Source organism: Geotrypetes seraphini, chromosome 12 (assembly GCF_902459505.1).
Source record: "Geotrypetes seraphini chromosome 12, aGeoSer1.1, whole genome shotgun sequence".
Taxonomy (NCBI): domain Eukaryota; kingdom Metazoa; phylum Chordata; class Amphibia; order Gymnophiona; family Dermophiidae; genus Geotrypetes; species Geotrypetes seraphini.
In genome coordinates, this window is record NC_047095.1 from 54,696,627 (window position 1) to 54,984,984 (window position 288,358).

At 43.8% G+C, this 288,358-nt stretch overlaps 1 long non-coding RNA gene across 3 annotated transcripts; it reads right to left on the reverse strand.

Moving 5' to 3' along the window:
- Positions 1 to 9,733: 9,733 nt before the first annotated feature.
- On the reverse strand, positions 9,734 to 184,673 carry LOC117346941. 3 transcript variants are annotated; one of them, XR_004536685.1, is made up of 3 exons: positions 184,203 to 184,673; positions 19,931 to 20,402; positions 9,734 to 9,929 (listed from the first exon to the last, which is right to left on the reverse strand). It is a non-coding gene; the product is annotated as an uncharacterized LOC117346941 (long non-coding RNA). The 3 variants fall into 3 exon arrangements; XR_004536687.1 differs by lacking the exon at positions 184,203 to 184,673 and adding an exon at positions 32,223 to 32,341; XR_004536686.1 differs by lacking the exon at positions 184,203 to 184,673 and adding an exon at positions 29,566 to 29,701.
- Between the last annotated feature and the right edge of the window lie 103,685 nt (positions 184,674 to 288,358).

A 288,358-nucleotide genomic window follows, 5' to 3' on the forward strand; every position in this document is an offset into this window, starting at 1 on the left:
CAAAAAGAGAAGAATTAAGAATAGGAACCAAAGCTAAAGCGATAAAAACAGAAGACTGTGGATAATGATGTTCTAAAAATATGATTTATTTATTCCTTCTTCCAAAAAACACAAATATAATAGTCCACATGTGTAGTCCTTCCAGACCCTACACGCCTTCCTCATCGTCAATTATTTGTAGTCCACAATTGTTTTCTGAGACCCCTGAAGAAGGCGTGTTCGCCGAAACACAGACCATGTAGGGTCTGGAAGGACTACACATGTGGACTATTATATTTGTATTTATTTGTGTTTTTTGGAAAGAAGGAATAAATAAATCATCTTTTTTAGATCATCATTATCCACAGTCTTCTGTTTTTATCGTTTGGATTGTTTTCACTGTGGAACATTGGGTTTTCCATTTTTTGTTTCTCCAAAACTGGAACAATTATGCTAGAGAGTAGTTACTGCTCTTAATATTTTTTAATCTCTTCCCTATGTTCTTTTGAGTGGATTGAAAAGAGGAAAACTGCAGGCCACTGTACGTACTGCTATTATAATCAAGTGTACGTACAACAAAAACTGTTCTTGTATATTGAAGCAGTGAAAAAAAAAAAAATCACAAAATGGTGTATATTAAATATCATGAAAAAACCCGAGCGCTGTGAAAGTCTCTGCTCCCGGTGGTAATTTCCTGAATGCATTTCCCAGCTACTGCAATCACTTGGATTGTGAGTTTGTGCACAGATGTTTCTTTGTGTTTAGAACAAACAATACAGAGGCTCAACCGTTCCTTTCTGCTCAGTGACAACTGCTGGCACCAGTACTCACATACAGCTGGCACAGAATTTTACTGACTCAGAACTTCAACTGGAAATGAAGAGATCCTTTTATCAGGGCTGGCCTGAGGGTATTTGATACCCTAGAAAAACTTTCCAATACACGTCTTCCCTCTCCCTTCAAGAATGGATCAAGGCCCTCCTTCCCCATTTCTAACATATCCCTTTTCTTTAATGCTATACTCCAGTATAGCCTCCCATCTCCCCACCCATGGGTCCAGCATGTCTCTCTTCCCTACCTCTCATCAATCTCCCTTCCCCCTATAATGTCTAGCATTTCTCGCCTTCCCTACCTCCCTTCCTCCCATAGCATCTCTCCACCCCTCATAATCTCCAGCATCTCTCTCCTGCCTTGTTTTCCTTCCTCTCTCCATGCACCCCCTTCCATATTAGGTTTTCAACAACTTCCTTCCTTCCATCAGAGTGATGCAGTCAGTAGCTATTGAAGATTTATTGCAGCTGGTGCAGGGCCTTGAGCAATGACACATACTTAAGGCTTACTGGATCTTATCCCTTCTGAACTTCCTGTTTCAGAGGGTACAGAGCCTGGCAGGCCTTCAACTTGCACGGATATTCAGGGTCCCAAGCCAGCCAAGAAGATCTTCTATAAATACTTACTGCTATGTTGGTGCTAGTTAGGGCTACCAGTTATGGCTCCAGAAAAAGGAGGATGGATTGAGACATCCGGGTTTTACTTCCATTGCTTTCAATGGAAGTAAACCCAGATGTCTCAATCTTTCCTCTTTTTTCTGGATTTCAGTCAAAAAAATGTGAGGTAAATCAATTTCAAACTCTAAACTTTTATAGAAATCTGGGCAGATATTGAGCAAATATATGATCATAGAAACATGATGGCAGATAAAGGCCAAATGGCCCATCCAGTCTGCCCACCCACAATAACCATTATCTCTTCCTGTCTAAGAGATCCCACATGACTATCCCAGGAGTCTCTGTCTCTACCACCTCTACCATGAGGCTGTTCCACGCATCTACCACCCTTTCTGTAAAAAAGTATTTCCTTAGATTACCATACGGTGAGCAGTAGTTGTTGGAGGCATTCTCATTTTCTACAGTTACCTCATGGGAAACTACTTTGCGGCATGATAAATTTACGTACGGAATGAATGGATTCACTGCCTCCTAACCAATGAAAACAGGCAGAAAGTTAACCGCACAGTAACTGCAACATGCAGTCTATGTCCATTTCCTGCCCCATAACAGCGCTTGTGTTAGTGTGTGATTTAGCAGACGCTGTTATGCTAATTCATGTACCAACTGCTTACTTAGCACATGTTAGTAAAGGGTCCTCTAGATGTTTTTATAGCACTTAAAACTCGATATTCTTTACCCTATAGACATTAGACATTTCCTCTGGACTTGGCTGAAAATTTGTGGGTGGGCAAATTCCCACTGAGGCTCAGGTTCCTAACGGAAAACCAGAAAAATAAATCCTTTCTCTTACAAGATTTCTGAACTTTCTCAATATAGCAGGAGTAGGTTGCTAACATCTTTCACATTTTGAAGAAAGTAAACGCTGGCAGAGAAACCCCAAAGCTGGCATTTTTTTTGGAATCACAGCATTATTATGTATGATCTCATGAAACAAATATGGTGTAACATGTGCTGTATATTCCAACAAGATGACATTTGTTGAAAAGGCTTTCTCATTTTATACTGGTTCGACAAAAACAATGATGGCTCTGGATAGGCTCCTAATTCATTGTAGGTGTTTATTTCCAGGAGGTCGTGTCACTCACACATCTTCACCCTAGAACAGGGAATTAGATCCTGGAACTTCATGAATGCTATAATCAATAACAGTGGCCGATCAGGGTCTCCAGCAAGGAAGAACTTTTAGCCGTGACCTCTGGATGACTTCAAGAGTGCAGGCATTACAGCCAGACATGGATTGAGATCCCAAAAAGCAAAGCATGAGGATGACGTTAGGATCCTGAGTTTGCTGGCAGTGGCAGCATGTTCGTTTTGGAGCCAGTACTAGACTACCTAACGTCCCAGGAAACACATTACAATCCAGAATTAGGGATGTGTGAAGTTAGAAATACATTGATAATGTTGATAGCGTGATTTTGGCTATAGGAAGTTCAAATGGAGTTAGAGCAGTGGTCTCAAACACGTGGCCCGGGGGCCACATGCGGCCCGCCAGGTACTATTTTGAGGCCCTCGGTATGTTTATCATAAACACAAAAGTAAAATAAAACAGTTTCTTAATCATATGTCTTTTTAACCATAAATGACAATATTATTATTAAGACTTAGCCAAAAGGAAAGATTTATAAACTATAAAGAGTTTTACCTCATGCAAAATTGTCATTTCTTTAATAAGGCATTAACTATTTTTTTCTGAGGCCCTCCAATACCTACAAATCCAAAATGTGGCCCTGCAAAGGCTTTGAGTTGGAGACCACTGAGTTAGAGTGAATGCATAGATAGCTGGACCCATCAAAGTCAAACCTCCCCAGGGTAAAATTAGAACAGGGAACCTCTACAGTGGGGCTTAGTATTGAACTATTTGTCTCCTCTCACCTTCTGGCAACTATACCAAACAGGTACAGTAAAACCTTAGATTGCGAGTACCGGTAATGTGGTGTGAGAGTGTTTTGCAAGACGAGCAAAATGTTTTTATTAAATTTTAAACTTGATAAACGAGCGATGTCTTGCAATACAAGTATGTATACACACGACACGTCATCACGACTGAGCCGAAGACGCTGCAAGGTCTTGCAATACAACTGCGAACTGTATACACGCGTCACAACTGAGCTGATGGTGGTTTTCTCTCTGACGCTGCGAGGCCTTGCAATACAAATACGCATTGTATACGCGCGTCACAATTGAGCCGATGGCTCTTCTGTTTCTGACGCAGGAGTGTCGTGACTGTTCTAAACGTACTATAGTACAGTATTTTTTATCAAAGTTTTTGGGTTGCGGAACGAATCGTCCGAGTTTCGATTATTTCTTATGGGGAAATTTGCTTTGATATATGAGTGCTTTGAATTACGAGCATGTTTCCGGAACGAATTATGCTCGCAAACCAAGGTTTTACTATAGTGTTAGTTATAAATGGAACTTCTTCCCAAGCGTCCCAGTGATTTCTTTCATTTTAATTTATCATTTATAACCCACCCATTAACTAGGCGGATTTCTGAAGGAACACTCTAGGATTGCCTAAAAGCCATTATTCAGAAACATAGAAAGATAACGGCAGAAAAGGGCCACAGCCCACCAAGTCTGCCCACTCTACTGACCCACCCCCTTACTAGGCCTCTGTAGGGATCCCACGTAGATGTCCCATTTATTCTTAAAGTCAAGCACGCTAGTGGCCTTGGTCACCTGCTCTGGAAGCTTGTTCCAGCGACCCACCACTCTTTCCGTGAAGAAGTACTTCCTGACGTCACCCTTAAATTTCCCTCCTCTGAGTTTGAGCAGATGCCCTCTAGTGGCCGAGAGTCCCCTGAGTAGGAAGATGTCATCTTCCACCTCGACAAGACCCGTGATGTACTTAAACGTCTCTATCATGTCCCCTCTCTCCCTGCGTTCCTCCAGAGTGTAGAGCTGCAATTTGTTCAGTCTCTCTTCGTACGAAAGACCCTTGAGCCCCGAGATATTTCTAGTGGCCATCCGCTGAACCGACTCGACTCTAAGCACATCTTTGCGGTAATGTGGCCTCCAGAACTGCCCACAACTCCAGATGAGGTCTCACCATGGTTCTGTACACTGGCATTATGACCTAAGGTTTCCTGCTGACGAAGCTTCTATTGATACATCCCATCATTTGTCTTGCCTTGGATGATGCTTTTTCTACCTGATTTGCAGCCTTCATGTCTGCACTAATGATCACTCCCAAGTCTCGTTCTATTGTCGTCCTAGCTAATGTTTCTCCATTTAAGGTGTAAGTTTTGCACGGGTTCCTGCTACCGAGGTGCATGACCTTACATTTCTTAGCGTTGAAGCCCAACTGCCATGTCGAGGACCAGCTCTCCAACGCAAGCAGGTCCTGTGTCATATAATCCTGCACATTACTTTCCCTTACTGTATTACATATTTTGGCATCATCGGCGAATAATGTTACTTTACCCTGAAGCCCTTGTGTCAAGTCCCTTATGAATATGTTAAAAAGCAGTGGACCCAGGACTGAGCCCTGCGGCACTCCGCTGGTCACTTCCGATGTTTCGGAGAAGGTGCCGTTGACTACCACTCTCTGAAGTCTACCACTCAGCCAATCATTGACCCATGTAGTTAGTGTCTCACCTAACCCCATTGATTTCATCTTGTTTAGAAGCCTATGGTGTGGGACACTGTCAAAAGCCTTACTAAAATCCAAGTACACTACCTCCAGAGACTCTCCGGAGTCCAACTTCCTTGATACCCAATCAAAGAAATCGATGAGATTGGATTGGCATGACCTGCCCCTAGTGAATCCATGTTGATTGGGATCCCTCAGATTCCCCTCCTCCAAGATCATGTCCAGCTTGCGTTTAAGTAGTGTTTCCATGAGTTTACACACTATCGATGTGAGACTTACCGGTCTGTAATTCGCAGCCTCTGTTCTGCTACCCTTTTTGTGCAGAGGAACGAAGTTAGCTGTTTTCCAGTCTAGGGGGACTCTCCCCGTACGTAGGGAGAGATTAAAGAACATGGCTAGTGGTTCCGCCAGGACACCGCACAGCTCTCTGAGCACTCTTGGGTGTAATTTGTCTGGTCCCATGGCTTTGCTCACCTTGAGTCTTGCCAGTTCGCTGTAAACGTCAGCTGGTGTGAACTCGAAATTCTGAAATGGGTCTTCCGCAGTTGGGTTTGCTTCCAGCTGAGGTCCGTGTCTAGGTGCCTCACAGGTAAAGACTGAGCAGAAGTATTCATTCAGTAGTTTGGCTTTGTCGGAGTCTGCTTCTACATAATTTCCATCCGGTGTTCTAAGGCGTACTATTCCGCTGGTGTTCTTTTTCCTATCACTAATATATCTGAAGAAGGATTTGTCCCCTTTCTTGATGTTCTTTGCTAGATTTTCTTCCACTCGGAGTTTGGCCTCCCTAACTGCTGTTTTGACCGCTGCAGACCTGGTCCTGTATTTAATGTCAGCTTCTCCTTCCCCCGTGCGTTTGTATGAAAGAAATGCTCTTTTTTTCTCCTTGACGAGGTACGAGATTTCATCCGTGAACCATTGAGGTTTCTTGTTTCTTTGTTGTTTATTAACTGATTTTATGTAACGGGTAGTTGCCTCCTGTAGGGTCAGTTTCAGGGTTGACCACATAGCTTCCGCATTATCAGTTTCCTCCTGATCTTGTAGCGTCTGTTGGACAAAATCTCCCATGCGTGCAAAGTCTGTGCCTCGGAAATTGAGTACCCTCGTCTTTGTTTGTGATCTAGGGAAGCTCTTCCTAAGGTTGAACCATACCATGTTATGGTCACTGGAGGCTAGCGTTTCTCCCACCGAGACCTCCGAGACACTTTCCCCATTAGTAAGCACCAGATCTAGGATGGCCTGGACCCTAGTGGGCTCATGTACCATTTGTTTAAGCCGTACTCCCTTCATGGACGCTAATATCCTCCTGCTCCCACAAGTTGATGCTGAGAGCACAATTTTTTTATCAAGTTTCAAGTTTATTTAAATTTGATAAATCGCTTATTACATACTAAGCGAGTAACAGTATAATATAAGATAGGTCTAGAGTTCGTTGTACAGCTTTAAAAGGGGATAAAAACAGACTGACAAAAACAGACAAACTCAGATACATAAGGGAAGGAAAAAGAAAGGGAGAAAGTTACAAAATTACTATTATTCAATTGAGGAGAAAAGAAAAAGCCAAATAGGGAGAGAACATGAGGAGTGGGATTAAGATTATTGAAAATTAATTATTTAAAGATTAAATGCGTCTTTAAAGAGAAAAGTTTTTAAATTATTTTTGAATCTGCTGAGATCTTTAACTTCTCTTATATATAAAGGCAGGGCATTCCAGGTTAAAGGGGCCATTACTGAATATATATCATGACGTCTGGTTCCAATAATTTTCAAAGAAGGAACCATTAGCAATCCCTGAGTTGTGGATCGGAGAGAACGTGTCGTGTTGTATGGGATTAGTAACCGATCTATAAATTGAGGTTCGTGGGGAAGTAGAGTCTAAAGGCAGATGGATTGGGAGATTCAGGAGCTTCTTGGGGAGAAAAAGATGGTAGATACCGATAATAGTTTGTGCCCCTCAAAGGCTAAGCAACATCTGTTAGTGAACATACGAGAGTGGTTGAGAGAAGCATATGCGAAGCAGGCTCTCCATAAATTGAACAAAGAAAAGCAGGTTTATTTTAGACAGGGGAACTGAGCCAGCAAACTCTTAGCTAAGCAATTATAGCCACAACACCTGAGGATTGAAATTACTCAGCTTTGGGGAGCAAGGGACCAGATGGTCCAAAAGGCAGAAGAAATTCAGGAGTAGTCTGTGAAATTCTTTTCAAAGCTCTATACATCTGAAGGGCAAAAAATACTGGAGAAGACATACAGGCCTTTTTTGGCCTCAGCTCCTTTGCGAAAGCTTATGTATGAGCAACCAAACCAAGAGATTTTGGTTAAGCACATTCTAAAAGGCTATCAAAGAGTTAAAGCTCCAAGGTTGGATAGTCTATCAACACAATTTTATTTAAAAAGTTGCCTATTTATTGGCAGACTCATTGACTGAGGTATTCAGCTCTATATTGACCGGGGAACGGGGATGGTCCTTACTGGACTTGATGGAAGAAACAGATTTAACATAAGGAGGGGAAGGATCTTATGCTTTGTAGGTCTTAATGACCTATTTCGTGCTTCAGCACTGATGTTAAACTGTTAGCCAAAGTATTAGCAAAAAGATTAAGTGGGCACAATGTGGCCACTGTCCATGAAAATCCATTGGACTTTATTCCAGGACCATGGAATAAAATACTAAGTGGAGTGGAATGAGTAGGTGTGAATCACTTGTTTATTCTTTCCAAAAGTACTAGAACTAGGGGGCACTCAATGAAACTTCTAAGTAGTAGATTTTAAACAAACCAGAGAAAATATTGCTTCACTCAATGGGTAATTAAACTATGGAATTCCTTTGAATAACAATAGGGAGAGTCGGATGACACGAACGGCACTGGGAATTCCTTGAAAAAGCAATAGCGAAACATGGTGGACTCCATGTCTCCCAGGTCGTAATTATTGGTAGCAATGAAGCTACAAATTAAGATAAGTTGAAAATTACATTTATATATTTCTATGTAACTCAGTCCTAAAAATTGTTAATAAGGGCTAACTCTAAAACATAAACTTACTGATTAAATAAGATAAGGCCGGTGATTATTTTTTTTTAGTTCAAAAAGTTTTATTGATTTTATAAAAGATGAAATACAAAGCCAACAATATGCGTGCTCCAACAAGGAGCACATTATAACAATGTCATTAACAAATGTGAAGTGCATCCACAGTGGAATAATAGTCATAAATGATTGAATGCATCAGAAATAAAATAGAAGTTGAGAAGACATTAGTTCAGGAAAAGGAAATAAGACATAATAGGTGCTAAGTTCTAACAATGTACCAGAGTAATCAGTCTAAATGATCCAAGCATAAAATAAAGAAATTGACATAAACAATATTAAATGAAACATGGTAAAACCGGAGAGGTGCCTGAAATTAAAAGACTAAGGGTGAGGCAAGATACAAATTATACAAATTATACTAATGAGATGATTTAACACCCGAAGTTCCCCGCTAATGGAGAATGGTTATGCATTAGAGGTGGTGTAACTGAGGCCTTGAATAATATGCGAATATATCACGTTAAGCTATATGAGTCTGAAATTAACTCAGAGCATACTTCATATGAGCTGATTGATACTGACATACTGGTAGACTAGGGTAGAGGGGTAGAACTACATAGCCTATAGAAAAGAGAGACAATAAAGGGAAGAACAATTGGATGGGACTCTTCTGTAAGTGTTAGTCGTGAGAAGAAAAAAAAATGCGAGAATGTTTAATTAAAGCTCAAATGCATCTTTAAATAAAAATGTATTGAATTTTCTTTTAAATCGTTCCAAAGAAGATTTTTCTCGTCGATCTGCAGGCATTTGAGAGCGTGGGAGCTGTAACGGAAAAGATTGATGTCCAATGCATGCTAAACTGGCGTATTGATGGGCAATGTAAGAGGTGTTGGGCAGTAGAACAGTCATTGTCTCAGTTACATAGTAACATAGTAGATGACGGCAGATAAAGACCCGAATGGTCCATCCAGTCTGCCCAACCTGATTCAATTTAAATTTTTTTTAATTTTTTCTTCTTAGCTATTTCTGGGCAAGAATCCAAAGCTCTACCCAGTACTGTGCTTGGGTTCCTACTGCCGAAATCTCCGTCAAAACCTACTCCAGCCCATCTATACCCTCCCCAGCCACTGAAGCCCTCCCCAGCCCATCCCCCACCAAACGGCCATACACAGACACAGACCGTGCAAGTCTGCCCAGTACTGGCCTTCGTTCAATATTTAATATTATTTTCTGATTCTAAATCCTCTATGTTCATTCCACGCTTCTTTAAACTCAGTCACCGTTTTCCTCTCCACCACCTTTCTCGGGAGCGCATTCCAGGCATCCACCACCCTCTCCGTAAAGTAGAACTTCCTAATATTGCCTTTGAATCTACCACCCCTCAACCTCAAATTATGGCGGCACATACCTACCCTAATGCAAGACTCCACTGCCACCCAGCCATACTCTCCCAGCATATACCCATCCTGTGATCAGATCCCCCAGCACATAGCCACTCCCAGTATCCAGTCTCCCATCACAGACTTCCCTCCCCCTCCCCCCACACCTCTGAGCAGACTCCCTATTGCAGACTGCCTTGTTACGGACCCTGACCTTCCCCCCACCCCTGACCCCCTGGTGGTCTAGTGGCCCAAGGCAGGAGCCATCATTGTTTTAACAAAGCATTGTTCTGCTTGTACAGATAAGACCAAATAGTTCCAGATAAAGCAGTCACACGTACAGAGATGTGCATTAGGCTGGAGTGGAAGCAGAGATTTGGCTTTTCCAAGATGCAGCCTGAAGAGGTTGTTGCGTGTGTCCACATGATTCACTCTGTTCCTAAGGTAGAGGAGAGATAAGCAGAAAAGGTAATTGTCAAATGTGAGTATTGTTTTATGCTTTATTAATTTGATATCCTGTACAGCAGGGGTGTCAAAGTCCCTCCTCGAGGGCCGCAATCCAGTCGGGTTTTCAGGATTCCCCCAATGAATATGCATGATATATATTAGCATACAATGAAAGCAGTGCATGCAAATTGATCTCATGCATTACTCATTGGGGAAATCCTGTAAACCCGACTGAATTGTGGCCCTCGAGGAGGAACTTTGACACCCCTGCTGTACAGGATATCAATTTTTAAATCTAAATGGTTTACAGTAGCCTAAAATCCTAGTAAAACACACAGCAATTGTAAATGTCTGCGATGCATTACGCAAAACGATGCTGAAAATTTTTCCTAGTACTGCCATGTCATAGTAGGTCAGAGATCCAAATTTATGTTAACACTACATTGCTGTTTTACTCGTATTTCACATTAGAGTTTTGTTCCAAGCAGTAACTGCAAAACCTCCGTGCTAACTGTTGAGGGCATTCCAATCCGTTTGTCGTTCGGGTAACACAAAGAAAAAAAATGTTTGAACGTGCTAGCTGCACCTATTGAAGCAGCGTGAACTGCATCGCATTATCTGGCACATTAGCAGCTAATATACCGAATCAAACCCTGCACTGTTAAGCTCAGTCCCTGGCCGGTCTTTGCCTATTCCAAGCCCCCTTTCCACATTAATTGCTAAAGCAGAAGTTATCACACGCTAACTACGAAGGTAGTAAGTTGATCGTTAGCATGGTTCCCACATTAATTATTACCGCACAACTGTCATGTTAAAAGCTAATGCAATTTAATAAATAGATCCTTATCCCCTGAATTCTATATATGGCACTTCGAATTGCATGTAAACATTTGGGCGTGCACCCGACTTGTGCAGGCAACTTATTTGAATGACTAGACCATTAGCGTGGACAATTGGCTTCTTAACAAGCAACTGTTAGCATTAATTGTTTTTAATTTAAATTTATAAAACAGCGACAGAGTTCAAAAAAGCGTGGGATGAACGCAAAGGATCTCTAATAAGAAAATAATGGGTATTTATTGAAGAACTAAGTTCTGTACTGGGTGGACTTGCACGGTCTGTGTCCCGTAGATGGCCTTTTGGTTGAGGATGGGTTGGGGAGGGTTTTGACAGCTGGGATGGTTTAGATAAGCTAGAATGAGCTTTGATGGAGACTTCAGTAGTTGGAACCTAAGCATAGAACTGGGCAGATCTCTAGGTCTCTGGCCCAGAAACATCAAAGAAAATAGGCAATTTAAATTATATCATGAATTTATAATGTATGTACAGTTGGGCAGACTGAATTGACCATTCATAAGAACATAAGAATAGCCATCACGCCCAGTATCCTGTTTCCAACAGTGGCCAACCCAGGACTCAAGTACCTGGCAGAAACCCAAAAGTAGCAACATTCCAGAGCTCAGATTGTTGATGTCATAATGCCTCATTCCACCAATGCCTAAGAGCCAAACTCATCAGTGATGTCACAATGGCTTGATTGTCCTACTGTATACTTGACTCACATAAAAACATAAGAATTGCCGTAATGGGACAGACCAAAGATCCATTAAGTCTATTATCCTGTTTCCAACAGTGGCCAACCCAGGACTCAAGTACCTGGCAGAAACCCAAAAGTAGCAACATTCCAGAGCTCAGATTGTTGATGTCTTAATGCCTCATTCCACCAATGCCTAAGAGCCAAACTCATCAGTGATGTCACAATGGCTTGATTGTCCTACTGTATACTTGACTCACATAAAAACATAAGAATTGCCGTAATGGGACAGACCAAAGATCCATTAAGTCTATTATCCTGTTTCCAACAGTGGCCAACCCAGGACTCAAGTACCTGGCAGAAACCCAAAAGTAGCAACATTCCAGAGCTCAGATTGTTGATGTCTTAATGCCTCATTCCACCAATGCCTAAGAGCCAAACTCATCAGTGATGTCACAATGGCTTGATTGTCCTACTGTATACTTGACTCACATAAAAACATAAGAATTGCCGTAATGGGACAGACCAAAGATCCATTAATTCTATTATCCTGTTTCCAACAGTGGCCAACCCAGGTTCCAAGTACCTAGCTAGATCCCATGTAGTAAAACAGATTGTATGCTGCTTAAGCTAGGATTAAGCAGTAGATTTCCACAAGCCATCTCAATAATGGCCTATGGACTTCTCTTTTAGAAAATTATCCATGCTAAGCTGATTTCACTACATCCTCTGGCAATGAATTCCAGAGTTTAACTACATGTGTGAAGAAATATTTTCTCTGGTTTGTTTTAAATCAGCTATATTATTATATGTGTAAGTTTAGTTGCGGGATCCACACCTATAATGTACATGCAGCATCGAAAAGAAGGCATAGGAACAGGAGCGTCATGGATGGATCAGGGACATTCCTCAAAGTTACGAGCATACTTATAGAATGAGGGGCATCCGCACCTAACTATAGGCATGAGGATTTGTACCACGTTTCCCTTGGTGTAAATGGACATGCCTAAAGATAGATGTGGCCCTGGGCGTAAGCGCTATTCTGTAAACCATGCACAGTTTATAAAATACTGCTTAGTGGGGGGGGAGTTATGTGCTGATTTTATTAGGACAAATTAATAACAAAACAAGCTGAAAATCAAAAAAATTTTTAGGCACATTTATTTATTATTTTTTGGGTCTTTTTTTTTAATGAAGAAGAAACGCATAGAGTGAGACTGGCACAGAAACTAAATTGTGATTTTTGGTTTTCTGAAGAAGCTTTTTGCGAAACGTGTCAGTACCCATTTACAACTTATCTTCAACAAAGACAAGTTGATATAATTTTAAAATTTGCTTTAATGAAAAATGGCTTTTAAGTGGTATAATTGAAAAAGGAGAGATCGTTTTGTTTGGGGCGTGACTCCAGTTTGGTCTCTCATTAACCCTATTTTTTGAGCACTTTTTTTTTTTTAATTTTTTATTTATGCAATTTTATAAAAATTCCAAGCATAAACATCTTGTACAGAAAAGTATGATCAAGACATCTCTGTTAAAATTAGTTTTCAAATCTGAAAAATAATTCACTCAAATTATAATAGGAAAAGAAAAGAACAGCTTCCCTTGATCACACACAAGTCCTCTAAATTAAACTAGATCCAAAATTTAAAGAGTATCTTAATTAAATGCAAACAAATATAAAGAAGCACTTTAACTACTACTAATAACGAGAACTAATTTCCAATAGGAGCTGTTGTTACTTCATTCTCAAGGCGTTTCATTGAGATAAATCTTATCAAGTGAGAAGGATCTACAAATACATATTTCAATGAACCATATCTAATAACACATTTACATGGGTATCTTAAAAAGAAAAACCCCCCAATTTGAGTCACTCCAAGTTTCAAATTTAGGAATTCTCTTCTTCTTTTTTGAGTCTCTCTTCAGACATCTGGAAAAATTTGAATATGGAGACCCAGGAAATCCTTGGATCTATTCTTGAAGTAAAGATTCAGGATCCAGTCCTTGTCTGGAGCCAAAGCCACAGACAGCAGAAAAGTGGCTGGCGTAGCCACTTCTCTGTCCGATTGTTCCAATATAGCGGAAATATCCAGTGGATGTTCCTGAGGTCCTTCAGCTTTTTCTTTTTGAAGAGTTTGTGCTTTAACAGGAAGATAATAAGCCCTTGTAAGGGGAGGTAGAGAATTTTATCCCAGGACAAGCAGGCAGGTATTCTCACTAGTGGGTGATGTCATCCGACAGAGCCCCGATACGGACATCTTGCAAGCATGTCTTGCTTGAAGAAACTCAGAAGTTTCGAGATGCCCGCACCGCGCATGCGCCAGTGCCTTCCCGCCCGATGTACCGGGCGCGTCTCCTCAGTTCTTTTCTTTCCGCGGAGCTGAGAAGTTCTCTTCAATTCTGCGCTGACTGAAATTTCAGTATTTTGCCTTCTTTCCCCGCGTTTTATTGTTTTACTTACTTTCTTTGACTTTTATTTCTTTTTAAAAAAAAAAAAAAAAAAGTTACAATTATTTCGTCCGGCGGTTCGGCCGGGCCGGCCTCGTGGCTGCGACCTAGCTCCTTCGACCTAGCAACGTCACTTTTCCGGCCTATGTCCCGGCCTATCACCGGTTTTAAAAAGTGCAGCAAGTGCCAGCGTGCGATTTCGTTGACGGACCCACACCGGCGCTGTCTTCAGTGTCTTGGTCCAGAACACGTTCCGAAATCGTGCCGGCCTTGTTCCACGCTCACAGCGCGCTCTTTTAAACGGCGCTGCTTACTTTGGGAGTCCATGTTTAAGATGGAGTCTTCTAAGGAGCCATCTGCTTCGACCTCGACAGATGTTTCACCGGTCTGTTCGAAGCCTGCATCTGCGACTCATGCATCGAGCATCGTGAAGCCAGCATCGTTCACACCGGCTTCTGCATCGGTTCCTGCTCCCGTCTCCTCGGTTCAGGTACCGCCTTCCACTGTTCCTCCCGTGGTCATAAAAGTGCCCAAAGCTACCAAGCAGAAGCACTCGACCACGAAGGAACGCGATGACCGTGCAGGAGGACCCCCTTTCGGTGCGGATCCCTCCATATCGGCATCGCTTAAATCCCTGCTCGAAGCTCAATTTGTTGAGCTCATGCGGACGATGGGACCGAGGCTTATCGCTAATATTCAAGGCGATACTACGGTCCCGGTCCCGAAGAGCGGTCCGCCCCCTCCTCCTCCTCCTCGTCGTTCGATTTCCCTGCTCGACGAGGGGGAGCGGCGGAGGGCGGCGGAACCCACTAGGCGGGCTTCCCTTTCTGACATGCCGCCTTTAGAGCCCATTACACCTCCACGTCACCAGGGTACTACATCGGCCCCTGATAATCGGAGTCCTGGGCATACTGCATCGCAGGAGGAGTTCTTTCGCACTCCATACCAGACTTGGGTGGCACTGCGTGAGTCGGCATCGTTGCCTCCCATGCGCTCCACTGCATCGAGTCCAATCCATTCCTTCGAGGCTTCAAGGGATCGATCGATGCATCGAAGATCACGTTCCCCATCCCGGCATCGGGAGGGGCATCGATCTCGACATTCTTCTAGACACTCCTCGCGTCATTCAGAGGTGTCTCCACAGAAGAAAATGCAGCGTATGGGATACTCATCCTCAGATTTATCCCAGCCAGAGGGACCGGAGTATGAAGAACCATCTACCTCATACTCTCCATGCCGCTCCCAGCTCTCCCTGGAACCGGAGGCTTCCACGTCTTCTAGTCCGTCTCGCCGGCCGGCCTTGGCGGACCAACTTTCCTTTTCATCCTTTCTCAGACAGATGGCGGATGACTTGGATGTGACCTTAGATACTGGGTCGAAGTACTCTAAGGAGTATCTGGACACCATGCATTTACCTCATCCTCCGGCGGAGACACTTCGGCTTCCCCTGCATCAGTTACTTGACCAGACTCTCATGCGGTGTTTGGAGACACCGTATTCCATACCTGCGGTACCTAGCAAGTTGGATGCTCGATACCGCATCGTGCACCACAAGGGGTTTGAGGGAGCTCAACTCTCTCACCAGTCCCTCCTAGTCGAGTCTTCCCTTAAACGTTCGCACCCCTCCCAAGTCTACGCTTCCGTGCCTCCTGGCAGGGAAGGGAGAACGATGGATAAGTTTGGTAGACGTATCTATCAAAATTCAATGATGGCGACTCGAGTGCTCAATTACAATTTTTTCTTCTCGTCCTATTTGGATTTTTTCTTGCCGGTACTCCGCAAGTTCACACCTTTCATCGATGCTGAGGCTCGGTTTGAGTTTGAGGAGGTGGTGGCGACCCTGTCCCAGTTGCGCCTCCAATTGATGCAATCCTCCTATGATGCTTTCGAGCTCTCGGCTCGTGCTGCGGCCTGCTCGGTCGCCATGCGTCGACTGGCTTGGCTTCGCGCCATTGATATGGATCCGAATCTCCAAGACAGACTTGCAAATGTGCCTTGTGCGGGAGCGGATCTGTTCGATGAGTCTGTCGAGACTGTTACTAAAAAACTGTCAGACCACGAAAAATCTTTCCAGTCTATCATGAGGCCTAAGCCTAAACCACAACAGTCTCGTCCTTCTAGACCGCCTATAATCTACCAAAGGCGTTATCAACCGAGGCAGGCCCCTCCTGCGAGACAGCCTGCAAAGCGACAGCCGCCTCAGAAGACTCAACAAAAGCCTCAGATGCCGGCTGCTCCCAAGGCTACTCAGCCTTTTTGACTCTCCTCCAGGGAGCATAACCGATCTCGTTCTGTCTACCCCATATTTTCCCATAGGGGGTCGCCTCCATCATTTTTGTCATCGATGGGAGGCGATCACCACGGACCTCTGGGTCCTCTCCATCGTAAGAGAGGGATACTCTCTTCATTTCCAACGGGTCCCCCCGGACCATCCTCCAAGAGAGTATCCTTCCAACTCCACACAGACCGCTCTTCTTCTCCAGGAAGCTCAGGCTTTGCTCCGGCTTCGGGCCGTCGAGCCGGTACCGGTGGATCAACAAAACCAGGGGTTTTACTCCCGGTACTTCCTGGTCCCGAAGAAGACGGGCGATCTGCGTCCCATTTTGGACCTTCGGGTCCTCAACAAGTTTTTGGTCAGGGAACGGTTCCGCATGCTGACCCTTGCCTCTCTTTATCCCCTAATCGAGCAGAACGATTGGTTATGCTCTCTGGATCTCAAGGAGGCCTACACTCACATCCCGATTCATCCGGCCTCCCGCAAGTTCCTCAGATTCCGGGTGGGACATCTGCATCTGCAGTATCGAGTGCTTCCCTTCGGCCTATCTTCGTCGCCCAGAGTCTTCACGAAGTGTCTGGTAGTGGTGGCCGCTGCACTCCGGAACATGGGTCTCCAGGTGTTCCCATACCTCGACGACTGGCTCATCAAGGCCCCGTCCGCTCCCAAGGTCATTTCGGCGACCTTGACTACCATTTGTTTTCTGCAGAGCTTGGGCTTCGAGATCAACTTTCCAAAGTCCCATCTTCAGCCCACCCAGTCTCTCCCCTTCATAGGGGCTGTCCTGGATACCATTCAACTTCGAGCATTCCTTCCTCCTCCACGCTTACATGCTCTCCTTCTACTCTGCCAGTCAGTGTCTTCTCGCCAATCCATCTCAGCGAGACACATGATGGTCCTTTTAGGCCACATGGCATCTACAGTTCATGTGACGCCTTTTGCCAGACTACATCTCAGGATCCCTCAATGGACTCTGGCATCTCAGTGGACTCAGGTGTCCGACCCGTTATCTCGTCACATTGTGGTCACTCCTGCTCTACGGCAGTCTCTTCTCTGGTGGATGACCTCTTCGAATCTATCCAGAGGTTTGCTGTTTCATTCTCCTCCCCATCAGAAAGTTCTAACGACCGATTCATCGAACTATGCATGGGGGGCCCATCTGGATGGTCTTCGCACTCAGGGGTTCTGGACCAGTGCGGAACGACTCCATCAAATCAATCTTCTGGAGCTCAGGGCCATCTTCAATGCTCTCCAAGCTTTTCAACATCTGCTTCACGACATGGTGGTCCTTATTCGCACAGACAATCAGGTCGCCATGTATTATGTCAACAAACAAGGGGGCACGGGCTCGGCCCCTCTTTGTCAGGAAGCTCTTCGAGTCTGGGATTGGGCGGTTCGCCACAACACCTTCCTCAGAGCAGTCTACATTCAGGGGAAGGACAACGTCTTGGCAGACAAATTGAGTCGTCTACTTCAACCTCACGAATGGACGCTCCACTCCGACCCCCTTCATCAGATCTTTGCTCAGTGGGGGACACCTCAGATAGACCTCTTTGCAGCCCCCCACAACTTCAAGCTGCCTCAATTTTGCTCCAGGATCTACACTCCTCATCGCCTAGAGGCAGATGCTTTTCTGCTGGATTGGAGCAAACGTTTCCTATATGCGTTTCCTCCTTTTCCTCTCATTCAAAAGACTCTAGTCAAATTGAGATTAGACCATGCCACCATGATTCTGATTGCTCCTCGGTGGCCCAGACAACCTTGGTTCTCCCTTCTACTTCAACTCAGCAGCAGGGAGCCAGTACTTCTTCCAGTGTTTCCTTCACTACTCACTCAACATCAAGGTTCACTACTTCATCCCAATCTGCAGTCCCTCCACCTGACAGCTTGGTTCCTTTCAACATAACTCCTCACCAGTTCTCTCAAGCAGTGAGGGAGGTCTTGGAGGCTTCCAGGAAGCCTGCTACTCGACAATGCTATTCCCAAAAATGGACTAGATTCTCTTCCTGGTGTATTTCCAATGCCACGGAACCTCAGCGAGCTTCCCTATCTTCTGTATTGGATTATCTTCTACACCTGTCCCAGTCTGGCCTCAAGTCTACCTCTATACGAGTCCACCTGAGTGCTATTGCGGCTTTCCATCAGCCTCTACAAGGGAAACCTTTGTCTGCTCATCCTGTGGTTTCCAAATTTATGAAAGGACTTTTTCATGTCAACCCTCCTCTCAAACCTCCTCCTGTGGTTTGGGATCTCAATGTTGTCCTGTCTCATCTTATGAAGCCTCCGTTTGAACCTCTCAACACGGCTCCACTCAAGTATCTCACCTGGAAGGTGGTTTTTCTAGTGGCCCTCACGTCAGCTCGTCGAGTCAGTGAGCTTCAGGCCCTAGTGGCGGATCCACCGTTCACCGTATTCCATCATGACAAGGTGGTTCTCCGTACTCATCCAAAATTCTTACCTAAAGTGGTCTCTGAATTTCACATCAACCAATCCATCGTGCTTCCGGTGTTCTTTCCAAAGCCTCATTCTCATCCTGGGGAATCTGCTTTGCACACTCTGGACTGTAAACGTGCTCTAGCTTTCTACTTGGATCGCACAAAGCCACACAGAACTGCTCCTCAACTTTTCGTCTCCTTTGATCCAAACAAGTTGGGACGACCGGTATCGAAGCGCACCATCTCCAACTGGATGGCGGCTTGTATCTCTTCCTGCTATGCCCAGGCTGGATTATCCCTTCCCTGTAAGGTCACAGCCCATAAGGTCAGAGCAATGGCAGCCTCTGTAGCCTTCCTCAGATCGACACCGATTGAGGAGATTTGTAAGGCTGCCACTTGGTCCTCGGTTCATACATTCACCTCTCATTATTGTCTGGATACTTTCTCCAGACGGGATGGACAGTTTGGCCAAACAGTGTTACAAAATTTGTTCTCTTAAGTTGCCAACTCTCCCACCATCCCATTGGGGTTAGCTTGGAGGTCACCCACTAGTGAGAATACCTGCCTGCTTGTCCTGGGATAAAGCAATGTTACTTACCGTAACAGTTGTTATCCAGGGACAGCAGGCAGCTATTCTCACGTCCCACCCACCTCCCCTGGGTTGGCTTCTCAGGCTAGCTACCTGAACTGAGGAGACGCGCCCGGTACATCGGGCGGGAAGGCACTGGCGCATGCGCGGTGCGGGCATCTCGAAACTTCTGAGTTTCTTCAAGCAAGACATGCTTGCAAGATGTCCGTATCGGGGCTCTGTCGGATGACATCACCCACTAGTGAGAATAGCTGCCTGCTGTCCCTGGATAACAACTGTTACGGTAAGTAACATTGCTTTCCGGTATCTTGAGAATCTCTATAAAATATCGCTTTATCATATCTCGAGGGGAAACTGATACAATCTTAGGAAAATTTACAATCCGCAGGTTATTAGCCCGAGTATTGTTCTCCAAAGCTTCTAATTTCCTCCTCATGATTATATTATCTTTAACCAGTAGGTCTTGATTTTGTTTAACAGTTATTAATTCTTTATTGGTTTCCTGCTTTAATAAAGATACATCTTGTTTTAAGGTATTAATTTCTTCTTTCTGAACTTTTATTTCTGTGTCCAAGTTTTTTATTTGAGGATTTAAAGTGTTCCCCAAATGAACTACCAAGTCCCAAAGAGCTTCTAATGTGACTTGTGGGGGTTTTACCACTGAAAATGATTGTAGTTGTGTAATTAGAGTCTGTTCTTGGATCTTATTTACCTCCGTGAAGCCTTGTCCTCCTCCAGCACTTGGTGTCCCGGTTACAGGCAAAGGTGTCCCATTCAACGAGCCCTCCTGCATGCTTGCCTCTCGAGAGGAGTGAACTTCCTGACCGGATACACTCGACTCTCGCGGTGAGCTGGCTGCCTGTGGTTGTGGCTGGTGGGGTGGCGTCCGTTCGTCAGGGCTTAAAGAGATGTCGGGCCCTAGGGAACTCGTCGCTGCGATACTGTCCAGCGGCGTTCCCAGCGGTGATGTCCCTGGCGATCCTTGTTCCCGTTGCAGTCGCCGTAAAAGTTCATCAATTGTAGCCGACGGGGGTACTAAGCGTCAGGAGGCAGCACCAGCACTTTTACCCCTCCTTTTCGGCATTTCTTATCGCTGGTAAGAGCAAGATTCCAGGCGTCTGAGCAGCAGTTAGTAAGTTGCGGCCATCTTGGATCTGAGAGTTTTTTTTGAGCACTTTTAATACCTAAAATATAAGATCCAAGTTTAGAGTGGAACCGGGTTGTTTACGGTATTGTAATTTTATTTAAAACATTTATAGACCGCGTAGTACCTAAGCGGTGTCCAGCAACAAACATGCATAAAATTTACCATTAAACGTTATAATAAAAATAAAACCCAAACAATCTTTTTTAGCCCATCTCATATGGTGAACAGTGTATCACAGAAGTTGACAACGAAATTGGCCTCATTACAGGTAGGCATCAACAAAGAGTAACTTCTTAAAGGGGTCCTCTTATTAAGGTGCGCTAACCGATTTAGCTCGCGCTAAAGATTAACGCATGCTAAATGCTAAGGCATCCATTATATTCTATGGGTATATTTAGCATTTAGCATGCGCTAAATCGGTTAGCACACCTTAATAAAAGGACCCCAAAGTTAGCACAGTTCGTACACCATCTTAAATGTCCAGGTAGTTTATTCCATAGATGTACCCCAGCAATACAAAACACTCTTGTTTTTGAAAATACATAAAATACACTTCTTTCCTTAGTCGCTGTTAATTTCATGGCTTGTTATCGGTATTCCCGTTCCTTGTTCTTTTCTATGACAACTTCTTTGCTCTGTTTTCGCTTGGGATTTTTTTGTAGGTGTCGTATTTAGAATTCAGTCCTATATATGTATTATTGCATTACAGAAATGCTGGACCACCTTAACTATATCTGCAATAGAGTCATTTGTTAGGCAACTTACAATATTTCACCTGGGATAAAAAAGAAATATATTGCTATGTAAACTGATAGCATTTGAAAGTTTTCTGTTTTGCATTAGTATACCAGGGCCATATTCACAAATCCATCAAGGATTTTCCCCGTAGGCTCTGAATGAGAAAAAAATGGTTTCATAAATTAGGCCCAAAGATTTCCATAGGTTTGACCTTTGAAACAAAGGTCATGCTAAAATACACATACTCCATTTATTTTTGACATCTACAGCATTGATATAGGTTACATCTTTTTTTTTTTTTTTCATATTCATTCAAATGATTCACCTTTTCTATCGCAGTATCGCTTATTCCAAATTTATAATATCCTGGAAGTAGAAAAGTCATTTAAGTATTATAATTTAGGGCATGTGGTTTCATTGTCATGATGTCCAGAATTCTTTTTTTTTTTTATTTTATAAATAAAACAGAATTTTACCTTGTACGTTTCCAAAAATATTGATTGTGACATATTTGCTCTGCAACACTGGTATTCATATTCAATGCATATTCATTGGGGAAATCCTGAAAACCCGACTGGAATACGGCTCTCGAGGACCGGAGTTCCCTACCCTTGCTATAGGTGGAATGTGACTTAAGCACTGCTAAGCATAATTCTACAAAAACTTAGGTGCCTGAAATATAGGCCCTTAAAACGCAGGCATATGTTTCAGGTGCCTAAATTAGATTAGAAAAAGAAATTAGATTGCAAGTTCACTAAAGCCAGAAAAAGGGCACATATGTAAATCGCTTTGTTCCTCAGAAAGGCAGTACATCAAATCCATTCCCCTTTTCCAATGACAGCCAGAAAAACATGCTTCGTTGTGAGTGACTTTGGCCTCCTTTTAATTTTTCTGAGAATTTACAGACTCCCGAGGCAGGATGTATTGTCAAAGCATGAGCCATGTTGAGTCTACATTGTCAGATGGTCTGTGATTGGTGAACTTTCATCTCATTAGAGGACGTTTTCTGCCAATCGGGATTCTTTTCCATTTCTTATTTGGTCATTTCCACTGTGTTTGTTTTCTGATATTTACTTATTGCCCAATTAGTGAACATTTCTTTCACTGACAAAGTGAGCTGTTTCCAAAAACACTAGGAATAGGGGGCATGCAATATAGTTACTAAGTAGTAGATTTAAAACAAACCAGAGAAAGTATTTCTTCACAGTGTGTATTAAAACTCTAGAATTTGTTGCTGGAGAATGTGGTGAAATCAGTAAGCTTAGCAGGGTTTAATAAAGGGTTGGATAATTTCCTAAAAGAGAAGTCCTTAGGCAATTATTGAGATGGCTTTGGGGAAATCCACTGCTTATTCCCAGGATAAACAGCATAAAATCTGTTTACTACTTGGGACGTAGCTTGGCCACTGTTGGATACAGGATACTTACTGGGCTTGATTTTTATTTATTTATTCAATTTTCTATACTGTTCTCCCAGGAGAGCCCAGAATGGTTTACATGATTTTATTCAGGTACTAAAGCATTTTTCCCTATCTATCTTGGTGGACTCACAATCTATCTAATGTACCTGGAGCAATAGGGGGATTAAGTGACTTGCCCAGGGTCACAAGGAGCAGCGTGGGTTTGAACCCACAACCTCAGGGCACTGAGGCTGTAGCTTTAACCACTGCACCAATCTAGAAATCAAAATGTAGTAAAAGTGGGTCAAGTACAGGACAGTCAAGCCATTGTGACATCACTGATGAGGTTGGCTCTTAGGCATTGGTGGAACGAGGCATTGTGATGTCACAATACCAGCTCTAGTTATCAAAGGCTGAAGCTTTTCACACTATTTATTTATTCATTTTTCTATACCGTTGTCCCAGGGGAGCTCAACACAGTTTACAAGAGTTTATTCAGGTACTCTAGCATTTTCCCTGTCTGCCCTGGCAGGCTCACAATCTATGTAATGTACCTGGGGCAATGGGGAGATTAAGTGACTTGCCCAGGGTCACAAGGAGCAGTGTGGGTTTGAACCCACCACCCCAGGGTGCTGAGGCTGTAGCTTTAACCACTGCACTCCACTCTCCCCTTTGATTTGTCTCACTATGGCAGTTTTTATATCTTCTAAAGCTCAGTCCTCAATTTATTGAATAATCTACAACTGTGGCTGTCGTGTCCAGCTTGTTTCAGAAATGAATGCATTTATCCCCCCATTTTTACAAAAGTGCAAAAGTGGGTTTTTAGTGCTGGCAAGCACGCTGAATGCTGTGCACTGTTTTGATAGGGATTCTGGCTGGCGCTAAAAAACGCTTCCACGGTTTTGTAAAATGGGGGGTGGTTAAATTTTAATTAACTATCCACTTAATACCATGCGCTGTCGCACAAATCTCCAATGCACTCTTGCCAAGTTTGCATAGATTTAAACCAGGATCTCAAGTGCTCACAGCCATAGTATTGATATAATTTTCAAAATCAATGGCCGATACCGTGAGCTATCATTGATCCCCTTTTTTTATATACTGTATATATTTTTTTCCCTATGCCTGTGTTACGTGCATTTTACTCATCTATTGATTTTATCATAAATTAATTATAAATATATAAATATATAAATTTTTCTTTTTGCTTTGCTAATCCATGTAGTATAAGTTCACTTAGCTTTTTATTTTTTCTTGTTCTTTGTATTTCGCCTGTCATATATTTCTCCTCAGTATTTTGTTCTCACTTCCTTTGTATTCAATTTTCTCTCTACGGAAGATCTCCGTTTCGCACCCAAGCTTTACCACGGGGCTTCGTCAGGAAAACGACGACTTTCACCCGTTATTTGCTCTCAACACGAAGTCTCTAATGAGAGTCTCAAAGCAATTGTGAGAGCTTGTTTCTTATCGGTGTGAACAGCTTCAGAGAATCGGAGAGCTCAAAGAAAAATTTATATATTTTTATATATTTATATATTTATAATTAATTTATGATAAAATCAATAGATGAGTAAAATGCACGTAACACAGGCATAGAGAAAAAAATATATATATAAAAAAAGGGGATCAATGATAGCTCACGGTATCGGCCATTGATTTTGAAAATTATATGGCTGTGAGCACTTGAGATCCTGGTTTAAATCTATGCAAACTTGGCAAGAGTGCATTGGAGATTTGTGCGACAGCGCATGGTATTAAGTGGATAGTGAGTTTCACAACAGTAGATTGAGTGGTAAATTTTAATTAAACCAAGTAAAAATGTTTTAGTGCCTATATTTCAACTTCCATATTAAAGGAGGAAGTTATCAATATGGACTGCCATTATAACAGATTATTTTTCCACAGGTCATATTATTTGAACAGAGAGGCCCAATTAAAACCTTGTTGTTCGGAAAATTTATCGAGAAATACTAATACATCTCCAAGACCAGATCTTACTTACAGATGCTAAGCACATGGGTGTGACTGTTCATGACTGTTGCATAACTGGACTGAAAAGGAACAGGCTTTCCAATAAAGGCCCCAGTTCCAAACTACTAACAGATTCAGATCCTCTTCCAAGATAAAACCTTTAAGGCTGCCATTTATTTGCATTCCTGTATCTATAACTTTTTTTTGGTGGGTTCATTTTAAGTCCGGTATATTGCATCTGTTACTAATGGAGTTTTATAAATATTTATGTGGCATTTAGTTAAATCTGTTCAAAGGTACACAGGGTACAATTACCAGAGAAAAGGCAGAAATCAAATTTAACAATTGGAAATGGGAAATACTGAGTAACTTATGTCGCCAGAGATGCTAGCACCATGAGAAAGTCACAAAGTGAGCCATCCAAAATGGCTAGTCCTTAGCACCATTCCTGGTCATTCCAACAGAGGGTCACCAGGGGAATTGAACCTGAGCTCCTAGTTCCCAACTAGCGCTGCCCGATTCAGGGGAAAAAAATTCGATTCGATTCAGCCTATTGAATTGGTTTTTCGATTCGATTTTCCTGCCCAATTGGGTGTTTTTTTTTTTGTTTTTTTTTTTCAAACATCCTGGTGGGTTTATTTTAAAGCTTCTACACCCCCTTTGCCCTCTCCTACCCACACTGGTGCTGTGGTGTAAACAAAAAAAAGAAACAAAAAGGACTTTTCCTCTCTCTGTTAAATCCTAGCTCACGTTTGCGGTCCAACACCAGCTCTGGAAGGATACACATTTCAACTCTGACATATTGTAATCACAAAACAGAAAATAAAATGATTTTTTCTACCTTTTGCTGTCTGGTTGTCTTCTGATAACTCGCTTCTTTCTTCTTTCTCCGTGCTAACCATCCATCTTCCATTTGTGTCCTCCCCTTCCATTTCCATTCCTTTCCCATGGTCTGGCATCTGTCTTCCCCTACCCCCCTTCATGCCCTGACATCTCTCCCTCCATGGTCTAGTATTGCCTTTCCTTTCCCTCCCTCCCATGGTCTTGGCATCTCTTTCCTTTCCTTTCCCTTCCTGGGATTCCTTATCCCTCCTTCCCTCTCTCCCCAATTGGGTGCAGCAACAGCATTTCTCTTCCCCCTTCCCCTCTCACTCTCGTCCTCCACTGCTCTCCCCCTCCTCCTCCACTGCTCTCCCCCTTCCCCCATCCACTCTCCTCCTCCACTGCTCTCCCCTCAGTCCTGCTGCAGCTTTCCCTCTTCCATTTTAAGTCCATCAGCACTCTCCTCTGTTCCCAATCCAGTAGCACCTCTCCTTCTCCCCTCCCTCCTCCACTCAGCTCCAACAGTACCTCTCCCTCCCCTCTACTTCCATTTCCCCCACCAACTAGCTGCAGCACCTCTCCTTTCCACCCCCAGGGCAAGCAGCACCTCTCCTCTCCGACTAGCAGGGCTCCTCTCCCTTCCTTTTCCCTCCCCTCTGACTAGAAGCAGTACCTTACCCACTCACCTCCCAGGTCTAGCAGCATCACTCCCTCCTCTCCTCACCTCCTATCAGCCCCCTCCCTCTTGTCTCCCAGGTCCATCGGCACCACGCCCCCCTCCCGATTAACAGGCTCTCACTGGCTTGTGGATTCCCCGGCCTGACTCGGCACAGCCTGAAGTTGTGTTTGACTCCAGTAAAGAAAGTACAAAAGAAAAAAAAACAGGCGATTTTTCAAACCCTCCCCGTAACACTAGCCTGTATTAGCAGCTGCACCGCTCTCTCCTTCCGTAGCTTTAGCGAATCAATTCCCTTCTGCAGCCTCAGAGCCTCTACTAGGCTGTCCCGCCTCCGAGGAAGAAGGAAGTTACATCATCAGAGGTGGGACGGCCTAGCAGAGGCTCTGAGGCTGCAGAAGGGAATTGATTCGCTAAAGCTACGGAAGGAGAGAGCGGTGCAGCTGCTAATACAGGCTAGTGTTACGGGGAGGGTTTGAAAAATCGCCTGTTTTTTTTTTCTTTTGTACTTTCTATACTGGAGTCAAACACAACTTCAGGCTGTGCCGAGTCAGGCCGGGGAATCCACAAGCCGGTGAGAGGGTTTTAAAAAAAAATGTTTTGAGTGGCAGGATTCGTGAGCGCGATGACAGCCGGGCACGGGGAGGTTAGGCCCTGAATCGGAGAGGCCGATTTTTTTAAAAATACACATCGATTCAAATCGATTCACCCAAAGTGAATCGGTGAATTGATTCGAATTGGAAATCGGGCAGCACTACTCCTAACCCATTTCTCTAGCTACTAGGCTACTCCTCAACTGCTATCTGCTTAGATAATGGGTCTTTCTCCAGTAGGCCACTGGGTTTTTTGTCTCAGGGGAGTGTAGAAAAGGTAGTCTGGCAGAACAGCACTGGACTCTTTCTTTCTGTTTTTGGATGGGGGAATGACATTTCAATATATTACATGTCTGGTAAAAAATATAACAATTGTTTTTTTAGCCAAAACAAAAGAACATAAGAGTTGCCCCACTGAGTCAGGCCAAAGGTCCATCTAGCCCCAAATCCTGGTTCTATCAGTGGCCAATCCAGGCCACAGGTACTTGGCAGAGTCCCAAAAATTAGCAAGACTCCATGTACCTATCCTCAGGGATAAACACTGGTTTCTTCTGGGTTTACTTTAATAACAGTTTATGGACTTTCCTTATGGGAATTTGTCCAAATCATTTTAAAATTTGGCTACGTTGACTTCTTTTACCACTTGCTTCGGCATTAAGTTCCAGAGTGTAACTGTGCCAAGTGGGAAAAAAAATTTTCTCCTGTTTGTTTTCAGTGTGTTACTATGTAAATTCAGGAAGTATCCCTAGTCGTACCTTTTGAGAGAGTAAAGAATCAATTTGGGTTTATCATTCCACTCCACTAAGGAATTTTAGGTAGGTACTACATTTCTGAGCTTTACTGAACCAAAAGAAATTAATGGCTGTGGAGACAGACCATGCCATTTCCTCCTAAAATTGGGACTCGTACATCAGCCATTCCAAAATCCATTTTTTCCCATTACAAATAATAATCATGACATTATTCAGTTGGGCAAATATTGGCCGCAGCTTTATTTCATATTATTTTCAAACATTAATTTCAAAAACTTTTATAAGCATAACCAAACTCCACACTTAACCATATGGGATTTACCTCCAAGAACTAATCGGTATCGACACTAGCTCCCTTATCCCAACCTTTCTCGTAACTCCCGGTGACTTACGGTATCGTCAAGCCACCTCAACTCGTGGCGGTGTCGCCCATGAGGACATATTTACAATTCATCATCATAAGTCTTCCTATTCAATCTGCCTCTAATAAAGGCTCTGCCCTTAGGCCTCCCCAACCTACTAGCTGCGACCGACACCCCACCCCAAATTCCCAAACACTGCCCATCTTTCACCCCCTCCTCTTTACATCCCGAAGCAGTGGGAAGGAGGGAAAGCTCGAATTCCTTTACTCTCCTCCTTTGCTTCTTAATTTTGCCCGCCAATTTCTTTTTTTCTCTTTCCCCTTCTATAGCTCCACCCCTTTTCTTTTTCCCCCCAAATCCTCACACTCCTACCTTCCAATCAACTCGATTCCTTGTTACTATCCCCTTTCCTCCTTTCCACACACCTCCCCCCCATTCCAACTCCCTTTCCCAATTTAAATTGCAGGCTTTGATGTCACCCAATGTTAGTGGCCACCCAGATTAACTGCGTGGCCTTTTTTAGTCACTTAGGGCCTGATCCTAAAAATGGTGCCTAACTCGTAGGCACTCAGGCGCAGCTGTCAATCATCCACTAGGCATTGTTTATAGAATTGCACCTAAGCATTCTTATGCGCATTGCATTCTTAGGTGCACTGCCATTTAAGCCAGGGTTTTCTTGGTCTAAAAGAGTGCACCTAAGTGAAACCACACTCAGAATCCACCCCAAATCTGCCTACTTGCCGGTAGACACCTCAGTGTAGATGCCTACCTCAGAGTGGTAGGCACCTACTGAGTTAGGCTCCTCCTCCTCCTAATAATAATAATAATAATAATAATTTCTATAGCGCTATTAGACATACGAAGAGGTGCTGAAAAGTTCTCAGCCCAACCAAGAAGAGAATGACGTGGATATGGATCAATCAATAATCTGAAACAATGTAAGAACAAAGAACTTTTCAGCTACAGTGGCAAAATAACACTTAGAATTCAGGAAGTTGGTTGGTTGGTCTGAGAACTTTTCAGCACCCCCTCATATGTAATAAAAGTGAGCCAAGTATAGGACAATCAAGCCACTGTGACATCACTGAGGAGGTTGGCTCTTATTGGTGGAATGAGGCATTATGATATCACAATCTCAGCTCTGGCTACCAGTGACTGAGACTCTCCACACTACAAGAGGGTGTTGAAAAGTTCTCAGCCCAACCAAGAAGAGAATGACCTGGATATCAAGTTTCAAGTTTATTAAAATTTTGATATAAACGCAATATCAAATATTTTCAATGCGTTTAACAATAAAAAATTTGGGGGGAGGACAAAATAAAACAATTTAAACAGGTAAACATACAATCGATATACACAATTAATTAGTGATACATAGGGAAAAAGGAGTGAACTACAATTGTTAAAGAAAAACAACATCAGGAGGGTAATTGAAAATGTTTTACAAATAAAGCTAGGTTTAAAAGTGAAAGGGAGAAGTTGTGACCTATATATACCTAGATCTGGTTAGATATAAGTATTTGAACCTGAAATTGTTGATAAAAGAGTTATCCTGTTTATGACTCAAATGCATCTTTGTATAGGTGGCTTTTTAATGTGCTTTTAAATTTTTCTAAGGAAGTTTCACCACGCAGATAAATGGTTCAATCAATGATCCGAAACAATGTCAAAACATAGAATTTTGTTTCTGCAAATAGGAACATTACGAAATAAGATAACACTCTTTTCAGCTACAGAATATAGGAAGCTGGTTGCTTGTATGCAATCCCTGCTCACAAGAGCTTACAATCTAGTCAAGCAGACAAACTGGACAAGAAGGTGCATCAATACACAGTGCTCAGGTGAGGGAATTACAGAGGAAATAATAAGACAGATAATGGTGCTTACCTTGTACCTACCGGCTAATTATTATTTTTTTAATGTTTAATTGGTTTCTAATGGTCAATTATCAGCTTTGACTAAGCCAATTAAAAAAATTAAGTTTCACGGTATACAACCGTTTCTTCAGTGCTTCCTGACTCCCACTTTCTTCACACAAATTGAATTGTTTGCTCGTACGATCTCACCAGCGTCCTGAAGAAACGGTTATATACCGTGAAACGTTGGCGAGTAAACAAGTTGCCACTTAAAAGTTTTACAACAGCTAGAGAACATCTCAGTCCCACGTTTAAAATTAGCATAGTGGCAATTGTAGATTCTCCACCAAAGTTTTTTCTGCCGATGATGTGGGTGGAGGAGGCTTGAGCGTTTATGCCCGACGGAACAAGCCTGAAGCTTTTTCTTCCGTTGAGATAATACTCTCAGCCTAACAAGTGGAGCAAGTTTTTTTATTGGTATTTATTTATTTCTCCACTTTTATTCTTTGTAGCTTTATTTTTTATATACATCACTTTAGCGTTTCCATCTTTTATAGCATTTTTTTTTAACATTTTGCTACCAGTCAGCTGATTTTCACTGTTACAATGTTTTTTTAAATGGTATGATCTTTTAAAGTCCAGCGCGGATCTCTGTCTGATTGGAGGATGTTTTTTGACATCACTACATCTTTAACGTGCTGACGTCTTACCCCTTTAAAAATTTTGAACTTGGCGTTAGTTTTGCCGTCACACAGAGATTGAGAGCGTCTTTTTAAAAGAGAAGCCTGCGTGACAAGTGCTGTTGTGTGTTTAACACTATTAAGGCATTTTTAAGGTCTATGATATGCGTTTAACATTCAAGTAAGAAGTTTTTTGTTTGAATTTTTTTAGATACACTCCGTTTATTGCCGTCTTTCCCTAAGTATGGTTGATTTCACAGCTCTTTGGTTTCCTGAAGCAGTATAACGAAATGTGGACACATTAGGAACCGAGAAACCAAACTTCAGCTAAGTGCTTTTCACCTGCCACATGTTTTGGTTTGTTTTTTTAAATTGAGAGTTTCACCATTAATCATTTTTGAAATTTTTTTTTAAAAGCTTAAAAGTATGAAGGATTAAGCAATGATTGGGTGGTGAGGTGCCTGGGGGGGGGGGGGTCTATGTGGAATTTAGGAAACACCTAAAAACATATCTGTTCCTGAAATATTTAGGCAACTAACCTGTACAATCCTACTCCACAATAACTGATCTCTAGCGCTGTTAATAACTAGCTTTTAACTTTGTTAATTCTACTTAATTTGTAACATCTTTTAACCATTGTAAACCGCATAGAACTTCATGGTCATGCGGTATATAAACTGTTATTATTATTATTATACCCTCTGTTGTGCCCCTTCATGTCTCTGAGCTATTCCTATCATATATAAAGTTGGTATTACAAAAAACTTCATTATTACCTATAGATGGAAGTGTTTTTGTCATGTAATTATGCCATTAGCACATGAGCCTCTACTGCCATCTATTATATAGGCAGTAAGGGCTTCTGCGAAAAGTACACATTAATTGATTAGTGTGTGGCAATGTATACCCTAGAGGAAAGGAGGGACAGTGGAGATATGATTTAGACGTTCAAATTCTTGAAGGGTATTAACGTAGAACAAAATCTTTTCCAGAGAAAGGAAAATGGTAAAACCAGAGGACATAATTTGAGGTTGAGGGGTGGTAGATTCAAAGGCAATGTTAGGAAATTCTACTTTACGGAGAGGGTGATGGATGCCTGGAATGTGCTCCCGAGAGAGGTGGTGGAGAGGAAAACGGTGACTGAGTTCAAAGAAGCGTGGGATGAACACAGAGGATCTAGAATCAGAAAATAATATTAAAAATTGAACTAAGGCCAGTACTGGGCAGACTTGCACGGTCTTTGTGTGTATATGGCCGTTTGGTAGAGGATGGGTTGGGGAGGGCTTCAATGGCTGGGAGGGTGTAGATGGGCTGGAGAGGTTTTGACAGAGATTTCGGCAGTTGGAACCCAAGCACAGTACCGGGTAGAGCTTTGGATTCTTGCCCAGGAATAGCTAAGAAGAAAAAATTAAAAAAAAATTTAAATTGAATCAGGTTGGGCAGACTGGATGGACCATTTGGGTCTTTATCTGCCGTCATCTACTATGTTACTATGATACTATGTAGCTGTGTTAATCAATTAACACAGAACAGACTTATTCTCCAGCTCGTAGACCCACCCCAGAGCTAAAAAAAAATAAAAAAAATCTTATTTTCTAGCATGGGGGGTAACCCACACATATCACGCACCCTGCAGTAAGTTATTTTATGTAGCAGTAAGCAACTTTGTTAAAGGGTTCCTTAAATTGTTTTGACTAGGTTTAATAGTTTGTAGTATAATGATCTGAGGATAATTTAGCTCTTAACACCACCAGTTATTCAGCCCAAAAAAATCACAAAAAAATTAAACAAAGGAAATAGGAAAAAATTAAAACTTGCTTAAATCTATTTTTGTGATACAATATTTACCTTAGAAGGAAGGGTATGATTGTAAACACACGCACACCCTCCAAAATTTGGTTTAAGCTCCAAAGCTTGGCAAGAAAGATATTGCACAATTAATATATCATCACCTGAAATAAGATCTTTTTTTTTTCTTAAGAAAACAGGTGCTTCCTCTTAAACCTACCTAACTTTGATCCATGCACTCTTTAGGATCTTATCCATCAAAACTTGCCCTGGATAAACAGTAAATCTCATCTCTCACTGTCGTTTCCTACAGTCCTTTCAGTTGACAGTGAAAGGCTGAACTGTTTCAACTCCGCTGCAGCGTCATGAATGGAAAAGGAAGTCTGCCTTTCACGAGCGCTTGAAAAGTCCGCTTGTGTTTATGCGGGGCTCCTTTTGACAGGTCTCAACAAAAATGTCTCTGCATCCTTTCACTGCACAGGGGAAAGTACAAACGCATATCAGGTTGCTAAAATACCAGTTTTGGAGAAAGTCTGTTTTCACTGGTTTTAGAAAGAAAACAGCATAGAAGGGAATGAATTCTGGAGTTTGCAGCAACTTAAATGATATGCACTGAATATATTTATCAAAGAAAGTTCAAAATAATCAAGTCGGTGTCAGGTCAAAAGCGCACCGGACAATTGAGCGCAGCACGGAGGCGCGTGCCGCAGAAAATTATTGTTTTTACGGCTTCGACGGGCGTGGGCGTGGGGGGGAACCCCCCCCCACTTTACTTAATAGAGATCGTGCCGCGTTATGGGGGCGTTGTGGGGGGGTGTGGGGGGTTGTAACCCCCCACATTTTACTGAAAACTTCACTTTTTCCCTGATTTTAGGGAAAAAGTTAAGTTTACAGTAAAATGTGGAGGGTTACAACCCCCCAACCCCCCACAATGCTGGTGCGATCTCTATTAAGTAAACTGGGGGGGCTCCCCAACAAAACCCCCCGTCGGAGCCCCTAAAAACTGTAATTTTCTTCGGCGCGCGCCTCCGTCTTGCGCTCAGTTGTCGGCGCGCACCTTTGTCTTTCGCGGGGTTGTCTATGAACCAATCAAGTCAGTTGGTTTTAATATCCATACATCTAAATTGGCTCGCCCAAATTATACTTCACGCCTCTTCATACCTCCACTTTAGAAAAAAGCTCAAAACTCTACTTTTCAATGAACCAAATCCTTAATGCTCCCCTCTTCCGCCTTAACGCTCCCCCTCTCCTCATTAGTAAACAGATCGAACTCTCTTCTCTGCATCAGACCAATTCCTTCTCCCCCCCCCCTCAACACGGCCCCCAATGATCCCTGCCCCCTCCTCTCATACAATATGCTTTGCTCCCCCTTCTCTCAAATTCAATTGTGCTCTTATACGGTAAATACCGTTTATGCTCTGTATTAGTCCTTCCTTACTTAAATTGTCAATGTAAACTAGTTTGACCCTTTGATTGTCTTGTTATGTTCTTCTTTTTCAACTGCTCTGTATGTAACTCATCTATTTGTTGTGAACCGCCTAGAACTCCCTGGGTATGGCGGTATACAAAAATAAATTATTATTATTATTAAATTAGCAACCAAAGGAAGCAGGAACCCAGTAGAATTGTGTCACAATTTATTTTCCAGTATTAAAATAACCCCTCACATTTATATGAAAAAGGCTCTTTGTTCCCTTGAAACATCAAAGCCTGATTCACCTGGGACATAACAAAGGAATATAGAGAATAATTTTAATATACGCGCTGTCTCGTAGCTGTCTGTAATGTTGGCCGGGGGGAGGGGGGGAGGGAGAATCTGTTACCTGCTTATTTTAGTTAGATACAAAGAATGAGCTTCTCTGAGGTTTGTTTATTTTGGGTTTTTTTTCTTCTCAATGAATGCTTTTGTGAGACAAAAGGCCTCTGGTAGCTGAAACCAAAGTACATCCGACTTTCAGATGTGGGCAACGTTGTTTCAGGAAGTTTTTCAGCCACTTTTTTCTCACATTCTAGTTTATTGGTAAAATGAAGGCTCAGGGCTTCACAGTTTGAATTTAGGAATACTTTTACTAAGATGTGCTACTGATAAACCTATTTAGTGCATGTTAACGGTTACATCAGAGCCATACTGGGACAGACCAAAGGTCCATCAAGCCCGGTATCCTGTTTCCAAAAGTGGCTAATCTAGGTCACAAGTACCTGGCAATATCCCAAGTACTAAAACAGATTTTACGCTGCTTATCCTAGGAGTAAGCGATGGATTTTCCCCAAGCCATCTCAATAACGGCTTATGGACTTTTGATTTAGGAAATTATGCAAACCTTTTTTTAAACCCTGCTAAGCTAACTGCTTTTACCACATTCTCCAGCAACGAATTCCAGAGTTTAATTACATGTTAAGAAATATTTCGCCTGTTCATGCACAAAAATATGACTGCTGAAAAGAACAAATGAGGAATTCTGTGAGGCCTCTGCAAGCAAGGGCAAATTTGAAAGGGAGGTGACATATTATTTCTCTTTGAAAATGAGGAAAAAGCGTCCTTCGTACTGTTTTGAAAACTGCTTTCATTATTAGTTTGATACAGGAGAATAAGTGAAAAAAAGCTGTATCTAGTCTATAGCTGTACAGCTTTGGAGAAGATGATGGATGAATTCTGTGGGAATGCTGGAGATGCCGGCTTTACGTGATCTAACTCCCAGTGGAAAACAGAAACGATCAAAACATGCTACAGGCAAAGTTAGGGCTTTATTTTGGCCACGAGCTATAACTGTGCTTCAAATGTAATAAAATAAGATAATTACTGAAATTTTCCACTTAAGGGATAACATCATTTCTCTGGCAAAAGAAAGTAAGACTAGCGAGAATTAGTTTTAGAGAAAAGGACTGCAAAAATCATCATCTAGTGAACAGATTGAATCTGACAAGTGAAACAAAAGGTGAAATCTAGAAAGAAGTAAATAGCTCATTACTTCTGTCAGTTATCAGAATTCCTTATAACGTGGACAAAGAATTCCTTTGGGAAACATTCTCAAGTACCATGGGGCAATATCCTCCAAATGCAGTTTCTGGTCTGGGGGGGGGGAAGGGTGGTGAGGATCGATCACAGTTTGGGTTACCAGAGATCGGGATCTTTGTCCGGGTTTTGGAAAGCTTCTATCAAATCACCGTCGGGCAGGAAGGCATTTTTAATTCCTGTAGCCTTTTGCTTAACCTGAGTGATACCAATTCTGGCCTTCTCCTCAGTGACAGGGCATGATTCTTTATTCTCAGACCGAAACTTAGGCAATCTGTAAAACGCTTAGAAATCTTGATTCGCGTTTTATCAAAATTTTTTTAATAAACTTGGAGTTCGGGGCTGCAGGAGTTCGGGGCAGGCAGGAGATCGGGGCTGAGAGCAGGAATTTGGGGCAGAGAGCAGAAAACCAGGGCAGAGAGCAGAACGGCAGAAGGCCGTTGGGATGGGATTAGGGGATACATTCACTGAATGGGTAAGGGATTGGCTAGATGGTAAGCTTCAAAGGGTGATGGTAAACGGTACCCCCTCCAAAACGTCAGCAGTGACAAGTGGAGTACCTCAGGGCTCCGTCTTAGGGCCGATTCTATTCAATTTATTCATAGGAGATTTGACCCAAGGGCTTAGAGGAAAAGTATCACTGTTTGCCGACGCCGCCAAACTATGCAACATAGTAGGCAAAAGCAGTGTGCCTGACTTTATGACACAGGACCTACGGCAGCTGGAACAGTGGTCATCAACTTGGCAGTTAGGCTTCAATGCTAAAAAATGTAAAGTGATGCACCTAGGCAAAAAAAATCCACACAGAACTTACACACTAAATGGTGAAACCTTGTCCAGGACCACGGTGGAACGTGATTTAGGAGTGATCATTAGCAATGATATGAAGGCTGCCAACCATGTGGAAAAGGCTTCGTCCAAAGCAAGACAAATGATGGGCTGCATCCGTAGGGGTTTTGTCAGCAGAAAACCTGAAGTCATAATGCCACTGTACAGATCCATGGTGAGACCTCATCTCGAGTATTGTGTTCAATTCTGGAGACCATACTACCGGAAAGATGTGTTGAGAGTTGAGTCGGTTCAGCGAATGGCTACCAGGATGGTCTTGGGGCTCAGGGATCTCACATATGAAGAAAGGTTAAAAAAAACTGCGGATGTACTCACTGGAGGAGCGAAGAGAGAGGGGGGACATGATTGAGACCTTTAAGTATATCACGGGGCGTATAGAGGTGAAAGATGATATCTTCAGTCTTACAGGGCCCTCGGTGACCAGAGGACACTCGCTGAAAATCAGGGGAGGGAAATTTCAAGGTGATGCTAGGAAGTACTTCTTCACCGAAAGGGTAGTCGATCATTGGAACGAGCTGCCTCAGCAGGTGATTGAGGCCAACAGCGTGTCAGATTTTAAGAGAAAATGGGATATTCACGTGGGATCTATAAGGGAGTAAAAGTCAGGGAGTGGGTCATTGGTATGGGCAGACTCGATGGGCTGTGGCCCTTTTCTGCCGTCAATTTCTATGTTTCTAAGGCAGGGCAGTCGGAAAGGACCTGAGTGACTGACCCTCAGCAGTCGTTTGTGATCGGCCAGCCCAGTCGGTGTTGTAGGTTTTTTGTTAGTGAATCGCTGCTTGCCATCATTTGAATGCCGTTCCCCCTCATCAGAGGATGGTCGGGACACAGGTTAGTGAATCAGGTCGGAGGGAAATCAGGTCGCAAAGGGGTCGATCGGTTTGCTTAGTGAATCTAGCCCATAGTGATTAAACTTATATCGGGAGTCAGGAAATTTGATCATGTAATTCCACTGCTAAGGAAAACACATGGGTTACTTTGACTCACAGAATATATAATATACTGGTTATCCATTGTTCATATGGGTGCACACTGTTTGGAGTACAGTTTTCAGCATTACAGGTATTTATCCACGCAACGCCACAACGGGCATTCTCACTGTTTTGTATTGCGGGTCATTCATTAACTTTCAGGTTAGTGCGTGGAACCTGCTCCAGGCTAATTCGGAAGTGCTCAGGCCCGGATTCTGTAACCAGCGCCTTGGTAAGCGGCCGCCTTAAAAGCAGCCGCCGATCTTGCGTCAGTCAGGTGACAGTGCCAGGTACAGAATCGCACCTTTGGCAAAGGTAGGCGCTGGAAATGTAGGTCAGGGTTTTCCAGGCCTACATTTCCGGCACCTGCCTTTGATGCGAATCGCACCTCCTCAGGCATTGTAGGCTGCCGAATGCCGCTTCTTGCGTTAGCCATGTTAAGCACCGCGAGCTGGATTTTATATATGGTGTTGCAAGTTGCATGCGCAAGTTTGTGCTGACACTCAATTTGCATTCTCAACTTAATGAACAAGACAATCAACGCAAATAATTAACCACTAACGAGCAATTATCAGCACCAATTGGCAGTAATTAGAATTTACCCTCACAACTCGCTAAGAGTATTCTATAAAAGTGATGTGTGTATATTCTCAAAAGGGGGCGTGGCCTGGGGAGGGTCATGGGCGTTCCAAAATTTAAGCGCACTGTTACAAACACACCCAATCTGCACACAACTTAGATGTGGTCATTTAGGCCTGGTTTTAATTGTCATAAATGCCTTCGCCTAAACGTTAGCTGAGCGGATAGGTGCTATGCCTGATTCTCTAAACTGTGCCTAACTCTAGAGCAGGGATCTCAAAGTCCCTCCTTGAGGGCCGCAATCCATTCGGGTTTTCAGGATTTCCCCACTGAATATGCATTGAAAGCAGTGCATGCACATAGATTTCATGCATAGTCATTGGGGAAATCCTGAAAACCCGACTGGATTGCGGCCCTCAAGGAGGGACTTAGAGACCCCTGCTCTAGAGGCTAAGCGCCAACCTTTTTGACACCGATTCTATAGGCAACGAATATATAATTTGGCCCTTAGACTGCGATTTAGTACATGGTGGCCAAGTTAGACACCAGGGTGGTGTGCGATAAGCTGCTATTTTGTAAAGGGTGTTCCAAATATGCTGTCAATTAACACCAATTATTGAAGAGTGCACCTTAAAAAGTTTTAAGGCACGTTCAAACATTTTTATTAACATGAATATTTGACATAAATTGAAAAAAAATAGCCTGCCAAACTAAAAATGAAACATAAATTTTGTCTTCTGCATCTCCCTAGTATTTGCATGTTATAAAACAGTGACCGTATTCTTTGATACACTGACTGAATGAGGGCAATTTTTAAACAGCTAAGGGTAAAGGGCTTTGAAAATGATCCCCTGAAATAGTTAATCATTTTAATACTTGGAAATATGGTAAGATCCTTGCGCACAGCCAAAAATGGATTCTTGTAGCAAAGCCACAAGCACTTATGAGATCACATGCAATTATCATAGGTAGGATTTGGTAGCATGGGATCAATCACATTTTGAAAAGTAAGAATTTTTGGATCAAAGATTGAAAACTTCTTTTTTTATTATTATTATGAAAACGTGCTTCAGCTGCATGTTACTGCAGTCTCCTGCCCCAGATAAAGCCTGGGGGAACTCACAGCTGTTTGAACAGCACAAACAATCCATTGTCTAACTTAATATTATAGAACAATGCTTAGAGAATATTACTGCAAGGATTTAATGAACTCCACGGAGGATTTTATTTTATTCAGTAATATAAATGCATAAAATCATCTCAATGAGAAACCTCCAAAACACATTGGTACCCTTCTTCCACTTTCTGTTAAGAAGCTCAGACATAGCTGGGAGCTTGGGAGCCATTTTGTGCTTTATGAGGCTCTGTGGCTTTTCTGACAGAGGGCAGGGTAATCTTTAAGGACCCTTTTTATCAAGCTGCGCTAGAGGTTTTTAGCGCAAGCAGGGCAGGATTAATTCTTTGAGAGCCCCTAGGCACACAAGTACACTAGACTACAACAGGAACTCACGGCAGCCATTTTGGATGATGGATTTGCACGGGGCAGGAGCGTAGGAAAATTGCTTCTGCCCCGAGTCACCGCTAGACCACCAGGTAAGGTCTGGGGCGCAGGAGGGAGGCACAAGGGAGGCGGGGGTAGGTCAGAGTCTGCCCAAAAGTTCTTCACAAATTTTCCGTATTCGCGGGCTGGCTCTGCCCCTAACCCCCGCTAATATTGAGGGAGAAGTGTAAAGCATGCTCAGAGGCAAAGATTGGGAAAAGTCAAGATCTATCACACTGATATTTAGACCTGATTGAGAGCAGGTAAACTAGGTGAGATTTCTGCTGGTTTTGTGTCTAGTATTTTATTCTCTTGACATGGAATTACTCGAGGAATCTCTTCAAAATGGTTTAATTGCTCTCCCAAGCCCTGACTGCTGTGAATGTATTTCAACCTCCTTTCAAAAAGCTGGATTCTTGGAGAACAGAAACTTGGGGATGGCTTCTTGTCCAGCAGCGATCTCTAGGCCCCACTCCCTCTCCTGCAGCCCAAGGAATCCTGAGCTTCCTAATTGTAGAAAACATGTAAGAGCTGCTATGTGGTATGTGTCAATTTTTTTTTTTTTTTGCTTGTACTGGATCCATGATAAATTGTAAGTGGGGCACTGCATGCCATGCTATTTACCTTGGGCCTTGTTTGGCCGCCCAGAAGGATTATCCATGGAACGGGATAATAAGATTTTAATAAACTTGGAATTTATATGGTTTTATGTCCCATCATCCCAGGAGAGCTCAGAATGGGTTACAAGTTTACATACATAGTAAAGCGTATTTATACAAGGTGATGGCAAACATGACATGGCAGGACATGGCCTGACAGAGATGGCAAAACATAGTTAACAAAACATGGTAAAACAACATGACAAACATAGTATGGTGAGCCATAGCATGACGAGCATTGTATGACAAAAGTTGTGTGACCAACATAGTCTTACGAGCATGGCAAACATGGCAAAACATAGTATTTGCATATGAAATTCCCTCATTTACACGAAATGCTCATTTTTTGAGCTTGCACATTAATGTGTTGGCCTTAGTGTGTATTTTTAGTACATGCATAATGGCCTTAATGGGCACATTAGACTTTATTGCTTGGTCCCTAAAGTCATAGGTTTAAGAGGGAAGGGAAGGGAAGAATCAAAATGCCTGAATTTATCTCAGCCATCGCATGTTCCACTTTCTTGGTTTCTCAGTGCGAAAATCGATAGCAGAAAAGAACACAAAGAGCCACATTAAATGGCCTGGATCATGGGTGTCCAACCTTTTGGCTTCCCTGGGCCGCATTGGCCGAAAATTTTTTTTTCTGTGGCCGCACAAACGCGTAAACAGTGCAGCAAGACAGAGGAGGGAGCCGGCAAGACGGTAAACACCCGGGGGCAGCAGAGGAAAACACTGCATCGCCCTCGACCGGGGCCGCACAAAATACTTCACGGGGCCGAATGTTGGACCACCTCTAACCTAGATGTTCTGAAGCTCATAAGAAAGCCATGTTGGGTCAAACCATGGCTCATTGAACCCGTCATCCTGTGTCCAACAATGGGCAGTTTGAGTTGCAAGCTCCTGCAAAGATTGATTTAGCTGTTATTCCCCCACATCCACCTGGCTAATAATATTTTATGCACTTTTTTTCTAGGAACTCATCTAAACTGTCTTCAAATCTTGCTATGTTGGTTGCTTTATCCAGCAACTGATTTCACAACTTAATTATCCACTGCATGGAAAAAAGAATTCTATGCTTATATGTCCCCTCCTTTTTCCCTTATTCTTGAATAACCTATGCCTTTATTTCTTGATATCGTATATACTCGAATATAAGTTGATCCGAATATAAGTCGAGACCCCCATTTTCCCCCCAAAAAGGAGGAAAAATGGTTGGTCAGCTTAATATTCAAATGCCCTACCCTGTCAGGCTCTGCACTCAGCTCCTTTCCCTCCATCCCCTGTCAGGCTCTGCACCCAGCCCCCTTCCCTCCAAATTCTTGGAGGCTCTGCACCCAGCCCCTTTGAATTCTTGTGGGAGCTAGTCAGGGAGCTGCTCCGTGCCAAACAGCAGCGCCAAAGCGTGCTCCCGCTTGATGCCGCTCAGCGACTGAAGAAACCAGAACTCACAGCAGCCACCGAGGGTTAGCAGTGGGGCAGGAGCACGGAAAGCTCGCTCCTGCCCGCTGCACCTCTGGACCACCAGGGATCGGCAGAGGAGGTACGATGGACAGAGCAGAGAGGGGGCAGAGCCTGGCGGTGGCCTGCAATAAGTCTGGGAGGGGGGCGCTAGCCCCAATATAAACCGGGACTCCCATTTTTGGGCCTCAAAATCCTGGTTTATATTTGCGTATCTACGGTACTTCATAATGAGAGGAGGAATATATGATATTGAAAAAGAAACAAAAATTAATGACTTTATTGTTTTGTACCAAGTGGCGTCTGTTCTAATTTCCTTACTGGAGAATAACACAACAGGCATAGACACGCTCACGTTATTCCAGGACTCCACAAACTAGACTTTTTGAAAGTAAAGGCAAGTCTATTAAGGTTTGCCATTTTCTAGCTGATCTTTTTTTTTTGGCAGAGGAACCAGGTCTGACAAAGCACAGATGTGCTTTTTTGAGCTGGAAACGACGCAGAAGTCCCATTCCGTACTCATTCTTATGAATAATATGAGCATCCCCTTGAAATCAATGTCATTAAAGAAAAAAAAAAAAAATCATCGTGCACTGGCAGCAAAAATATATTCCAGATAGAGTGACTATGTAATGGAACTAGTGCGGTAATTACAGCATGATATAAAGAGCAGTTTTCCGACTAATACAAACAGCATCCAAAACTTGACGTTGAGGTTTTGTTTCTGTATTCCCACAGAACTATACTAAAAAAAATGTATTTTATGGTTCATATGGGCCTCGTCTCAGTTCGGGATCTAGCAAGACTTCCAGCAGGTCATAGTCCCAGACAAAAATAACCAGATCTTATGATTAAAAGAAACAGCTCAGAGACCCTATATCTCATTAACAACAACAACAAAAAACAACATGTCCCCACTCTCAGTATTCTGACTTTTAGACTAACCCCAACTCGAAATCTTGTAAAGTATTATCCACTTTATTATAATGTAACCTTGCTTCTGCTTACCATAAAACTCTGAGCACTGGCTTGCTCTTGGGATGTATACCCAACCAGGGGCTTACAAAATGAGACTTTCTGGATGTTAAGCTGGGTGCAGCGCCACCAAGAGAAAATCCGGGCCCCGGTACAAAGAAGGTGTGTGGGACCTTATACAAAATTCTACACACATGTATGTGTGTACACTTCTCCCTCAATATTCGCGGGGGTTAGGAGCAGAGCCGGCCCGCGAATATTTAAAAAATGAGAATAATATTCGGGCCGGTACTGACCCGCCCTCTGAGACTCCCCGGAACCTTACCTGGTGGTCTAGCGGGCTTTCGGGGCAGGAGCGATCTTCCTACGCTCCTGCCCCACGCAGATCACTCATAGGAAATGGCTGCCGTGAGCTCCCGTCGTAGTCTTGTTTGACAATTACACTGAGTGCGCAAATTGGATACATGCCCAAATTTGCACACACAATTTTGAGACCCGCATAGTGCATGTATTGTGGTAGGGGGTGTGGAACGGGCGGAAATTGGGCATGGCAGGCGCTTGACAATGGTCAACACCTAGCGCACGTAGACTAATGCAGGGTTAAATTGCGACCACTTATCATCTAAATAAGAGTAACTAAGGCCCTGATTCTATAAACAATACCTAAACGACAGGCACGTGTTGCATCATAAAATAACTGACGAACGGAAGGGACCGCTTCAAGATATTGTTGGGAAGCACGTAGCGTCCTGTGTGAATCATAAGGGATTAGCGGCCTATCTATAAAAGACGAACAGAATGTTGGGCATTATCAAAAAAGGTATCGCTACCAGAACCAAGGAAGTTATCCTCCCGCTGTATAGGGCGATGGTGCGACCGCATCTGGAGTACTGCGTTCAGTACTGGTCGCCGTACCTCAAGAAGGATATGGCGATATGCGAGAGGGTCCAGAGAAGAGCAACAAAAATGATAAAGGGCATGGAAAACCTCTCGTATGCTGAGAGGCTGGAGAAGCTGGGGCTCTTTTCCCTGGAAAAGCGGAGACTTAGAGGAGATATAAGATCATGAAGGGTATAGCAAAGGTAGAGAGGGACAGATTCTTCCGACTGGCGGGGGCAACAAAAACTAGAGGGCACTCAAAAAAATTGAAGGGAGATAGGTTCAGAACAAATGCTAGGAAGTTCTTCTTCACCCAGAGGGTGGTGGACACCTGGAATGCGCTTCCAGAGGAGGTGGTAGAGCAGAGTACGACTTTGGGGTTCAAAAGGGGATTGGACGAGTTCATGAAGGAAAAGGGGATCCAGGGGTACAACTAGAGGGTTACTATACAGTACAAAAGGCTGTAAAGTAATAGAGTAGTAGAGTCACTACAGGTCATTGACCTGGGGGGCCGCTGCGGGAGCGGACTGATGGGCATGATGGACCTATGGTCTGACTCGGCAGAGGCAATGCTTATGTGCTTATAAATGATGGAATGTGATTAGATTGGACTTCGAAAACAAGAAGTAGTATTTCAAAAGTAATCCTATGTGAAATAGGTGGCCAGTGAGCTTTTCTGAGCAAAGGGGTTACGTGGTCAAATTTTTTAGCGTTAAAAATAATTTTCACAGCAGTGTTTTGAATGACTTAAAAGAAAATTCAAGGCGCCTACCGGCACCTACAAAAAAAAATACAAAAACGGTGCCGGAATCACACTCCAGAGGCACTTTATGCCCCTGTCGGCACGGCTAATGCCGGAAGTGGCGTTAGGGCGACATGAAGTGCCTATGTAGGCATGATTCATGTCCAAAGGTAGGTGCCGGACATGTAGGCCTTGAAAACCATGGCCTACTTTTCCGTCGCCTACCTTTTCCAGGGATGTGATTCTCTAAACGGTGCCGTCACTTGATCGGCACGTGATCAGCAGCCGCTTTTAAGGCAGCCGCCGACAACAGCGCCGCTTAGAGAATCCGGGCCTGTATGAAAGCAGAATTATTCAAAATTTTTTTAAAAAAATTATTTATTGATTTTCTAAACTTCAAAAGTGCAATACACAAATACATATCATATAATAAGTTAATAAAAACACATTCAACTTACAAATATGCATAACCAACCATTTTCTTCCCCCCCCCACCCCACCCAATGTCAATAAAACACAGAAACAGGCTATCCCAATAACCTTACCTTAAAAATATCCTCCCACCCCATCCTTCCTAAGAAGCTGTAGTATATTTGATCGTTTAATATTTTGTCTTTCGGCCTTTGTTAACAGCAGAACAAAATGGAAAAAATAAAACCAATATGGAAAAGGTCAGGAAAGTCATTTACAATAAAGCATAGTAAGGCAAGATTTGGGGCGTGTAGAGCTGGCACTGCTCTAATATCCAGCGATTTACGAAATGAACAAGAAGCAGGCGGCGTTGTTCTCTGGTTTCGATACGTGCGGCCAGCCTCTTACAAGTAGTGAATAATTCTGAACTGCACATGACGGCTCGTGAATTACGGCAGACAAGAAACAGCGTTTTCACTCAGGCAGAGCAAACAATATTAATCAAAGAACGACTGGATTAAAACAGAGTTCTTGAAAAGTACTGGAGAGCAGTTCTGGAGGAGGAATGATTTCTCTTAAAATTTTCCTAAAAGAAAGAAAAAGACAGAAATGCCCCCCCAGACTTTTCCCCCCTACAGTAAAATCAAAAAAATATTTTTTCAGCGTATAGCTTGTGCATGCAGACCAGGAATTTTCCATTGAACACTTGACTGCAACCCACAGTAAGACATTTTAAGCTGCAGTACGTATGCACTAGCGCTCACCACAGCTTGGTTCCCTAATGGACCCCTAAGAATGCAATACTAACACCCCCCTAAGTAATGGACCCCTAATAATGCAATACTAACACCCCCCTAAGTAATGGACCCCTAAGAATGCAATACTAACACCCCCCTAAGTAATGGACCCCTAATAATGCAATACTAACACCCCCCCCCTAAGTAATGGACCCCTAAGAATGCAATGCTAACACACCCCTAAGTAATGGACCCCTAAGAATGCAATACTAACACCCCCCCTAAGTAATGGACCCCTAAGAATGCAATACTAACACCCCCCTAAGTAATGGACCCCTAAGAATGCAATACTAACACCCCCCTAAGTAATGGACCCCTAAGAATGCAATGCTAACACACACCCCTAAGTAATGGACCCCTAAGAATGCAATACTAACACATACCCCCCTAAATAATGGACCCCTAACAATGCAATACTAACACACACACCCTAAGTAATGGACCCCTAAGAATGCAATACTAACACACACCCCTAAGTAATGGACCCCTAAGAATGCAATACTAACACACACACCCCTAAATAATGGACCCCTAAGAATGCAATACTAACACACACACCCTAAGTAATGGACCTCTAAGAATGCAATACTAACACACACCCATAAGTAATGGACCCCTAAGAATGCAATACTAACACACCCACCCCTAAATAATGGACCCCTAAGAATGCAATACTAACACACCCCCTAAGTAATGGACCCATAAGAATGCAATACTAACACACCCACCCCTAAATAATGGACCCTTAAGAATGCAATACTAACACCCCCCCCTAAGTAATGGACCCCTAAGAATGCAATACTAACACCCCCCTAAGTAATGGACCCCTAAGAATGCAATACTAACACACACACCCTAAGTAATGGACCCCTAAGAATGCAATACTAACACACCCACCCCTAAATAATGGACCCCTAAGAATGCAATACTAACACCCCCCTAAGTAATGCACCCCTAAGAATGCAATACTAACACACACACCCTAAGTAATGGACCCCTAAGAATGCAATACTAACACACCCCCCCTAAGTAATGAACCCCTAAGAATGCAATACTAACACCCCCCCCAGTAATGGACCCCTAAGAATGCAATACTAACACACACACCCTAACTAATGGACCCCTAAGAATGCAATACTAACACACCTACCCCTAAATAATGGACCCCTAAGAATGCAATACTAACACCCCCCCTAAGTAATGGACCCCTAAGAATGCAATACTAACACCCCCCTAAGTAATGCACCCCTAAGAATGCAATACTAACACACACACCCTAAGTAATGGACCCCTAAGAATGCAATACTAACACACACACCCTAAGTAATGGACCCCTAAGAATGCAATACTAACAGACACCCCTAAGTAATGGACCCCTAAGAATGCAATACTAACACACACACCCTTTTATTAAGCCACGTTAGAGGTTTCTATTGCAGCCCGGAATGCGTAATACTCCAATGGTCTGAATTTCCATCTATTTCCGAATACAATTCAAACTCGTCTTACTGATCTACAAATGCACTCACTCAGCTGCCCCTCACGATCTCTCTTCACTTATGTCCTCCTATGATCCCCCCCCAGTGAGCTCCACTCAGCTGGTAAGTCCCTCCTATATGTGCCCTTCTCTTCGGCTGCCAACTCCAGACTCCGTCCCTTCTGCCCAAGCTACCCGAATCCCTACGGCGGGCTCCATCTCTGGCAGTGTTCGAGGCCCAGTTAAAAGCACACCTCTTTGAGAGTGCTTTTGACTCGCCTTGGGTTCTGCATCCCCAACCCCATATGCCATGTATTTCTGTCCAAGTTAGATTGTAAGCTCTTCCGAGAAGGGACTGTCTATAAATGTCAAAATGTACAGCTCTGCGTACGCCTTTCAGCTATGTATAAGTGATAAGTAGTAGTAGTAATGCTCAGAATTCCTATGAGAGTCATATCGCGCTCCGGGCTATGATAGAAGCCTCTACCATGGCTTAGTAAAGGGGCATATATAAAGTGTGGTTGCATTTAGATACTTCTGATGCATTTACGTGCTGAATGTATACGCTCATTCTCTAAGTTTTTACTAAGTGGCATTGCATGCAGTTGTAAAGGGGGTGTTCTGAGGAACTTATGGATGGGAAGCATAGAAAACGGACAACAACCTGGCCTAAGAGGAGAAGTTGCCAGATTCCCTACCTTCTAGCTGCTATGCGGAGGAAGGAGGGGCTCCAAGGGAGAGGTTAGAGGGACCCTTGCAGTTGGGAGCAGAAGGGCGGGCTCTGGGAGAGCTAGAAGAGTCGCAGCCCAATGAAACGGAAAGCCCAGCCACAAAAATGGAGGGAGAGCCTGAGAACATGGAGCTGAAGGAAGCCAAACCACAAAGGAGGGCCATGACACTACAGAGGAAAACCAAGCAATGGAGACAAGTTTTTGATTGCGTATTTGATTCCTCAAAATTGAACCGGGAAGGGGCATCCGCGCAGATGCAACGCGGTGATGCCACGTGCACATGCACATGATGTCATCACGTCACATCCGCACATGGGCGGATGCCATCTGGGGCGGGGCTGGGGGTTGATCGGGGCATGACACATGCGGAACCGGCGGAATTGACGGCCTGGGGGACGTGGCCATCAGTCTGGATTTTCCTTCAGGTACAATCTGGTAACCCTAGGTTAGGATTTGAAACAACTACGTGTTATAAGAGATCCTATGATCTGACAAAATTTGTATGATAATACTGTATAGAATGGACTTGCATTTACCCTGTACTCTGTAGTGAATATTTTTATGGGTAAGCAAATTATAACTACCCATCTATGGTCTTTATACTAATAGTACTACTTAACATTTCTATAACACTACCAGGCATATGTAGTGCTGTACACTACATATGGAAGAGAAAGTCCATGTTCGAAAGCGCTAACAATCTAGTTATGGCAGACAAACTGGACAAAAAGGTGCATCTATACACAGTGCTCGGGTGGGGAATTAAAGAGAGATTAGAGAAACTGGGCCTCTTCTCCCTCGAACAGAGGAGATTGAGGAGGGGACTTGATCGAATACATTCAGGTACTGAAGGGAATAGACTTGGTAGAAAAGGACAGGTTGTTCACCCTCTCCAAGGTAGGGAGAACGAGAGGGCACTCTCTAAAGTTAAAAGGGGATAGATTCCATATAAACGTAAGGAAGTTCTTCTTCACTCAGAGAGTGGTAGAAATCTGGAACGCTCTTCTGGAGGCTGTAATAGGGGAAAACACTCTCCAGGGATTCAAGGCAAAGTTAGACAAGTTCCTGCTGAACCACAACGTACTCAGGTAGGGCTAGTCTCAGTTAGGGTGCTGGTCTTTGACCTAGGGGCCGCCGCGGGAGCGGACTGCTGGGCACGATGGACCACTAGTCTGACCCAGCAGCGGCGATTCTTATGTTCTTATGAGTGATGAAGCATCACAGTTATGTAGACTTTTGTCTGGGGAGAAATTTTGGAGGCCTATCAGAAGCTCCATCCAAAGGCACAAACAACCGCCAAACTCAAGGAAGCAGTGCAGATGACCTGGGACATCCTGCCACAGGGACCAGTCGACATGGCTGTAAAGAACTTCCCAAAGCAACTGAAAGCCTATATTAAAGCTGGAGGTGAACGCTTTGAGCGTTCACAGTGATTGTGAAATTCTGACACAGTGGTTGTATTGTTGGAATGATGCTGCTTTACTGTGTTATAGCTCAAACATTTTTTGAATGCACAAAACTTGCTAGATAATAACGCTAAAATGTCAATAACATCAAGCAATATTTTCTATATTTTATTTTTTAATTCTAATTTTTAATTTTAATTTAATTTAATTTACTCACCGAATACTTGTTGGGATGTACATATCTTGTCTCTATCTCTATCTTTCCTATCTGAATATGTTTAATGGATTTTATTTTTATTATTTGAATTATTATATCTTTACTATTTAATAATTGTTTTCTCAGGTACTTTAGCTAGATTGTGAGCCTTCGGGACAGTTAGGGAACTTCCAAAGTACTTAATTTTAATTTTATTGTAACCCGTTCTGAGCTTCTGGGGTTATAAAAATGAGCAAATAAAAAAAAATTAATAAACCATTTCATTTTGTAACAGCAAGGGAAGAAGGACTATTAACCAGACCAAAAGATACTTGCAAATGAAGGGTCATGACACCAGATTCCAGCTCTGGTTCTCATTCAGCTGGAAGCCCAAAGGAGCAGTCGGAAGCTTCAGGGTCAAACAAAAAATATACATATAGCCCGTATTTGGGTTTGTCTGATTGACACACATTACCGCTTGTTTGTTGGTTTATGAAAAACAAAAGCCTCTCTGGAGCTGTTGACCTTTCGGCTGTGCTTCTTGCAGCGTTTCGCCGACAGGTGCAGGTAAAGCTTTGAATTAGGCAGGAGAAGCAAGTTCACCTCCTCACTCCTTTTTCAGTCAAGCAGAGCCTTGGCACGTGATGCTCAGCTGAGGCCTGGAGGACATCGCAGCAGCCCGAGCAAGGTCAAGCAGGGGCCAGAAAGTTTTCAACAGCTTTCTCGGTGTCAAGTTAAAGAAAATGTCTTCTGTTGGGTGTCAGGTCAAAAGCGCGCCGGGACAAAGGCGCACACAGACAATTGAGCGCAGCGCGGGGGCACACGCCGCAGAAAATTACTGTTTTTAGGGCTACGACAGGGGGGCATGGGGGGAACCCCCCACTTTACTTAATAGAGATCGCGCCGCGTTGTCGGGGGCGTTGTGGGGGGTTGTAACCCCCCACATTTACTGAAAACTTCACTTTTTCCCTGTTTTTTCGGGAAAAAGTTAAGTTTACAGTAAAATGTGGAGGGTTACAACCCCCCAAACCCCCATAACTCGCCGTGTGCGATTCTCTATTAAGTAAACTGGGGGGGCTCCCCAATAAAAAACCCCATCGGAAGCCCCTAAAAACCTGTAATTTTCTTCGGCGCGCCCCTCCGTCTTGCGCTCAGTTGTTGGCCGCGCGCCTTTGTCTTTCGCGGGGTTGTCTATGAACCCTTCTGTTGCTTTGCTGGTCGGTTTGGTTTCTAGAACATTTTTCCAGGACAAGTTGAAATTCGGAAAACAAAATGCAGCGTACACTGCTTGATAACTCACTAAAGGGGGTCTTTTACTAAGGCACGCTAGCCGATTTAGCGCACGCTAAATGCTAACGCATCCATAGAATATAATGGGTGCGTTAGCATTTAGCGTGTGCTATATTGGCAACCACGCCTTAGTAAAAGATCCCCTAAATACAGTATACAGTGTTCCCCCCCGTGAATTCGCGGTTTGCGATCGTGGACTCGCTCATTTACAGTCTGCTCTGACCGCCTCTTCCTGTAGTAAAGTCAGGCTACACCAATCATTTATATTTAGGGGGTTTTCAAAGATGTCAAGGCAGATGACTTTAAAATATGCAATGTCACCTCAGTAACTATAGAAAAATAGACAAAATATAGTGCAAAATATAGACAGCAGATATAAATTTTCAAAACTGACACATTTTGATCACTGAATTGAAAATAAAATCATTTTTCATATATTTCTTTCTTTCTTATCCAACATTTCTTTCACAATCCAGCCCCTTCCCCTTCTCTCTTTTCCCTCTGTTACTCTCCCCAGATCCAGTGTCAGTTCTCCTTTGTACCTTTGTTCCAGGTCTCCCTCTTTCTCCCGTCTCTGTTATGATCTTGATCTCTCTGTTCTTCTTCAGGGAACCTCCCATAGTCCTGCATCTGCCTCCCTGTCTTTTCCCCTTTGGTCAGGCCTTTCTTTTCTAGTCTTTCTTCTGTTTACAACCCCCCCCCCCCCCCCTTTCTCTGCCTTCTTTCTCTTCATTCCTTCCTCCCTCCCTCCTTCCTATGTCCCACTCACATGCCTTACAGCCTTTGTCCCACCCCTCCCCCGAAGACAGCCTGCCTCCCTCCCTCCCTCCATGGCCACGACAAAGCCAGCCAGGCTGCCTGTCTGTCTGCTTCCCTCCCTCCCTCCGAAGCCTGCCTCCTTCTCTCAGAAGCCTAACGCCGATTCTTCTGCTTCCCTCACCCAGTCTGCCGCCACCTGCTTCTGCTTCCTGCCCGCCGCAACAACCAGGAAAGGCATGTCCAGGCGCAGGCCCAGAAGCCTTCTCCCCGACGTCAATTATGACATCGGACAGGAAGTTCTGGGCCAGCCAGGCAGCAATTGGCTAGCCCTGAACTTCCTCTCCGACATCAGAATTGATGTCGGGGAGAAGGCTTCTGGGCCGGTGCCTGGACATGCCTTTCCAGCTGTTGTTACGGCGGCGGACGGGGAAGCAGGGAGAGAGCCCATTCTCGGCAAACACCTGTCCTGTTGTCCACACACACAGATTCGGGACACCGTCTCTGAAAAAGGGATATGTTGGCATCCCGAAGCTGTGCATGGGGACAACTGGATAGGGGATCTGAAAAAGGGACGGTCCCGTTCAAAACGGGACGTATGGTCAACATTATTCATACACCTCCCAGAGAACTCATATTCCTCAGATAAGCCACTCTTAGTTTTACCATTCTCCTCCACTGCCAGTGTCCAGATTTTGTTCTTTTCATGCCCCCTATGCTGGAATAAACTACCTGTAGCTTGTCCGCCAAGCCCCTTCCCTTCCCTTGTTTAAAAGCAGACTGAAAACCCACCCTTTTTGAATGATAGCCTTCAATCCTTAACCCTACTTCTCTGCCCTCCATACCCAGCCAGCTGATTAACCGTATCCATGACATCCTCTTTGTCTGTCTTGTCTGTTCAGATTGTAAGCTCTTTTGAGCAGGGGACTGTTTTCTTCTGCTTTGTGACTCTGTACAGTGCTTCGTGTGTCTGGTATAGAAATAATTAATAGTAGTAGAAATAGAAATAATTAATAAGTAGTAGTAGTATATGCTATCATGTTTCTGTAACAATAAAGCTCTATGACCTCACAATGCAAGTGTTAGTGCATTATTGTTAATAGCTAAGGGGCTCATAATCCAAAAGAGGGCAAAAACGTCAAAAACCGGCCTAAGTCGGCACTTGGACAACATTATCAAAATATGTCCAAGTGCCGATAATAAAAACGGGTTTTGGACGCATTTATAAACGACTAGGCCTTCATAGTGCCGCTGAATGACCATAGTTAAACAGGGGCATTATCAGGAGGAGTGTCAAGGGCGGGATTTGGGCGGGACGTGGGCAGGCTTAGACTTAGTTGTACAGCATGTATAATACAGTACAGGATCGACAGAACTTGGACGTTATGACTTAGACCATTTAAAGCATGATCTAAGTCACAAAAACCCACCTAAAGTGACCAGATAAGCACTGCAAACACATAACACAGACCCCCACACACTACCCCAGTGATCACCGACCCCCCCCCACCCCCATAAAAATTTTAATCACAACTTTAAAATTTAGCCTCCAGACCATCATCACCTGGCCGCCTGGCATAGGAAAGCTTAGTCGTGCTGCACAGAGGCATGTTAAGTCATCTTGGGGGTGGGTTAGGGACCCATGGAGAGAAGGACCCATACCCATAAGCCCCTGTAATCATTGCATTGATACTGAAACATGTGCACTCCCCTATACACCCCCAAAACCCTTTTGTACTGGCAAATATAAGTGGCTCCTGCAGCTATAAGGGCTATTGGGGTGGTAGATAAGTGGGTCTAGGGGATTCTGGAGGTGGTTTGGGGGGCTCACCGTGACCTATAAGGGAGCTGTAGCGAGATGATGACATGGCACCCTTTTTGTGAAGTTCACAGCAGTGCTCTGTAATGTACCCCACTATTTAGGTGCCATGTATGGGTGTTCGGTCCATCACTTTGCAGCCCCCTCCCAGGTCCAACAGGGCTTGATCTAGGACTTGGACGAAAAGTTGGACGAAAATGTGGTATAAAGATGGACAATTTAGTGGCTTGGACGATCAGATCGGCAGGACGTATAATTAAACGATTTTTGAAACTAAAAAAAATTTGGACGTATTTTTCGAAAATGTGTCCTAAGCTATTTTTTACTTTGGATGACTTGCGACTTAGACGAAAACGGACTCAGACGTACCTTTCGATTATGCCCCTCCAAGGCTCTTATGACCTCACAATGTAGGTGTAAAGAGCCTCAGCCTATAGAGAGAGGAGGAGACAGTGGATGGTACGGATGGACAGACTGAATGGGCCTTTGGCCTTTCTCTGCCATCATGTTCTTATGTATCCTTGGATCATCTTTTTAAAATTGCAGTTCCCACTGCACGTGGCAGCTAATACATTCCTGCAACCATTTTAGAGAGGGCTCTATAGTGGAAGATCTTCTAAAACACCACCAGAACTGAGCACATCCCAACCTAGACAGTGGTTAGAGCTACAGCCTCGGCACCCCGAGGTTGTGGGTTCAAATCCCGCACTGCTCCTTATGACCCTGGGCAAGTCACTTAATCCCCATTGCTCCCAGTGCATTAGATAGAGTGGGAGCCCGCCGGGACAGTTAGGGAATAATGCTGAATAATGTGTAATCCGCATAGAATTGTAGCATATGTGGAATATAAATTATTGAAAATAAAATCTCTGTTTTATTTGCATATTGGGGCTCCACACTCGTATATTCAGTGCCATTGCTTTTAGGTATATCGGCCCTGAATATATGCATTGTTTTAAGGGCTTCAGTTATATTACTACAGTCACCATGCCAGCTGAATATTAACTACTCAGTAATTACAAATGAAGCTGGTAAACAACACTTCAGTTTGGATTTTAACACATAGAAAACTATAAAGGCCATTCTAATTCCCTTGGTCTAATATATTCCAAATGTCTAAAATATTCCTTAGTCTAATATAGTCCAAATGTCCAGTGATGGACACAGCATGATTAAATTTATTTAAGACTGCTGACAGCATTTTATAGGAAGGTGCAGTACTCAAGATTTATGGCTAGCATGTCGTTTTTAGCTTTCAAGAGAGCAAGCGATTACCAAAAAGGAAATTTGTTCATGGAAAAGGCATCTATTTTTTTATGCTGTTGTTGAAAAACACCTTTGCTCCAAGAAATTGTGAAAAATGACTTCGTTCAGACTGGTCACAGCAAGAGTTTGCATTGCCAGCTTTAGTATTTCTGGAAGAATATTAAGTCAAAACCACCATTATTCAGTTACTATTACTGAGTCCTAACTATTCATTTTGGTTGCAGGACCACTTCTCTTTCTCGTTTGAAAGCTACCGTATTTTTCGCTCCAGAAGACGCACCTGACCATAAGATGCACCCTCGATTTAGAGGAGGAAAGCAAGAAAAAAAACCCCATTCTGAACCAAATTCTTCCTGCCAGGCTCTGCACCCTGTCTTCCCTCCCTGCCAGACTCTGTACCCTGTCCCACTTCTGGTGCTCTAGTGGTAAGCAGTGAGAGGGAACAGGGCAGACAGGCCTAGTGGCCTAGTGACAGGCAGGGCCCCCCACCCCAAGGCAAGCAAGCAAGCAGGCAGGGCCCCCCAAAGTGCATAATCTTTCTTCTCTTCTTCATTATCCATGTGTACCATTTCCTCCCCTTCCGTTAAGTATCACATCTCTGTATCTTTATTCCTCCCCTTTCCAGCTTTATTCCATGTCCCTGTCCCTATGCTCCCAACTCCTTCAGCATTTCTTTGCTCTGTCTCTTTTCCTTCCCCATGTCAAGCTTCATTTCCTTCCTCCTTTACTCCTCATCCCCACCTCACACCTCGAGGCAGGCAGGCAGGGCACCCCACCCCCGAGGCAAGCAGGCAGGCAGGGCCCCCCTTGGCCCCCTCCAAACTCTACCCGTACCTTATTTCAGTTCCTCTGGCACAGTTTGATGGGCCCGTTCCTCCATGTCCCGCCTGCCTGAACGCGCAGGAAGTCAAAGGAGCGGCAGTGGAGGTGGCTGAGGCCCGGATGTTCCACACAGCACTGCCATGGGGGAAGGGAGGGAGGAGAGCGGGAAGCTGGAACCAGCCACCTCTGCTGCTGTTGCTGTAGACGCTCGCTCTCTTGTCAGGGCCACGCCACCATGCTGGGATTCTCGGCGGCTTCCATTCGATGGCTGATGCTCGCGCCCAGCTCGCAGGGAAGCTGCTGCTCGTGTGGGAAGCAGGACTTGCTGTCTCCAGCTGCCTCTCTAGTGGCAGAGCGGTGTGCAAGGCTGCCTGCCTGGTTGGCTGACGCGGCTGCCTCCTCTTCGCTTCTCTAGCAGCAGAGCGGTGCACAAGGCTGCCTGCCTGGTCCTGCGCTGCTTCCCGTGAGAATGGATGCAGCGCGGGACCAGGCAGGCAGCCTTGTGCGCCACTCTGCCGCTAGAGAGATAGCTGCATCCAGCGAGGGAGGGCACCAGAATTAAAATAAGGTAACCGGGGGTGGGGGGGTGATTTGGCTATTTGCTCCATAAGACGCACTCTTATTTCCACCAATTTTTTTGGGGGAAAAAAGTGTGTCTTATGGAGCGAAAAATACGGTTATCAAACAATGCACTAAATTAGTCCCATATAGGGTTACCGGATGTCCTGTACATTCAGGAGTTTAATCGCCCAGACTGCTAATATGTTTAAGCCCTATTCTCCAGGGTAAAAAAATTGCCCAAGTCCCAAACTCCCAAAACAAGACCTTTAAGGTGTGGGAGGGACCGGTCCTTCACCTAAAAGCACGATTCTCTAACCGGCATTTTGCCTGGGTTTTGAAAAGCCGCCTGAAATCGTGTCAGGCAGGGAGGAAGTCTGCGCAGGCGTGGACTTCCTCTCTGCCCGACAAGAGCAAGCAGTGGGGGCAAGGCTAGGGTAGGACTGGGGGTGAGATTAGGGCATTACAGGTGGGGATGGATGGAAATGGGGGCTCCGGATTTTCCGATTGGAAAATATGGCAACCCTAGTCTCATAAAAAAGGTATTACCTTTATTCCTTTTATTTGATTTCTTTTAATTCTATATGAAAGCTGGTTTGGTTGAAAAATAATGTTTTTCATTCCAGGAAGTAGACGTGGCAGTGCTTGTGAAGCTCATTCATCGATGGCAGATGAGGAAGACGTGTCGGTGAGAGTATGCCAGAAGTGTCTGATTGAATTTTGTGTTACACTTGGAAAGATGAAACTCTTGAAATGTTACGGCACTCATACGATGGTGAAACAATTAGCTATGCTGCGTATTCTCACCGACACGCCTTCCTTATCTGCCATGATGAAACGTATGAGGTTCTTCCTCTCGCTGTGACCCAACGATGAAGACTCCGGCAGTCCAACTGCAGGTTCAGAAACGTCGATGTACGAGCTTCACAAAAACCAGCACAGCGTTGCCACTTCTTGGAATGAAAAACAAAGGCAGTCTCATAGCTTTTTAATCAGCCCTCATATATTAAAAGAAAGAATGAAAGAAAGACTGCATTTTTCTGTTCTCCCATCAAATTAAGGGGCCTTTTTACTACAGCTACAAAATTAGGGCCCGATTCTTTATATATTGCCTCAAAAATCAGCACCAACTAATGTGGTACTATGCGCGATTCTATAAAGGTTTTGCACACTATAAAGAACCACACCGCTATGTGTCACTAGGTATATCAATGTTTAGTCACATCCTATTTAATTTATGCCTGGGGTTTCTTGGCTTAAATGCCTGTACTTAAGTTGTGTGCACATCGGTACATAAGTCAAAAACATGTGCATAACAAAAAAAACCGCCCATGATCTGCTCCTGGCCACACCCACTTTTAGGTACACCCACCGGCTAGGGTGCACACCACTTTGTTCTATGCGCCTATCAGGTTGGGCACCTAACTTTCAATTAATTCCAAGTAACGTCAATTATGAGTTGCTAGTTGCCAATTATCAGCGCCGATTAAGCCTATCAATCAATTAAGTTGTGCGCGTACATCGGCTCTGTGTACATCGGCTGACAAGCGTAAATTAGGCAAAAATGCCGGCTTCAATAATCTCAGCAGCAGGGGTGCTACTATGGAATAATCTGACAAGGTCACTTAGGTTGCTCTCTGACATTCCGATATTTAAAAAGGTGTTAAAAATGACTTTATTTATAGAGGCCTTTTCTTGAAAGCTGCTCACTTTAATAATACTGTTGGATTGTTTTTAAAACTGTATGTTTCTTGTGAGCCGCTAAGGTTTAAGCGGGGTATAAGTTTTTAAATAAATAAATAAATAGGCATGGCTGACTTATGCATCGTTAGACATCCAACATAGGCACCCCCCAAATTAGACAAGTGAAAAGCTTGCATAATGGAGAGACCTAGCAATCAATGCCTAAGTTAGCTTGGATGCCACAAGGTATGACTCTTTAAATGGCGCTGTTTTTTTTATTATTATTATTGATGACAATGCCGAGTGGCACCTACAATGTAGGTACCACTTAAGATTAAGAATAGCCTTACTGGGTCAGACCAATGGTCCATCAAGCCCAGTAGCCCATTCTCACGGTCTCAATCTAGGTCACTAGTACTTGGCCAAAACCCAAGACACAGCAACACTCCATGTTACTGACACAGGGCAAGCAGTGGCCTCCCACGTGTCTTTCTCAATAACAGACTATGGACATTTCCTCCAGGAACTTGTCCAAACCTTTCTTAAAACCAGCTATGCTATCTGTTCTTACCACATCCTCTGGCAACGTGTTCCAGAGCTTAACTATTCTCCGAGTGAAAAAATATTTCCTTCTATTGGTTTGAAAAGTATTTCCCTGTAACTTCATCGAGTGTCCCCTAGTCTTTGTAATTTTTGACGGAGTGAAAAATCGATCTACATGTACCCATTCTACTCCACTCAGGATTTTGTAGACTTCAATCCTATCTCCCCTCAGCCGTCTCTTTTCCAAGCTGAAGAGTCCTAACTGTTTTAGTCTTTCCTCATATGAGAGGAGTTCCATCCTATTTATCATCTTTGTCGCTCTTCTTTGAACCTTTTCTAGCGCCGCTATATCTTTCTTGAGATAAGGAGACCAAAACTGAACGCAATACTCCAGATGAGGTCGCACCATAGAGCGATGCAGGGGCATTATGACATTCTTAGGGCTCTTTTTACTAAGCTGCGCTAGCGGTTTTAGTGCGCGCCTAGTGTTCACTAAATTGCCACGCGCGCTAGACGCTAATGGCACCATTGAGCTGGCATTAGTTTTTGGCGCGTAGCACGGGGTAAGCACGTGCGCTAAAAACGCTACCGCACCTTAATAAAAGGAGCCCTTAGTCTTGTTAACCCTTTTTAAATAATTCCCAGCCTCCTGTTTGCTTTTTTGGCCGCCGCACCTTGGGCGGAAGGTTTCATCGTATTATCTACAATGATACCCAGATCCTTTTCTTGGGCGCTAACCTCCAAGGTGGACCCTAAGATCCGGTAACTGCAATTCAGGTAATTCTTCACAATGTGAAGCTTGATAAAATGGGGCCTAAGTTAGGAAGCCTCCAAAGACTCCAGCTTATTCAGAACATGGCAGCCAAGCTGATTTTTGCAAAACGTAAATCTGACCACGTCTCCCCACTCCTGGCCAATCTTCATTGGCTCCCAGTGATTTCCAGAGTCCAATTCAAATGCTGTTGCCTGGCTTTTAAGATTATTCACGGCATCCTTCCTTCCCTAATCCCACTTTCCTTCAACTCCTCGTGCCTTGACTCCACCAGGACCGCCCATTAATTAAAACTATCCTTCCCCTCCCTACATGGTATTCTCCACGCAGGTAAACTGGGAAAATCACTTCTTTTCAAAATCACAGGTCTCTGGAATGACCTTACCATCCCGCTGCGGAACCTGAGCTCCCTCCATTTATTCCGCAAGCAACTAAAAACCTGGCTCTTCTCTAACATGTAATTTCTTTTCCCTTACTTTTCCACTCAACTTATAAACTTATGTAAACCTTTTCCTACCCTTTCTCATTTTTAAGTTCTTGTAAACCGTGCCGAGCTCTACTTCTGTGGAGATGATGCGGTATATAAACTTAAGGTTTAGTTTAGTTTAGAATATGTACCTGAATGCCAGAGTGTGTGGAATACCACACAAAACTAAACTAAACCTTAAGTTTATATACCGCATCCTCTCCATAATTATAGAGCTCGGCACGGTTTACAAAAGCTTAATATAAGGAAGGAACAACATAATGGGGTTGGAGGTTGAGTATAGGGGGGAAGAGAGCCTTACATTTTTGTGAATGTGAACACCACTGGTAGTGTACATGTTTATTAGTGAAGTATGTTAAATTTTTGTTATTTTCCACAATAATGTGTAGATACTGAAGGTTCATTTAATAAAATACTGTTAGAGTTTTTGCATAAAATGCCTTTTTATCAATGTTATAGCTATAATATCAAGAATTTTGCTCCATTAAGCAATCTAATAGCAAATTTTAAGAAAAACAGAGCTTTTTGTGGCTTTGAGTGACCCCAGGATGAGTGTTAAAAAAAAAAAAATAAAAAAATTATTTTCTCATCAAGCGCAATCGAATTCATGGGAAAAACTTCAATTTGTACCAACTTTATTTTTTTCTGGACAACCCTAATCACAGCTTAGTCAAAGGAGCTCTAAGAAAGCAAATACAGTATCACCACCAACTATTACAGTCCACTGTTAGGAGAGGGTGAGCCAACCCAGTTCCACGAAACACCACTACTTCATCATCCTGGACTCGAAGCGAAAAGAGGAGAGGGCTGAGGAAGAGAGATCTTTCACCAACGAAAAAATTACACATACTTAACCCCCTGCCATTTTAATACACATTTGCAAGGCAAATTTAAACACATTTTTACTCCCAACTGAATTAATCCAGGCCTTATCAGAATAAACTGTTTTTGCCTCCTTTGAGTGCTTTTTGCAACATCTGGAAATATATTAATCTTCTTATCCATCTTTTTTTTTTTTTATGATGCTAACTTCAATATTTAATCTCTATCTGGATCAAGAATAAAATCAACTATTGGGGAAGCAGATTGTTCAGCCAAGTCAGATGAAGTTTTCAAAACTTCTAAGGGATTTAATATGTCAAACTGAGATTGTGATGCAACATTCCCATTTTAAATGGAAGATAGGAAGACATGCTTTCTCAGGAATATTTAGTAATTAAAAGAAATATTTTTTAACATACCCACTGGCTGATATAAAGGTGACTTGGAATCATTTATTAACCTAACAGCCTCCTTCTCTGAACGTTCTTCAAAATTTCAATTTTCTATCTAATATTTAAAAAGTCTTGCATCAAATCCATCTTTTCCTCAGAAATTTGTTGAACTTTAGTTTCCAATACTTTTACTCCCTTATGCATCTGGTCTGTCTGATCTTCTAAAGTATGCACGGTAATTTCTGGAAATAGTTGAATATTAATAATAATAATAATTATTATTATTATTTTTATATACCTCCCTACCACATAGTTCTAGGCGGTTCACATACAATACTAAAATTATACAATCGATGAATAAAAATGCAGTATACTAAAAAAAAAGTGCTAAAATTATACAATAAGAGGGGCATAATCAAAAGGGACATCTAAGTCCGTTTACGTCCATCTCGCAAGTTGTCCAAAATAAAAAAACAGCTTAAGACACATTTTCGAAAGATACGTCCAACTTTTTTATAGTTTTGAAAATCATCTAATTATTCGTCCTGACGATCTGATCGTCCAAGCCACTAAATCGTCCATCTTTATACCACATCTTTGTCCAACTTTCTGCCCAAGTCCAAAACACCTAGAACAAGCCCTGTTGTACGTGGGAGGAGTCTGCAAAGTGATGGACTGTACACCCAGACATGCCACCTAAATAGTGGAGTACCTTACAGGGCACTGCTGTGAACTTCACAAAAAGGGTGCCATGTCTTCTCCTCCCTACAGCTCCCTTATAGGTTATGGTGAGCCCTCCAAACCACCTCCAGAATCCCCTAGACCTACTTATCTACCACCCCAATAGCCCTTATGGCTGCAGGAGCCACTTATATGCCAGTAAAAAAGGGTTTTGGGGGTATATAGGGCAGTGCACATATTTAAGTATCAATGCAGTGATTATAGGGGCTTATGGGCATGGGTCCTCCTCTCTATGGGACCCTCACCCACCCCCAAGATGACTTAAGCTGCTTCTGTGCTGGACGACTAGGCTTTCCTATGCCAGATGGCCAGGTGATGATGGTCTGGAGGCGGAATTTTAAAGTTGTGAATAAAATTTTTATGGGGGTGGGGGTTCGTTGATTACTGGGGTAGTGTGTGGGGGTCTGTTTTATGTGTTTTCAGTGTGTATCTGGTGACTTTAGGTGGGTTTTTGTGTCTTAGACCCCACATGAATAAAATAAAGTTTTCATAAAATACAATAAAAATTCCACAAGAAGGTACTAACTATAAAATCAATATGCAATTTACCAGTCGATATTCTGGACATCAGTTTACAAATTTGTCGAATAAATCAGTTTTTAGTAGTTTCCTAAAAGACATATATGAGTGAGCCTGATAAATAATGGTACTTAACCATAGATCCATCTTACCTGCCTGAAAACCGAGCAATTTATCGAAAAATCTCTTGTAACGACAAGACTTGCTAATTGGAAAAACAAATAAATATTGCCCTCGAGTAACTCTGTTAGGTTTGTATCATTCAAAGCATAAAGACAAGTAAATGGGAGCCATACCACAGTACTTTAAAACAGGTACAACCAAACTTAAACAATACTCTAGCCTCAAAAGGCAACCAATGCAACTGTCAATAAGATGAAGTAATATGGTCATATTTTTTCATCCCAAAAATTAGATGGACCACCCTGTTTTGGATAAGTCTTAGTCTCTTTTGAAGCTTTTTATGAGATCCCAAATATATTATATTACAATAATCCAGAATGGACAAAATGGATGGTTGTACCAGTAATCTAAATGATGCATTATCAAAAAAAAATTTTATTGTCCAAAGTTTCCATAAGGTTGTGTAACATTTTTTTTACTACTAAAGTTGTGTGATCTTTTAGAGTTAAATGGCGGTCCAATGTGATGCCCAAAATTTTAATCTAAGCGGAAATTAGAAAAGTTTGACCATTCCTGTTAGTGATTTTTCTAACAAAGCAAGGGATTCTCTAATTTTTTCTAAAGATAAGTTAAGATAAGTTGAAAAGCAATTAAACTTAGTTGAGAGGGCCCCTGAGTGTTAGGCACTTCAGAGGTAAAAAGGAGTCCTTAAAATCCTTCTCCTCAGCCAAATAGCAATGTCTTCCCCCGCACTGGGAGACATTCTGATACCTTCAATATGTGCCACTTTCAGGAAGGATTCTATCACACCAGATTGTGGTGGCTGGTCAGATCAAGTCTGATGCTCTAGGTTGAAAGATACATCATCGCTCGAAGGTGAATTACGCAGGTTTTTCTCTATCTCTGAATCCAATGCCATCTTTGGAGCAGTTTCTGCAGACAAACCCAGCTGACCAAGATGAAAATCCATTGGACCCACAACCGAAGCCTAGCTCAGAATACTGTCCTCACACAATTATCATTTTAGGCACAACCCCTGCAGGGAATTTAGCTTTATAGCTATATTATGGCTGGGAAGAGATGTCAAGGTGGTTGGAGGTAGAGGCTGTGTTAGGGGGTTCTCTAAAGATGTGGAAAAAAGGGGCACAGCTTTGGGGTATAATATTTGATGCCTAAGCTCTTTGGATAGTAGATAGCATAGCTGGTTTTAAGAAAGGTTTGGACAAATTCCTAGAGGAAAAGTCTTATGTGCTCAAAGCAAGGCAAATCTTTTCCTTCTCCTTACTGGTCTGGCAGGAGAATGACATGGTGACAAAATTCATCACCGTTCCCGTCCCCGCGGATAACCGCGGGAAATAATTCCATGTCATTTTCTAGTGTCTATTTCAACCTCGGTCCTTCTACACCAGCATTCTTCAAAGCAAAGCTTGCGGGTCAGTGGTTGTGGCCATTCATACTCTGATTCTTATGTGAGCCAAGGATAATGAAGCCATTGTGACATCACTGATGAGGTTGGCTCTTAGGCACTGGTGGAATGAGGCATTATGACATCACAATCTCAGCTCTGGAATGTTGCTGCTCAATCTCAGCTTTCTTCAATGCAAGGTTTGAGGGTCAGTGGCTGAGCCCATTCATACCCTGATTCTTATGTGAGCCAAGGATAATGAAGCCATTGTGACATCACTGATGTGATTGGCTCTTAGGCACTGGTGGAATGAGGCATTATGACATCACAATATCTGCTCTGGATACCAGAGACTGTCATTCTGTAGTGTCTGTTTCAACCTCAGTCCTTCTACACCAGCATTCTTCAAAGCAAAGCTGGCGGGTCAGTGGTTGTGGCCATTCATACTCTGATTCTTATGTGAGCCAAGGATAATGAAGCCATTGTGACATCACTGATGTGATTGGCTCTTAGGCACTGGTGGAATAAGGCATTATGACATCACAATATCTGCTCTGGATACCAGAGACTGCCATTCTGTAGTGTCTGTTTCAACCTCAGTCCTTCTACACCAGCATTCTTCAAAGCAAAGCTTGCGGGTCAGTGGTTGTGGCCATTCATACTCTGATTCTTATGTGAGCCAAGGATAATGAAGCCATTGTGACATCACTGATGTGATTGGCTCTTAGGCACTGGTGGAATGGGGCATTATGACATCACAATATCTGCTCTGGATACCAGAGACTGTCATTTTCTAGTGTCTATTTCATCCTCTGTCCTTCTACACCAGCATTCTTCAAAGCAAAGCTTGCGGGTCAGTGGTTATGGCCATTCATACTCTGATTCTTCCCTCTCTCCTTAAAGAATGACATGAAGATGGTTTCCCGCGGTTATCCGCGGGGACGGGAACGGTGATGAATTTTGTCACCGTGTCATTCTCTCAGCTAGACCTTGTGTTCTGGCCTTTGCATTCCGGAGCGTAACTCTATTATCGCCTTGTGTCCAAATCAAGTGTTGATGTATGTTCCTGCCCAAGTAGCCAGTGAGATGACAGTTCTTTGGATCGCTATAAAAACCGGATTTTCTTAATAATGATGGGAATAGCCATCCAGATGATAACACATAACTGGAAGAGTTATGATAGACTTAATTATACTTTCTGGTGGGCAAACATGTTCTAGCTACAAATATGAAAGAATGAATGCTGAAATTTTAGGATATAGTAGTGCATTTGAAAGGGTGTGGAGCCCGTTGACATCATTTATTGAGTCACAATAGTTGTCATGTACCTTTTCTTTTTATTTGTCCTCCTTACACATCCAGGGTGGGAGGGAGGGAGATGGGAAAACATTAGAATTATTATTCGTTAAATCTATTTTATTGAAATTATACATGTGGTTTCATTTTCATTAGTTAAGGGGAGGGGGAGTGAAAATGTTTGTTGTTGAATTATTTGTATATTTAAAGTGCTTTTGTTTGATTCGTTTATGTTTAAATTCAATGTATTGCACTGTTAATAATTGAAAACCAATAAAGATTTACAAAAAAAACAAAAAAAAACCAACAACTTAATGAGCTATCCCAATACTTTGGAGATTTTTTTTTTTCAATGTCGAAGCTGGTTCTGGTTGTCAGAGTAATAGTAGATGGGATTAAGTGTGTGTATCGCCCAAACCATAAGTTTTTAAGAACATAAGCATTGCCTCTGCCGGGTCAGACCAGGGGTCCATCGTGCCTGGCAGTCCGCTCCCGCGGCGGTCCTCCAGGTCCATGACCTGAAAGTGTTCCCTACCTAACCTAAAATGTCTATACCCTATTCGCTCAAGGTAAACCTCTATCTGTACCCTGTTATCCCCTTCGCTTCCAGGAAGTCATCCAGTCCCTTTTTGAACCCCAGAATTGTACTCTGTCTTATCACCTCTCCGGGAAGCGCGTTCCAGGTGTCTACCACCCGTTGAGTGAAGAAGAACTTCCTTGCATTCGTTATGAATCTGTCTCCTCTCAGTTTTTCTGAATGACCTCTTGTTTTTCTTGTCCCCGCTAGTCTAAAGAATCTGCCCCTCTCCACCTTCTCTATGCCTTTCATGATTTTATAAGTCTCTATCATGTCCCCTCTCAGTCTCCGCTTTTCCAGGGTAAAGAGTCCCAGCCTGTCTAACCATTCGGCATATGAAAGGTTCTCCATGCCCTTTATCATCCTCGTTGCTCTCCTCTCGAGTATTTTTTCAGTGTTTAGTTTGCAGTAATCGCTATCCAGGTTTCTAAAATTCTATTGACTGTGAAAATATGGACCTGCTTGAACCAGCAAAATAACCAAGAGGGATGTGAACTCAGGAATCCAGGGCTCAACTCTCACCTTTTCTAAGTGACAGGCCAAATTCCGCACTTGTTTTGCATACACTTAGGAAAGGTAATAGATTACTGAATGTACTTGAATATAGCTCTCCTTAAGCTTGGTTTTGGAAACGTTAAGTAATAAATCCAGTGGGTTACAGCTTAGTGTGCCATTCATGCTTCTTTGGATTTTATTTCATCGATACAGTAATTCTGTGACTGCAGCTAAGCAGCAGCTTGCTTTAATGAGCTGTTATTCATATTATGTGCCCATCTGGAATCAGTTTGCAAGGAGGGTCCAAAGCGCCACCGCCACCTGTAACACATTAAGCCCGAGTCTAGTACCAACTCCATGGATCTGAAACGCTGGCCCTGTGTACATACTAACCTGTGAGAGCATAATTGGAGAAGTGATATTTAAGAAGCCAGTTCGCTAGGCCCTCGTATTCCCAGAGGCATATCCACACACAGGCTGAAGGTTAGAGCCGAAAGGTTTTTCATTTTGACACGGCAAATCAAAAACCCCACTGCATATGGATATTGTTTAGCATTCAAGATTCAGGTTATCCAAGCAAGTTCTGCCATGGGGGTCCTTGATTATCTTACTTTTGACAGATTACCTCTAAGAACTTTTTGCACGGAGGGGACTCTGGCTGAAAAATGAACCGAGCAGGATTTTGCAGGCTGGCCCATTGGATTGTACTTAATGCTAATAAAATGGAGACATGCAGAGAGGAAGCCATGTCCATTTCAAAATACGCAAAATCTAATAGTGTTACCATACATTTATTTTTACATTTCATTTATTTGTTCAGTTTTCTGGACCGTTCTCTCAGGGATGCTCGGAACGTTTTTCAATTTTATTCAGGCGCTCAAGCCTTTCTCCATGTGTGTTCTGGTGGGCTCACAATCTCACTAATATACCTGGGGCAACGGGGGAGCCAAGTGACTTGCCCAGGGTCACAAGGAGCATTACATTACATTACATTAGGGATTTCTATTCCGCCTGTGCCTTGCGGTTCTAGGCGGATTACATTATAGAAGATATCTGGACAGTTCCAGTTGAATTACATTTCAGGTTAGGAGTATATTACAGTAACAGTAAAGAGTTATGATACTTCAAGTTCACAGAAGATAATACTTGTCACAGAAGTTATTACATATGACAGAAGATATTGCATTTTGCAGAGGTAATACATGGCAACTCGATCGTTTAAATCAGGTGTAAAGTAGAAGAGTTACATTACATTTTAGGTCACAGACAAAGAGATAGTATAGATGGGTGTTTCCGAAGTCGTTGGTTGGGAACTCGTTGGGTGGTGGTTAGAGTGATGGGAGATATTTTTTGAACAGTAGTGTTTTTATTTCTTTGCGGAACTCTTTTATGTCTGTTGTTTTGGTCAGTAATTTTGAGATGTCAGAGTCTATTTTAGCTGCCTGTGTCCCCAGGAGGTTGTCGTAGAGTTTCTTACGACAAGTTCCGTTGAGTGGTGGGTAGGTGAAAAGGTTCTGTGTTCTCCTTCTTCTTGGTGGGTGGTAGTGATGGAAACGATTGATTAGGTAACTGGGTGCCGTGCCATGGGTTACTTTGAAAATGAGACAGTAGAGTTTGAATTGTGTTCTTGCTTTTATTGGTAGCCAGTGAGATTCTAGGTATGCATTGGTAATGTGGTCGTGTTTGCTGAGTGAGTATATGAGTCTGAGGGCTGTGTTCTGGATGGTCTGTAGTTTTTTTATTGTGTTGGTCGGGCAAGGTAGGTAGAGGCTGTTGCAATAGTCGACAATACTTAGCACAAGGGATTGGACAATGATCCTGAATTGGTCTTTGTTAAAGAATTTCCTGATTTTTCTTAAATTTCGCATTGTGAAGAATGCTTTTTGGGTGACCTTTAGGATTTGTGTTTGCATTGTACAGCATCTGTCTAAATGTATTCCTAGGATTTTAAGGGAGTTCTGTATAGGGTACTTGATTGAGTTTACTTCCAGTTCTGTTAGGGATGGTTTTTTGTCCTTCTCTAGTAATAAGAATTTGGTTTTGTCAGAGTTCAGCTTCAGCTTGTGATCTGTCATCCATTTATCCACTGTTTCTAATGTAGTTTTCAGGCGTTCTGTGGAGATTGGGTTGTGTATGTCGAATGGAAGGAGGATGGTTATGTCGTCTGCGTAGCTGAAAGAAGTAATATTTTGGGTGTCTAGGGTGGTGCCTAGGGAGGATATGAATAGGTTGAAAAGTGTGGGAGAGAGGGGTGAGCCTTGTGGTACTCCACATGGATTGGACCATGGTTCAGATAGAGTGTCTTTTGATTTGACTCTGTATGTTCTAGTTTTAAGGAAGCCTTGGAACCAGTTATGAACTTTACCTGAAATTCCTATTGCGTCTAGTTTTTGGAGAAGAATGGAGTGGTCCACTAGATCGAATGCAGCTGAGAGATCAAATTGGATGATTAGCAGTCTATTTCCTTGGCTGAGGTGACTTCGAGCTATGTCTAGTAGAGATACCAGGAGAGTTTCTGTACTGTAGTTGGTTCTGAATCCGGATTGGGATGGATGTAAGATATTGTGGGCTTCAAGGTAAGTGGACATTTGTTGTGCAACTAGTCCTTCTATTATTTTGACGTATGTTGGGATAGAAGCGATTGGTCTGTAATTTGATGGGTTATTTGTTAGACCTTTGGGATCCTTCAGTATAGGCGTGATTATAATTTTTCCGAGCTCTGGTGGGAACTGGCCTTCCCTGAGTGTGGTTTGCAGCCATAATGTGTAGCTAGCTTTGAAGTTGATGGAAGCTGTTGCTAGTAGGTATGGTGGGCAGTTGTTCAAGTCACATGATGATTTGCAATATTTTTTGTATAGCCTGTCCAGTTCAGTCCACTGGGTTGTAGGGAAGTCGGTCCAGAACCTGTCAGCTGATATTGCTTCATCTGATGTGGGTTTTATTAGAATCTTGTCTGTGTTGTTTTGTGAGTTGTTGAATGTTGTTCTAATTGAGATGATTTTATTTTTGAAGTGGTCTGCTAACTGAGAGGCTGTAGGTATTAGGTTTTCCTGGGTGGCTAGACATGGTTTAGTGTCAGTAAGGTTTCTTACTAGGTTGAACAGTTTTTTTGTGTCTGGTTTGTCGGTGCCTATGAGGTTGGAGTAATAGTCTTTGCGTTTTTCCTTCAATTTGATTTTGTATTGTTTGATTTGGATTTTCCATTCTGTTTTAGTAATTTCTTGTTTTTGTTTTATCCATGCCCTTTCTAGTTGTCTACATTTCCTTTTTAGTTGTAGGAGTTCAGTGTCAAACCATTTATCTGATTGTCTGTGTATTTTGTTTTTTTCTTTTAGTGGTGCTAGTTTGTTCAAGGTCAATTCGCTGAGAGAACGCCAGGTGTTTATGAATTCACTAGGGTTGCTGGAGTCTATTTCTGGGTCCACTGCGTTCCAGAAAGTATTCGGTTCGATTTTCTGTCTGGTCATAGAGCTTGTTTTGAGGGGAGTGGGTTTATTTTTGTTATGTACCCAGTTGATAGTGAAGTTGTATTTAAAGTGGTCCGACCATAGGGTGGGTTGCCAGGTGCCGTTGGTGATTTGGATGTTTTGTGAGTTGAGGTTTGGGGATGAGTATGCTGCAATATCGAGTTGATGACCTTTTTCATGTGTTGGTTCCGGGTTGAGGATCTGGTACGATAGGGTACTGAGGTAAGATATAATATCTACTACTTGTTTTGAGGTGTGGTCTTCTAGATGGAGGTTTAAATCACCAAGGATCAGATTGTTTGTAGAGGAAAGAGAGTTCTGGAGGATGAACTCTTCTAGCTCGTGTTTAGTGTTGTTCCATTTTCCTGGGGTGATGTAGCATAGAAGGCAGTTTAGGTTTCCTGTAAGGGTGGTGTCAGAGAGTTGGCAGACTAGAAGGTCTAAATGGGGGGTGGAGTGCTTGGCTAGTACTTTGATGTTGAAGTTGTTTTTTGCTATAATTGCTAGCCCTCCTCCTCTTCTGTTAGCTCGGCATACTAGTTCAATTTTGTATCCTTTGGGACAGATTTCAGTAATGTGAGGGTCTGTGTCGGATGTGAGCCAGGTTTCAGTAAGGAAGAGGCATCCTAGGTTGTCTTTGATTAGCCAGTCTTTGATTAGTTCTGTTTTTGGACCTACCGATCGTATATTTAAGTATGAACATGCTATTTGTGAGATTTTTGTGAGTAGGAAGGGGGTAGGAGCTATATTTGATTGTATTTTTTGTGATGTCTGAGGTCTTTGAGAGCTTGTCTTGGTTTTTGTTGTGTTTTTTTCCCCAGATTGTGGGTATGCTTGCTTGGTTGGATGGTGAGCAGAGGATCAAGGTTCTAGGGGTTTGGAGTTTCCTGGTTTGTAGGACGGATTTGTGTGGTACTGTAATGATTGGAATTGGCTGTGTGTGGTATCCTGCTGTTTTCCATTTGTCTATGAAGAGGGATAGTAGTAGTATAGCAAGGATGAGTTTGGGTGTACTTGTATCCATTCTGTGTGTGGCTGAGAGAAGTTGTTGTGGGATTTGCTGGGACTTTGTAGGGTCTCTGTATATAGGCTGGTTGAGATCCTGTTTGTAGTTGGGTCACCTAGTAATTGTTTATTTAGGTTTTGGTGTTGGTGGTTTAGGGTGAATTCCTGGTGGTGTTGCAGGTTATTCTCACTCACCTCTAAGATAGGTGGTATTGGCAGTTTCTGTATTCGGTAGTCGTCCCCTGCAGTCGCTCCTACACCGGCCGGTCGAGCTGGGTAGAAGAAGCAGCTCCCCGGTGGCAGAGGAGCTGCTTTTGAAGAGGCAGTAGTGTCGCTGTGGTTTCGGGGGGCGGAGCAGGGCTCCCACGCGGCCCGAGGTCGCCTGTGTAGAGAAGCAGCTCCCGGTGGCAGAGGAGCTGCTTTTGAAGAGGCCGTAGTGTCGCTGTGGTTTCGGGGGGGCGGAGCAGGGGCTCCCACGCGGCCCGAAGCCTTTAGTGTGGCATGAGGCAGCTCCCGGTGACAGAGGAAGCTGCTTTTTGAGTAGGTAGTGGTGTCGCTGTGTTTTTCGGGGGGCGGAGCAGGGCTCCCACGCGGCCCGAGGTCGCCTGTGTAGAGAAGCAGTGTGGGTTTTCAACCCCCTGGTATTTCATCGGCAATTCGATTGCTGGACACAATGAACACCTTTGTCAACCGTAGGGCACAGCAATAACGACCATCACGTGTCGCCAAAATGTTCAAGCTACTGCTTCCCATTCTCAGGAAACATTCATTCAGAGAATTCACATGGGTAGATTATGATTTGCATATGTAAAGTGACCAGGGGCGTGATGACTGTCCTGGGCGCCATGCCACAAAGGTAATCAATGAAACAGAGAAAAAATGAAGCAGATAAAGACCATATCCTAGTCCGCCTAACCACCTCTCCCTTAGAGATTCAACATACTTGTCCTATGCTTTCTTGAAACAACATTCTTCTCTTTCTTCCTCTCTTCTATCAGTTCTTCGCTTGCCACATTTCTCCAAGGCTCAAGAGACCTCCTCGGGTTATGCACATTTAATTTGTTTTGTGCAAGCTTAAAATCTTTATTTTCCAAAGGCCACATAGATGCTCATATGTAGGGTTACCAGATTTTCCATTTGGAAAATCCAGACCCCCTTAGACCCGCCCCCAGGCCTGCCCAGTTCCTCCCATCCCTGCCCCATCATGCCCTAGCCCCGCCCCCTGCTCTGATAGGGGCAGGAGGGCATGCGCGCATGTGACACGATGATGTTACCCGCGTGCATGTGATGTCATTGCATCGCCCTCCTGCCCGACAGCGATTTTGAGGGAGGCTTTTCAAAACCCGGACAAAGTGGCGGGTTTTGAAAAAACCTTCCGGAACCCCGGACATGTCCTTAAAAGGAGGACATGTCCGGGAAAATCCAGACGTCTGGTAAGCCTACATTTGATTTTGCGGTGGACAGCAGTCCACAAACATTTCATCTTAGGATTTGTGTTTTCTGTTGTCGGGCACTAAAATATTCTTCAAGTATTACCTTATTGATATTCACCGCACCATCAGATATAAAGTATAACGTCAGAAATCACCACGCAAGCACCGATCGCTTATGAGATCTGTATGTACAGTTCTCTGTCTGATTTATAAGTTGTAATCCAAATTTCTGCACTCAGTCTTTAAAGTAATGCTAGACATTCATTCATTAATAGCAATCTATCAACCTAGTTCCACTTAGAACCTACCAGATCCTCAGATGCACCACTCCACGTTCAAAGCCTTTCATAACGTTAAACTTTATGTGCAAAGTCTTCACCAGATCCACTCTAATGGATATTTCATTTTAAATCTTTTTACCTGTTGCTTGTTCCACATAATACGTTACAATAAATTATTTATTAAATTATTCATTCTACTTATCTTAAGATTCGTGGGTCGTGGCAGAAAGTCCCTAGAACGGAGAGACCACGAATCTTAAGATAATCTTGTGCAGTTATGGCAGAGCTTACAGGAATGGGGCAGAGACAGGGACAAAGCTCACGGGGAAATTGAGTTCCAGCTGGGACGGGGACAAATTTGTCCCCATGTCATTCTCTATCTGCCAGCTCCTACCCTGACTCCACCCATGGACTGCCTGGAAATAATCAGACCGTGTTAAGGTGATCAGAACTGATAGTTAGCCTTATTGTCCATATTCAGGCAGTCCCCAAGTTACAGACACCTGACTTAAGTATGTCTCGTACTTAAGAACGCAGTCGTGGCTTCATTTGATTTCACTGAGCTGTATTTCCAGTGGCAGAGACTCCTACACTTCTCCTGCAGCAGATTCAGGAATAATGCCTGGCCACATTAAGAACAGTGTGTGGTTGTGCAAGCTGTACCTTAGAGGGAACACTGGGACAGTTGGTCCTTTTGTCAGCTGGGAGCAGAGGGAAGCAGCAAGAATCTTAAAATCTACAGGTTCTGAGTTCCATACAAATCCGACTTAAGAACAGCTTTAAAAACATAACTCGTTCTTAACCCGGGGACTGCCTGTATAGGAATAATCAAGCCATTGTGACATCACTGCTAAGTTTGGCTCTTACGCATTGGTGGAATGAGGCATTATGACATCACAATATGAGCTCTGGAATGTTGCTACTCCTTGGGATCTTGCCAGGCACTGTGACCTGGGTTAGTCACCGTTGGGAAACAGGTTACTGGACTTGAGGGAACACTGGTAGGGACAGTTGACCTTTTTGTCAGCTCAGAGCAGAGGGAAGCAGCAAGAATCTTAAAATCTACAGGTTCTGAGTTCCATACAAATCCGACTTAAGAACAGCTTTAAAAACGTAACTCGTTCTTAGCCCGGGCATTGCCTGTATTGGCATTAGGAGCATGGTTTGAGCGGGCAGCAGCTTCTCCTGTCCTCATAAACCACAATGAATGTCGACCCCATTGTGTTTTGTTATGTTTTTTGTAAATCACATAGAGAAGATGGGCTTCTATTCTTTTGCCAACCTAAACAATCGTGTCAGTACGTAAGAAAAGAATAACCCTAGTGTTAGTAGTTTCATTTTTTTAAATTATTATTTTATTTATCAATTTTCAATTACAATCAAGTTAACAATGTTAATAGTTTAATTATCTATTTTTTTTTTAAATCCTGTCCGGGGAAATGTATCAAGGGATTGACTTTTGATAGGCTACTGGTAGCGGTTGAGCCCTCAAGCGCTATTTCATGACTTTTGAGGACAGAAGGGAAGAGGTCAAAGGCAGTCATTTATTCAGTGTTTATTCAGTAAAATAACATTCTTGTAAAATATGCTCTGGGTCCACACACCACCACCGTGTCTGAGTGTTATTAATCACTCGTCCAACTTCCCTCCAGAAGAGGCTGCGACAAAGATGGTGATTTATATTATATTTAGATAACCAGTATGGTCTGCTGTGAAAAATCTGAGTTCTGTGATTGCATTTTTGCAGATGCACACAAACCCTAGGTCTACACAAACAATTTTCTCTACTGGTTGTCGAGACATGGCACAGTTCAACCCAGAGGCTTTTCACAGCAAAATCAACTGGGGTGGGGGGGGGGGGGGGGGGGGGGCTGGAAACGGCCACTCCAAACACAGCTCTGTTTGCTTTAAATCAAATTCAAAAACGTATTTTCACAGATTGCGCAACAAGGGCGACATTCACCCACGGATCATGCAATTCTACTACAGTTTGTCCTGTGCATTTTCTCATTTAGGGGACCTTTTCTGACTGTAATAGGAAGTGGCCTTAGCACATCCTTACTTGGGTTTTTCCCATGCACTAAGGTAGGGTTACTAGACGTCCGGATTTCACCAGACATGTCCTTTTGAGGACGTGTCCAGGGATCCGGATGGCTCTTCAAAACCCGGCACTTTGGGTTTTGAAAAAGTTATGGCAATGAGCGACGTAGCTCGTTGCTCATGCGGGTCAAGGGGGTGGGGCGGGCCTGGGGGGGCATAAGCGGGGTGTGGCCGGTTGGAACGGGGTGGGCCTGGGGGCGGGGCCATTTGGAAAATCTGAATGAATCACTTGTTGAAAGTTTAAAAATGAATAAAGAAATATTAAAAAAAAAAAAAAAAAAAAAGCAAGAGCTCATTTCCAGAGTTGCTCAGTGCGTTGCGGTCAGGAACGCCGACCTTCCGCAAAAGAACGATTCAGTTTTGTAATACATGTTAATGCTTCACCCTAGAGTAAGAAAAAAAAAATAGGTAAACCTTGCAGACTCTTCATCTGAATCTATTTTCTAACATGTCAGTCAAGTTCATTGGAAAAATATTTGCCATTTTCTAACAAACTAGGTTTTTTTCAACGTTTTGCCTCAAATGTTGAGCTACAGCTGAAGAAATGCTTCTGAAGTTACAGTGAACTGACAAATGAAAATCACAGTTTTTCTGTTTTATTTTCCTGAGTGCCAACTTAATAGTTCTCTGAGGTACGAATTGTGAAAATCTGTACCACACTATATTTCCTTAAAATATGATGCATTGCCGCACATGACTGCCTACAGAGCCACAAAATTCCTCTCGTGGGAAAATATATCATCTTTATGAATGGGTTGGAGGTGTGTGAGAGAGAGAGAGAGACTGAATGGTATCAGCAAACTATTTTCTGTATTTTCAAAAACAGTAAAAAGGATAATAATAATAATTTATTCTTATATACCGCCAAACCATTAGTTCAAGGTGGTTTACAGAAAGAAGGAAATGCACAAACCGTGAATTACTTACATAAGCATATCAAAATTTCTCAGAAAATACAAAATGTCAATTAAGAACATAAGAATTGCCGCTGCTGGGTCAGACCAGTGGTCCATCATGTGCAGCAGTCCGCTCACGCGGCGGCCCCTAGATCAAAGATGAGCGCCCTAACTGAGACTAGCCCTACTGTGTACATTCCGGTTCAAAAGGAACTTGTCTAACTTTGTCTTGAATCCCTAGATGGGGGTTTTCCCCTCTAACAGACTCCGGAACAGCGTTCCAGTTTTCCACCACTCTCTGGGTGAAGAAGAACTTCCTTATGTTTGTACGGAATCCATCCCCTTTTAACTTCAGAGAGTGCCCTCTCGTTCTCTGTACCTTGGAGAGGGTGAACAACCTGTCTTTATCTACTAAGTCTATTCCTTTCAGTATCTTGAATGTTTCAATCATGTCCCCTCTCAATCTCCTCTTTTCAAGAGAGAAGAGGCCAAGTTTCTCTAATCTCTCACTGTACGGCAACTCCTTTAGCCCCTTAACCATTTTAGTCGCTCTTCTCTGGACCCTTTCGAGTAGTACCGTGTCCTTCTTCATGTAAGGCGACCAGTGCTGGATGCAGTATTCCAGGTGAGGGCGTACCATGGCCTGTTACAGGGGCATGATAACCTTCTCCGATCTGTTCGTGATCCCCTTCTTAATCATTCCTAGCATTCTGTTCACCCTTTTTGCCGCCACAATGCCTTGCGTGGACGGCTTCATTGACTTGTCAACCAGTACTCCCAAATCTCTTTCCTGGGAGGTCTTTCCAAGTACCACCCCGAACATCCTGTATTCATGAATAAGATTTTTGTTACCGACATACATCACCTTACATTTATCCACGTTGAACCTCATTTGCCATGTCGTGGCCCATTTCTCGAGCGTGATTATGTCACGTTGCAGGTCTTTGCAATCCTCCTGCATCTTCACTACTCTGAATAACATTGTATCGTCTGCAAATTTAATCACTTCACTCATCATACCAATTTCCAGATCGTTTATAAATATGTTGAAGAGCACAGGTCCAAGCACCAAACCCTGCGGGACTCCACTGGTAACGCTTTTCCAGTCCGAGTATTGTCCATTTACCCCCACTCTCTGTTTCCTATCCGCCAACCAGTTTTCAATCCACGTGAGTTTTTCACCCTCAATTCCATAGGTCGCAATTTTCCAAAGTAGTCGTTCATGCGGAACCTTGTCGAACGCCTTCTGAAAATCCAGATATACAATGTCGACTGGGTCACCCTTGTCTATCCGCCTGTTTACTCACTTGAAGAATTGCAGTAAGTTCGTCAAGCAAGATCTTTCTTTACTGAAGCCATGCTGGCTGGTCCTCATCAGATCGTGTCCGTCAAGGTGCTCAATGATGCGGTCCTTTATCAGAGCCTCTACCATCTTTCCCAGTGCCGAGGTCAGACTCACGGGTCTGTGGTTTCCCGGATCACCCCTCGAACCTTTCTTGAAGATCGGCGTAACATTCACCACCTTCCAGCCTTCCGGAATCCTTCCCGATTTGATTGACAGATTGGCTATTAGTTGAAGCAGTTCAGCTATTAAGTCACATATTTATCAAACAGGTAAGTTTTAAGAATTTTTCTAAATAAATAATAAGACTGAGCTTGGGGAATAGCGTACTCCAGCATGAATTCATTGTACTAGCCTGAAATGCAAAAGTTTTTTCTAAGAATCTCTTATAACGACATGCTTTTACCAATGGAAACGTAAACCAGTAAGTTTTTCGTGTATTCTTATTTGAATTTAAAAAATTCAAAGTGGGAAGAGCGTTAGGTTGGAGTCAGTCCAAATAAAACTTTAAAACAGATACAGCCAAATTTAAACAAACCTCTAGCCTCAAGAAAGGCAGAATGAAATCATTTAGGCCCTCTTTTACTAACTTCCTCTTCTACTAAACCGCGCTAGTGGTTTTAGCGTGGCGAGTCGCACTGAATGGCCCACGCTGCTCCCAGAGCTCATAGAGTTCTTATGAGCATTGGGAACAGCATGGGTCATTCAGCGCAGCTTCCTGCGCTATAACCGCTAGCGTGGGTTAGTAGAAGAGGCCCTAAGCTGCGCTAGAGTTGGGTAATAAGGATGTGGGGTGCCCTCTTCCCTGCCCTCCCCTGCCACGCACGTGCTCCCTTCCCTTTCCCCATCCCTTCTAAACTTCTCCGGTGTGAGCCGCATGCCCACGTCGGTGTCGGCTTGCCCTTTGACATCACTTCCTAGGTGTGGGTCCCGGAAGTGACATTGGAGGAAGCGCCGATGCCGATGTGGGCTGCAACCTTGCGCCGGGGAAGTAAAAAAGGTACAGGGAGAAGTCAAGGGACGTTTGCACATAGCAAGGAGAGGAGCAGGGGGCGGAAAGAGAAGGCGAAGTACCACGCCCTTAGGAAGACTGCCCCTGGGGCATACCACCCCCATGCACCCCCTTACTAACTAAACTAAATTAAGCCTTAAGTTTATATACCGCATCACTGTGCGGTGGAGGTTTCTACCGTGGCCCAGAGCGCTAAATGCTCTGATGCTCATAGAAATTCTATGAGCGTTGGAGCAGCATCAGAGCATTTAGTGATCCAGACTGCAGTAGAAATCTCTACCACGGCTTAGAAAAAGGGGGGGGAGGGGTAGTTGCCTTTCAAGAAAGAGACTGTCTGATTACTTTGTTCAGCAGTTTCAGATACGTCGTGGCAGCTCATTTTAAGAATCTGCTGCGTTGAAAGTGAAAAGAATTCAGGTGACTGCGCTGACAAGAAGAAGCGGTATTTTAGAATTGCATGATTGGACTTAGGCCCTCTTTTACGAAGAACGCGCTAACGCGTTTTAGTGTGGATTTAGCGCACTCTAAATCAACGTGTGCGCTAACCGCTAATGCGTCCATAGGATAACATGCACGTGTTAGCATTTCACGTGTGTTTAGAGCGCACTAATATTTATAAAAGAGGGGGGTGGGGGGTTAATCCTAATCAATATCAAACATGGAAAACAATCGAGGGCCTAGAACAGTAGCTTTAAGTACATCCAGTTATGTGAATGTATTGTTTGCCTATTTCTTGAGTCCATTGCCTCATCTTTGGGTCTTAATCATGAACGAAATGAACTCTTTAGCCAGTTAAGTTGTGCGTGGCATCTTGGGATCGCGCCCCAATTTGAGTGTGCGGCATTAATGAATTGCCCCGCCCCAAACGAAAAATGTAAAACCCACAACAAGAAAGCAGAAATGACACCGCATTCACAGTCCCAGCTGTCATATCGTATCCAAAACAATCCCAATTCAAATGTTTTACTTTATTTCACTTCTGCACATGCTAACTGGTTTCAGCTCACATTAAAATGATTTAGTGTAAGCTAAGAGAACCCAAAAATTAGATAAAAATAGTCAATGAAAAGAAAATGAAATGAAAGCGTCTCCTTGCCCTCTCTCCAACCCCACCCCGCCCCAAAAAAACAGAACCAGGAACTGTGTTCCGGACGGATATCTTCTCCTCTTTCATGTGCTAACCCCAAGATAAAGTGGAGGTTTTATGGCGCAATTAACTTTTATTGCTGAGTCACACTGCAGCGATTAAAAGGCTATTTTTGTTACAACAGGAGTTAAACATTAAAAAAAAATAATAATAATTAAATTGAGCCAAGAAGCCAAGCCAGAGCAGAGTTGACAGGTGAAAACTAGCTGGTTCTCTGAAGAGTAAAGTGTTCCAGACCACAGCGAACCAGCGAATTTCCTTTTTCCATCAGAAATTAAGATGGAGCATCTGCAATGTACATGGAATGAGACAAAAGGAAATGGTGTCACTCTGCTGCAATGTAACTTCAAGACCTTGATCTAAATCTTAGTGCAAACCGCATAGATTCCTTGCAGAAAGTTGTGGTATACAAGACACTGACTTGTTCTGTATTGCGTACTACCGTATTTTCTCGCATAAAACGCGCGCGTTATACGTGGTTTTTACAAACCGCGCATACCCTTGCGCGTTATACGCGTGAGCGCGTTGTACAAAATTTTTTTTTACATAGTTCCCCCCCCCCCGACGCCCGATTCATCACCTGGAAGGAGCGCTCGCACTCCCACCCCGAAGGACCGCTCGCACCCCCACCCAAAGGACCGCTCAGCACCCCCACAGCCTCCCCCCCTCCCCCATGGAGAAGCTGTCTACCTTGTTTCCGGATGCCAGTCCAGCTGCTTCCTCTGCCGGCGGTCCCGCCCCTTCTCAGAGCCCTGTGCTGCGCTGCTTCCTCTTCAGGCGGTCCTGCCCTTTCTCTGACATCAGAGAAAGGGCAGGACCGCCGGAAAAAAAGCAGCGCAGCAGGGCTCAGAGAAGGGGCGGGACCGCCGGCAGAGGAAGCAGCTGGGCTGGCATCCGGAAACAAGGTAGACAGCTTCTCCATGGGGGAGGGGGGAGGCTGTGGGGGTGCGAGCGGTCCTTTGGGTGGGGGTGCGAGTGCGTGCGAGCGGTCCTTCGGGGTGGGGGTGCGAGCACTCCTTCGGGTGGGTGTGCGAGCGGTCCTTCTGGGTGGGGGTGCGGGTGCGTGCGAGCGGTCCTTCGGGGTGGGAGTGCAAGCGCTCCTTTGGGTGGTGGTGCAGGTGCGTGAGAGCGGTCCTTCGGGGTGGGGGTGCAAGCGATCCTGCGGGGGGGGGTGAATCGTACGTCGGGGGGGGCATCAGGCTTTCAGGGTAGGGACAGGACTTCAAGGGGGAAAGGAGAGTCAGGGCGGGCGAAAAGAGAGTCGGGGTCTCCAGAGGAGAGTCGGGGCGGGCGAAAGGAGAGTCGGGCAGCATGCGCGGTATACGGGTGTGCGCGGTATATAAAAATTTCTGTACATAAATTTGTGTTTTTCGCGCTCTATACCTGTGTGCGCGTTTTACACGGGTGCGCGTTATCTACGTGAAAATACGGTAGTCTATGCCATGGCAGGCAATGCTGGTGCAGGTGGAATGGAGTTTCCAGCACAGAAATGTCAGTTTGCAAACTGACTCTTTAATTATATATAACCTCATAGTAGTTAGGAAGTGAGCAAGCCAGATCTTTGGCTTCTGAGGTTGCAGTTCTATTAATTCAATGCACTGTGCAATGACTGAAGTGCATTAGTTCAGTTTCGTTCATTCGCTGTCTTCTGTATCCTGCCTTTTAAGCAATCAGAAAAAGCAATTTAAAAGGGATCAAAAGAAGGGAAGCAAGAACAGAGACAGAGAGAAAGGGACCCAGAAATAACTAGCATAGATGTCACATCTTAAGTATTCTATAACGTAGCGCCAGTGGCATAATAAGGAGGGGTGGTGGTCTGCCCCAGGCGCCATGTTGGTGGGGCTCCTCTCTGCCCCGCCTACTCCCCTCGCTATGCGCCCACCCCTTCCCTCCCCCTGTATCTCTATTTGTTTACCGCCGTGAGCAACAGTTGTAGCGTACCCCTTGTGACAAAGCCATCTCTCCCACTGATGCCACTTCCGGGTGCTGTGCACAGGAAGTGATGTCAGAGGGAGAGATGACGGGGTCGCAAGGAGCACGCTGTTGACCGCCGCGAACAACAGCTTCAACTAGAGCAGGGGTCTCAAAGTCCCTCCTCGAGGGCCACAATTCAGTCGGGTTTCAGGATTTCCCCAATGAATATGCATGAGATCTAAGTGCATGCACTGCTTTCAATGCATATTCATTGGGGAAATGCTGAAAACCCAACTGGATTGCGGCCCTCAAGGAGGGACTTTGAGATCCCTGAACTAGAGGTACGAGGGAAGGGAAGGGGAGGCACGCAGCAGGCGGGATTGGGGAAGGAGCGGGGGGAGGGGGCGGAGGTGAGTGTGGGGGAGGGGCACCACCACCCCGGGTGCTTCTCACCCTTGCTGGGCAGATGTGAGTGTAATTCCTAATTGGTATCAATTAAGTGCCAATTAGCTTCAATAATTCATTATTAGCTCTTGATTGACTAAATAGTTTCCATGCACATCTGGCATCCACGCCTACGTTTGAGCATCCTATTTAGAATCTGCGGGGGGGGGGAGGGGGGTGTCAGTTTAATGCTATTTATTGCAGGCAGAAAACTACATTGTAATTATGAGTTTTATGCTAAGGTTGTGGGTTCAAATCCCGCACTGCTCCTTGTGATCCTGGGCAAGTCACTTAATCCCCATTACCCCAGCTACATTAGATAGAGTGGGAGCCCACCGGGACAGTTAGGGAATAAACACCCCCCTTTAATGAAATCACTTTAGGCTTTTTTTTTTCGCTGGCCACAGTGGAACGAGGGCCATGGCCGGTGATTAAAAAAAGCCTAAAGCGGCTTCATAAAAAGGGGAGGGGGGTTAAAATAAGTAAATTTGCAAGAAAACCCTTTTGAAAAGTGATTTCTAAAAGGGAGTTTTATGAGGATGATTTCTGAATTACATTAAGGGCTCCTTTTATGAAGGCGCGTTAGCAGTTTAATGCGTGTAATAGCGCGCACTATACCTCCGGCCACGCTAGTCACTACCGCCTCTTCTTGAGCAGGCGGTAGTTTTTCGGCTAGCGCAGAGGTTAGCGCGTGATGAGGAGTCACGCCCGCTAACGCGGCTTAGTAAAAGGAGCCCTAAATGGTCACAAGTTTAAAAGGTCTTATGAGTGCTAACGCAAAATCTGCTGATACGTTCTGACACTCCACAAAAACGTTATGATAGACGAGTATATGAATTGTAAAAAGAGGGATTTTTGTTGCATATACAGGATACTTTTCTCTCTTATCTAGAGTGATTTCTAGGAAGAACAACTAAAGTCTCAACTATTGCATGTTTTAATTTAGCCAGTGAAATGCAACCATTACAAAAAGTTACTGCTTGAGCTCTTACCAACGATGATGAGTCAAAACCACGCGAGACGATCATGCGCGGACAATGCCGGGCAGACAGTTGCGTTCAGGACATCAGCGCGCTGGATTAAAACACTCTTTTAAAGCGCTCCGATGGGGTGTGTGTGGGGCCTCCCCCACTTTATTTAGAACTGTTGGCGCTCCTGTTGGGGGTAGGGGGTGGGGGGAACCCCCCATTACAGAAAAAACTGTAATTTTCTCTAAAAAAGAGGGGAAAAGGCTGTTTCCTCTATAATGGGGCATTCCCCCTAACACCCCCCACAAAGGGAGCATCAACAGTTCTAAGTAATTTGGGGGGGGGGTTCCCCCCCACACACACACCCTTGGAGCGCTTTAAAATAGTGTTTTAATGCAGTGTGCTGACATCCTGTGCGCGATTGTCTGCCCTGCATTGTCTGCGTGCGATTATCTCGCGCGGTTTAGTCTATGTACCTTACCAACATCTATTTTATAACATAACATAAATGTTTATTTATATACTGCATTAGCCTTTTGGTTCAAGGCAGTGTACAGGATAGTCAAAAAAATCAAGGAACAGTCATTTTTTTTTCCTAATTGAAATTTTACAAATACATAAGTATAAGAATAAAATAAAACAATAAGCTGCAGATACCAAAATATACCTAATAATATGCAAAATACAGTATAGTTAATATACAAAGTAAAGTTAATTAGGATTTACATGAGTCCTTACATCAAGAGGGGTCCAAATTTTTGTGAATCTGGCTATGTTATTTTGTTTGAATGTTATTATTTCCTCAGACTTTCTGATGACACAAAGGTGATTCCACCATTCGTAAAAATTAAGCCTAGAATTGTCTTTCCAATTGGAAAAAATATGGTGGATAGCTAAGGCAATCATGCAATCAAATATTTTTTAATATAATGGTAGTATTGTCATTTTTAACAAATTAGAATAATACAGTTTTACAAACGCATAAAAAAATAAATGAAAAATTGCCGCGCGTGCTAGACGCTAACACCATCATTGAGCGTTAGTTCTAGCTGTGTAGTGGGGGTTTAGCGCACGCGGAAATTCTGTGCGTACTAAAAATGCTATCGCAGCTTAGTAAAAGGAGCCCTTGGAATCAATAATCTTGGTGCAAAATCTCTGCACAACCTCTTCGCATGAGAACCCTTCAATAATCCCAGACAGACTGTATAATGCTAAAGCTGGTGTTCTTCTTAAATCCGGGAGATGACAATTATCAAAAACGATACGCTCGGTAAGAGTTGGCAGCGTTCACATGTGATATGACACTTCTTTTTTGGCTGGTCCTTGGTCAAATCTATTTGAATGGCAGCATACTGTGAATATCATCATTTGTGACTTTTAAGACTCCTGAGGCAGGCCTGTTGGCCGAAACATGTACATGTCGAGTCATTGAGTCGTTGAATGTATTATTGTGTCAGTGGAGGAATAAAGACCTTCATATTATCAGATGAATTGGAGGACACTTTTTTAGCGCACATCATTCTGATCTGGACAATTCCATTCTGGTTCTGGTACAATTATCAAAAACCCTACAGAGAGTCATGTGCTTTGCCAAGTTCACGGTGTAAACCCCAGCCAAGGTTCATACAGTTCAAGTTAATTCTGCCCAATTCAAACTTTAAGGCATTCAACACTGAAAACCAAAAATCAACCCCCCCCCAAAAAAAAAAAAAAAAGCCTAAACCAAAACCCAAATTCAAAAAATTCAAAAACTGATCAAGGCAACACAATAAAAAGAAATTGAACCGAGTCACTTGGGGTCCTTTCATTAAGGCGCACTAACCGATTTAGCGCGTGCTAAATGCTAAGGCATCCATTATATTCTATGGGCGCCTTAGCATTTAGCATGCGCTAAATCAGGTAGTGCGCTTTAATAAAAGGACCCCTCAGCTGGTTAACACCACTCTCAGCTACACCGGTCCACTTCTCAATGTGATAGAGGTGTATAAAATACTAAGGGCTCCTTTTACTAAGGTGCGCTAGCGTTTTTAGCGCATGCAGCATTTTAGCACACGCTAAACCCATGCTACGCTTCTAGAACTAACACCAGCTCAATGCTGGCGTTAAGGTCTAGTGTGTGCAGAAATTTAGCACACACTATTCTGCGCGTTAAGGCCCTAACACGCCTTTGTAATAGGAACCCTAAGTGGAGTGGAAAAGGTAGATGTGAATCACCTGTTTACTCTTTCCAAAAATACTAGGACTAGGGGGCATGTAATGAAGCTAAAAAGAGGGGAATCATCAAAAGGCGCTGCTGTGTTAGTGTGTGAGAAATGCTAAATATTCCAGTAGGAATATAATGGACATCTTTAGTGTTTAGCATGCACTAATGCTGTTAGCGCCTGATAATGAATCCCCCCCCAAGTAATAGATTTAAAACAAACTAGAGAAAATATTTCTTCACTCAATATGTAGCTAAACTCCAGAATTCATTGACAGAGAAGGTGGTGAAAGCAGTTAGCTTACAAGGGTTTAAAAAAGGTTTGGATAATTTTCTACAACAAAAGTTTCTAAGCCATTATTAAGATGGGAAAATTACTGCGTAGTCCTAGCATAAGCATAAAATCTGTTTTACTCTTTAGGATCTTGACAGGTATTTTTGACCTGGATTGGCCACTGTTGGAAACAGGATACTGGGCTTGATGGACCTTCTGTCTGTCCCTTATATGTTGTTATGATTAGGGGATGGTAATTAGCAGTAATATTCAGTGGCATTAATCAGCTCTATTCATTGTTTCCAAGTTTCCAAGTTTATTATAAGATTTGATTAATCGCCTATTCCAGGTTCTAAGCGATGTACAGCTAAAATTACAAAGTTAGGGTAAACATACATAACTAAAACAACTTAATATTAAACATATTAAAATAGCATAAAAATACATAACATGACTAAACATAGACAACATGACTAATTAACATATATGATCACAAAAAGGTAAAGTTATGGGGAGAAATACAATTCAATATAATAGAAACAATTAAGGTTAAAAACATTAGGGAAAGGAGAGAAAATTTAATATAAAATGTAAAAAAATTTAATATAAAATGTAGAAAAAATCAATTAATCACTGAAAGTGTCTTTAAAAAGAAATCCCTTAAGTTTGCTCTTAAATTTGTCTAAAATTCTTTCTTCTCTTAGATCAGGGGTGTCCAATGTCGGTCCTCGAGGGCCGCAATCCAGTCGGGTTTTCTGGATTTCCCCAATGAATATTCATTGAAAGCAGTGCATGCAAATAGATCTCATGCATATTCATTGGGGAAATCCTGAAAACCCGACTGGATTGCGGCCCTCGAGGACCGACATTGGACACCCCTGTCTTAGATGAATTGGCAAGGCGTTCCAGGCTAAAGGAGCCGTAACTGAAAAAATAGAATGTCGTCGTGTACCGATAATTTTTAACGATGGAACAACTAATAAATGTTGATCAGTTGATCGTAATACTCTTGAGGTATTATAGGGGATTAAAAGTTTATAAATAAAAGCTGGAGTTTTAAAAATTATCGATTTAAGAGTGAGCAAATTTAATTTATACATTATTCGATATGTAACCGGCAACCAATGTGCTTTCTCAAGCAAAGGCGTAACGTGATTGAATTTCTTAGCGTTTTCAATAAGTTTAATCGAGGCATTTTGAATAATTTGTAAGCGTTTAATTTCTTTTTGGGCTATTCCTTTAAATAAGGCATTACAATAATCAATCTTTGAAATAACTAAGGAATGTATCAATATATTCAATGATTTTGGGCATAGAAATTTTTTCATTGAGCGAATTTGACGGAGACTATAGAAAGAAGATTTCACAACATGACTAATATGATCATGATAAGTTAGTTTTTCATCAAAAATAACTCCGAGAATCCTGATCTTATGAATAAGTTTCAAAGAAATGCCTTTAATAGTAATTGGACAAGAGAGAGAAAAATTGTCCTTCCAAGGGAATAGCAAGACATTTGTTTTATCAATATTTAGAGCAAGTCTATTTATTTCGAGCCAATGATGAATCTGTTCAAGTTTGGTATTAATATTAGCTATTTCAGAAGAGCTGTTGGGATCCAGGGGGTGTAGAAGTTGTATATCGTCCGCATATGCAAATACGGTAAAACCAATGGATTGACAGAGGGTCATGAGGGGAACAAGAAAAATATCGAATAAAAGAGGAGATAGGATAGATCCCTGTGGAATTCCATATGGAACTGAAAAACTTTCCGAAATGGTATTATTGTATTTTCCATGTCCTTTAAAACACAAACGCATATTCCTTTTCTCTTTCATTTTGTATAGATTAACCTACAAGATCTCATATTTTTCAAACACAGATTTAATCATAGCATAGCCTAAGTTCTTTTCAAGCCTAACAAGGCAGGAAGAGAAAGGTCAAAACAGACATGAAGAAGGAAAGGACAGGATGAAACATCCAGACCTCACATTAACATTCTTTGTTCTATAAAGTTTGATCTAAACCTTTTATGGACAATAAAAAGCATGATATTAAAAAAAGACAGAACCCAAGAATAAAATGAAATGTCTTGTTTCATGCAGAAGTTCTCGCTGGTCTATTTTATATCTCCTTCCAGGCACATTTTCACATGGCTTTTCTATGCATAGGGCACTAAGAGGTTCTTTTACAAAAAGTACTAAAATCTGTGCTTAACCCATGGTAATGCAGGATTTTACCATGCGCTCCCAGAAAATAGCTGTAAATCCAGTTTTTAAATTAATGGCCATATACTAGTGTGCTCTGAACAACAACAATGGACATATAGAGGAGAAAAAGGTCCACCATGTCAATATATGATAATCCAGAAAAACTGGGATATTGAAAACTCAGCGGAGTACACCAATTAATGTTGAGGTCAAAAAACAGTTTTTATTCACAGACATATCGATGGAGAGGGACATAAACAGTCTTTATTGGTCACCAATTTGAATTGTGGTGGAAAAATCCACCTAAAGATGTTCTCCCTGTGAAATCTAAGAGAGCCTAAAACCAATTTCACAGGGAGAACATCTTGAAACTCACCAGAGAATTTTCCATTCTGTGGGAAAAAGACCAACTGATTTTCCCACCAAAATTCAAATTTATGACCAATGGACTTGCCCACCAAATTTCAGATTTGTGGCCAACGGACTTTCCTTCCTCATTCACCTCAAGCCCCAACCAATTGGGTTTGAAGACCCACCATATATAAAGACAAACTGCAGACGTCACAAATTCCCCTAAAGAAAGACACAGCATGATGGCTGAAACGTTGGTTCTACCTGACCAGACACAGCAAAACCCAGATAAGTGCAACAACCATATGGCTGTGTCCAAAAGGAAGGCACCCCTAAGTCACTGACAGATGTAAGCGGGCACACCTAAATGCACTACTCAGTATGCATATCTGATAGTAGTGTTTAAGATGTGTGCATTGATGGTGGATAAGCCTATAGACAGTCCATTCTCTACCCATGTCTGCACCCCATTTTCAAGTGTGTTAAAGCATTTGCATGTGGCCTTACAGAATTGCCAATATACGAGATGTCCTCTTGCATGCATACCTTCTGCGTGCCATTTCCAGAATTGCCTCGTTTGTGAAAATCCTTAAACTAATATTTTATAATTAGAAGGTTTCTTAGAAAACTGGACCAGCAAGCAGCTGGATTATAGACTGGCTCACTTAAACCCAAATGCTGGGGTTTACTGGAGCAGAATATATTAGTTGTCTATCAAAAACCCAATCAGTCTATGTTCACTCCTAAATTACAAATAGTTCAGATTAAACTCCAGTGCCAACAAGGACACATTAAGAATGAGAATTCTTCTTCACTAGTAAGACATTTGGAAGCCCTAAAAATTTCATCTTATAATATTTTATTGTTATTTTGTTTACCTTCTGTATTTTTCTCTTATTGTTTCTACTTTACTTTATTGATTTGTATTTCACTCCCCCTTTACCCATTGTTATGAGTATGTTAAGTTAAATTTCAATCCCTTGTCTTTATTTAAATTCTGTTTCTTATTGTATTGTTTCCCACCAAATGTAATTTTTAAACTGTTCATCGCTTAGAAGTATGATTAAGCGATTAATCAAAAAAAAACTATTAAACTTGAAACTTGACCTCATGGGACATCCTGTCCTAGCCTTCATTCCTGTATTTATAAAAATATTCCTACATCCCAGCTGCTTACTGTCGCTATCTAGAGAACCGAAGTCCAGTGAAATATTGATTTTTGAGATATTCATTCCGCCATTCAAGCCTAAATACAATAAGTAAAGAACAAGCAACTGACTTACTGCCAGCAAGACAGCAGACAGGCCTAAGAAAACATAGACTTGGTTAAAAATAATTAAACAAGTCAATGACAATTACTGGATGTAGAAGCAACATGTTATCATTTTTGTAGTTAAGATAATTAAAAATGTAATTTGTATATTCTCCAAGCTTACTTAATCATCCTTTATGTCATAACTAACGTCAAACATCCCTGTGATATAATGAATCACAGCTTGCAAATCTGTAGAATAAGACCGATAACACTTGGATGCCCAGACTCATGGCTCTCAGACTGGGGAAATGTATTTGAAGCACAGAAGCTCAAAGACAATGAGCTCCCTGGTTGAGTAGAGATAAAACCCTAGCATGGCCAACCAATGCCAAAGTGAGGGGGTTTATAGCACATTAACACTCCCCCTGCTGGACATTCCCTCACATTGTCAGAACCACCTTAATGTAGGTACAATGTAGCTCCTCCTTAGAAGGAAGTGACATGGCAGGTGGAGTCAGGGAAGCAGCAGCCAGGATGTATATAAGGCAGGGGCCAGAACTAGGCTAGAGAGGCCCAGGGGAGTAAGAGTAAGAAGTGGCGCCAACATCCAGACACTCTGCTTGGCTGAGGTAAGCCAATGCTTTGTTCTAACTACATGTGAGCCTTGTTCTAAAATCTGGCTGCCTGTTTGGAAGAAGAATTTTGCAGTCTGTTTGGGGCATGTCAGTACCAGCTTTTGTTTGTCAAATCAAGAGACTGTTTTTCTGTGCGCCCGATCCTGTGAAGCAACAGGATTCAGGGAGTGTTTTGTTTAAAGCCAATAAATAACTTTTCTGCATTGTTGCTGGTTGTGTCTGGCTGTGTGTTTCAAGGCCCAAAAACCCAAACCCTGCTCAAGCTGTTACAGCCAACAAGCTGTAAGGAATGCTTGGGTAGCCCGAGAGTTGGCTGTAGTACTCTCACTCATTCCTCACTGATTCCTAAGCAAAATTTACGCAGTATGGTATTCTGGTTCAGCACTGATTTGCTCCCTGTTGCCTCATAGTTATCTGAAAAATATAGGGATTCTTTCCAAAATAGAAGGCTCATTGCGAGATCATATATCAAAACATCACTCTATAATTTTTTTTATTTTTTTTTTAATCTTTATTGATTTTTAATCTAAAACAGTGTCATACAAATGATCAAAATAATAGGTATTACATACATTACACTAATATCTGTACACGTAACATATATATCTTTCAAGATTTTAAGTAATCCTTCATATAATAATAACCTAATACAACATATTATATAATATAAATGAAGAATAAAGTTACCCAAATGTCCCCATCAATATTTATTCCCCTCCCTCCAACTCCCCCACCCCCCATGGAGTGTAGGGGACTTAGTGGTGTATTTAATAAAGTTTGGAGCCCATTGACTAAATTTGTAAAATTCTAATAATTTATATTTTTCTTATCTATAAAAATTTTGAGATTCATCCTATAATCCATTCTCCTCAGCGTTCCTCCTGACAACTTTCAGTGCAAATTGCGTTTCCGGTGCCTACCTTTCGCATAGCCGCGATTCTCCAAAGGGTGACGTTGAATGATTGGCATGCAGTCAACGCCACGTTTGCAAGCAGCTGCCAATGTAGGCATTGTTTGGAGAATCTGGCCTTTGGGGATTGTGAGGCGCAAAAGGTTTGGTGGATCACCGAAATGGAGAACTTTAAAGGTTAAGAGTCAGATTTTGTGAATAATACACACACCGTTTTTACTAAACCGCAATAGCGGTTATTAACGCAGGGAGCCACGCGGAATGCTCCGTGCTGCTCCCAATGCTCATAGAGTTCCTATGAGTGTATGGAGCAGCGCGGCTACATACGCTAATAACCACTATCAGGTTTAGTAAAAAGTGTGTGTGGGGGGGAGGGCAGTGTTTTACTGGCAACCAAAGAGCAGCTTCCAGACGAGAAATAGTGGTAAAATAATCCAACATTGATAACTTCCCTCCTAAGTCTGGCTTAAATTAAGGCTTTAGGATCCCAACTTTTTTGAAATATTGGGTCCTTAACTTTAAAGGAACTTTACTCCACAGGAAAGAGTTGGAAAAATCAATCGAGAAAACACTTTAAAGCAACTCTCTTCTGCTACAGGAGGAAGACAGGCTGACTTACCTAGATCTTTAAAATTAGAAAAGAGTGGAGAAAAAAAGACCTCACAGCAATACAGGGGAAATATAAAACAGCACACTGCTGTATCATAAGAACATAAGATTTGCCGCTGCTGGGTCAGACCAGTGCCCAGCAGTCCGATCCCGTGGCGGCCCTTAGGTCAAAGACCAGCGCTCTATTTGAGTCTAGCTTTATCTGCGTGTGTTCTGGTTCAGCAGGAACTTATTCAACCTTATCTTGAATCCCTAGAGGGTGTTTTCCCTTATAACAGCCTCCAGAAGAGCGTTCCAGTTTTCTACCACTCTCTGGGTGAAGAAGAACTTCCTTACGTTTGTACGGAATCTATCCCCTTTTAACTTTAGAGAGTACCCTCTCGTTCTCCCTACCTTGGAGAAGGTGAACAACCTGTCTTTATCTACTTTGTCTTGAATCCCTGGAGGGTGTTTTCCCCTATTTGAATCCCTGGAGGGTGTTTTCCCCTATAACAGACTCTGGAAGAGCATTCCAGTTATCTACCACTCTGTGGGTGAAAAAGAACTTCCTTATGTTCATACGGAATCTATCCCCTTTTAACTTTAGAGAGTGCCCTCTCGTTCTCCCTACCTTGGAGAGGGCGAACAACCTGTCTTTATCTACTAAGTCTATTCCCTTCATTATCTTGAGTGTTTTGATCATGTCCCCTCTCAGTCTCCTCTTTTCAAGGGAGAAGAGGCCCAGTTTCTCTAACCTCTCATTGTACGGCAACTCCTCCAGCCAGGGCAGGATTAACCAATAGGCCAAGTAGGCACGTGCCTAGGGCCCGAAATGGTCAGGGGGGTCCGATGAAGGAGGGCATCAACATTGTTTTTTCCAAACGGCGATGGGCCCCTCCAGCATTGATTGGCAACGCGAGCTCCCCCCCCCCCCCCCGATCGCAATGTTGCCCTCCCATCGACAGAAAGTAAGACAAGCAAGCAACGAGGGTAAGAAAGGCAACAGGAACTGTAATTGTGCAAGCGGTGCTGCTTGCCCAAAGCTTCCCTCTGACGCAGCTTCCTGTTTCCGCCTGGGCGCATGGTGGGGTGGGGCGGGGCAGGGGGGGGCCCAGTGTACTTGTGTGCCTAGGGGCCCTCGACAAATTAATTCTGCCCTGCCTCCAGCCCCTTAACCATTTTTGTCGCTCTTCTCTGGACACCCAATATCATCAAAAGGCCCAAAAAAAACCTCCACGATATATCACAGTCAAACCAGCTTCCTCCTTAGCAGGTAATTAGTATTTGCTGTGATCATCTGGTGCAACCAGGAAGTGTTGCAGCATAACAGCAAGACAGATTTTCAGCCATAGCCAGTTTAATTCAATTTAGAACATCCGAAAGTTCACTTATTTGTCAAAGCCTTCCACACTGTTAATTCCAGGCACATGTAAAACCAGAGTGTCTTCAGGGGGAAAGCACATCACAGCGCGAATCAACCATCTACTAAATGAGAGACCCAGCGCCATAAATATAGGAGGCTGGAAACTCGTCCTCAACGTGATGACATCACCTCCAGCCAATCATAACCTGGATGACATAGCCTCATTCACAAAAATGCCTTCCATTCCACTGAATGGTTAAGGCTAGTAGAATTTACTGACTGTAGTTTAAATATCCGCCGTTGTTCTCACTGCTTCAGACAACGGCGAATATTACCACGACGCCTGTTCACCTGAAACTGCTCTAGTACCAGACTTTGAAATGCCGAAAAATCATGGTGCTCAGCAAGACAATGTTCTGTAGTTTTTTCTAGAAACTACAAAAAGGCAGGAATAGTCAAAGGTTCAGAGAGTGGTCGCTCAAGGTAGAATACCTGTACACATAACGTACATAAATTCAGTAAAGATGAGGTATAGCGTGCCCTCAGTGTGGGGACGCTGCGACGGGAGTCAAGGCTCCAACGCTTAACAGAGTCAGGTGAAGGTAATATACCTACACCCGCACACCATCATAGGGCACCCGAGGTGTGCAATAAATCAAAAGTGCTGAACCACAACTCAATAAGTAATAAAGTCAATTAAAGTGTATATCAAGTGAAAAACCACTGAGCGACCACTCACTGAACCCCCCAGCCAACTCCCCAACAGAAATAAAACGCAGACTTAACTGAAGGATAGAAACATTCCTGGGGCTCAAAGGACAAAACCTCACAGAATACCAGGTTCAACCAGCCTGGTTTCGGGACTAAACCCTTCTTCAGGAACCCATGATCACACAATGGGAGTTCGAGTCAGCTGGAGGGCGGGCGGAGCAACCAGAGCAGAGCGCAAACGCGCTAAAGAGCAGACAGCAAGCAACGTCATCCACACATCCACCAATCATACAGCAAGGTAAAACAAAAGGCCACTAGATAATAGTATGCCATTCGACACTGTCATTCAGCCCATTAGGATGAACAGCTTGAAGTCGGAAAATCCAGAACTGTTCTCTGAGGTTCAAATGAGCCTGTTTATCACCCCGAAAATCACTGGGTATTGTTCCAGGATAAACCATGAAAAATCGGTAAATTGGTGTCCAAACTCCAAACAATGAGGCACCAGGGGAGCCGACCGGGTGGCAGTGTGAATCCTACTTTTATGTTCCCGAAGTCGGGTTCTAATACTCCTGCTGGTACGACCAACATAGATCAGGCCACAGGGGCATATGATGACATATATGACCCATTCAGACTCGCACATAGTGTGACCCCTTAAATGATAATTTCGATGACTTTATTACTTATTGAGTTGTGGTTCAGCACTTTTGATTTATTGCACACCTCGGGTGCCCTGTGATGGTGTGCGGGTGTAGGTATATTACCTTCACCTGACTCTGTTAAGCGTTGGAGCCTTGTCTCCCATCGCTGCCTCCCCACACTGAGGGTACCCTATACCTCATCTTTACTGAATTTATGTACATTATGTGTACAGGTATTCTACCTTGAGCGACCACTCTCTGAACCTTTGACTATTCCTGCCTTTTTGTAGTTTCTAGTATAGGTTAGTGGCAGTGTTTTTGGAGTTTTTCGTCTCGTGCCTGTAGTTTTTTCTAGCAGTCACGCAATGTCTGTGCTCAATTAAACGAGTTTTAAGCTAGCGGGACGGCTGTCCCACATACATAAGGTCGCAAGGACAGATCAACACATATATAACATTGTGAGAAGTACACAAAGTGTCTGAATACAAAAGTGTATATATCAGTTGTCTTTGGAGGCACAAATTGAGAAGTTTCAAGCATCAGATCACATACCGAACAATTACCACATTTTCTCTGACCCCAGCGGCCACCCTTCTCTTCCCTTCACGATGCCACACCTCCGCATAAAAGATCATTCAGGTTATTATTTGTAAACTAAGAATTTTATAGCACTGCAAATTCAACTTCATAGCTTTCTACTTCTTCCATTATATAAGATTGTATAGATGTCTTTGAATTGTTGACCTCTTCACTGATTGTCCAGTGCTTCTTGTAGTAAACCGCCTCAAACTTTTCAGGGCTTTGGCGGTATATAAAAATAAAATTATTATTATTATTTCTGGTGTACGAAAACAATACTTTTAGTTATTAAAAGCTTGATAGGCAGAGAGTGAATGCAAGTTCTTTTTAATAATTCTCCCAAAAGCAGCTGTATGGGTATTATATTTCAAAACACACGTTCCCATGTCAGATTGAGTTTCTCGTACTCTGGGCTCCAAAAGATCTGACCTGTGATTGCATCTGGCTCTAGCAGCAGCCTTCTTTACAATTGCATTTCATCCTTAATTTTAATATAAGGATTCAAAATGTTATGTGATCATGGCATCGAGGTAATCCCACCCCCTCTTCAAACCCAGCATGCACCCAAACAGAGGGAGAAAAAGCCTCAGACTAATGTAGCAGCATAGAACCAAAAGGTACAAATCAAAACTGCTTTTGATACTTTCACTGGCACAAAAATTCCCTCACAGAACAGCTCAGGTTTAGGAAAGGGCAAAGTCACCCGGAGGCACGTTCAAGGACTTAGCCGGCAAAAGACGACTTGAGCTCCAACGCTGTCACGTCTTCTCCAATCCTCCCAACAAGCGACCTTGTTTCACCAATGTTTGGCTCATCAGAGGAATAAACAATACAGCCTTGAAAAGTGCAGCCATGCTGAGACCAGCAGATGGTAAAATGGCTGCTTTACGTAACTTGATGTTGAGTGAGAGCAATGGTGCCAAGTAAACAGGCATTTGGAGGTGCAGATCTCCCATAAGAGCCATAGAAGACACATGGTGCGTCTGAGCAACAGTGCCAAATAAAGGGTTAACCTGCTGGTCTGTTCCTTCTTCAGTTGTTCATGAAATAGCTACACTTTTAGGTAACCTGATGGTGCTGCAATTTGATTCTAATAATAATTAGTACAGTTACTTACATCATGAGTCGTTTGGATCCATGAAAGTAGTCATAGGCATGCTTAAAAAAATGTGGACATATTAATGTATCTCAGATATGACCAAAAATCCATTAATGCAATAAAGCGTCAAATGCACCTGTAAAATTCTCTTTGGTGCACTTGGTTATATATAAAATGCAAAAAACAGAAACTGAATTGAGATTAAGAAAAACGATTCCATCAAACGCATGCTCAGGTTTGTATTTGCAATGATGGAGCCTCAAAAGAGGTGTGCCATTTACCCCCTGTTTTGCAAAGGTGCGCTAAGCTTTTTAGAGCAAGCTAAACACGCGCTAAACGCTAACGCATGCATGTTATCCTATAGACGCCTTAGTGGTTAGCGCACGTGTTGATTTAGTGTGCGCTAAATCTGCACTAAAACACGTGGAGGGGCATAATCGAAAGGGACGTCTAAGTCCATTTACGTCCATCTTGCAAGTCGTCCAAAGTAAAAAACAGCTTAAGACACATTTTCGAAAGATACGTCCAACTTTTTTGTCGTTTCGAAAATCGTCTAATTATTCGTCCTGCCGATCTGATCGTCCAAGCCACTAAATCGTCTATCTTTATGCCACATTTCCGTCCAACTTTCTGCCCAAGTCCAAAACACCTAGAACAAGCCCTGTTGGACTTGGGAGGAGTCTGCAAAGTGATAGACTGCACACCAGACATGCCACCTAAATAGTGGGGTACCTTACAGGGTACTGCTGTGAACTTCACAAAAAGGGTGCCATGTCATCATCTCACTACAGCTCCAGAATCCCCTAGACCTACTTATCTACCACCCCAATAGCCCTTATGGCTGCAGGAGCCACTTATATGCTAGTAAAAAAGGGTTTTGGGTGTGTATAGGGCAGTGCACATGTTTAAGTATCAATGCAGTGATTACAGGAGCTTATGGGCATGTGTCCTCCTCTCCATGAGTCCCTAACCCACCCCCAAGATGACTTAAGCCGCCTCTGTGCTGGACGACTAGGCTTTCCTATGTCAGGCGGCCAGGTGATGGTCTGGAGGCTGAATTTTAAAGTTATGATTAAAATTTTTATGGGGGTGGGGGGGGTTGGTGATCACTGGGGTAGTGTGTGGGGGTCTGTTTTATGTGTTTGAAGTGCTTATCTGGTGACTTTAGGTGGTTTTTTGTGACTTAGACCATGTTTTACATGGTCTAAGTCACAACGTCCAAGTTCCGTCTAGACTGTTGTAAATCTTTCGGTTATAAATGCTGTACGACTAAGTCAAAGCCGGCCCACGTCCCACCCAACTCCCGCCCTCGACACACCTCCCGAAACGCCCCGTTTAGCTTTGGTCGTTCAGCGGCACTATGAAGGCCTAGAAATACGTCCAAAACCCGTTTTTATTATCGGCACTTGGACGTTTTTGAGAAATGTTCGTTCAAGGGCCGACTTAGGCTGGTTTTTGGATGTTTTTCTCTTTTTGATTATGAGCCCCTTAGCTCGCCTTTGTAAAAGAGGGCCTTAGAGACAGGTCTGTAATGGAACGGTGATCCTCCTATAGTTCACTGTGCAAAGTGTCCATCCTGCAGTCAATAATATAGACAAGCCGCTGTTGTTTTATCAATCAAATCATGTACTGTTTTGTCTTTGTTAATGTCTCACCAAAGGCTGACAATAGATATTTTAATAAACTCACTTATAGTTATAGTTCTCAATTGTATGGACCTCATTTGTATGGACGCTACCGGTTGCTTTGCTCTTCGTCGGTCCAGCCTTTATTAATTATTCATATAAGACTCATTTTGTGATTTTTTTTTGTCTTTATTTTTTACTTAGACTTTTCTATGTATTAATATTAAAGGAACGTCACTTAAGCTTATAGTGATCTTGTCCAATATTCACCTCTCCCGACCTCCTGTAGTCAGGCATGGCATGATCTCTGAGAATGTTGTTTCGTGTCTCTCATGCTCTATTTTTTTGGGTCAGAAGATCTGGGATTTCCCGGACGTTGCTAAGTCAACTCAAGAATGTAGAAAACTTTTTTTGAGTATGAGGGAAGAAGTAAAAAAAAAAAAATGGGAACCACATTTTTACTAAGCTACCCATGTAAATGTGTTATTCGGTTTACTGGTATTAAATATGCATTCTGTGTACCAGAGCAACTTCATAGCTTCCTGGATATGAAGAAAATCACATAGTTGGCTGTATAAAGAAAAGAGTCGGATTTATAACCACGTTAGGCCTTTCCTTTATAATGGTGTTCAATAATTTAGATCTCCTTTTCTTTTTCTTTTGTGTTTCTCCACTTCATTGAGGAAAAATGGAAAGAAAGAACCAAGCCTCGAACTACAATAGAACAAAACAACGAAGAGAGGCGATGGAGATGTCAACGTCAACTGATGGTCCCGTGTCCTTTAATGAAATTAAAACGTCTAAAAAGTATATATCAAATAAAGTCCCGACTAGGATCCAAGTTTCATCGACAAGCATCACCTTCCTCAGGGGACAATAATGAACTTGTAACGTACTGCAATGAGTACATGTGATCGTGTCGGCGTCTCTATTCAGCTAAAAAGAATAATGTAGAGACGTCGATATGATCACACGCACTGATTGCAGTACGTTACAAGTTCATTATTGTCCCCTGAGGAAGGTGATGCTTGTCGACGAAACTTGAATCCTAGTTGGGACTTTATTTGATATATACTTTTTAGATGTTTAAATTTAATTAAAGGACACGGACCATCAGTTGACGTTGACATCTCCATTGCCTCTCTTCGTTGTTTTGTTCCACTTTATTGAGGTCAGATAAAAGCTTAAAAGACATTGAAGACACTGAAATATGTGTGCTAAATTGAATTTTATTAGATTTATGAGATTTGAAAGAATTACCCCTGGTTAATTGAATTATGATTATGATTTTCATTAGAATATGATGTATGAGGATGGAAAAATGTAAATTGTCTTTGTAATATTTGCTTTGATTTTCTGTAACAAGAGGTTATTCTTGTGTATAAGTTTTGAAAAATAAATAAATAAAAAGGAATGGCATGATCTCTACAAGGGCTCAGCCCCCTACGTAGTAAGGGGAATTTGAATGGGGGGGTCATCCTAAGTGCACGGCACCCCTCCTCCTCTCCCCTCTCCGCTCCTCTCCTTGTCGTGCGTGCACCCCTGGCCATCTCCCAAACCTTTTTTTACTTCCCCGGCATGAGATTGCTGCCTGTGTCGGCATTGGCGCCCTCTCTGATGTCACATCCAGGTCCCGCATCTAGGAAGTGACATCAGAGGGTGAGCTGACTCCATTATGGGCATGCTGCTGATGCCAGATCAGAATTTTGTCATAGCCACTTCCATTAAGATTTGGGGGGTGACATTAGATCACTATTTAACTCTAGAAGATCATATAGATCTAATGATTTTTTAAATGCTTTATGATTCTTTGGAAACTTCGAGCTATTAAAAAATATTTTGATGTAGTATCTTTTAGATTAGTGATTCAGTCTTCAATTCTATCTGCCCTTGATTATTGCAATATCATTTACTTGGCATCGTATAAGAAAATCTTAAATCAAATTCGAGTGATACAAAACACAGCAGAGCGTTTGATCTTTGGAATAAAAAAAATGTGACCATGTGAGTCCTTTTTATCAACGACTTTATTGGTTGCCATTTGAAGCAAGAACTCTGTTTAAATTTGGTTGCATTTGCTTTAAAGCTCTGTTTGGTTTGGCTCCAGGATACCTAACTTCCCAATTTAAGTTACATAAGTCAAATAAAAATACTGTACTTGAAATAATTGTTTGTTTATGTATCCTTCTTTAAAAGCTTGTTGTTGCAAGAGATTTTTGGATAAGACTTTTGCATTTCAGTTAGGAAAAATGAATTCCTGGTTAAGTTCTCTGATTCCACAAGCACAATCACATTATTCTTTTAGGAAGTTATTAGAAACTTATCTGTTTGATAAGTTTGTAACTTGATTATTGCTGTATCTCTTTTTATATGTATGTTTCACTAATTGTACAGTCCTTATTTGATGTGAACCATCTGGAACTTATGGTTGGGCGGTATAGAAGAATAAAGATTGTTATTATTATTAGAAGACAGTTTGTTTTATGGTAACCTTTTTTTTTCTTTCAAAAAACATATGCAAAAAAAAGAGTTTCAATAACTCAATGACTTGACTCGACATGTACATGTTTCGGCCCGCAGGCCTGCCTCAGGAGTCTTAGAAGTCAATAAAGATGATAGTTAGAATGTACTGTGGTCCAAAGAGGGACACAACCAAAACACAAAAATAGCATGTCCTATCTCCGATGATACGGATGCATGCACCTAGTCATTGAGTTATTGAATTATTGAATGTATCATTGCATCATTGGAGGAATAAAGATTTTTTGTACCTTCAGATGAGTTGGAGGACACTTTTTAAGTGCACATCATTTTGATTTGGACAATTCCACTCCTGTTTTTCCTGAAACCATGTCAAAACATAGAATTTCATTACTAAAGCGCGCTAAGGGATTAGCACGCGCTAATCGAAAAAGCGCACGCTAAACGCTCACGCATCCATAGACTAACACGCCCGCGTTAGCGTTTAGTGCACGCTAAATCAAGTAGCGTGCTAATTGGTTAGCGCACCTTAGGGCTCCTTTTACTAAGATGCGCTAGCGTTTTTAGCGCACGCAGGGAATTACCGCGCGCTATGCTTCTAGAACTTACGTCAGCTCAATGCTGGCACTAAGGTCTAGCGCGCGCACTATTCCGCGCGTTTAAGCCTTAGCACACATTTGTAAAAGGAGCCCTTAGTAAAAGAGGGCCTTAATGAAATAAGATAACACTCTTTTCAGGTACAGTGGCAAAATAACGCTCAGAATTTAAGAAGCTGGTTGGTTGGGCTGAGAATTTTTCAGCACCCCTCATAAAAACACTTTATTTCACTGGCTGCGAATGATTAAACCACCTTTGTTACTCATATAATGTATGCAAATTGAGTTACAATTATATTAATTCTAGTTAGTGTGCCCTTGTTTGGAAATGCCGAAGAACTTCTTATGACTGGAAAATAGCTTTGCATTTCAAATAGGCAGGACTTTCTAATAATGATTCTTAAATTGCTAACATTTGCTCAGGGTAGTTGAAGAGACGTGTAACTTGGCAAGAATAAGTTAATCAGGAAAGCTCGTATAAATAGTTTCGGTCAGACACCATCTGAGGGCCATATTGCTTGTGAGCGTAGCATGTGCACTTAATCAAGTTGTGGCTGTTGGGAAGGGAGTCAGCTTCTCACCCTGGGCCCGATAATCTCTCCAGCAAAATAAAGACAGCAAGTCACTTAAGCGTTCTGGGATACAGTCTGAAAAAAGCAACAGCCAGAGATGTTCCCCGGTATTCACAAGAAAAAGGATCGACTTCTTGGAAGGCAAAAATGTGAAGAGTCTGGCGCAGTGGTTAAAGCTACAGCCTCAGCACCCTGGGGTTGTGGGTTCAAACCCACGCTGCTCCTTGTGACCCTGGGCAAGTCACTTAATCCCCCCACTGCCCCAGGTACATTACATAGATTGTGAGCCTGCCAGGGCAGACAGGGAAAATGCTAGAGTACCTGAATAAACTCTTGTAAACTGTGTTGAGCTCCCCTGGGAGAACGGTATAGAAAATAGAATAAATAAATAGTGTGAAAAGCTTCAGCCTCTGATAACTAGAGCTGGTATTGTGACATCATAATGCTTCGTGTCCCGGCTCCCCTTTAAGAGGAAGGGAGCCGGGACACGAGGTGAACTGTGGCGGCGCTTCTTTTGGCTTTATTTTTCTTTATTTTCTTTTTTCCTTAGTTCCCAGGCGGGGAGGCAGAGGAGAGGTGAGCCGGGGACGCAGAAGGGAAGAGGAATAAGCAGGCAGGCAGACCGGGGTCGCGGCGAGAGATAGCTCCGCCCACCCCCACCGCATCAGAGGTCACATCGGCCCAGGCTCCCCTTTAAGAGGAAGGGAGCCAACGGCGCCCAGCCGTTCGGCGCCCAGCCGTTCGGCACGCAGCGAAGGCGAGCGACAAAGGCGCTCGCCTTAGCGAGAGTGCCTTTGCGAAGGAGCCTTGAGAAGGAGACCAGGCATCCCAGCAGCAAACCTAATTTTCTAACTTTAACTTTAAAAAAAAAAAAAAACTTAAAAAAAAAATATATAAAAAAAAAAAGTACTTTTCTCCTCTTCTCATTCTTCTCTCATCCTATCTCTCATACTCGTACATTTACTCTCTCTCATTTACTCTCTCCCTTCTGTTATGGCAGGGCGGACGAGGAGTGTGAAAACTTCAAGCAAGGTTGGCATCCCCTGCACTGAAGTGATCGGGGAGATGAACTCGGCCTACACACAGACGGAGGAGAACACAGCCCCGGGAAAGGACGTCTCCGCGCAGACCGAGGCCATCCCACAGCAGTACATCACGGCCTCTACACAGACAGAGGAGGTTGGTCAGTGGGATGAAGACATCATGCAGGAACTAAGAAGCCTTAGGGAGGAGGTGAAACGTCTGAGAGGCATTAGAGAGGATGAGGCCTACATCGATGGGATAGTGCAGGAACTATCCCAAATCACAGAACGGGCCCGTGACGGATCACCCATGATGACTCCAGGGCCGCCGACAAAGAAACCAACTGTTGCAGTTCAGGAGATGGATGGAGACACTGACTCCTGGCAGTTAGTGACCTCCTCCACAGGTAAACGTAGGAGACCCCCCCCCCCCCATTTACAATCTCCTCACCTTCTCACTCTTTCTCTCACCAGGGCAGCTCCACATCGACTCCACAGCTGAGCCTGAAGAACAGATTCCAGATCTTGCAGGAAGAGACTACCGATGTGGACCAGGATCAACACACTTCTCCATCTCCAGGGACAATGGATCGACACCCCCAAAAGAAGCGTAGAGTAATAGCCATTGGGGACTCCATGCAATATGCAGACCGGATATGCAGTCGAGGGAAGTCTGCTGTCTGCCCGGAGCCAGAATAAGAGACGTGACCACCTGTCTCGATAGACTTCTCAGGCCCCAGGACCACTTCCCCATACTGCTCATCCATGTTGGAACGAATGACACTGCCAAGAACACCCTGGAGGACATAGCGAGAGACTTCGGAGCTCTGGGAAAGAGGCTGAAGCAGATAGGAGCACAGGTAGTATTCTCTTCCATTCTTCCTGTTAGGGGCAGAGGAAGGGACAGAGACGAACGCATCCTGAAGACAAATGAGTGTCTACAACGATGGTGCCAGGAGATGGACTTCGGATTCCTGAATCACGGAGAGACACTACAGGGACTACAGGGACCAGACAGACTCCACCTGACCAACAGAGGTAAGAATGTCTTCGGACACAGACTAGCCCGCCTACTTCGAAGGGCTTTAAACTAGGTAAGTTGGGGGTGGGTACCCACTTTTACACCGGAACAGTAAGTAACAATCCTGATGTAGCGAACCAACATTACGCTTCTAGGTCTGAGGTAAGTACCCTTACTGCAAACGAATCGCTAGGAGACAATTTGACTCAAATGGGTGGCTCACAACAGGAGCTTAGCAAACAGAAAGAGTGGAGAGCTATGTATGTTAACGCACACAGCCTAGGGAATAAATTTCTAGAACTAGAAACAGAAATAGTTAATGCAGACATAGACATAGTAGCAATATCCGAAACATGGTTCACAGACTCTCATGGGTGGGATATAACCATACCAGGATACAACCTGATTAGACAAGATAGAGAGGGTAAGTTAGGTGGTGGGGTAGCACTTTATATCAAAGAGAACATTAAGACAACCAGGATCACAGATGTCAAGTATACTGGGGAATCTATCTGGGTAAACTTGGCCAGAGGTGGAGAAAAATGCCTGTACCTTGGTGTGGTATACAGACCTCCGAGACAATCGGAGGAAAAGGACGCAGAATTAATTGAAGACATTGAGAATATCACCTTACGGGGGGAGGCTGTTCTATTAGGAGACTTCAACATGCCTGATGTAAACTGGAACACACTATCAGCGACAACTTGTGATAGCAGGAGGATATTAACGTCCATCAAGGGAGTACGGTTCAAACAAATGGTACTAGAGCCCACCAAGGCCCAGGCCATCCTGGACCTGGTACTTACGAATGGGGAAAGCGTCTCGGACGTCTCGGTGGGAGAGACGCTAGCCACCAGTGACCATAACATGGTATGGTTTAACCTTAAGAAAGGCTTCCCTAGATCACAAACAAAAACAAGGGTACTCAATTTCAGGGGCACTGACTTCGCATGCATGGGAGATTTCGTCTACCAGACACTGCAGGTTCAAGAAGTAACTGATGATGTGGAAGCTATGTGGACAACCTTGAAATCGATCCTTCATGAGGCAACTATCCACTACATAAAATTGGTAACCAAACAACAAAGAAAAAGGAAACCCCAATGGTTCACAGATGAGGTATCATACCTCATCAAGGAGAAGAAAAGAGCATTTCTATCATACAAACACATGGGGGAAAAAGAAGCAAACATTGAATACAGGACAAAGTCTGCAGCGGTCAAAACAGCGGTCAGGGAGGCCAAACTTCGTATGGAAGAAACTCTAGCGAAGAACATCAAGAAAGGGGACAAATCCTTCTTCAGATACATTAGCGACAGGAAAAAGAACACAAACGGGATAGTACGCCTTAGAACGCCAGATGGGAATTATGTGGAAACTGGCTCCGATAAAGCCAAACTACTGAATGATTACTTCTGTTCAGTCTTTACCTGCGAGGCACCAGGGCACGGGCCTCGGCTGGATGCAAAGCAAAGCATGGATGACCCATTTCAGAAGTTTGAGTTCACACCAGCTGATGTTTACAAAGAACTGTCAAGACTCAAGGTGAACAAAGCCATGGGACCGGACAATCTGCACCCAAAAGTGCTCAGAGAGCTATGCGATGTTTTGGCGGAACCGTTAGCCATGCTCTTCAATCTCTCCCTAAGTACGGGGAGAGTCCCCCTGGACTGGAAAACTGCCAATGTTGTTCCTCTGCACAAAAAGGGTTGCAGAGCGGAGGCTGCGAATTACAGACCAGTAAGTCTCACATCAATAGTGTGTAAACTCATGGAAACTCTACTTAAAGGGAAATTGGACACGATATTGGATGAGGGGAATCTGAGGGATCCCTGTCAACATGGATTCACTAGGGGCAGGTCATGCCAATCCAATCTTATCAGCTTCTTTGACTGGGTGACAGGAAAGCTAGACTCGGGAGAGTCTCTGGACATTGTGTACTTGGATTTCAGTAAAGCGTTTGACAGTGTCCCACACCGTAGACTATTAAACAAGATGAAATCGATGGGGTTAGGTGAGAAACTAACGGCATGGGTCAATGATTGGCTGAGTGGAAGACTTCAGAGGGTGGTGGTCAATGGCACCCTCTCTAAGACATCAGAGGTGACTAGCGGAGTACCGCAGGGCTCAGTCCTGGGACCATCCCTTTTTAACATATTCATAAGGGACTTGACCCGAGGGCTTCAGGGAAAAGTAGCGCTGTTTGCCGACGACGCCAAACTGTGTAATATAGTAGGTGAAAGCGATCTCACGGATGGTATGGTGCAGGATCTGATCAAGTTAGAAAACTGGTCCTCAACATGGCAGCTGGGCTTCAACGCAAAGAAGTGTAAGGTGATGCATCTCGGCAGCAGAAATCCATGCAGAACATACACCTTGAATGGAGAAACACTAGCTACGACCTCAGAAGAACGGGACTTGGGAGTAATCATCAGTGCAGACATGAAGGCTGCCAAACAAGTAGAGAAGGCCTCATCCAAGGCAAGGCGGATGATGGGATGTATCAATAGAAGCTTCGTCAGCCGTAAACCTGAAGTCATAATGCCACTGTACAGAACCATGGTGAGACCTCATCTGGAGTACTGTGTGCAATTCTGGAGGCCACATTGCCGTAAAGATGTACTTCGAGCTGAGTCGGTCCAGCGAATGGCCACTAGGATGGTCTCCGGACTCAAGGGTCTCTCATACGAGGAAAGACTGGGCAAGTTGCAGCTCTACTCTCTAGAGGAGCGCAAGGAGAGGGGTGACATGATTGAGACATTTAAGTACGTCACAGGTCGTGTTGAGGTGGAAAACGACATATTCTTTCCTAAGGGACCTTTCAGTCACAAGGGGGCACCCGCTCAAACTCAGAGGAGGGAGATTTGGTGGTGACACCAGGAAGTATTTCTTTACAGAAAGGGTGGTGGATCACTGGAACAAACTACCGGTGCAGGTGATCAAGGCCACTAGCGTGCTCGACTTTAAGAATAAATGGGACATCCACGTGGGATCTCTACGTGGGTCGAGCAGCACTCTGACTTAATGGGGTGGGACAGTAGAGTGGGCAGACTTGATGGGCTATAGCCCTTTTCTGCCGTCATCTTTCTATGTTTCTATGTTTCTCATTCCACCAATAAGAGCCAACCTCATCAGTGATGTCACAATGGCTTGATTGTCCTGTACTTGGCTCACTTTTACTATATGTTGATTTCTAGAGTGGTGCAGTGGTTAAAGCTACAGCCTCAGCACCCTGGGGTTGTGGGTTCAAACCCACGCTGCTCCTTGTGACCCTGGGCAAGTCACTTAATCCCCCCACTGCCCCAGGTACATTACATAGATTGTGAGCCTGCCAGGGCAGACAGGGAAAATGCTAGAGTACCTGAATAAACTCTTGTAAACTGTGTTGAGCTCCCCTAGGGAGAACGGTATAGAAAATAGAATAAATAAATAGTGTGAAAAGCTTCAGCCTCTGATAACTAGAGCTGGTATTGTGACATCATAATGCTTCGTGTCCCGGCTCCCCTTTAAGAGGAAGGGAGCCGGGACACGAGGTGAACTGTGGCGGCGCTTCTTTTGGCTTTATTTTTCTTTATTTTCTTTTTTCCTTAGTTCCCAGGCGGGGAGGCAGAGGAGAGGTGAGCCGGGGACGCAGAAGGGAAGAGGAATAAGCAGGCAGGCAGACCGGGGTCGCGGCGAGAGATAGCTCCGCCCACCCCCACCGCATCAGAGGTCACATCGGCCCGGGCTCCCCTTTAAGAGGAAGGGAGCCAACGGCGCCCAGCCGTTCGGCGCCCAGCCGTTCGGCACGCAGCGAAGGCGAGCGGACAAAGGCGCTCGCCTTAGCGAGAGTGCCTTTGCGAAGGAGCCTTGAGAAGGAGACCAGGCATCCCAGCAGCAAACCTAATTTTCTAACTTTAACTTTAAAAAAAAAAAAAAACTTAAAAAAAAAATATATAAAAAAAAAAAGTACTTTTCTCCTCTTCTCATTCTTCTCTCATCCTATCTCTCATACTCGTACATTTACTCTCTCTCATTTACTCTCTCCCTTCTGTTATGGCAGGGCGGACGAGGAGTGTGAAAACTTCAAGCAAGGTTGGCATCCCCTGCACTGAAGTGATCGGGGAGATGAACTCGGCCTACACACAGACGGAGGAGAACACAGCCCCGGGAAAGGACGTCTCCGCGCAGACCGAGGCCATCCCACAGCAGTACATCACGGCCTCTACACAGACAGAGGAGGTTGGTCAGTGGGATGAAGACATCATGCAGGAACTAAGAAGCCTTAGGGAGGAGGTGAAACGTCTGAGAGGCATTAGAGAGGATGAGGCCTACATCGATGGGATAGTGCAGGAACTATCCCAAATCACAGAACGGGCCCGTGACGGATCACCCATGATGACTCCAGGGCCGCCGACAAAGAAACCAACTGTTGCAGTTCAGGAGATGGATGGAGACACTGACTCCTGGCAGTTAGTGACCTCCTCCACAGGTAAACGTAGGAGACCCCCCCCCCCCCCCATTTACAATCTCCTCACCTTCTCACTCTTTCTCTCACCAGGGCAGCTCCACATCGACTCCACAGCTGAGCCTGAAGAACAGATTCCAGATCTTGCAGGAAGAGACTACCGATGTGGACCAGGATCAACACACTTCTCCATCTCCAGGGACAATGGATCGACACCCCCAAAAGAAGCGTAGAGTAATAGCCATTGGGGACTCCATGCAATATGCAGACCGGATATGCAGTCGAGGGAAGTCTGCTGTCTGCCCGGAGCCAGAATAAGAGACGTGACCACCTGTCTCGATAGACTTCTCAGGCCCCAGGACCACTTCCCCATACTGCTCATCCACGTTGGAACGAATGACACTGCCAAGAACACCCTGGAGGACATAGCGAGAGACTTCGGAGCTCTGGGAAAGAGGCTGAAGCAGATAGGAGCACAGGTAGTATTCTCTTCCATTCTTCCTGTTAGGGGCAGAGGAAGGGACAGAGACGAACGCATCCTGAAGACAAATGAGTGGCTACAACGATGGTGCCAGGAGATGGACTTCGGATTCCTGAATCACGGAGAGACACTACAGGGACTACAGGGACCAGACAGACTCCACCTGACCAACAGAGGTAAGAATGTCTTCGGACACAGACTAGCCCGCCTACTTCGAAGGGCTTTAAACTAGGTAAGTTGGGGGTGGGTACCCACTTTTACACCGGAACAGTAAGTAACAATCCTGATGTAGCGAACCAACATTACGCTTCTAGGTCTGAGGTAAGTACCCTTACTGCAAACGAATCGCTAGGAGACAATTTGACTCAAATGGGTGGCTCACAACAGGAGCTTAGCAAACAGAAAGAGTGGAGAGCTATGTATGTTAACGCACACAGCCTAGGGAATAAATTTCTAGAACTAGAAACAGAAATAGTTAATGCAGACATAGACATAGTAGCAATATCCGAAACATGGTTCACAGACTCTCATGGGTGGGATATAACCATACCAGGATACAACCTGATTAGACAAGATAGAGAGGGTAAGTTAGGTGGTGGGGTAGCACTTTATATCAAAGAGAACATTAAGACAACCAGGATCACAGATGTCAAGTATACTGGGGAATCTATCTGGGTAAACTTGGCCAGAGGTGGAGAAAAATGCCTGTACCTTGGTGTGGTATACAGACCTCCGAGACAATCGGAGGAAAAGGACGCAGAATTAATTGAAGACATTGAGAATATCACCTTACGGGGGGAGGCTGTTCTATTAGGAGACTTCAACATGCCTGATGTAAACTGGAACACACTATCAGCGACAACTTGTGATAGCAGGAGGATATTAACGTCCATCAAGGGAGTACGGTTCAAACAAATGGTACTAGAGCCCACCAAGGCCCAGGCCATCCTGGACCTGGTACTTACGAATGGGGAAAGCGTCTCGGACGTCTCGGTGGGAGAGACGCTAGCCACCAGTGACCATAACATGGTATGGTTTAACCTTAAGAAAGGCTTCCCTAGATCACAAACAAAAACAAGGGTACTCAATTTCAGGGGCACTGACTTCGCATGCATGGGAGATTTCGTCTACCAGACGCTGCAGGTTCAAGAAGTAACTGATGATGTGGAAGCTATGTGGACAACCTTGAAATCGATCCTTCATGAGGCAACTATCCACTACATAAAATTGGTAACCAAACAACAAAGAAAAAGGAAACCCCAATGGTTCACAGATGAGGTATCATACCTCATCAAGGAGAAGAAAAGAGCATTTCTATCATACAAACACATGGGGGAAAAAGAAGCAAACATTGAATACAGGACAAAGTCTGCAGCGGTCAAAACAGCGGTCAGGGAGGCCAAACTTCGTATGGAAGAAACTCTAGCGAAGAACATCAAGAAAGGGGACAAATCCTTCTTCAGATACATTAGCGACAGGAAAAAGAACACAAACGGGATAGTACGCCTTAGAACGCCAGATGGGAATTATGTGGAAACTGGCTCCGATAAAGCCAAACTACTGAATGATTACTTCTGTTCAGTCTTTACCTGCGAGGCACCAGGGCACGGGCCTCGGCTGGATGCAAAGCAAAGCATGGATGACCCATTTCAGAAGTTTGAGTTCACACCAGCTGATGTTTACAAAGAACTGTCAAGACTCAAGGTGAACAAAGCCATGGGACCGGACAATCTGCACCCAAAAGTGCTCAGAGAGCTATGCGATGTTTTGGCGGAACCGTTAGCCATGCTCTTCAATCTCTCCCTAAGTACGGGGAGAGTCCCCCTGGACTGGAAAACTGCCAATGTTGTTCCTCTGCACAAAAAGGGTTGCAGAGCGGAGGCTGCGAATTACAGACCAGTAAGTCTCACATCAATAGTGTGTAAACTCATGGAAACTCTACTTAAAGGGAAATTGGACACGATATTGGATGAGGGGAATCTGAGGGATCCCTGTCAACATGGATTCACTAGGGGCAGGTCATGCCAATCCAATCTTATCAGCTTCTTTGACTGGGTGACAGGAAAGCTAGACTCGGGAGAGTCTCTGGACATTGTGTACTTGGATTTCAGTAAAGCGTTTGACAGTGTCCCACACCGTAGACTATTAAACAAGATGAAATCGATGGGGTTAGGTGAGAAACTAACGGCATGGGTCAATGATTGGCTGAGTGGAAGACTTCAGAGGGTGGTGGTCAATGGCACCCTCTCTAAGACATCAGAGGTGACTAGCGGAGTACCGCAGGGCTCAGTCCTGGGACCATCCCTTTTTAACATATTCATAAGGGACTTGACCCGAGGGCTTCAGGGAAAAGTAGCGCTGTTTGCCGACGACGCCAAACTGTGTAATATAGTAGGTGAAAGCGATCTCACGGATGGTATGGTGCAGGATCTGATCAAGTTAGAAAACTGGTCCTCAACATGGCAGCTGGGCTTCAACGCAAAGAAGTGTAAGGTGATGCATCTCGGCAGCAGAAATCCATGCAGAACATACACCTTGAATGGAGAAACACTAGCTACGACCTCAGAAGAACGGGACTTGGGAGTAATCATCAGTGCAGACATGAAGGCTGCCAAACAAGTAGAGAAGGCCTCATCCAAGGCAAGGCGGATGATGGGATGTATCAATAGAAGCTTCGTCAGCCGTAAACCTGAAGTCATAATGCCACTGTACAGAACCATGGTGAGACCTCATCTGGAGTACTGTGTGCAATTCTGGAGGCCACATTGCCGTAAAGATGTACTTCGAGCTGAGTCGGTCCAGCGAATGGCCACTAGGATGGTCTCCGGACTCAAGGGTCTCTCATACGAGGAAAGACTGGGCAAGTTGCAGCTCTACTCTCTAGAGGAGCGCAAGGAGAGGGGTGACATGATTGAGACATTTAAGTACGTCACAGGTCGTGTTGAGGTGGAAAACGACATATTCTTTCCTAAGGGACCTTCAGTCACAAGGGGGCACCCGCTCAAACTCAGAGGAGGGAGATTTGGTGGTGACACCAGGAAGTATTTCTTTACAGAAAGGGTGGTGGATCACTGGAACAAACTACCGGTGCAGGTGATCAAGGCCACTAGCGTGCTCGACTTTAAGAATAAATGGGACATCCACGTGGGATCTCTACGTGGGTCGAGCAGCACTCTGACTTAATGGGGTGGGACAGTAGAGTGGGCAGACTTGATGGGCTATAGCCCTTTTCTGCCGTCATCTTTCTATGTTTCTATGTTTCTCATTCCACCAATAAGAGCCAACCTCATCAGTGATGTCACAATGGCTTGATTGTCCTGTACTTGGCTCACTTTTACTATATGTTGATTTCTAGAGTGGTGCAGTGGTTAAAGCTACAGCCTCAGCACCCTGGGGTTGTGGGTTCAAACCCACGCTGCTCCTTGTGACCCTGGGCAAGTCACTTAATCCCCCCACTGCCCCAGGTACATTACATAGATTGTGAGCCTGCCAGGGCAGACAGGGAAAATGCTAGAGTACCTGAATAAACTCTTGTAAACTGTGTTGAGCTCCCCTAGGAGAACGGTATAGAAAATAGAATAAATAAATAGTGTGAAAAGCTTCAGCCTCTGATAACTAGAGCTGGTATTGTGACATCATAATGCTTCGTGTCCCGGCTCCCCTTTAAGAGGAAGGGAGCCGGGACACGAGGTGAACTGTGGCGGCGCTTCTTTTGGCTTTATTTTTCTTTATTTTCTTTTTTCCTTAGTTCCCAGGCGGGGAGGCAGAGGAGAGGTGAGCCGGGGACGCAGAAGGGAAGAGGAATAAGCAGGCAGGCAGACCGGGGTCGCGGCGAGAGATAGCTCCGCCCACCCCCACCGCATCAGAGGTCACATCGGCCCGGGCTCCCCTTTAAGAGGAAGGGAGCCAACGGCGCCCAGCCGTTCGGCGCCCAGCCGTTCGGCACGCAGCGAAGGCGAGCGGCAAAGGCGCTCGCCTTAGCGAGAGTGCCTTTGCGAAGGAGCCTTGAGAAGGAGACCAGGCATCCCAGCAGCAAACCTAATTTTCTAACTTTAACTTTAAAAAAAAAAAAAAAACTTAAAAAAAAAATATATAAAAAAAAAAAGTACTTTTCTCCTCTTCTCATTCTTCTCTCATCCTATCTCTCATACTCGTACATTTACTCTCTCTCATTTACTCTCTCCCTTCTGTTATGGCAGGGCGGACGAGGAGTGTGAAAACTTCAAGCAAGGTTGGCATCCCCTGCACTGAAGTGATCGGGGAGATGAACTCGGCCTACACACAGACGGAGGAGAACACAGCCCCGGGAAAGGACGTCTCCGCGCAGACCGAGGCCATCCCACAGCAGTACATCACGGCCTCTACACAGACAGAGGAGGTTGGTCAGTGGGATGAAGACATCATGCAGGAACTAAGAAGCCTTAGGGAGGAGGTGAAACGTCTGAGAGGCATTAGAGAGGATGAGGCCTACATCGATGGGATAGTGCAGGAACTATCCCAAATCACAGAACGGGCCCGTGACGGATCACCCATGATGACTCCAGGGCCGCCGACAAAGAAACCAACTGTTGCAGTTCAGGAGATGGATGGAGACACTGACTCCTGGCAGTTAGTGACCTCCTCCACAGGTAAACGTAGGAGACCCCCCCCCCCCCCCCCATTTACAATCTCCTCACCTTCTCACTCTTTCTCTCACCAGGGCAGCTCCACATCGACTCCACAGCTGAGCCTGAAGAACAGATTCCAGATCTTGCAGGAAGAGACTACCGATGTGGACCAGGATCAACACACTTCTCCATCTCCAGGGACAATGGATCGACACCCCCAAAAGAAGCGTAGAGTAATAGCCATTGGGGACTCCATGCAATATGCAGACCGGATATGCAGTCGAGGGAAGTCTGCTGTCTGCCCGGAGCCAGAATAAGAGACGTGACCACCTGTCTCGATAGACTTCTCAGGCCCCAGGACCACTTCCCCATACTGCTCATCCACGTTGGAACGAATGACACTGCCAAGAACACCCTGGAGGACATAGCGAGAGACTTCGGAGCTCTGGGAAAGAGGCTGAAGCAGATAGGAGCACAGGTAGTATTCTCTTCCATTCTTCCTGTTAGGGGCAGAGGAAGGGACAGAGACGAACGCATCCTGAAGACAAATGAGTGGCTACAACGATGGTGCCAGGAGATGGACTTCGGATTCCTGAATCACGGAGAGACACTACAGGGACTACAGGGACCAGACAGACTCCACCTGACCAACAGAGGTAAGAATGTCTTCGGACACAGACTAGCCCGCCTACTTCGAAGGGCTTTAAACTAGGTAAGTTGGGGGTGGGTACCCACTTTTACACCGGAACAGTAAGTAACAATCCTGATGTAGCGAACCAACATTACGCTTCTAGGTCTGAGGTAAGTACCCTTACTGCAAACGAATCGCTAGGAGACAATTTGACTCAAATGGGTGGCTCACAACAGGAGCTTAGCAAACAGAAAGAGTGGAGAGCTATGTATGTTAACGCACACAGCCTAGGGAATAAATTTCTAGAACTAGAAACAGAAATAGTTAATGCAGACATAGACATAGTAGCAATATCCGAAACATGGTTCACAGACTCTCATGGGTGGGATATAACCATACCAGGATACAACCTGATTAGACAAGATAGAGAGGGTAAGTTAGGTGGTGGGGTAGCACTTTATATCAAAGAGAACATTAAGACAACCAGGATCACAGATGTCAAGTATACTGGGGAATCTATCTGGGTAAACTTGGCCAGAGGTGGAGAAAAATGCCTGTACCTTGGTGTGGTATACAGACCTCCGAGACAATCGGAGGAAAAGGACGCAGAATTAATTGAAGACATTGAGAATATCACCTTACGGGGGGAGGCTGTTCTATTAGGAGACTTCAACATGCCTGATGTAAACTGGAACACACTATCAGCGACAACTTGTGATAGCAGGAGGATATTAACGTCCATCAAGGGAGTACGGTTCAAACAAATGGTACTAGAGCCCACCAAGGCCCAGGCCATCCTGGACCTGGTACTTACGAATGGGGAAAGCGTCTCGGACGTCTCGGTGGGAGAGACGCTAGCCACCAGTGACCATAACATGGTATGGTTTAACCTTAAGAAAGGCTTCCCTAGATCACAAACAAAAACAAGGGTACTCAATTTCAGGGGCACTGACTTCGCATGCATGGGAGATTTCGTCTACCAGACGCTGCAGGTTCAAGAAGTAACTGATGATGTGGAAGCTATGTGGACAACCTTGAAATCGATCCTTCATGAGGCAACTATCCACTACATAAAATTGGTAACCAAACAACAAAGAAAAAGGAAACCCCAATGGTTCACAGATGAGGTATCATACCTCATCAAGGAGAAGAAAAGAGCATTTCTATCATACAAACACATGGGGGAAAAAGAAGCAAACATTGAATACAGGACAAAGTCTGCAGCGGTCAAAACAGCGGTCAGGGAGGCCAAACTTCGTATGGAAGAAACTCTAGCGAAGAACATCAAGAAAGGGGACAAATCCTTCTTCAGATACATTAGCGACAGGAAAAAGAACACAAACGGGATAGTACGCCTTAGAACGCCAGATGGGAATTATGTGGAAACTGGCTCCGATAAAGCCAAACTACTGAATGATTACTTCTGTTCAGTCTTTACCTGCGAGGCACCAGGGCACGGGCCTCGGCTGGATGCAAAGCAAAGCATGGATGACCCATTTCAGAAGTTTGAGTTCACACCAGCTGATGTTTACAAAGAACTGTCAAGACTCAAGGTGAACAAAGCCATGGGACCGGACAATCTGCACCCAAAAGTGCTCAGAGAGCTATGCGATGTTTTGGCGGAACCGTTAGCCATGCTCTTCAATCTCTCCCTAAGTACGGGGAGAGTCCCCCTGGACTGGAAAACTGCCAATGTTGTTCCTCTGCACAAAAAGGGTTGCAGAGCGGAGGCTGCGAATTACAGACCAGTAAGTCTCACATCAATAGTGTGTAAACTCATGGAAACTCTACTTAAAGGGAAATTGGACACGATATTGGATGAGGGGAATCTGAGGGATCCCTGTCAACATGGATTCACTAGGGGCAGGTCATGCCAATCCAATCTTATCAGCTTCTTTGACTGGGTGACAGGAAAGCTAGACTCGGGAGAGTCTCTGGACATTGTGTACTTGGATTTCAGTAAAGCGTTTGACAGTGTCCCACACCGTAGACTATTAAACAAGATGAAATCGATGGGGTTAGGTGAGAAACTAACGGCATGGGTCAATGATTGGCTGAGTGGAAGACTTCAGAGGGTGGTGGTCAATGGCACCCTCTCTAAGACATCAGAGGTGACTAGCGGAGTACCGCAGGGCTCAGTCCTGGGACCATCCCTTTTTAACATATTCATAAGGGACTTGACCCGAGGGCTTCAGGGAAAAGTAGCGCTGTTTGCCGACGACGCCAAACTGTGTAATATAGTAGGTGAAAGCGATCTCACGGATGGTATGGTGCAGGATCTGATCAAGTTAGAAAACTGGTCCTCAACATGGCAGCTGGGCTTCAACGCAAAGAAGTGTAAGGTGATGCATCTCGGCAGCAGAAATCCATGCAGAACATACACCTTGAATGGAGAAACACTAGCTACGACCTCAGAAGAACGGGACTTGGGAGTAATCATCAGTGCAGACATGAAGGCTGCCAAACAAGTAGAGAAGGCCTCATCCAAGGCAAGGCGGATGATGGGATGTATCAATAGAAGCTTCGTCAGCCGTAAACCTGAAGTCATAATGCCACTGTACAGAACCATGGTGAGACCTCATCTGGAGTACTGTGTGCAATTCTGGAGGCCACATTGCCGTAAAGATGTACTTCGAGCTGAGTCGGTCCAGCGAATGGCCACTAGGATGGTCTCCGGACTCAAGGGTCTCTCATACGAGGAAAGACTGGGCAAGTTGCAGCTCTACTCTCTAGAGGAGCGCAAGGAGAGGGGTGACATGATTGAGACATTTAAGTACGTCACAGGTCGTGTTGAGGTGGAAAACGACATATTCTTTCCTAAGGGACCTTCAGTCACAAGGGGGCACCCGCTCAAACTCAGAGGAGGGAGATTTGGTGGTGACACCAGGAAGTATTTCTTTACAGAAAGGGTGGTGGATCACTGGAACAAACTACCGGTGCAGGTGATCAAGGCCACTAGCGTGCTCGACTTTAAGAATAAATGGGACATCCACGTGGGATCTCTACGTGGGTCGAGCAGCACTCTGACTTAATGGGGTGGGACAGTAGAGTGGGCAGACTTGATGGGCTATAGCCCTTTTCTGCCGTCATCTTTCTATGTTTCTATGTTTCTCATTCCACCAATAAGAGCCAACCTCATCAGTGATGTCACAATGGCTTGATTGTCCTGTACTTGGCTCACTTTTACTATATGTTGATTTCTAGAGTGGTGCAGTGGTTAAAGCTACAGCCTCAGCACCCTGGGGTTGTGGGTTCAAACCCACGCTGCTCCTTGTGACCCTGGGCAAGTCACTTAATCCCCCCACTGCCCCAGGTACATTACATAGATTGTGAGCCTGCCAGGGCAGACAGGGAAAATGCTAGAGTACCTGAATAAACTCTTGTAAACTGTGTTGAGCTCCCCTAGGAGAACGGTATAGAAAATAGAATAAATAAATAGTGTGAAAAGCTTCAGCCTCTGATAACTAGAGCTGGTATTGTGACATCATAATGCTTCGTGTCCCGGCTCCCCTTTAAGAGGAAGGGAGCCGGGACACGAGGTGAACTGTGGCGGCGCTTCTTTTGGCTTTATTTTTCTTTATTTTCTTTTTTCCTTAGTTCCCAGGCGGGGAGGCAGAGGAGAGGTGAGCCGGGGACGCAGAAGGGAAGAGGAATAAGCAGGCAGGCAGACCGGGGTCGCGGCGAGAGATAGCTCCGCCCACCCCCACCGCATCAGAGGTCACATCGGCCCGGGCTCCCCTTTAAGAGGAAGGGAGCCAACGGCGCCCAGCCGTTCGGCGCCCAGCCGTTCGGCACGCAGCGAAGGCGAGCGGCAAAGGCGCTCGCCTTAGCGAGAGTGCCTTTGCGAAGGAGCCTTGAGAAGGAGACCAGGCATCCCAGCAGCAAACCTAATTTTCTAACTTTAACTTTAAAAAAAAAAAAAAAACTTAAAAAAAAAATATATAAAAAAAAAAAGTACTTTTCTCCTCTTCTCATTCTTCTCTCATCCTATCTCTCATACTCGTACATTTACTCTCTCTCATTTACTCTCTCCCTTCTGTTATGGCAGGGCGGACGAGGAGTGTGAAAACTTCAAGCAAGGTTGGCATCCCCTGCACTGAAGTGATCGGGGAGATGAACTCGGCCTACACACAGACGGAGGAGAACACAGCCCCGGGAAAGGACGTCTCCGCGCAGACCGAGGCCATCCCACAGCAGTACATCACGGCCTCTACACAGACAGAGGAGGTTGGTCAGTGGGATGAAGACATCATGCAGGAACTAAGAAGCCTTAGGGAGGAGGTGAAACGTCTGAGAGGCATTAGAGAGGATGAGGCCTACATCGATGGGATAGTGCAGGAACTATCCCAAATCACAGAACGGGCCCGTGACGGATCACCCATGATGACTCCAGGGCCGCCGACAAAGAAACCAACTGTTGCAGTTCAGGAGATGGATGGAGACACTGACTCCTGGCAGTTAGTGACCTCCTCCACAGGTAAACGTAGGAGACCCCCCCCCCCCCCCCATTTACAATCTCCTCACCTTCTCACTCTTTCTCTCACCAGGGCAGCTCCACATCGACTCCACAGCTGAGCCTGAAGAACAGATTCCAGATCTTGCAGGAAGAGACTACCGATGTGGACCAGGATCAACACACTTCTCCATCTCCAGGGACAATGGATCGACACCCCCAAAAGAAGCGTAGAGTAATAGCCATTGGGGACTCCATGCAATATGCAGACCGGATATGCAGTCGAGGGAAGTCTGCTGTCTGCCCGGAGCCAGAATAAGAGACGTGACCACCTGTCTCGATAGACTTCTCAGGCCCCAGGACCACTTCCCCATACTGCTCATCCACGTTGGAACGAATGACACTGCCAAGAACACCCTGGAGGACATAGCGAGAGACTTCGGAGCTCTGGGAAAGAGGCTGAAGCAGATAGGAGCACAGGTAGTATTCTCTTCCATTCTTCCTGTTAGGGGCAGAGGAAGGGACAGAGACGAACGCATCCTGAAGACAAATGAGTGGCTACAACGATGGTGCCAGGAGATGGACTTCGGATTCCTGAATCACGGAGAGACACTACAGGGACTACAGGGACCAGACAGACTCCACCTGACCAACAGAGGTAAGAATGTCTTCGGACACAGACTAGCCCGCCTACTTCGAAGGGCTTTAAACTAGGTAAGTTGGGGGTGGGTACCCACTTTTACACCGGAACAGTAAGTAACAATCCTGATGTAGCGAACCAACATTACGCTTCTAGGTCTGAGGTAAGTACCCTTACTGCAAACGAATCGCTAGGAGACAATTTGACTCAAATGGGTGGCTCACAACAGGAGCTTAGCAAACAGAAAGAGTGGAGAGCTATGTATGTTAACGCACACAGCCTAGGGAATAAATTTCTAGAACTAGAAACAGAAATAGTTAATGCAGACATAGACATAGTAGCAATATCCGAAACATGGTTCACAGACTCTCATGGGTGGGATATAACCATACCAGGATACAACCTGATTAGACAAGATAGAGAGGGTAAGTTAGGTGGTGGGGTAGCACTTTATATCAAAGAGAACATTAAGACAACCAGGATCACAGATGTCAAGTATACTGGGGAATCTATCTGGGTAAACTTGGCCAGAGGTGGAGAAAAATGCCTGTACCTTGGTGTGGTATACAGACCTCCGAGACAATCGGAGGAAAAGGACGCAGAATTAATTGAAGACATTGAGAATATCACCTTACGGGGGGAGGCTGTTCTATTAGGAGACTTCAACATGCCTGATGTAAACTGGAACACACTATCAGCGACAACTTGTGATAGCAGGAGGATATTAACGTCCATCAAGGGAGTACGGTTCAAACAAATGGTACTAGAGCCCACCAAGGCCCAGGCCATCCTGGACCTGGTACTTACGAATGGGGAAAGCGTCTCGGACGTCTCGGTGGGAGAGACGCTAGCCACCAGTGACCATAACATGGTATGGTTTAACCTTAAGAAAGGCTTCCCTAGATCACAAACAAAAACAAGGGTACTCAATTTCAGGGGCACTGACTTCGCATGCATGGGAGATTTCGTCTACCAGACGCTGCAGGTTCAAGAAGTAACTGATGATGTGGAAGCTATGTGGACAACCTTGAAATCGATCCTTCATGAGGCAACTATCCACTACATAAAATTGGTAACCAAACAACAAAGAAAAAGGAAACCCCAATGGTTCACAGATGAGGTATCATACCTCATCAAGGAGAAGAAAAGAGCATTTCTATCATACAAACACATGGGGGAAAAAGAAGCAAACATTGAATACAGGACAAAGTCTGCAGCGGTCAAAACAGCGGTCAGGGAGGCCAAACTTCGTATGGAAGAAACTCTAGCGAAGAACATCAAGAAAGGGGACAAATCCTTCTTCAGATACATTAGCGACAGGAAAAAGAACACAAACGGGATAGTACGCCTTAGAACGCCAGATGGGAATTATGTGGAAACTGGCTCCGATAAAGCCAAACTACTGAATGATTACTTCTGTTCAGTCTTTACCTGCGAGGCACCAGGGCACGGGCCTCGGCTGGATGCAAAGCAAAGCATGGATGACCCATTTCAGAAGTTTGAGTTCACACCAGCTGATGTTTACAAAGAACTGTCAAGACTCAAGGTGAACAAAGCCATGGGACCGGACAATCTGCACCCAAAAGTGCTCAGAGAGCTATGCGATGTTTTGGCGGAACCGTTAGCCATGCTCTTCAATCTCTCCCTAAGTACGGGGAGAGTCCCCCTGGACTGGAAAACTGCCAATGTTGTTCCTCTGCACAAAAAGGGTTGCAGAGCGGAGGCTGCGAATTACAGACCAGTAAGTCTCACATCAATAGTGTGTAAACTCATGGAAACTCTACTTAAAGGGAAATTGGACACGATATTGGATGAGGGGAATCTGAGGGATCCCTGTCAACATGGATTCACTAGGGGCAGGTCATGCCAATCCAATCTTATCAGCTTCTTTGACTGGGTGACAGGAAAGCTAGACTCGGGAGAGTCTCTGGACATTGTGTACTTGGATTTCAGTAAAGCGTTTGACAGTGTCCCACACCGTAGACTATTAAACAAGATGAAATCGATGGGGTTAGGTGAGAAACTAACGGCATGGGTCAATGATTGGCTGAGTGGAAGACTTCAGAGGGTGGTGGTCAATGGCACCCTCTCTAAGACATCAGAGGTGACTAGCGGAGTACTGCAGGGCTCAGTCCTGGGACCATCCCTTTTTAACATATTCATAAGGGACTTGACCCGAGGGCTTCAGGGAAAAGTAGCGCTGTTTGCCGACGACGCCAAACTGTGTAATATAGTAGGTGAAAGCGATCTCACGGATGGTATGGTGCAGGATCTGATCAAGTTAGAAAACTGGTCCTCAACATGGCAGCTGGGCTTCAACGCAAAGAAGTGTAAGGTGATGCATCTCGGCAGCAGAAATCCATGCAGAACATACACCTTGAATGGAGAAACACTAGCTACGACCTCAGAAGAACGGGACTTGGGAGTAATCATCAGTGCAGACATGAAGGCTGCCAAACAAGTAGAGAAGGCCTCATCCAAGGCAAGGCGGATGATGGGATGTATCAATAGAAGCTTCGTCAGCCGTAAACCTGAAGTCATAATGCCACTGTACAGAACCATGGTGAGACCTCATCTGGAGTACTGTGTGCAATTCTGGAGGCCACATTGCCGTAAAGATGTACTTCGAGCTGAGTCGGTCCAGCGAATGGCCACTAGGATGGTCTCCGGACTCAAGGGTCTCTCATACGAGGAAAGACTGGGCAAGTTGCAGCTCTACTCTCTAGAGGAGCGCAAGGAGAGGGGTGACATGATTGAGACATTTAAGTACGTCACAGGTCGTGTTGAGGTGGAAAACGACATATTCTTTCCTAAGGGACCTTCAGTCACAAGGGGGCACCCGCTCAAACTCAGAGGAGGGAGATTTGGTGGTGACACCAGGAAGTATTTCTTTACAGAAAGGGTGGTGGATCACTGGAACAAACTACCGGTGCAGGTGATCAAGGCCACTAGCGTGCTCGACTTTAAGAATAAATGGGACATCCACGTGGGATCTCTACGTGGGTCGAGCAGCACTCTGACTTAATGGGGTGGGACAGTAGAGTGGGCAGACTTGATGGGCTATAGCCCTTTTCTGCCGTCATCTTTCTATATTTCTATGTTTCTCATTCCACCAATAAGAGCCAACCTCATCAGTGATGTCACAATGGCTTGATTGTCCTGTACTTGGCTCACTTTTACTATATGTTGATTTCTAGAGTGGTGCAGTGGTTAAAGCTACAGCCTCAGCACCCTGGGGTTGTGGGTTCAAACCCATGCTGTTCCTCGTGACCCTGGGAAAGTCACTTAATCCCCCCATTGCCCCAGGTACATTAGTTAGATTGTAAGCCCACCAGGACAGACAGGGAAAAATGCTTGAGTACCTGAATAATCTCATGTAAACCGTTCTGAGCTCCCCTGGGAGAACAGTATAGAAAATTGAATAAATAAAAAATTGTGACCGATAAATAGCAGATATTATTTAAGTTGAAAGGGATAAAAAATCCATTTAAAGTTTATTTATTTATGTATTTTATATACCACATAGGGCTCCTTTTACTAAGGTGTGTTAGGGCCTTAACGCGTGGAATAGCGCACGCTAAATTGCCACGCGTGCTAGACCTTAACGCCAGCATTGAACTGGCGTTATTCTAGAAGCGTACCGCGTGGTATAGTGTGCGGTAATTTCATGCGTGCGCTAAAAACGCGAGCGCCCCTTAGTAAAAGGAGCCCATAGTGGTTTACATTCGGGTACTCAAGCATTTTTCCCTCTCTGTCCCGGGGGGACTCGCACTTTGGGCTTCTTTTATGAAGCCGCGTTAGCGGTTTAACGCGCATAATGGCGCGTGCTAATTTGTCGGCCGTGCTAGCCGCTACCGCCTCCTCTTGAGCAGGCGGTAGTTTTTCGGCTAGCGCGGGGGTTAGCGCACGCTAAAAATGTGCTTGCGATAAAGTCGCTAACGCGACTTCATAAAAGAAGCCCTTTATTTAAGGTACCTGAGAATAAGTTATATTTGGATTTTCAGCTTTGGAACTTATATGTTTTCCATTGCTGATAATAACTTGAAATTGGTTTTCTGTCTTTTTATAGTTATTCAGTGGCCTTCTGCTAAAAATCAAAGAGTTCTGAGTCTATCACTTCATTTCCCTCTCTGGACTTTGTACCGCACTAAGGCTCCCTTTTACAAAGCCACGATTGTGATGTCGCTGCGGCAAATGCACCCAAGCCCATTAAATTCCAATGGGCATCGGTGCATTGACCGCGGCAGGATTGTTACCGTGGCTTTGTAAAACGGACCCTAAGCGCAACCTCGCAGAAAAAAATTACTGGGCTAAAGATTCTTTGCACAGGAGTTCTGCAGCCATCCTCGACTACGAGCGCTGTAGCAGAAAATGTGGGGAGTGTGTGGCGCAGTGGTTAGAGCCACAGCCTCGGCGCCCTGAGGTTGTGGGTTCAAATCCCACACTGCTCCTTGTGATCCTGGGCAAGTCACTCAATCCCCCATTGCCCCAGGTACATTAGATAGGGTGTGAGCCCACCAGGATAGATAAGGAACAGTGCTGAATATAAACTACTTAAGCCCTCTTTTACAAAGGTGCGCTAAGCGTTCTAGCGCGCATTTACCGTGCTAAATCAATGCGTGCGCTAACTGCTAACGCGTCCACAGGATAACATGCATGCGTTAGCGTTTAGCATTTAGCGCGCGCTAAAAAACATAGCGCACCTTTATAAAAGAGGGGGTTAGTCTATAAGTGGTATATAAATACTATAAATAAAATGTCCCTAATGAATTTAACATTCAAATGGTTCTTATTCAGTAGAAAAAGATTGTACTCTACAATCAGAAAGCTGGATATGTAGAATAAATGCAAAAACATACACACACCAAGGAGGATGTGTTTTAAAAATGCTCTTGAATCAAGCATCATTGACTGTTAAATAGAGAAAACATTTGCAACCAGAGTGGCAGTAAGGAATTATGGGTACTATTATCAGCTTGATTCTGAAGATTTGGGAATGATACAGTACTCTAGTCTTAGACCAGCAGCAGCTTCTTTGTGCATGTTTCTTCTGTCTTGTTCTTTTAATGTCTCAGCTTAGTTTTCTTGTCATTTCTTTGGCTCAGTTTCCTAAATGGCCATCGCGTTCTGTGGAGGGAAAATCCTGCTCCACTAGTGTTTTCTGCCCCAGCTAGTTTGTGACATAACTCTAAGATGTGTTTAATGTTGTTCTCAAGTCATAGAACTTTAATGCTGCAGTCATTTCCTGCTAGGGATGTGTGTGCAAAGCATTGTGTGAAACATAGAAACATAGAAACATAGAAAGATGACGGCAGAAAAGGGCTACAGCCCATCAAGTCTGCCCACTCTACTGACCCACCCCATTAAGTCTGAGTGCATATGACTTAGTTCCTTAGCTCGACCTTCGTAGGGATCCCACGTGGATGTCCCATTTATTCTTAAAGTCGAGCACGCTGGTGGCCTTGATCACCTGCACCGGAAGTCTGTTCCATTGATCCACTACCCTTTCTGTGAAGAAGTACTTCCTGGTGTCACTACTAAATTTCCCTCCTCTAAGTTTAAGCGGGTGCCCCCTTGTGACCGAGGGTCCCTTGGGAACGAATATGTCGTCTTCCAGCTCTACACGACCTGTGACGTATTTAAATGTCTCAATCATGTCACCCCTTTCCCTGCGTTCCTCTAGAGTATAGAGCTGTAATTTGCCCAGTCTTTCTTCGTATGAGAGACCCTTGAGTCCGGAGACCATTCTAGTGGCCATCCGCTGGACCAACTCGGCTCGAAGCACATCTTTACGGTAATGTGGCCTCCAGAATTGCACACAGTATTCCAGATGAGGTCTCACCATGGCTCTATACAGTGGCATTATGACTTCAGGTTTGCGGCTGACGAAGCTTCTCTTGATACATCCCATCATTTGCTTTGCCTTGGACGAGGCCTTCTCTACTTGTTTGGCAGCTTTCATGTCTGCACTGATGATTACTCCCAAGTCCCATTCTTCTGAAGTCCTAGCTAGTGCTTCTCCATTCAAGGTGTATGTTCTGCATGGATTTCTGCTGCCGAGATGCATGACCTTACACTTCTTAGCGTTGAATCCCAGCTGCCATGTCGAGGACCAGTTTTCCAGCGTGATCAGATCCTGCGTCATATTATCCTTGAGATTGCTTTCACTTACTATGTTACACAGTTTGGCGTCGTCGGCGAACAGTGCTACTTTTCCCTGAAGCCCCCGGGTCAAGTCCTACTTGTATAAGCTTTGTCTAGTGTCTTTCTCCTAAGACCTCCTCCCCTTTTTTTCTCATCTAAGCTTGAATCCTTTCTTTCACTGTGGTTGTTTCCTGATCACCTCTACAACCTTTGCTCTGATGGGTCTCTCTGCGACCTGTTGCCAAGCTCTGTCCCTATTGTTCTCTTCTCTTGTCTCCCCTAGCCTTCTGGGTAATCCCTGAGAATCCTTTGTCTCAGAATTCGTTATATGTCTGCTATTTCATACACATGTGGTTGTAGTCCCAGAACAAAGACCAGCCTTTTTACCTGAAGCCATCTGATCATACGCATGAACAATTCAGCATTTCATCTCTAGAACTTAGAATACCTCACTATTTTCTCACCTCTGCCACAAAGATTCTGTTCTTTAAATATTCACCTGCAACTGCAATATTCAAAAATCTACCAAGTGTGATTACATATACTATATTTATTTATTCAATAAAGTATATTTCAGAAAATTATAAAGACTTCCTGTGTGTGTTGCTGTGCTAAGGTTTAGCTTTCTGTTGAATATACTGCATGCCTGCTGAGAGAGTCCTTGACTGAGGCAGCAAGCTATGTGAAAACAAAACAACTAGAACCGCAGTTCTTTCCTATCTTTGATCCATCATCATTGCCACAAATAGTAGCTGGGGCATCTGTGGATCAAAACTGATGGTGTCAGGTCAAAAGCGCGCCGAGACAAAGGCACGCACAGACAATTGAGCGCAGCGCGGAGGGGCGCGCTGCAGAAAATTACAGTTTTTACAGCTCCAACGGGGGGGGGGCGTGGGGTGGAAACCCCCCCACTTTACTTAATAGAGATCGCGCCTCATTGTGGGGGCGTTGTGGGGGGTTTGGGGGGTTGTAACCCCCCACATTTTACTGAAAACTTTACTTTTTCCCTGTTTTTAGGGAAAAAGTTAAGTTTACAGTAAAATGTGGAGGGTTACAACCCCTCAAACCCCCCACAATGCCGGCGCGATCTCTATTAAGTAAACTGGGGGGGCTCCCCAACAAAACCCCCCGTCGGAGCCCCTAAAAACTGTAATTTTCTTCGGCGCGCACCTCCATCTTGCGCTCAGTTGTCGGCGCACGCCTTTGTCTTTAGCAGGGTTGTCTATGAACCAAACTGATAGACTATGCACTGTGCATTCTTTTACCCTCAACAGATCAATCTCATATTTGCAGATGTGCAAATTCCACATTAGCTCGACAATTGTTTTCGGGTAAGCGTGAATCTTTATGGAACTCATTGCTGAGAAGGCATTGCAGTCTGCCCTTACTGGTTCAGACCAATGGTCTATCTAGCCAGTATCCTGTTTCCACAGTGGCCATCCAGGTGACAAGTATCTGGCATAAACCCAAATAGTAGCAACATTCCATGAAGAATTCCAAAGAATAGCAAGATTCTGGAATCCCAAATAGTATCAACTTTACACGCTACCAAACTCAGGGCAAGCAGTGAGTGGCTTCCCCCATGTCCATCTCAATAGCGGACTATGGACTTTTCCTCCAGGAACTTGTCCAAACCTTTTTTAAACTCATCTATGTTAACCACATCCACTGGCAATGTGTTCTAGAGCTTAACTTACTCTCTAAGTGAAAAAATATTTCCTCCTATTGGTTTTAAGTTTCAAGTTTATTAGTATTTTGATATACCGACCATCATCATATTATCTGATCGGTTTACAATAGTAAGAAGATAAAAATAGAAAAAAAAATTAATAAATCTAAATACAGGAGAAAATAAAATCTCTATGGGAGTAGGGGGAAGAAGGTCAGGACAAAGACTTGATTACAAAGGATACGAAACAAAAGAAAAAGAGGAGAGGGAAAGATTTGTAAATTACAATGTATAAATAAAAATAAAATGAGGGAAGAGAGGGAGGGTAAAACAGAAGGAAAGGATTTCCCTGTAACTTCATGACTTTCAGCAAGTTTGAGCTGCTAAATGCCCACATTGTTCTCACAGTCTTAGAACAATGAAGAAGTTTAGGTAACAAATGGCTTAAATTTACAGAGCTGAATGGTATAGGCAGAAAACATACCCAGCTGATCGTGGATTATACACCCAACATTTTCCCTGGATATCTGTAGTGTCTCAGCAAATGTTTTAGCCACTATTTGCCAATCTGCCAAAATCAGGTCATGGACATGGTCAACAATTTCAGGAGTTGACACCATGTGAAGCCTCCCAGACCTTGTTGCGTTTTTCAGTCACAAAATCTCTATGCTGAAAATGGGCACACCACATCTTCACTGTGGAGTAAGATGGGCATTTGTCACTGAATGTTTGCATCATACATTTTGTGGACTTCCTTTGGCGTTGTCTGCAGGAATAGGAACGTCATGACGGCTCAGAGTTCCACACAGGAAAATTCCACTTTTCGTTGACATGGTTCAGTTAATAAACTGAAACCATGGCAAATCATTCTGCAAAATTGGCACTTTGCGAAATAAAATAACACTCTTTCAGCTACGGTGGCAAAATAACGCTCAGAATTTAGGAAGTTGATTGGGCTGAGAACTTTTCGGCACCCCCTCGTGTGTGTTAGCTGATCTGTACAACATGCGCATAATGCTTTTCGGAGCTGTAAGCCATGAATCCAAAAATAATAAATTGCCAGGATTTCTTCTTAAAAGCAGCTGGAAGGCCTCAGTATTTTTAGACTCTCTATTGTGTCATAGCTTAAACAGTCACTTGACTGCATCCCCTGTTGTTGCACTTGGAAACCTCCAAGGCGAGCTGAGAGCTTTCTTCTCTTAGCGTGCTCAGTTGACTCTATCAGGGCAACGGCAGACTTGTCCTATCATGAAACGCACAGCAGCTGGGGGAAGCCTTGCTGTTTTCAGGGCTCTCAGCTGAGACCTTATTATTCCAGATGATAAAGTATGCTGACATGAAGAGTTCAAAGATAGAAAAGTCACCAGACTCTGTCTGCTCTGCAACAGGAAGGTGTCCATCTCCTAAAGATAGATAACAGAGAAGGAAAAGGAAATCACAGGCCTTATTTTTCAGAGAAGATCTCCTTGTACTCTGAATCCAAACTAATTTTAACTAGGTGCACAAATGATGGGGGTTAATACAGGTTATTATTTTGTTTGTATCATGGGTTCATTTCCACAAAAAAAAATGTTTATGCGTGTAAAAATGTGCTCATCCCTGCAAAATGGCTTTTGAAAACGTCTTCACTTTTCTATGTTGATAACTGTACTCATGTTTTTGGGATAGCAGATGTACTTTTAGTTGCGGTAAATGACGCTACGCATCTCCCTCCGTATTCGCTGCGATAGGGGATTAACAGAACCGCAAATATAGAAAAACCGCAAATAACTTTTTCATGCGTTATTCGCTGTTTTCTATTAAAAACCATCGTGAATAGGGTGAAACCGCGAATAACACGGTGGGAGACCTGGCCTGTTCCTGGAGGAGAGGCAAAACACGGCGAAGAAAATGCCGGGAATCGGCGATTTTCTCTGTAAACGCTTGGAATCAGCAATTTCTCTATGCAAGCTGATGTAATTTGGGGGGGAGGAGCCAGCAAGCTAAAAACCGTGAATGATCAGAACCGTGAATACTGAAACCGCGAATACAGAGGAAGAAGTGTATATCGATGTTCTCCAAGTATTTTGCCTACATAAGGGGGAGAAAGTCTATAAATGGTACTCAATAATCAGTTATACAAAGTAGGGTAAATATAGTCAATTACTGATATTCCATTCATTAAAATACTATACTAAGAATACCATAACATAAAATTAATTAAATATTTAATTTATTGATTTCTTTAATTCAGTTTATATCCTAAAATCTAACAAAATTTATTTCATCTACATTTAAAATCTACAATAACATGTAATACAAAGTGCAAAATGCTACTAATGACAAAAATCATGTTAGTTTTTAGGATATGAATTGAATTAAAGAAATCAATAAAATAAATATTTAATTAATTTTATGTTATGCTATTCTTGGTATAGTATTTTACTCAATAATCAGCACCCCCCCTCCCCCCCAAAAAAAGGCGCTAAGTGCTATTCTGTAAAGGTTGCAAACATTTTATACAGTAGAATCGTGGAAAGCGCTGAGTCTTGGGCCTAACTTTTGGTACCAGACTTAGGCCAGCAAAAACCTGGCTTAGGCTTTCTGGATTGTGAGGTGTTGAGTGCCAATATCGGAACTGATGAAGTTATCGATCAATTAAGTTAGGCGCTGATATTGACACTCAACACCTCACAAGGACAGCCTGAGGGTGGGCAGAAAAGGAGAAGCTAAGGTAGGAAGGGTTAGCACTGGAGAAGGAATAGGAAAAGGGAGGAGATTGGAAGAATAGGGTTAGTTGATTGGTTGAAGGGTAAAGTAGGGAGGAGTTAGAGAGGATAGAGAAGGGAGGGGGTTGGACAGTCAGGGCTGAGGAGAATTTGGCGGGCTGGTAAAGCGTGCACCCGGGGCCGGCCGCCCCACCCTTGGTATGCCGCCCCACCCTTGGCATGCCACTGTTGCTACACCTTGGGTTTTGGCCAGCTACTAGTGACCTGGATTGGCTACCATGAGAACGTGCTACTGGGCTTGATGGACCATTGCTTTGACCCAGTGAAGCTATTCTTATGTTCTTATAGCCATGCTATGTTTTGCCATACTTCGCTCACCATGCTGTCTCATCATGCCCTGTTCTGTCATATTATGTTTTATTATGCTTTGTTAACTATGTTTTGCCATGCTCTCTTACCATACTATGTTTGCCATCACTTTGTAGAAATGCACTTTATTATGTAAGTAAACTTGTAACCCATTCTGAGCTCTTCTGAATTCAAAGAAACCGTGGGATCTCTTAGCGAGAGGAAGAGATAATGGTTACTGAGGATGGGCAGACTGGATGGGCTATTTGACCTTTATCTGCCATCATCTATCTGTATCCTATATAATAAAACCCTAGCCGCGCATGCGCACTCCTACCTGCGTGATCCATTTTCCCTGTTCCGTGAGATGTAGGTCTGTGGTGGCAGGAGTACGCATGCGCGGGTCCCCGGCCTTACAGCACCTCACTACACTCGCCGGCAGGACTGGCCGCCAGCGCTGTTCTCCCTGCTCTGGTAAAAGTAAGTTCTTCGCCTAGCTGCCCCTTCCTTTCCCTTCCCGCGGTCCCAACTCCAAACCTGCCGACTCCAGCAAGCGTCTGCATCACTCTACACACGCTGCTTTGGGACGGTAGAAGGCCCCGAAGCAGCGTGTGTACAATGCTGCAGACGCTGCTGGAGCCGGCAGGTTTGGAGTCGAGACCGCGGAAAGGGAAGGGGGCGGCGGCAAGGGACTACGAGAGCCGACCAGACTTCTAGCACCCGTTAATGTAACGGGCTAAAATACTAGTGTTTCTATATAAGATCAAATTTAAAAAAAAGAAAGTGTCACAGAGCTTGTGGTCCCCAATCCTGTCCTGGAGGACAACTAGCCAGTCGGGTTTTTGGGATAGACCTAATGAATATGCATGGAGCAGACCTGCATTCCTATCATCTTCATTACATGCAAATCTCTTTCATGCATATTCATTAGGCCTATCCTGAAAACTTGACCGGCTGGCGGTCCCCCAGGACAGGGCTGGGAACTTCTGTCGTAGAGAATTTTCCATGGGTGACAGCTGACAACAATATGGCTCCGTTAAAATTGTACTCAGTGCTTGATGCCTTAAGGCAATGCATATAATATAGATGCAGATATATACTCGTATGAATTTTTTTTTTATAATTTCGATTTTTATCCCGTTCTCCCAGAAGCTCAGAACGGGTTACAATTTGACATTCACAATCCGTTTAAGAACAGAATAGTCATGGCAACAGTCAGGCTCCATTTAGACAATTACAGATCTATTCTAAAGTCCAAATATGTGTAGTGTGTAGGACAAATCAACACACAAGCAGTACAACAAGCACACAAGTCATAAAAGGCTCACATGAGTTTTATTAAACACTCACAGAATGCTGGCTTTGCTTTGCAATTATGACAACAAATAACAGGAAGAAATATGGAAGTGGCTTTGGGAGAATTAAGAAAATTTATGATGTTATAAGAAACCACTGCAGCTTGGTTTGGATATGTTTTTGGGGGAAAAAATCCACTATCTTCTGATTCTGCAATTAAAAAAATGTTAGCTATTTGCCTCTTCTTTGCCAGGACTGTTTTGAAAAAAAATTTCCTGTTCCTAAGCCTCAACTAGTTTATTTTGGAGTAGAGAGTTGCGCGGGGACAGAAATCCCACCCATCCCCACCCGTCCCTGCCAGGATCCTCTCCATCCCCACCCATCTCTCCAGGATCCTCTCCATCCCCACCCATCCCCGCAAGGTTCCTCTCCGTCCCCACCCATCCCCATCAGGATCCTCTCCGTCCCCACCCGTCCCCGTCAGGATCCTCTCCATCCCCACCCATCCCTCAAGGAATTACCTCCATCCCCACCCGTCCCCATAAAAAGCAGCAATTACTTCTGACAGGATCATCAATTCCACAGTTTCTTTTGTTTGCGCTGCTGTTTTCCTTGTGGAATCTCTTTGGTGGAACCCTTTTTTGTTTTCTGTTCAGGTAATTAACTTATAAACTCCCCTCTTTTACTAAGGCTGACGTGTCCATTATATTATATGGACGAACCCTGCTTCCAAACCCTTCCATCCCCGTGGGAGTCCCTTTGGCCAGAGGGGGGTCCCTGTGGGAGTCCCGTGGCTTAGGGAGGATTCCCATGGGACCCCCGCGATCCCCGTTCCCGTGCAGACCTCTATTTTGGAGCTGGTTGTTGAACAGAAAGTCCTCGTACAGAGAGCTGGTTTGAAACATTCTAATTCAAATGAATTATCAGCTGTCCCTGACAACACACTTTGCATTTTGTTGAGCTGGCACCTACCCATGACTTGAAGGGAAACAATACTAGTTTCTCAATGACTTTAAGACCACCAACACTTTTCATTTCATTAAATACACATTCACGATCGCGGTTCCGCAGCAGAGTGATCTAGAACCGGATAAAAACAAACCAGATCGATTTTCAAAATGGCATGTGCGTTATTTCATGCAAAGTATACCTAGAAATTAGGCGCTACACGGAAGAACGTAAATTCAGGAAAAGATCGCTGAACTTTACATGCCGGGCTAAATGCAAATTCTAAAACAACGGTTGTGTATGCAACTGCCATTACAGAACACTAACCCAAATCTGCTTTTTTCCGCCTAGGTCCTGGTTCTATAAATGGTGCCTGGCTGCTAGGCGCTGTTTGTCGCAGTTGTCAATAAACGCTAGATGCTGTTTATAGAATCGTGCCCAGCAGCGCCTAAGCATTCTTATGCACCGATAGGCATTAAATCATTTGGCACACTGCTATTTAGGCCAGGGTTTTCTTAGCCTAAATGAGTGCGCCTAAGTCATTCCACGCCCAAACGCCATCCTGAATCTGCCCCTAACCAAGTCTACTTTGTGTATAGGCGCTGGTAGGCGCCTCAGTGTAGACGCCTACCTTGAAGTGGTAGGTGCTTACTGGTGCTGCCCGATTTGCTGATTTGAACTGATTCATCGATTCACTTCAGTGAATCAATTAAAATTGATTAATTCCCCCCCCCCCCAATCAGACTCACTGATTCAGTTAACAACTCTTCCCTCCCCAACATACCCCCAGGGCCTCCTAGAGCAGCAGCAGTGGCGGTGGATGGCTAGAAGACGTAGGCTTTGAACAAGCTTCTTCACAGCCAGCTCTGCCAAGGCTTCCCTATGCTACATCATCAGTGATGCGGCACAAGGAAGCCCTGGCAGGGCAGGCCGCATACAAGCCTGTTCAGAGCTTGTGTCTGCTAGATGTACACCGCCGCTGCTGCTGCTTTAGGAGGTCCTGGAGGTAGATCAGGCCTCATCGGTAGGGGGGGGGGGTCTGTCAGGAAGTGTTGTACAGTGGGATGGAAGGGATGAAAACCTGCCGCACAGGGAGAATCGATTTGAATCAATTCAATAAGCTGAATTGAATTAAATATTTTTTTTCCCTGAATCGGGCAGAACTAGCGCCTACCAATCTAGGTGCCTATTGGCAAATAATTTTTTAAAATTTTTTTAAATTGATTTTTAATGGCACTTTCAGTTCTGATTTAAGCCAATTTCATACGACGGGAACTCACGGCAGCCATTTCCTATGAGTGATTTGCACGGGACAGGAGCGTAGGAAGATCGCTCCTGCCTCGAAAGCCCTCTAGACCACCAGGTATGGTTCCGGGGAGCCTCAGAGGGCTTAAGATAAAGTCCGGGATGGCAAGGAGAGAGGGGTCAGAACCGGCCCGAATATTATTCACACTTTTTTAATATTTGCGGGCCGGCTCTGCCCCTATCCCTCACGAATATTGAGGGAGAAGTGTAAAAGCTGGTTAAGTGGAAGGAGACAAAGGATAATGATAAATGGAGTCTGACCTGAGGAAAGGGATGTTAGTGGAGTGCTGCAGGGATCTGTACTTGGGCCTGGTCTATTTAACATCTTTGTGAGTGATATTGCAGAAGGACTGACTAGTAACATTTGTCTTTTTTAGGACGATACACTCCTGAGGATGTGGATAACATGAGGCGGGATCTAGCAAAGCTTGAAGAAGAGTCCATTAATTGGCAACTAAGATTTAATGCTAAAAAAAAAAGCAAGGTCATGCACTTGGGCTGCAAAAATACCCAAAACAAGAGAACAGTATGGTATAGGGATGAAGTACAGTTTTCCCCCGCTCATTCCCCCGACTTTACTACAGGAAGAGGCGGTTGGAGCAGACCACGAGTGATTTTCTTCACTCGCTGGTGCTCCAGCTGCCCTCTCCTGCCTCCCCTGCCTTTTGACAGGCGAAAAACTGCATTTGCGGTTTTTCAAAATTTCAGGGGAGTACTGTACTTCTGTATATGAAAGAAGAGCGGGATTTGGGGGTGTTTACGTCTGACCATCTTTAAGGTGGCAAAACAGGCAGAAAAGGTGACAGTCAAAGCCAGAAGGATGCTCAGGTGCGTAGGGAGATGAATGGAGTAGGAAAAAGGAGGCCTCTAGTGAGGCTTTGGGAGAATTAAGAAAATTGATGAAGCTATTGAATTCTCTTCTATGGGGCTAATATTCAACAAGAGCAATCGCCTACTCTTCATTTCCTACCTGATTCCCTTTTCCAAAGCTAATTATAGTGTAACTTTACCTCCCTCCCCCAACCTCCCTCTTGGACTTCTGTCAGTCATGTCTGTCTGTCTGCCTTCCCTCCTCAATATTTTAGATAATATTTAATTCTTTTTTTTTCTATTAACTTATTGTAAACTATCTAGATACTTGGGATAGATGGTATAACAAGAAATAAACATATCAATTTAAGCACAGGCCACAGTGTTTAATACATATATTCAGTGCCCTTATACGTGTGGTCTCACTATTTAGCTGGTCTAACCTAAGGCCCTGATTCTATAAATGACACCTAGCTGAGTTCCACGCAGAATTAATTTTTTTTAATTGGCTTAAATTGGCATGATGATTGAAACCCACCATTAAAAGCCAATTAAATAGAAAACAAAAAATGATTAATTTTCCATCTGGAAATCAGCAAAGCATCTACCAGCACCTACTCAAAAAGTAAGCATGGTTGGGATGGAGTGTGGTTGTGGAAAGCATTAGGCACCTGTATTTTCGGCCTACTTTACCGGCGCATAACATTATGGCACCTACCAGTGCTTAACTTGATTTAGGCACCAGAGGGCGCAATTCTACAAAATGGCACCTATATTTGATGAAGCAGCAAAACAACAAAAAGATTGTGGAACAGAAGATCGGATGTACCTGTTTGTAATTTAATAAATATCCAAAAACAATGATCTTAAAAAGCAATCCACAAAGGGTGCATACAGTCACAAGTGACCCACGGGGTAGAAACCAAATAATGTATACAATAAAAATGATGGATCGATTTTTCACTCCGTTAAAAATTACAAAGACTAGGGGACATTCGATGAAGTTACAGGGAAATACTTTTAAAACCAATAGGAGGAATTTTTTTTTTTTCACTCGGAGAATAGTTAAGCTCTGGAATGCGTTGTCAGAGATTGTGGTAAGAGTGGATAGCGTAGCTGGTTATAAGAAAGGTTTGGACAAGTTCCTGGAGGAAAAGTCCATAGTCTGTTATTGAGAAAGACATGGGGGAGGCCACTGCTTGCCCTGGATCGCTAGCATGGAATGTTGCTACTCTCTGGGATTCTAGAATCTTGCTACTCTTTTTGGGGATTCTGTATGGAATGTTGCTACTATTTGGGTTCCGGAATCTTACTTACTCTGAGATAATGGAATGTTGCTACCAGTGGTTCTGGCCACTGTGAGAATGGGCTACTGGGCTTGATGGACCATTAGTCTGACCCAGTAAGGCTATTCATATGTTCTTAAGTACCTCCATATAATATGTAAACCACTCTGATTGTATAAATACATTGTATCTCTTCAGAGAGGAAGGGATAGTAGATGGCATGCATAGGCAGATTAGATAGGCCATATCAAACCTCTCCACCCTCTTACAGAATTGCTTTGACAGTTCTTACATAAGAACATAAGCAATGCCTCCGCTGGGTCAGACCTGAGGTCCATCGTGCCCAGCGGTCCGCTCACGCGGCGGCCCAACAGGTCCATGACCTGTGCAGTAGCCCTTTATCTATACCCCTCTATCCCTTTTTCCAGCAGGAAATTGTCCAATCCTTTCTTGAACTCCAGTACCGTACTCTGTCCTATTACGTCCTCTGGAAGCGCATTCCAGGTGTCCACCACACGCTGGGTAAAGAAAAACTTCCTAGCATTCGCTTTGAATCTGTCTCCTTCCAACTTTTCCGAATGCCCTCTTGTTCTTTTATGTTTTGAAAGTTTGAAGAATCTGTCCCTCTCTACTCTCTCTATGCCCTTCATGATCTTGTAGGTCTCTATCATGTCTCCTCTGAGTCTCCGCTTTTCCAGGGAGAAGAGCTCCAGCCTCTCCAATCTTTCAGTGTATGAAAGGTTTTCCATGCCCTTAATCATTCGTGTCGCTCTCCTCTGGACCCTCTCAAGTATTGCCATATCCTTCTTAAGGCACGGTGACCAATACTGAACACAGTACTCCAGGTGCGGGCGCACATTGCCCGATACAACGGCTGGATGACTTCTCTCGTTCTGGTCGTAATACCCTTCTTAATAATACCCAACATTCTTAGAGTAGTTAGATGAATTTTCACCTTGGCCCTATTACTATAGCTTTCAAAAGTACACAGATAGGAAAGTTACTCATTCCTGGTCCCTGCTAAATATATAAGTTCCTTTGTAAAGTGACCTTTTTGGATTTCATATTTATCACTATGTGTATTGTGCTGTTTTTGCAATATGTTTTGTTACTTGGAAAAGTTTAAAACTACGCAAAGTAGGCTTGGCTTGGGTTGAAAAAGTCTAGCAGAGGAACTTGGTGGAGAAAAGAGGAGCTGTGGGATTCCCTTAGGATCCTAGAAAACTCTAAGTACCCCAGCTGTTAAAGATAAAAACCATAGTGGACATTTTTTTTCTACTTTTGCTGCAGCCAACATGTAGAAGGTACTGGTGTCAGGGATGGGGGGAGAGGGTGGGTGGAAGATGGGACGGTTCTTTCATAGGCTCTTGCTACTAAAGAAACACCAGAAATTGAATAATCAAAATAAATAATATTTGGAGGAAGCATTGCCATACTGGGACAGACTGAAGATTCATCAAGCCCAGTATCCTGTTTTCAACATTGGACAAGCCAGGTCACAAGAACCTGGCAAGATCACAAAAGAGTAAAACAGATTTTATATTGCTTATCCTAGAAATAAACGGTGGATTTCTTTTTTTTAAAGCCAATCTTAATAATGGCTTATGGACTTTTCTTTTAGGAAAGTATCTAAATCTTTTTAAACCCTGCCAATCTAATTGCTTTTACAACATTCTCTGGCGACAAATTCCAGTTTAATTGCATGTTGAAATATTTTCTCCAGTTGCATGCCCCCTAGTCCTAGTATTTATGGAAAGGATAAAGAAGCTTGACGGCTCCATCATATCATCTCTCAATGGAAGCAGATGGGTTTCGCATTTGCAGCCTCCCTTTTTCTGGGGCATGCTTGTTAGTGGGCCAACACAGCACTGTGAGCATGCTCAGCTTATAAGTGAGAGCTACGCATTCATTAACTCAGGAACAACATACTGTCAGATACTTTGTTTAAATTAGATTGGGGGGGGGGTTGTCAGTGCTTCTCAACCCAGTCCTTGGGACACACAGTCAGTCGGGTTCTCAGGTTATTTAGAATGAAGGTGCACAAGATGTTTTTCGGAGGCATTGTATTTAAATTTCTCCCGTACATATTCATTGTGGATATCCCCAAAACCTCAACTGGCAGGATATGCCCACAAGGCCCCATTCCCTTTCCTTCTCCATCCACTGGCCTCAAAGGTCCAGTTCCTCTCTCCCCTCTCTCCTGCCCTCCCCGTCCCTTTGCAGGTCCAGTGCTTCCATCCTATCTTACTATTCCCCCTTTACAGGTCCGTTGCTTCTCTCCCCTCATATTAGCCCCCCTCTTTGCAGGTCCGAAGCTCTTTCACTTGTCCACTTTCTCTCTCAGGAGACTTCTTCATTCAGCCATGGCTTTTCTTCTGAGGCAGTATCACTCAACTAACGCATGCCTCTCTGGAGACTTTATCACCTACCCATGAGACAGCCCCCTCCCCCTTTCAAAGGCTCTCCTCTCAGACTAGTTCTCTCTAAGGTTCTTTCAGTCGACCACTGCACTGCGGAAGCACTTTCGCTCAGCTACGACTTCTCCTGTGAAGCCTCTCCACTCAGCCTTGCCTTTTCTTCAGAAATGCTTTTGCCTCACCACAGCCACGACCTCCCCTGCAAAGTTCCCTCTCTCAACCTAGGTCTCTCCTCAGAAAAGCTTTTGGTCTCCCACAACCTTCATTGCAAGGTTATTTTACTTAGCCTAGGCATCTCAGCCATGACCTCCCTTGTAAACTTTCTTTGCTCAACCTGGGCCTCTCTTCATAAGTGCTTTCAGTCAGCCATGACCTCTGGTGCAGGCCTTGATGGGCAGGCCGGGCTGGGCACTGCAAGACTCCGCCTCTTTGGTTCTGTGGCCAGGGTTCGTTGTGCAGGCGCTGCAGCATGCTCTTGTAGAGCTTGCAGGTGCTATCGGTGATGGGCCCTGACTGAAAACCCAGAGCCTGAAGCCCCCAATGCAGTTTCTCAGCTGACAGCACAATCATCTTGCAAGCGAAAAATAGTCACTCACCCCACAAAAGCCCCATCGAAAAATGCATGCACTCAGTAGGCAGTCCTATGCACATTCCAGAGCCAGCGCTGCATTCTGGCTCCTTCTCCCTAGTGTCCCGCTCTTCGAGGATTCAGCACCTGGAGAGAATCTCCTCAAGGCATTTTTTTTGTTTGTTTGTTTTAATTTGATTGGTTAGGCAGGTTCAGAAGTTCTGCCAGTCTAATCAAATTAAAACAAAAAGAAACCCAAAACACCTTCAGGAATTCACAACCAGGAACTGAATCCCACGACTGCAGGGCGCTAAGGAGAAGGAGCCAGAATGCTATGCTGGCATAGGATTGGTCAGCCTAGAGCCGTCAAGGGATTCTGCATCTGTTGAGAATCTCTTTGACAGCCTGACACTGGCGCAATTCTCTGGATCAACATGTAAGGAGGAACTGCTGCCAGGAGATTGCAGTCTAAGGTAGGGGGGAGGAGTCACTGCTTGGGCTTTGGCCAGGTACTAATGACCTGGATTGGCCACTGTGAGAACGGATTACTGGGCTTGATGGGCCGTTTGGCTGACCCAGTAAAGCTAATCTAATCTAATCCTTAGGTTTGTATACTGCATCATCTCCACGTTCGTAGAGCTCGATGCGGTTTACAGTAGGAGAAATAGGAAGGAACTACAACAGAGGGTTAGAGGTAGAAGTGTGAAGAAAATTTAGAGGACTTGGGATGCCAAGATATAAGAGTTTCCTTGATTCCTAAGTTGGAGGGAGACTTACATTTTTTGAGAAAAGCCAGGTTTTCAGATGTTTGCAGAAAACTTGGAGAGAGCTTAAGTTCCGAAGAGGGGAGGTAAGGTTGTTCCAGAGCTCAGTGATTTTGAAGTGGAGGGAGGTCCCTAGCTTTCCTGTGTGGGAAATGCCTTTTAGCGAGGGGAAGGATAGTTTTAATTTGTGGGAGGATCTGGTGGTATTAGGGTTTGAGGAATTCCAAGAAAGAGGGATAAAGGGAGGGAGGATACCATATAGGATTTTGAAAGTTAAACAGGCGCATTTATAGTGGACCTATAAAGCTATTCTCATGTTCTTATGAATTTGTGTTATCTGTTCCAAGAAGACCACTCTAAGATTTTAGCTAGATGTTCATTCACTCTGCCTCCTCCTATGGAACCCATGAAATCACTATCTGAATGTCATCTGCATACATGAAACAGTTCACCTTTCCTGTCACCATGCTCAGCAAGTTTAATTGAGATATTAATCTTATCTCTCTTGATCTGATAATAGTTTAAGAACCATATAATTTGACCAAGCTCTAATCCAATGTGCTCTTCTTTCAATAGACACCCCCATGTGAAGTCAATATCTGCCACATTGACTACATTTCAATGGTGTAATACATCACTCATAAACATTTGAATTAATCATCCATTTTTGGTTTGATATTAAGTTTGTAGAAGTCATGAAACCATAGAGAACCAGCCAGTAAGTAAAGTTTCAGTTAGTGAGCAAAACCACAGAAAGTTAATTCCTGGTTTTCACTTTATGTAATAGAACACAAGTATTTCGTACTCATTAACCAACAAATTTTCCCTAATACAAACCAAATCTGAAAAGGGAGAATTCATTGTAAGTTGAAGTCATTCTGTTACCCAGATTACTGTAGATCATTCTTTCTTGGGCCAAAGATTCAGTTACATTAGCTTACTAATTGATGCTAAAGACCAACTGGTCAACCCAGTCATCCCAGAATGAGATTCTATTTGCACTTACAGATTCCAATTCCATGTAATATAAAACACAATTAGAATGCTAGGGCTAATGGTTTCACATACAGATCATTAACGATGTGTGATTGAAACTTACACTGTTACTAGTAAGAGGAGAGAACATTTATTTTCCTAGAAATGATTAATTAGCCTATGGAGACCATTTAGAATAGCTAAAATTCAGAAAGGCTGCGATGCATGTGCGAAGAACAACATTCACCTACTCAAAATATGTTCACAGTAATTAGTCGGAGAGACACGATGGCTACCTTGCATAGAAGAGAAAATGGAAAAAAAGAAAAAGAACTCAAATGAGTTAAAGAAGACTCCTAAACTGGAAGAGTCCTGGTCCTAATAAATGTTCAGTTTTTGGCTCAGATAGTTTAAAAAAAAAATCTTTATTAATTTTCAAATATTAACAGTGCCATACAATGAATTTAAACATAAACACTACACAGAACGCACTTTAAATACACAAATAATTCAAAAACCAATCATTTTCATCCCCCCCTCCTCCCCATAATTAATAAAAGAAGAAGTAAATATTTAATTTCAATAATATAGATAATTAAGTATAGCAAACAATAATACATTCCCCTCCCCCCACCCACCCTGGATGTGTAAGGAAGTCAAATAAAAGGAAAGGTACATGACAGTTCTTGTGACTCAATAAATGCAGTCAATGGGCTCCACGCCATTTGGAATGCGTTACTATATCCCAAACGTTCCGCGTTCATTCTTTCATACTTGTAACTGGAACATAGGTTTGCCCACCAGAAAGTGTAATTCAGTCGATCATAACTCTTCCAGTTACGTGTAATCATCTGGATGGCTATTCCAGTTAATAACTACAAAACGCAGTTGATTAGACTGTTATACCTAATACCACAATGGCTTTTCTCCTATTAAAGGATACCACTATGCCCAACATTATCAACCAATAATGTATATACCTATACTTTACAAACTGCAAGCGCTCTATAATAAAAGCTGACTATATGGTAGAATCATATTGACTCTAATAACAATACAGTAATGGAAAAGAAGGTTGATAAGGGGCAAAGAAATGGAACCAATGATCAAATAATGCTGTATAAAGCAATAGCATAGATTGATTGTATGTATGAGGGGCATTCAATAATGTATCTACCTATGAAAGAAAGTAGCAAGCTTGTTGAAACAAGTCTGTGCATGTTGTGGCATGTCTCAAGGCTACTCATGCATAGTTGTGGCTCCGTGCAAGTCTAACATTCTAAGAGACAGGATATCAAGAGAGTCCTCTTGTGAATCAAGTAAGAACCTGGTAGATTTGGAGCACCAATTCACTGATAAAAATTTCTCACAAAAGAAGGGAAAAAGCCAAAGGAGATCCCTGAATGCATGACTGAAGTTTATAGTGAGTCTGCCCCATCATCCTACAAAGTAAAATTTTGGAGCAAGGAGTTTAAGTGGGGTAGAGAGTCCGTTGAAGGTGACCCTCACACTGGATGGCCTGTGGAAGCAACTTCCACTGAAATGTACAAGGAAGTTGAGGATTTAATTTAGTCAGACAGACGAATTATGATTTTCCAAATAGCTGAAGAAATGGTCATCTCTGCAGGTACAATTTGGAAAATAATTCATGAAAAGTTGGGCATGTCCAAGGTTAGTGCAAGATGGGTTCCAAGCAGTGGCATAGTGTGGGTGAGAGGCGTCCCTTCCCCACCCTCTTCTCCACCCCCCCACCCCCACTATCTACTCTTTCCCCGTCTCCTCCTGACATGCACACGTGATATTTCATCAGTCCTTTGGGTAACCAACAAATTCACTGTCCTTAGAGATCGGAAGCCATGTTTCAGTGCTAAGCATAGAAAAAGAACAAGCAGAGAAACTAATCAACAAAATTTTCTCTTTCTGTGGAATGCAGTCTACCAAAATAAGACCACACTTGATTTTTTTCAAGGTGTAATAAAAATATAAATCATTGCCACCTGCAGAATTAAAAAAAAAAAAAACCCCTAAAATTACAAATTGAAGGAAGTGTGACTGATACATTTAGCCAAATAATATCCAATAGCACAGCTGTCAACATCAGTGGAAATGATTGCGCTACCCTTCAAGTCAAATAATAATAATAATAATAACTATACTTTATTACACATCCGAAAATGATTGATGTTTAGGCCCAAGCCAAGAACCACCCTGATAGCAGTCTGTGGACCAAAGTGTTGGACGTTTTCAGGTTGGAAGTAAAATATAGTTGTTCTTTTTATTCCCAAGCAAGTGTGCGCATATATTATATGGCACAAATTATATCCTGCAGGTTTCCAGGAAATGAAAAATTGACATACAGCTTTATTAATCCCTAACTACCCAATTCAAACAAGCAGAATTTGAGAGCGATTCATAAATGCTCTTTCTACGAAACTCCCTCTTCTGCAAGGATAACATTTAGGAAAAGGGCAACTGGGGATTTGTAGGATGCAACATCATGAAAACTCATCGCTAACGATGAACCACTTCCTGTTTCTTGGGAGCATCAGTTGAAGGGCTGCAATGGTCCATACTCAGAGACATCTAAACCAAGCCAGAAGATACAGTGGCGCCCCTTCTCCATTCTTCAATAAAAATAGAAGAGGTCCATCCAGGTCCATAAGTAACATAACATAAAATCATATTTCTATACCACAAAACCTCTCAGTTCTATGCGGTTAACAAACTAAAGAGACTGAACAATCACAATGATGCGCAAATAAGTTCCCCAGAAATTTCGTGAACAATGTTCATTTCAACAATTTCCTAAAATGCAAGTAAGAGGTGGAAAGAGATAATAATCTGTGAAGCAGAGATTGACATGGGGATGAATTTTTCCCCGTCCCCGTGGGAACTCATTTTCCTGTTCCTGTGCCATTCCTGCAAGCTCAGTCCTCATCTGCACAAGGTTCAAACACTTTCAAATCCTAAGTAGCAACATTCTAGAGCTCAGATTGTGATGTCATAATGCCTCATTCCACCAATGCCTAAGCTCAGTCCTCATCTGCCCAAGCCTCAAACACTTTCAAATCATAAGTAGCAACATTCTAGAGCTCAGATTGTGATGTCATAATGCCTCATCCCACCAATGCCTAAGCTCTGTCCTCATCTGCACAAGCCTCAAACACTTGAAAATCCTAAGTAGCAACATTCTAGAGCTCAGATTGTGATGTCATAATGCCTCATCCCACCAATGCCTAAGCTCCGTCCTCATCTGCACAAGCCTCAAACACTTTAAAATCATACGTAGAAACATTCTAGAGCTCAGATTGGAACCAAGATGGTGCGCAACCATGGGAGGTTTGGACATCATGGATTTGAACCTGTTCCTGCAAGGGGAACCCTCGGCGTCTTTTGGGGTCGTACGGGTGCACTGGCTGTTCCAAGATCCCCCTGAAGTGAGGATCTCTGTTGGGACGTAGGACGGCTCAGCAACTGAAGATGTTCATCGGCGCTGAAGCTCGATGAACCGCTCTGGTGGTGCTTATGGTAGAGAGGGCAATAAAAAGGAGTTCTGTCCGTCGACCCATCACAGATAAGTTTGCTCAACTGCATTTGTGCTTCGTCTGCAGGTTGTGAGTGGCTGTGCCCGCACGGCTTCTAGAAATATTATTTAAGTTGGAGGTTTTTTTTTACGCTGATGATTGTACTTTGGACAGACGTTGCACTGAGATTTCTTGATATCCTGTTACATAAGTCTGAGGCTTTTTTCTCCCCTTTTTACTTTTTGAGATTGCAGTGTCAGTCCTTAACCTCAGTAGTACTTTAAACAGCATCAGTTGAGGTGAATGTGATTAATTTTGTTCATACCATGACAGAAATGAATCTCACTCCTGAGCCAGGGCATGAGGAGTGTGATCTCTGTCTCTCAAATTTACTGCTAATGTTCATCATAAAACTTGTGTGTGAGTGTGTGTGTATGCCAATGGGTGTGTGTGCATGCATGCATGTATGTGTGTGTATGTGCATGTGTACATGTGTGCCTATGTGTGTGTGTATATGTGTGTGTATGTGCTTGTGTGTACATGTGTGCCTGTGTGTGTATGTGCTTGTGTGTACATGTGTGCCTGTGTGTGCATGTGTGTGTATGCATGTGTGTACATGTGTGTGCATGCGTACACGTTAATATGTGTGCATGTGTGTGTATGCATGTGTGTGTGTGTATGTGCATGTGTGTGCATGTGTACATGTGTGCCTATGTGTGTGTGCATGTGTGTATGTGTGTGTATGTGCTTGTGTGTACATGTGTGCCTATGTGTGCGTATGCATGTGTGTGCATGTGTGTACATGTGTGTGCATGTGTACACGTTAATATGTGTGCATGTGTGTGTATGCATGTGTGTGTGTGCATGTGTGTGTATGTATGTGTATGTGCATCATGTGTGCCTATGTGTGCATGTGTGTGTGTATGCCTGTGTATGTGTACGTGTGTGTATGTGCATGTGTGTGCATGTGTACATGTGTGCCAATGTGTGCATGTGTGTGTATATGCATGTGTGTATGTATGTGTACGCATGTGCGTGTGTGTATGACTCACCAGGAGATAGTGGTGGTATGTTATAGCCTTTCAGCACAGATATTGTGGCATAAATACAATACAAGCATTTGAGCAGGAAAAACATTTTTTCATGTTAATACGCAGTCAGTCCCTACTACAGAAGAATGAATCTGTCTTTCTTTATTCATGACTTGTTCTTCCCCTTTAACTGTCAGGCAGGGCCAAGCAGTTTACAGGCTACAAACATATTTGAAAAAGAACTGCAAAATTAGATAGAACAGACAATTCTTTCCAAGACGACCATACAACAATTCAGTCGAACGGCGCATAAATAACCACGATGTATGCTGAAGCAGGGCTGGATCACGTCTTTGGTTTTAGATTTTTCCGAGGGAAAGTCAAGTCGTTTCTGATCTGGTTCACAGCTAACGTGATCTGTTGAACTTTGTATGAGATTTAATTCAAAGCAGTGGGAAACAGAGGTAGCGATCAGGGTTGAAGAATTTGAACTGTCTCATCCAGTTCTAATTTTCAGTCTGACCATGTTAAATATGGTGTTTTAGCCTAGATTTTCTTGGAACCCTGTAACGTCTTTGTCGTGTGCCTGCCAACATTCCAAAATGGAATCCGTCTGTACTGTTCATGGTCTATAAGTTACACAATTGTTTACAGAACAGATCTCTAACCTATTGCCCAAAGAGCGCATGACATGCAGCCTATTCGACTATATTAGAGAACGAAGGTGCTTACTTTCCATCTCTAGAATAAAACCCTAAGCCGCGCATGCACACTTCTACTTGCGTGTTACGTATGTCCATGACCTGAAGAAGTGCGCATGCGCGACTACAACTGCCCCACACTCACGGCACTGTTTGCATTCCAGTGGCAGCAACTGAGTGGTGGAGAGCAGCTCCGCTCCGCCCATTGACCATCTACAAACCTCCCGGCTCTAGCGCGTAGGCAGCACCAGTGGCAGCAACTAAGTGGTGGAGAGCAGTCCTGCTCCGCCTGTTGACCCTCCACAAACCTCCCGGCTCCAGCAGCGTAGGCAGCACTATAAACACGCTGCTTCGTGCCCTTCTACTGCCGATTTCCTCTGCCGCGTCTCTGATGACATCATCGGAGACAGACGCGGGAGAGGAAATCAGCAGTAGAAGGCCGCGAAGCAGCGTGTTTAAAGTGCTGCCTACGCGGCTGGAGCCCGGAGGTTTGTCGGCGGTGGGAGGGTCAGGAGCAGGCCAGATTGAGCAGGACAATGGCAGTAAAAGAAGGAGGAGGGGCCGAACGGAGCAGGGAAGGGTAAGGGAAGAGAAGGGAAAGGGGGGTGGGGGAAAATGCTGCTACTGCTACACAGGGACTTGGAGGGGAAGGAAATACCGCTGCTGCTTCTGCACAGGAAAGGGGGGGGGATAGGAAGGAAATGATGTTTCTGCTGCATAGGGAAGTGGGGAAAAATGACAGACAGACAGCGGGAGGGAGGGAGACAGAAATAAAGAAAGACACAGGGGCAGGGAGAGGAACAGAAAGACAGACAGAGAAAGGGGGCCTGGGAGAGAGAGAGAGTCAGTGGGAGGGAGACAGACAGACATATATTCTACCACCCGTTAATGTAACAGGCTTAATGACTAGATAAAACCCTAAGCGGCGCATGCGCACTCCTACCTGCGTGCTCCGTATATCTGTGGCCAGAAGGAGTGCGCATACGCGCCTACAACTGCCCCACACTCGCGAAGGGAGAAGATACAGAAACAAAGAAAGACTGACAATAGACAGGGAGAGAGACAGTAAGACAGGGGGCCAGAGACAGAAAGAAAGGGGGGCAGGGAGAGAGATAAAAAACATAAAGTAAGAAAGAAAGAAACACCTCAGCGACCTATTGTGCTAAAAGTCTACACATCTATTCTAGCACCCTTTAATGTAACGGGCTTAAACACTAGTTATAGAATATTAAGCGTTAGGCATTTTGCACTTACAACAGACATAGAACTGGTGTAAGTCATCTTATTTTCCAACACCCCCTTGTATTAAGCTGTGCTACAGGATGCGTGCCAGCGAGGTAAGGGCACATGCACGGATGCCCTCCTGCCCAACAAGAGCAGGCAGCAGGGGGTGGGGGCTAGGACGGGGCTAGGGCAGGATTGGGGCGTAACAGTGCAGGGATGGGTGGACCTGGGCGGGCCTGGGGGGGCGGGTCCAGCTTTTCCATTTACCACTAAGTGCCAGTGAATATCATTGGCTAGCCCTGCGCATGTGATTTAACTGGGCAGGAGTCTCTCCCGCCCAGTTAGATCACTAAATATCGACTTTTTAAATGATTTCAGTGGCCAATACTAGCCATTGCTTTGAATATCTTCCCATATACGAGTTGTTTTTGTCATAATTTTAGGAGCTCTGCTTCGAGGCAGGTTGGGTTCTGCTTGGAAAAGCCATTTAGGTCGCCATCATCTTAGGAGCTGCTCAGTTGGACAAGGGGTGTCTGCCAGCACTACTGCCGAGTCCCTCTGGACATTCTTATGAACTTGGGCCAAGCACTTGGATTAGGTCTTAAGTAATATTGAGTTTCCCCAGCATGAAGTTTAAAGGGTGAAAATCTGTTAAAATATGCTGCGTCCCCCACAATGAATAAAACACCAGTACCATTATCACTATTAAATATTTCTATAGTATTACCAGCTGTACGCAGTGCAGTCCAGGCATGTGAAAGCTTACAGTCTGGTCAAAGCAGAACAATTTTGGTTTGTTTTTGTTTTCCTGACTTTTCCACAGTTTTCCTGACTTTTTCACAGTTTTCCTGACTTTTTCACAGTTTTCCTGACTGACTTTTTCACAGTTTTCCTGACTTTTTCACAGTTTTCCTGACTTTTCCACAGTTTTCCTGACTTTTCCACAGTTTTCCTGACTTTTTCACAGTTTTCCTGACTTTTCCACAGTTTTCCTGACTTTTCCACAGTTTTCCTGACTTTTTCACAGTTTTCCTGACTTTTTCACAGTTTTCCTGACTGACTTTTTCACAGTTTTCCTGACTTTTTCACAGTTTTCCTGACTTTTCCACAGTTTTCCTGACTTTTTCACAGTTTTCCTGACTTTTCCACAGTTTTCCTGACTTTTCCACAGTTTTCCTGACTTTTTCACAGTTTTCCTGACTTTTTCACAGTTTTCCTGACTGACTTTTTCACAGTTTTCCTGACTTTTTCACAGTTTTCCTGACTTTTCCACAGTTTTCCTGACTTTTTCACAGTTTTCCTGACTTTTCCACAGTTTTCCTGACTTTTTCACAGTTTTCCTGACTTTTCCACAGTTTTCCGGAGGTTGTGATAAGCCAGAGCACAGTACAGGGGTTCAAGGAAGGTTTAGATAGATTCCTAAAGGATAAAGGGGTACAGATAGAAGTAGAAGTAGGTTATAGGAATAGTCAGGGACCACTTCACACAGGTCATAGGCCTGATGGGCCGCCGCGGGAGCGGACCGCTGGGCGCGTTGGACCTCTGGTCTGACCCAGTGGAAGCAAGTTCTTATGTTCTCTGTTTCAGACACTTAGGGCTCCTTTTACAAAGCCGTGTTAGTGGCTTTAGCGCGCGTGACTTTTCCTCGCACGCTAACCCCTGCGCTGGCCGAAAAACTACCGCCTGCTCAAGAGGAAGCGGTAGCGGCTAGCGCGGCCGGCGGTTTAGCATGTGCTTTTACGCACGTTAAACCGCTAGCGCGGCTTTGTTAAAGAAGCCCTTAGGGTAAATATATATTTTTAACACGGGTTAGAGCACGTGCACGTTAATTCGTTTGTTACTGTTTGTTAAATCAATTTTGCTCTCATCAACCCCCCTCCCCTTTCACAAAAGCGTAGCGCATTTTTTAGCGCTGGCCGCGGCAGTAACAGCTCCGACGCTCATAGAATTCCCATGAGCGTCAGAGCTGTTACCGCCGCGGCTGGCGCTACAAAACGCGCTACGCTTTTGTAAAAAGGGGGGGGGGGCATAGTAAGGAGGAATGAATTTTAGTTGGGGTCTGAGCGGCCACTTTAACTACGCAAAAAGTCCCAGTTTGGAATCTACCGTTGGCGGCAGGATAAAAACAGCAGCCTCTGTCTCCTGGCCTGATATTCAGGGCTCCTTTTACTGAGCTGCGTTAGGGCGTTAACAGGCGGAATAGCACACGCTACAATGCTGCGCGAGCTAGACGCTAACGCCAGCATTGAGCTGTTGTTAGTTCTAGCTGCGTAGCGCGGGGTTAGAGCACGCTAATCTCCTGCGTGTGCTAAAAACGCTAGCGCACCTTAGTAAAAGGAGCCCTCAGTGACACTTACCTGGCTCTTAATAATTATTTAGTCACACAAGTTTTTAGGCACTGTCTACATATTAATAAAAATCGTCAAAGTGGGTCACAAATTATAGGTAGATTTCCTATATGTGCTTGGGTTGCCATTAAAATGTATTATCACAACTCATGCTATTTTAGCATATAAAATATATATATATGCATAAAATGAGACCCTCTGCTATAATAGCACAACTTGGGGTAACATAACCCATCTTAACTGCAACGCACATTGATAACTCCCCCCTTAACTGCATAAGTATCACTCTACCCCTGGACCGCTCACCTCGTAGCCAGCTACAACTTTAGTTCTTGGTGGCTCTAACCCAGGGGTGCCAAAGTCCCTCCCCGAGGGCCGCAATCCAGTCGGGTTTTCAGGATTCCCCCCAATGAATATGCAAGAGATCTATTAGCATACAATGAAAGTAGTGCATGCAAATAGATCTCATGCATATTTATTGGGGAAATCCTGAAAACCCGACTGGATTGAGTCCCTCAAGGAGGGACTTTGGCACCCTTGGTGTAGAGAGAAGTGGATCTATGACAATTGATAGGAAGATCCTTCTGACTGACACTCTACTAACTGTTATCCTACCTCTTACATCTACCAGCATGAGGGGCATGCCCCCCCCCAACCCTCCAGAAAAAACAGCAGCATGGTGGCAACCCCCTGGAACAGGGGTGCCAAAGTCCCTCCTCGAGGGCCGCAATCCAGTCGGGTTTTCAGGATTTCCCCAATGAATATGCATTGAAAGCAGTGCATGCAAATAGATCTCATGCATATTCATTGGGGAAATCCTGAAAACCCGACTGGATTGCGGCTCAGGATGGATTAGAACAGGGGTGTCCGGGGGGTCACGTGATGCAGCCTGCCTGAGCGGTCGCACGAACGGAGAGCTCCTGCCTCACTCCCACTAAATCGGCGGAAAAATCGGCCTTTCTGTGTCCCCACCGCAGAAACGAGCAAGCGGGACGGGGAATAACACCCTACCCTTCCCTTGAACCTCAGGAGCGACCGCAGCGGCACGGGGTATGCCCGTTAAACCGGCAAAGAGCAACCGGGACAAACCCTCTCTTACCCCCTCCAAAATGGCGGCGGAGCAGGCCACATTCACCATCCCCGCTGGCGACTGGATCACCGACATCACGCGGTCGGTCACGGCGGCACTGGCAGATAAACTAAACAAAATCCAGTCGGCGGTGGACGAAATGCACGAAAAATTTGACTCCCATAGCCAGCGCCTGGCAGAGGTCGAGCAGCGCGTGTCCGACCAGGAGGACGCGTGCGTGACGCTGACCGCCCAGGTGGAAGACCTACAACGAACTTCGCGGGAGTTGCTTGCGGCCCTGGAGGAGCAGGAGAACAGGAGCCGGCGAAACAACCTGCGGCTGGTCGGGCTCCCGGAGTCGGTGAGTGAACAGGAGCTCTACACGATTTTCAGCACGTGGCTCCCTGAGACCCTGGGCCTGTCTGGGGGCGCGGAGGTCTTCGCCTGCGAACGGGCGCACCGTATTGGAAACCGGCCCCTGGAGGGGGGGAGGGTGAGGACTGCCATAGCTCGCTACTCTAACTGGAGGGAAAAGGAACTTATACTCAGGGCATTTCGAAAGGAGGGGGCCTTGGATTATAAAGGATCCCGAGTGCTCATATTCAACGATTATTCTGTGCGGGTGGCGGCCCAACGCAAGCTCATGGCGCCCTCCTGCACTGACCTCCACAATAGAGGAGTTAAATTCACGCTGGTCTATCCAGCGAAGCTTCGAGTCTGGCATGAGGGTAAGACTCTCACCTTTAACAGCGGAGAGGAGGCCAAGGCGTTTCTGGCGACTTTACCCGCCTAATGTTATCCTGAACCGGTTGCTGCTGATCTGAAACTCACCTACAACTACAGTTTGTTATCTCCAGGAGTTGTGTTGGAGTCCCATTGAACCTAGCATGAGGGGCGGATGCCTGCTTGCCTAGCCTCTGCGTGCAACGGGGGACCGTGAGACCAAGCCGCTGTTGCGGTGGTGGGGCTCACTCCCTCGGCTTGGATCTGTTTCCGAACTCGAGTGGCCGGGGCAGCCTGAGTGAACTGTGCATGGCTTTGACGGGCCGCGGCGCCTACGATTTTCCTGAAGAACTCTGCATTTTCTCTGACTCCAGCGCATCCTGACAGACTCTATCTGACATTGGTGTGGGCCGCCATGGCTGGAAGGGGTCCCCTTTTGGAGCAGCCTGCGGCAGATCTGGATAATTCATTTGGACTTGTTGGTATTACCTTTTCACTGTCCAGTGTTTATGTTTAACTATCTGCTTTCTTATTGATTACAGGGACCACATGATAGGGGTCTTGTTCGGGGGGTGGGGGGGAGGGCTCCGGGCAGGTTGGGGGATACATCTATGGGTATGTATGCTGATGGGATGGGATCAGCATGGGGGGAAAGAGTGTGGGGGGGAGGGTGGAGGGAGAGTTGTGTGGGGGTGTGTGCGTGGGAGTGTGTGGCTGAAACCGGGATGAGCGGACAGGGGGGATGGTTGGGGGCATGGGGGGTGGGAATAGAGGGCACTAGGATAACAAGGGCAGCGAAGCTTAGCTGGGAGGCTTCGTCTGGGCCTATCTGCTCTTTCTGCATAGGACGAATGCGTGTCTGGTTGGTGGAGAATGGATGAGCTCATACACCCTGGAGGGGATATTCCCCCCCAGATTGCTGTGCTGCACAGAGCAACTCTCTCCCTATCATGGCTGATTTAAGAGTTGTTACCTTTAATGTTGACGGCATCAGGTCCCCGGTAAAAAGATCCCGTATTCTTACCAGTTTGCGAAATTTGAAAGCGGATGTGGCTTTCCTGCAAGAAACACACCTCACTCAGATTGAACACTCCAAATTGCGGAGAAACTGGGTCGGGGATGTTTATTCCTCCACATCGGGGGGACGGCAACGCGGGGTGGCCATACCGTTGCATAAACAATTGACTGATCGGGAGGGGAGATACGTACTTGTGCTGGGGGAACTTTGGGGTTTAAAACTGCTACTTTGTAATCTGTATGCCCCCAACTCTTACTGTCATAAATTTTTCTCCTCGGTTCTCTCCCTAATATCGGCCTATCCGGATTACCAAGTGGTCCTGGGGGGGGGGACATGAACATCACTGCAGACCCGGGGGTGGACTGCAAACCTCCCAGAGGCAGTCTGAAGGACCATGACAACAAGGGGGTGGGCTTCCTGATGCAGCATTTAGGTCTGGTGGACGTATGGCGGACGCTGCATCCATATGACTCGGATTTCACTTTTTACTCTCATGTACATAAAGTATACGCCCGCTTGGACTACATTCTACTGGACCAACGGCTGTTCTCCAGGGCTACCAGATCGGAGATAGTGGATTCCACGATTTCGGACCATGCTACTGTGGATCTTACCTTGTCACTGGCAGCGGGTAGCAAGGTCTCCTCTTGGAAAATGGCGTTACACCTTTATCAAGACCGAGAATTCAGGACGTTTCTCCGGGCACGATGGGCGGACTATCAGGCTACCAATGATACCCCGGATATAGGATCGATAACATACTGGTATGCCTCCAAGGCAGTCCTGAGGGGGCATGTGATTGCATACACCGCGGCAAAACGCAAGGCTCGGGGAGCTGAGCTCCTGTCACTTACGAGACAGTTGCACGGCTTTCGCAGGGCCCATATCTCTTCCCTCTCGGACAAGGAGAGACAGGAATACAAGACTATACGTGACCGTATCGAGACTTTACTTCATCAACGTGCGGAGCAGACCCTTGCGTTTCAACGGTACAACATGCATAGATGGGGGGGGAAAAACGGGGAGACTACTGGCGAATTTAGTGCGCCCTTATAAGAAACGTCAAATTATTACTGCAATCCGTGATGCTGGGGGCACTCGGCACGAAGGAGAGAGACGAATCGCGGAACAATTTGTTAAGTATTATGAAACCCTATACGGTAAAAGACCTTTGGATGAACTGGCCCTTCAGAATTTCTTCAGGGAGTTATCACTCCCACGCCTGGAGGAGGATCAAGCCGCATCCTTGTGCCTACCGATCACCGAGGCGGAACTCCGTGTCACCATACGGTCCCTTAAGCTGGCCAAGGCGCCCGGCCCGGACGGGTTTGGACCCGAATACTACCGCATCCTAGAAGATCTGGTGGCAAAGCCCCTGAGCGCAATGTATAACGAGGTGGCGAAGTCGAGGGGCTCTTTTCCGGATAACATGGCTCACATAGTCCTCCTCCCTAAACCGGGTAAGGACCCGGACTTGGTGGGGTCGTTCCGTCCAATCTCCCTGCTAGATCAGGATATTAAGCTTTTAGCTGCGACTTTGGCGAGACGTTTGAATGGTATTCTTCCCGATCTTATTCACCCAGACCAGGTTGGGTTTGTGCCGGGCCGATACGCCTCCATGAATTTACTGAGGGTTTTGGGAGAGATTCATGACAGGGTAGGCAGGGGTGGCCAGGAGGCGGTGGCGGGACTGGACATGGAGAAAGCATTCGATAGCATCTCTTGGGACTATCTCTTCTGGGTCCTGCGCCGGGGTGGTTTTCAGGGTGAATTTATGGCCTGGGCTTCAGCCTTATATCATAACCCCAGGGCGCGCTTAATGATAAATGGGGGCTTAACAGAGGACTTCGGTTTGCAGAGAGGAACGAGACAGGGGTGCCCGCTCTCACCGCTCCTCTTCCTCTTAGCTATTGAACCCCTTGCGGCGAAAATCCGGCAGGATGTGGCCATTCAGGGCATCGTGGTGCGGGGACAGGAATGTAAAATCAGCCTGTTTGCAGATGACATCCTACTCTACCTGGACCATGTTTCCATACACCTACCCAGAGCTCTGGAGGTGATCCGAGCCTTTGGTGCGTTGTCAGGCTTACAAGTTAATTGTAGTAAATCGGAGCTGCTGTTACTAGCGGGGGGCCGGGCGGAACCTTGGCATGCGGTGTTGCCAATCGCACCCACGACTAAGCCGATGAGATACCTTGGAATATACCTCAGCACTGATCTACCCACGCTTTACAATGCAAATATCCGCCGGCCTCTCGAGGCCATCGCAAAATTGTGCCAGGCTTGGCAGGACTTGCCGCTGGGGATTTTGGGTCGGGTGGCCTTAGTGAAAATGATTCTGGTACCAAAACTCTTATATCCCTTACAGGCCGTGCCGCTTTGGCTTACCAGAAGGGATGAACTTGTATTCAAATCCACTATCTCTCGATTTGTTTAGAGGTCCCGTACCCCTCGGATAGCGATGTCCAAACTTATCTTGGACAAATCATTGGGGGGACTCAATGTCCCGGATATTCGGCTCTATAATGTTGCTTCTCTCCTTCGTTGGATCCACGAGGGCTACACTGAGTGCCCACGCTACTCTCCTAGGGGATGGATGGCGAACTGGTGTGCCCCTTTTCAATTTATGAACCTCATACACCGACATGATGACCCAGGGAGACGTTACACAGTCTGCTCCCGTTTCCTACGCCCGTTTCGTCTGGCGTGGCGCTGGTGGAGGCGAAGACAGCAGCTGCCACCGGACGTGTCCCCTTTTCTGCGCCTGGAAGGCAATCCCAGGTTCCCGCCTGGCAGGGGTAGATCTGTATTTCAGCACTGGGCGGCCCAAGGTTGTAAGTCGCTGGAACACATACTTGATTTGTCTCCTACGGGATTTCCTACTTTTCAGCGGGTTCGGGATGAGTGGGACCTACCCTCGTGCTATATGTTTTCTTATTTCCAGGTTCGCCACTATTGGGAGACGGAGCGTAGGGAGGCGACCAGGGCCTGGGATAGGGGCCCTCTGGATACGCTGTTCTCAGCTACTCAGCCCGCGCTGAATTCTCTGGCGCACTGGTATCGAGTCCTTAAGTCGTCTCTTGCCACATCGGCACTCACACCGGTGCGTAATTCCTGGGAACGAGACCTGGGACTGGATATTCCTGAGCACCAGTTCACTGCCTGCTTCGCTACGCTTTATTCCTACACTAAATCTGCAGACTTCCAAGAACTTCAATATAAACTTCTTCATAGGGCCTTCTTTACGGCGCAGAGGGGGGCACGACTGGGACTCTGGGAGAGCGGTCTTTGTATTAAGTGCAAGAGTAGTGCTGGCACATATATACATTCCTTTTTGGAGTGCCCCAGGCTGGATGTGTGGGGGGTGGCCCTCCCCTTGTTGGAACAAGCGGTGCAGCGTACTGTGGAGTGGGACTATGGGTTCATACTCCTGGGTCTGCAGACCTCCCTCCAGGATCAGGGTTTCACCACACCCCAATGCAGATTTCTCTATAACGCTATCTTAGTAGTAAAGAAATTGATCCTGACCTATTGGATGTCCGAGGAGCCCCCTTCGTTGCCGCACTGGAGGAATCGGCTCCGAGAGGTGGCATTGTTTGAAATTCGATCCCATGCGAGAGCGCCGAGCGTGCTTAAGCAACACTACGCTGGCTTATGGGTGAGACTGCGGGACCTGGTGTCGTCACACGCAAGGGGGGAGGACCAGGGGCCTCTTTAAACCGGATTTTACTTTCAGTTTTCCTGATGGGCCTTCGGTGGTTCACCTCTACCAACTAACTCTTTTCATCTTTCTCTTTCTTTTCTTTTTCTCTTCTCTTTCGTTACTTTGGTGCCCTCGGGAGGGGGGGGGGAGGGAGACACATGGGATGTGAGTGGCTGGTTTGAATGGGATGGATGATGGTGAGTGCGATTGGTGTTCTGAATGATTGAGTGGTGTTTGGGGGTTATTCTAATGAAAAAGGCGGGAGATCACTGTTCCAGAGGGGTGACGTCCTTTACGATTGTATTTACCTGCTTTTGCCCCCGCTGCTCTCTTTGTTCTGTATTGCTCTATTCTCGTATATTATCTGCCTATGGGGGTATACGTGGGGCAATCCTGTTATTGTTCAAGTTCTTGCTTGTTGTGTGTGATGGACCGATATTTGTCTTTTTGATGGTTACTGTTACGCCCTGCTGGGTGGTGTATTTCTCTCGCTGCCAATAAACATATGTTTTAAAAAAAAAAAAAGAACAGGGGTGTCCAACATAGGGCCCCGTGAAGTATTTTGTGCGGCCCCTGTCGAGGGCGATGCAGTGTTTTCCTTTGCTGCCCCTGGGTGTTTACCGTCTTGCCAGCTCCCTCCTGTGTCTTGCTGCAGCGTTTGCATGTTTGTGCGGCCCCAGAAACATTTTTTTCGGCCAATGTGGCCAAGTGAAGCCAAAAGGTTGGACACCCCTGGATTAGAGGTTAACATACATATATACAGTAAACAGGCTACAATTTGCCATGGTTGCAGTACAAGTTTTTTTCTGGCACAAGTTTTTATCCTAACTTGACACATACTAGGGATCTAATACCAATATCCGTAATATCCAGTTTACGGGTTAAATTTGTCATACTTAAAGTGCAAGATATTGGGGGGGTTGGAACCCTCCATTATAGAGAAAACGGAACTTTTTCATATTTTTTGGGGAAAAAGTTCCATTTTCTCTATAATGTGGGGGGTTGCACCCCCCCCCCAACAACAGCACGAACACTATGCATTAAAGTGGGGGGTTCCCCCCCCGTCCCTCCCCCCCCCTCATCAGAGCTCTTTAAAAATAAGTTTCAGCGCTGGATTGTCGGCGCGCGATTATCCCGTCACCGCATTTTCCCCTATCTGTCCTGGTTGGTTCACACTGTCTAATGTACCTGGGGCAATGGGGGACTTGCTCAGGGTCACAAGTAGCAGCATGAGATTTGAACCCACAACCTCAGGGTGCTGAGGCTGTAGCTCAAGCCACTGTTCCACACACTCCCTACAGTTGAGGAGTCCTTCAAGGGATCTAATCTGTGGAGGCAGTTGATTCCAGTGGGTTGGTATCAGGCGCCGTACTTACACTTATAAATCTCAGTATTGCAAATATTTATGTTTGTAAAGGTGAGTGCCTCAGTTATAGAGAACTGCCTTTTGTAGGTGCCATTTAAATTTTGCTTCTCCACCCTTCCTCTTACTGTCTGAAATGAAAAAGCGCCAAGATAATCCTGGAATTTTCTCTCTGATCTTGAAGGAACTAAGACCGGTACTGGGCAGGCTTGCAGGCCTGTGTCCCGCATATGAACATTCAGTTGAGGACAGGCTGGGGAGGGTTTCGATGGCTGGGATGGTTAAGATGGGCTGGAGTGACCTTTGATGGTGACTCCAGTAGATGAATACCACTGGGTAGGGCTCTGGGTTTCTGGCCCAGAAATATCTAAGAATTAATTTATGGAGCATGTATGCTTTGGTCAGACTGGATGGACCACTCAGGTCTTTATCTGCCGTTATTTACTATGTTACTATGATCTTAGTCATTTTCAGGTCAAACTTATATGGGATTAGAGAAGGCGAGAGCTTTGCAAATATCCATCTGCTGAGCCAGCTATTGTTACTACCATAGCCTTTTTAAGTGAAAGTGATCTGTGAGGAGTATTTGGTTGGGTCCATGATCTCTGTGGAGGATTAATAAACATGGTCATTGTAAAGTGCAAAGAGACCAGGGAGATCACAATTCACTGTTCTCCTCCTTGTTTGCTGCCTTCCACTTTCTCCTATCCTGTCATACTTATCACCAGCAGTCAAAGTCTAAAAAGGATTGATGGACCTCATCTGGAGTATTGCGTTCAATTCCAATCGACTTATCTCAAGATATAGTAGAACTAGAAAAGGTTCAAAGAAGAGTGACTAAGATGATAAAGGGGATGGAACTCCTCTCGTATGAGGAAAGACTAAAAAGGTTAGGGATCTTCAGCTTGGAAAAGAGACGGCTGAGGGGGAGATAGGATTGAAGTCTACAAAATCCTGAGTGGTGTAGATCGGGTACAAGTGGATCAATTTTTCACTCCGTCAAAAATTGTAAAGACTAGGGGACACTCAATGAAGTTACAGGAAAATGCTTCTAAAACCAATAGGAGGAAATTTTTTTCACTCAGAATAGTTAAGCTCTGGAACGCATTGCCAGAGATTGTGGAACAAGCGGGTAGCGTAGCTAGTTTTAAGAAAGGTTTGGACAAATTCCTGGAGGAAAAGTCCATAGTCTGTTATTAAGACATGGGAGAAGCCTCTGCTTGCCCTGGATCAGTAGCATGGAATATTGCTACTCCTTGGATTTTGGTCAGGTATTAGTGACCTGGATTGGCTACCATGGGGACGGGCTACTGAGCTAGATGGACCATCGGTCTTACCCAGCAAGTCTATTCTTATGCTCTTATCAAGCCACATACAATATACTGGTGCTGACTTTTCTTCATAACCCCCGCAAGGTATAGTTTCAGGTCATATATTATTATCAGCCTATTGTCCCTCCTGCCAGAGAATTGGCCCTGCCCCCTCCCCAATAAACTCTTCTGGGTCAGAGAGCAGACTATTGGAATGAACAAAGAATAAGTGACACAGAATTACAAAAATTTGGCTAAGTTGTTTTCCTGTTTAGGGATGAATGCTACTCCAAAGAACTTCACATGTGGAGCAACATTTTTTGTCTTAAGGAAAAAAACATTCTTCTGCAAAGTTGGACTTCTGCTGTAAACTATATAAAACAGCAGGAATGTACCGTCCTGTTGCACATGGTGTGTCAGCTGCTTCACAGTCTCCAAATTCAAGACCTAGTTGGCTTAAACCATACATTTTGAAAGCATCTATTCAATCAACAGCTTATAGGGAAACTGAATACCAGGGGGCTGCTAAAAAGTTCTCAGCCCAACCCAAGAAGAGAATGATGTGGAGCCATGAAACTTACAAGTTATTCCACACTTTTCACTTCAATGAGGAAAATGCATCTAGCAAATGGGCACAAGCATAGGGAAACCAAGCCATTGTGACATCACCCATGAGGCTGGCTCTTAGGCATTGGTGGAATGAGGCATTATGACATCACAATAGGAAGGACTCCTGAAATGTTCTCAGGCCAACCAAGAAGAGAATGATGTGGAGCCATGAAACTTACAAGTTATTCCACACTTTTCACTTCCATGAGGAAAATGCATCTAGCAAATGGGCACAAGTATAGGGAAACCAAGCCATTGTGACATCAACGATGGGGTTGGCTCGTAGGCATTTGGTGGAATGAAGCATTATGACATCACAATAGGAAGGACTGCTGAAAAGTTCTCAGCCCAACCAAGAAGAGACTGATGTGGAGCCATGAAACTTACAAGTTATTCCACACTTTTCTTGATTATGAGGGGAATTTTAGAAAGGATGTCCAATTCAGAATATACATATCCAAGTCTATACATCAGACATGGATGTCCAAGTCTCATCAAATTGCCCCCTTAAGGTTCTTAGGGAACGACATTGAGATTTCAAGTGGGAGGCTGGCTAACTCCCTTGGTCAATGCCATAGGCAACAGAATGCTATTTTGTTTGGGGGGGGGACAAAGGCTCCGCCCTAGCCAGCAGAATCCTGCGGCACAGTCCCTCACCAGTTCCTGACTCTCCCACCCACCTCCTCCTGGCACTGTACTTTTAAAACTTTGGGTAGCTGCCATGCAGTATCAACGAGCAGGCCTGGCCCTGGAAGTAGAATGAAGGGTTCCAGGGCAGGCCTACTCATTGACACTGTGTGGCAGCTGCCCAAAGATTTAAAAATATGGTACCAGGATGGGGATGGGTGGGAAGGAAGCGACTAGCGACTGCCAATATTTACAGAGGACATGGTCCCTGTGGCCTCCCCTGTCCTGATGCCCATGGTCAGTGGCAGGTCTTTTCCAGTGACTGGGATTGAATATTCAGTCTATCTTTGACTGGCTCAAATTTAGCTGGCTATATCAAATTGTAAGCACTGGCCGTTTAAATTATAGCGGCCAAAGATAGACCTGCTTTGTTGCATGGCGCGATTTGGTTACTAAACTTTGCCAGTCAGCTCTTAAAATTGGCGGCAATGAAAAGGATTGAAAGGGATGGGACAACTTCCCTATGAGGAAAGTTTAACGTGGCTAGGGTTCTACAGTCTGGAGAAGAGAAGGCTCAGGGGTGATGAGAGAGGTCTATAAAATACTGAATGGAGTGGAAAGGGTAAATATAAATCGCTTGTTTACTCTTTCCAAAAATACTAGGACTAGGGGACATGCGATGAAGCTACTAAGTAGTAGATTTAAAACAATCCTAAGAAAATATTTCTTCACACATGTAATTAAATGTGGTGAAATCAGTTAGCTAAGCAGGGTTTAAAAAATTTTTGAATAATTTCCTAAAAAACAAGTCCATAGGCCATTATTGAGATGGCTTGGAGAAATCCACTGCTTATTCCTAGGATAAGCAACATAAAATCTGTTTTACTTTTTGGGATCTTGCCGGGTACTTGTGACCTGGGTTGGCTACTTTTGGAAGCAGGATATTGGGCTTGATAGTCCTTCTATGGCAATTCTTATGTTCTTAACCTGGGCCAAAATTAAATCTGTGTGATCCAAGTCCTATATAGATGGATGGATGGACAGACAATTGACATTATTACTACAGCAAAACATGCCTTCTAAGTGTACACGGTGATGTAGCGAAAATATTAGAGAAAATATTAGTTAGTATAGCACTTCCTACATATCCAGATGAGTCACTAAGGCCCCCTTTTATCAAGCGGCATTAGGAGTTTTTTTTAATCACAGGCCGTGGTAGCAAAAGCTCCTATTCTCATAGAATTCCTATGACATGAGCATCGGAGCTTTTACCGCAGCTGCTGGTGATAAAAAAAAAAAAAACCTAACGTGGTTTGATAAAACGGGGCCTAAAAGAGAGCACCCAACCATTAAAAAAAACTAGGAATGAACCAAGACAATAACTAAAGGGGAAATTTTCTAAGAATAAATACAACAACCATCACCTTCCATAGACAAACTGGCAAAAAAAACCCCAAAAAACTGTAGTTCATCGGTGTTCAGGATCTAGACAGAAATGAAACAGTGACAGCTCATCGAAAATATACCAAGTACTTATATAGAACTGTAAGACATATGAAGTGCGTGAGGCGTCAGCCCCATGGACGTTTTGTTAGAAACACTCTCTGAAGAGGAAAGGGGGGTTTACCTTTGGAGACTGTACTGTAGAAGGCGAAGTAATTGGAGCATCTGGAATCAGGGTCTTGGAGAGGGAACAGCATATGCTATGAGGCCACATAGGGGATTACATAAAGAAACCTGAGAAAGTCCTGCTCTCCTACTTAGAAAACAAAAACCACAGCCTTTGGTGAATGCTGAGACAAATAATTAAATCCCTAGCCCCCGTACCTTGGAATTTTTACCCTTTTGGGGAACAGCTCAGATGAGTCCCTTCTTAGGACTCCTTGCCTGTGTATGAGGAGAGTCTATTGGAAAGGGAGAACTGCTGCTCTCCATCTCTCTAGCCCCTGACGCCTCTCACCTGTCTCTGAGGAGACCCAATAATCCACATGAAAGGGCCGACGATGTTCTGCGTTTTCACTGTGGATTATTGGGTCTCCCCATTTTTCTTTGCTGTGCTGCACTTCTTGGTTGTCTCACCTGTCTCTCCCTAAGACCCTCTGTGCCTTCCTTGGTGATGGACAACTCCTCCCTTATGATTATCGCACAGAATAGGAGCCCTCACACCCATGCACATTTTCACACTCTGCTCTCTAAAAAAAAAGTAACTACAGAGGAGAGTGTAGCACAGTGGTCAAATCTACAGCCTCAGCACCCTGATGTTGGGGGTTCAAACCCACGCTGCTCCTTGTGACCACTTAATCCCCCCATTGCCCCAGGTACATTAGATAGATTGTGAGCCCACAAAATGCTTGAATACCTGAATAAATTCATGTAAATTGTTCTGAGCTCCCTTGGGAGAAAACTGTCGAAACATTTGATAAATAAATAGTGTGAAAAGTTTCAGCTTCTGATAACCAGAGCTTGTCATTCTGGGACAGACTGAAGGTCCATCAAGCCCAGTATCCTGTGGCCAACCTAGGTCCCAAGTGCCTAGCCAGTAAAACAGATTCTATGCTGCTTATCCTAGGAATAAGCAGTGTATTTCCCCAAGCCATCAATAATGGCCTATGGACTTCTCTTTTAGGAAATTATCCAAATCTTTTTTAAACCCTGCTAAGCTAACTGATTTCACCACATTCTCCAGCAACGAATTCCAGAGTTTAATTACACATTGTGTGAAGAAATATTTTCTCCGGTTTGTTTTAAATTTACTACTTAGTAGCTTCATCACATGCTCCCTAGTCCTAGTATTTTTAAAAAGAGTGAACAAGTGATTCACATCTACCCTTTCCACTCCACTCATTATTTTATAGACCTCTATCATATCACCCCTGAGTCGACTCTTCCCTAAGCTAAAGAGCCGTAGCCACTTCAGCCTCTCCTCTTAGAGAAGTCCACCCATCCCTTTTATCATTTTTGTCGCCCTTATTCCACCAATACCTAAGAGCCAACCTCATCAGTGATGTCACAATGGCTTGATTGCCCTATATTTGGCTCCCTCTCTCACTCCCCCCTCACACACGAGTTCTGCATCTAGCCTTCCCTCTTTCCCCGACCCTCTTTGGTGACTCTGCAGCGACGGCAATCAAGACAGGCTGCCGGCGTTGGGGCCTTCCCTCTGCAAGACCCGGCTATGCAGAAACTGGAAGTTGACACAAAGAGGCGGGACTCGCAGAGGGAAGGTCCCACATTGGTAGCCCGTCTTGATCACCACCGCTGCTGAATGGCCGAAGAGAGCCGCTGGGAAGGGGGTACGGGTGCAGGTGGGAGAGGAAGGAGCTCTGGAGCACGAAGCCGACCTGGGCCAGCATGACTTCTTTTTCAGTGCTGCCGCTGGCACTGCCACTGCCACCGTCCCCCCTCCCCACCCCCCCGAAAAGGCAAAAACGGACTAAAGAGGTAAATTTAAAAAGTCGCCTGGATGTCCGAGGGAGACCTCAAAAAGAGGATATGTCCGGAGAAACCCGGACCTCTGGTAACTCTACTCCAGTGGTCATGTGGTCTGTTTGGGCACCTTTTTGTCTCTAATTCATTTTTAAAATATGTATAGTCCCAAACATCTAAATTGTGCCTTGGACATTTTGTAAAAACTTCGATTAGTGCTGTAAAATGTCCAAGTGCTAAGCCCGCCCAATTCCCACCCTTAACACCCCTCCGGCATGCCCCCTTGAGATTTAGAAACGCTGCATGCAAAAAAAAAAAGCCTAGCAGAACATCTAGAAAGTCTGTTTTCAAAATGCTGATTTGGATGTATGAAGAGGTTAAGTTCCCAAGGTTACGGTCCATTGCATTGAGTCCTAAACCAATATCTGTTTTCTCTTTGATGATCCTATGTAAAGAATGACATGGTGACAGAATTCATCATCGTTCCCATCCCTGCGGATAACTGCAGGAAATATAAAATGATTCTATTTAATGCACTTCCGGACAATTTGACTTTTTTTTTTTCAGACAAAAAAAAAGGTAAAGGCCCCAGCTGAGCTTGGAAAGGAAAGGATCTTGCTACTTGGAGCCCTGCTTGGGACCAGGTTATGTATTGTTGCTCTTGGCCCCGAGACCTTCCAGGCCTGCAGACTCGGTTTTGGCTGTATCATAGCCTAGAGCTCGGGAACAGCTGAGCATCCTGCCTTTGCAACATGGGGTGCCTGACAGGCCATGTAAGCCACAGGCCTGCTTGAAAAAGCAGACACACTGTTGTTGAATTATAATTAAATCTAAAAAGAAGACGCTAATTAGCTGACTTTTGATTTGGCAGTGCTTGGAAGACTAGCTGAATTCAGTTACTTTAGCAAAAAAAAAAAGAGAAGAAAATCCAATGTTTGGGATTTATTAGGCATTATCATGGGACTGGGAATTGATACATGATCAGTACCTCCAGAGACTTTTAACGAATGTCTTGGCTTCCTTAATGTTACCAACACTTCATGACCTCACGCAGGATTTAATGCCGTTATAGGATGATCTAGTGTTAGGTTAGACTCAATTATGCTACTGCTCACCAGTTTCAGACTAGTGTTAATTCAACCTTCACCCCACCCCCCACCCCCATATGTAAAGAATCACGGAAATCTTAAATAAAACAGCTGAGCGTGCAGTGAAATGGGCTAATTTGTTTTAATTGAAAAGCATAACGTGTGAGTGTGTGTGGCTTTGGTCCCAGAACATTACGCAAGCATAACGGAGTGCTTCCTCGACCCCTTGTTCTCTTATAACATAGCACGATGTTCAAACCTCTTATCCATCTCATGAATATCCTGGTATGTATGGCTGTATATACAGGCAGTCTCCAAGACACAAATATCCAACTTGTGTATAACCTGTAAAGCCGGTTCATTTTACATACAATGGCTCGTGGTAAGAACGCATGCACGACCATAATATCACGTCACAAACACCCCTTCCGGTACGCAAGATGTCTATGGCAGTGTTTTTCAACCTTTTTTGGGCAAAGGCACACTTGTTTCATGAAAAAACTCACGAGGCACACCACCATTAGAAAATGTTAAAAAATTTAACTCTGTGCCTATATTGACTATATATAAAGTAATTCACTTGAGTGCCACCGCCGCCATCGGGAACAGGCTGGCGCCAAGTTCTCCCTGCTTCTCTTCCCCGCGGGGCCGACCAACTCTCGCCACCCGTCGTCAATTCTAACGTCGGAGAGGACGTTCTAGGCCAGCCAGGCAGCGATTGGCTGGCCCAGAACGTCCTCTCCGACGTCAGAATTGACGCGAGTGGCGAGAGTTGGCCGGCCCCACAGGGAAAAGTAGGGAGAACTTGGCGCCGGCCTGTTCCCGATGGCGGCGGTGGTACTCAAGTGGCTAAAGAGCCGCAGTTTGCCGGCCTAGGGACAACACTGGAGGGTTGCCAGCTGTGCACCCCCTTGGGACGTAAACCCAGGGTGGGGCAGACCGCCCCCCCCCCACCCTGGTATGCCACTATCTGTACCTCACTCCCTCCCTATGACCAAAAATTCTCCTTTCTTCTATTCCCCGTGTACACAACCATCTCTTTCCCTCCCTTCCTCTCTCCAAAGTCCATGCCTTCTGTGTCCAAAAACGCATTCCCTCCCCCACCTCAGCATCTCTTTCCCTCCCTTCCTCTCTCCCAAGTCCATGCCTTCTGTGTCCAAAAACTCATTCCCTCCCCCACCTCAGCATCTCTTTCCCTCCCTTCCTCTCTCCCAAGTTCATGCCTTGTGTCCAAAACGCACTCCCTCCCCCCTTTTGTGTTCCGTGTTTGCCTCCCAGCCCATCTTTGCAACTTTCTCAGCAAAACGAAGCTCAAGCTGCGAGGCTTGTCTTCTGCTTCCTGTCTGCCCTGCCGCACACAAATAGCCGAACGGAAGTATTCTCCGACGTCAGCGCTGACGTCGGAGGGCAGGCTTTGCTTAAGCCCTCCCTCCGACGTCAGCGCTGACATCGGGGAACGCTTGCGATCGGCTATATGTTAGCTGCAGGGCAGGCAGGAACAGAAGACGAGCCTCGTGGCTCGAGATGTATTGAACTCCGCGGGTCCCCCGTCCAGCTCTCTCCTGTCCACGTGGGGTGGACCGCCCCTCTCCCTAGACTGTGGCCTAGGACCCTGGGGGAGCCCGGGCCCCCTGTCAGCTCCGGGCCCCTGAATGCAGGACTGGTGGTACTGCCCTGATGGCGGCCCTGACCGTACGGCACACCAGGCAACATCAACGGTTGAAAAACACTGGTCTATGGAACGAAAATAAGTGTAAACTATTGTTATTATTATAATGTTTAAGGATAACTTGTATCATACACTGTAACGTTCTGTGTGTCAAATTAGGTATAACTTGTACTGGAAACCTTGCATCGTAAGGACAACCATTGCAAATTGTAACCAGTGAACTGTATATTATCATCAGTCCCTAGCATGTATCAAGTTAGGATAAAAACTTGTACACTTCCCCCTCCGTATTCGCGAATTCTGTATCTACGGATTCGCTTATTCGCAATTTTAAACCTAAAATTCCTTTTTTCTTTTTTCGGGCTATTTTAAGCCCTGTAAGCCCCCCCTTAAGCCTTCTCTGGTAGTCTAGCGGGTTTTCGGGGCAGGAGATATCTTCCCACGCTCCTGCTTCGTGCAGATCGCTCACAGGAAATGGCTTGAGAGACTACGGGAGCTCAAGGCAACCATTTCCTGTGAGCGATCTGCACGGGGCAGGAGCGTGGGAAGATCGCTCCTGCCTGAAAACATAGAAATAGACGGCAGATAAGGGCCATGGCCCATCTAGTTTGCCCACCGTAATGACCCTCCCCTACCTTTGCCTAGTGAATAGATCCCACGTGTCGATCCCATTTGGCCTTAAACCTGCAAGACCACCACGTAAGGCTTAAGGGGGGCTTTCAGGGCTTAAAATAGCCAGGGGAAGCGGGGGTTAGGGGCAGAACTGGCCCGAATATTATTCACGTTTTTTAAATATTCGCGGGCCGGCTCTTCCCCTAACTCCCGCGAATACGGAGGGGGAAGTGTATTATAAACTTGTACAAAAATTATGTATGTTAAACCTGTAACCCATTCTGGGCTCTTTGGGGACAACAGGCTAGAAAACAAAGGAGTCCTTTTACTAAGGCACGCTCCTGTCCACTGATATTCAGTGGAAGCCATCCAGCTATCTCCCGCTAACAGTTACTGCAGTGAATTTCACATTAAAAGTTCAAGGTTCAGATGTCATTTTAATTTGCTTCTATTGTATGGTGAGCCCTCCAAAACCTACTTACAATAAGATGACACCATAGTAACATAGTAGATGACAGCAGATAAAGACCCGAATGGTCCATCCATTCTGCCCAACCTGATTCAATTTACATTTTTTAACTTTTTTCTTAGCTATTTCTGGGCAAGAATCCAAAGCTCTACCCGGTACTGTGCTTTGGTTCCAATTGCCGAAATCTCCGTTAAAACCTACTCCAGCCCATCTACACCCTCCCAGCCATTGAAGCCCTCCCCAGCCCATCCTCCACCAAACGGCCATATACAGACACAGACCATGCAAGTCTGCCCAGTACTGGCCTTAGTTCAATATTTAATATTATTTTCTGATTCTAGATCCTCTGTGTTCATCCCACGCTTCTTTGAACTCAGTCACAGTTTTACTCTCCACCACCTCTCTCGGGAGCGCATTCCAGGCATCCACTACCCTCTCCGTAAAGTAGAATTTCCTAACATTGCCCCTGAATCTACCACCCCTCAACCTCAAATTACGTCCTCTGGTTTTTACCATTTTCCTTTCTCTGGAAAAGATTTTGTTCTACATTAATACCCTTCAAGTATATGAACATCTGAATCATATCTCCCCTGTCCCTCCTTTCCTCTAGGGTATACATATTCAGTTGTGGTGTAGTAAGCTTTGGGTGGGTTTAGGAGAGTTCACCATACAGTAGATCCAAGTTAAAGTGACATCTGTACCTGGGACTTTTAATATGACATTCCCTGCTGTAATCCTTCTCCCATGCTGAGGAATGCTCAGCTGTCTGTGAACAGTTTGCTATGAATGCCAGCTGCTTGGACATCCGAAAAACTTGCTTTTGTGCCTTTTTTTCATGTGGATGTCTTTATATTTGAGAATGGCTAAAAAAGATAGGCATATGAAGGACCAAAACGTCTACATAGGTCATTTGAAGAAAAAAAAAAAAAAGATAGAGGTTACTGTTTTGAGAATGGACATTTTCTCTGCTGGATTTCTGGACATCTTTCCCAAAACATCTGAATTCAGATTTAGACGTCCAATCGAAAATGCCCCTCATGTGTCCACTTTTGTTAAAGTTTAAGAGGTGAAATATGTGCCTATAATTTAATGGGGTACATTAATAGTAGCCATAGAGATGGTGTAAGGGCTTGTTCCTAAATGCTGGAGATATGAGCATAATTCATGATATTCTATAAGTTACACATATAAGTATGAGTTCTGCCCATGCTCCATCCAAACGCCATCATATATTGAAATCAGGAAAAATCTGATGCTTTTTAACATGTATTTGATGCCTTTGTCTAATCTTATGGAAAGCTGGGGCTTTAGATTTCATCTATGTGCTGATCATATACAACTTCTAGCGTTCATGAAGAATGATCAAGCTCAGGTAATGACAGATTTAAACTATAAACTAGAGGTGTTGGACAATTGGTTAGTTGAGCATGATCTCTTTCTCAGTGCTGACGAATCAGCTGCTCTTTGGCTGTTGCATAGGAGTCGCACCTTATCTGAGTTACCCATTCCACGTAAAGAGGAAATTGTCACCTTAGGATTCCATTGTGACTCCCTACTGAAATTTGATAGACAGATCAGCAGTTGTAAAATCATGTTACTTTCAATTGAGGTTGATACGACAGTTGAAGCCTTTTCTGACTAAAAGTAATTTGGTTAAATTGTTCCATGCACTTGTCACCAGTAGGCTGGACTACTGTAATTCTTTGTGTGTAGGCCTTGCAAAAAATTAGTTCGCCTGATAAGTAGTTTGAAAATGTGTGATCATTTTGTGCCAATATAAAAAACTTTGCATTGGCTGCCAATTTCTGCCAGGATAACATTCAGATTATTTTACATGGTTTTCAAGGGGGGGGGGGGGGCTTGCCTGAGAGAACTATTGAATCTTTGTGACAAATTGCACAAACAAGACCATTGTCGTTTTTTGTGTTCATCTCAACAACGTCTGCTGCACGCCTCACTCCTCAGGTGGTGAAACTAACTTCTACTCGGAACAGAGCTCTCTGCTCCACTGGTCCATCTTTGTGGAATACTGTTCCGTTGAATGTTTCTGATCTACCAAGTTATTCTGGATCTTGAAAGGTGTTTAGGGGCATTTTCAAAACTCTAAGATGTCATAAATCGGCCCTTGGATGTCTTGTGAAGCATACTAGCCGCTGCATCATTGTTGTTCCCAATGACCTGGATTGTTGGTCATTCCTGTCCAATTGTTGTATATTTTTAAAAATGTCAATAAAGATGATTGAACTAAAAAAAAAAAAACAACTAAAGATATGCTCTGGGCTGGCTAAGATTTGGGCGACTTGTGGTAATAATCAAACCTTTCCCAAGATGTCTTAGATGGAACTTAAAGAGTGCAAACACAAAACCAAAAACTGTGGAAACGATGATCTTGATTCCAAGTTTTATTCCAAGTTTTTCATAAAATTGATTTGTATGTTAGGTGCAGTGGTATGTCATCTCAAATAATACACAGAGATTGTGGTGATAGGAAATTTGGATTTGTATTTATTTCTTTATACCCTGCCTTTCCCAAAGCAGGTCACAATAAAGTTCATACATAAGCAAAATCACATACATTACAACAGACAGAATAATAATAACTAACTAAACTAAAACTAAAACTTAACCTTATATACCGGGTCTTCAACCAAAGGAAGCTCGACGCGGTTAACAATAAATTTTTTTTTAAATAAAGTAATTTGAAATACAAGAGTTAGTTTTCAAAAATGTTTAGCGAATAAAAAAGTTTTAAAAAGTTTATGGAAGAGTTGGAAAGAACTGGGACACCTCAAAATTAGGGGAAGTTCATTCCATAGTTGGGGAAATTTAAACGGCAGAGAGCTGCTAAAATTCTTAAATCCTTGAATGCCTTTCCTAGAAGGAAGAGAAAGTTCAAATCGATGAATGCCTCTCGCATATGAAAATCTATAAACATTCCATAGCAGAGGAACAAGAGGAGCAAAGATACTATGTAAAATCTTAAAAACAATACATAAACACTTAAACTGAATTCTAAAATAAACCAGGAGCCAATGGAGAGAGAAAAGCAAAGGAGTCACATGGTCGAATTTGTTCTTTCCATAGATCAACTTTGCGGCTGTATTCTGAATCAATTGTAGTCTTTGAAGGCAGTTCTTAGTGATGCCAAGATAAATGGCGTTACAATAATCTAACCTAGATTGGACCAAAACAGAAAAATGACATTGATGGAAAAGAGATCTGACCTTCCTCAACATTTGTAAGCTGAAAAAAACATTTCTTTTTAACCAAAGAGTTTATTTGATCCTAAAATTACAAAGAGTCTACCAGTGTTTCGCATCAAAAAACTATAGATCAAGTCCCATAATACATCTTACAGAAAAGGAGTCTGTTCAACATTTTCTTAAAACTACTCAAACTATAAAATAGCAATTTCCTGACTGTGGTTACAGGAGTAACAATTAAATATTAACTTGATGTTATTGGAACCCCTTCAAGGCGTTTCATGGTGAGAAAACCTGTTAGCTGAGATGGTTCAAAAAATATGTATGTATTGGATCTATATTTTACAATACATTTACATGGATATCGTAAAAAGAGAACTCCCCCCACTGCTGCCACCCCTGGTTTAAGAAGCAAGAACTGACGTCTACGTTTTTGGGTTTCTTTTGTCACATCTGGGAACATCTGTATCTTATATCCAAGAAATTCTTTATCTCTATTTTTGAAAAACAATTTCAGTAACCAATTTTTATCAGGTGTTAATGCCACCGTAAGTAAAAGAGTAGCAGGTTTTACTATTTCCTTAAGAGATGTTTCCAAAATTGTTATTACATCCATTTGAGAGTTCTGATTTTGTTCCAACGGAGAAGATTCTTCTTTTGTTTTAGTCGGAAGATAAAATTGCTATTTTATTGTTTAATTGGATGATTCCATTTTTCTTATTTCACTCATTAAGATTCTTGGATCTATAAATAATGGACTAAAGATTGATTAAGGAAACTATTTTCTTTGTATTATGTATTCATTTATTATATATTGTAATGTCTTTCTCAATATTCTGAACAAGAAGTTTTTCTTGATTATTTTTGTGTTAAATATAAATAAAGAATTTAAAAAAAAATAAAATAAAAAAAACTACTCAAACTCGTTTGCTGTCGTAAATATCCCAGAAGCTTATTCCTCTCCCGAGGATACACACACGAAAACATTCTAGCTCTAGACATAGCTAGCCGCAGTTGTTTCACTGTCGGAATATTATAGGTCATCGTGAGTCACCGACCGCAACAAGCGCTTTGGTTCATATGGCAGAATGTTATCCATCAAATGCTTCGGTGCCTTATTGTGCAATGAAACCAGTTCTCCAGGTCAGCAGTTTAAGCCTAGTAAAATAAAACAGCTTCACAGGAAGTTGAATCACATAGGCTTTGAAGAGACTCCAATTGTGTAGTCTGCTGGAGGTGTTTTCGATGAGGTCTTTTGCGAGAGCTTAAAGATATTGTGTTGTGGAGAGATGTATGGTTCTGGACTTGAAACGTTATAAGGTTTCATTGGAATTGGTCCTCGTCGTATGAAACAGTTTCTTATCCATGCCAACAGTTTCCTAACAAAAGTTCCACAGTTATAAGCGTCTAGAGCCCAGAGGGAATTGGACTTTGTTCTCAGAAAGCCATTGTTCTTGTAAGAGAGGTTGAATTTCTTGGGATCCCATACAGGTACTATAACTGGAGTTCAGGAACTGAGTTATGGGACTGACAGTAACTCTGTGGGATTCTGGTTAAGCCCTTCCCAGAACTCACTAATTGAAAAATAACTTTAGCATGACAACAACATGGTATACAAGTTCAGAAGAGTTTTCTAATAGCCAGAATCCCCATAGAAATGCGATGCCTTTTTTTTTAAATTGCAGACAGTAAAAACAAGTTTAATTGGAATTTTTAAGGGATTTTGGAATTATTACAACCCAGAAAGCTTTTCTAACCATGAGAAATCTCCGTAAAATCAGAAAATTCTTTGACCAAGCACAATTTAGACTAATCGTCCAATCCCTAGTCTTAGGTCTGCTGAATTATTGCAACTCCCTATATCTTCCTTGTCCAGCCACTATGATAAACAACTCCAGACCATACAAAACACCGCCCTCAGATTGATCTACTCACTCAAAAAATATGATCATATAACAACTGCCTTCTTAGACTCTCACTGGCTACCCATACAAGCACGAATCCAATTCAAATTCCACTGCCTGATATTCAAAGCATTACACGGCTCTTCCCCCTCCTATCTAAACAACCGCTTAAACCAAATCTCCACCTCAAGACACAGAAGAACCTCGAACCCTTTCGCCTTCCCCCCACTCAAAGGCACACAACGCAAGAAAATGTTTGACAACCTTCTGGCAACACAAGCAGCAAAAATCAACCATTCCATCTCCAATCTTATGACAATATCAGACAACTTCAAAACATTCAGAAAAGAAATCAAAACCCTGCTTTTCAAAAAATTCATCCAAATATCTTAACCCCTCCTCTTTTACCTCCAGAAGATTCACCTACCTTCAGATAACCTTCCCCCAAATTACCCACCTTAACACCTTCCAATTAAACAAATACCATAAATAGATTGTAACCTACCCTCTCTAACTGCATTCCATATGTATTTTTCATACAGTTCTTCACTGTCAGTTTAATTCCCATCCTATAAATTCACATCGAATTTTTCTTTTTTCAACCATCTTTATTTTCTCTTCTTTATTAATTTCCAGGTACTTTAGTTAGATTGTGAGCCTTCGGGACAGTAAGGGAATTTTTTAAGTACCTTCTTACTTCTCATTTATAATCTTAATGTATATTTTCTTCAAACCGCTTAGAACCTAACGGATGTAGCGGTATATAAGAAATAAATTACATTACATTACATTACATTGCTCTGTTAATTGCTGGAAAAGCCTTTATAATGAACTAGTCTAATGCAAATACTGATGTTAGCAGTACTATACGAAGGGGTGCTCATAAGAACATAAGAATTGTCGCTGCTGGGTCAGACCAGTGGTCCATCCTGCCCAGCAGTCCGCTCACACGGCGGCCCTCAGGTCAAACACCAGTGCTCTAAATGAGTCCAGCCTCACCTGCGTACATTCTGGTTCAGCAGGAACTTGTCTAACTTTGTCTTGAATCCCTGGAGGGTGTTTTTCCCTATAACAGCCTCCGGAAGAGCGTTCCAGTTTTCCACCACTCTCTGGGTGACAAAGAATTTCCTTATATTTGTATGGAATCTATCCCCTTTCAACTTTAGAGAGTGCCCCAACCAACTTCCTAAATTCTGAGCATTATTTTGCTACTGTGGCTGAAAAGAGTGTTATCTTATTTCATTAAGTGCCAATTTGCAGAGACAAAATTCTCTGTTTTGACATTGCTTCAGATCATTGATTGAACCATATCCATGTCATTCTCTTCTTGGTTGGGCTGAGAACTTTTCAGCACCCCCTCATATTATCATTTAATAAGTGCTAAAAGAGTGTTAATGTAAGGTCATGTGCTCACATTTTTTCATTAAAATAGAAATACTGTTAATACAAAATAGTTAATTGTTTTGTGTTAAATCTTGAAAATTAGGCATCTAACTTTATGCATGAAAACTGGAGGAGGGGGAGGAGTGTTAAATGTAGGGTTACCAGATTTTACCGATTCCGGTTGGCCCAGGCGCCTCAGGCCCCACCTCTCCTTGTTGCCGGTTCGCGGTCGGAACATACCACAAATGACCGGGAGCGCAAACCGCCAACCGCGAACGACCGGGGGAACACAGTCTAAGCAATTGTAAACTAAAGCAATTGTTGTACCAGCATCCGTGGAAACATCTAAATGTGAATGAGTTTGTTCTGCAGCCCGAACGCTCTCTCTACAAACAAATATATTTCCTTCCACAATCCCCTACAGTCACGTGAACTCACTGTCGTCAGCTACCATGTCTTTATGTTTATAAAGTTAGTAGGGGGCTCTACGCCTATAATTCAATGCATGTGTTTCTGCAGCTTAAAAATTGAAATTTCAGAAATCCAAGATGACAGGAGAGATTTGTTTATGGAACGTGACTTTTACGGTGGGGCTCCATACCCAATCGTAATTAAGCGGCCATAACGTGCTTTAAGCTCTCTCTTCCAAGTAGGCTTATTTAAAAAGAGTCAATATACACAATGTTGTAGTCTTCAAAAGTCCAATCTATAAACCACCCAAAATCTTTTGTATACCAAAATGCAACTTGTCCTGCCAGCAGCATCTATAACCACAGGGTCTTCAGAATGCCAGCTTGGTCGTCAGACTCAAGCTGGCTGGACTTCTCATTAGTCCCATTTGGTTGTTATGTTCAATCTTCTCCCTGAAGAAAGGGTTGGAACGGATCCTCCGTCGGAGAGGTGTGGCTGCTAAGCAAGCTAAGTATACAATGGTTAAATATAGTGTATTTAGCTGTTGTATTGATAATTTGAATAATACACTTCCCCCTCCGTATTCGCGGGGCTTAGAGGCAAAGCCGGCCCGCGAATATTAAAAAACCACGAATAATATTCAGGCCGGTTCTGCCCCTAACCCTCGCTTCCCCCTGGCTATTTTAAGCCCTGTAAGCCCCCCCTTAAGCCTTACCTGGTGGTCTAGTGGGTTTTCAGGCAGGAACGATCTTCCCACACTCCTGCCCCGCTTAGATCGCTCGCAGGAAATGGCTGCCTTGAGCTCCCGTAGTCTCTCGAGCCATTTCCTGCGAGCGATCTGCACGGGGCAGGAGCGTGGGAAGATCGCTCCTGCCCCAAAAACCTGCTAGACCACCAGGTAAGGCTTAAGGGGGGGGGGGGCTTATGGGGCTTAAAATAGCCCGCAAAATGGAAATAAATTTTTTAATTTAAAACCGCGAGTAAGCGAGTCCATAGATACCGAATTTGTGAATATGGAGGGGAAAGTGTATAGAGTTATAAAAAGAAAATCATCATTGATAAATAATAATAATAATAATAATTTTATTTTTTGTATACCGTCATACCTGAAAGTTCTAGGCGGTTTACAGCAATCGAATGCAAGTACATACTATGCAATAAACAGTACAAATGTATACATCAGATTAGAGGTTCTGAAGGACCAACACAATAAATTGACTATGTTGAGAAAAGAGACAATGAAGGGTAACAATGAATTAAGAAAAGAACGACATTAAGATCCTGGCTTGTTAAATAGATAGGTTTTTATCTGTTTTCTAAAGTCTAGATAAGAGGAAGCGTCTAGAGCGATTTTTGCAAGCCATGTGTTCATTTTGGCCGACTGAAAAGAAAAGGTTCTGTCTAGGAACCTTTTGTAGTGACAGAGTTTTATTGAAGGCTATGTGAACAAGTGCGCTCTTCGGGAGCTCTTATTGAAGTGACTTAAGGTAAAATGAGGGGTGAGATATTCTGGAAGCATACCAAACACTGCTTTGTAGCAGTTACAGGAAAACTTGAATAATACTCTGGATTCGATTGGCACCCAGTAAAGCTTTTGGTGAAAAGGGGAGACATGCCGAAAATAAGGCGGACAGCCGTATTTTGGAGGATTCTCAATTTATTAATGGTTTTCTTAAAAGCACCTAGATATATGATGTTACAGTAGATTGAACAAATGAATGAATGAATGAATGAATTAATGAAGATTGAACAAATGAATTAATATATAATTAAGAATATAAAACATAATAACCAAACAGGACTAATGAGGAGTCCAGCCAGCTTGAGTCTGACGACCAAGCTGGCATTCTGAAGACCCCGTGGTTATAGATGAGTAAATTTGCAATACTACAATACTGCTGGCAGGACAAGTTGCATTTTGGTATATAAAAGATTGTTTTTGTGGTATTTCAAAAGAGAGCACATTGATGGAATCTGCCGAAAATGATCATGCTGACTTTCACAGCTGGTTTTCGTGCGCCGAGAATCTCGGAAAACAGACATAATAGCCCTGATTCTATATAGGTTGCCTAAAAATTCAGTGCTGACTAGTGTGGCGCCAAGCGCGATTCTGTAAAAGTCAAGCGCCCTGCTAGGCACACAATGGTGTCTACGTGAAATACAGGTACCCTTATATACTCGAATATAAACCAACCCGAACATAAACCGAGGTGACCTTTTTTCCCCAAAAGAGGAGGAAAAAAGGTTGAATTGAATATAAACCAGGGGGTTAATATTCAAGTGCAAGCCTTGCCTTGCCCTGCCCCGCCAGGCTCTGCACCCTGTTCCCCCTGCCTTGCTGCTCTGCCAGGCTCTGCACCCTGTTCCCCCTGCCTTGCTGCTCTGCCAGGCTCTGCACCCTGTTCCCCCTGCCTTGCTGCTCTGCCAGGCTCTGCATCCAGCCCCTTCATTCCCTCCCTCCTCTGTCCCACAAATCTCTGCACCCTTGATCCTTCTGTATCATGTTAGTCAGTTTTTTTCTTGGGTTATATTCTTAAACTTGTAATATCTGACCCTTGTTTTTTAAATGTGCAACGCTTAGAAGTATTATAAGTGATATTATCAAATTTTAAATAAACCTGAAACCACTCCCTCCCTGTCAAGCTCTGTACCCTGTCCCCCCTCCCTCCCGATGACTTGTAGGCTTCCATAAGGCCTGCTATGAGATCTGGTGGTCCAGCAGTGGCCGGGTCAAGAGGGATGCCTCCCGCTTCCTGTCCCAGGAGATTCTAAGAATTTATTACTTCCCTCCCTCCTCCCCCATGTACCTTTAGTATCCCTTCCTTCACTTCTGCCTGTGCAGAGCCCACTAGCTGATTGGCTGCCCCATTCCTGTAAGCTCTGCCTTAATCACACAAGCCTCAAACACTTATGATCATAGGCGTGGGAACGCTTTTTTGTTTGAGGGAGCTCAAAAGCTCTGCCCTAGACCCTGCCCTAGAACTGCCCAAGCTCCACCCCAGACCCGCCTAAGCTCTGCCCAGCCCCATAATGTTAGTACTAATTGTAAACGCCATTTTTTCCATTCATTTTTCATATACACACAATGTAATCTTATGAACAATAGACAATGGTAACCACAAAAATTAAATTACACAAAGCCTGCTGGTCGGCACACTCTGCTGTGTCCCATCGCCGACATCTACTCCTTCTCCCCTCCCGCCACGTGTCTACCTTAAATGACTTGTGAAAAGTGCAGCGCCGCCCTGCTGACGGTTCAGGCATCTTCTCTCCACTGCGTCCCACCACTTCCTGTTTCCACTAGGGCTGGCTGCAGTGGAGAGAAGACACTGAGTATGGCGGCAGGGTGGTGCTGCGCTTTTTACAAGTCATTTAAGGTAGACATGTGGCCGGAGGGGGGAAGGAGTAGATGTCAGCCAAGGGACGTGGCAGAGAATGTCGACCAGGCATGCTGGTCGGTAGCAGGATGCCATGTCCAGCCTCGCAAGAAGTGATTTTTTTTCCCACAGGATCCCCGTCAGGCCATGTTATAGTACCAGTATAGTAACCAACAATTTGGGGGGAGGCCATGGCCCCTGTGGCCCTCCCCCCCATTCCAACGCTTATGCCCGTTCCGACGCCTGTGCTTAGGATTTTCAAGTGTTTGAGGCTTGGGCAGATGGGGACAGAGCTTAGGCATTGGTGGAATGAGGCATTATGACATCACAATCTGAGCTCTAGAATGTGGCTACTTAGGATTCTAAAGTGTTTGAGGCTTGCGCAGATGAGGACAGAGCTTGCAGGAATGGGGCAGGGACAGGAAAAGAACTCTCCGGGATGGGGGCGGGAGAATTAGTTCCCGCGGGGATGGGGGAAAAATTTGTCCCCGTGTTGTTCTCTACTTGAGACCCTCAGGCAAGTCAGGTTTTCAGGATATCCATAATGAATGTACATGAGTGGAAATATATCTCATGCATATTCATTGTGGATAACCTAAAAACCTGAACTGCCTGGGGCTCTCGAGGACAGGAATTGCCTACCGTTGTTTTAGATAACCACCATCTTTACTGGAGTACTGCTTTGAATTGAGCTCTCTGTAAAAGAATAGACTGCAGTGATTGCAGGAGTTGGCAAGACTGCTGGAAAACTGGGGAAGGGCTGGCATTCTCATTTGGAAAGGCTTCAAAGCTGTGTAGTTGGTACACATTTCAAGAGGACCTAGAACTGGAAAATAAAGAAATAACACGGAAAAGAAATTGAGAACAAACTCGTGGAGGGGCATAATAAAAAAAAAAAAACATCTAAGTCCCCTTTTGGCCTAAGGCCCTAAACGTTGAAAGTAGAAGCAGGGAAAATGTCCATTCTCAAAAAAAACGTCCAAAAGGAGGGTTTTTAAAAAAAATAATGGCCTGCCTCTACGTTCAGTTGTTTAAACGCCCAGACCACCTCTACGTCTAAACTTATACCATATAATCAACCTTAAAAAAAACCTAAGTCCCAAACGGCCAAAACAAGGGCTTTTAGGCGAGGGAGGGGCCAGTCTTTTGCCTAAAAGCTGGATTCTGTAACCAGTGTCTCTCAAAAAGAACACTGGTTACAGAATCCCCCCCTCCAGCAACGATCGGGGCAGGAGGGAGCCCAAGCCCTCCTGCCCTGGTGAAACTCCCTACCCCCCATCCCCACTACAATACGGGCAGGAGGGATCCTAGGCTCTCCTGCCCTTGGCGCACCCCCCCCCCCACGATCGCCCCCCTGAACCCCTGATCGGCCCCCCAACCTGCTGACCCCGCAACTCCATGCCGAACCCTTGACCCCCCACCCCTCCGTACCTGCAGAAAGTTGGCTCGTTTGTCTGGCAGGCCCGCCATCCATCGATGTCTGGCAGGCCCCATCCTGGAATGGAACCCCCGCAAATATCGGGGGAGTACTGTACTTTTATAAAATCTGCCATATATATTCAAATAGGAACTGAGACTTTGGGGTAAAAAAAAAAAAAAAAAGGCCCACAAATGGGGAACTCAATTCATATTTGAGACCTCCCACCCTCATGATATCTAGCATTCTCCCTATTCCCTCCCTCCAAGTAGAGTCTCGTCCTCTGCCGTCAGCTCCCCTGAGTTCTCAATGCCTCCCTCCCTCCCCCTGAACAGGCATGGCTGCACTTAGTTCCTCCTTCTCCTCTCCCAGACCCACTCATATTTTGTGATCAAAAATTCTGTTCTCTTCCCCCCCTCCCTTTACCAAGCCATGGTAGAAGTAGGCTTGTCCAGAAAAACCTACATTTGGAGACATTTTACTAAGGCCTTCTTTTACTAGGCTGCAGTAGAAGTTTCTACCATGACCCGGGGAGCAAAGTGTTCCGACACCGCTCTGACGTTCATAGGAGCATTTAGCGCTCTGGGATGCAGTAGAAACTTCTACCATGGCTTAGTATAAGGGGGGAGGGGATTAGATAACTGAAGTTTTTGATCACAAAATATTTTTTTGTACAGTTTTGTAGGCCCATATAGGGTTGCTCAAATCCAATGACTAAAAGCACCATCAAAATCCACATTCTTTTCCTTAAAATCAGCTGATAATTTTGCACTAAATAGGTGCTTGCCCAAGATCACAAAAATCAGAATGAGATTTTAATAACTTTATGGCAAATTCAGTGTACTATCTGACAAGACTGAAAAGTTTGAGTACCTGGATGTAAACCGCTTTGAATATGGTTGTGTAAGTACAAAAAGGCAGTATACAAGTCCCTATTACTACTACTACTACTACTATTTATTATTTCTAAAGTGCTGTAAGGCATACGCAGCACTGTACATTTTAACATATAATAGACGGTCCCTGCTCAGAAGAGCTTACAATCTAATTTAGACAGGACATTTTGGGGTTGGGGAGATTATGGTAGAGGAAATGATACAGTGGGTCTAGGTATCTGACATTTTAACATACAATAGACGGTCCCTGCTCAGAAGAGCTTACAATCTAATTTAGACAGGACATTTTGGAGTTGGGGAGATTATGGTAGAGGGAATGATACAGTGGGTCCAGGTATCTGAGAGCAGTGAGTGGGAGTTAAGAGTTGAAAACAGATTCAAAAAAGTTGGCTTTTAGCTTGGATTTGAACACTGCTAGGGAGGGAGCATGACGTATCGATTCAGGCAGCCTGTTCCAGCCATACGGTGCTGCAAGAAAGAAGGGACGGAGTCTGAAGTTGGCAGTGGAAGAGAAGGGTACAGATAAAAGGGGCTTGCCCGATGAACGGAGATCACGGGGAGGAGCATAGGGGGGAGATAAGTGAAGAGAGATATGGGGGGGGTGGGGCTTCAGAGTGAACGCACTTGTAAGTCAGCAAGAGGAGTTTAAACTGTATTCGGAGATGGACGGAGAGCCAATGAAGTGACTTGAGCAGAGGGGCAATGTGAGAATAGCGGCTCTCACGGAATACGAGACTTCTTTCCCCTTATCATTATGCTATGGATGTAGATTATACAATGCAATGTAAGGATAATCTTAAAAAATCATCCCTTAAAAACTCTCCCTAGAATCTTAAATTTTCATGGGCCCTCAGAGATGTCACCATTATACTCAATAAGTTTCATAGTATATGACTTTATACATCAAGTCCTCATCGAGTCCGATGTTTATCGAGTGCTATAAATAGAATAAGTGCAGTGAACTAACATTGCTCAAAGATGTTTTAATATTAGAATACTTAGCTTGAGTTTATGTGGTCAGATTCACAGGGACTAATCAGCCAACATGTAAATATAAGTAAATCTAACATTAATAATAATTATTATTTTATTTTTATATACCGTCATACCTGAAAGTTCTAGGCGGTTCACAGCAATCAAACGCAGTACATACAATGCAAATGCATACATCAGATTAAAATCTTCTGAAGATTCAGCAAAATAAAATGATAACTATTTAAGGAAATACAAACAATTTAAAATAGGATAGAAAGTTAGGTTAAAGGAATAAGCAACGTTAAGATTCTAGCCTGTTAAATCTGTTTTCTAAAGTCAAGGTAAGAGGAAGCTTCTAACACCATTTTGGCAAGCCATATATTCAATTTGGCCGCTTGAAAGGAAAAGGTTCTCTCAAGGAACCTTTTGTAATGACAGAGTTTTATTGAAGGATATGCAAACAGGTGTACTCCTCAGGAGCTCTTACTGGAATAACTCAAGGTAAAATGAGGAATTAGATAACCTGGAAGCATACCAAAAAACAAAAGGAATTGACTCCAAAATATCCACAAAGAAGAAAATCCAGAGAAAACCAAAAAAACTCTGTGGAGTGACGATGTTCCTAAATGGACCTTATTTGAAAGTGTCAAAAAATCTTCTTCAGGGGTCCAATTCTGTGGTGAGCCGGAAGTGAGACACTCCTTGCATTTGCAAATGCAAGCAGTGTCTCACTTCCGGCTCACCATACAATTGGACCCCTGAAGAAGATTTTTTGTCTAAACACGGACCGTGTTGGGTCCTGTATCCCTAGCGGACTAGGTCCTTTAAGGCTTTTATGTGGATGAAATTATTTTATGTGGATGATTTCAGTGTACGTTTGGAACTTTGACACTTTCAAATAAAGTTCATTTAGGAACATCGTCACTCCACAGAGTTTTTTTGGTTTTCTATAAACTGCTTTACAGCAGATGCATGAGAACTTGAATAATACTCTGGATTCGAATGGCAACCAATGGAGCTTTCGATAGACATATGTGAAAGAATTTCTGGGTTACAATGTCATATAGAAATCAAACAGAAATTCATTGCCCCAGGTACTTTAGCTAGATTGTGAGCCCGCCGGGACAGACAGAGAAAAATGCTTGAATGCCTGAATAAATTCATATAAACCATTCTGAGCACCCCTGGGAGAAAGGTATAGAAAATTAAATAAATAAATGTTTGGCTGTCACATGGCTGATCGGGCTTGTCCGGGCAAGTATGACATCAGCAGCTGATCTGCTGTCTGAGAAATGCGTGTGAGCGCCCCCACCTTTACTCAAACCTCAGTTAATTCTAGTTCTAGGCACGTTCTGAGCTTGCATGGGCAAGAGCGACTTGCTGCATCTAGTTCCAGTAGTGTTTGAGTTTTGCTGTGGTACATTTTTAAGTTTCTAAATTTTAAATAAATAAATGCAGTAGCACATTTCATCAATAACAGAGCATGTCGACTAGACGTGGAGAAACCTACAGAGCTACAGATGATGTTCTGGTTTACCAAGTTCATCATCAGAAATCCTCAAGGCCAGTTACCAGAGCAGTGAGTGAATTTTGGCTCATTGGACAGTTATCTTTGATTACAGGGTCTAAGACAGGGGTAGGGAACTCCGGTCCTCGAGAGCCGTATTCCAGTCGGGTGTTCAGGATTTCCCCAACGAATATGCATGAGATCTATTTGCAAGCACTGCTTTCAATGCATATTCATTGGGGAAATCCTGAAAACCCAACTGGAATACAGCTCTCGAGGACCGGAGTTCCCTACCCCTGGTCTAAGAGAATAACATGGGGACAAATTTTTTCCCGTCCCCGTGAGTTCTTTTTCTGTCCCTGCCCCATTCCTGCAAACTCCATCCTCATCTGCACAAGCCTCAAACACTTGAAAATCACAAGTAGCAACATTCTAGAGCTCAGCTTGTGTTGTCATAATGCCTCATTCCACCAATGCCTAAGCTCCATCATCACCTGCGCAAGCCTCAAACACTTGAAAATCCTAAGTAGCACTATTCTAGAGCTCAGCTTGTGATGTCATAATGCCTCATTCCACCAATGCCTAAGCTCCGTCCTCATCTGCGCAAGCCTCAAACACTTAGAAATCCTAAGTAGCAACATTCTGGAGCTCAGATTGTGATGTCATAATGCCTCATTCCACACTCCATCCTCATCTGCGCAAGCCTCAAACACTTGAAAATCCTAAGTAGCAACATTCTAGAGCTCAGCTTGTGATGTCATAATGCCTCATTCCACCAATGCCTAAGCTCTGTCCTCATCTGCACAAGCCTCAAACACTTTAAAATCATAAGTGTTCGTGGCTTGTGCGGTTAAGGCAAAGCTTACAGGAATGGGGCAGGGACAGGGACAGTGACAAAACTCAGGGGGACTGGACAGAGAAATTGAGATCCTGCGGGGATGGGGAAAAATTTGTCCCTGTATCATTCTCTATTGCCTACTTGCAGACAAGTCGCAAAGTATTTTTTGCATCTCTGCCTCATCCAAGGCTAGACAAATGCTGGGTTGCATCCGGAGAAGCTTTGTCAGCCGAAAGCCCGAAGTGGTAATGCCGCTGTATAGGTCCATGGTGAGACCACATCTTGAATGCTGTGTACAATTTTGGAGGCCACATTATCAGAAGGAAGTGCTGAGAATAGAATTGGTTCAACGGTTGGCCACCAGGATGGCCTCAGGACTCAAGGATATCCCATATGAAGAACGTCTAGGTAAGTTGCAGCTTTAGTCTCTCGAGGAACGCAGAGAGAGGGGTGACATGACAGAGACGTTCAAATACGTTACTGGCCGTATTGAGGTGGAAGAAGACATCTTTTTCCTTACAGGCCCTACAGCAAAAAGAGGGCATCCGCTAAAAATCAGGGGCGGGAAATTTAATAGTGACACTAGGAAGTACTTCTTCACCGAAAGGGTGGTTGACCGATGGAATGATCTTCCACTTCAGATAGTTGAGGCCAGTAACGTGACTGACTTTAAGAACAAATGGGATCAACACATGGGTTCACTTCAAAGAAGAACTTAGAGGGGAGGGTTATTTGAGTGGGCAGACTTGTTGGGCCGAAGGCCCTTTTCTGCCATCATATTCTATGTTTCTATGATCAGGGAAATATGAAAAAGAGCATTTTAAATGAAGAAATCGCCTGCAGTGTTGCTGACACTGTCACTGTATTTTGGCAAAGGACCCGCATCAAGACAAAGACCAGGCTGAACTGTATGCTGTATGGTATGGCTCTCTGGTGTGAATGGAGTAGTCTTTCAAAAAATAAAGGTTGTGAAAGTGATCCAGGAGCATATAGAGGAAACTTTATTACGAAGCTGGGCACACTTTTTGGATATTGGTATTCTAGATGCCAATAAAACTATAATGAGTTCTCGATGGCTGTCAAGTGAAGACAAGAAAGCTGATGTTGGCTTCTACTTTGACCAAAGAGGTAAACGACAGGCAACCATGTCTGGACATGTCAAGATATTTGCAACAAAAGCAGTGATGCAAACGTTTAGACAGGAAAATGGAAAGTTAAAGACTGAAAAAGAAAAGGCAAGATTGCTTAATGTTAAAGTATGTGACAATGGTGAGATATTGAAGCAGGAAGTGCTGAAGTACTGAGGAAAGCGACATGGAGGTTGATAACTTCATACCTAGAGAAAAGACCAAGGAAACCAACTTCATAACAATTCAGCTTCCTCAGAAAATAATGCAGTTTGATAATATACCGTGTTTCCCCGAAAATAAGACAGTGTCTTATATTCATTGGGGACCCAAAAAAGTCACTAGGTCTTATTTTCGGGGTATACACATGATCATCCCTCCCTCTCTCTCCTTCACCTCAATTCTTCCTCTTTCCTTTGTCTCCTCCCCCCATGTGCAGCATCTTTCCTTCCCTCCCTCCCATCCCTCGTGCAGCAGAACCCTTGAGCACCCCACCCCCTGCCCCCACCACGCCGCCGAACACCTGCCGACCCTCCATAAGTAAATGGCCTAGCTCAGCAACAAAACTCCTTCATGAGCAAATGAGTCTCAAGCGCTCTTCTAAATTGTATCCAAACACCCTTGACCTGGTAATAAATTCCACAATCTGGCCCTTCCTATTTAGAAAGATGCCTGGCTTGTTGACATATAATGTACTGAGTCCTCCAACAATTTCATTGCTGTTTCTGACCTTAATGATCTTTTTGGAAAATACAGTAAAACCTTGGTTTGCAAGTAACTTGGTTTGCAAGGGTTTTGTAAGACAAGCAAAACATTGTATTAAATTTTAACTTGATATACAAGCAATGTCTCGCAATACAGGTTTACAGTATACACACATCACAACTGAGCTGATGGTTCAACTCTCTGACGCTGCAAGTGTAGTGACTGTTCTAAACAAGCAAAGTCTTGCAATACGAGTACGTACAGTATACACGCGTCACATCATCACAACTGAGCCGATGGTTCTTCTCTGTAGTGACTGTTCTAAACAAGTGATGTCTTGCAATACAAGTACGTAGTTTGTATTAAATTTTTGGGTCGTGGAATGAATCGTCTGAGTTTCCATTAGTTCCTATGGGGAAATTCACCTTGATATACAAGTGCTTTGGATTACAAGTCTTGCTTCTGGAACGAATTATGCTCGCAAACCAAGGTTTTACTGTACACTGCTAATGCTTATTTTTAGATACTCTGTTTGTCTGACCGTGAAAGTCTGGTGAATACCTAGGAAAAGGCAGCATCTTACATACTGCAGTGAGCAGTACATCAATAAACCCATTGTAAAACTAAACAAGCCAGACTAATACAAATCAATCCTACACAGTCAACCCTTTTTAAAAGCTCTGGCCTACATGGGTGCACCTAAAAGTTCCGATGCACAGTAGCGCTTAGGCAGCGCCAAGCGTGATTTTATAAGTTGTGCATAATTTTTATCGAATTGTGCTTAGTGCTGCTCATGTCAGTGCTAGTTTTCTAGGATCCATATAGAGAAACGACGTAATTGATTTCTAATGCATCCCTACAGTGAAATGTCTCCTTACAATTCAGAAACTTCAAAACGTGGTGTCAGGTCAAAAACGCGCCGGGACAAAGGCGCGCCCAGACAATTGAGCGCAGCACGGAGGCACGCGCCGCTCAAAATTACTGTTTTTAGGGCTCCGACGGGGGGGCGTGGGGGGGAACCCCCCCACTTTACTTAATAGACATCGCGCCTCGTTGTGGGGGGTTGTAACCCCCCATATTTTACTGAAAACTTCACTTTTCCCTGTTTTTAGGGAAAAAGTTAAGTTTACAGTAAAATGTGGAGGGTTACAACCCCCCAAACCTCCCATAACGCCGGCGCGATGTCTATTAAGTAAAGTGGGGGGGGTTCCCCAACAAAAACCCCCGTCGGAGCCCCTAAAAACAGTAATTTTGAGCGGTGCGCGCCTCCGCGCTGCGCTCAATTGTCCAGGCGCGCCTTTGTCTTTCGCGCCGTTGTCTATGAACCCAAAACGTAATGCCTAATGCATTGGCTTACTCGCTATGCCCTGCAAAGTTCCACTGCAATGCCCTCCTTAGATTCTGTTTTGATCTAATGTATTATTCATCTCTTGCTGTAAGTCGCCTTGAACCTCTATAGGTATAGCGTGACGCACAAATTAAAGATTAGACCCCCCAGGAGAGAGACTTGGGCGTACTGGTAGACAAGTCAATGAAGCCGTCCACGCAATGCGTGGTGGCGGCAAACAGGCCAAACAGAATGCTAGGAATGATTAAGAAGGGGATCACGATCAGATCGGAGAAGGTTATCATGCCATTGTACCGGGCCATGGTGCACCCTCACCTGGAGTACTGCGTACAGCACTAGTTGCCATACATGAAGAAGGACACAGTACTACTCGAAAGGGTCCAGAGAAGAGTGACTAAAATGGTTAAGGGGCTGGAGGAGTTGCCATACAGTGAGAGATTAGAGAAACTGGGCCTCTTCTCCCTTGAAAAGAAGAGACTGAGAGGGGACTTGATTGAAATATTCTAAATACTGAAGGGAATAGACTTAGCAGATAAAGACAGATTGTTCACCCTCTCCAAGGTAAGGAGAACGAGAGGGCACTCTCTGAAGTTAAAAGGGGATAGATTCCGTATGAACATAAGGAAGTTCTTTTTCACCCACAGAGTGGTAGAAAACTGGAATGCTCTTCCGGAGTCTGTTATAGGGGAAAACACCCTCCAGGGATTTAAGACAAAGTTAGACAAGTTCCTGCTGAACCAGAGCATATGCAGGTAAGGCTAGTCTCAGTTAGGGCACTGGTTTTTGATCTAAGGGCTGCTGCGGGAGCGGACTGCTGGGCACGATGGACCACTGGTCTGACCCCCACAGCGGCAATTCTTATGTTCTTATTAGAATTGGATCTGAAATGCATAGACTGCGATACCTGTTATCGATAGTTATGATGCCTTCTTTTTCTTTGGGTCCGTTGGCTGCATACGTCTTCTTTCTCCAAATGAACTTTGGATGCTTATGGCTGTACCTTTTCACATTAAATTTTCATACCCTTGAACTTGTGTTTGCGTTGGATGTCATTTGTTCACCCCTACTCCTTTTTGACATTCTTCATTCCGTAGGGTCCGTCCCTTTTGTTTCTTTTGTTTTGGGTTTTTTTGTGCCTTTTTTTTTTTTTTACTTCCATCGCTACCATGGAGCAGAAGATATGGCACACAGAAAAAAAAAACCAACTTATTGAAAGTATTGAGAAAATAATAATGCTTTTTAGTACGAGCTTGGAAGGGATATTTCCATCAACCTGAACAAACAACGCAGCACCTGCTTGCTTTGAGAATTCCACTTCACAGTTTGACTTGTTTTCTCAGAGTCCTTTCGAAATCAGATGAAAATGTTTTTGCTGTAGATCATTACTTCACTTTCACTGTGTTTCGCCACAAGAAACAGACCGAGTCTGGCAAAGAGCTGCATATCAAGGGCTCCAGAATAACATCATTATGCAGGCATTAAAAACATCCATACATTAGCATTAATTTATAAAAACAAAAATTCAAGGCCAGCTCCTGGGTGTGTTTTCCTCTCATTGACGGGATTGTAAGGTGTAGCAGTAAGATATGGATAGTATTTCCTCTTTTTTTGGCAACGGACTCTTAATTCTCATAATGACGCTCTTTCCTTTAAGAGATTTTCACTTTAGAACTTGGTATTTGTGGTACGATTCGCAACCACTGAAGGTTTTCCCTTCATTCAAATCCAATCGTAATACAGCTGTGACCAGTAATGGATGTCTGTGTTTGTTTAATCTTGTCTTTCTTTGAGGCTCTTCTTATATTTGAGAATCTACTTTCTCCAGACATTATCATGTCTGCTGCAGCTGTGGTATTGGTTTTGATCCCAGACATAACTCTTGATATCATTGACACAAGAAAGCCTGGGATAGGCACTTGGGATCTCTTAGAGAGAGGAAGATATTGGTTACTGTGGATGGGTAGACTGGATGGGCCTTTTGGCCTTTATCTGCCATCATGTTTCTATGTTTGACCATAACTTATCAAGTTCAAGTTTGACTTTATTTCATAAACCACTGTGTGTACATGAGGCATCTAAGCGGCAATGATGTACCAAAGGCGGGGTGGTGGGAGCAGCCTGCCTTGGGTGTAGCTAGTAAGGGGGTGTGGAGAGAAGCCACAAGGCCATGGTCTGGTGTGCATGGCTGTCAACTCTGACAGCCCCGCCCCCTCTGACATCAACTTCCTGTTCCAAGGCAAGGGATGGGCAGAGCCGACAGCTGTACCCACCAGACTGTGGCCCAGTGATGGCTCCATGCACTCCCCACTGTCTGGATGGGAGGGGATGCTCCGCCATGGATGACAACCAGCACAGATATGCCACTCCTAAGCGGTTTACATTATAGTCAATACAGGGCAAAACCAAGATCAACATACAATAAACAGAGTAAAGGAGACAGTAAAAGGAGAGATACACATGAGAATAAATACATCAGGGGAAGGTAATAATTCCAATTGCCAAAGAGAAAGCTAAGGAGAAAGGGAAAGAGAGCAAAATAGGAAAAAGAACAGGGCTGAATCCTACAGAAAAGGAATTTGAGATTGTGAGAACACCTGAGAGAAAAGGTGAGCTTTAAGGCGGCTATGCCAAATCAATTGAATTTGGTTACCTATTAGTAACATTATCACGTTTTTAATGAAGCTGCCCCAGAATCTGGGTCAAGATACTGCACTGTATATCAGTGGTTCCCAACCCTGTCCTGGAGGATCACCAGCCAGTCGGGTTTTCAGGATAGCCCTAATGAATATGCATGAGAGAAATTTGCACATAATGGAAATGACAGGCATGCAAATGTGCTCTATGCATATTCATTAGAGCTATCCTGAAAACCTGACTGGTTGGTGGTCCTCCAGGACAGGGTTGGGAAGCACTGCGTATATCATACATCTAATCCAGTGGTTCCCAAACCCTGTCCTGGGGGACCCCCCAGCCAGTCGGGTTTTCAAGATATCCCTAATGAATATACATGAGAGAGATTTGCATATAATGGAAGTGACAGGTATGCAAATCTCTCTCATGCATATTCATTAGGGATATCTTGAAAACCCGACTGGCTGGGGGGGGTCCCCCAGGACAGGGTTTGGGAACCACTGATCTAATCCAATCTTTCACTAGTCTTTCATTTGCAGCTTGGTAGGTGGCAGGGACTAAATTTTCTTTTCAGCTCGGAGTACCAGCATGGTTTATTTTTACTTGACCAAACCATGTTAAATTGATCTTTGCCATGCAGAAATATGACCTCTAATGGAGTTCTGCAGATAATTAGGTAATCACAATGTAAGTTCTGGCTTTCATGGGTCTACAAATGATTAGCATTTTTTTTTGTTTTGCTCTTGTGTAAGTGGACATTGCTAAATCACGCTGGGATCACACATGGTTCCTTTATGCAACTGAAACTCTCCATTCAAATGCCAGAAATCAAGCAATTATAGTTTCACTGTTAACTCGAGGTCAGATTTCAGTTTGGAGAACAACCAGAAGTAAAGAATCTCTTCGGTTGGTTAAAGACTGAACTTCTGAGAGGAGAAACATTGCTCCCCGTGCAAAAAAAGATATTCTCGAAAGGACAAACTTATTCAGTATCCTTTGCTCACAACCTGAGCTCGGCCTGGTTGCTTCCAATCTGTTCACGAAACAACCGCTGGCAACCGCTGAGCCAGTCTTGCAGTTCATTGATGCATTCTCATTTTTAAAGTAAATGCAGATTAGTCTGAAGTTCATCTAATAAGAATTGCAGTATGCAAGGTGCAAATGAACAGTTTAACAAGAGATTAACATATGTGCAAAAAGTGATGTAAATATAATTGACAAAACTGTAAAATTTTCAATATAGTAGCATAGTAAATCCAGTCTGGCCATTAGTTATGTCCATTAAAAATACATGATTGAATTAACTTGTCTCTTTTTTGATATTTCTGGGTCTTAGACTGTAGAGTCTACCTGGTATTGTCCTAGGTTCCAAATGCTGGCATATAGGTCATTACAATGACTAGAAATAAATACTCAAGGATTTGGGCCCGAATATATCCCTTATTCACTCAAAAACAAGCCCCCACACGGACAAACGATACACACACCCAGCAACACTACAAGGCCTTACTTACAACCCACAACATTCACACTCCCCAAAGAGAAAGGGAAAAAGGAAAAAGAAAAGAAGTGGAGAGAAAGGCCTCAGTTCAGCTTCATCTGGCAATGACCCCATATGCCAGACAACAGGTGGATCATAAATTCACACCATTCAATATAATATAATTATTGGAATGATCTTTACAAAAAGTCCGTACCTCAAATGTTCAAAAATTCAAATGCTGTAAACTTTGCTGATGATACAAAATAACATTTTTTTTTTATCTAGCAATAAAAATTAAAGGAGAATCATGTTGAAATCTCTGCAGTGCTACCTATCATAAAACCAAATTTTGTTATAGAGCAGGTAAAATATTGTTCTTTTATCTGGACATTTAAATGCTAATAAATCGTACTTGATTACTCCCCTCCCCCAACCCCCACCCAACCCCCATACCCACACTTTTATCAAGCCGCATTTTTAGCACAGGCCAGCAAGGTCAGTGATCCGATGCTCATAGGAATTCTAAGAGAGTCGGAACACTTACCGCACCAGCTTGCGCTAAAAACCTCTAATGCAGCTTGATTAAAGGGACCCTATACTTACTAATTATTTTTATATCATTTTTTTATATTACTGTTATTATAGTGGGATGATATACATGTAGGGGCTCATAATCAAAATTTAAATATGTCTGAAAACCCGCCCAATTTGGCACTTGGCCAACCTAAAAGACAGGTCGTCCAAGTGCCGATAATCAAACCGACTTTCTGGACGTGTTGAGGGATTTTTATGCCGCTGAATGCCGCCGTGCATGTAGCGCTGAAAGGGGCGTATCTGGAGGAGTGTTTAGGGCGGGATGTGGGCCAACTTAGACTTAGTCATCCTTTAGGGATAACTGAATGGTTTACCAGACATCCTTGACGAAACTTAAATGTTGTGATTTAGAAGATGTAAAAACAGATATAAACGCCAAAAAGTTATCCAAAGTGACCAGATAATCACTGCAAAGACATAGTAAAGACCCACACACATGCCTCCAGTGTTCACTGACCCCCTCACAGCTCCACAAAGATCAGAATACAAAAGTACATACCTGTCTCCAGAACATCAACACCTGATATAGTAAAGCCTAGTACAGCTGCACACAGGTGTCTTAAATAGCCTGGGGGGTGGGCTAGTGAACCATAGAGAGGAGGACCCAGGCCCATTTAGCCACTCTAACCACTACATTTATGGTGGAACATATGTGCCCAGCAAAACTCCCTGAAACCCTACTCTACTGTCATATAGGTGCCACCTGCAGTCATCAGGGCTATTTCAGTTGTAGACAGGTGGGTATAGTGGGTGTTTTGGGGTGTTTTGGAGGGCTTACCATAACCTATAAGGGAGTTCTGGTGAGATGTTTAGCTGGCACACTTTTTGTGAAGTTCACAGCAGTGCCCTGTAAGGCGCCCCACTGCTCTGTTGCCATGTCTGGGTGGCCAGTCCACTACAAGATTGGCTCCTCCCATGTCCAAATGGGCTTGGATGAAATTTTGGTCAAAAATGTGGTATAAAGATGGCAAACAATAGCCTGGATGTCCAGATAGACAATTTAAAAAAAAAAAAAATTCTAGTCGTATTTTACAAAAATGGGCATTTTCCCATTGCCGACCATGGACATCTAGCACCATACGCCCATATCAGACTTAGATATATGCTTTGATTATGGCCCCCTTAGCCTCCAAGGCGGTAATATTATAAATGATGCTTTGAACTTATATACCAGTATATATAGAATTACCCCTCATGTATGGGTACGTACTATGACACAATACAAAATTGCATGTGACCCAGAAGCTTGTCTTTGACCTTGTGAATGCACTTTTCTTTTGTTCGTTGATTTTTCTGGTGTTTTATAAAGACACATTGAGTGGTATTTTAGGATGTCCCTTCCGCTTCTGTGATTGGAGTTGGACATCCATAATTTGAGCTCTCCCTAGTCACACCTATAACACACCTCCTTGCCAAATGGATGTACTACAGTGTTAGATATCCATATTCTGTTTTAATAAAATCTGGATTTGGACATGCTCGCAGTACGGGTGTCTAAATGCCAGTTTTCAGATTCCAAAACAGGAAAAGAGCTTCTAATATAACCACCGTAGACCCCTACGTGTCTTCGGAAAATAGGCCCTTGGCCTCCCACCTAGCATCCTGTCCTAAAATTACCCTCCATGTGTGTATGTATAATGTTGAGCAACAAGACATCCCTAGCTCTTTCTGCTATGCTTCAATGTGAGATTTGTATTACTTAGCTAGATTGTGAGCCTTCGGGACAGCTAGGGAAATCCAAAGTACCATTTTTATTTATTTTATTTTAATGTATCTTTAATCTATCTTCATTATCGGGTAGACTGCAGAGGGTCGGAGTGAAGGGCCAATATTCTGACTGGCGGGGAGTCACGAGCGGTGTGCCACAGGGATCGGTGCTGGGGCCGTTACTCTTCAACATATTTATCAATGACCTGGAAAAGGAGGCAAAGTGCGAGGTTATAAAATTTGCAGACGATACCAAACTGTGCGGTAGAGTTAGGTCCAGGGAGGAGTGTGAGGACCTGCAAAGGAACCTGGACAAGCTGGAAGACTGGGCAAACAAATGGCAAATGCGCTTTAACGTGGAAAAATGCAAGGTCATGCATATAGGGAAGAAGAACCCGTTGTTCAACTACAAATTGGGGGGGGGCATTGTTGGGAGACAGCAGACTTGAGAGAGACTTGGGTGTGCTGGTGGATGCATCACTGAAGCCATCTGCACAGTGCGCAGCAGCCTCGAAAAAAGCCAACAGGATGCTGGGCATCATAAAGAGGGGCATAACAACCAGGACGCGGGAAGTCATCATGCCATTGTATCGAGCGATGGTGCGTCCACATCTGGAATACTGCGTTCAGTATTGGTCGCCACACCTCAAGAAGGACATGGCGGTACTTGAGAGAGTCCAAAGGAGAGCAACGAAACTGGTAAAAGGGCTGGAACACTGCCTATACGCCGAGAGGTTGGATAGGCTGGGGCTCTTCTCTCTGGAAAAAAGGAGGCTCAGGGGAGATATGATAGAGGTTAATCAAAAAAGCCAAAAACTAAAGAGTCATAATATTAATTGACCAATGTATTTGAGTTTACATGAAGGAAAATGATCTCAGATATGCCACTCCTGCGGATTATATTGTTATAGCCCACATATGGATTAGTGGCGTGGTTTTCTTTCATTGATCTATAAAACCTTCATGGTAAACATATAACTAGTTTTGTCTAAATTATAAATATCTAACCATTACTCTTGTTGTATGAATATCTATCTTATACAATGATTTATATTTTAAATAATATTTTGTATTTTTTTATAAAATTTCTTTTTCTTTGTGCAAATTTTGCAAAATAAATTTAAGGAAAGTGCAAACAAGCATAAATCTATTTGTGCAAATAGGCAATTTTTATAACTGTGCAAACTTGCAAAAAGTTAGATAGCAGCTGATTTATAGTTACTGGAAATCTGTAAACCAGCAAAAAAATCTCTTGTGCAAATAAGCAACGATGAGATTGTGCAAGTATAAGAAGCACAGAAAATAGCAGCAAAGTGGTGCAAACACGCAAATTAGAGCAAAGACATATCGAAAATAGCCAAATGGCACTTATCTTGTGTAATGGTGTTACAAGATAGAAAGCTTAATTCCCAAAGTTAGTATCCAACAAGCTGTTCAGGCACTCTGATTGGATATCAGAAAAACTACCATGTAAAAACAGCATACGGTTTAAATGAATACTGACCAATCTGTTACTGTGTTTAGACCAAAGGGATGAATACTATTAAGTCTGTGAATCCATCTGAGTTCACGCTGTTTCAATCTATTTACTCGATCACCTCCTCGCACTAATCTGGGTTCATGATCTATAGCTAAACAGCGCAGATCATTAAAAGTATGTTTAAATGTGGTACAGTGTTCAACAATAACCTCTGCACTTCTCTTGTGTTTGAGGTTTGATTTATGTTCACAGATCCTGGTTTTTAGGGAAACAGCGTGAACTCAGATGGATTCACAGACTTAATAGTATTCATCCCTTTGGTCTAAACACCGCTGTTGTTGTGATGCTTGTGGTCCTAGTCTTTCTTTAACTCTTAGCCGTGGGCTTTTTCTGCAGTGCTGGTTTTGATCGTGGCTTACGTTGAGCAGGCGTGGCTATAATAAGTACTAAAGAATAAAGACAGTCAGTACAGGCATACGTGGATTGGAACCCGAGACAGGCCCTAATATTATGTAATGTAATGTAATGTAATTTATTTCTTATATACCGCTACATCCGTTAGGTTCTAAGCGGTTTACAGAAAATATACATTAAGATTAGAAATAAGAAAGGTACTTGAAAAATTCCCTTACTGTCCCGAAGGCTCACAATCTAACTAAAGTACCTGGAGGGTAATAGAGAAGTGAAAAGTAGAGTTAGAGGAAAAATAAAAATAAAATAAACATTTTAACAAGACAGCATTGATCTAAATACTTTGGAAGGTAGAAGAGTGGAGAGAAAGGAATAGAAGCAGAAGGGGGAGCCGTTGAACAGTAGAATTCTGGAGAAATTTAAATGATAGAAATAGAACAAAACAAAGACAAAAGGCAAAACAATAGATAAGATTAAAGATAAATCATAAGCTGGAAAGAAAAATAAAATAAAACTTTGTCTTCAATCCACGGTTTCAGCGTCACATTCCTGGCAGGTTCGGGTCTGTGGGTTCTTGGTGGTTGCGGATGGACCCGCTGCTGCTTAGGTGTAAAAGCAGTTGTTTTCCCAATGCTGCTGATATTTAAAAGCAGGCAGATTGATCTCTCCAACAAATTGTATGGTGAAGAGCATATACGTCTGGCTGGATTGGGATAAAAGCTCTCGATAGTGGCGGCTGGTCTTGGTGCTGCTTAGGTGTAAAAGCTGTTGATCTCCTACTTCTGATGATATTTAAAAGCAAGTATTATTAGTAAAGTATTATATTATATATATAGTATTATATTAGTAAAGCCCTCCTTCTGGGATCATGCATAAAATACAATATAGGACTCAAGCCATCAGAAACTCCAGTTGGAGAAGGAGCGCATTGCTGCTAAGTTGTAGGTATCGCATATGATAGGATCTGAATAGCATATAATGGCAGCTAATAGCAGATAAGAGCCTTTACATAGCATATAAGAGCCTTTAAATAGCATATAAGAGCCTTTAACTAGCATATAATAGCCTAATAGCATAGCATCAAATAGCATTTTATTAACTAGCATATAATAGCGCAATAGCATAGCATTAAATAGCATTTTATTAAATAGCATATAATAGCCTAATAGCGTAGCAAATAATTGCCTAATAGCATAGCAGCAAATAGCATTTTATTAACTAGCATATAATAGCGTAATAGAATAGCATTAAATAGCATTTTATTAAATAGCATATAATAGCCTAATAGCGTAGCAAATAATTGCCTAATAGCATAGCATCAAATAGCATTTTATTAACTAGCATACAATAGCCCAACAGCATAGCATTAAATAGCATGTTATTAAATAGCATATAATAGCCTAATAGCATAGCATTAAATAGCATTTTATTAAATAGCATATAATTGCCTAATAGCATAGCATTTAATTAAATAGCATATATAGCTGTAGATAGCATATAATTGCCTAATAGCATAGCATTTAATAGTATTATATTAAATAGCATATAATTGCCTAATAGCATAGCACGAGCATGCACACCAAACCCATCCACATGAATAGCACAACCGCCACACAAAATCACAGTCCAGTCGGGCCCCCGGCACAGCACCTCCACCGATGGAGCACTCCCTAGTCGGGCCACCGGCACAGCACCTCCACCGATGGAGCACTCCCTAGCCAGGTCCAAGCACAGAGGGGCCACGCGAGTGGCCTGCTCCGTGCCAGATCTAACGGGAGGACCAGGGCCCACCCATTCTACCAACAGAGCGCTCCTGCAGAGAGGGGCCACGTGGGTGGCCAGATCCGGCAGGATCCACAGGGAGGACCAGGACCCACCCACAGCCCCCAAGCTGTCACGGTCCCGCCTGGCCATGTGGGGGAGGGGCGCCAAACTCTCCGAGCGAGCGAGCAGCGCCCCCCCCCCCCAACAGGATCGGCTCCCCTCCCCACAGCGGTCGAGCGGAACGAGAGGGGCAAGGTCCAGCCGCCAGAGCCGAATCCTCCATTCAAAAAGTTGTTGTTTTTTTTTGTAGAGGCAGGCGGCACGGAGGCGAAGGCAAGCCGCAACCAGGGCGGCGGACAAAACCGGGGTGGGGCGGGCCGCCCCCCCTCCCTCAGCGCAAATCGGGCGGTTAGAGTCGAGCGGCCGGCTGCAGCATGGCTTCACAGCACAGAAATCGGGGGAGCTCGTGGCCTGCCGCAGCCGGCCGCCGACCGCGGTCCCCGGATCTGTCCCATCGACCGTGGTCCCTGGATATGTCCCATCTCAGTGGCCGCATGCAGAGCGGCCCAAACCCAGCCACCCCACCTCCCAGCGCGCCGCGCTGCCGGAGACGGCAGCGGCACCGCGAAGCCCATGGAGATGGACCGCAGAAGACAATCTCCCCGCAGGCGCAACCCACACCCCGACCACGTCGGGGCCAGCGGCCCACGGCACAGCCTGCACCGGCCGGCGACTTCCCACCCGGCAGCGGCCCAACTCCCCCATGCAGGCATCCCGCGGGCGGCGGTCCCACACACCAGCGTGCAGCCGCAGGAGAGGACACCGGACCCGATCGCAGCGGGAGCCGGAGGCGCCCCAGGTGAGGGAACAGACTGCGGTCGAGGGTGGGAGGAAGGGAAGCCGCATCTCTCTTGGGATCGCCGTAACGAAAGGGCGACCTCCCTTCCGCTCACCCCTATCCCCTAACCCCCCCCCCCCGCTTCCTCTGTTGATTGGCCCCTCCCTTCCCCCTCCCCCCTCCCATCCTATCGCTCCGGCTTCGGCCGATTTGGCCTCGCTCCTCCCTAGAAGGGATCGGAGCTTGTTCTTTCCCACGGTTATTCGCGGGGACGGGGACGGTGATGAATTTTGTCACCATGTCATTCTCTAATTACAATCATGATTAAGCAGATTCTTTTCTTTAAATACCTACTAATAGATCACAAAAATGCAGTAACAAACAGCTGAGTTTTTAACCGTTTCTTAAATTGAAGCCGATTTACGCACAGTCACAATTGGCCCACCAGAGCATTCTATAAGTGTCAGAGAATTTACCTTGTCGAGCCACGCCAAAAATCTCTAGCGCCACTTAGTAAAAGGAGCCCGTAGTGTACATGTCAATCCAATGCACAATGCAACCAATCAGAATCGAATGCAAAAAAAATCCGCTCTTGCCAAGCAATTAGGTGCTCATTTACATAGGCCCCGAGCAACACAACACATAGCAGCTGTCAATCACAAGGTAGGTGTTGTTTTTAGAATCGTATTTAGCAGTGGCTAAATTGCACTTAAGTACCCTCTATTTATGCCAGGGTTTTCTTGGCCTAAATACCGGCACCTAAGTTAGGTCCCTAGCTGCAAAACATGCCCACGATCCACTTTCTGGTAGGTGCCTTGGTCTAGGCGCCTACTTAGAAGTTGCCTTGGCACCTACCCAATTAGGTGCCTGCCATCTAATCAATTGTTTTTAATTGCTATTTAGTTGCAATTTTCAATTAATGGTGCTGATTAAGCCCAACTGAATAATTAAGTTAGGCACCTTAGATTGTCTATGCGCATTGATCTAGGCACCTAAGTGTAGGCATCTTTTATAGAATCTGGGTCACAAAAGATGCATTTTTATTTATTATGAGCTATTAATAATAATAATAATAATAACTTTATTTTGTATACCGCCATACCCAGAGAGTTCTAGGCAGTTCACAGCAATTAATAGATAGCGATGAGATAATTGGAATTAACATTTTAGGAATGTAGAGGTCATTTAAGTTGATAGGAATATACAAGAATGTACAATAGAAGGTAATATTTTATTTTCAGGAATATACTGATCATTGAAGTTAATAGGTTTGGTGGGTACGGTAAGAGGGAAGGTGGAGGTTCACGTGTATTGATGGGAGTTGAAGAGGTGTGAGGGTGTGTTAAGGGTTCTGTCCGTGGAATAGGTGAGTTTTGAGTTTTTTTTCTGAAGTCAAGGTAGGTGGGGGCGTCGAGTACAGTTTGGGTTAGCCATGAGTTTATTTTAGCTGCCTGGAAGGAGAAGGTTTTGTCAAGGAACCTTTTGAGATGACATAATTTTAGGGAGGGGAAGGCGAACAGATGAATTCTGCGAGAGTTTTTATTGTTGTGATTTAGCTTGAAGTGAGGGTAGAGGTAGCTTGGGGATAGGCCAAATACAATTTTGTAGCAGAGGCATGCGAACTTGAATATGACTCTGGATTCAAATGGCAGCCAGTGCAGTTTATGGTAGAAAGGGGTGATGTGTTCCCTTTTGTTTAAGCCAAATATAAGGCTTATGAAGAGATTATCCCAGAGTGGTGTGCAGCAAGATAGCTTGACATAAAACTTACCTCTCCTTTCACAAAGCCTCGCTACCAGCTGCCGCTGCGGTAACTGCCCCAAAGCCCATTGGGATTTAAAGGACTTCAGGGCTTTTGTCGCACAGCTCTGTAAAAGATTGGGTTAGTTTTATCAACGGCAAAGTCTTGTTTATTTCAGTCTGGAACATTCAGTAACAGGGGTCCATGTTACTGCACGTCCCAGACTGAAATAAAAAAGACTTTCCTTCATCTTACTGGCTCTTGTGGAGTGCTCATTGTCCGTTCCCACTGTCTTCTTTGCTGTTTGGCACCTGTGGGTTCTCGTCCTGTTGGACTTTTGGTGGCCATTGGTTTTATTAACTGCATAGCAACTGTAAAATGACCAAATGTATTTATGGATTTGTTTCAGTTATAGCTCAAGTTGAACATTAGGGTACAATAAAAATTTATAAGCATAAATACAATCAATGAAGTAAACTTGGAAACTGGCAAATTGAATCCTAATAATAGAATTAATATGGAACAGTCCTGTGCACCCTAATAAATTTACCCCAAGGAAAGTAGGTATGCAGTACTTCCCCCAAATTCGTTCCAGGAACCCCCGCAAATTTTGAAAAAGTGCAAATGCGGATTTTCACCTGTCAAAAGGCAGGGGAGGCAGGAGAGGGCAGCTGGAGTCCCGGCAGGTAAAGAAAATCACTCGCAGTCTGCTGCGACCTCCTCTTCCTATATTAAAGTCGGGCTACACCAATCAGGAGCTGCATTGATACGCAGCTCCTGATTGGTGTAGCCTGACTTTACTACAGGAAGAGGCGGTTGGAGCAGACCGCGAATTCACGAGTCCGCGATTCATGAATCATGAATTTGCAGGGGAACATTGTATACACACTTATACTCTTCTCTGAGGTGGGTATACCTGTATGCACGATTGCACAGGAAAGCTCCTGCATACGATATGAACAGGGCAGGATTAACCCATAGGCCAAGTAGGCATGTGCCTAGGCCCCGAAATGGTCAGGGGGGCACGATGAAGGAGGGCATCAACATTGTTTTTTCCAAACGGTGATGGGCCCCTCCAGCATCGATCGGCAACACGGGCCCCCCCCTCCCCCAGTCGGCCACGCTTGCCCCACCCCGATCGGCAACGCGGCCCCTCCCATCGAAGGAAAGTAAGACAAGCAAGCAACGCGGGTAAGAAAGGCAACGGGAACTGTAATTGTGCACGCGGTGCTGCTTGCCCAAAGCTTCCCTCTGACGAAGCTTCCTGTTTCCATCTAGGCACATGGTGGGGTGGGGCGGGGCAGGGGGCCCAGTGTATTTGTGTGCCTAGGGGCACTGAATTAATCCTGCCCTAGATATGAAACATGTGCCAATCCACCTATTCTCCACACCCGAAAATGCCTAGACGCATATAGCCCCCCCCAAAAAAATTATAGAAAACATGCTAAAAATCATGAGCACAAAATTGAATAACTAGTCAATTATTGGCAATCATTGGAATCTTAATGAGGATTCGTTGGCACTAATTGGCGTTAATTAAAATTTATGCATGTAATTTAGGTGTGGGATCGGTACCTACATTTTAACTTGCAAGTCAACTAAGGGGGCATAGAAGTAGGAGGGTCACGGGCAGATCAAGTGCATTCCTTGGATTTGCACACATACCCCCTCTTTTACAAATGCATAGCGTGGGTTTTAGAGTCAGCAGCAGAGGTAACTGTTCCGACGCTCATAGGAATGTGACGAATTCTATATTATTACCAGAGGTATTTACAATAAAGCACTGATATGCTTTTTCTTTTTTTGCAAGGAACTCTCGCTATTAGCAATTTCTTATCTCACCAGGTCCACTGTGCTCTGAGATGCATTATGTTCTCATAAAATAATTTAAGAAGCCCCCCTCCCCCCACTCTTGAGCCCGTCACGGGATTAATGAATTACCCTGAATCATGTTTTGGAAAAATGCCAGCTTTGTACCAGTGCTAGTGTGATGCAAATAATGGAAGAGTTAAGTAGCCAATAAAGTCAGACTCAAGGTCCAAATGAGAATTAAAGCAATGCAATTTCATTTGGATAATCAGTTAAAAATGTCATAGATAACAACAAAACCTAAGAACAGCTAATATATCATCAGTAGCAATGCACAGCTTGAGAATTTTGTCAGTATAGCTTAGCTGGAACAAACGACAACTTCACTTCTACGGCTGAAGGAAACTGGAAACATTTCCAAAACAATTTCATAATAATTCAGTTTTGTTTCACATGGGAGCATGGTGTGAGGTTCACCAAAAGTCAGAATGATGGATATTATATAAGAATGTTGAAACTACAGTGACATTAGAGAAAATCAGGGATGATCTTAATTTTGTTCTTTCGGTGTTTACATAGAAATTATGTACCATCAGTTTCAAGCAAGAAAATGATCTGTGTATTTATACGTCCAAACTAAACCTCATGTTCATCTGATTGCATCTGGCAGTAATTCCTGAACAAGTTCTTCAGCATGAAGACGCAGGCCGGAGCAACTCGTGAGGTCAGTAGGAGCAGGAACCAATAGGAGGAGAAATGGGGCAGGGCAAGAGGAGTGGTGGGCAACTTTAATTAAGTCTCTCCCCAGTTCTTCAGCATTATGTCCTTCGTTATGGTGGACGAGGGAGGGCTGAAAAGTTCTCAGCCCAAGCAAGAAGAAAATTTTGTTATAGTCTTGAGAAAACATTGGGCCAATGAAATTGAAATGATCTGATGTAAACCAGGATAATATAGTCTCTGCCGTTCCAAGTCCTTCCAGTTGTTTAAGAAGAGTAACATAATTTACTAAATAGAAAGCGGCACTGTGGTCTAATGAGAGAAAGAGGACGTTAATGCCATTATCCAAAGTGATATGAATAAAGTCATAAGGACAATTAATATATGTTCTGTATTCATGTGTTGTCTGAAATCAGCCTGACAAGGATGTAAATGCATTTGTTTTATTAACGATCTTTTCTGTAATCTTCAAAAGAAATGGAATTTGAGAAATAGGCTGATAGTAGGATCAGATACACCAGCTTGAGGGTCTTTTAAATAAATAATAACTTTATTTTTGTATACCGCAGTACCAGAATAGTTCAAAGTGGTTTACATGGCAAGAGACTGTACATCGACAGCGAAGTTACAAATAAGTCAATCAATATAGCTTAGCAAGTCGGGAGCAGGCAAGAAGGAGATTGCGAAGTTACAAACAAGTCAATCAGCGTAGCTTAGGAAGTCGGGTGCAGGTAGGTAGGAGGTACAAGGCGCAGTTAAAGGTAGAGTTACAAGGTGGGGCGGGAGTCAGAGATATTTGTCAAAGACTGCTGCTGTTTTCCAACTGGAAGAGATTATTCAAAGTTTATACCTAGATTCTGGCACATCATCCCCACGTCCATTAGATTGGTAGACAATCTATGGAACTTCTGGAAGGCCTTGAAAAACTTCCCCTTCACTAATCCAGCTCCTTAATGACCAACGCTACTCATGGGACCTTAACTGCTTACAACACTAAAGCCTTAGTACAGCTATGTTCTGTTAGTACAGTGGATGCTGTCCTAAAACTATGCTATGCCATGTAACATCTTCTATAAATGCTGCAAATTCCTCTAAGTTATGTCTGCCAAAAATGTCTTTCACTAATTTTGGCCCAAATTCACTAAGCAAACCGATCGGTTTGCGACCCCCAGCCTGATTTACTTACCTGTCTTCCGACCATCCTCCGATCCGCTCATGCAAATGAGGGCAACGGCATGCAAAGTAGGCAGGGACACGATTCACTAAAAAAAAAAACCTGCAACACCGACTGGGCTGGCCGATCAAAAAAAAGCGACTTCTGAGGACCAGTCGCTGAAGCCCTTTGCGACTGCCCTGCCTTCTGCAGCCCTGCTCACTGCCCTGTCAACCACGATCTCCTGCTGCCCCGAATGCCTCCTGCAGCCCCGAACGTGCCTGCCTGCCCTGAACACGCCTGCCTTCCAGCCCCGAACCCAAACACAATGCCTGCCTGCCCTGAGTCTCCCACCCTTCCCCGCAGCAAAAGCCCGTGGTTTTAACCCGCAGGCTTAAGCGGGTTAAAACCACGGGCTCCCAAAAGTTCCTCGATCGCCTATTTTTAAAAATCTATGCTGGCCCTGAGGTCCAGCACTTTCCAGGTTCCCTGTCTGCGCTCAGTGGTTTAAAAAGCTGATCCCCCTTCATTAAAAAAAATAGAAGAAAAAAAAAAAAACAACCTCCAACGGCCCGGAGGTCCAGCGCATGCTCAGACCATCTACAGATGGTCTGCGCATGCGCGGGGATCACTGTAGAGCAATCCGTGCCTGCAGATGGGGGCGCTTCTCCGATCACCCTCATCTGCATGTTGGCGTTTGCGGAATTCGTCAGACCTGCCCGGATCAGGCAGGTTAGTGAATCCTGGCCTTTGTCCTTTCTATACTGTGAATGTACCTTTGTAACCCGTTCTGGGCTCCTTTGGGAGGACGGGCTAAATAAATTAAAAATAAAGATTAGCCTTGTGGAGAGGCTAGTAGTAATTATAATATGTAGGTAGAGAAAAGAATCACCAGTTTGTTTAAGAAGAAAACAGGAAGCAGATCTGTAGGTGATGTAGACAGGCTGAAAGAATTTAGAGAACAAGCAGTGAGGAACAGAATTATCTGCAGAGGGCAGTGGCGTAGCGAGGGTAGGAAGTGCTCGGGGCGGTGACGCCCTCCTCTCCCCGTTCCTTCCGCATCACCCCCACTCCTGCCGTGTCACACTCGGGCCCTCCCTTCCCACTCCCGTACCTCTTTAAATCATCACCAGAGTGAGCAGCTTCTCTTGCTCTGGCGTTGGCTTTCCCTCTGATGTCACTTCCTGGCCCCGCAACCTGTAAGTGATTTCAGAGGGATCCAGGCCAGCGCGAGCAGCAGGCCAGAGTAGTTGCTCGTGCTAGGAAGACTTAAAGAGGTACGGGGGGGAGGGATAAGGGAGGGCACGAGCATGGTGTGTGTGTGGGGGAGGTGGAGAGGTGCCAGCGTCCCCAACTAGATGGCGCCCGGAGCGGTCTGCCCCCAACCCCTTACTGTGTTTTGGACTAGTTCAGTGTATCGCAAACTGTGTGCCCCAGAGGATTCCAAGTGTGCCCCAAGATGCTGTTGAGGAGGAGGGGAGGGGGGGGAGGCACGGCAGCGCAGGCTGACTGCTTACAGGACGTGTCAAGTTTCAAGTTTATTTATAGCTTGATATACCGACCATCAAAAGTATCTGGTCAGTTTGCAATAATAAAAATTTAAAACATTTAAAATAGCTTAAGAAAATAAACTGAAATAAAAAAATAGTGTGTGTGTGTGTGTGGGGGGGGGGGGGGGGTTTGAGGCCAGGACAAGGACAAAATTAAGACAGGTTAGAGACGAGAGGCGCAGGGGGAGGAGGGAGATTTTTATTACATTGAGTAAATAAAAGGAAGGGAGGAGGGAGAAGATAAAACAGGAGGAAAAAGGGGATGTTGCTTCCTGAACGCGTTTCTCTATTTATTCGTTTTTATTTTCCCTTTAGCGGGCAGAGGCACCTCCTGTAGTCAGTCGGCCGGCGTCTGCTCCTCTCCTCTTTCTCCTTCCGCATCACCCCCCCACCGCCAGCGGTGGCTCAGGTCCACAGCTGGAGGGCATCCCGTGCTTGCACGGACGTCAATGTGATGACATCACGCGTGCGCAGGGCCTGATCGTGTCGACGTCCACAAATTTCCAGGTGCCCTCCAGCCGCAGCCCTGAGATTAGTATGCCTGCAACTTAAAAAGCTTGCGACACACTGGATTTGTTGATACCTTCTGAAATGGGCAGGGCAAAAGTCATTCACTTCCTATATAGTGGGATTAGAGTGACCTACCAAAGGATCTTAAATAGACAAGAAGGATTTGGGCCTTTTTTTTTTTTTTATTCTCCTATTCATAATGCTAGGCTTTCAAAGTTTAGAAAAAACAGCAACATGTAATACTATAATATAGCATGGACTGTTAAATTTAAGAGTGGCTCAATCACAGTGTGCATTTGCCAGAAAGGAGCCAAGCTAAACATCTGAACTATGCACCTCTTTCAACAGGATACACCATATCCTGTATATGGTGGGCAAAAGCTCCAGTGTAGATGACAAATGATGTCTAAATGCTCTCAATTTGAGGCCTGTGCTTCTATAAGGGCCAAATTTCTGATATATGGAGGGTTTTAAAAAAATGTGTAACAGTTAGCTTGTTTGACTTCAAAAGAGACTCAGCAGGTAACTGAAAAGAAAGACAGGAATGTGTACGGAGGCAAAGAGCTGCCTAATTAGATGCTAGCCAACACATAAACACATAGCAATTCAAGTTTAAGAAATAGAAAGGCAGAAAGCACAGTTCAAAGCCTTCCATGCCGCTGAAGGATCGGATTGAATTAAAGCTGTGTAGAGGGTTTGTTTGTATTATTGCTTTGATAGAAAGCAGATTGATCATATAAAGATGAACAGATCTGCCAGAGTTTCACTAGAAAGAATAAACATATCTTTAATAGTTTGTTGTTTTCTGGACTACAGACCATTCTCTACCCTTGTGGGCAGGGCCGGTGTTAGATATGCTGGGGCCCAGGGCAGAAATTAAGGAGGGGGCCTCCCCAATTCCTCTCCTCGCTGCCCCCTCCCCCAATTTCCCCACCCACCATATGCCCTCCCTTCCAGTGTCTCTCCCTTCTTCCTCCTTCCCTCCCTGGATCCACCAAATGCCCTCCCATCGGGAAGGGGTAAAACGCGGACCTCACGGACCTCGCGGATCTAAACCCTCTCGTCCTTAAAAATCTGAGGTCCGTGCCGCTTGTAGTCAGTTTCTGGCTCTGACAGACCTCGATGACAATTTAGCGCTGACGGATCCCTCTCAGCATAGGGAGGGAAAAGTATTTGGATCCGTCATCGCTAAAATCTCATCGAGGTCTGTCAGAGCCAGAGACTAGTGCTGGAGAGGCAGAGCAGAAGCCAAGAGAGCGGGGTCATAGGTTTCGGACGTGCGTTATGGAAAAGAAGTCTCCAAACTCCAGCACTAGTCTCTGGCTCTGACAGTCCTCAATGAGATTTTAGCGCTGATGGATCCTAACACTTTTCCCTCCCTATGCTGAGACGGATCGGTCAGCGCTAAAATCTCATCAAGGTCTGTCAGCGACAGAAACTACAAGCGGCATGGACACACACCTCAGATTTTTAAGACTGTACGGGTTTAGATCCGCGAGGTCCGTGAGGTCCACGTTTTACCCCTTCCCCCTCCCATCCAACATCCCTCCATTTTAAAATCAGCTGCTCCAGGGGCCCCCTGTGAACTGGAATGGCCTTCTCTTCTTCCCACCCGGTTCCAAAGCCCCTCTTGTAAAAATGCAAGGCGGTCATCAGCACAGCAGCGTTTCTCTAATGCTACCCGCAGCCTCCTCAGTGCTGTTCCTCTGCCGCTCTCCGCCTGAGAGGAAACAGGAAGTTGTGTCAGAGGGGTGAGGATCACGGAAAAGGAACAGCGCTGAGGAAATCGCAGGCAGTGCTAGAGAATCGTTGTCACTAGGGTTACCAGATTTTCCCGAAGGAAAATCCAGACCCATCGCCGCCCCCCCCACCCCCCCCAGGCCTGCCCAGTTCCAACCCGTTCCACCTGTATCATGCCCCATTCTGCCACCAGACCCACCACCAGACAACATTCATGCATGCATGGACATGGCTCAATGATGTCACCATGTTGCACGGATGCCCCTTCCCGACGCGATTTTGATGGGAAGCTTTTCCAATAGGGTGTACATCTGGGGTTACCATATGGCTCCAGAAAAAGGAGGACGGATTGAGATATCCGGGTTTTACTTCCATTGCTCCTTTTTCTGGAGCCATATGGTAACCCTAAGTACAGGGGCACACAAGTTTATGAATGCTCACTAGTTAGTTATTGGGAAATAATGTGCCCTTTTTCTGAACACTTTCCATAAAGCATGCTCTGTTTCCAAAGACTACACATTCTTATCGGTGAGCGGGGATTTTTCTGCTCATTTTCTTTTGGATAATGACATGCAATGCCATAGGATAGTGTCTCTCAAACTTTTGTAGCTCTGGCACGTTAAGGCCTCCTTTTATGAAACTGCGATAGCAGTTTCTAGCGCGGGGAGCTGTACTGAATGGCCTGCGCTGCTCCTGACGCTCCTTGAGTTCCTGTGAGCGTCGGGAGCAGCGTGGGCCATTCAGCGTGGCTCCCCGTGCTAGAAACTGCTATCGCAGTTTCGTAAAAGAGGGGGTAAATGGAGCAAAAGTTTTTTCACGGCACATTACAATTGAAATTATAAAATTGGAAAGCAAAAAAATTAAATTTGAGAGTTATTTACTTAAAGTTCTTTAAGCTATGTATGGATTATTGTAACAATGGTGAAACCAAAATAGATAATAATAATAATAATAATAATTTTATTCTTATATACCGCCATACCCAGCGAGTTCTAGGCAGTTTACATCAGTTAGATTAGGATCTACATTTACAAGCAGATTTACAACAATTTATCAAATATGTAACAAATATAATCGTAATTGACAGAGGATGGCAGGAGCTTGTGGAAGAGAGGGAGGAGAGAAGCTATTATGAGGGGGGAGAAGAGCAGGGGGGGAGGAAGGGGGGTCGAGGTGTTAATGTGAGCGGGTGGGGCCGTTAGGGGTCTAATAATAATAATAATAATAATTTTAGATAGAACAGAATTGCTAATCAATGCGATAGATGTGTTTGTTTTTGAGTGCAAATTAAGTCAAAATCAAAACGCAGCTCGATAGTCGACAAGCCAACACGCATTTCATCATTTACCATCTGCAGTCATTCTCTTTATTTGATTTCTGTCAGAGCTGAAAATCCAAGTTTGCAAAGATAAGAAGATCCAAACGGTAACAAATCCTTGATTGCTTTGTTGCTGAAATTAGGATAATTAAAAATACTTGCCATTAGTTTTCAAGGACCAATCACGTCAAAGAATGATGCTTTTCTGGGCGGTTGTATCCTTACGCGGACAGAAACTCATAACATTGACAGACCCTTGCGTACGCGACATGCATGTCATCTATTCTAGTGTCTACTTATGAAGGGAATTTTTTAAAAAATAAAGTGAAATTCTGGAATCTCTTGTGGCACAACTGGAATCACTTCAGGGCACACCACACAGTTTGATATAGATAGCAACAAGAGGCAAAGATCTGCCAAACAGCAGAAATAATAATAATAATAACTTTATTTTCTATACCGCAATAACAGAAGCAGTTCAGAGTGATTTACAGAGGAAGAGACTGTACACAGACAGCGAATGTTGTACACAGAAAGAGAATATCGGGTTCATAGACAACGGCGCGAAAGACAAAGGCGCGCCCAGACAATTCAGCGCAGCGCAGAGTGCGCGCCGCTCAAAATTCTGTTTTTAGGGCTCCGACAGGGGGTTTTGTTGGGGAACCCCCCCCCCGCACTTTACTTAATAGACATCGCGTCGGCTTTATGGGGGGTTTGGGGGGGTTGTAACCCACCACATTTTACTGTAAACTTAACTTTTTCCCTAAAAACAGGGAAAAAGTTATGTTTTTAGTAAAATGTGGGGGTTAGAACCCCCCACACCCCCCACAACGCCCCCACAACGCGGCGCGATGTCTATTAAGTAAAGTGGGGGGATTCCCCCCCACGCCCCCCGTCAGAGCCCTAAAAACAGTAATTTTGAGCGGCGCACGCCTCCGTGCTGCGCTCAATTGTCTGGGCGCGCCTTTGTTTTTCGCGCTGTTGTCTATGAACCCGCTTTTGTCCCGGCGCGCTTTTGACCTAACACCGAATATCGTCAATTACATTGGTAGAGTAGTCGGATATGCAATAAGTATGTCGGAGAACAACAAGGCAGGGAGGAGTCAGAGGAATACAACAAGCAGATCAATCAAATACGAAGAGAAGTGTAGTTTATTAAAATCGCAACCCAGCATGGTCACATCTCACCATAAAAGGCTGTATGTAGGTAAACACATACAGCCTTTTGCTATAATTAAAATCATAGCAAAATCATAACATAATCAATAAAATAAATCATTTACCCCCCTCCCCTCCCCCGTTACAAAACCATAAAAGTGGATTTTAGTGTCGGCTGGGACATTGAATGCTCCGCGCTGCTCTGACGCTCATAGCCCAGAGAATTCAGCGTGCCAGCCAGCGCTAAAAAAAGGCTTTCACGGTTTTGTAAAAGGGGGGGGAGAGGGGTTAATAATTTAAGTGATATAAAAGACTCATAGAAGAGATGTGTACTTATTCAGAATGAGAACAGATCATGCATAGGTGAAACAGTGAAATACGATTAAATTACCACATTGTAAAGTAGTTGAATACATGCAACAGTCAGTACATAGAAGTGAACTGTGTATTATCTTTCATCGTGTGAATAGAGTACGGTAATAGTGAAATGCAAAGCTACTTTACGACAAGTCAGTAAAAACACCAAAAGTGACACATACCTATAGGGCAGTGGTCTTCAACTCAAAGCCTTTGCAGGGCCACATTTTGACTTTGTAGGTACTTGGAGGGCCTCAGAAAAAAATAGTGAATGTCTTATTAAAGAAATGACAATTTTGCATGAGGTAAAACTCTTTATAGTTTATAAATCTTTCCTTTTGGCTAAGTCTTAATAATAATATTGTCATTTATAGCTAAAGAGACATGATCAAGAAACGGTTTTATTTTACTTTTGTGATTATGATAAAACATACCGAGGGCCTCAAAATAGGACCTGGTGGGCTGTAAGTTTGAGACTACTGAGTTAAGGGGAACAGTTAATCTGCTGGCTGGGTTTGAGAGCAGAGGGGAGAACAGGACAATCAAGCCATTGTGACATCACTGATGAGACTGGCTCTTATTGGTGGAATGAGGCATTATGACATCACAATCTCAGCTCTGCTTCCCAAAGACAAAAAGGATGTCATGGTTACAGTTTAGCCAGTGGTCTCCAACTCCAACCCTTTGCAGGGCCACATTTTGACTTTGTAGGTACTTGGAGGGCCTCAGAAAAAAATAGTGAATGTCTTATTAAAGAAATGACAATTTTGCATGAGGTAAAACTCTTTATACTTTATAAATCTTTCCTTGTGGCTAAGTCTTAATAATAATATTGTCATTTATAGCTAAAGAGACATGATCAAGAAACTGTTTTATTTTACTTTTGTAATTATGATAAACATACCGAGGGCCTCAAAATAGTACCTGGCGGGCCGCATGTGGCCCCAGAGCTGCGAGTTTAAAACCACTGCTCTAGAGGGATTTTTTTTAAAAAAAATCTTTCCCTTGTGAGTCAAACAGACGTAGCCAACCTCCTAAAATCAAAACAGCACATCATTAAAAATTCAGCTCTGGCACATAACTCAAAATTTCCGCACATTAAAAGAAAAAAGAAATTCAAAAAGGCTTAACAAGGAACTTAAAAAGGTTTACCTATGACACAGCACTTTCTCTTAGAGCAACAAGCAGGGAAACAGTGAATCTGTCGTGCCATGCCTCAGGTCAAAGGTCATGACATAAAAAATACTGTTTATTCCAAAAGACCCACAATAAAAATGATCATTTGAGGGTATCACTAATCACATAGGGCCACATTCAATAAACGGCAACGACATTAAGAGTCTCCAGGTGTCCTAATTGCAGTGTAAGTTCAGGATCCACACCTGACTTTTATTTTTTAATTGGTAATTTTTTAATTGGTAATTTGCCACACCGGTTTTCAGCCAATTAAAATAAAAAAAAAATAATTAATTGAACAATTTAAGAGTTTGGCACTGAACGTTTAGGATGCCTAGCGATGCCTAAGTGGCACCTATCACAAACAGTAGACATGGTTAGAGGTGGAGAATAGGCGTGGTTGAGTTAGGCGTCGTTAGGCATTCAGAGGCGCCGCCAAATTAGGCGAGTGAAAAGCTGGCCTAATGGAGAGGCGCCTATGTCTAGAACACCCAGCGATGCCTAGGTCGTTTTGACGCCGCGGCCCATTAAACTCAGTGCTGCGGCTGGAGGGCATCCAGAAGCGTCACGCGCATGCGTGATGTCATCACGTCAATGTCCACACATGTGCAGAGACCATCCAGCTGCGGCCCCGAGCTTATGTTTCGATGCCGGTAGGGGTTACTGACGGAGGAGAGGTGCGGGGGGGGGGGGAGGAGCGATGACGGCGCCGGCTCACAGGACGTGCCTCTCGCCATGGCACACAGTTTGCGATACACTGCTATAAACGGTGCCTAGAGGTTAACTGACAACCGCGCTGAGCAGGACCTATAATGGAGGTACCGTTTATAGAATCCAGACCGTAATTCTTTAACCACATCCCAAATCTGCCTAAAACTAAAAATGTGATTTTTTTTTTTTTTTTTTTTTTAATGGGAATATTTTTGCAAAACTGAGGGTGGAATTAGATGCTACTCATCATGTCCTTCTCGAATCACCAATTTTTATCGCCGACCGCTGCGGTAAAAGCTCCGGCACTCATAGGAGTTCTATAGGAATTCACCTGGCCATCTTGACCGAATTCGATATTTCCAGAAAAGATTTGGAAAATAAATGAGCCTTCAAAGAGGACCGAAATGGGAGATAGGAAAGATCCGCTCTAAAGTCTACAGGGAGAGAATAATAATAATGATAATAATTTATTCTTATATACCGCCAAACCAAAAGGTTCTAAGCAGTTCACAACAAACAAAACTGATACATACAATGCAGATAAAATGCATCAAATTATTAAATTAAAAAAACTTAGGGCTCCTTTTACGAAGCCGCAGTAGCGGCGGTAATGTGCGCGACTTTTAATCACGCGCTAACCCCCGCGCTAGCCCAAAAACTACCACCTGCTCAAAAGAAGGCGGTAGCGGCTAGCGCGGCAGGCAGTTTAGCACGCGCTATTATGAGTGTTAAACCATTACCGCGGCTTAGTAAAAGGAGCCCTAAGAGTTGAAAGCTCTGACGCTCATTCCGTTTTTATGAGTGTTGAAGCATTCAGCGCCCCCAGCCAAGGTAGAAACCTTTACCGCGACTTAGTAAGCGAGGGCCTTTATTTTGTAGGCAGATAACTCATAATACAAAAAAGTGAAGCCCCAACTCGTCCCTATACAGTTGCAGTTATACAAAGCGAATCTTTAGGAAGCCCGGTGTCCATGACAGTTTCAATACTTTTTCTAAACGCCGCTATAATCATTAAGCTTGCTTTTAAAAGGCTCCTTCTGGGCGTCCTCTGGGCATCCAAGTTATAGAATTAGCTCCTTGGAGGGTAATTTTCCAAGTTTATTAAAATCTTATTATCCCATGCCATGAGCAATCCTTCTGGGCGGCTTAAAGTCTAAAATTCAGCAATACAAATAATAAAACCATCCCCCTCCTCTACAAAGCCACACGGTAACCGTCCCAAAGCCCATAGAGATTTAAAGGGATTCGGGGCTGTTGCCGCGTGGCTTTGTAGAAAAGGGAGTATATCGCTTTCACACAGAGATAAAATTTAGGATAAATAGAACTACAATGTTTTATAGAAAAGGGGGGGGGGGGGGGGAGAAAGGTAAAAATAACCTGGTAATCTTAGGTTTTGCAAAACTCTACCGGCGTAGCTAGATCCACCCTTTCTGTTTATATTTAGTATCATCGTTATTCTTATATATTTTATAAACATCATCAAATAGGAAAGTTTTAAGGTCAGTCTTAAGCTCTTACATGTTCGTGGACTATCTCTTGGTATGTTGTAACTAAGTTGATTGTGAGTTTCTGATCTATGAGATCATGGTAAATATCGACTCAATAAACGTATAAGATATAAAGGTTCTCTTTTATTTTATGCTTTAAAAACAAATAAAATAATTTTATAACGGGTAAAAATAGCCGAGTATAGCAATAAGCAGAAACGGTCCCAGGGGTAGGGATGAGGGAGGGTTTTGCATTTCTGATCAGCTGAGCATTTAAACCTTCCCTGCATATGAGGAAAGACTAAAACGGTTAGGGCTCTTCAGCTTGGAAAAGAGATGGCTGAGGGGAGATAGGATTGAAATCTACAAAATCCTGAGTGGAGTAGAACGGGTACAAGTGGATCGATTTTTTACTCTGTCAAAAATTACAAAGACTAGGGGACACTCGATGAAGTTACAGGGAAATACTTTTAAAACCAATAGGAGGAAATATTTTTTCACTCAGAGAATAGTTAAGCTCTGGAACGCATTACTAGAGGATGTAATAAGAATGGATAGAGTAGCTGGTTTTAAGAAAGGTTTGGACAAGTTCATGGAGGAAAAGTCCATAGTCTGTTATTGAGAAAGACATGGGGGAAGCCACTGCTTGCCCTGGATCGGTAGCATGGAATATTGCTACACCTTGGGTTTTGGTCAGGTACTAGTGACCTGGATTGGCCACCTTGAGAACGGGCTACTGGGCTTGATGGACCATTGGTCTGACCCAGTAAGGTTATTCTTATGTTCTTATTCTTAGGGAGATTTATAATATCAATTCAATTTATAATATCATTCAACAGAAGGAAAAAGCATCAGAGTTAAAAGACCACTGGAGTCCATGCCTCAAATCATTCAATCATCGGCTTAAAAAACCTTCTGTCTATTATTGAGTTTTCTCAATGCGTAAATCCTGGTAACAAAAATGCAAAAGAACTTAAAGCAGAAAATGTAACTTGCAGTGAAGGCATCTAGGTCAGTATTTGGGTCGTTATCATTCCAGCCGATGATGGCCAGCATTTCACAGTTCAATGCCTCTACTTCAGAGTATTCAAACTCAACCAGAAAATTATATCCATCTGCTATTTATATTTATGCAAACAAAATCAGTAAATTAGCTCTTCGAATGACCCTAATGAATATACACAATGTAAGTATTCCATAATAATTGACAAAGTTTCAAAGTGGTTTGGATATAGACACTTATAGGAAGAATGTATAATTTTTGTATAAATTGTCCTTGTCACACTATATCTAATTACATGTGACTCTAGTTGACTGAGACGAGGCTTCTGGCACAGTTGGATAACCACATACTGTATGGACAGTATATTACTGTAGCTAAATATAACTACATGTAAATGATGTAGAATTATATATACAATTACACAGTTGTTATACTGTAATTGCCGGGCAATTAAGGACTCCTAGGCACAGATGTACTGACAGGTTTTTGCTAATTTGCAACTCTGGGGAAAATGCTTAGTACAGCTGATCCTTAATGTGCATTATAAATCTTAAGGCCAAGCTGAAAACATTAGTACAGTGCTCCCCCGAGTTCGCAGGGGTTCTGTTCTAGGAAGCCCCGCAAATCTCGACAAACCGCCAATACGGTTTTTCATGGGGGAGCCTGAAGAGGGCAGCGGGAGAGGGCAGCAGGAGAGCAGCCGGAGCGCCGCGAGTGCAGGAAATCACTCGCGGTTCGCTCCGACCGCCTCTTCCTGCACGAAGTCGGGCCTTATCCAATCAGGAGCTGCTTTGACCCGCAGCTCCTGATTGGATAAGGCCCGACTTCATACAGGAAGAGGCGGTCGGAGCAAACCGCGAGTGATTTCCTGCACTCGCGGTGCTTCCTGCACGAAGTCGGGCCTTATCCAATCAGGCTGCTCTCTCCTGCCTCTCCCCCTGCCCTCTCCTTGTCGGCGGTCCGAAAATTCCACGAATGACCGGGACTGCGAACCGCCGACTGCGAACAACCGGGGGAACACTGTATTGGTCTATGATGGTCTAATCATGAACCACTCCTTGCAAGAAGTCCTGGGGCATGAGCTCAAGACTCCCCTCTGCCACTTATTCTATGTCACTTTTGGGCAAAAGTTGCCAAAAGTTAGGAGCCAAGATGCCCTCTCTTACTAAGGTACGCTAAATGCTAACGTGTGTATGTTAGTCTAGGGATGTGTTAGTTGTTAGCACGTGCACAGATTTAGCGCGCGCTAAATGCACGCTAAAACGTTTAGCGCACCTTAGTAAAACAGGGGGTAAGGCTCAAATTCTATAAATGGCACCACTTGTTAAGCGCCATTAGGTGCCGGTTTTCATTGGTTTAATCGACATGATAATTGATCGCGTCATTTAAAAGCAATTAAAATATCATTAAAAAAAAAAAGTGCCTCCACAAACGGCACTGGAGCCGTGACTACAGAGGCGCCAAAGGGTAACATAGCCGTGGTTAATGCCAGAAATACCCTAAGGTGTCGGTAGGCACCTCCGTAGCCATGATTCTTGTCACAGATAGGTGACGGAAATGTAGGCCTTGAAAAGCCTGTCCTACATGTCTGGCGCCTGTCTGTGACATAGCCGCGAATCTATAGATGGCGCCGTCACATGATTGACACGCAGTCGGCGTCGCTTTTGTGGACGGCTGTTGATCACAGCACCATTAATAGAATTCGGGCCTAAGCGCTAATTCTATAATGGCCTCGGGGCGCCCAGGTTTAGGTGTAGAATACTAGCGTAAGTCGACATTTTCATGCCAATATTTACTCCAATTGAAATAATTTAGGCACCCCCATTTATGCCATCTCAATTGCAGCTATAAATGCGCACACCTAAATATTGCACTTTAGCGCAAATCTTAAGCAGAGTCCTCAAATCCATTCCTTGAGCTCCACAACCTAGCCTGGTTTTTAGGATTTCCACAATGAATATATATGAGATCTGCAACATATGCATAAACTGCTTTCATTGCATCTAAATAGATCTTATACATAGTCACTATCCAGGCTGGGATATGGACTTTGAGGACGCCTGCCTTATGATATTATGTAAATGTATTTATTTATTTTATTTCAGGCGAATCGCGGACTCAGTCATTCGCGGTATTTTCTGGCCGCCTCTTCTGGGACCTAAAGTCAGGCTACATCAATCAAGAGCTGCTTTGACGCGCCAGATAGCCTGTCAAAGCAGCTCGTGATTGGTGTAACCTGACTTTAGTTCCCGGAAGAGGCGGTCAGAAAATACGAAGAACGATCCCGCAGGACATCAGCCTTTTTTTCAGCACCCACCCAGGCTACTTAAGCCACTTGTGTGCTTTTCTAGTAAGCTTTCCCATACAAGGTGCAGCTGTTCTAGAGACAGGTATGTACTGTTTCATTTAGATTTTATGGGGGGGTGGGAGAGGGTCAGTGACTTAATCCAAAATAACAAAAAGATCCCACTGTTCAAAAGCATAAGAGGAAAAAAAAAAAAAGGGGGGGGAGAGAAAAGGATCTCAGAAACCTGCTTGGTGACGGAATAAATCTCAGCCAATTCTGACAAGGTCCCCTGTTTCATTCATTGATCATTAAAAACCTCCCCCTTCTTTTTTTTTTTTTATTAAATTTCTTTTATATTTATTATGATTCTTTCTTCCTTTTAATATTAATTTTTATAAAATCTTCTCCACTGAGTCTTCTCTTAAAACTATATTTGTTTGAATTACTGTTCAGTGTATCTTCAAATTGACTTGTCTCAAATGTTGCAGGCAGCCACAGCCCGACGGGACCCGTTTCGCCAGAATTGCTGCCTTTCTCAAGGGTTCACATAGGCTGCTGCATGTTTATTCATCAGCATTTAGTCACTGGGCTTCAAGTGAATATAGTTTTGAGAGAAGACTCAGTGGAGAAGTTTTTATAAAAATTAATATTAAAAGGAAGAAAAAATCATAATAAATAAAGAAGAAATTGAATAAAAAAGAAAACGGGGAGGTTTTTCAGGATCAATGAATGAAACATGGAAAATAAGAACATAAGAATTGCCGCTGCTGGGTCAGACCAGTGGTCCATCCCTGCTTTGACACGCAGCTCCTGATTGGATAAGGCCCGACTTTGTGCAGGAAGAGGCGGTTGGAGCGTACCGCGAGTGATTTCCTGCACTCACGGTGCTCTGGCTGCTCTCCTGCTACCCTCTTCCGCTGCCCTCTTCAGGCTCCCCCATGAAAAAACTTATTTGCGGTTTTTCGAGATTCGCGGGGGTTCCTGGAACGGAACCCCCGCGAATCTCGGGGGAGCACCGTATCACTGGGTCATAACTTAATCCCTCCAGTGGTCATCTGGTCGGGTTGGTTACCTTTTTTGGCATTTAGAAGATTTTAAAACAGGTCTAACTCACAACATATAATTTCCATCCAGGACATCTTGGGAAAGGTTCAATTTTACCACAAGACGTCCAAGTCTAAGCCCACTCAAAGCACACGTCCAGAACACATCTCCAACATGCCCCCCTTTAGTTCTGGATGCACAGCAGCTAGGACGCCTCGCAAGATGTCGAGAAAGATGGTTTCAAAAATTAGCACTTGGACATTTTGGCGAGAAAAAAGTCCAAGTGCCAATTTATGCCATTTTTTAGACACATTCATGTTTTGAAAATGCCAGTTAATAAGAAAATAACAGTTCTAAGCACTTACCTGAATATTAAAATCTCACATTAGCATTTCGTTAAATCTTAGGGGTGATTTTTGATAATAAACTAAATTTTCACGATCATATTAGTAATATTATGAAAACTACCTTTTACAGATTACGTAAAATTCGATCGATTTCTAAATTTCTATGTCCCAAATCACTTAACATTCTCATTCACTCTTTGGTGATTTCTAAAATTGACTATTGCAATTCTCTTTTCAAAGGAATTGCGTTACATGAAATAAAACGTCTTCAAATTATACAAAATGCTTCAATTAAGCTTATAACCAAATCTAGAAAGTTTGACCATGTAACACCTCTTCTTAAAAATGCACACTGGCTTCCAGTTATTCATAGAATTACGTATAAACTTTGTATAATTACCTTCAAAACCCTTTATAATAAGACTCCCGCTTTCTTATTTAAATTATTAATTCCTTATGCTGTAAAGAGAATTTTAAGATCTAATGAACAAAACCTATTGACTATTCCTACGTTGAAAATTAGAAATACAAGACGACAATTCATTTTTTCAATTACTGCACCACAGACTTGGAATGCCCTTCCTATATTTTTAAGGGAAGAACAGGAATTCGGAAAATTTAAAAGTAATTTAAAAACATTTCTTTTCAAGGATGCCTTTGAAAACTAATTTTAATATTCTACAAACCCAATAAAATAAATCTTGTTATATTTTGTTATTTTGTTAACCTTCTGTATTTTCCCTTAATGTTCTCTCTTTACTTTAAAGATTTGTATTTCATACCTCCTTACCTAATGTTATGAGTATGTTAAATTGATTGTAATTCTGTACTTTTTCAAGTTTTTTTTTTATTTACTGTATCGTTACCCAAGAAATGTAATTTTAGACTGTACATCGCTTAGAAGTATGATTAAGCGATTAATCAAAAAACCTATTAAAACTTGAAAAACTTAAACTCGGTAATTGGGTCAAGGGAACTTGTGGCTTAAAGACTTCTTTTGAAAAATGAAGATTCTAAAAACATTTCAAAACATGGCCGCTGTAAACATCAGGATGCCATTATGAGGCCTTCTTTGCTACACTAGCTTTGTGCAATCAAAATGGACTCCTTTTACAAAGCTACGGTAGTGATCCCCCCACGGCACAATTCTATTCCTATGTGCTTTGATAGGGTTGCCAGATTTTCCAATCGGAAAATCCGGACCCCCCCTAGACCTGCCCCCAGGCCCACCTAGTTCCGCCCATCCCTGCCCTGTACCGCCCCTGCTCCTGCCCTAGCCACACACCCCACTGCCTGCTCTTGTCAAGTAGGAAGTCCGCGCATGCGCGGATGCCATGCGATGTCACACGCACGCGTGCATGCGTGTGCCATTATCGCATGGCATCCATGCATGCGCAGATTTCCTCCCTGCCCAATGCAATTTGAAGAGGCTTTTCATAACCCGGACAAAGTGCCAGGTTTTGAAAAGCCATCCGGACCCCCGGACATGTCCTGAAAAGGAGGACTTGTCCAGAAAAATCCGGATGTCTGGTAACTCCATACTTCGGTGCATTTACCATGGGAGAATCGCTACCATGGCTCTGTAAAAAGAGTCCAATATTTATTGTTTTAAAACAATTTTACTGATATTATATACCTTTTTTTTTTGTTTCTTATTTTTTTCTGAGTGCACACTCTCTGGGGTATATTTGCCCCTTTTTCTATTGTTCAGACACATGCTAGGCCCACATCATAGGGGACAGCCCGATAAAGCAGGCATGCACCATAAATTCCTCTGACTCACTATTTATGACAATTGGTATCAGGCAAAAGCAGTATATCATTGGTAAATTGCAACCCAGACATACTGATTTATGTTCTCCTTCAATTGCCACAATCTTTTTGACATCCTTCCAAAACCTCATCTCCCTGGGTATGAAGAAAGTACAGAAGACTCAATAGATGGAAGGCAAGAGGCTGATGAATGAAGGCCACTAACGCCTCTTGTCACGGACTGTAGAGAATGGAGGCAAAACACAAGAAACCTCATGGGTCCATATGCTGAACTCATGAAGCAGAGTGTGCTTTGATTCCTGCAGACAAAATCTTAATTGTATATATCAGCTCATGGATAAATTTTCTCTGCTAAAATGTTTAAATTTATGCCTCTGGTTAGAATAAGGAGTTCACTGGAAGGTTATATTTCTTTTACAACTTGACGCTGTAATGTGATATTTCTCCCAGTGACATTAATTAGATATCTGGCAATTAATTTTGCCGATTACATTTGTATCCCTCACCTCCTAGAATAAATATAGCAGTTCACTGAAGTCACCAATTCCTGAACTAGAGAAAAGAAAGACACAGCGACCTCCGCTTCCATCAAAACTTAAGAGCTTGTTTTTTTCAAATATATAATTATGTCATTGCTAGACACCTTCATCAACTCAAAATACTCAACCTTTCAGACGCATAGCGACATTGCAAAGGATCATCGGGGCTATCTATTTTTCATCTATTGGCAACAATTATCAAGCAGCACTAGAGGTTTTTAGCGCAGGCCGGCGAGGTAAGCGCTCTGACGTTCATAGGAATTCTAAGAATGTCGGAGCTTTTACCGTGCCGGCCTGCGGTAAAAACCTCTAGCGCGGCTTGATAAAAGGAGTTCTGCTCTTTAAATTAAATTACCTGAAGTTGCATTAGCAAAATACAAATTATACTGGCACCTCTGCACCTTCCATCTGGTCCAACACAGTTTTTGCAATCAATTCCATTTGAAAAGTAAATGTTACTCTGGCAAAGGGGACTGGTTCTAATAAATTGTTCCAATCTGTTCTTTTTTATTTTGGAAAATATATTATCCATTCACCTGGGTGCTCAGAAAAGATTTTCTAAAGCGAATCTGGTTTTTAAATGTAGGTTCTTTTTGGTCCAGCTCATTTTGAAATCTTGCAGCTTGTAAAGAGAATCCGCTATAATAAAACCCTACGTACGTATGCGCACTTTAAACTTCGTGATCTCTGCATCCTTGATCCATAGCTCCGTGCCAGTAGAACGGGCCTGTGGCGTTTTTCTGGCTCCTACTGTGCATGCAGAGGCACGCAGTTTGAAATGGCCCTCACTCCACTCCCCCCTCCCGCCCTAACTCTGTCTAAGAGGACCACGGATGCAAAGGAGGCGGAGAACACGCTGGCAACTCCCCCCTCCCGCATTTACTCAGTCTAAGAGGACCACGGACGCAAGGACTGAGAGAAGGTAAGGGAAAAGGGGTTCTTCCGCAAATGTCCAGGCCTCAGCACAAGGCCGGACCTGCAGCGGAAGCAGCTGTAGTTTGGGAGCAGGTATTGATGGACAGGGGGAGCAGGGAAGAAGTGCTGCTGGACAGGGGGGAGGTAAAAGAAGGGCTGCTTCTGGACAGGGGGAGCAGGGAAGGGGTGCTGATGGACAGTGGGGAGGTAAAAGGAAGGTAGAAGGGCTACTGCTGGACAGGGGGAACAGGCAAGGGGTGGTGGTGGACAGCTGAGGAGAGAGAGAGAAGCAGAAAGAAAGAAAGACAGATAGAAAACGGCCAAGGAGAGAAAGTAAGAAAGACAGACACACACATCTATTCTAGCACCCGTTAATGTAACGGATTTAAAGACTAGTATAACATAAAATGTAATTTGACTCATTTCCATGGAGTATGGCAGCTTTTGAAAAATCAAGCCCTATATTATGGGTGTGCATCAAGGTATTTTGGGACTGATATTGAACATACTACAGTCAGTAACCGCTGCAGTTAGATAATAACTTAGATATTTAATGCCGGATATAATCCGGATAAAAGCATTGAATATCCAGGAAGTGGAGTAGTAATGGGGGGCATGGGAGTGGTCTGCCCCCAGGTGCCGTCTTGGTGAGGATGCAGGTACTCGTCCTCCTCTCCACCCCCTCCCTGCTCTTTCCCCACCCCCCACTGCCGGGTTTCTGGACCAATCAGAGCCTTAAGCCCCTCCCCGGATGCAATTGGGGCCCTAATTGGCCCCGGATGCATAAGTCCCCACACATAGGAGGGGCCTTAACCAACCTGGGTCAATCAGAGTCTCAGGCTCCTCCCCAGATGGACTTAATAAACATTTAAGTGCTGGCTTATACACATATTAGAGGCAAATAGGGCTTGGGAAATGAGAGGAGTACTGAAGTCCTTGCTAAAGACGATCTTTTAAATCAAATGCAGAAGCACTTGTGTTATTCAGGCCTGAATATGATTTTATAAGACGGGCTTTGTCATGTCCAACTCTTCATTAACTCCTTGGCAGCCTCGGTAAAGACTCACTCTGTTGTTGACTTTCACTATACATTAAATCCTTGGCAAGCAACTTTCAGCCTTTGGACCCAAAACCAACCAAAATAATATCAATTGTGAGGCCCTAGTACCTGAGACACAAAATGCAAGTGGTGAAAGATTTATGGCTTGCTCGAGGTGAAAAAAGGCTAAAACTCTTATTTTTCTTGGTTCACCTAATGGTGTAATTGCTCAAAGTATTCTACATACCCATCTATAACTTCATTTTAAATATTTTATTTCCTCTCTATACACAGTATAGTAACTCTGATGTATAAAGTGCGTACCAATAAAATGTTCATAGTTTAAAATCCCAATATGATTCTTAAATGCATTTCAGTTGCATTGTATTTTGAGTAAATTATAAGCATATAAGTATAATTTTCCTATTATTGATAGCAATTTTAGATGCTCATTAGCAACTAATTTCTACATTTGGCGTCTGATCCTAAATCAGATTTCAAAGAGTTTGCAATTACTGTTATCAGGAAGAAGGATATCTCACACTTCAATCCTGAGTAATTTTAAGAAGCCAACAGAGCACTAGAAGCTGTAGATTGTGAAGGGAAGGAGTCGGCCATGACTGCATAGGGTGGTGTGTACACAGACTGCAGAACTTAGCTAATACCTCTGAGGGAGAGCGTCTGTGCAGCTAGGAGAACGGTTGAAGGTCATTCAGGGGTGGGGGCAGAGAGGGAAAAAGCAGAGGGAAAAATTTGGCATAAGAAGGTATGGATGGGTGGAGTGGGCAGGTTAGGTACTAAAAGGAGATGGGCTATCAGGGAGCGATAAGAAGGGGACAGACAAGCTGATGAGAGTAGGGAGGTAAGGATTGGGTACTAAGGGACAGCTTAAGAGTGTAAATATGGTGGTGGTGTCACCTCTTTTTTCCTGCCTCTACAGCTGTACAGTCTGGTGTTAAGTAATTGATTGTTTAATTTTTCTTTTATCATTTTAGATCATTATATAACTATGTACTACAAATGCTTATTTTTTTCTCTTTTTCTTTACTATTTAAATGAAGTTCTTTTCATTATTTTGATTGGATTATGTTGTTAACCACTTTGACCCTTTTATGGCTATTTAAGCGGTATATAGAGATTTTTAATAAACATAAACACACCTAACTCTTGTGCTTGGGCCTTTGGCTGTCTGTCTTTGGTACCTGCATTGGGCCAGATGGAATACTGCTTGTGAGTGTTGGGACATTTATGAATGGCCTTGACTATGGTTCTCACTTCAGACAGGCTTGGCCATGCAGATAAGGAATTTATTGCCTTACAACAGTGTATCTCAAACTGTGTGCCTCCTGAGATTCCAAGTGTGCCGCGGCACACTGAGGAGGAAGAGAGGCGCCTGCCAGCTGACATCCCTATGCGGTACATCGCCAGCGCTGCCCAATTCGTCAAAGGCCTGCATGATTCCCCCTTCTCTCTAGCGTCCTCTGGCGTCCCCCTTGGCCTCCTGGTCTCACCTTTAAAGCTAATTACAGCAGCCTGCAGAGGCTCGCCGGTAGGTAAAATGATTTTATTTTCAATATAGTGATTGAAATGTGTCAGTTTTGAAACTTTATATCTGCTAAGTATATTGTGTGTATATGAAAAATGAATGGAAAAAATTGCATTACAATTAGTAAAGAGGATGAGATCTGGGGCAGAGCTTGGATGGACCTAGGCAGGTCTGTGGTTTGGGTACTCAGTTGATATTTGTTAGACTTAGGGGGTACTTAGCTTGAAGTAGTTGAGAAACACTGCTGTAGGCAAACAATGGGAATCCAGATAAGAACATAAGAAGTTGCCTCCACTGGGTCAGACCAGAGGTCCATCGCGCCCAGCAGTCCGCATCCACGGCGGCCCATCAGGTCCATGACCTGTCAAGTGGTCCCTAACTCTACCTATAACCTATCTCTACTTCTATCCGTACCCCTCAATCCCCTTATCCTTCAGGAATTTATCCAAACCTTCTTTGAATACCTGTAGCGTGTTCTGCCCTATCACAACCTCCGGGAGAGCGTTCCATGTGTCCACCACTCTCTGGGTGAAGAAGAACTTCCTAGCATTGGTTCTAAACCTGTCCCCTTTCAGTTTCTCCAAATGCCCCCTTGTACGTGTGGTTCCCCACATTCTGAAAATCTGTCCCTGTCTACCTTCTCTATGCCTTTCAGGATTTTGAAGGTTTCTATCATGTCTCCTCTAAGTCTCCGCTTTTCCAGGGAGAACAGCCCCAGCTTTTCCAACCTGTCAGCGTCAGATGGAAATTTAAGTTGAATAGTATACATCCATAGGGTCTCAACACTTACCTGGCATGGTCAGCCTTCATTTAGTTTTTCATTTCGATTTTTATGTAGACTGCTTTGGCCTCTCTTTTCATTTTTTGACGGCTTCTCCCATGCTGGTTGGACCCTGCCTTTATTAAGTTGTGATTGTTTTGAAAAAATGATATAATCTGAGAACCAATCACAACGCCCGATTTTTTTATGCTAGTACACATGCGCTGGTGTTCTTTCATGATTTAAGCGCCATTTTGAGTTGATTCCAATGTGATTGTAAAGGATCAACTGAATACGTACAGTAAGTTATTTGGTGTGCTATTGGAAATATGTTGTGGTTACTTTGAATGAATTTCTGATTTTCTATTTATTTATGTTTATATTTTTATTAGCTCGTTTCCTGATGAAGCCTATTCACAAGGGCGAAACGGGCCCCATCGAGCAATAAAGCACTAAGCACTTTAACTTCATTCGGTGCGGACACTGAGAGCGTTTAGAGATTTTTTACGCTCCGGTGTATACTTTGATTCATCAATTGCAGATAAGTGTTTGTCTTCTCTCTGCAATTTGTATACAATATTTTTAAAGGAGCTATTTTTGAGCATTATACATTGCAACATTGGTGGCCCCTGTGATTAGATTCATTCAAATATTGATATGCATGCTATCATTAATTTAAGAAAATGAAAAAAATATTAAAAAAATACAACATTAATGATTAGCAATTTAGGATAGGATGGAGGTTTTTTGATCGATGAAAGAAATATATCACCACAATAGTTTTAGGGAGAATCACACATATTCCCTAAGTGGTGACTCTGAGATCTTTTCCTCCATTTAGGCTTTAATCTTTCAGTATAAACCTGGGGTGGTACCTGTCTTTTGATTGTTGATACACATCTTTCACTATTCTTTTTAATATGAAGAAAGACCTGGCGAAGCTTGAAGAATAGTCTGAAATTTGGCAGCTAAAATTTAATGCTAAAAAATGCAAGGTCATGCATTTGGGTTGCAAAAACCAGAGGAAATGGTACAGTTTAGGGGGTAAAGAACTTATGTGCATGACAGAAGAGAAGTTCTTGGGTGTGATTATATGTGATGATCTTAAGGTGGCCCAATAGGTTGAAAAGGTGACAGTGAAAGCTAGAAGGATGCTAGGGTGCATAGGGAGAGGTATGACCAGTAGAAAAAAGGAGGTATTGATGCACCTGTATAAGACTTTGGCGAAACCTCATATAGAATATTGTGTACAATTCTGGAGGCCACACCTTCAAAAAGACATAAAAAGGATGGAATCGGTCCAGAGGAAGGCTACTAAAATGGTGCGTGGTCTTCGGCGTAAGGCATGTGGGGACAGACTTAAAGATTTCAATCTAAATACTTTGGAGGAAAGGTGGGTGAAGGGAGAAACGATAGACTCATTTAAATATCTACGTGATGTAAATGCGCATGAGTCGAGTCTCTTTCATTTGAAAGGAAGCTCTGGAATGAGAGGGCATAGGATGAAGTTAAGAGGTGATAGGCTCAGGAATAATCTAAGGAAATACTTTTTTACAGAAAGGGTGGTAAATGCGTGGAATGGTCTCCCGGAAGAGGTGGTGGAGACAGAGAATGTGTCTGAATTCAAGAAAGGCTGGGATAGGCATGTGGGATCTCTTAGAGAGAGAAAGAGATAATGGTTACTGCGGATGGGCAGACTAGATGGCAAGCTGATAGGGGTAGGGAGGTAAGGATTGGGTACTAAGGGACAGATTAAGAGTGTAAATATGGTGGTGGTCAGTGTTCCCTCTAAGCGGGCGGGTGTTGTGAGCAAAATTTTTTCACCGTGAGCCAAAAATATCGGGCGCCAGCAAGTTATGAGCCAACTCGCCCGATTCTCCTCTCGCCGCCCTGCCATCTGCCGTACGCCTCTTCCGATCGTGCGCTGTGACGAGAAACGTGTGCGCTGCGATGTAATATTTTGTGCGCCAGCGCACGCCAGCGCAGCTTAGCGGGAACACTGGTTCAAATGGTTTTATTTATTTCCCCAAATTTATTTTTGTTATACGCATTGAAAATATTTGATATTGCGTTTAAATCAAAATCTCAATAAACTTGAAACGAGTGCCCGTGAGATTGTGGGAGGGTTAAATACTCAAAACTTAGAAGTTTTTGCTACGCCAGCTTTCTGGTATCTTTACATACAGTGGCGTACCTAGCATATGTAACATCCGGGGCCCATCATTTTTTGGCACCCCCCCCCATCTGTAAGAAAAACATGATTTTTAGTAACAAACCACACGTCACACATGAGTACCTAGGAAAAGGCAGCATCTTACATATTGCAGTGAGCAGTACATCAATACACCCATTGTAAAACTAAACAAGCCAGACCAGCACAGATCAATCCTACACCGTCAATCCTAACAGAAAACCATGTCTTTCGAACACACAGAACACAGAAAACACCTTCGCCTAGTAAGGAATATGTAATCACAAACTAACCCCTCCCTCTTTTACAAAACTGTAGTGTGGATTTTAGCTACGGAGGTAACAGCTCTGATGCTCATAAAATTCTGAGCATCAGAGCTGCTACCACCAAGGCTGGTGCTAAAAACGCTTCACAGTTTTGTAAAAGGGGGGATAAAATAAAAATACATAGACAAAGGTTAAATTGAACCAGCAAGAAGCTGGACTCTGCATACAATGCTTCACAGAAACAGTGACACATGTCTCCTAAAGCAATAAATAAATAGAAATTTTTTTCTACCTTTGTCTTCTGTGGTTTCTCCTTTCCTCATCTTCTTGTAACTCTCTTCCTTCCATCCACTGTCTGCCGTCTCTCTTCCCCTATATGGCATCTTCTCTCCTTCTATGCCCCTTCCAGAAACTGTATGCCTCCCCCTTCCATCTCTCCTTTCACCCCATTGGTCTGGCATCTCTCTCCTCGCCTTCCCTCTCCCACACCTCTCCTCATAGTCTGGTATCTCCCCTTCCCTGATTCTCTGGCATCTCTCTCCTTTCCTTTTCTTCCATCTTTCGCTCCCCCTCCATGCTCTCACATCTCCCCCTTCCTTTTCCCTTAGACTGGCATACCTTCCTCCTACGCTCCAAGCCCTGGCATCTCCTTTAATTCCCTCCCTCATCTTCCTTCTCCCTCCAGCTGGGTACCGCAACACTCTTCCCTGCAGCTCTGCACTTCCCCACAATTGCCATGCTTCGGTTCCTCTTCTTCCTTCCTTCCTCCCCCCCCCCCCCGCGGGACCCTGCGGCACCATCAACTCTTACTCCCTCTAATGTCGGCCCTGCAGCTCCAGACTTCCTCGCACCTTCTCCCCTCCCCCTTTGGATCGCTATTATTTTAAATGTTATAGCCGCGGAGCTGTATCCATCAGTGGAGATGTCTAACCTCGGCCTGCCCCGGAACTCTTACTGCAGCAGACGCCCGTCTAGGCAGGAACAGGAAGTCACTGTTGCAGTAAGAGTTCCGGGGCAGGCCGAGGTTAGACATCTCCACTGATGGATACAGCTCCGCGGCTATAACATTTAAAATAATAGCGACCCAAAGGGGGAGGGGAGAAGGTGCGAGGAAGTCTGGAGCTGCAGGGCCGACATTAGAGGGAGTAAGAGTTGATGGTGCCGCAGGGTCCCGCGGGGGGGGGGGGAGGAAGGAAGGAAGAAGAGGAACCGAAGCATGGCAATTGTGGGGAAGTGCAATCCCCCCAATGCGTCCCCTTACCTTACCGACGCGTGTGTGCGCTGTGAAGAGAAACTTTGCGCTGCGATGTAATATTTTGTGCGCGAGCGCAGGCCAACGCAGCTTAGCGGGAACACTGGTACTGGTGGTGCCTTTATCTGCCATCATGTTTCTATGTTTCTAACATGCAAAACTGCAAAACCCTAGTGCAAATTGGTAGTAATAGGTCCCTTTAACTTTTAGGCATTAGCTTTTCTTTTCCTTGTGAAAGTGAACCCTACAACTACCTCCACACATTAAGGGTAATTCAATACGTAGCCGCTCAGATTTTTTATGTCATGATATTTTTATAGATATTTTACAATTAAAAAAACAACAAGTTATGAACAGTCATTCTATTTAAAAAAAATAAGAATACAGCAAGAATAATAAACAATGTGAGGCATCCCTTATATGGAGAAATAGTAAGTGCATGGTAATTGGACAGTATAGATTATATGAATAAACAATGGAGCAAAATTATGGAGTAACGGCCCACTAACCAATAGAGCAAGGAAAGCGCCACAGATTTAAGCAACAATTACCTGTGTAAGTGCTAGTATTCTAGTTTACATACATGCTTATATGACAATAATCTGTGTAACTGCTATCCTGCCGGTGTGTGCCTGTCTTCAATGGCACATATTCTCCCAGATTTTAAATATGGTGTCCAAAATTGCCAGACCAAATTTGGGCAGACCCCAGGTTGCACATAAAGTTTAATTGATAACTAGGAATAACTGGATTCAATTAGGATCTGCGAGCACCTTTTTATAAAGATCCATGTGTAAATTGTGGAGCATGCCACTGATAAGTGGGCGTGGCTAAGGAAGGGGCATGGGCGGGTCAGGGGAGTTCACTAATGATGCAAACAGTACTACAGAATACTAGGGACTTAGGCCCCAAGATTTACACCCGGCTTTAACTGGTGTAAATCCTCATGCCCAAAGTTTGACACGATCCTGGTGCCTTATGTTATTATTCTACAGTATAAAGGGCGCCCCCTCCCCCGAGCGCCCTTTATAGAAAAGTGCTGAGACTTGATTTTTTGTTCATTGATTAATTTTAAGTTCAAACAATTTTTATTGATGAAAAAAATTACAAGCAGAAGAACATCATAAAATACATAATAACAACGTTAACAGGATCAGAAACGTGACAATCATAATATCAAATTTCACAGCGTTACAACATCTTCCACCCCCTAAAAGCAACAAAAAAATTCCCCTCTAATAACCCCCTACTCCCTCCCCCCCTGTCATCAACACATCTATACTACATCAATGCGAGAACTAGCCAAGGTCCTGGTTCCTGAGAGACCCCGGCCCTCGGGGAAAGAAAACCGAGAGGCACAGAAACCCCTGACACAAGCAAAGAAAGGGGGAAAAAAACAACTAAAGCTCCCTCTTCCACAGTGACAGCCCCAACCTTAGGACTAAATCTAGTCCATGATATAGAAGGGCATTCACATGGGCAGAGACTGGATAAAGCGTGGGTGGGGCACATGCTTATTTGTGTAACTTATGGATTATTATGCAGTCTACTGTAACTGTGAACATTTTTATCAGTTCTTTGCCTAACACAGTGCCAACTTTCCTAAATAAATGCCTCTTGATTTGTGCCGAAAAGGATTTTTCAAATGTTAACCAACCCACCCAGCATTATCAGTTAATGTACTGAACAACAGAGTGGCAATTTTAACTATTCAAAAAGAAGTATTAGTAATCACATCCACTTCTCGTTCCTAAATGATTTCCTACATTTCTATAGTTAGAATATCCTTGATCTATTTTTTTATACAAAGCACAGGGGAATGAGATGCATAAAATGATCTTTGTTTACCAAATGAAACATTGTCTTCCATTGTGTTTGATCAAGTTCAGCTTCACGGAAGAACGTGTTGTATCCAATGAGTCTTCAAAATTAGAAAGCGTATTTCCTCCTGTATGGCTGAGTTTAGACTCTTTAGAACTTAAAACAAACTGTGCATTTATAGCTTCTTTGCTACACAACATTAAAAAAAAGCCTCATTTTGGAGGCAAATCAAAAAGTATGCAAGATTTCAGCATTTGGAGAAGGGACATAAGAGCATAAGAATAGCTTTACTAGAACAGACCAACAGTCCATCAAGCCCAGTAGCATGTTCTCACGGTGGCCAATCCAGGTCACTAATACCTGGTAAAACCCAGAGAGTAGCAACATTCCATGCTACTGATCTAGGGCAAGCAGAGGATTCCTCCATGTCTTTAAAAACAGACTATGGACTTTTCTTCCAAGAATTTGTTCAAACCTTTCTTAAAACCAGCTACGCTATCCACTTTTACCACAACCTCTGGCAACGTGTTCCAGAGCTTAACTATTCTCTGCGTGGAAAAAAAATGCCCTCCTATTGGTTTTAAAAGTATTTCCCTGCAGTTTCATCGAGTGTCCCCTAGAGTTTGTAATTTTTGACGGAGTGAAAAATTGATCCACTTGTATCCATTCTACTCCACTTAGGATTTTGTAGACTTCAATAATATCTCCCCTCAGCTGTCTCTTTTCCAAGCTGAAAAGCCCTAACCTTTTTAGTCTTTCCTCATACGATAGGAGTTCCATCCCCTTGGACAGGCTTCTTATTCCACATACTACATCTAGAACTCTACGATCTACAAATCAATACCTTCTTACAATTTCCTCTTTAAAGGTAATTAATACAAGGCTAAACAAAATATTTTTGGTTACAGCCCCTCAGCAGTGGAACCATTTACCTATTCATCTTTGAGAAGAATCAGTATCAGAACGATTTAAAAGTTCACTAAAAAGTTTCCTTTTCATTGACGCTTTTGGGAATTAGTTGAGCATAAATCTATTGATTTATTTTGCTCCATCATTAATGCTGTGATCTCGGAGAATAAGCATTTCTAGCTACCAGGGTCCCCATCCCTTAATATTTTTTCTCTTAATTGTTCTTTTCTTACGAAATTGTAGTTCCACCCTTTTCCCCCTCCTTTTCATGTATGATGTCTATAGTTAGTTCATTGTATGTCTCTATTTGATTGTTTTATTAATGTACATCACTTTGAATTTAATATAAAAGTGTTTGTATCAAATTTTAATAAAAATTTGAAACCTGAAAAAAACTTGATCATATTGGTCGCTCTTCTTTGAACCTTTTCTAGTGCCGCTATATCTTCCTTGAGATAAGGAGACCAAAAATGAACTCAATACTCCAGGTGAGGTTGCACCATAGAGCGAAACAGGGGCATTATAACATTCTTAGTCTTGTTAACCATCCCTTTTTTAAAAAATAATTCCTAGCATCTTGTTTGCCTTTTCTGGCCGTGGCCGCAACACATTGAGCGGAAGGTTTCATTGAATTGTCTACAATGATACCCAGATCCTTTTCTTGGACGCTAACTCCCAAGGTGGACCCTAGCATCCGGTAACTGATTCGGGTTATTCTTCCCACTATGCATCACTTTGCATTTGTCCACATTAAATTTCATCTGCCATTTGAATGTCCAGTCTTCCAATTTCCTAAGGTCTGCCTACAATGTTTCACAATCCGTATGCGTTTTAACAACTTTGAACAGCTTAGTGTCATCTGAAAATTTCCAGATCGTTTATAAATAAGTTGAATAGCACCGGTCCCAGTACAGACCCCTGTGGCACTCCACTGTTTACTCTCCTCCATTGAGAAAAATGACCATTTAACCCATTGTTGGGGTATCACAAGTTATCCTACGGTAGATGGGGGAGTATGAAGCTGGGATGCTGTATTTTCCCATTGAAAACATAACATAAAGGTCCCATACATCAGCAAAAATCATCTCAACCTATAAATTACATCTCAACCACTCATTTACTATATTACTTCAATCATGATGCATAAATCTAATAACCTGCAAAAAAGATGATATTCAGAAAGTTAAATATTAACTCAAGAAGAAGAATATTAGCTTTAAAAAGCTTGAACAAACAAATGGATCTTAAGCAATTTTTTTAAAATAATGGCCTCTTTTACAAAGCTGCGCTAGCGGCTGCGCTGCGCTAACGGCCCCGAAGATTTAAAGGGCTTCGGGGCTGTTGCCGCGCGGCTATGTAAAAGAGGCCATAAATTTCTCTTGTGGAAGGTAAATTAAAACTAGAAATGACAAATCCTCATGTTGTTTTCACAGTGTTCTCGCTTATTTTTTGATGGACTGTGCGTGCAAAAATTGTCTTTTGTTTATCGTTTTAAAAGCTGAGTTCAAATTTTTGCACCATGACTCAAGTGCAGCTTAATAAGGATTAATGCCCATGACTGACATTTAAGGCTCCTTTTACAAAGCCGCGTTAGTGGTTTAGCGCGTGTAATAGCGTGCGCTAATTTGCCGGCCGCGCTAGCCGCTACCCCCTCCTCATGAGCAGGCGGTAGTTTTTCAGCTAGCGCGGGGTTAGCGCGTGATAAAAAGTCACGTGCGATAAAGCTGCTAACGCGGCTTCGTAAAAGGAGCCCTTAGGTACGACCATGAAAATTAAATACCTGTGCCTAAGTTGTGTGCAAGATCAGGCTTATTCTTTAACAGTGTGTCTAACTTTTAGGAATGCCTACAAGCCACTCATGCACTTTCCATGGCCACGCCCCTTTTGAGATCCACATTCCACACACTAGAATTTAGGCGTACTACTTTATAGAATATGCTTAGAAAGCTGTGCATACAAATTCTAATTAGTGCCAATTATTACTTGCTAATTGCCAATTAAGTTGTGCATGGAAATCAGCAATGCGCACAGATATGAGCACGCAACTTTGGTCACACTATACAGAATCCGACCCTTGGTGCACAGGAATAACACATCTGAGCATGTGCTAAGGCCACTTTACACCAGAGCTTATTAAAAGGCCCCTTATTGAACTGCCTTTTAAGTCCTCTTGCTTGGCAATCTGTATAACTCAGAAACATTTCTACACTACTGGTTCTCAGTGTTAGCAGGATTCTTTAAGAGACATTTTGAGCTTTGCCTTTAATTTTTTTTTTATTTTTTATTACTAAGTCAAGTAGTTCTTGGTGCTCTCTAGGGACAGTGCAGAGTGCTTCTCTCTAATGTCTCGTAGAAACAAAATTGCTCTAGACCCATCTCTGGGAGAATGAAAGCAGCTGGGTGAGGACCACCATGATTCCTTTTCTTGCTAACCTTTGCTAGACCCTGCAGACAAGTTCTTCCTCATGCTCCCTTACTGAAGTTTCAAGTTGCAGAAATGTCAGAGATGTCAACTGAATGGATATTCCTAAATCCCACACATCTTATATAAATACAGATTTACATTGTAATCATTTTCAAACTCCTAAAAGTGCACCAATGTATGACAGTCAGTAAATTGAACAATAATGTAATAATATGATTTGGTCAGGCGAGGCATCTTAATGTCCTTGAATAACCTTCTGACATCTGGTGTGATGAAAACCGCTGTAAACTCTCTAGAGACATTAATCTCCATTTTTAAACTGACCCTTATGAATGATACATCATAGCCACAATGCAAAACTGTAGCAATAAATCAATCTCATAAAATGTAGTTTTAAGACCCATATAATTATATTTAGCTAATTCTGCATTTCATAACAGCTTTCCGCTAAACATAACAAACCTCCAAGGGTGATGACATCCAGAGCTGCAAACTGAACCCCACAGCTTGGTCCAAAATGTTCATTTTTGCTGCAGCTTTTTTTTCTACATTATGGATTCATTTTTTGACCTAATTAAGGATTAAGACTCTGGTGAAACCTCGTTTTGAATATTGTATACAATTCTGGAGATCATACCTTCAAAAAAAATATAAAAAGGATGGTGTCGGTCCAGGGAAAGGCTACTAAAATGGTGCGTGGTCTTCGTCATAAGGCATATGGGGACAGACTTAAAGATCTCAATCTGTATACTTTGGAGAAAAGGCGGGAGAGGGGAGATATGATAGAGACGTTTAAATACCTACATGATGTAAATGCGCATGAGTCAAATTTCTTTCATTTGAAAGGAAGCCCTGGAATGCGAGGGCATAGGATGAAGTTAAGAGGTGATATGCTCTGGAGTAATCTAAGGAAATACTTTTTTACAGGAGGGGTGGTAGATGTGTGAAACAGTCTCCCAGAAGAGGTGGTGGAGACAGAGACTGTGTCTGAATTCAAGAAGGCATGGGATAGGCACATGGGATGTCTTAGAGAGAAGAAGAGATAATGGCTACCGCAGTTGGGCCATTTGGTCTTTATCTGCCATCATGTCCTTCTATCTATACCCTATCATAACCTATCTCTACCTCTATCTATACCCCTCAATCCCCGTATCCTTCAGGAATTTATCCAATCCTTCTTTGAAATCCGGTAGTGTGATAGGACAGAGTACACTACCGGGTTTCAACGAGGGATTGGATAAATTCCTGAAGGATATGGGGATTGAGGGATATAGATAGAGGTAGAGATAGGTTATGATAGGGTATAGATAGAAGGACAAGGGGGACTAAATGATTTAGACAAGGATCACCTTACAGGTCATGGACCTGATGGGCCGCCGCGGGAGCGGACTGCTGGGCGCGATGGACCTCTGGTCTGACCCAGCGAAGGCAACTTCTTATGTTCTTATGTTTCTATGTTTCTATTAAAGAAGGATAACACCTTCAAAATTAGCATCACACTTAACCCAACAAACATATATCTGGTACAGAAATTTGGTAGCCTAATAGAACGACAGGTTGAGAGCCAGTGAAACCAGGATCAAGATCCCACCATGGCTCCTTGTGACTTTGGGGAAATCGCCTAACCTTAAGGACAAACCTGGGGGTGCACTAAGCCCTTATGCGAACTTAGTGAGTCAAAAAATGATTTCTGTAGGATACACTAAATTATTCTATTGCAGTTTTCCTATTTGTATGTGCTAAACATTCGCTATTTTTTTTTTATTCATTTCTAGGAGGACCATAACACGGGTGGTGAATGAGCGTGGAAGTTTTATCCCACTAGCATGCTCATATTTCTGCGTGCTAACTGGTTACTGCAGGGTCTACAAGGGATCCCCTAGTGCCTTTCCCTTCATCTTTGTTAATAGCAAAAGTTTAGCAAATCATGAAAGGAAATTTCCTGTTTTCAATGGGAAAATATAGCATCCCAGCTTCATACTCCCCCATCTACCGTAGGATAACTTGTGATACCCCAACAATGGGTTAAATGGTCATTTTTCTCAATGGAGGAGAGTAAACAGTGGAGTGCCACAGGGGTCTGTACTGGGACCGGTGCTATCCAACTAGCATGCTCGTATTTCTGCGTGCTAACTGGTTAATGCAGGGTCTACAAGGGATCCCCTAGTGCCTTTCCCTTCATCTTTGTTAATAGCAAAAATATGAGGCAGTAAGGGCCCGATTTGATATATGTTGCTTAAAAAATATGCACCAGGAAGTGTGGCACTAAGCACGATTCTATAAAAGTTAGCGCTCGTTATAGAATCACGCTTAGCACTGGCTCGTCATCCTAACTTTTAGGTGCAGCGTATTTTTGCCAGGGTTTTCTTGGCCTAAATACCTCCATCTAAGTTAGGCCTACTGGTGCCTAAGTCTAAAACAGGCACCTACAGTACATGCTTAACGCTCCCACGATCTGACCCCTAACCATAACTACTTTGTGGTAGATTCCTTGAACCAGGTGCCTATCTCAAAGTGGTAGGCACCTAACATCCAACTGAGTGCTATTTATGTCAATTACGAGGTGCTAATTATATCAATACAGTGACATGTTATTTGATTGTTCTGAAATATTTGATTCGGTGGAGGGGGGGCTATTTTTATTATATATGGTGTTTTGTGAACCACCTAGATTTTTAGGCAGGGTATAAATTCTTAAAATAAATAAATAAATATTAAACAATTAACCCCCCACACACACACCCACCCACCCTCCTTTTACGAAGCCGCGTTAGGCTTTTTTATCGCCCGCCCGCCGCGTTAGGCTTTTTTTTTTTTTTCGCCCGTATTCCTATAAGCGTCGGAGATAATACTACAGTGGCCGGCAATTTAAAAAGCCTAGCGTGGCTTCGTAAAAGCAGTCCTTTAGGTGGACTTTTTAGAATTCCACCGTAAGTGCTTCCACATGAATTATTTTCACTCGTTGAATGCTAACGACAGCATTAGAGCATAATCTATAATAATAAAATGCTAAGCACGCATGCGCACTCTTACCCCGTGTTCCCTGAGTCCTGATCTGTCGGGCTGTGGCGGTAAGAGTGCACATGCGCGCGTCTAAGGACCAGCCATATAACACGCCGCGACTCTCCCCTCCCCTCCTCCCCCCCCTCGCCGCCGACCCTACCCGGCACACCACTAACACGCCTCAACTCCACCCCCCCCCTCGCCGACCCTACCCGGCACACCAGAAACCTCCGTTGACCCTCCCAGCCGATCCTCCCATCGCTACACGGCCGACAAACCTCGCAGCTCCAGCAGCGTCCCAGACACAGTAAACATGCTGCTTCTACTGGCCTAATTTCCTCTGCCGCGTCCCTGATGACAGGACAGGTTTAAGAGCCACTGTCTTATGCAACAGTATTTTTGTGCAGGTCAGTGTCCTCAGCCATCCTCAAGCCAGATGGGAGCAATCAAGTGACTTAGCAATGGATCTGAGCAGAACATTACCCTTTCGAACCAAGCAAAACCCTTCAAGGAGTTGAATACTGCTTATTAAACTTGCTATTTCCACATCAAGAGTTAAATTACCCAGACGGATTCCAACTCTGCAGAAGGGAAAATGAAAAACATCTGCTCTTTATTCTAAGAACTCGAGAGTATTAGCACTCCTTGTATATAGTTTCTTCAATCCAAATTAATAGACAGAAGTCTTCATAATTTATGCACAGGAGAAAATGTGCAATACTGTAGTTTAGACAGTAAAATGAAGTACCATTCCCCTCATGCAGCGAGGAAGGTTTGCAGGAATAAATGCTACATGATATGATTTCGTTCCATGAAGAAAAGATAAAATGCACAAAGTAAATTGGAAATACAGTCATAAGAACATAAACATTGCATACTGGGACAGACTAAAGGTCCATCAAGTCCAATATCCTGTTTCCAAACTTGACTAATCCAACTCACTAGTACCTGGCAAGATCCCAAAAGAGTAAAACAGATTTTATGCTGCTTATCCTGGAAATAAGCAGTAGATTTTCCCAATAGTGGCTTATGGACGTGGAGGGCCATTTTTCATAGGACATCTAAGTCCAACTTTGTACGTTTCCCACAAGATGTCCAAATATCGGGTGGAAGAAATGGCCATTTTTGAACCCGCAAGACATCTAACTCTTTTTTTCCCCAAAAATGGCCCAGCTAGATGTCTAAATTTTTTTTGCCATTATCGAAAAGTTTTTTAAAAAATTTTCCAAAATAAGCCATTTGCATGTAGGAGGGTACCAACATTTTTAATGGACTGGCCACACAGAGCAGTGGGGCACCCTAGGAGGCACTGCTGTGAACTTCACATTAAAGGTGCCAGGTCCATATCTCACATAACCCCCATACATTATCACATGGTTTGCCCTCTAAAACTTCCCCAAAACCTACTGTACCCATCTGTCTACCACCCCAATAGCCCTTATGACTGCAGGTGTCACCTATATGGCAGTACATTGGGTTTTTGGTGGCTTTGGTGGGCTCAAACTTTCCACCAGCAGTGTATTGGTTAGAGTGGCATATGGGCTTGGGTCCCCTTCTCTGCAGTCCATGGCACTGCCCACCAGACTACTCCAGAAACCTGCTTACAACTCTGATAGGACTGGTTATAGCATCTGCAGCTGTCAGAGAGACAAATATGTACTGTTTCTTGCAGATATTTGGGGAAAGGGAGAGAGTCAGTGACCACTGGGGACCATATTTTCATCCCTTCAGTGGTCCTATGGTCAATTTGGGTACCTGTTTGGCCCTTATATGTTTTAAAAACAGGTCTAGTCCAAAACGTCCAATGTTTTGTAAAATGCTTTAATATCCTTTTCTCCATTAGAGCATTGTGATGGTCAAGAAAAAAGAATTGAGGTGGAACTAGAACCAGTGCAGGTAACTCGTGAAGAAAGGCACCCCCAAAGCACAAATAAAAAAGCTCAAACCAGAAAATTATTGCTTCTTAGGGATTTCATGATTAGAGGGATTAACCTGGAAACACAGGACAAGGAGGCCAAAATAGTGATATGTCTTCCAGGATCCTCAGCTACCAAGAACACCAGGCAAATACTAACTACAATTAGGGAAGAAACAAAGGATTCTAACTCTGACGTTGTTATCTACCTCAGAACAAATGACCTAGCCAACAATACCCCAATTGCAGCGCAGAAAGCTTTTTGAGAGCTGAGGGAGGGGTTAAAACCTTTTGTAAAGACTGTAGCTTTTTCGTAAGTAGTGCCTACTTATGGAAAGGGAGAGGAAAGAGTACAAAATACTGAGAACTTCAATAGGTGGCTCAAAGCCTGGTGTCATCAAGAAGGCTTTAGGTACATAGGAGGATGAGGTAATACATGGAAAAACAAGAAACTATATTGTAATGATGGGCTGCACCTTACTATGGCAGGAAAAAGAATCATATCTGGAAAATTCAGGCGATATGTTTCTAGGCCTTTAAACTAGAAGGGGGATAGGGTTGTCAGATTTTCCAATTGGAAAATCCGGACCCCCTAGACCCACCCTCAGGGCCGCCAAGTTCCACCCATTCCTGCCCTGTAACGTCCCAATACTGCCCTAGCCCTGCCTGACACTGATTTCTTCAAAGTTTTTCAAAACCCTGACAAAGTGCCAGGTTTTGAAAAGCCGTCCAGAGGACATGACTGGGGAAATTCAGATGTCTGGTAACTCTAGGGGAGGAGCATTTGTATACAGGTCATTTCCGGTGTCCACCACCAGCAAAAGACAAGATATGATGATACTACAGTAAAGACAGCAATGAATAGAACAATATTAGCAATTCACTTCATAACAATGCAACAGGAAATGAGATGAAACTAAAAACTATACATAAAATGAGGTTTACATGGAATGGTACCTGGAACGCAATGACCACAAATACTCACAATCTAAGCAAAAAAAAATCAGAATCTGCAAGACCTGATGTTAGAGGCAGATATGGATATTGTTGCTATCACAGAGACATGGATAAGTGATTACCATGGATAGGACACAAACATACCGGGCTATAATATTTTTTAGGAAGGATCAAGATGGTCGAAAAGGTGGAGGAGTAGCGCTCAATGTGAAGAACAATATCAAAGCGACTGAAATGCAGGGAGCCTGGAGAAAAGAAGAAGCGATATGGATCGATCTGAAAAGAGATGATGGAACTTCTATCTATGTGGGTGTTGTCTACAGACCTCTGACTATGTCGCAGCAAATTGATAAAGATCTGGTTGCAGATATTCAAAATTTGGGAAAGAAAGGGGAGGTGCTATTGCTAGGTGATTTCAACCTGCCAGATAAAGACTGGAAAATTCCATCTATGGAATTGGAAAGAAGTAAAGAGATTGAGGATGCCTTTCAAGGGGCTATGCTCAGACAAAATAGTGATGGAACCCATGAGGGGGAAAAATGATACTGGATCTGGTGCTCACAAATGGTGAAAGTGTCTCTAATGTCCGAGTGGGTGTCCACTTGGGAAATAGTAATCATGAATTGGTTTGGTTTGATATAACAGTTAAAGTGGAGAGCGGCCACACAAAACTCAAAGTCCTGTATTTCAAACATACGGGGGAAGATTCTCAAAACTTTGCAGTAAAATCAGATGGGCCGTTGTTGCAGGCATAAATATAATGGTTTGCAAAAGATGAGTCATTCTTAAAAGCCCGTGCAAGCAAATGAGGTTTGCAAAGAGTCGCGGAGGGTTGCTATATTTGCATGTGATGAGTCGCTTGTGATAGCGATCGGCATATGCGCAGAATACACCCGCACATTTTTTATAAAAAGACCCCCGAATTAAAGAATGGCAGGAGGGATGCCAACTCCCTCCTACCGCCGAGGTCCCCATCCCCCCAACACCACCAGCAGGAAAGATGCCCACTCCCTCCTGCCCCATAGCTGTACAGGCCCCCGAAGAATTCACTTGCCAGCTGCAGACTAAAATCTGCTCATCTCCAAGCAGGCACAGCAGTTGCTTGAGCCGTGCAAAAACCATGAACAACTGAAAAAAAATAAACCAAAATGAAAAATATCATAAAATAATAAATAATTAAAAGAAGATCAGCACAACCTTCATGCTCGCCTACAGAAGGAAGAACTAGAGGGGTCAGCAGAGACCGGGGAGAAGGAGGAGGAGCTGAAAAGCTGTGATTGACATCTTCTTCAGAATGCTAGTGAGCAGGCATGGACAACCTATCGTTAAGCATTCCATCCCTATTGCACTGGAATGGGCTTTGGTGCATTTGCTGCAGGAAAAGCACTACCATGGCTTTGTAAAAGGGACCCTAAGTTAGAGCCAGCCAAAATAAAACCGGATATTCAGGGATCCAAGATGGCGACGGAGTGAGTCACGTTACAAGGTTGCTCCTGCATTTTGTTGAAAATTTATGTTTCTACCAATATTTATTACCTTCTACCATGCCTAAATGCAGGGGCAAACAGAGGGGCATTCTTCCTGCCTCCTCTGCTACTTTGTTGTCGCGGCAGGTGGTGATTACAACTTATGCCGCTGCGGTTGGATCGGGCTTATCCGCTGACCGAGGTGGGCAGACCTCAGTCTTGGAGAGCGAAGTGTCACTCAGCCCATTGGGGCCTGGAGTTCCTCCGCGTCTCGGGAGGATGTCAGGGACGCCGTCGGCAGTGCAGGAGGCACCAGAGTTGATCTCTCCATCGGCGCTGCAGATTTCACTCTGACCCCGGATGCAGTTCATAGCTTGTCGGCTTCCTTGCAGCCGACACCAGAGAGTGGAGGAGCTGGAACCTGCGATGAAACAGGGAAGGAGGAGGTGGGACCCATTGGGATAGTTCCCGGAATAGCTATTCTTCCTCCTTTAATAAGACCTAAGGTGATCGACATGGAAGCTATTTGGAGTGGACTGGAATCTTTACATAAGGTATGCTCTAAATTTGTTTCTTCAGTACAGAGCACCAATATCCAATTTAAAACTCTGGAAGAGAAATTTCAAAAACAGTCTGATAGAATGGACAATTTAGAAAAATCAATAGCGGAAGTTAAGATTTCCATTAATTCACAACTGAAGGAAAAGTGTTTCCTTATTAGAAAAATGGAAAATTTGGAAAATGCAAATAGAAGTCTGAATCTTAGATTTTTACATTTTCCGGTCTCCAAATTTCAAACAGCGAGAGATTTATTTAACTCCTTCTTAAAATTAGTATTCAAATTTCCTGAAAATAATATGCCACCGTTACAAAACTTATACTATTTGAATATTCCTAAAGAAGATAAAGACAAAGGAATCGTACCAGGAGATTTGGGTCTTACTGGTATTTTGGAAACATCTCTACAAGAAGAAATAGTTATTAGAACAACCTTATTGGTAACCTTTGTTTTCCTCCAGGATAAGGAGGCTGTTCTCCGTCTATTCTACAAGACTGAAAATGTGGAATTTCATGGTTCCAAGGTTTCAATATTTCCTGATGTTTCAAAATGGCCGCAAGCCAGACGGAAGAAATTCCTGGCTTATCGTCAATTAACTTTGAGTATGGGGGCAACTTTTCAGTTACGTTTCCCCTGTAAATGCTGCGTTACCTATCAGAATGCTAGATATATATTTTATGACCCTGATCAATTGAATTTTTTTCTTGAGGGTAAGGCAGCTCGAAGAACTTCAGAGGCTTCCATGGAACCTCTCAACCAGGCAATTAGTTAATTAAATCCAACTGCACTCTGTAATGTGATTTAGTTATTAGTTATTCCTCAGAACCAACTTCCTTTGGAGGTGATGGATTCTCTCTCTCGAGTTTGTGGACTCTGAAATAGTCATAAATGTGGAATTATTTTATAATCAATTTTTTTTGTTTGTTTCTTATTTCAATTATTAATTTCCACTAAATTGTTGTTTAACAATTTGTAAAAGAATATAAATAAAGAAAGAAAAAATAATAAAATAAAACCGGATATTCAATGCTGGTCACCAGAAATAGCCTGGCATTAAGTATCAGGCTCTTTGTATTTTTTTAAGACAGAGATATAGGACTCCTTTTACAAAGGCGTGCTAGCGGGGTTAACGTGCGCGACTTTTCATCACGCGCTGGCCAAAAACTACCGCCTGCTCAAGAGGAGGCGGTAGCGGCTAGCGCGTCCAGCGGTTTAGCTCATACTATTACGCGCGTTAAACCATTAGCGCGCCTTTGTAAAAGGAGCCCATAAAGGTGTTGGTACTCAAAAACCTGGCCGTTCTTCAGGAATGGGGTGATCACTGAGGGACCCACCCCGCGTTAGCCAGGCCCCCTGCAACCAGCCACAGGATCCATGAAAAGGCAGCACTGAGTATGCAGAACCCAACTTCTGTTATTAATACTTTGGAACTATGGGTCATTTATATCGGTTCATAGTCAGTGGCGCGCAAGACGCCAGCGTGCCGACAATCCAGCACCGACAATTCGGCGCAAGACAGAAGCGCGCAGGGGTAAAAGTAATTTTTAAAGAGCTCCGACGGGGGGCTTGGGGTGGCAAACCCCCCACTTTATTGGTTAGTGCTCGCGCTGCTGTTGGAGGAGGGTTCGGGGGGTTGGAAACCTCCATTATAGAGAAAACGGAACATTTTTCTGATTTTTTACGGGAAAAGTTCCGTTTTCTCTATAATGTGGGGAGTTTCACCCCCTCACCCTCTTGCAACGGCAGCGCGAACACTAACCAATAAAGTGGGGGGTTGCCCCCCAAACCCCCAGTCGGAGCTCTTTAAAAATTATTGTTTCCCCCGCACGCTTCTGTCTTGCGCCAAATTGTCGGTGCTGGATTATCGGCGCGCTGGCATCTGGCGCGCAATTATCCTGTCACCTTTATATCAAGCAACGGCAAAAAGTGGAAATGTTAGGCAGAAAGTGCTTTCTGATTTCAAACAGGACAAAATGAATTTTCAGTGCTGGTTGCATGTGCAGTGAAAGAAAGGGGGGCTTGGAGGCATTAACCACCCAAGCAGAGAGGCTTTGTATGCTGACTAATTGAATTCAAATGTCTGACTTTAAAAAGGTTTTGCAAAGTATGCAAGATGGAGAATAAGCAGCAGACATATTTCCACCTCTGCCCATCAGCAAAAAGTTAAGGAGAAAAATAAACCAAGACATAAATTCTGAGAAACTCCAAGAAGAGAAAAGTAAAATGAAAAAGGGGGGGAAAAATAAGATTTTAAAAAAGGAAACATAATAAACATTTTTTATTTGTGTGTGTTTTGAAAGGTTGTTTTGTCTCCACCTTTTCCTTTGGGTTTCTAGTCCATCAGAAGTGTCTTCTGGTGCTATGATCCTGATGGTTTAGGGCTATTTTCAAAAGGATGTCTTTGGGCAAATAGTTGCTTAAAATGGAAACCCACCTTTGAAAATTGGCCCCGTTCCATCTAAAGGGAAAAATTGAGTTTTTTTAACATTTTAAAATTGAATTTAAAACATTGCTGTTTTGAAGATTTATGATTAATTATAATATATGTGATTTGGTATATTTTTAATTCTGTAATTCCTCTTGCATTATGTACTTCTAGAATTGTGAGGTATAGCAGAATATAAATTAATAAAATGTAAATAATAAATATAGCAGTATGGAAATATTGTGCACTGTGGATATGTATAGCATGTACAATATTTCATGTGATTGCTTATAAGCTGTTCAATTCATTATCAGTGCTGTGGTTCTTCTGCAGCATTGTCTAGCTGCAGCCCTAGTAGTTAGAGCCCTCTGCACTAGAGCTGCCCGATTCCTGATTTGAATCGATTCACTTCTGGTGAATTGATTCAAATCGATTTGTTTTCCAAAAAAAAAAAAAAAATGGACTCACTGATTCATCGGCAGTCGCACTGATGTTCTTTCTTAGCCCCCTTGTTGATCTATTCTGCACAGGTCTGCTCGGGCTGTCCCCCTCTGCCAGAGATCTTCCTTCTAATGTAACTTCCTGTTTTGATGCTGCGCGGTGGCTGCCCGAAGATTTAAAAGTGCAGCGCTGGGAGGAGGTGGGTGGGAGAGTCGGGAGCTGGTGAGAGGTTATTCCACTGGATTCCACTGCCCCCCCTAAAAAAAAAATAAATAAACAGCATTCTGCTACCTATAAGAAAGGAGGCCTGTTTAGGTCTATATACCAACACGTAAATAGCAGGTCTAACTTCAAAACACAGAAGTCAATAATACTATGTAGTGCAGTGGTTTGAGCTACAGCCTCTGCACCCTGAGGTTATGGGTTCAAATCTCACGCTGGGTAAGTCACTTAATCCCCCTTTGCCCCCAGGTACATTAAGTAGAGTGTAAGCCCACCGGGACAGATAGGGAAAAATGCTTGAGCACCTGAATGTGAACCACTTAGGTAATAAGTGGTATATAAGTAGTAAAAATAAAATTACCCAGATCGTGTGACTGAAAATACATATATACAATCACATGATTAAAGTTAAATGGTGGTTTTGCTGTTTAATGCTGACCTCTCAATTTTTTTTTTTTTTTAAATACAAATGTGGCATTAAAACTGAGATTATCTGTTCCTGTAATGCTGAGCCGTTCCCCATTGGCTTTGAACCAAAGGTGAGCAGGTTACTGAATCAGTGAAGCCTTTCTTCTCCTGCTACAATAGAGCAGTTTTCTGCTATCACTGGTTTTCACATTCAGCTTCAGTAAATGAAACAATTGTGCAGAAGTCCTGCCCCAATGAAGAGCAACCTCCGTTTGGAGCAGGGTATTAAACAGTTTAACTCCCAAGAACGGTGTGGGCGAGGGACGTTTAGAAAAACAAAAAGGAGGCGAAAGAATGTCGGGATCAGCAAGATCATTAAACAGCCCCGGCTTTGACGAGAACGTTGAAAAAGGTCTCTAAGAAATGTAACCGTCCTGCAGGTTCTACAAGACGTAAACGGTTGAATTCCCAGAGGCTTTTGGATCTGCTGGATTGTTTTCCAAATGTTGAAAAAAAAGCGTATTTGGGCTGACCTGGGGGTTACGCAGCTCTGTCCTATAGGGATTTCCTCTTATGCATAAGGTTCCCTTTTTTTTTTTTTTAATACATTTCCAGTTTTGCAGAACAGACGCCTACACGTAAGAGCTCATTTTCGAATGGTCACGTTATATCTACACGTGTAAATGGTGATTTTACAGTGCCACAATTTACTTGTGCAGATGCCGTTGGCCACGTGGATTCTAAGGGGGGGTGTTCTGGGCTGTCCAAAAAAAAAAATACACATGTATTCCCTTTTTACTTGGGAATTTTAAAAAATTCCACATAGAATTTTTTTAAAATTTCTCCATCAGCTAATGGCATTACTGTTTGTATGAATGGATAAAGGAACAGAAAAGCAAACTACATTACCATTAAAAAGATTTCTATATGCAATTCTAAGGCAATCACAAGAAAAGTCATGGTTTTAATCAGAGACTTGTAGGATCTTTAGAAAAATAAGTGTTAACCAGAAGATAAAATGCATACAAAATATACAGTATGACATGTACAAGTCAGATGGAAACTATCTAAGAAACATGACGGCAGAAAAAGGTCCATCCAGTCTGCCCATCTGCAGCATCCACTATCTCCTCCTCTTCCTATTGGCTAAGGCTCTTTACACTGGTATTGTGATGTCATAAAGTTTTATGGCAATAGAAACATAGAAACACGAAGGCAGATAAAGGCCAAATGGCCCATCCAGTCTGCCCATCTGCAGCATCCACTATCTCCTCCTCTTCCTATTGGCTAAGGCTCTTTACACTTGTATTGTGATGTCATAAAGTTTTATGGCAATAGAAACATAGAAACACGAAGGCAGATAAAGGCCAAATGGCCTATCCAGTCTGCCCATCTGCAGCATCCACTATCTCCTCGTCTCCCTAAGAGATCCTACGTTCCTGCACCACGCTTTCTTGAATTCAGACAGTCTTTGTCTCCACCACCTCTACCAGGAGACTATTCCACACATCTATCACTCTTCTGCAAAGAAGAATGTCCTTAGATTTCTGAGCCTATCACCTCTTAACTTCATCCTATGCCCTCTCCTTCCAGAGTTGTCCTTCCTTTGAAAAAGACTTACCTCCTGTACATTAATGCCACGGAGATATTTAAACATCTCTATCATATCCCCTCTCTCTTGTCTTTCTCACACATATTAAATTATCTAAGTCTGTCCCCATACGATTTATGACAAAGACCACTAACCAATTTTGTAGCAGCCCTCTGGACCGACTCCATCCTATTTATATCTTTTTGAAGGGGGGGTCTCCAAAATTGCACACAGTATTCCAAATGGGGCCTCACCAGAGACTTATGCAACGGCATTATCACCTCCCTTTTCCTTCTGGCTAATTCTTCTCCTTACGCACCCATGCAACCTAATGGCTTTGACCATCACTTTTTTTTACCTGTTTTGCCACCCCGAGATCATCAGACTCGATCACCCCCAAGTCCCGCTCTTCATCCACGCACAGAAGTATCAGAAGGAGCATTAAAAATCATATCTCCAATGTTCAGCTGGTAGCGAGAATTCTATAAATGCAGACCACCACGGGGTGAATTAGAAACTTGCACTGCATACTCAAGCTCTGACAGGTCTCTGGCTGTGCCCAGAATGCTTGAGGGCAGGTACAATATTTAGCTTGCTAACTGGTTAAGTGAGAAGTGGGCTGAATATCAGGTTTTGTGGTACAATATATCCCCTCCCTAATCCCTCCATGAAGATTCATTCCTGTCTCCCACACAAGAGAACCCCCTCCTGAAGACACACACACACCCTCATCCATAAGAACATAAGAAATGGCTTCGCCGGATCAGACTCTAGGTCCATCCAGTCCGGCAACCTGCACCCGCGGAGGCCAAGCCAGGTGTTTCCTGCTGAGAAACCTTATTTACTCGTATCCCCCAATGTGATTTGCAAGAAGGTGTGCATCCAACTTGCACTTGAATCCCAGAATGCTGGTCTCCATCACGACCTCCTCAGGGAGAGCGTTCCATGCGTCCACCACTCGTTGTGCGAAACAGAACTTCCTAATATTTGTCCTGGGCCTGGTGCCCCTCAGTTTCAGTCCATGACCTCTTGTCCGAGTCACATTTGACAATGTGAATAATGATGTTTCTTGCTCTATTTTGTCAAATCCTTTTAGTATTTTAAAAGTCTCTATCATGTCTCCTCACAGTCTTCTCTTCTCGAGGATGAACAATCCCAGTTTTCCGAGGCGTTCTTTGTAGCTCAAATTCTTGATACCTTTAACTAGCTTCGTGGCTCGCCTTTGCACCCTCTCCAGTAGGCTCCCATGTCTACCTTAGTGTCCCTGGTGATCAGGGGAATAGACTGGGCAGAAGCAAACCCCAATCACTCCTGTCCACATTGGCTCCAATCTTAGCATGGCATTAAAATGGCAGCCCCAATCTATTTCCAAATAGTGCACACAATTATTGACAATTGACATAGAAACATGATGGCGGATAAAGGCCAAATGGCCCATCTGCAGTAACCATTATCTCTTCCTCTCTCCGAGAGATCCCATGTGCCTATCCCAGGCCCTCTTGAATTCAGACACAGTCTCTGTTTCTATCACCTCTTCGGGAGACTGTTCCACGCATCGACCACCCTTTCTGTAAAAAAGTATTTCCTTAGATTACTCCTGAGCCTATCATCTCTTCCCTTCATCCCATGCCCTCGCATTCCAGAGCTTCTTTCCAAATGAAAGAGACTCAACTCATGCAAATCACGGTTCATAGACAACTCGGCGAAAGACAAAGGTGCGCGCCGACAACTGAGCGCAAGACGGAGGCGCGCGCCGAAGAAAATTACAGTTTTTCGGGGTGCCGATGGGGGTTTTTGTTGGGGTGCCCCCCCAGTTTACTTAATAGAGATCACGCCAGTGTTGTGGGGGGTTTGGGGGGTTGTAACCCTCCACATTTTACTGTAAACTTAACTTTTTCCCTAAAAACAGGTTACAACCCCCCACACCCCCCACAATGCGGCGCGATCTCTATTAAGTAAAGTGGGGGGGGTTCCCCCCGACGCACCCCCGTCGGAGCCGGAAAAACAGTAATTTTCTGCGGTGCGCACCTCCACGCTGCGCTCAATTGTCTGCGCGCACCTTTGTCCCGGCACGCTTTTGACCTGACACCGCAAGTCACACAGTAATTTAAACGTTGAAACGCTGTGGATTTTTCTGCTCATTTTCATTTCATAATGACATAGGTTGTTGGCATTCCCTAGGACATTGCAAATGACATTCCACCTCTATTAACTTGACCGCATCCTCCAGAAACGAAAAAAGAAGAAATCACATCTTAATCCAGCGGTACTTCAACTGAAAGAGGCACCTTTTAAAACCATGTGTTAAATCTGCCGCTAGTTAGTTTCATGGAATTTCCTTTTGTTCTAGTGCTATTGAAGAGGATAAAGACAGACCCTCTATTCCGGACTACTGATATTATGGAGTGGCCCAGTGGTTAGAGCAGCTGATTCAGCACCCTCAGGTTATGAGTTTGATTCCCACTGCAGCTCCCTGTGACTCTGGGCAAGTCGTTTAACACCCTCATTGTTCCAGGTACAAAATAAGTACCTGCCTAAATTATGTTAACCACCCAGAAAAAGCGGTATCTGTCTATGAGGTTGTTATGTAGTTCTTTATAAGAGATAGTCATATAAAGAACATAAGAATAGCCATACTGGGTCAGACCAATGTCCATGTAGCTCAGTATCCTGATTCCAAAAGTGGCCAGTCCAGGTGACACGTACCTGGTAGAAACTTCCAGAATCTCAAAGAGTAGCAAGATTCCGGAATCCCAACAACATTCTATGCTACCGATCCCAGGGCAAGCAGTGGCTTCCCCCATCTCTATCTCAATAGCAGTCTATGGACTTTTCCTCCAGAAACTTGTCCAAACCTTTTTTTTTTTTTTTTTTTTTAACCCAGCTATGCTAACTGCTGTTAGCAAATGCTCTTGCAACACGTTCCAAAATTTAACTATTTGTTCAGTGAAAAAATATCTCCTCCTATTTGTTTTAAAAGTATTTCCGTGTGACTTCATTGAGCCTTTGTAATTTTTGAATCAGTAAAAATCAATCCTCTTGTACCCGTTCTACACCACTCTGGAGTTGATACCCCCCCTCAGTCATCTCTTTTCCAAGCTGAAGAGCCTTTCTTCATACAAGAATCCCAATACCTTTATCATTTTGGCATGCTCTTCGTTGAACCTCTTCTTATTCTGCTATATCTTTTTTGAGATACGGCGACCAGAACTGAGTGCAATACTCAAGGTGAGGTCACACTTTAATACCATACGTTTATTTGTGCCACAATATGTAATAAATTAACAAATTATAAATATGTTAGCAATATACAGTGCCTCTTCTCTTTGAATCACAGTCTTACTTTTAATGTACTTGCTACTCAAATTATCTCATATCATTTAGTATTGAACATTTCACCTTTAGTGCTATTTTGATGTGCTCAGGCCCACAACCACATAACAAAAGTGTGTGAAACATACTTTTCACTTGCACGGGTTGTTACGGGACCAAGTCCCTCCGCCCTTGCATTTACTTTAAAGCTGTATTAATCTTAATATGTTCAACAAATGCGGTACTGCTACTGGAACCCTGTACTTGATGACTAACTATCAAATGATGAGCCCTCCGAGTCATTCCCCCCTCCCCCTCCCCCCCATCTCGAGTTTCATCAGCTTATGGCTTCTTCAGGAGGGGATGCTGAAAACCAAAAGAATAACACCCGTGGGACTACAGCTCTCACTTCCACTCTAAATATCCCTTACCCATAACGGGTAAATTATCTCATAAGACTACCTCTAAAGAAACTTTTTCTAAAATCTCTAATAATGTAATTTTCCCATAACAGAGTCCAGCTGAGCAATAAACAGGGTACAGTACGCCTTCAATTTAAAAATATCAGAGGTTTGTTTTAGAAGGATTAGGTACCTTTTACACATGTAGAAAGTTGCCTAATGTTAATGCTTGATTGGTTTCTTAGCATACTGCCCTCCAGTGGGTACTAACAGAGGGGTTTACAAGCTAAAAATAAAAGCTTGAAAACAGCTTCAATTAACAAATAGGAAAGAAGAAGAGAAGGGCCAGAGGAGTCCCCGTAACCCGGTTTCTGCCACTGGTGAATCATCTTCCGCAAGGAATTCATTGCCCCTGGAAAAGCGAGGGAGAAAAGGTAAGTTTTGAGGGCTGAGCAACACTTCTGGTGGGATACCTCACTGCAAAGAAATAGAGAGTAAGAGAGAGAAGAAAGTGCTTTGCTTAGTGAAAGTGAATTGGGAGCAAAAGACTGATGGATTAGAAAGATGATGCTCTGGGAAGGTGCAGGCCCGCCATTCAGTTGGCCGGCCAGAGGGAGGCAGTATCCCTCTGGCCGGCCAACTTAAAAAAGGTACTGTGGGGTCCGGGAGGGGCGGGATCATGCCCTTCAGTGGGAGGGGGGGAAGGGTACCATCAAGAGGGACTGGGTATCCCTCCTGCCGATGATCTTGGGGGGGGGGGGGTACTGGCAGGAGAAATTGGGCAGTCCTCTTGCCGGTGGATGTCTGGGTGAGGTGGTGGCAGAAGGAATTGGGCATTCCTCCTGCTACAGACATTCAGGGTAGGGGGGGAGGCTTTGGGAGTTCCAGCAGGAGGGCCTGGGCATGCCTCCTCCTAGGGGATATCTTGGGGGTGGCAGCAAGAGGGACTGGGCATCCCTCCTACCAGTAGTCTTTGCGGGGGGAGGGGGGGGCAGGTTCTCTGCCGCAGCCACTAGACTGATCGCAGCAGGGAGATTCCCTTGCTGCAATTAGCTGAGCGGCAACCCAATTCTCTAACTGGCGCTTAAGACACCGGTTAGAGAATCATGGTGTTAGGTTATTCTATACAGGACACCGTGTGTGAATCTCAAAAGCCACTTAGGTGGCTTCTGAGACCGGATGTCCTATTCAGAATCCAGCCCTTAGACCTGGTTTTACATCGTCTAAGTCATAACATATAAGTTCCGTCCAGGCAGCCTCATTATCCCTGCAGTATAACTAAATTTAGGTCGGCCCACATCCCGCCCACCCTCACCACTCCTTCAAAAATGCCCCCTTTCTGCTCTGGGCATACATCGCGATTCAGAGGCCTAAAAAGTCTTTGGATACTGTCACAGGGAAGCCCCTGTGAGGGCAAAGGAAACCTTGCAGTGTCAGAGAAGAGAAATAAAACTCAGAGAGTTGCCTCAAGAGCCTGCATCTAAGAAGCCTAAGGTCACTGCCAGTAAGAAAAATTCTATTGCAAAGCAGTGCACAAAAGGAGTCTGAAACTCTACAAACCTGTTTACCTTTTTCTAATCTAAACAAGCAATGGAAAGGGTAATAGGACTACAGGTCCCAGCAGCCCAAGGGCAGAGGAAATCTAAAGCCAGTCTAGCAAGCAGCAAACAGCCAGAATCAGAAGCACACCTGCACTCCAGCTTAAGCACAGGGAGAGAAAAGGGCGGAGCTCACAATAGGAAGCAGCCACACACTGGGAAAACCACTCAGAGAAAGGAAGACTCAGTGTAGAGTGTATGGTGGTTTCCAAAAGAACTGATTAAGTTTAAATCTAGACTGGTACTGCTGCACAGACTAAAGCACCAGGATGAAAAGTGTTGTTGTTGTTTTCCTTATTGCTGCATTTTACTTTTATAAGAGAACTGGCCTGGTTGGTGGAAAGTAAGGCCCAGGCCAGATTGTTTTTGTCCTCTTTTTCACTCTGAGGCAAGTTTTGCACAGTTGGAAAGACCTACTAATTAAGCCTGTGACTAAAACAGGTCCCGCTAACCAGAGGACACTGAGTGATTTTGTGTATAAAGCAAGTTGGGGTCTTGGGTGGGATTTTTTGTACAGAGTAATCTACAGGGAGGTACGGATCCCAACACCCTAGAGGAGGGGAGGGACTATACATGAAATAAAGGCTGGCAAGAGACTGTTAGTAGTGAAGTGTTTGGAGCAAACCTGGTTGGCAGCAGGGTTTGCTTTGGAAAGTGGCCCAGCGCAGTGTGGCAGGTGAAGGCCTGTAGCTTCAAAGGGGGAAGCCAGTGAAACACAGTGATAAGAGTTTGCATTTGATACCAGGTGTGGTGATATGCATAAAGACTTCTGGGTTGCACAAGTGAGTTTTTGGCCATTCTTTAACCTTCCTGCAGTTACCCCAAACTTACCCCATTCCTCGCTTGCGCTCAGCCGAGGTTTGGGTGACTTGAAAGTCTCTGGACTTGTCTAGCTCGACCACACCCAGTCACAATATGTCTAAAAGCCCGTTTCGATAATTGGCACATGGGCGACCTGTCTTTTAGGTCGTTCAAGTGCCCTGGACGTATTTTTGCTTTCATTATGAGCCCCCTAATTACCAATAACTGGGGTTAACAGTAAAGTAACACACCTTAATGGTAGCCTACATTGATAACTTCCCCCCCAGTAGCGAAACAAACTAACTCAAAAATTCTTGATATAGGCTATTTTAAAGCTACTTTCCTTAGACATGAGCTACTGTAAGGCGGTGGATGTCAGTATTTCTTGGATCATCTCAGCTTTTCCTCAAAAATTTGATATGGATCAACTCTGCCCCCCTCACCACCAAACCCACACACACTTTCTGCAGAACTGAGCCTATGACTAGTTCATTAGGACTCAGAAGAGGAGAGTGGATCCTTGGAATGCCACAACTAGTCACCCTGCATGTTTTCATTGCTGAAAATTTTATTTTTGTAATATACACTTGGAAACATTGAACCCCCCCACCCCCCCTCAAACCGGTTTTGAAAACGGTTTTCCTGAAACATCTTTCTTTTGACCCTTCAAACTTTCTACAGTTTAGCAGCATTACCGCTGTATGTTCCCTTAGCTCGCGAAGCCCTGACTTCTTGGCCACCGCATCTAAAGAAGTCATTATCCCATAACATCTGTTTAGTTGGCCGTGGGGGGAGGGAAGAGAGATAATTCTAAGAATCATGCATCCATATTGCCATAGCAGCGTGACACATGCAGTCTTGAAGAAAGTGGCCTCGCTGAGCCCAGGTTAGTGAAACAGATGCTTAAGGTCACGGGGAAGTGCGCTCCGAGCCATTAATTTCTGGCTCTCTGTACCAGTTTGAGTCGGAGGAAGCTGGTGATTATACCTTGTGAGCCACTTTCACAGCACCGCTCATGCAGTAATTCTAGGGAAGAAAGAGAACCGCTCACGCAGTCCGCTGGCAGAGTCCTGCCAGCTTCAGTGTCAGAGGGCTAGGATTCAAAATGCCAGCTTGCGGTAAAACCATACCTCCTAATATGATTGTAAAGGTGCCACTCTGCGGGGATTCTCAGCTAAATAATAGTTGTTTAGAAATGGCTGAGAGGGAAGGGGGTAAAACGCGGACCTCACGGACCTGATGGACCTCGCGGATCTAAACCCGTACGGCCTTAAAAATCTGAGGTCCGTGTCGGTCCGTGTCCGTGGCGCTTGTAGTTTCTGTCGCTGACAGACCTTGATGACATTTGAGCGCTGACGGATCCGTCTCAGCATAGGGAGGGAAAAGTGTTAGGATCCGTCAGCGCTAAAAATCTCATCGAGGTCTGTCAGAGCCAGAGACTCGTGCTGGAGCGGCAGAGCAGAAGCCAAGAGAGCGGGGACATAGGTTTTGGACGTGCGTTATGGAAAAGAAGTCTTCAAACTCCAGCACTACTCTCTGGCTCTGACAGACCTCGAAGAGATTTTTAGCGCTGACGGATCCTAACACTTTTCCCTCCCTATGCTGAGACGGATCCGTCAGCGCTAAAATCTCATCAAGGTCTGTCAGCGACAGAAACTACAAGCGGCACGGACACGGACCGACACGGACCTCAGATTTTTAAGGCCGTACGGGTTTAGATCCGCGAGGTCCGTCAGGTCCGCGTTTTACCCCTTCCCTGGCTGAGATGAGAAAATGACAAGAGCATGGCTGAGATTGATTATAGCAGCAACCCACTAAACAGTTCTGAGCTGAGAAACTTTCTGAGCTGAATCTCTCTGGGGCTACAGCAATCAGGAGCTTTAATATTTGCTGTTAGCATGCATTAACACAGTGGTTCCCAACCCTGTCCTGGAGGACCACCAGGCCAATCGGGTTTTCAGGCTAGCCCTAATGAATATGCATGGAGCAGATTTGCATGCCTGCCGCTTCCATTATATGCAAATCTCTCTCATGCGTATTCATTAGGGCTAGCCTGAAAACCCGATTGGCCTGGTGGTCCTCCAGGACTGGGTTGGGAACCGCTGCATTAACATATCCCAATCCCTTAACATATTCAAAAGCCCTTATTGCTGTTTATTTTCTTTAAATAGTGATGACGTGCATTAAATAGCAATAATATGATGGTAATCATAATAACTCATTTAAGCAAGGTCCTCAGAAGTGCCAGTATTTGCCAAGGGGCTCATAATCGAAAGAGAAATACGTCCAAAAACCGGCCTAAGTCGGCACTTGGACAAACATTTCTCAAAAACGTCCAAGTGCCGATACTAAAAACGGGTTTTGGACGTATTTCTGAACGACCTAAGCCAAACTTTTTAGTTTATCGGGTACTTTGGCTAGATTGTGAGCCTTCGGGACAGATAGGGTCGTTTTTCTTAAGCACCTAATTTCATTTTAGTTTGATACATTGTAAACCGCTTAGGTCAGTAAAATGCAGGAGCAGTAGATCAAATCTTAAATAAACATAAACATAGGAATAGCCATACTGGGTCAGACCAATGGTCCATCAAGCTCACGGTGGCTAATTCAGGTTACTAGTACCTGTCCAAAACCCAAGTAGTAGCAATATTCCAACATGTCAAAGAATAGCAAGATTCTGGAATCCCAATGAAAGCAACATTCCAGAGCTGAGATTGTGATGTCATAATGCCTCAGAGCCAACTTCATCAGTAATATTTCAATGGCTTGATTGTCCTATACATGACTCACATAAGAACATAAGAAAAGCCTTACTGGGTCAGACCAATGGTCCATCAAGCTCACGGTGGCCAATCCAGGTCCCTAGTACCTGGCCAAAACCCAAGCAGTAGCAACATTCCAACATCTCAAAGAATAGCAAGATTCGGGAACCCCAATGAGAGCAACATTCCAGAGCTGAGATTGTGATGTCATAATGCCTCATTCCACAGTGCCTCAGAGCCAACCTCATCAGTGATGTTACAATGGCTTGATTGTCTTATACTTGGCTCTTATTATTATCTTTTCTATTTCTTTGATTTTTGATCTTGGAAATGTATTACATATGTTTAGTTTATCAGGTACTTTAGTTAGATTGTGAGCCATCGGGACAGATAGGGTCGTTTTCCTCAAGTACCTAATTTCATTTTAGTTTGATACATTGTAAACTGCTTAGCTCAGTAAAATGCAGGAGCGGTAGATCAAATCTTAGATAAACATAAGCATTTTAGCGTGCATTTAGCATGCGCTAAATCTACGCGCATGCTAACCGCTAATGCGTGCGTTAGTGGTTAGCACGCACTAATATTTAGCATGCACTAAAACGCTTGGCGAACCTTAGTAAAAGGAGCCCTTAGTTTGTTTATTTTCCTTATAATCCACCTTATTCAAGGCAGAGTACAAAAAGCATATGTTCTTTTAAAGCACTAAAAGCTTAATGACTGCACTAGAAAAAAAAAAAAAGCAGCACCATGTGTGTTGTCCTTTTAGCTTGTACACTGTTGTATAAGGTCCGGGTTGTATTGCTGGAGACATGATTAATGGTTCAACTGGGAGTAAAAGGCCACCATTAAGTAAAGGTCTAGGATACCTGAGAAACATTAATTGTAGGTTGCCCACAAGAATGACTGTGCAAGGTGTCGTGTTAATGTTGTAAATGTGAAAATGATTTAAAATTGTGCACATAAACTCCCTGGGAAACACTTGACATTAATAATTTTGACTGAGCCTATATATGGCTTGAGTTAAAGATGATTCCAAAACACCAGGTATCTCGTTTAGTGGAAGCTTGACAGCCGAAGGGTTTACAGATTCCTTTTCTGTAGAAAGTCATTACTTGGAATCAATTACAATTGAAATCTCAAGTCACAACATAACTTTGCAATGTTGAAGGACGATTTTAAGAAACATTAACTCAAGGAGTTCCTTTGGGTACTGGTAGAGGCAAAAGTCTTTCTGCCTTCTTGTTTTATTGACTGACACAAACAAGTTCAACCAAGGATGATAATTTAGGTCGGTGTTCTTTAAAGCAAGGTCAATGGCGGCCTCTGAAGTCCTCTGGGGAGGCCCTCGTCATCCTTCTGGCTGTTTTTATGCTACTCTATGCCTCTCTCCCCAAGCTGGTGACACAAAGAGGAAAGTGGAGGGGAGGAAAAGGCACATTCTTCAAAGAAAAGGCATTTCTCAGTAGATAAAGAAAATGCATTGGAAGATAGGTTGGTGGGTTAGTTGTCATTGACACGCTCTGGTCAGCAGTGTCACAACCTTGCATGGGAAGATAGTTGGCAGCTCTCCTTCTGCTTGTTTGGACCCAAAATGGCTCCAGCTTAAAAATTAATGAAAACCACTGACATAGGTGGTTATGACCAGTCCCATTGCATCTCTAGTTTCTCAGCACACATGGGGTTTATGTCCCATCACAGGAAGCAAAGCATCCCCAGGAAAATTCCCTTAGGAAAACCCCCTAAGCAAAAGCAACTTGGATCTGAGGCTAGGTCTCGAAAGGTCCCTGTTATTAGGGTGGAGGGTCCAGTGTCCTGCTAGCAGGTGATAGTATAAAATTAGGAAAGCACTGTTGGAGGAGGCAGGAGCATCTCATCCCATACTACGGGCATAAAACCTAGTGATTTCTCTTTCTGAATGAAGTGGAGCTACTTTGCATACTAATTTGCATATATTCTCTGGAGAGAGAGAACTGCTGTTTGAAAGGCCTTGGGTGGGACTTGGGAAGTTGATAAATGCTGGAGAAAACTTGGGAACTGATAAAGAGAACCAAGAGACTCCTTTTTTGATTTATTGGAAATCTCCTCACTCTGAGGGAAAAAGGGCTCTTGAGGAAAGACCTTTGACAGCTTTTTTTGCTTTTTCATTTGAGCCTGATCTCTGATTATCTTAGAATTCTGGCTCTTGCAGGTAAGCTTCAAGGGGACGGATGCAGTAAGTCAGAGACCAGAAAGAACTTGCTAAAACATCCAAATCACTACATTTTAGACATTTTATTACATGTGTTGAGGGCATGGTTTGGGCAGGATTAGGATGGGCTTGTGATTTTAGATGCTTAGCATTGTATCTACAATGTGTCTAAATCTCAAGAGGGGGGGTGTTGGGGGCATGGTTTGGGTGAGTCTAGGCCGGGAAGGCTTATGATTTTGATGCTTTTCTAGAATAATATAACATTGCAGAAATTGTCCAAGGCAAAAAAGCATACACTGCATAATCAATCAATGCAATATAACAATGCTTAGCTAAAAAGAAGAAAATTATATCATACAGTCAACATTGTAGGAGTGACCAACTCAGATGCTTATACTGCTAACATGCAATTGAATTACACTATACTCTAACAACACAACCTGTTAATAATACAATTAAGAATGAATTCCTTGCAATACAGTTTATTTAACAAAAAAGACTGTAAATGAGAAAGGGCCTGAAATATCTATCTCTTGTTCCCATAATTGACCAGGCATTTGCAAGGAAAACGCTTGCTCCCACAGCCACAACATAAGAACATAAGAATTGTCTCTGCTGGGTCAGGCCAGTGGTCCATCGTGCCCAGCAGTCCGTTCACACGGCAGCCCTCTGGTCAAAGACCAGCGCCCTAACTGAGACTAGCCCTACCTGTGTATGTTCTGGTTCAGCAGGAACTTGTCTAACTTTATCTTGAATCCCTGGAGGGTGTTTTCCCCTATGACAGACTCCGGAAGAGCGTTCCAGTTTTCTACCACTCTCTGGGTGAAGAAGAACTTCTTTACGTTCGTACGGAATCTATCCCCTTTCAATTTTAGAGAGTGCCCTATAGCTATATGAGCTGCTTCCTATGAAGATGAGTATGCCTGGCCTTATCTGGAAACATATTAATTGGTTGACCACAAAATAGAGCCTGCTTCTTGGTAAAATATAATTTCAAAATCAAATTTTTCTCTGCTTCTGAGAAAAAGGTCACTAACAAGGTGGAATGATTAGTAATTACTTGTGATGACCCAAGAAATTGAGACAAGTCCTATCAGGAGCAATTTGATCCATTCCTCTCTCTTCTTTGGTTTCCTTGGAATCCTTTAACACATATTCCCCACTGGCAAAATCTCCGTTTTAGAATATTGTAGAATATCTTTCAACTACATTTTCAATAGTTCCAAAGGAGCCGTAATGAGTCACAGGGAAATTCAAAAAATCTCAAATTCCTACTGCGAAATCGATTTTCCGTAGCTACCAATAGATTATGGAACAAAGCACCGTCCTTAACAAAGGAAACAGCAGCAGCCTGTAGGGTTTCCAGAGATTCCCCCATCGCCCCAACATTCACATCAATCTCACCCAAACGTTTTTCAACCTCAGAGAGCTTAATAGCCCCAGCCTGAGAAAATTGACATAATGAAGCAATTGTTCCTTGCATGGGAGATTCAATTCACTTTGCAACTTGCCACACATCTTGCAAAGTGACCTATTTCCCCTGAGGCTCAGTTCAGAAATAATTGCAGTGACCAGCTGAACTGGTTTAGGGAGAGGGGCCTTAAAAAAAAAAAAAAAAAAAGAATTTCCTTTACCCTCATTACCAGTTATCTTTCCCATCTGAGGTAAAAGTAAAGGAGGAGAAGATAGCTGTTTCCCCATGAGATAATCAATCTCCTCCAAAGACGTGTTTCCAGGTGGAGAAGGTGGAGTACATTCGCAGGACCACAGGGAGACAACCGTTGGGGATGAGTCAACTTCTGTCACTACAGCGGCAGATCTTAAATGCAAAATCCATAGGTCCTTTTACCACAGTTGTAGTTAGCGATGAACTATTTATTGATCTGGGTGACCCGTCATTCCCGCGCTGGACAAAAACACGCCGACAATCGTGCACTGACAATTCCGCGCAGGACATATGCACACCGGCTTAAAACACTTCCTGTTAGTGCTGTGGGGGGGTGTGGGGGGGAAAAAAAACCCATTAAACTTACAAGTGTTTGCGCTCCCATTGGGGGGTGTCTGGGGGACCCCCCTACTACACTAAAAACTGCAGAATACCCAAAAAACTAACCAACGGAAGCGCAAACACTTGTAAGTTTACTGGGGGGACACGCTCTACCGCATTAATGTGCTAAATCCTAAAGACACCCATAGGAATATAATGAGAGTCTTTAGCATTAGTGCGTAGTAATTCAGTTAGTATGTGCTAATGCAATTAGGCCTGGATTCTGCAACCGGCACCATTGTCGGTGGCTTCCATGAAAGTGGCTGCCGATCGCATGTCAATCAAGTGACAGCGCCAGGTACAGAATCACACCTCCGGCAAAGGTAGATACTGGAAATGTAGACCATGGTTTTCCAGGCCTAAATTTCTGGCCCCTATCTTTGATGTGAATTGCATCTCTATAGGCGGTGTAGGACACCTAACGCCACTTCCAGCATTAGCCACGCCCATAGTGGTATTAGGTGGCCTAAAACACATTTGCAGGTGCAATTCTGGTGCTGATTTTTTAGGCGCCTGAAGGTGCCATAAAAATGATGTTTAAATGATGTTTTTTAAATGAGTTTGGGTGCCTACCAGCACTTAAAAAATCAGCACCAGTTGGAGAATCTGGGCCTTGGAGCCCATTGATGAATTCCCCCCTAAGGGCTCCTTTTGCAAAGGCGCGCTGGCGGTTTAACACACGTAATAGCGCACGGTAAACCGCCAGACACGTTGGCCGCTACCGCCTCCTCTTGAGCAGGCGGTAGTTTTTGGCCAGCGTGGGGGATTAGCGTGCAATGAAAAGTCGCACGCGTTAACCCCGCTAGCATGGCTTTGTAAAAGGAGCCCTAAGTGTGCGTGTGACGTGAGCACATATGACTGCCAAAGGTTAGAAACATAGAAACATAGAACATGACGGCAGAAAAGGGCCACGGCCCATCTAGTCTGCCCACACTAATGGCCCACCCCCTAACTACCTCCATGAAGAGATCCCACATGCCAATCCCATCTTTCCTTAAAATCTGGCACGCTGCTGGCCTCAATTATCTGTTGTGGAAGATTATTCCAGCGGTCAACCACCCTTTCGGTGAAGAAATATTTTCTGGTGTCGCCATGAAATTTCCCACCCCTGATTTTCAACGGATGCCCTCTTGTTGCCGTGGGTCCTTTAAGGAAAAAGAGATCCTCTTCCACCTCGATACGGCCTGTGACATATTTGAACGTCTCGATCATGTCTCCCCTCTCTCTCTGCGTTCCTCGAGTGAGTACAGCTGCAACTTACCCAGTCGTTCCTCATACGGGAGATCCTTGAGTCCCGAGACCATCCTGGTGGCCATTCGCTGAACCGACTCAACTCTCCGCACATCTTTTTGATAATGCGGCCTCCAGAATTGTACACAGTATTCCAGATGGGGTCTCACCATGGACCTGTACAACGGCATTATGACCTCGGGCTTACAGCTGTGTACATATTGGCGCCCAACCAATGCAACTGCAGGCATTCTAGAACATTGCACCTAATTTCTGACCCACCCATGCCCCTCTCATGGCCACGCCCCTTTGGAGTTGCATCTTATGACATGCAGGCATGCACGCTATAGAACAAGGCACAGGGCAGATCCACAGATGGCTCCTAATTACTGCATATTAAGTGCTTGTTAACTCCAGTAATTGGATGCTAGCACCTAATTGACTAATTAGTTTACTAACTAATTTGGATCTCTGCCCAAATTCAGGTTACCTGCATAGAAGTGGGCATGCAGCACTCAAGCGCCTAAATTTAGGCCACTTCTAGAGAATTACCCCCCATAATGCCTGTAAAGTGGCCACATCCTGGACTCATCAACAGATTGCGTCAGAGCTTGCCTTCTTTAGAAAAGTGTTTATGCATTAAGCTATGACACAGACTCCGTTAAACTGTAAATCATCAGTGACAGGGATTTTCCATATGTTTCGGAAAAGAATTGCCCACTAGTTGGCAGGAAGCTGGGAGGTGAATCACCCCTTAATTTCTCCAAACTGCAAAGGGGAAAGCAATAAGAAAAAAATAAGTGTTCAAGTAATATTTTTCAGGAAAAAGAGCTTCAGGATGTTTGGCCACAAGTGTTAAATTTAAAAGGCATGTATGATTTTTTTTTTTTCCTCAGGTGGAATTTATACCCCATTCAAAAACTGCAGGGGTTAAAATTTTTCATCGCGTCTCTAATCCCATATACTTGAAGAATTTTTCACATGTCTTCCCCACTTCTCCCTCCCCCCATATACACAACCGTTTTGCACTTTTGCACAACTTAAACATGATCCAAATTTCAGCCTTATTGTGCAGAACTGTAATCCCACAGCGTTTTGGAGAATAAGTTAAAATGATCTCAAGTGCAACACGGGAAATCTCTATAAACAGGAGCTCCTTTGAGTCAGCCTTAATGAAAGAAAATGATCCTTTATCGTTATTAATCTTGCGTGCAAACATCACAGGGGTTCACTATCTGATGTTATTATAATTAAACCGCCTTGATGGTCCTGCGAAGGGCGATATATAAGTGCTTTAATAAGCATAAACAGAAACATAATGAGATAATGCAGTATTCTAACCTGTAAGATATTCAGGGGATATTTGATTTTTTTTATGTGACACAATACATGCAAATAGTACAGTTGGCAAACTTACTTGTAAAAATTTTCTGCTAAGCTCATTCACTTGTTTTGCAATCAATTGAAAAAACATCACAATGAAATAGATAGGTGTATATATATCATGAAGGTTGAATATAAATATGTAGATGAATGTATATATAGGGTGAATATTATAGTCACCAGTGTATATAAAGGGAAAGATAATGTGAATATAGCATTCCCTAACATATATAAGAAAAGATAGAAACATAGAAACATAGAAAGATGACGGCAGAAAAGGGCTACAGCCCACCAAGTCTGCCCACTCTACTGACCCACCCCATCGCGTCTGAGTGCCTTACTAGGCCTCTGTAGGGATCCCAAGTAGATGTCCCATTTATTCTTAAAGTCAAGCACGCTGGTGGCCTTGGTCACCTGCTCCGGAAGCTTGTTCCAGCGACCCACCACTCTCTCCGTGAAGAAATACTTCCTGATGTCACCCTTAAATTTCCCTCCTCTGAGTTTGAGCGGATGCCCTCTTGTGGCCGAGGGTCCCCTGAGTAGGAAGATGTCATCTTCCACCTCGACACGACCTGTGATGTACTTAAACGTCTCTATCATGTCCCCTCTCTCCCTGCGTTCCTCCAGAGTGTAGAGCTGCAGTTTGTTCAGTCTCTCTTCGTACGAGAGACCCTTGAGCCCCGAGATATTCCTAGTGGCCATAGTGTGAATTTAATATACCCTAGTGCAGTGGTATCAAACTCGCGGACCAGGTGCCACAAACAGCCCGCCAGGTACTATTTTGAGGCCCTCGGTATGTTTATCATTATCACAAAAGTAAAATCAAACAGTTTCTTGATCACTTGTCTCTTTAGCTATAAATGACAATATTATTATTAAGACTTAGCCACAAGGAAAAATTTATCCTCTATAATAAAACCCTAAGCACACATGCGCACTTAGGAGGTCGTGTTTCCTGACAGCGTGATGTGTCCGTCCGTGCCAAATTCTATTTCAGGCGCGTGGGGCTGCTTACAGCAGCTTGCGCGCGTGCAGAGGTTTCAGCAGTGGTGGCGATTTGGCTCTGACCGCTCTTTCGCCTGTGTGGTAGAGCAGGGTGACCAGTGTGTGTCGGCGTTGGCACCCATGCGAGGGTGGTTAACTGATCAGGACCCGATGGCGTCTCAGAATATGGACCCGGCTGTCGTCGAGTCTGTGGCGGTGGGGAAAGAATGTCGCCAAATTCTGCCAGAGTTCTGCTACCTTTGTGTTCAAAGGGCTGTCATTATTAGGCTGTCCAAGTAAACTCTGTAAGGATAGTAGAATAATCTTGACATCATACAGGGCTGACCATTTGTCTTTCAAGATTTCCAGGAAAGGGGAAGGCCTACTGCTGGACAGGGGGAGCAGGCAAGGGGTGGTGGTGGACAGCCGAGGAAAGAGATAGAAAGAAAGACTGACAGACAGCGGCCAAGGAGAGAGAGAAAAAGAAAGAAAGAAAGACAGACACACACATCTATTATAGCACCCGTTAATGTAACGGGCTTAAAGACTAGTAAACTACAAAGAGTTTTACCTCATGCAAAATTGTCATTTCTTTAATACGATATTAACTGTTTTTTTCTGAGGCCCTCCAAGTACCTAGAAATACAAATTGTGGCCCTGCAAAGGCTTTGAGTTGGAGACCAGTGGCCTATAGGAAGAGGAGATGCAAATGTTAAAAGCCTTAGCCAATAGGGAGAAGAGGAGATAGTGGATGCTCTGGATGAGCCATTTGGCCTTTATCTGTGGCCCTGCAAAGGCTTTGAGTTGGAGACCAGTGGCCTATAGGAAGAGGAGATGCAAATGTTAAAAGCCTTAGCCAATAGGGAGAAGAGGAGATAGTGGATGCTCTGGATGAGCCATTTGGCCTTTATCTGTGGCCCTGCAAAGGCTTTAAGTTGGAGACCAGTGGCCTATAGGAAGAGGAGATGCAAATGTTAAAAGCCTTAGCCAATAGGGAGAAGAGGAGATAGTGGATGCTCTGGATGAGCCATTTGGCCTTAATCTGTGGCCCTGCAAAGGCTTTGAGTTGGAGACCAGTGGCCCATAGGAAGAGGAGATGCAAATGTTAAAAGCCTTAGCCAATAGGGAGAAGAGGAGATAGTGGATGCTCTGGATGAGCCATTTGGCCTTTATCTGTGGCCCTGCAAAGGCTTTGAGTTGGAGACCAGTGGCCTATAGGAAGAGGAGATGCAAATGTTAAAAGCCTTAGCCAATAGGGAGAAGAGGAGATAGTGGATGCTCTGGATGAGCCATTTGGCCTTTATCTGTGGCCCTGCAAAGGCTTTGAGTTGGAGACCAGTGGCCTATAGGAAGAGGAGATGCAAATGTTAAAAGCCTTAGCCAATAGGGAGAAGAGGAGATAGTGGATGCTCTGGATGAGCCATTTGGCCTTTATCTGTGGCCCTGCAAAGGCTTTGAGTTGGAGACCAGTGGCCTATAGGAAGAGGAGATGCAAATGTTAAAAGCCTTAGCCAATAGGGAGAAGAGGAGATAGTGAATGCTCTGGATGAGCCATTTGGCCTTTATCTGTGGCCCTGCAAAGGCTTTGAGTTGGAGACCAGTGGCCCATAGGAAGAGGAGATGCAAATGTTAAAAGCCTTAGCCAATAGGGAGAAGAGGAGATAGTGGATGCTCTGGATGAGCCATTTGGCCTTTATCTGTGGCCCTGCAAAGGGTTGGAGTTTGAGACCACTGCCCTAGTGTATATATAAGGAAAGACAGTGTATATAAACTATACTAGTCTTTAAGCCCGTTACATTAACGGGTGCTAGAATAGATGTGTGTGTGTGTCTTTCTTTCTTTTTCTCTCTCTCTCCTTGGCCGCTTTCTGTGTATCTGTCATCTACCATAGCCCAGAATGCTACATGCGCCGATGCTGCTCCAACGCTCACAGAATTCAACGCTCCAGGCCGCAGCAGAAACCTTTGCCTCGGCTTAGTAAAAGGGGGGGGGGGGGGGGAGGTAAGGTAGGTGCCTAACTTTGCACACCTATTTAATTATGCGCCTATATTATAGAATTTCCCCATATGGGCTCACGCGAAAACCCCATGCTAATCAGTTCGCATGCAGCAATATAGCTGCGCTCTCTGATTCGTGATGTCACATCCATTCTCTGCCCTAGGCATGCCCCCTCCACGAAAAATTCCCCCCCCCAAATTATTTAACACATGGTTTGCGCACTTACCACGCATGGTTTGGAACTTACCATGTGCACAAACTTACTGCGGCTTAGGAAAAGGAGCCTTACATGTCTGCTATTAAGATGATAAAATGCAAAAGCCCGTTACTTATCCTGCAACAAACGCATACATGTGTTTACAAGCATAAGTTTTATGTTATTTTTCTTTCCAGCTTATGATTTATCTTTAATCTTATCTATTGTTTTGCCTTTTGTCTTTGTTTTGTTCTATTTCTATCATTTAAATTTCTCCAGAATTCTACTGTTCAAAGGCTCCCCCTTCTGCTTCTATTCCTTTCTCTCCTCTCTTCTACCTTCCAAAGTATTTAGATCAATGCTGTCTTGTTAAAATGTTTATTTTATTTTTATTTTTCCTCTAACTCTACTTTTCACTTCTCTATTACCCTCCAGGTACTTTAGTTAGATTGTGAGCCTTCGGGACAGTAAGGGAATTTTTCAAGTACCTTTCTTATTTCTAATCTTAATGTATATTTTCTGTAAACCGCTTAGAACCTAACGGATGTAGCGGTATATAAGAAATAAATTACATTACATTACATAAGTGCAAAAAAACTAACTACCGTTTGACTTATGTGCACCTCATGAATATTGACTATTAGTAGGTGTGACAACTAGTTCATTTACAAACAAATATGGCCAATGGCTGCGTAGGTGATTAGTTAAATAAAGCGGGTGCCCTGTCATTAATATTCTGGCTCTTACAGGGAGAATTTTTGATGCATAAAGGAGCCCTCTTAACCTTTCAACACAAAGAGCACAACGAGGGTGAAATGCAATCTTAGAGCTTCCGCTAGTGCCACACCTCACTTTTGATTGCACCCCCCCCCCTAAGAGGTCTGGCCTTCACTTAATCATCGCAAATTTGTCAACGGCCAGCCCAGAGGACAGATCTGCTGTTTATAACGAAGAAAACAAACCCCTGCAGGCAAAGTTGCGCAGCATAAACATTCCACTATCCTAATGGGGGCCTCTCCTCGAATGCATCAATCTTGGGACTCCCGAGCCCGGCAGAAAAGCCGAGAGCTCTGAAACTGAGAACTCAGAGCTTCTGCCTCGAAAGTGCCTGTGACGCTCTGTTGACAGCAGCGCGCTTCAGATGAGCTAAGCTGTATTATTGCCTCCGCAGCTCCCAGTGCAGCTGCCAGATGTTAATGATGGCAAAGCTAAGCCTGCTCTCGGGGGCCCCTGCTTTTCTTTCAAAGAGCAATTCAGAACTTTCACTTCAGGGAAATCACGTTTCATCAGCTTTCTCCAAAATCTCTCTAAATTCTAGGGAAATGTGAATTGTACAGGAGTCTGTTTCTTCCAACTTTTTCCTGGTGCATAATAAATTATTTTAATCACATTCAAATATGGTTTTTTTTTCAATGTTTTCTCTTTTGACTGGAAGCTTTGAAGAGGGTGATTTTCAGAAAAATTGTTTTATTTGATTTAGGGGTCCTTTTACTAAGCCGCGGTAAACAGTAGCGACGCTGAAGACCACCTAAATTGGCTTACTGCAGGACATGTTCAGGCACGCTACGGTAATTTTGTGGTCTGCTTGCACAAACCACATACTGAAAAAATTTTTTTTAAAAAAAATTTAATCACAGAGGGGGATAAGTCTGCACTAATCAGGGCAGTTTCATTACCGCATGCTTATTAGTGCCAGATTAGCTCAGGAGCCCTTACTGCCTACAAAATGTGAGGGGCCACTGAAAATTTCTCAGTCCAACCAAGATGAGGATGAAGTGGAGCCATGAAACTTACAAGTTATTCTACACTGATTGGTGTAGCCCGACTTTGCTACAGGAAGCGGCGGTCGGAGCAGACCGCAAATGAGCGGGGAACACTGTATACTTCAAAGAGCCATCAAATCAATTTTTTTATCATTTCTACAATACCAATTTCATCGACACATAATAGCATAAGGTCACGGTGTGTCAAATCAAAGGCAGCCAAATAAATACTCCAATACCATTATCTACCTACAACCTTAATTCTTTTAATATTGCTGCCAACATTGCTTCTGTGCTGAATAAACCACAAACTCCAGACCAATTATCCTCCAACCATATGCCTCCAAATAATCTTGCAACTGGCAAACTATCACACCTTCTACATTTTTTTTTTGTCATTATTGGAGAGTGAGCTACAAGTTTGGAACATCCGACTTTTCACCTTTCAAAAAAGGATTTAAGTCCATAAGCTGTTAATTAAAATGGACTTGGGTCTCCGCCTGGCCAGGCCTTTCAACGCATCTGGGAACCGTTTTGGACTACTATGACACCGGCGGCGTGTAGTCACTTCTTGAACTGCTAACTCTGCTTCTTGTTGTGTATCTGCTTGATTTGGTGCCTTTTGTATTGGATAGTCTTGCTGTCTCCATTGTTTTCTTAGTATTTCTGTGAGGGGGTGGGAGGGTGGTTGGGGGGTGGGGTGGTTTGGGGGTATGATTAGGTTGCTTATAGGAGAAACTATTTGAGCAATTACTGTTTCTATGGATCTTCTTCTGTTTGCTGTTGTGCTCAATAAAATATACTTATTGATAAAATGGACTTGGGGAAATCAGCTGCTTATTCCTAGGATAAGCAGCATAAAATCTGTTTTACTCCTTGAGATCTTGGGTTGGCCACTGTTGGAAACAGGATACTGGGCTTGAAGGACCTTCAGTCTGTTCTTATGTTCTTATGTGAGCCAAGTGTAGGACAATCAAGCCATTGTGACATCACTGATGAGTTTGGCTCTTAGGCATTGGTGGAATGAGGCATTATGACATCACAGTCTCAGCTCTGGAATGTTGCTACTATTTGGGTTTCTGCCAGGTACTTGAGACCTGGGTTGGCCACTTTTGGAAACAGGATACTGGGTTTGATGGACCTTCAGTCTGTCCCAGTATGGCAATTCTTATGTTTTTATGTGAGCCAAGTGTAGGACAATCAAGCCATTGTGACATCATTGATGAGTTTGGCTCTTAGGCATTGGTGGAATGAGGCATTATGACATCACAATCTCAGCTCTGGAATGTTGCTACTATTTGGGTTTCTGCCAGGTACTTGAGACCTGGGTTGGCCACTTTTGGAAACAGGATACCGGGCTTGAAGGACCTTCTTATGTTCTTAAGAAAGGTGCCCCTTTGTAACAATTGATCGACCAAGTTTGCCAGCTATCAACTTACAACGGTTGACATTTTCTTTAATAAATAAACTGGACAAGAATCCAGATTAGTTTTCCCCTTAGCATATTTCTGAACCAGAAATATGTTAAAGTTATATATGTAACAGATGGGTGTATGTGTCAGGCAATTACATCTGCTCCGAGATGGTGTAATTTTGAGCATGTATATACCAGTAAGAATCTAGGCCTGTGTGTGCATTTTATAAGTGTCAATCCTTGATCCCAATCCACCCATAATCTGCCCCTGGGAATGCCAAAATCTAGGAATTTGCTTTCCCGTGTAAATCCCTTTTTATGTGCAGGAAATGGCTTTCATAAAAATGACCCCAAGGGATGCATGCGTAAAGTAGGTGCAGAGAGAATGTTTTCAGCTATGTTTATGCAATCTGAGTGTTGGCATGTTCAGGGGTGGGGTTGAATGGAACATGGGTAGAGACGTGAAGTACTGGTAGGCACGTATAGCATTTTGTAAAATATGCATTTATACCAAACTCCTGAGCAGATGTGAATCTATGCGACTGATGCAGGTTTTGTCATTTAAAAACACACACATTGTTATCTGTGTTGTACAATGGTGTAGCCATTGGGGGGGGGGGGAGAGGGCCTTGGGGGCCTAGACCCCCAGTTTAGGCTTGGGGGTCCCTCCAAACTGTGGTACCCTGAATTGCTGGTGGGGATGCTCACGTCCCACCAACCTAAAAAGCTCCGTGGCCTGAACTTCCCCAGTGTGAGAAAATCGACGGTGTGCTTTCCAGCTGCAGACACCGACGTTCCTCACGCCTGCTCAGCTTGTGCGCTCGAACTGAGCATGAGTTAGGAGTGCCTGTGTCGGCGGCCGAAACCAAACTGCCAACTTCTGTGTGCCAAGGGAGGTCCAGGCTGCAGAACTCTCCGGCTTAGGCATCCCCGCCAGCGAAGGTAAACTTTTTTAGTTGGGAAGGGAAAGAGAGCAGAGAAGAATGGATACTCCCTATCCACCCTGGGACTCTCCCTTCCAACCCAGGGCCCCCCTCCCCCCCAAAAAATGGACTTCTGGCTATGCCCCTGATGTTTTTATAAAAGTCACAATGTGTACTTCTGACTTAGGTGACCTGTTGCCCTCACACTTGTATAGAAGTAAGTGTTATATTTTCCAAGCACTTACATATACACACATATATATATACTGGGCCAATTTTCTAATTACTTGCAGAAGCATGTAAAACACAGTTCTAAGCACTCAAGCCGCTTATAAAATTCAACATTCAGCAGAAGGAAATGTTAAGTTCTGCAGATGGAGCCACCAAACCGAAGTTAGGCAGCCCAAGAATCCATTTAGAAAAGCAAATGCTCTTTTCTTTGATCCATAAAGTAGGACTAGAGGCTGTAAACCGCCCCCTCCCCCCCCCCACACACACACCCTCCCGAGAAAAAGAAGTCATTTCTAGTGTATAAATCCAGATGTGTACTCAGCATTTGTGTCAATTGCTAAATCTTTTCTTTTCCTCAGTTTGGAAAACAAAATCTCCAGCGTTTATTTCTAAGGGTTTTTTTTTTTTCTATCTCAATGTTTTTTTTAACTAAGATCTTTACGTGATCTGTGATGCCTCGAGGACACACATGCTTTTCATTATTTTCTTCAATGTCTGACCAGAATTTTTAGAAGATTTTGGTCACATTTCAGGATACGAACAGGTTGTACGGGTGGGGAGTAAAAAGATAACATTAGGAACGTAAGAATTGTCATACTGGGACAGACTAAATGTCCATCAAGCCCAGTATCCTGGTTCCAACAATGGCCAACCCAAAGAGCAGCGACATTCCAGACATCACAATGCCTCCTTCCACCAATGCCTAAGAGCCAAACTCATCAGTGATGTCACAATGGCTTGGATTGTCCTATACTTGGCTCACACAAGAACATAAGAATTGCTGTAATAGGACAGACCGAAGGCCCATCAAACCTAGGCCTAGGTACTTCCGTTGGTATGAGTCAGACATTTATATTGTAAGTGTCATTCACTGAATTGATTTTTTTTTTTTTTTAACATGCATTCTGATTGGTCTGTTACATACCTGTAGGACACCTACCGCCATCTACAGACGGGATGCTGTTTTGAGAATCAGGCCCTACCAAATTTTACTATTCAACAGAATATAAATGGGCATTGAGCTTAAACTTAGCAAATAATAAAAGAAACAACGTGAAATCAGAGATGTGGAGGGGCATAATCCAAAAAAAAGGTCTAAGTTCCCTTTTGGCCTAAGGCCATAAACATTGAAAGTAGAAGCAGGGAAAATGTCCATTATCAAAAAAAACGTCCAAAGGGAGGTTTTTTTTATAATGGCCTGCCTCTACGTTCAGCTGTTTAAACGCCCAGACCTCCACTACGTCTAAATTTATACCATATAATCAACCTAAAAAAAGCCTAAGCCCCAAACGTCCAAAACAAGGGCTCCTAAAAGCTGGATTCTGTAACCGGTGTCTTGTAAAAACAACACCGGTTACAGAATCCACCCCCCCCCCCCGACGACATCGGGACAAGAGGGAGCCCAAGCCCTCTTGCCCCACGATCCCCAACCCCCCCCCCCCCCGACGACATCGGGGCAGGAGTGAGCCCAAGCCCTCTTGCACCGTGATCCCCAACCCCTCCCCAGGCTGAATCGATTGGGGCCAGGAGGGAGCCCAAGCCCTCCTGGCCCGCCGATCTCATCCCCTCCCCCCACCACATGATCTGGCCAGGAGGGAGCCCAAGCCCTCTTGCACCGCGACACCCCCGATCTCCCCAACACTATCAGGGCAGGAGGGAGCCTAAGCCCTCCTGCCCCGTGATCTCCAACCCCTCCCCAGGCTGAATCGATTGGGGCCAGGAGGGAGCCCAAGCCCTCCTGGCCCGCCGATCTCATCCCCTCCCCCACCACATGATCTGGCCAGGAGGGAGCCCAAGCCCTCCTGGCCCGCGACCTCTTCTAACCCCCACCCCCACGGGCAGGAGGAATCCCAGGCCCTCCTGCCCTCGACGCAACCTCCCCCCAATGACCGCCCCCGAAGCCCCGATCGGCCACCCCCGCCGACCCGCAACCCCCCCCTCGCCAACCCCACGAACCCCCACCTCCACCCCCTTTCCCGTACCTCAAAAAATGTTGGCCGAATGGACGAGTGCCAAGCTCGCCCGTCCAGCAGGCCAGCCAGTGCAGGAATGGGGCCAGATTGGCCCAGGCGCCTCAAACCTAAGGCTCCTGGGCCTATTCTGGTTGGCCCAGGCACCTCAGGCCCCACCTGTGGGCGGGGTTTGAGCCACCTGGTCCAATCCAGCCCCTTTCCTGCGCTGGCTGGCCTGCCGGACGGGCGGGCTTGGCACCTGTCCATCCGGCCAACATTTTTGAGGTACAGGGAAGGGGTTGGGGGTAGGGATGCGGGGGGGTTGTGGGGTCAGCGGGAGGGTTGTGGGTCGGCGGGGGGGCCGATCGGGGGTTCGGGGGGTTGTGTTGAGGACAGGAGGGCCTGGAATCCCTCCTGCCTGTATTTTTGTGGGGGTGGGGAGTTAGGGGGGGTCATGGGCCAGGAGGGCTCGGGCTCCCTCCTGGCCCCAACAGATTTGGCCCAGGGGGGTTTTCAGGATCGCGGGGCAGGAGGGCTTGGGCTCCCTCCTGCCCCGATAGTGTTGGGGAGGTTAGGGGTGCCGAGGGCCAAGAGGGCTTGGGCTCTCTCTTGCCCCGATGTCGTCGGGAAGGGGTGATGTATCACAGCAGGAGAGATGACCCATCTCTCCTGCCCCGATGGGTGTGGTGGGGGGTGGGTAGGTTGACGGGTCACTGAGCTGATCACGCCAGCCGCCATCAGCTCAGCGGCCCCTTTTTCGGCACTTATACCTGTTTTGACTTGGTCTAAGTCAAAACATATAAGTGCCGACTAGGCAACCTGTCAAATGTTTTGGTTATACGTGTTGTACGCCTAGGTGTAGGTCAGCCCACCTCCCGCCCACCGCCCGCCCTTTCCCCTCTGTGCGTGTAGAGGTAGGGGAAAGGCCTACGCTGGTTTTAGATACGTCTAAAACCAGCTTTGATTATGGGTACTTGGACGAACAGGCTTTTTGATCGTCCAAGTAGCCATTTAGGCCACTTTTTAGATGGTTTTTTAAATTATTATTATGAGCCCCATAGTGTTTATTTCAGTAGGATTTGCAAAGTAGAGTCCTGGATTATTTTCATTTAAATTTAATCGGCCAAATATGGATAATGTATTTGGGGCAATATTCAAGGCTAAATTGAATTGAATATGAATATTTGGTACAGCATAAGACAGTGTATCGCAAACTGTGTGCCATGGCATGCTAGTGTGCTTCCTGAAATTTCAGGTATGCTGCAAGAGGTGTTGGTGCCAGCTGACTGCCCACAGGACATGCCTCTCATGACAAGAGGCACTTCCTGTAGGCAATCAGCTGACACCACTACTACTATTTATTATTTCTATAACGCTGAAAAGGTGTACACAGCGCTATACATTTTAACATACAATAGCCAGTCCCTGCTCAGAAGAGCTTACATTCTAATTTAGACAGGACATTTTAGGGTTTGAGAGATTATAGTGGGTATAGGTATCTGACAGCAGTGAGTGGGAGTTAAGAGTTGAAAGCACTTTCAAAAAAAGTGGGTCTTTAGCTTGGATTTAAACACTGCCAGGGATGGAGCATGATATATTGATTCAGGCAGCCTGTTCCAGGCATACAGTGCTGCAAAAAAGAAGGGATGGAGTCTGGAGTTGGCAGTGGAAGAGAAGGGTACAGATAAGAGGGGCTTTCCCGATGAGTGAAGATCACGGGGGGAGCATAGGGGGAGATAAGTGAGGAGAGATATCAGGGGGGGGCTTCAGAGTGAATGCACTTATAAGTCAGCAAGAGGAGTTTAAACTGTATTCGGAAATGGATAGGGAGGCAATGAAGTGACTTGAGGAGGGGGGTAATCTAAGAATAGTGGCTCTCACGGAGTACGAGTTGTGCAGCAGAATTTTGAATGGATTGAAGAGGCGAGAGTCAGGTGCCCGGGAGGCCTGAGAGAAGTATGTTGCAGTAGTCTAAGCACGAGGTGAAGAGAGCGTGGATAAGAGTTCTGGTAGTGTGTTCAGAGAGAAGAGGATGGATTTTGGTAATCTTATAGAGGAGGAAGCGACAGGATTTGGCGGTTTGTTGGATCTGAGCAGAGAAGGAGAGCGAGGAGTCAAAGATCACCCCAAGGTTGAAAGCTGAGGAGACAGGGAGGAGGATAGTGTTATCCACATAAATAGAGAATGGCGAGAGGGGGGAGGTGAGTTTAGGCGGAAAGATAAGGAATTCAGTTTTAGCCATATACAGTTTGAGATGGCTGTGAGACATCCAAGTGGCTGAAATTCGGGCTTGAACTCCTGTAGAGATATCCGCTTAGAGGTGATATTGAAAACCATGAGAGGAGATCAGTGTACCAAGAGAGCAAGTGTATATGGATAAGAGGAGAGGGTCCAGGACAAAGCCTTGGGGTACGCCAATAGACAGCGGGATGACGGCGGAGAAGGATCTGCGGTAATATACACTGAAGGTACGACGAGAGAGATAGGAAGAAAACCAGGAGTGACGCCGATGCCTCTCCTTTTATCCACGCGTCTTCCCTGCCGGCACCCCCCACACTAGCAGCTCAGGTCCTATATGGAGGGCCTTCGCGCATGTGTGGACATCAATGTGACTCATTGCGTCAATGTCCGCGCACTTCCAGGTGCCTCGAGCCACGGCTACTACTTTAAGTGTGCCGCAGCTCGACAAAGTTTGAGGGACACTGGCATATGAACATAAGAATTGCCATACTGGGACAGACAGAAGGTCCTTCAGACCCAGTATCCAAGTAGTGAAACAGATTTTGTGCTGCTTATCCTAGGAATAAGCAGTGGATTTCCCCCAGGCCATCTCAATAGTGGCCAATGGACTTCCCTTTTAGGAATTTATCCAAACCTTTTATTAAACCTCGCTAAGCTAACTGATTTCACCACATTCTCTGGCAACGAATTCTAGTTTAATTACACATTGTGTGAAGACCTCCAGCATTAAATCTACTACTTAGTAGCTTCATCGCATGCCCCTAGTCCTAGTATTTTTGGAAAGAGTGAACAAGCAATTCACATCTACCCTTTCCACTCCACTCAGTATTTTATAGACCTCTATCATATCACCCCTGAGCCGTCTCTTCTCCATGCTGAAGAGTCCTAGCTGCTTTAGCCTCTTCTCTTAGGGAAGACGTCCCAAACCTTTTATCATTTTTGTCACCCTACAGACAATTCCATAAATTGGCATTAATATTAAAGGTGCCAAATATCTGTATATTATGAACCTATACATGGCATATATGAGGGTGGTTTGAAAAGTTTGGTAATAAAATGCAAGTTAACCAATGTAGTCTCCATCAAGGGCTATACATTTAGACCTGTGAATTTCTAGTATTTTCGTAAGCTATTTTTCCTACGATACAAAAAAAACCCCAGGAAACTCGATGGAGACTATGTTGTTTAACTTGGTTTTTTACCAAAATTTTCAAATTATCCTCGTTTTTGTACTGCATTGTTGTAGATGTCACAAACTGGTGATTATGCATGAATCCACTAGTTACTATTCTATCATATATTCTGGTATTCCCTTAAGCATGAATGTGTGAGATGGCATCACGTGGGCTTTATGTAAAGTAGTGATCAACTTAGCTAACGTATTAATCCAAAGGTGGTGGACAGAAAGCCCATGAATTCAAGAAAGCCCAATGATAAGCACAGCTTCTTAGCTGCAAAGAAGCATTGGGACATCCTGAGCTCAAATGGGGTCTGTGGCATTTGCAAAAGGAAACTATTTGTCAAATCTGTGGTATATTTAATCTACATCTCAATTCTCAGACACTTTCTGGCTAGAGTCCAAGCACAAGGTCTGCGCTGTAAGCTGGGGGTGGTCCCTTCTTGGCCTTTGGCTGCCATGCGGTGGGGGGGACCCAGTAGGGATGCCATGATGTTATGATGGCCATTGCAAAAGCAGAAGGATTAAACCTCCTGCTTAAAAAATTAATATTTAATTACACTACATATGAGCTACTAGACTGACTTGACATTCTTTGGTTTCTGCCAGAGTTTCTTTGAGATGCATTTGCAAGGAATTCAGAAAAACTCAATGAGTTATTGAACAGAGGCACCAAGTCACAGAACAGATGGTAAAGAGTTAGTTTTCACAAAGCCTAGGAATCCCAATTCAAAGTCTCCAAATTTCAAATGAGCTTGCATCAGACCAGTTCAGCCACATTTACCCAGAAGCCACCATCAAGCCAGGCCCATTTGTTTTCCTAACAAGAAAGATGTAGCCAATTAAAAGGATTAATATAATTTTAAGAAGCTGAAATCAAACTGAGTGTTTGCTATTAACTTTTCCTATTTAAACTGATAACTCAGTAAGAGAAACCAGTCTGTTGATTAGTCATTTGTGTCAAATGAACTCCTGGAAGACCCACAAAGTCCCAGGATAAGATTTATACATTAAAAGAGGTATCAACACACCAGTTGCACAGTGCTGTCTATGAATGATGTTTCTGACCAATTTTGGGTTTTGGATTTATTGTGGAGAGTTGTGAACTAACTGTTTACATTGATTGATTTGTAATCTTTGATATTTGTGTTGCAAAATTATTATTAAATGGATGGAACTCCACCAATAAGTTATATCACTCTCAAAGAGAGGAATATATCTTATAAAGAAATATTAATATGGGGAAAGAATATATCTCACTTAATGGGCCGGGGGGGTGTCTGTAGGGTGGGGTTTGGATGAGTCCGGGTATAAGAACCCAACCCCAAGCTCTGATTGTCTCTGCCTGTTTGATGGTTTGATGTTTTATGCACTGTATTCTGTATTCCGAAAATGTTATATTGGCTGCTTTCTTGGTTTGTACTTTGCTGTTCAATAAACTGTTTTGGAAAAAAAAAACCTTAGCTCTGTAAGATATATATATCTTAAATAATAAAATGCTAGCCAGCGCATGCGCAGTAGCGAAACGTGTTCCATGATCCCCTTTCTGTCGGGATGTGGCCACACGACTGCGCATGCGCGCATAGTACATCACTGGCAGAAGACGAACCGTCACAGAGCGAGAGAAGGAAAATCACAGGAACTCACTAAAAATGGCAATTTGGGGATTTTAGAGGTGGGCATGCAGGGAAACCTCAAAAAAACCCTTTTTAAGACTAGTCGGTGGACTAGATAGAATCAGGCCCTTTGGGCCATATTCTATAAATGGCACCATAAGTTAGGCAGCAGTAGACTCCCTACTTCTGCCTAACTTAATTGTTTTAACTGGCTTTAATTGGTGGGGGTCACTGACTGTGTCATTTAAAACCAATTAAAAACTAATTTTTAAAAAGTAGACACCGGGAGTCATCTACAGCAGGACACAGGGCTCCTTTTACAAAGGCGGCTAGTGGTTTTAGCACGCGCTAGCCGCTACCGCCTCCTTTTAAGCAGGCGGTAATTTTTCAGCTAGCACGCACTAATCTTCTGCGTGCGCTAAAAACGCTAGTGCACCTTAGTAAAAGGAGCCCTTAATGGCGCCTTCCACCTCGGTGGCCATGGTTAGGGGGTGGAGCGGGACTTAGGCGCTGTTTAGGCGCAATTCATTATGAGCTTAGACACCTTCAATGTAGGCCAGTAAAATGTTGGCCTACATTGCTGGCGTGTAAGATTTTTCTTAGGCTTTGTTAGCTGTGATCCTGTTAACAGCGCCTAATCGTGACCGACATGTAACCAGCATCCATTTTTGTAGACGCCACCGATATAGGCACCCTGTACAGTAAACAGCCCTTTGTGTGTAAATTCAGCATTTTATCCTGATGAGTTGCATGTGATCTAATACTATACATATATTTCAAACAGGCCATTTTTTTTTTTTTACTTTCTGTACTAATATATTTTCGTTCCATCTTTGGGAAGCCTTAAATTCCAGTTTGCAAATGTAGCCTTCTTTTTTATTCCTACCATGCAGTAAGTAATTCAAAGAAGTAGCATGAGGTCGGTTGATTTTCAATAGAATTGGGCTGAGTGTCTCCTGGGAGAGTTTTGGGCTACGCTCAGAAGTCTTTGAAGGCTGATGCTCAAACTCAACGTATCAGGGAGGAAAGTGGTTAAGGAATACTGTATTTTGAAACGTCCAAGAATTTGGACTATTTGGGATACAGAGTGATAAATTTTCCAAAGTTCATCCAGCAGGGATTTGACTGTAGTTTAGCTCTGGCACAGAAGCAGGACCTGGTCAACACGTGAATATGTTCTCCCGTGAGTTCTCAAGCATTTTTTTCCCTTTTGGGTCCTCTTCTTTCTATGCATGTTCCAAGAATGTTTAGGCCCTTGCTGTTACACTGTAAGTTAGAGCATTTCTCCTTGTAACCATAAATATGTATATCGACAGATTACTGCTCAAGTGTAGGACGTCTTTATTTATTCATTGATTTACATATTTACTTATTGAAGAAATTCACCCAAGGAACTTACCACCCCTCCCCCCCCCCCATTTACTAAGCTGCAGTTGAGGTTTCTAGTAAACCTCCCTCAAAATCGCCGTCAGGCAGGAGGGCAATGCGATGATATCACGCGTGTGCTTCGCATGCGTGCATGCCCTCCTGCCCAACCAGAGCAGGGGGGTGGGGCTAGGACAGGTCTGGTGCGTGATGGGGCAGAGATGGGTGGAACTTGGGAGGCCTGGGGCGGATCTAAGGGATCCGGATTTTCCAAACAAAAAATCTGGTAACCCTACCTATGAGCATTGGAGCATTTAGCACTTCAAGCCATGGCTTAGTGAAAGAGGGCCTTAATATACACCCCAGCCAATGTTCAAAGTGATTGAAGCAGTCAGGAAAGGCTCCACCCTGCTTAAATTGAGGTGAGCCTCCCAACCATTGATATTCAACAACAGTAAACCATGCTTTGAAATAATATTTTAAGCGTTTGCATCAAATTTTAAATAAATTTGAAACTTGAATATCGTCTCTGTACACCCACTTTAAAAGTAGGCAGGTCAGGAGTTGTACTGGGGAGGAGCCAGTGGTCATTCGGGGGTGCTGGCATAGCTATTTTTCTTTTTAAAAGTCCCCCAATCCCCCCTCCCAATATGTGAAAAATCCCCCCCTTTCCCTCCCCCTTGAGTAATACTGCGAGGCTGTCACCATTTTCCTATGAGAGCCGCAAGTGGCAGGAGCAAGAGGGCTTTGCTCCTGCCACCTTCGTCCCCACTTGGACAACCAGGAATATCAGGTAGGCCCAGGAAGCCTACCTAGACCTCATGGGGTTAGGATTGCCATATGATGCATACAGGAATTAGGAACCCGAACTATAGCTATGTGATGCTGGGTTCTATGTTAGGAGTCACCGCCCAGGAAAAGGATCTAGGTGTCATTGTTGAGGATACGTTGAAGCCCTCAGCTCAATGTGCAGCGGTGGCTATGAAAGCAAATAGAATGTTAGGAATTATCAGGAAAGGAATGGAAAACAAAGATGAAAATGTTATCATGCCCTTGTATCGCTCTATGGTACAGCCATACCACAAATGCTGTGTGCAGTTCTGGTCGCTGTATCTCAAAAAAGATATAGCGAATTTGGAAAAGGTACAGATAAGGGCAAACGAAAATGATAAAAGGGATGGGACGACTTCCCTTTGAGGAAAGGCTAAAGCGGCTAGGGCTCTTCAGCTTGGGTGATATGATAGAGGTCTATAAAATAATGAGTGGAGTGGAAATGGTAGATGTGAATCACTTGGACTAGGGGGCATGTGTTGAAGCTACTAAGTAGTAGATTTAAAACAAACTGGAGAATATATTTTTTCACATAATGTGAATACATGCAACATGAATACACACAAATCTTAGTGGTTTGCGTTTCCATCACCCAAATCTTGTCATTACACAAGATTTTTTGACCAAACTTTAGCATTTCAGGCTAGTAAAATGAACACCTGGTTGAGTACTCTAATTCCTCAAGCTCAATCTTATCATTCTTTTAGAAAAGTATTGAAAACCTATTTGTTTGATAAATTCATATCTTGGTTGTTTAGTACTGTATTTATGACATGTATGTGATGTGTATTTATATGATTCGCTGACTGTCCAGCTTTTTTTGATGTGAATAGCCTAGAACTCATTGGTATGGCAGTATACAAAAATAAAGTTTATTATTATTAGAATTAAACTCTGGAATTCATTGCTGGAGTATAGGACAATCAAGCCATTGTGACATCACTGATAAGTTTGGCTCTTTGGCATTGGTGGAATGAGGCATTGTGATGTCTGGAATGTCGCTGCTCTTTGGGTTTCTGCCAGGTACTTGGAACCTGGGTTGGCCATTGTTGGAAACAGGATACTGATGGACCTTCGTTCAAGTTTTCAAATTTATTAGGTGTCTTGATTAATCGCTTAATCAAACTTCTAAGCGATGTACACATTAAAATTTACATTTGTTAGGAGACAGTACAATACATACGAATACTTAAAAAAGACTAAATTACACTCAGTTTAACTTATTCTTAACATTAGGTAAGGAGGGATGAAATACAATTCATTAAAGTAAAGAAGAGACATTAAGGGAAAATACAAGAGGGTAATAAATAAAAAAATATATATAATAAAATAAAGTGGAGTAGTAAGATAATAAAATTAGTTTGCAAAGGCATCTTTAAAAAGAAAAGTTTTTAAGTTACTTTTAAATTTTCCAAATTCCTTCTCCTCCCTTAAAGAAATAGGGAGGGCATTCCAAGTCTGCGGTGCAGCACATGAAAAAATAAATTGTCGTCTCGTGTTTATAATTTTCAGCGAAGGAATAGACAATAAATTTTGTTCGTTAGATCTTAAAATTCTCCTTGCAGAATATGGAATTAATAACTTAAATAAAAAAGCGGGGGTCATATTATATAGGGTTTTGAAGGTGATTATACAAAGTTTATAAGTTATTCTGTGAATAACTGGAAGCCAGTGAGCATTTTTAAGAAGTGGTGTCACATGGTCAAATTTTCTGGATTTGGTTATTAATTTAATTGATGCATTTTGTATAATTTGAAGACGTTTTATTTCATGTAAGGCAATTCCTTTAAATAGAGAATTGCAATAGTCGATTTTAGACATCACCAAAGAGTGAATCAGGATGTTAAGTGATTTGGGACATAGAAATTTAGAAATAGATCCAAGATGGCCGACGGTCCCGGACGCTGAGTAGCACGCCGGAGATTTTCTGAAAACTTTTCTTTGGAAAGAGTTACTTACTCAGAATGCCGAAGAGGAGAGGCCGCAGCGCCACTGGAGCCTCGCGGCGTTCGGCGGTCCCCTCTGTCGGCAACATAGAACAACTCCTGCATCGGATGCAGGATGTCCCGGCAGCGTCGGTGCCCCCGCTGGAGACGCCTCAGAGGGGCGGGAATGAGGCGATCTCCTTGGGGCTGGAGACTACGCTGAGCCCCGACGCTAGGGCACCTCCCCCACCTCCTCAGGTTACCAGCTCCCCACGAGAGGAGGAGCTGCCGGTAGAAGGCAGGCATCTACCCTCGGAGGCCAGGGAGAACAGTGAGGGGAGCGTGGAGATGGACTCCCTGAGTTTTCAGGTGAGTCCAAAGAATATTGAGGAATTGGAAACATCAGGGACTACTTCAGGCCAGCAGAAGGATTACCAGGAACAGCTGAAAACTGGTGAGACTATTCAAACTTTTAATTCTTCATATGTTATTGAAAAACCCAGAGAAGTAACACTGGATTCAATTTGGGATTTGGTGGCTGACCTAGCCAAGTCTGTCAAGCCCCAGCTTTTGCAGCTGGAAAATAAAATTACTCTTCAAGAAACTGAGATAAAAAATATAAAAGTTGAAATTGGTCAATCTAAGAATTCTATTGAGAATATACAACAGGAATTAAAAGCATCAAAACAGCTTAATGAAGCAATATGCGTAGAAAATTGGAAACTTTGGAGAATTTTTCGCGTAATAATAATCTCCGACTGATTAACTTTCCTAAGATACCCTCGGTGACGCCTAGGGATATGTTGAAACGTTATATGTTGGAGATTTTGGGTATTCCAGAGGATACATTACCACCACTTACTCAAGTATATTACCTACCAACGAAACCTATTAAATCACCATCTAAACAACAGGAGAATAATCAACCAATTAATGTTTCAGCAATCTTGGAACTTTCGGATAGAGAGCTTGCATCTCCGGCAACATTGCTTCTTACGGTGGCTCTTGCCCCAGATAAAAACTGGTTGCTTAGATTGTTCTTTAGAAACAAAATGAAAGAATTTCTTGGACAAAAAATATTAATGTTTCCAGACTTGGCACGGGAAACCCAGAGAAGAAGACGAGAGTTTCTTTTGTTGAAACCAGGAGTTATATCTCTTGGTGGGACTATTTTTCTTCGACACCCTTGTAAATGTGTAATACAATACCATATGAAGAAATATGTATTCTTTGAACCATTCCAGTTGACAGCCTTTTTGGTAGGAACTCGGCTGGATGAAGGAAAATCAAAATCAAAGTGAAGTGCATTTGAATAATGATATCCTTCCTCAGCCAAGGGATCTTGTTTTCCTAATATTTGAATTGATAGTTGTTAGTATTTGTTACTAAGTCCGCCTTATCCTTCTTGGATCTAATTTTGAGGACTTGAGCTGAATTTAAGCTAAAAATTTTATTTTATTTTACTTGATTACCATGTATTTTACTTTTGAGTATTATTTTCCTGCTTTTCTTCAACTTTCTGTACAAGTGGATACTTGATTTATAACATGTAAAAATTTGATAAATAAATAATTTTAAAAAAAAAGAAATTTAGAAAGAGCGCGAATTTTACGTAACCTGTAAAAGGTAGTTTTCATGATGTTACTAATATGGTCGTGAAAATTAAGTTTATTGTCGAAAATTACCCCTAAAATTTTAATATTTTTGACTGATTGTAGGGGGACATTTTGAATAGAGATAGGAGTAACAAGAGGGAAACTATCCTTCCATGGAAAAAGCATGACATTAGTTTTTTTGATATTAAGTGCCAATCTGTTTTTATCCAGCCAATGATAAATTTGGTCAAGTTTTTCATTAATAGCCGAGATTTCAATTATATTATTATTATTTAGAGGATGCAGTAGCTGAATGTCATCAGCATAGGCAAAAACATGAAAGCCTACAGATTGGCATAATGTCATTAGTGGTGCAAGAAAAATATTGAAAAGTAAGGGTGAAAGAATAGATCCTTGGGGAACCCCATGTGCAATCTATGAAGGTTTGGAGGAAGATTCCTTGAAAAGAACTGTGGATGTGCGATCACTGAAATGTCCCAGTATGGCAATTCTTATGAGTTAGGGGAATGTTTGGAGGGTTATGAATAGCGGCAGGCTGGGGAGAGATGGAAGGAAGGAGGGGGGGATATTAAGGGCGCCAGAGGGGGTTTGGGGGGCTTGATGAAAAGAAAAAGAATTATGTTGGTCCCAGTCAATGTTTATCTGGGACTCACATAACTGTCTTTTGCAGGATCTGACTGAATCGTGTCTGCCAGGACCTGCATAAACCCTAGCGGCCAGCATCGGGTAAATTAGCTCCATATATTCAGGGCTGTGGCCCGGATATGGCCTGGCATTGAATATCCAGAGCTAATTGAGCCAGACAGAGAAGGATAAATCTTCAGAAATGTCACCAAATGATGTCAGGGAAATTTCTGAAGTCTTTTCCTTCCCTTCTAACAAATTGTAAGAAGTGAAAATTTATTATGTTAATGGACTTTGGGTGGAGAATACATTGTGGTGAGTCCTAGGGTTATCAGATTTTTCCGTCTGGAAAATCCGGACCCTACACTTGCCTCCAAGCCCACCCATTCCTGCCCTGTCATGCACCCGATCCCCCAACCCCCAATCACGCCCCTGCTGCCTGCTTTCATCGGGTAGGACATCCACGCATGTGCGGATGCCCATCTGCCCAAAGGAAAGCTTTTCAAAACCCGGACAAAGTGCAAGGTTCTGAAAAGCCGCCCGGACCCCTGGACATATTCTCAAAAGGAGAACATTTCCGGAGAAATCTGGACGTCTGGTAAACCCCTAGTGAGTCCTAGCCACACTTTGAAGATTTCGTGGTTTCTGCTTAACAAATGTTGCAATTTTTTTTTTTACTCAACATTAACAATAAGCCCCATCTGTAGGGTTCAGCTACAGATCGGACTTCTTTGGGTTGAAGAAGTCCGATCACATAACCCCTTCCTACCAACTCCAACACTGGTTGCCAATGGAGGCACGTGCAAAGTTCAAGTTGGGATGTTTCTGCTTTAAGGTACTCTCCGGTCTAGCCCCTAAATATATAACTGACCTCTTCTCCTTCTCAAACAACAGACATAAGAGAAGTACACACCTGAAGTTCGTTTCCTCATCGGCTAGAGGATGTAAATTTAAGAGACACCATCAACAACTTCTATCGTATCAAGCAGCCTTATGGGACCTGGAAAAACTAATTATACACGCAAATAACTATGGCGAATTTAGGAAACACCTAAAAACATACCTGTTCTTGAATTACTTAGGTAACGAATCTGTACAATTGCTCCCATCACAATCTCTCCCCTAAATCTGATCCCGTAAACTGTTAGCCACTAATCTCTAACTATGTATGTTCCATTCAATTTGTAGCATCTTTCTAATCATTGTAAACCGCATAGAACTTTACGGTCCTGCGGTATATAAACTGTTATTATTATTATTATAGCTATCAAGTGAAAAAGTCCAAACTGCCTCACAGGCCAGTGAAAAGGAAATCAGGTGTATTAACAAAGCAAAGCAGGTTCATGTTAGCCCGAGGAATAATTCCAACTCAAGGGAGGCGGCAAGACAAAGAGGCCTCCCCTCTACAGGACACTTAGGGGTCGCTATGGGTCAACCTGCGCCACCTCCACTTGGCTGTGACCTTGCGGGAGCTCTTGCACAGCACATCTGGAACGCATTGGAGCTTCAAGAGCAATAAAGGAAAACAGTGCACACAACAGGATCCAGGCAACATTGTTTGAAAGGAAAGGTCTGCCTCCGACCCTTCCCTGGCCTATGGCATGTCTGGTTATTTTGCCAAGTGCTGGGGAAGGACTTTGTGCTCTGGTCAAAGAATGATAAACTAAATTTGTCACACAAGCAGAGTGTGCAGACGGTTTGCTGCCACCCAGCATGCTTTTTTTGATTTCTCCGTTACAGTTTTCATTTCCTGCCTGAGATGCCTTTCTAAATGGATTGGTCTGGTCCTCTTCTTCGGTGTCTACAGACTGCTCTGCCCCTGTAAGAAAATGTCGGGCATAAAACAAGATTCCATATTAGCCATGTTTGCATCAAATAGTCAACACAAGCTATTTCTGCTTCCTGCGTTAACCCAAGACCCTTGTTAGATGTGTTTCTCTCAAGAAATGGCACCTGCCCAACCTTCTGTCCGTCCATCCATCCATACACTTAGGTTTATTTGCATATGCACAAACTTTGCACAGGTGAAGCAGGAAAGAGAACCAGGAAGCAACACCCAAAAAATGATCAGGGGTCATAGCAATGGTGGTGGAACAAAAGTTGGTGCTATGAAGACCCAACCCCCTGTGGCACAAGAAAAATGTGACACCACCACTCAGGACAAAAGAAAAACTCAATTCTTCAAATGACACTTACTTCTATTCATTCAAAAAAATGCAATAAAGGAGTGATTAAACATACTATGGGCCGGATTCATTAACCTGTCCGATCGTGACCGATCCCTGTCCTAGAGGACCACCAGGCCAATTGGTTTTTCAGGCTAGCCTTAATGAATATGCATGAGAGAGATTTGCATATAATGGAAGTGAGAGGCATGCAAATCCACTCCATGCATATTCATTAGGGCTATTCTGAAAACCCGATTGGCCTGGTGGTCCTCCAGGACAGGGTTGGGAACCACTGGTCTACAGAAAGCCGACACCACCCCCTCACATTCATGCCCACACACTATAACCTGTATCTACACATGCAACATTTTACCCACATCTGGAACTACTATTTATGCAGCACTCCATCCAAATACCTATTCATTCACCATGGAGATGATGCGGTATATAAACTTAAGGTTTAGATTAGATTAGATTAGTGCAGTGCAGTGCATCTCAAACTGTGTGCCGAGGCACACTAGCGTGCCTCCTGAGATTCCAAGTGTGCCGTGGCACACTGAGGAGGAAGGGAGGCGCCTGCCAGCTGACTTCCCTACGCGGTACGGCGCCAGTGCTGCCTGATTCGCCCAAGGCCTGCATGTTTCCCCCTTCTCTCTAGTGTCCTCCAGTTTCTCCCCTGACCTCCCGGTCTCACCTTTAAAGCTAATTACAGCAATTTGCAGAGGATCGCCGGTAGATAAAAAGGTTTTATTTTCAATATAGTGATTGAAATGTGTCAGTTATGAGAATATCTGCTGTGTATATTGTGTGTAAATGAAAAATGAATGGAAAAAATTGCATTACAATTAGTAAAGAGGATGAGATCTGGGGCAGAGCTTGGGTGGGCCTAGGGAGGTCTGTGGTTGGGGTACTCAGTTGCTGTAGGCAATCAGCTGCCGCCAGTGTCTCTCCTTCTCTTCGGCTCTCTTCTCTGCTGGCACCCCCTAATGGCATTTCAGGGCCTATCTGGAGGGCCTCTGCACATACACGGACGTCGACATGATGATGTCACGCACACTTCTGGGTGCCTCAAGCCGTGGCCACTATCTTTAGTGTGCTCCGGCTCGAGAAAGTTTGAGAGACACTGACTTAGTTAAATGTGTCTTTGAGCATCTCAGCAGCTGCTCAATAGCAACACCTAGTGGCCAGAACTACAGACCATGGTCCTATATTCTGGAGGAACCTGAAATCTGTGGCCCTCTTGGCTGAGGACTGAAACTGGATGTTGGGTCAGGTACTTTAAAACTAGGGAAACAATTCTGGGTGGTTTTTCAACCGAAGGTTCTCTGATGCCGTAGTCCAAAAGAGGCCAGTTCTCATTGAGGTAGAAGCCCGAAGAGGAAATTCAATGGCCAAATAAATACTACCGCCCTTGATCTGAAAGTTTTCTTTTACATTTGTACTTTTGGAAAAACCTTTTTGAAAATAAAGACCCGTGAATTTATTATGCTTCAGACTGTGTAGGTCATATGCACATCTGGCTGCTTGTGGGGTTTCTGCATATCTCTTGTGCACATCTTTGAAATGGTATCCCCTGAGAGCAGGGAAACTTGGAAACAGACCAGGCATTGTACTTTCATGCATAAATATTCTGTTGCTACAATAGTCCATGTTTAGTAAAAGAATGAAAACATTAAAACATCATTAGAATCTGTATCTTATTTATGCGAAGTTGCTTGCGGCATTGAGGGTTGATTTAGTTAGCTTGTTTCTGAAGTAGTAAAAAAAATTGTAACCCTGTTTGGATGAAAGGCACTAAGTAAATATAAATTAGCAGTCAAAGTACTACTATGCCGAGAACAAATATTTAATCACATAACAGTCTTCTGAAAACATGCAACAACAGTGAGCAAAAGAACTGTCAATTACCACCACAGGTAATTTAAGTGTATTTGAGATCATTGGTAACCCTCTTGCAAGCTCTAATCTTAAAACTGAAATCATCTGAGTCATTGTCTTGCTTTCAAGATGTTTTAGACACATGTATGTCTCTATTAGGTAATCTGTAGAATTTAATAAGAGGCATCTGCAACATGTGCCTTCCTGTATCCCAGAACTTTTCTTGTACAATTTTTATTAGGTATTTATATGCCACCCATCAAGGTTATCCAAGCAGTTTACGAACAGGGACTCCAGCATTTTCCCTATCTGTCCTGGTGGGCTCACAATGTATCTAACCTACCTGGGGCAATGGAGGATTGAGTGGCTTGCCCAGAGTCACAAGGAGCAGGGTAGGATTTGAACCCACAACCTCAGGGTGCTGAGGCTGTAGCTTTAACCACTGCGCCACACACTCCCCGGTTGAAAGAGAGGACGAGGTTAAGGCAGTGGTCTTTCTGGTATCTCAGATTCCTCCTGAAAACAAAAAATCCTCTGCACTGATGAATCCATTCGATCGAATGCCACTGAATACCCTTAGTGCAACCTATATACAAAATAAATATGATGGGATCGACATTCAACCAATGGCACTCACCATTTTGCTAACCATCACCAGCATTAAACCTTGAAATTCAATGTTAGGCCCTGTCCAGACACCAGCATTGAATTACCATGTTTATAGAGCCAGTTAATACATAGCTGGTTAAGTGTGATATTCAACACTTGACCAACTTTGGTTTGCCATATAAAGAATCAGTTTTTTACTCCATCAAAAATTACAAAGATTAGGGGGGGATACTGAATAAAGTTACAGGGAAATACTTTTAAAACCAATAGGAGGAAATATTTCTTCACTCAGAAAATAGTGAAGCTCTGGAACACATTGATAGAGGATGTGGTAACACCAGGTTTGGACAAGTTCCAGGAGGAAAAGTCCATAGTCTGCTGTTGAGACAGACATGGGGGGAAGCTGCTACTTGCTTGGGATGCAGAACTCCAGGTGAAGGCGCACCATGGCCCGGTACAGCGGCATGATAACCTTCTCCGATCTGTTCGTGATCCCCTTCTTTATCATTCCTAGCATTCTGTTCGCCCTTTTCGCCACCGCCGTGCATTGTGCGGACGGCTTCATCGACTTGTCGATCAGAACTCCCAAGTCTCTGTCCTGGGAGGTCTCTCCAAGTACCGCCCTGGACATCCTGTATTTGTGCATGAGATTTTTGTTACCGACATGCATCACCTTACACTTATCCACGCTAAACCTCATTTGCCATGTCTTAAATTGGAATTTTAACATATGAAATGTAACATTAATTAAATAAATTTATCAAAAGGAAATTTTACAGTGGAAAAGGCTTCATCCAAGGCAAGAAAAATGATGGGTTGCATCCATAGAGGTTTTGTCAGTAGGAAGCCTGAAGTCATAATGCCATTGTACAGATCCATGGTGAGACCTCATCTGGAATATTGTGTACAATTCTGGAGACCACATTACCAGAAAGATGTGCTGAAAATTGAGTTGGTTCAATGAATGGCCACCAGGATGGTCTCGGGGCTCAAGGATCTCCCGTAGGAAGAAAGGCTAAATAAATTGCAGCTGTACTCACTTGAGGAACGAAGAGAGAGAGGAGACATGATTGAGGCGTTTAAATATATCACGGGCCGTATCGAGGTGGAAGATGATATCTTCTTTCTTAAAGGACCCTCAACCACAAGTGGCATCCGCTGAAAATCAAGGGAAGGAAATTTCATGGCGACTCCAGAAAATATTTCTTCACCGAAAGAGTGGTTGATCGTTGGAATAAACTTCCACTGCAGGTGATTGAGGCCAGCAGCGTGCCAGATTTTAAGAGAAAATGGGATTTACATGTGGGATCTCTTAGGACAGGGGTGTCAAAGTCCCTCCTCGAGGGCCGCAATCCAGTTGGGTTTTCAGGATTTCCCCAATGAATATGCATGAGATCTATTAGCATACAATGAAAGCAGTGCATGCAAATAGATCTCATGCATATTCATTGGGAAAATCCTGAAAACCCGACTGGATTGCGGCCCTCGAGGAGGGACTTTGACACCTGTGTCTTAGGGGGTAAAGTCAGAGGGGTGGGTCAATGGAGTGGGCAGACTTGATGGACTTTGGCCCTTTTCTGCCGTCATTTTCTATGTTTCTAAATAATACATACATATTAACCACTTAGGGCTCCTTTTACTAAGGTACGCTAGCGTTTTTAGCGCACGCTATATGAAAAATACTAACGCAAGCTCTATGGAGGCATTAGCGTTTAGCATGCACGGCATTGTAGCGTGCGCTAAAACCGCTAGCGTACCTTAGTAAAAAGGAGCCCTTAGCTTCTCTATTGGACCCAATGCCAAACACCTCCAGCATCAGCTGACCAACTGCAATGGAAACCCTAGGACCAAGTGCAGTCCCTGTACTTTCTCTTCCCCACCACAGAAAACTCCAAAAAAAGAGAAAATTGCCAGCAGATAAACAGGAGCTCAAACAAGTTTCTACTTGTGGACCGCATTACCGTTAAATTCTATGCGGTCTGCAAAAAGTTAAATAAGAAAACAGTTGAATAAAATATTTCAGTTCTCTAAAAACCTGGAAAACAAATGGGTTTTCAATTGTTTCCTAAAGTGTTGGGAAGAAGGTGAGGTCAAGATCAGTAGCTTATGGTCCTTATTCCGAAAAGCTGTTTGATAGGAGAAGAGACGTTACAGGTACTTTTTTTAACTTTGCAACCTTTAACTGAAGGGAAAACGTAAAAAGCATGTGAACTTCGGGAATGCATTAAATTTGCAAATATGAATGAATCTATAAGATAATTGGGTACTAGACCAGTTAAGACTTTATAACAGGCAGCTGAGGCTTCAAATCCGCTATAATAATACCCTTGGCATGCATGCTCGCTTCAATCCCCTTGGTCCCGTGTCCCTGTGGTGCCGTGTCCCTGCATGCGAGGAAAGATAGCTGTGGGCCGGCCTCTCCCACTCCGTTTTCATCTTTAACCGAAGCAACAAACTCCAATACCTCAATGCCGCCATACCGACCTGCTGCCACGCTGGGGGTCCGACTTCGATAACCGAGAGCCCCTGTTGCAGAGACGGACACCTAATAGAGACCATAGTGTCTGATTCGGCTTTGGCTTCACTGCTTCTCGGCCTCCTCCATCGCTGGCATCTGGCCCCACTCTGTCACACCCATGGAGCTGTGCGGCCGCGGGGCATTTGCTAGGCTGGCCCACTTCGACAATGCGAGGCGGCCCGTCCTAGCAAAAGCCCCGAGGCTGCCTGGCCTAGCGGATGCTGGACAGGGAGCAGGGATGGGAGAAAGGGTACTAGGGGTGCTGCTGGATAGGGGGAGTTAAAATGAAAGGAGAAGGGCTTCTGCTGGATAGGGAGAGCAGGAAAGGGGTGCTGCTGGACAGGGGGGAGGTAAAAGTAAGGGAGAAGAAAAGACAGAGACAGAAATAAAAAAAAGACACACAGACAGATAGGGGGCAGAGAGAGAGAGAGAGAGACAAAGAAAGACGTACAGACAGAGGTCCAGGGAGTGAGACAGAAAGAAAGAAAGAAAGAAAGAAGGGCCAGGGAGAGAGAAAAAAAAGACAGACATACAGAAAGAAATAAAGAGAAATAAATAAATAAATGCCTAAGTCTACACATATATTCTAGCACCTGTTAATGTAACGGGCTAAAAAATTAGTCATAAATATTTTCCTTATTCCTAGAGTTATAACAACCTTCCAGCAAGCAATAATAAAGAAAGAAAAAATGTTATAGCATCAAATACAAAGAGCATTTTAAGGCATAAATAAAATGCTTAGCATCAAGCAGAGTAATAAGGCAGAGATGTGCTGTCTGGGCATTTTCTCCTTCTCATACATAACAAATGTTCCAGGATATGGTATCTTCTGCCTAGACCTTTGTTTGACTTCCAAGATTAATATCACGGCTAACAGGGAGGCACCCGACCTTTCAGTTACAACTCAATTTCATATAATCAAGTGTTGTGTAACACAAATACCCAAGTCAAATGTAATTTACTTAGTCCGCAGGCTACGTATGCAAAAACAGAAAAAGTTAATGTTTCTCTTTGCTCTTCTATGGCAAGCATCTAAGAGGTTGATATCATCTCTCCCCCCCCCCCCCCCCCCCGTCACAAGAAATGCATCAACGGCGAAAGATCTGCACTGGAGGCCCTCTAAAAGTATCCAGATAAATTTGTCTGGGTATGTTCAGTGGCATTTTTAAGTAGATGAAATTAAATGGATACAGATATCTTGTTAACCATGCCATTCACTGGGCTACTCAATATGGACATTTAAGAAGATTCCAAAGTACTCCCGAAATGCTAAAACGTAGGGCTCTCGATTAAAATTTTAATCACAACTAATTGCATGATTAAAGGTATGAGGTTTATTTTTTGTTTTTATTGTTCTTACTATGGCTGTTTGTGACTCTGAGAAATGGAGGGTTAAGTATGCAGCGGTGGCCAAAAAAGCAAACAAGACGCTAGGAATTATTAAAAAGGGATGGTTGACAAGACTTAAGAATGCTTTAATGCCCCTGTATCTCTCCATGGTGTGACTTTACCTGGAGTATTGCATTCAGTTCTGGTCTCCTTATCTCAAGAAAGATATAGCGGTGCTAGAAAAGGTTCAAAGAAGAGCGACCAAGATGATAAAGGGGCTGGGATTCCTCTCATATGAGGAAAGACTAAAAAGGTTCGGGCTCTTCAGCTTGGAAAAGAGACGGTTGAGGGGAGATATGTATGAAGTATACAAAGTCCTGAGTGGAGTAGGACGGGTACAAGTGGATCGATTTTTCACTCCGTCAAAAATTACAAAGACTAGGGGACACTCGATAAAATTGTAGGGAAATACTTTTAAAACCAATAGGAGGAAATATTTTTTCACTCAGAGAATCGTTAAGCTCTGGAACAGAGAATGACC